At 33.1% G+C, this 288,358-nt stretch overlaps 24 protein-coding genes, 1 long non-coding RNA gene and 1 other non-coding gene across 40 annotated transcripts; 12 read left to right on the top strand and 14 right to left on the bottom strand.

Annotated features, from left to right (window-relative positions):
- Nucleotides 1-4,266: 4,266 nt before the first annotated feature.
- Nucleotides 4,267-6,935, bottom strand: LOC103573485 (segmentation protein Runt). Its single transcript, XM_008552602.1, has 4 exons — nucleotides 6,403-6,935; nucleotides 6,209-6,322; nucleotides 5,340-5,447; nucleotides 4,267-5,112 (listed from the first exon to the last, which is right to left on the bottom strand). The coding sequence occupies exons 1-4, from the start codon at nucleotides 6,722-6,724 to the stop codon at nucleotides 4,610-4,612; spliced, it is 1,047 nt and encodes a 348-aa protein (XP_008550824.1). The 5' UTR covers nucleotides 6,725-6,935; the 3' UTR covers nucleotides 4,267-4,609.
- Nucleotides 6,936-29,157: 22,222 nt separating this feature from the next.
- On the top strand, nucleotides 29,158-38,574 carry LOC103573561 (runt-related transcription factor 1). Its single transcript, XM_014439683.2, has 6 exons — nucleotides 29,158-29,512; nucleotides 29,598-29,828; nucleotides 31,773-31,898; nucleotides 36,039-36,218; nucleotides 37,447-37,722; nucleotides 37,843-38,574. The coding sequence occupies exons 1-6, from the start codon at nucleotides 29,158-29,160 to the stop codon at nucleotides 38,178-38,180; spliced, it is 1,506 nt and encodes a 501-aa protein (XP_014295169.2). The 3' UTR covers nucleotides 38,181-38,574.
- Nucleotides 38,575-72,046: 33,472 nt separating this feature from the next.
- LOC103573484 (uncharacterized) lies at nucleotides 72,047-87,348 on the bottom strand. The gene is made up of 7 exons (XM_008552601.1): nucleotides 87,030-87,348; nucleotides 86,734-86,964; nucleotides 78,596-78,709; nucleotides 78,311-78,397; nucleotides 73,143-73,340; nucleotides 72,891-73,058; nucleotides 72,047-72,822 (listed from the first exon to the last, which is right to left on the bottom strand). Exons 1-7 carry the CDS (start codon nucleotides 87,346-87,348, stop codon nucleotides 72,092-72,094), a joined length of 1,848 nt encoding a protein of 615 aa, XP_008550823.1. The 3' UTR covers nucleotides 72,047-72,091.
- Nucleotides 87,349-106,207: 18,859 nt separating this feature from the next.
- LOC103573483 (MOXD1 homolog 1) lies at nucleotides 106,208-115,943 on the top strand. Its single transcript, XM_008552600.3, has 7 exons — nucleotides 106,208-107,231; nucleotides 113,321-113,473; nucleotides 113,785-114,042; nucleotides 114,119-114,308; nucleotides 114,381-114,646; nucleotides 114,726-115,144; nucleotides 115,227-115,943. Exons 1-7 carry the CDS (start codon nucleotides 106,464-106,466, stop codon nucleotides 115,705-115,707), a joined length of 2,535 nt encoding a protein of 844 aa, XP_008550822.1. The 5' UTR covers nucleotides 106,208-106,463; the 3' UTR covers nucleotides 115,708-115,943.
- A 425-nt stretch (nucleotides 115,944-116,368) lies between these two features.
- LOC103573482 (golgin subfamily A member 6-like protein 25) lies at nucleotides 116,369-118,363 on the top strand. Its single transcript, XM_008552599.1, has 4 exons — nucleotides 116,369-116,435; nucleotides 116,502-116,665; nucleotides 116,737-118,101; nucleotides 118,183-118,363. The coding sequence occupies exons 2-4, from the start codon at nucleotides 116,502-116,504 to the stop codon at nucleotides 118,220-118,222; spliced, it is 1,569 nt and encodes a 522-aa protein (XP_008550821.1). The 5' UTR covers nucleotides 116,369-116,435; the 3' UTR covers nucleotides 118,223-118,363.
- A 1,041-nt stretch (nucleotides 118,364-119,404) lies between these two features.
- On the bottom strand, nucleotides 119,405-126,381 carry LOC103573481 (centrosomal protein of 162 kDa). The gene is made up of 3 exons (XM_008552598.2): nucleotides 126,214-126,381; nucleotides 125,862-126,104; nucleotides 119,405-125,265 (listed from the first exon to the last, which is right to left on the bottom strand). The coding sequence occupies exons 1-3, from the start codon at nucleotides 126,259-126,261 to the stop codon at nucleotides 121,339-121,341; spliced, it is 4,218 nt and encodes a 1,405-aa protein (XP_008550820.1). The 5' UTR covers nucleotides 126,262-126,381; the 3' UTR covers nucleotides 119,405-121,338.
- Nucleotides 126,382-127,212: 831 nt separating this feature from the next.
- Nucleotides 127,213-128,506, top strand: LOC103573480 (uncharacterized). Its single transcript, XR_549165.2, has 4 exons — nucleotides 127,213-127,227; nucleotides 127,482-127,671; nucleotides 127,766-127,873; nucleotides 128,334-128,506. It is a non-coding gene; the product is annotated as an uncharacterized LOC103573480 (long non-coding RNA).
- On the bottom strand, nucleotides 128,481-132,504 carry LOC103573479 (probable ATP-dependent RNA helicase DDX46). Its single transcript, XM_008552595.3, has 3 exons — nucleotides 132,313-132,504; nucleotides 129,128-131,768; nucleotides 128,481-129,051 (listed from the first exon to the last, which is right to left on the bottom strand). Exons 1-3 carry the CDS (start codon nucleotides 132,330-132,332, stop codon nucleotides 128,629-128,631), a joined length of 3,084 nt encoding a protein of 1,027 aa, XP_008550817.1. The 5' UTR covers nucleotides 132,333-132,504; the 3' UTR covers nucleotides 128,481-128,628.
- A 114-nt stretch (nucleotides 132,505-132,618) lies between these two features.
- LOC103573560 (vacuolar protein sorting-associated protein 11 homolog) lies at nucleotides 132,619-136,228 on the top strand. Its single transcript, XM_008552707.2, has 3 exons — nucleotides 132,619-132,754; nucleotides 132,933-133,001; nucleotides 133,072-136,228. Exons 1-3 carry the CDS (start codon nucleotides 132,740-132,742, stop codon nucleotides 136,204-136,206), a joined length of 3,219 nt encoding a protein of 1,072 aa, XP_008550929.1. The 5' UTR covers nucleotides 132,619-132,739; the 3' UTR covers nucleotides 136,207-136,228.
- Nucleotides 136,229-136,735: 507 nt separating this feature from the next.
- On the bottom strand, nucleotides 136,736-138,587 carry LOC103573478 (uncharacterized). The gene is made up of 2 exons (XM_008552594.3): nucleotides 137,095-138,587; nucleotides 136,736-137,027 (listed from the first exon to the last, which is right to left on the bottom strand). The coding sequence occupies exons 1-2, from the start codon at nucleotides 138,223-138,225 to the stop codon at nucleotides 136,740-136,742; spliced, it is 1,419 nt and encodes a 472-aa protein (XP_008550816.1). The 5' UTR covers nucleotides 138,226-138,587; the 3' UTR covers nucleotides 136,736-136,739.
- Nucleotides 138,588-138,881: 294 nt separating this feature from the next.
- On the top strand, nucleotides 138,882-141,350 carry LOC103573476 (tyrosine--tRNA ligase, cytoplasmic). Its single transcript, XM_008552593.2, has 7 exons — nucleotides 138,882-138,992; nucleotides 139,203-139,582; nucleotides 139,661-139,923; nucleotides 140,020-140,235; nucleotides 140,304-140,507; nucleotides 140,676-140,955; nucleotides 141,026-141,350. Exons 1-7 carry the CDS (start codon nucleotides 138,897-138,899, stop codon nucleotides 141,279-141,281), a joined length of 1,695 nt encoding a protein of 564 aa, XP_008550815.1. The 5' UTR covers nucleotides 138,882-138,896; the 3' UTR covers nucleotides 141,282-141,350.
- A 158-nt stretch (nucleotides 141,351-141,508) lies between these two features.
- Nucleotides 141,509-142,713, bottom strand: LOC103573475 (DNA-directed RNA polymerases I, II, and III subunit RPABC2). Its single transcript, XM_008552592.1, has 3 exons — nucleotides 142,515-142,713; nucleotides 142,094-142,246; nucleotides 141,509-141,789 (listed from the first exon to the last, which is right to left on the bottom strand). Exons 1-3 carry the CDS (start codon nucleotides 142,541-142,543, stop codon nucleotides 141,579-141,581), a joined length of 393 nt encoding a protein of 130 aa, XP_008550814.1. The 5' UTR covers nucleotides 142,544-142,713; the 3' UTR covers nucleotides 141,509-141,578.
- Nucleotides 142,714-143,890: 1,177 nt separating this feature from the next.
- Nucleotides 143,891-149,221, bottom strand: LOC103573474 (zinc finger protein 595). 4 transcript variants are annotated; one of them, XM_008552588.2, is made up of 7 exons: nucleotides 148,967-149,221; nucleotides 148,541-148,886; nucleotides 147,371-147,464; nucleotides 146,972-147,309; nucleotides 145,437-146,169; nucleotides 145,019-145,371; nucleotides 143,891-144,552 (listed from the first exon to the last, which is right to left on the bottom strand). In XM_008552588.2, exons 2-7 carry the CDS (start codon nucleotides 148,832-148,834, stop codon nucleotides 144,049-144,051), a joined length of 2,316 nt encoding a protein of 771 aa, XP_008550810.1. In that variant the 5' UTR covers nucleotides 148,835-148,886; nucleotides 148,967-149,221; the 3' UTR covers nucleotides 143,891-144,048. The 4 variants fall into 4 exon arrangements, with proteins under 4 accessions (XP_008550810.1, XP_008550812.1, XP_008550813.1 ...); XM_008552590.2 differs by having other exon boundaries at nucleotides 146,972-147,291; XM_008552591.2 differs by having other exon boundaries at nucleotides 146,972-147,282.
- Nucleotides 149,222-150,214: 993 nt separating this feature from the next.
- Nucleotides 150,215-152,436, bottom strand: LOC103573473 (thioredoxin domain-containing protein 15). The gene is made up of 4 exons (XM_053737122.1): nucleotides 152,188-152,436; nucleotides 151,803-152,116; nucleotides 150,733-150,965; nucleotides 150,215-150,665 (listed from the first exon to the last, which is right to left on the bottom strand). The coding sequence occupies exons 1-4, from the start codon at nucleotides 152,231-152,233 to the stop codon at nucleotides 150,311-150,313; spliced, it is 948 nt and encodes a 315-aa protein (XP_053593097.1). The 5' UTR covers nucleotides 152,234-152,436; the 3' UTR covers nucleotides 150,215-150,310.
- A 250-nt stretch (nucleotides 152,437-152,686) lies between these two features.
- On the bottom strand, nucleotides 152,687-154,768 carry LOC103573471 (glyoxylate reductase/hydroxypyruvate reductase). The gene is made up of 5 exons (XM_008552583.3): nucleotides 154,686-154,768; nucleotides 154,300-154,383; nucleotides 153,696-154,016; nucleotides 153,177-153,634; nucleotides 152,687-153,079 (listed from the first exon to the last, which is right to left on the bottom strand). Exons 2-5 carry the CDS (start codon nucleotides 154,368-154,370, stop codon nucleotides 152,955-152,957), a joined length of 975 nt encoding a protein of 324 aa, XP_008550805.1. The 5' UTR covers nucleotides 154,371-154,383; nucleotides 154,686-154,768; the 3' UTR covers nucleotides 152,687-152,954.
- On the bottom strand, nucleotides 154,731-156,669 carry LOC103573472 (bifunctional methylenetetrahydrofolate dehydrogenase/cyclohydrolase, mitochondrial). Its single transcript, XM_008552585.3, has 3 exons — nucleotides 156,340-156,669; nucleotides 155,672-156,225; nucleotides 154,731-155,153 (listed from the first exon to the last, which is right to left on the bottom strand). Exons 1-3 carry the CDS (start codon nucleotides 156,402-156,404, stop codon nucleotides 154,801-154,803), a joined length of 972 nt encoding a protein of 323 aa, XP_008550807.1. The 5' UTR covers nucleotides 156,405-156,669; the 3' UTR covers nucleotides 154,731-154,800.
- A 209-nt stretch (nucleotides 156,670-156,878) lies between these two features.
- Nucleotides 156,879-160,669, bottom strand: LOC103573559 (cyclin-dependent kinase-like 4). Its single transcript, XM_008552706.1, has 5 exons — nucleotides 160,180-160,669; nucleotides 159,441-159,635; nucleotides 158,978-159,269; nucleotides 158,273-158,636; nucleotides 156,879-157,116 (listed from the first exon to the last, which is right to left on the bottom strand). Exons 1-5 carry the CDS (start codon nucleotides 160,345-160,347, stop codon nucleotides 156,879-156,881), a joined length of 1,257 nt encoding a protein of 418 aa, XP_008550928.1. The 5' UTR covers nucleotides 160,348-160,669.
- A 1,865-nt stretch (nucleotides 160,670-162,534) lies between these two features.
- On the top strand, nucleotides 162,535-167,494 carry LOC103573470 (zinc finger CCHC domain-containing protein 24). 2 transcript variants are annotated; one of them, XM_008552582.3, is made up of 4 exons: nucleotides 162,535-163,108; nucleotides 163,679-163,927; nucleotides 165,178-165,342; nucleotides 165,586-167,494. In XM_008552582.3, the coding sequence occupies exons 1-4, from the start codon at nucleotides 162,911-162,913 to the stop codon at nucleotides 165,697-165,699; spliced, it is 726 nt and encodes a 241-aa protein (XP_008550804.1). In that variant the 5' UTR covers nucleotides 162,535-162,910; the 3' UTR covers nucleotides 165,700-167,494. The 2 variants fall into 2 exon arrangements, with proteins under 2 accessions (XP_008550804.1, XP_008550803.1); XM_008552581.3 differs by having other exon boundaries at nucleotides 165,178-165,417.
- A 22-nt stretch (nucleotides 167,495-167,516) lies between these two features.
- On the bottom strand, nucleotides 167,517-175,543 carry LOC103573468 (Golgi-specific brefeldin A-resistance guanine nucleotide exchange factor 1). Of its 3 annotated transcripts, none has more exons than XM_008552579.3 (5): nucleotides 175,417-175,543; nucleotides 175,166-175,336; nucleotides 173,093-173,312; nucleotides 168,021-173,011; nucleotides 167,517-167,799 (listed from the first exon to the last, which is right to left on the bottom strand). In XM_008552579.3, exons 2-5 carry the CDS (start codon nucleotides 175,274-175,276, stop codon nucleotides 167,695-167,697), a joined length of 5,427 nt encoding a protein of 1,808 aa, XP_008550801.1. In that variant the 5' UTR covers nucleotides 175,277-175,336; nucleotides 175,417-175,543; the 3' UTR covers nucleotides 167,517-167,694. The 3 variants fall into 3 exon arrangements, with proteins under 3 accessions (XP_008550801.1, XP_008550800.1, XP_008550802.1); XM_008552578.3 differs by having other exon boundaries at nucleotides 175,441-175,543; XM_008552580.3 differs by having other exon boundaries at nucleotides 167,519-167,799; nucleotides 173,093-173,291; nucleotides 175,441-175,543.
- A 3,956-nt stretch (nucleotides 175,544-179,499) lies between these two features.
- LOC103573467 (putative uncharacterized protein DDB_G0271982) lies at nucleotides 179,500-213,949 on the top strand. Its single transcript, XM_008552576.2, has 7 exons — nucleotides 179,500-179,730; nucleotides 183,968-184,304; nucleotides 200,899-200,961; nucleotides 207,171-207,238; nucleotides 207,518-207,632; nucleotides 208,395-208,852; nucleotides 209,891-213,949. Exons 2-7 carry the CDS (start codon nucleotides 183,975-183,977, stop codon nucleotides 210,330-210,332), a joined length of 1,476 nt encoding a protein of 491 aa, XP_008550798.1. The 5' UTR covers nucleotides 179,500-179,730; nucleotides 183,968-183,974; the 3' UTR covers nucleotides 210,333-213,949.
- Nucleotides 201,321-203,321, top strand: LOC103573466 (uncharacterized). Its single transcript, XM_008552575.2, has 3 exons — nucleotides 201,321-201,399; nucleotides 202,730-203,003; nucleotides 203,073-203,321. Exons 1-3 carry the CDS (start codon nucleotides 201,349-201,351, stop codon nucleotides 203,150-203,152), a joined length of 405 nt encoding a protein of 134 aa, XP_008550797.1. The 5' UTR covers nucleotides 201,321-201,348; the 3' UTR covers nucleotides 203,153-203,321.
- On the top strand, nucleotides 205,015-206,989 carry LOC106693196 (holotricin-3). The gene is made up of 3 exons (XM_014439706.1): nucleotides 205,015-205,092; nucleotides 205,163-205,469; nucleotides 206,758-206,989. The coding sequence occupies exons 1-3, from the start codon at nucleotides 205,042-205,044 to the stop codon at nucleotides 206,853-206,855; spliced, it is 456 nt and encodes a 151-aa protein (XP_014295192.1). The 5' UTR covers nucleotides 205,015-205,041; the 3' UTR covers nucleotides 206,856-206,989.
- Nucleotides 213,950-222,578: 8,629 nt separating the features above from the next.
- LOC103573465 (uncharacterized) lies at nucleotides 222,579-251,585 on the top strand. Its single transcript, XM_008552574.2, has 3 exons — nucleotides 222,579-223,513; nucleotides 244,615-244,817; nucleotides 248,073-251,585. Exons 1-3 carry the CDS (start codon nucleotides 223,414-223,416, stop codon nucleotides 249,708-249,710), a joined length of 1,941 nt encoding a protein of 646 aa, XP_008550796.1. The 5' UTR covers nucleotides 222,579-223,413; the 3' UTR covers nucleotides 249,711-251,585.
- A 1,010-nt stretch (nucleotides 251,586-252,595) lies between these two features.
- LOC103573463 (NAD kinase) lies at nucleotides 252,596-272,755 on the bottom strand. Of its 7 annotated transcripts, none has more exons than XM_008552564.3 (8): nucleotides 272,126-272,755; nucleotides 271,215-271,253; nucleotides 258,990-259,073; nucleotides 256,324-256,453; nucleotides 255,469-255,766; nucleotides 254,140-254,492; nucleotides 253,984-254,066; nucleotides 252,601-253,173 (listed from the first exon to the last, which is right to left on the bottom strand). In XM_008552564.3, the coding sequence occupies exons 1-8, from the start codon at nucleotides 272,230-272,232 to the stop codon at nucleotides 252,981-252,983; spliced, it is 1,287 nt and encodes a 428-aa protein (XP_008550786.1). In that variant the 5' UTR covers nucleotides 272,233-272,755; the 3' UTR covers nucleotides 252,601-252,980. The 7 variants fall into 7 exon arrangements, with proteins under 7 accessions (XP_008550793.1, XP_008550786.1, XP_053598855.1 ...); XM_053742880.1 differs by lacking the exons at nucleotides 271,215-271,253; nucleotides 272,126-272,755 and adding exons at nucleotides 260,610-260,820; nucleotides 262,215-262,851; XM_008552566.3 differs by lacking the exon at nucleotides 271,215-271,253.
- Nucleotides 269,086-269,156, top strand: Trnag-ccc (transfer RNA glycine (anticodon CCC)). Its single transcript has one exon. It is a non-coding gene; the product is annotated as a tRNA-Gly (tRNA).
- A 1,041-nt stretch (nucleotides 272,756-273,796) lies between the features above and the next one.
- LOC103573462 (uncharacterized) lies at nucleotides 273,797-281,653 on the bottom strand. 3 transcript variants are annotated; one of them, XM_008552561.2, is made up of 6 exons: nucleotides 280,589-281,653; nucleotides 279,723-279,746; nucleotides 277,121-277,242; nucleotides 276,092-276,334; nucleotides 275,785-276,021; nucleotides 273,797-274,125 (listed from the first exon to the last, which is right to left on the bottom strand). In XM_008552561.2, the coding sequence occupies exons 1-6, from the start codon at nucleotides 281,632-281,634 to the stop codon at nucleotides 274,010-274,012; spliced, it is 1,788 nt and encodes a 595-aa protein (XP_008550783.1). In that variant the 5' UTR covers nucleotides 281,635-281,653; the 3' UTR covers nucleotides 273,797-274,009. The 3 variants fall into 3 exon arrangements, with proteins under 3 accessions (XP_008550783.1, XP_008550785.1, XP_008550784.1); XM_008552563.2 differs by having other exon boundaries at nucleotides 275,789-276,021; XM_008552562.2 differs by lacking the exon at nucleotides 279,723-279,746.
- Between the last annotated feature and the right edge of the window lie 6,705 nt (nucleotides 281,654-288,358).

Raw genomic sequence — 288,358 nt, 5'->3', positions numbered from 1 at the left:
TCAATTTTGGTTACAAAAATTTTTTATGTAGAATATTTTGATATTGAAGGAAATTTTTGACTTCGGACTGTGACAGGGACTTTTATTAGATCGTATTTTGTTGAGATTTAAAGGGCAATTAAAATCTGAGAGTTAGTTTATTTGTTATTTCATAAAAAAAAATGAAAATCTGCACCATTTTTGGTAACAAAATTTTTTTTGCAGAATATTTTTAAAATTTACTGAAGTTATTGACTTGTAACAGTGTTAACTCTTTATATTAGATTGTACGTCATACAGAAATATAGAGAAATTAAAATCTAACGACTAATTGTTGGAATACTGAAGAAAAAAGTTGAAAAATTTCATCATTTTTGGATACCAAAATATTTTTGTAAAAAATTTACCGGATTTATGACTTGAGCCCGTGATAAATATTGATAACAACTTAGATTTTACAAAAAAATTCTCCTGAAAGTCCATTGTTCACTTCAAAAACTGAAAAAAATGAAATAAAAATATTGCCAGCCTTAGAAAAAGTGAAACCAAATCGGATAAAACTTAAGCCTTTCGTTAGAAATTCCGTAAATAATTTAAACAATCTCAAAGAAATTTAATATCAACAGGTATCTTAATAACAAATCTAAATGTGCCGACGTGACGAATGCAATAAAATCACCGCAAAGCCGAAGTCCACTATAAGTTAAAAAAAAAAGATTGAAAAGTTTTCTCTAGCGTCGCAATAATAAAACGGTTCGATCGTAAACGGTTACTTTTCCTTTGGCATGCAATGACCACAGCTTTTACCTCAATTCCAGTAGTCCGAAAACCCATAGTCTGCAATCTGCAGTCTACAGAGGAACCATCAGTAAGCAAAGAGAGAGGCTACTATAAATACCCATCCCGCGACCTTTTTCCTCATATAATAAAACTGCTACCTTCATACCTACACCTACAGTAAACCCATAGACTATTACTATGGTCTGTAGGCTATTGCTCTTGCTTTTGCTTTGCTTTGTATTTGCATACTTTCCCAGCACTTAGAAAGTACCTGAATATAACAAAAAACCCTATCGTAAAATCAAGTCTGTAGTCCGTTTACATAAAATTGTCGTCATAAACTAATTCCTCCTTGTTTATTGTCTGTCTCTTCGAATATTCCTTTATCTGACAAACTTCCTTCCATTCATTTACTTCACCAAAAAGGGATTCAGAGTCTAATGCTCTGGGGAAAAATGTCCACATGAATACCATTTGCTAAGATGCTCTTGAATTTCTGTGGTTTATTGCCTCCACTGTTTCCAGTTTGAGTCTGGAATCGGCAGCTGAGGGTTACGGCCCAAATGGACACAGAATTAAACGTTGCAATGAATGAGGCTGATGAACTCTCGACACTTATGTGGACGCATGTGTCACCCGAAATACAGTAGCATGTTCGGGATCCAAGTACGCGTGAAATGTTGCCGCGCGTCAATTAACAGACCACCGGGCAACGGCATTACGCTTTGATAGACTCGAAATCAGGGGTTAAATAGTAATTGGAGAGTTCGCTGTTGGGGAAAAAGTATAAAAAAGTTGAACATGTTTTTTAGCTACCGGGAAAACTCGTTACCGGTTAAAGTGAAAAAGCTCGTCGTGGGCTTGGACGCGTTACAGGATGACGGTGTGCTGTTATTGAAGCAACGAGTAGTGGTGGTATTGGCGGGTTGGTGCCAGTGGTGGACAGGGGAATTATTGGAAAAAAGTAAAATCAGCGGTTTCTACGAAATGACTGGTGCAAACCGCGCCCATGCAGTTCAACATGCATGCTGTCTCTGTTGGTGCCTTATCGACCAGTTTTCCCATTTCCCATCTCTCTTTGTATTTATCAATGTGATGGTGTTTTCAGCTGTGCTATTTTCACCGAACGCATCCACGCACATACACATTTGTTGCTAAATATATGTACAGACATAACGAGCGCGTACTCTAGCTGGTGTACTCTTTAGCGAAGAAGGGGTGAGTTTAAAATAGTGGCCGGATCGATAAGCGATAACGAGGTCGAAGTCGTAGGACTTTGTTCAAATGATGCAAAGCAGCTTGTTAACCGTTTCAGGTCGCGTGCTAGACATCTTTCTTACTTAGCCCGTACCACCTCAGCAGCGGGACAATAAGACCGATCAGAGCAAGACCCGGATCATTATTGCCTTCTAATATGTTAAAACATTTCTTTCAACTGGTTTTCCTTGATCGCAGAAAGACGAAGTTATTTACATCCCGAGTATATATTTAGCTGAGGGGATCCGAGCCCTCTCCGGAAGCGGCTTATTATTACCGAGGTTTCCCTCTGCCTGTGCTCGAGTGGGTGCTTTCTTCCCCATCTAAATCCAGCTTGTTGCCCCATCATCCAAAGTCTCCAGTACTCTTTGACCTTGTTGGTTTTCTTTCCCCGTGTTTTTATGAAAACAAGAGCTTATCGTCAATTGAGTTTGCATAATCAAGACTCTCAGCTACCCTCTGACAACAACAACAACAACTGAAAAAAATGAAACAAAATATACCAGCAACTTTCAAATTTATCCTGCTCCTTTGAAATCGGGGATTCTTTTCACGAGTTTAAGCCTAAAAAACACCGAGTCCCTGCTTTAACGTCAAAAATCCAGATCAAAAAGACTCGTCAATCGGACAGGCTGAATTGGAAATTTCGTACATGCGGAATAAAAAGAAAAAAACCTGAGTTTCAAATAAAAAAGCACCGAAAAAAATTCACTGTTGGGCAACTGCCCAACCGACGGGACAACACGTTGTTCCGGCCTATCGATAGGCTTTCACGCACTCGTAATCCTGGAATACGCAGCGTGCTCTTTCGCATGCGTACGTTTGTGGTTACTGTGTGTGTGTGTGTGTGTTTTACTGTTACTACTGTTACCGTAACTGCTGAGGATACAGAAGAGGTGGATACACTGGGATTGTGGAGCAAACGTGCGAGAGCGAGGATCCAGAGAGGATGGTTACTAATTGTCCGAGCCCTCTACCCAGTGTCGACCACCCCTCATCAACGCTGATTGCCTAACTCTAGAACCCTCAAACTCACAACCAGCGTCCTCACCACTATCATCCTCTCGCTCTTACTCACCCAGGCCACACTTACTCTCTCTCGTTCACATTTGCTCTGATCCCGGGGACAAGAGGATCCAGTTTGTTGGTTCGCCAATACCAATTTGTCAGTTGCGATTGTCTGTACTTGGACTAACTTGACTCTCATTGTCAATTGTCCGAGGACACACACTGCCTGCCTCGATGCAGACCGGCTGTTTTTCGACACCCCGGCATCATCAATCAGCATAAAATCAGCCAATCAACTGAATTATACTCATGTTCGCATTAAACTCATCAAAATCACCATTCAGGATCTTGAACCTGTTTCTTTCTCCACACTCCACTCTGCTCTACCCCATTGTACATTCGCTGCAGAACACCACCAGGCCTCCATCCCAACTTCCAGTTCCAACAATCGCCAGCTTGTCCGGCTAATTTTTATCATGCTCCGCTCGACAAACTTGATTATCCATCACCGATTCTTTGGGCAAACATTAGTTAGCGCCCTGTGACGAGCGTCATCGGTTCTGCATTCGCGACCCCTTCACGGTTCCTTGCTCCCGTTGTCTGCTCGTCAACATTTCAACCCCCGTTATATGGGGTGTCAACCAGGTTCTCATCCACTCCATTGTTCGTTCGTTCGCTCGTACCTGCAATCAGACTGGGCCGAATAAAAAGTAAAGAACGCAACATTCTGCTAATTGCTCATCCAGGATCCCAACCACCATCACAACCATCACTTGAGGAAGTGTTAGAAAATATCGACTTAGAAACGAAATGAGGATCTCTGTACTAATACAGATCTCACGCATTCCCCTTGGTATAAAACCATTCCCTTCACCAATCTCTTGTTTTCCCTTCCTTCTTACACACGGAGTTTGTTGCTTTGAAATGAGACCGTGGCTGCTACCATTCAGATTTAAATCGACCAACAAAAAAATATATCCCAGTGCACACATAGACATATATATATATATATTAATGTAAATGTAAATATATATGAATACGTAAGCACGAAGCGAGAAGACACGAATCCCTTCAACGGCACGAGCTGAAGAACCAGAAAGAGAATCAACGAATGTGACCTGAAATATCTTAATCCTAAATTTAAAATCCTTGTCATGGAAATCACACATCAGTAGCAATAACACAATTATATATATTATTATTATTATTATTGTTATTATGATTTATTATTTATCTCTGATCTATAATAATCTCTTTACAATTAAATCTCTCTTATCATAAATTACATATACATGTTACGATAATAAATATATTTTGATGACACACCTATCATACAGTCTCGTAGCTCTCCCTCATAAAATCATTCGCCGCCATATTTATTGTCCATCTAGATTTATTTTACCCCTTAATATTTACACTATTTACAATAAATACTCATTTTTATATACAGGGACGTTATATACAGATTATATTAGGATCGAATTAAACTTCGAAATATATGTCGTCGACGCTGAGCGTCTTGTTCACTAGCCTTCCAACGGTTCTCGTAACAAAAACCACAATCACAAAGCGATTAAGCCCTATTTCAATAAGGTCTCCATACAGGTTTTGATACTGATGACATCTTGCTCGGCGTAGGACTGCCCTGAGATATCAAAGTCGTTGGCGCTTTAAGTTCGCAGCGGATACCTTCGGTGGCCTTTTTACTGGCAGGCACTGAAGGATTCCCTGGGATTCTACTGACGATTGAAGGAGGCACTGAAGTTCTTATTGGTGATGACGGCGTACTAGGTGTCGTTGTTTTTGAAGCACTGACGTTGACATTCAGGTTTGACAATGGCAACGTGTTGAGACGAATTGGCACAAAGGCACTGCGTACTTCTTCTGCGGCAGATTCACTGCTGCTGTCACTGGGACTCTGCGGTGGACTACGAGATGGACTAGTCGGCAATGCTGGGGTTTTTGTCGTCGGCATTCCTGGATACTCTGTTGGGTACTTGACGTGCTCGTGAAAGGGGTACGTCGATGGCAGCATACTGGGTGCGAATGCCGGTGTAAATAAATCCGCTGGTGGCATGGGCATTGCTCCTGAAAAATAAACCATGGATATTAGAAAAAATATTCAGCAAAGGTTTATTTTTATTTTTATCAATGTAGTAGCGAACAAAGCTGTATTGTGTTATTCTAGGGGAGATTGTGGGAACGCTGCACCCTTCGGTCCAGCATGAATCATCAGCAAATCAATAGCGAATTTCGCTCAGTTGTATACCCGTTTTTAAATTTAGCAAGACAGGGTTCGTCTGGTTGATGCTTACCTTTAATGAGTGCAGGATGATGCAGGTGCCATGCGTGTCCCAGGTAGGCGGCGTCCAGCCAAGGATTCAGCAGCCCAAGTCCAGGGAATCCAGGACCATACTGATAATCTGTAAAAAGAGAGCTCGTTTAGCAATCGGGGTTTGGTATCAAGTCGAATTATAAAGCAGTAAACGGGATTTAACGAGCCCGAGAATAGCTACGATCGTAAATGCGTTTAACGATTAAAAACTCCGGTCTTAAACTGTAATTCTGAGCCGTGTCGTGTGTGATGTGTGTTGTGGCGCACATATGGCTGCTGGCATATGCCAGACTATAAACAAATATATAAAGCGGTGTCTTTGGCTGATGACTACGACATTAATAATGATTATTTTAAAAAGTTATCTCACTTTAATCCGAGTCAGTGGCCCGAGGGCCAATCGGATCGCGGGATTAATTAGTCAAAGAACGCGGCCAGCTTTGAATTAATGCCAACTAAACCGTTTGTCTGTGTATTGAATGTACACTAACGGATTTACACGTGTGTTTTATGTAATGTATATATATGTATGTGTTTATATGTGAGTATGTGGGAGTACGATCCAGTGCAAGAGAATATGTGGCCAAGAGAGACAGAGACGAACACCCCGTGACCACCGCGTCGTGGTTTGAGGTCCGCCAGATATACGCCGGATTATTAAACGCTGCAAGGCCTCTGACACCCGTTTTGCGGATTCTCTGGTTGGACACGCGCTTATGAACACTTCTGACCACTTCCTTCCCAGATTCTACATTCTCCTGTTATCAGTTTGCCATCACCGTTATATTTTCTCATATTATTGTGGGATCGATATGCGGGTCAATTACCGTTGGTCTATCGATTACTTACTTGATTTAGATCTCGGTTCTCGTGGTCCGTCGACGGTGACTTTTATTGCTTTTGAGTAGGTAGCGACTTGTGAAGGAACGCTGCTGATTTGTATCGTCAACGAAAATGACTTTCCTGTAATGATAAAACCAATTACTATCGATTGATCGAGTGATCTAGATAATCTGATTGGAGGTGGATTGAAAAATACAAACCTCGGCCACTGCGACCAACGAATCGTAGATCGTTAAATTTAGCGACCTGGTTTTTCATAACCGCGGTGCAGTTTCTCAGTTCGCCGCAGCAATTTTCGTCATTGCCGGCGCGTATCGTCACCGGCGTGCCATCGCTGACTTCGTCGAGCGCGACGACTTTGAACGCGATCGGTAACGATTTGTTTGATCTCCAATGAGTGGGCAGCGCGGTGCAGAGGATTGCTGGACTTCCGGTTTGGATCAGATCGCCGTGGCATGCACGCAGCGCATCGTGGATCGAGCTGAAGTTATCCATTGCGAGAGGTCCTTCTGGCAGATGCATTTTACATTAATTTGTATTTTTTTTTTTTTTAATTTTCAAAAATAATCCGATAGATCACTTGGCACTGACACTATTTATTATCGATTACAGATCACTGGTCACTCCACTGCACTAAACTGTCGGATAGTTCGCTGGACAGTCGACTATCACTGAGCCGTGTTAGTAAATGGTAAAAAAAAAGGTGTGGGAGTTTAAAACGAGGCGCACTCGATGCTCGTCGAGCGGATTCTAGTTTTTCGCAGACATCTACCACCTATTTAGAGGGGATTTTTATCCCCACCAATTTTTCGTAACGCCCCACCCAGTGGTGGAGCGTCGACCAATGAGGACGGTGGTCGTGTTTGTGGCCTCAGTGGCTCGCCGCCTTCACCCCTAACCAAGCTTAAGGGTTGCTAGAGAACCCGTGGGGATCTTCGTCTGTCGTCTCAGCTACGAGCTCGTGCTTCTGTATTTCGTCGCTCTGCTTCTGCTCTACATACTCGCGCGCTCACTCCCACTCGTGGGCTACTGGTGCTGGCTCTCTCTGGCCCATTGACTGCTTTGCATCTATTGGGTTTATTCTTTATCTTCTATCGCTGCTGTTACGATGCCACGCTTATTCTCATATGCTTCACCTGCTTGTTTCTGTGTTACTATTATATATATATATATATATATATATATATATATATATATATATATATATATATATATATATATATATATATTATGGGAGCGCTGAAAATGATGATTTTTTATATGACATGCATGTTATTTTTTTTTTTTTAATTTCTTAAAAATTTTTTTTGATTTTTTGGAAGTAGAAATTTTCGATAGGGCGGGAAAATTTTTTTTTTGAATTTCTTAAAAATTTTTTTTGATTTTTTGGAAGTGGAAATTTTCAATAGGGCGGGAAAATTTTTTAATTTTGAAAAATTACTAATAATGGATTAAAAATAAATTTTATGTTAATAAAAAAATTTTTTGAAATTTAATATTTTTGGGTAAAATTCAAAATTAGGATTTAAAAATTTTTTTTTTTAAATCATTTTTTCTCACATGAATTTTTTTGTTCTCTTCTAAAATAAATATTTGATTTAAAATATTCAAAATTTCTTTATTATAAAGTAGCTCCAACTTGGCCCATATTAATTTTCTCTCTAAAAAATATTAAATATCAAAATTAAATTTTTTTTTTTTTTTTTTTTTTTACTTGAACTTCTTTATTTTATTCCCTCCCTTTTAACTACTAAAAGGAAATAAAGGCCATTTATAATAATAATTATGGAGTAAAATCAGTTACAAAGGGAAAAGTGGGCAAAATGGACCATCTCAAAAATTTCGTAAAATATATTTTTTTTTTTTCAAAATTATTTCCAATTTTGAACTCAATGAATCTTAAAAAAAAAAAAAGAGTTCTTTACTTTTTTTTTTGGGCCCGTTTTGTCTGGAAAAAAAAAACTTTACAGCAACTGAAAACGTGATCTAGTTCTTAAGATGCAGTAAAAGTAAAATAAGATTCCGTATTTGCTGCACAAAGTTCATAATCTCTAGCGGTCACCTTTGTCCTACGCCCCCAAATTTAAATACCAATCTACAAACTCATAAATATAAGCTACAATATAACTATTCAAACTTACAGGCTTAAAATTTGATGATACTCATTAAACAATAAATATTTTCACCGAACAATGAATTGTCTTATAAAGAGAAAGTGAAATCCAGCAAACAAATCTACATTGTCCGTAAGAAAGGGAAAGACATTGTGTACCCTCTTAGCACTGGGACTTATAATAATAAAACACACACAGTAAATTCTAAGCCTAAAATTGAGCTCGGTTTAGTACCTACTGGCTAATGCACCTCAGGTAATTATAATAAAAGTAAATACATAATTTTCTATGCGTATTTCTGTTTGCTCGAACGGATCTTTCAATGACATCACAGATTTTCTGTGGGTATCAATGAGCCGTTTTAATCCTGTTCAAATATAATATAAAATTTACAAATATTTTGACATTCGTCGGTTAGTTTTGTTTAAAATTTTTAAATATTAGTCTCAGTACTGAGAAATTTAATTTTAAAATTTGAGCTCATATTTGGACAGAATGAGCCGCTTTTTAAAATTCACCAGCATTTTTTTTTTTTTTTTTTTTCGTTTCCCGAATAGTTAAAAAAAAAATTCAAGAAAAACTTCCGGTGGAGAAAATTAAAATTGCGAAAAATTAAAAAATTATTTATAATTTAACCCATAGTTTTTTTAAAGACCACAAAAAAAAAATGAATTTTTTGGCGCGAAAAAAAATTTTGAATTATGAAATAGAAAAAATTTTTTTTTTTTTTGTTTTTAAATATTTTAACGTTTAGTGAAAAAAGTGCCCGTTTTCCCCATTTTTTCTCATAATGACCCGCATTTAAATTTGAATAAAAAATAATTAATTGATCAAAAAAAAAAAAAAAAAAAAAAATTCCCATTGACTTAATAAATTTTGTTCATCGAACTCCGGTTGAAATTTACCCATGAACCAGGCAGTAAGTAAACAAAAAGTTATGTTGACAAGTTAAAAGTGTGACTAACAAGGTGTCGCGTGGCAGAAATATACAACTTTAAAAATAAAACTTTTAAAATCGGGTTAATCTGACAATAATCCCAAAATCCACAGGTTACCGAGTCGTAAACTTGTTTTTCTCAAACAAAAAGAGAAGAAAAATAAGAGATTAATTCAAGGACTCTGTAAACCCGTGAAAATGCTCGTGAAAGCAGAGAAATTTGCTCCGCTAGTATGAGTCCAATCTGTATCTATACAAATTTACACAAGTTAGTTTTCTTTTATGAAATATTTGCTATACCTCACCCTAACTGGTCATCGAAGGTCTTCTTCTACATCAATATACCATACCTACGTACTCTAATACATATTTTTCCGGCTCTAGGTGAAACTGTGTCAATATTTTTCTCCTATTTTTTACACTCTTACAACTATCCCACATTATTATTTTTTTTTCCTTAATTTTAAAGTATATGGGCTAGTAGTGCCAGGGGCAAAATGAATCTCTTAAAAAAAATTTAAAGTGCGTTTTTTTTATAATTTTTTTTTTTTAGTCTCCAAATAAGTATTTGGTGTAAATACGACCCAGGTACAAAAAAAAATTCTGGGATCGAGCAACATGATCCAAAAAAAAGACACTTTTTTTATCTCAATCACAAATTAAAATTCAAATTAAATTATTTGAATATTTTAAATTTCAAATTTCCCGCCAAAAATTTTTTTTTTAAATACTAGAATAAATTTTAATTCTAAGTCATTTTTTGATCAAAATGTCTCACCCCTTGTATTTAAAAAACAAAAAAAAATTTTGAGACTCAATTGATTTTTTTTTTTTTCAAATTTAAAATTTTTTAAAATTTGATGTGGCCAATTTTACATCAGCCTTATTTTTTATATTTTCCTCAAAAAATTTGAAATGTAGTTCCCTATACACACACACACACACATATACATATTTATATATATATATATATATATATATATATATATATATATATATATATTGTTATGTATGAGTAGATTTGAACTAAACGGAAGAGACTACCGGAGACAGTGGGTGGAGTTGTTCACATTAAAAATATATATATACATATCAAGAATGAAAAATCGATTTGAATTGTAAAAAATATTTTTTACAATACATTGTATTATTCTATTAAACTTCCTTTTATATATTCCCACGCTTTGAATCCGATAAATTTAATAGTTATTAAATTTTTATTAGAAAACATTTTGCTCTGACATATATAGCTGCAGTATACATATATATAATGCTTCATCATATATTTTGTGACATGCCATTTTATCAAAAAGGTAATTAACAACCTTTTTGTACAGATAACTTAATTATCTATAAAATTATCATCAGTAATTTCCGGCGATTTCAGGATTTAAATTATTAATCATTTTAAAATTATTATTTTTCATACCTTTGATTTTAAATTTCGTTTTATATATTGAGTTTACCTAATTATTGATAGAAATCTTTTTTCTAGGAAATTTAATTATCTACAAAATGATATTTTGGTATTTTTATCGTATCTTCAGTAGTTTACGCAGAATTTCAAATTCAAAGTTTCGAAAAATTTTTCGGTGCGGATTAAAAATAAAATTTTAACTTTAGTTGCTTCTAACTTCTAAAATACTAAATTTACACGATAATTAAAAGAAACCTTTTTTGTAGGAAATTTAATTTCCTACAAAATTTTATTTCATCATTTTTATCGTAACTTTGATATTTCACTCACAATTTAATTTTTACTTCTGAAAGTCATGAAAAATTTTCAAATTCCGAAAATTTTTAAATTTCCAAAAAAAAAAATCATCATTTTCAAGCTTTCCCGAGTCCGTAGAAAATTCAGTCATCAGAAATACAAAATATGACTCAGAGACAAGTCATCTATTTACCAATATTCAAAATTAGGACCTTGGACAAAATTTCGACTAAAAATAGCCAAAATTTTTCTGAAAGCCATCCAGCAAAAATGAACATAAAAAAATATTTGTCAAGATCCGTAGGAAATAAACAACAAATTTCTCCACCCTAACAACCACCCCAGTATGAATGGCGTAGACAGAAACAAAACAAAGTACCAAAAGGAAGAGGAAGACAAGAGAAAAAAGAGGCGCGAGGGAAAAGGGTGGGGGCATAAATGAATGAGTATGTGAGTGAGGACGAGGCGATGGCAAAGCTTAGAGAAAGTGATCGGGAGCAACGAGTACGTAGCGGAAACAAAAGAGACGTGGGACGATACGCAGTATGGCGTCGCTTCCGGCTCACTCACCGCATACAATGCCGCCCTCTGTGTTAACTCCACTGTCCCTGTTCATCTCACACGCGTTTTTATTCTCTGAGTCTTTATGTTGATCCCCCCCCCCAATCCCCTCACCCCACCCCACCCACCAAAAAACCCGCACCCGTATTTCTTAAACAAATTCATCCCCCCTTGGTCTTGAGGACACGCCGCGTCCTCTGCTCCCGTCACTTAATTCTCGGACCTCAGAGTCTCCATCTTAAAAATTTTCATTCACTTACGGCAATAACATATTATTTATTTATTTTTTTTACCAAAGTGACGTCCACCGAAGCGTGGAGATGCGACGTCGGGTCGCGAGGAGTCCAAACCCGGCTCTTTGTCCAGATTAACTTTTCCCAGCACTACTGGAATATTAAAAAATGTCTCTCGATTCTTTATAATGCCCATTGGTGAGCATCCATGCGTTAATTTTAACTGCAGGGTGCATTTTTTAAAATTAGTACTCACATGTTTTCATATCTTCTTTTTGTATTGTCGGATATCTGGCTGCTTTTACACTTAGCCATTGTCTTTTTCATATTTTTTTCACCTTTTGTAGGATCAGAGAAATTTTTTTTTGGTTTTTGTAGTTTTTAATTTCGAAATTATAGCCGGGAAAATTAAAAGACGAGGTTTTGATGAGACGCGATTCTCTGAATTGCATATATATATTAAATGGTGTTTTAAAAATAAATATTGCCGTGGAGGTTCTCGCAGATCGCGACACCCTCTGCTACCCACTCGAACTATCGGTCTCCTTCTGGCTCTGTTTTAACTTTTTTTTATTATTGCACTAAAATTCCTCTGATCTCTGGTGATCGATAATTTTTACCGTTGATTCAATTTCTTTTTCTGCAACGCTCCGGAAATTTTAAGAGTAAAATTCAATACTTTTTGTTAATCCAATAAATATGACAGTGGAAAGACGACTCATGGGGGACAATGAGACTCTGGAGGCTGTCAATTATTAAATGTTATCTTTAAAGTTAATATTTGTTACTTTGGATTTGCGCGGGAAATAAATAAATCAATGGAAAAATATAAATATTAAATGCCGAAGGTTCATTTTATTTTAACAAATTTATTATTTTATATTTAATGTTTACGTGGGTGATTTTTTAGTTTATTTTAAATATCAGCGTGGGCTTAGTTAATGTTTTAAATAGCCGGTCGATTATAGGGACTGACTGAGCTGTTTAATGTCCCGGTTATTGACAGCTACTAGTGTTATTTCGTAAATAACCGTTGGGTAAATAAAATTTAACAACTTGCTCCTTTTTTAACGACTTTGTCAATCCATATTTACGTGTATTAACACACGACAGATAGTAATTATCTATAAAAAATAAATAATTAAAAATAAAAGAGGTGGATGGATAGTAAACAGTAGGAAAGAAAAAGTTTTAATGTTTTTTATAACGCATCGGTAACTAAAATTAAAAAGGCTGTAACTTTAGTTTAAATCGTCGTATAGAAAAAAATTCATTTTAAAGCTCAAAGTCTCTACTTTAAGAAACTTTTAGTTATTTAAATGTCAAAAATTATCCCGCAAGTTTCAGGTCTGAGCTACTCAAATCTATAAATTTTAAATTTTGTTTTTGAGCTTCGGAAAAAATCAGTCAAATCCAATCGCATTGAGAAGCTCAAAGTTCAAGCTCTAAAACGAGCTTCGAGTTCAATTTTTAGAGTTATATTTTAAGCTTCCACAATAACTAATCTCGATAAATATTTAAAAAATTTCTTAAGTAAAATAAAAAATATAAAATCTCCGCGTAAAATCGTCCAATTAAGATTTGTCACGTATCAGACTTGGAAGGGGAGTTCGGCTCTTAATGCAACACAACTAACAGCACACCATCATCATCTTTGTAGTAAAGGGGGTCCAGATAGTTGTGACAGACTGATGATGGTGACGAAGGGTAGTGTATTGCTAGAGAATACGAGTAGGTGTGATACCGCGCTTAAAGGGGCTATACAAGCTTGCGAGTAATAATCGCCTGCGGCATCGATCATGACACCGAGTGTGCGCCTTTCGTGACTTACTATAACTGTAACTACAACTATAATAATAATAATAGTAGTAGTCACACAGGAATATTACTGTAAAACATGACTAGAGAATATCGCATCGATCCTTACGTCAGCCTTTCCAATAAAGTCTTAACTGCATCGCCTCCATGGAGACCTCGGGGTTCTATTTTCTAGGGCAACTTGGAGAACTTAGGCTCAGAAATCGAAGTCGTCAAGTTATTTTGCAAGGAGCATTGCAGTATTGAGGCAATTTGCCACGAAAAATAATTTTTTCCCTGGTGTGCATTGGGGGTGTGCATCGGGGGTGTGCATTGGGGTGTGCATGAATCGTTTTATTTTATTATTATTTTTTTCTTTTAACAGCCAGTAGGTATATTAGGTATAACATACACCCTCTCTCAAACAACGAGCCATCTATATAGAGGCCGTAGGGGTGCGTCCTGCACACGTGACGCCTGATTCATACACAGACTGTGCTCTGCGAAATCAATTTGTAATCTTGACTCGAATTAAAGATACACCTTACAGTGCTTTCTGATAAACAGTTTATTGGTTATATTTCGAGCCTTTATCACTCTATAAATAATCAGTTTATTAGCCGAAAATAAAGAATTTAATCAATGATATTTTATGTAAAATATTGCGTGTATTTTTTAAAAACAATGGTGTAAGTTCATGTTTTATTGGTGTTAGATTTAACACCTGCAATGGTGTAAAATAATCCCGGTAGAGGTAACAATATTTTTTCTGGTGTTAGAAAAAATTACTCTGTAGAAAAAATGGTGTAAGTCCACGCTATTACGGTGTTAAGGTTGTTTGTGTTGAATTGAACCCCAACGGTGTAAAAATAACACCATCAGTGGTGTTACATTTTACCCGATTTTAAGCAGTGCTAAAAAAATTTTGTTTAAAAAATTACACCGCAAAAACGGTGTAATTTAATGCTTTAGCGGTTGAATTTGACTAAGAAAATGGTGTTAAAATAACACCGGTAGTGGTGTCAATATTTTTTTAATGTTAAAAAAATTACACTGAAGAAAACATGGTGTAAGTTAACACTATTGAGGTGTTAAGGTTGTCTGTGTTAAACTTAACTTCTACAACGGTGTAAAAATAACACCAGCAGTGGTGTTACATTTTACCCGATTTTAAGCAGTGCTAAAAAAATTTTTGTTTAAAAAATTACACCGCAAAAACGGTGTAATTTAATGCTTTAGCGGTTAAATTTGACTAAGAAAATGGTGTTAAAATAACACCAGTAGTGGTGTCAATATTTTTTTAATGTTAAAAAAATTACACTGAAGAAAACATGGTGTAAGTTAACACTATTGAGGTGTTAAGGTTGTCTGTGTTAAACTTAACTTCTACAACGGTGTAAAAATAACACCAGCAGTGGTGTAATATTTTTCCCGATTTCAAGCGGTGTTAAAACAAATTAATTTTTTCAAAAATTCCACTAATTCATGCTATTCTAGTATCAAGGTTTATATAAACAGGTGTTAACATAATTCTATTTTTACACCATTTTTTAACACCATAATTTTTTGCCAAAATGAAAAATTTCCAAAATAATTATTTTTTTGACTGATTCATCGAACTTGAACTTTCTTATATTTTTTTTTAAAAATCTAGAGGTGTATAGATAAGAATAAAAAAAAAAATCTTTAAAAAAGTTTAAAATAATAATTTTTATGCCAAAAAATGATTTAGCCCAGAAGTAATGAAAGAAACATATCTCGATGTTAAAAGGATTTAATTGGTGAAATAAATTGCAATAACATTTGAGTAGCTCGGGTCGAAGTACTTTCGACTCTCAGTCAAATTATTCCCTAAAGCGCGATATTATCCTTACAAATTCACCGTCATGGCTAGGAAATACGTTTAGCCAAGTCAAAATGGCTACCGGAAATTACTGGGTGACCTTACTTAGAATTTGGTGTGTCTGGTGTGTTAGGGCTTACAATTCTGGACGTACGGAGATATAAAATAAAGGATAGCGCCAGCACACACACGCAGTAGTTATATCTGAGCGAAAGGGTCCGAAAATGGCATTAATGAGGCAGTGCCCGGGATTCGACTCTATCCAATTTTGGTTTGATGAGCCATTCACACAGACGGCCTTTGTCTCAGACAATTACAGTCGCCTGAAAAATACCTTCCATCAGTCAAACACTCGCAGAATTATAAGACCGATGAACTTGAGCGCAATCCGATAAATTCACTAGTTAGCATATCTTACACGCCAGTGTTAATTCTATTAAAAATCCGCATCAAGATCGACATCTGAAAGTTCTCGACGTTGAATATTTAATGTCGATTCCGAGCTCCAGACCGAGCAGCAAACTTCCAAGACGTAAATCTATAATTCAGACTCTAAATGTCTTCAAGCTGAGCTGAGGAGGTTATCGATTTAATTCACTGCAAAAAGTTGTCCCTTGGTCACAAATTCGTCTCTTATAAAACTCTTGTTTAGTCTCCATGTTGGAGAGCACGAGATTACCGGCATCATCTACAATCACTAAATCTTCTGAAAGCTATCAAATGTCTCTCCCATCTCTGGTCTCCGGTCTCGTATTATCCGAGTGTTCCCTTGTTCGCGAGCAAGATAATCCGTAAACTGGGGTGAAAATTTACGGGGGTTGGAAAACGTACCCGCGGGTGCCAACCGACGAGTCCAGAGGCTGGGTCTTATATTAAATCCAACTAAGCGGATAATGATGGACTAGAGCAAATATTTCAGATATATATATATATTCTGAGGTATCTATTACTCGTCTCAAATGTATATAAACATCGACAAAAAATAGCTGACAACCCTCGGGATCCTTTTGTCAGCATCCGCGCACTTGGTTCCGAACTGTACCTCGGTTGGTCGCAACCCCGAATCGATTCCCGGATGAAATGATCCAGATGCTTATGAGTCGTATTACGGATCTGGTTTTACAAAATATTTAATAAGAGAGGGGAAGCAGATAAAGAAGGAACACTTGAGATCAGCCGCTCTTCTATAGAGATCATGGTTCTTGACAAACAAACATTCAACCGATATCTTGTTTATGTCTCATCCCTTGTTTCCGTAGGACAAAACTGATAAATCCGATTTACGGTCCTATAGAAACAGTCACCTGAAAGCTAATCCTCATTCCCTCTTCTTTATCCCTTGGACAAACAGTGCACCGAGGTTTGTGGCCCTGGATGTGCTCCAACCTGCGTCGACTTACAAATTTTGATGCTTGATTATACTCAACTTAGCCAGCACCCCAGCAACTGGTTAAACAATATCGAGTATCAAGACTCGGTCGTGCCAGGCACTGGCAAGGACATCTGTTGCAGCCTCGTGGAACTAGATGCCAGGTTCTGTCAAAGGGTTCAAAACGACAATTGGTCATTAAAAGGATGTAGGACAGCAAGATTGGTGATCGAAGAACTGATGGACATCAGCAAGATTCTCCAACGAGCATCAACCTGGATGTTGGTACGCGTTCATTCAATAGACGTAACAGATCTTATGCGGAAACGAATTACATTCAGCGGTCTTTCTTTCCGTTTTTTAAATTTTCTCTGGTTCTCAATGCATAAATAAAAAATGTCGGAGGATAGATATCAACAGACTGAACAAATGAATAGCGCTTTGTAAATTTTGCACACCTGATTTAACGTGGACACTGGCGCGCGCCTTATAAGTTCCCTCTCAATTCATTTCCCTTTCCCAATGGAGAGGGAGTGATACCTGGCAGATGTTTAGAGATTTTAAGGATTTCTGGTTGCAACGCTGGATGTACCCCAACGCACGGCTGGCTTTGAACTTTTTTTCTTCGGCAGAGTCCAGTGGATGCGACCGTTGTCTAATACGCGATGCTTTTTATGTCGATCGCAACGATAAAAAATCTAAACGGATGACGCATCAGCGGATTGTGGATTTGGGGACAGGGATAATTCGATGGCGATAAGGATATTGGATTCAACCTGATTAACGTTGTGTGTGTTATATTTCTGCATCGGCGCGTAAACCGGTAATTCTGCGTATGAATTGCAGCTGAGCTTGATGCAATCCACACTTTCTGTCTCTCTTTCTCGTCACACATCACAAATACGAACATAAACCCGTAGCTCATACAAACTGGGTTTTACTCTCTCGCGCCCACATTTTAGCGGGTTATCGAGTAATCAGCCGCGTATTGTTTTACGACTCGGTGAATCGGAACAGCAATTGGACGGCAATCCTATTCGGCTTTAGAATCTCAGCTTCATCACCATTTTACTTTTTATATTTACCTGTGAATAAATTTCAATTGTGTGTGTTTTTTTTTCATCTCACTTTGTCACGTTGATGTTAATAGGTCATGAGTATGTGGAACAGTTAAAAGCGCCAATTCCAATCCTTTTTGTCCGTCAGAGTCAGATTGAAGTATACCAGACCAGAAAAAAAACGCATTGATAATCCAGGGGAATCAAACGTACCCGAAATTTATTGGGAAAGAAGAGGGGCGGAGATGCAATAGAGTTATTGTATAAAATAAAAATAGTTATTTGACTTGTTAGCAAACAATCAGTCATAATGAGGTGTAACATACGCACAGGCATAAATTAAATGGAATGAGTTAGAGGGTGAGGAGTTTGAGTGGGCAAAAGTCGTTACTAAATGCGGCCGATAAATTGCACGGAACTTAACAGTCCGTAGGCAACAATATACACATACAGAGAGGAAGTGTGTACTAGAGGCTGGGTGATCACGGTGATGAGAGGAGAGTAGAAATGGGCAGCTTGAACTATAGAGCATGCGGCATATAGAAGAGAGGAGACCAGGCGGAAGAGTACAGGGGAAAAAGCAGAAAGGAATGATGGACGGGGTGGGATGCATACACACAAGAGGCTAGTGTATATTGAGGGCTGGTATTGGTTGGACATTCGACTGTGAAGAGAGACAAAGAGGGTTGAAAAGGGCGCACACTGTGGGCACCAGTGTGCAAGCTAGTGCGATGTCGGACTCGGGGTTGGGAAGCAAATGGGGTGAGAGTCGGTGTGCCAGCGGGTGGGGTGGCAAAGCGGACACACATACCTACTCGTGTTAGCAACCCCATTGATCTGGCGGTGGACGCGGCAAAAACGAGCCTCGACCAGAGGGTTGAAAATTTGCGGAGTGCTGAGCCGTCGCTGGATGTGTCTGTACATGTATCGTTGCAGCAGGACTTGTCTGAGTTGGTGTGGGCGCCACACACCCAAAAGCTCTGGGTTCTACATCTGGCAAAGTGGATGGACGGGTGCGGGTGCAAGTGAGAAAGAATTCAACATCATGGACGTGCTTGCGGCGTCCTGTAGCAGGAAAAGAGACAGGAAAATGGTGAATGTTAAAGAGAGATAAAGGGTTGAGTTGGCAACGGTGAAAACGCGGCCTACCCATCCGTCCTGTCGAGATTCGGTCGGTTTGTTGGCCTCACGATCTATGGATGAATTTTCCACCCTTGTTTCCTCTGTTCTATGTACTCAACTCTCAACTAAACTCCGGCTCATGTACACCCTTTTTCGGATGCTAAAGAGCTACTTCAGAGGCTCTGGACATCGTCTATTTTACTGGGTTACCGTCACACAATGCTTTACATTAATCTTGGGCACTTTTTTTTTTTAGCACATCTTGCCAATTAAATTAGTCATCAACAACAGACCGGTTGTTTTCTGAGCCATCATTTTGCTGGCTTAGCGACGATCCCATTGATCCCGATCCGATTATAATTTAATCGAGAGCCCATTTTTGGGTGGCGCCCATTCAGATCGAAAACCTCGGTAATCAACGAACATCAAAGGCACTGGAAATATCCATCACAAATGAGCATAATTGAAACTATCTAATCAAGGTAATTACAATTATACATCTGTTATCATTATCACGATTATCATCCCCACGGCACCGGGGTCATAATCATCATTATCGTTATCAACGCGGCAACGAAAGAGTTTTAAAATTCTAAAAGCAAATGCATGATGGAAAAAAGCTGTATCCAAAAGTACCGAAAAAAGTGATGTGCTTTATAACATAAAAAAAAAATATAAAAAAACAGCACATGTGAAACTCGAGTCAGTGGCTACTCGAACTCATATTATAAAAATCCACAAAATAACCGAGCAGGGCCATTAGCGATGCTCTTTTAACCCTCGGCATTCAGTGTAGCAGCATCACCCCCGTGATGCGTGTAAATTTTCCAGCGGCGGTTGGCTCTCTACTCGTCCGTGTTCCATAACGCGTCCTCTCCTCTGGAGCATCATATGACTCTGCTCCCACCTCACTCGTTCGTTTGTACATCAGCCAAGTACATACATTTTTCGTTGAACGAAACTGTGTTGAGCACACAGCAGTATACGATACCACGGTAAAAAACCCACTGTAGCTGAGTTGTCCCTATATCAAAGTGTATACACAGGCTGGTATGAATGTATGTGTGGGTGTGTGTGCTTGCATTTGGCCCCTGAATATCCAGGACGAGCATCAGCCCTCTGGTCACTCCACCACTCGGTGGTAATCCGACTGGCTAGCCACTCGCGCCAACAAATACCCTCACTGTCGACCAGCAACCCACCCTTCTGTTAACTCACCCTCACTAAAACTCACTCACTTGCTTTATCATTCCTACTCTCTTTCTCTTACTCTCACTCCAGCAGATCGCGTTTTGTTCTCGTATCCGCGGTACATTGGTGAACCATCCCCGACACCCCGAACACCACGAAATGTGCTCCTGGTTTGCTTCTAACCCAGCCCATCTTTACTCCACTCTTTTCCTCCTTAGGGCTGGTATTTGTAACTGCTTCTGATCTAGTGTCAGACTGTCCCGTTACAGATCTCGCCACACTATTCCTGACCCTCCAGCTCTCTCTGGATTCGTTGACACCCGGATCAATTCTGGAAGGGACTGAAAAATGGTCTTATCCCACTGGGCGCCAAATCCATTCGAGGAAACTGTCAAGCGGATTAATCTCCCACCGAATCCACCCCCATTAGCTTGATGATTTTTGTAGTACCGAGGGTGCTGTTTTTTATCGAAGCCGTGCTGCCCAGTTCGACTCGGAGGCAATCATTGGCCTTTGTGTTGGTTCGCGCGATGTTCTACAAGCCTTGTAGCGGTTCATCGAATAGTTGGAGCCGCAGTAGATCCTAATACACACACCTACTCAACCACTCTCTATTCTCTACGTTCTACTCTCTGCTACCTACTCTAGTACCGGTACTACTTCATCCCCTGGACTTGATGCCATGACAAAATGAACCCAGAGCTAGACACTCAGTTACCACGGGCGGCATTTCCACTAGACAAGAGGATGATGGACAGGTTAGTAGGTATATATATTTTACAGCGCACCCACCCTAGGTCCATGTTTGTGTGTGCAACCCCCGAGTACACCAGAGTGTCTCTTTCTCTCGGCGATACTCAACGGCCAAACGAGCTTCTATACAAACCTGTCATGGTTCTCTGTCACCTCTTCCTCTTTGTCACTTTTATTATCTTTCTCACTCAGTTAGCGAGCGATCCTGTCCCACAATACCATACACTTCCATACACACGAGGATCACGCCCGAAATGTCCATGTGTTTGCGTGGATATTGGAGGTCATGTTGGTTTTTCGGTTTTTAGTTAATACCCATCGAGCTGTAGAGGGCATCGGCTGCGTGAGGGTGTTAAAACTATGGTACACCACTTATTCGACCGCACTCTCAACTACTTCCAACTATTTCGTGTATTTATTATTGAAGATTAAATAATACTCCGGTTAATGAGCTCTGCGGTTTTAAATCATCTTACCGTTTTACAGGCTAATTCTATATTATATTCAATATTTGCGGTTGAGCCTGCTGAAAATTTGCTTACTAAATATGTTGTCGAGTTAATTATAAATCATGTTCATCAAAATGATGATAAAATTAAAATTTATTAACTGATAATTTTTTTGTAATTGATTCATGATTTTTATCTGTTCCTCGGATCATATGCGATCAGATACGCTTCACATATGATCATATGTGATCAGATATGCTTCATATATGATCATATATAATCAGATATGCTTTCCATATGAACGTGAGTGGTAATATGTGATCACATATGGTCATATGTAATCAGATATGCTTCACATATGATCATATATAGTCAGATATGTTTTCCATATGAATGTGAGTGGTAATATGTGATCACATATGGTCATATGTAATCAGATATGCTTCACATATGATCATATATAGTCAGATATGCTTTCCATATGAACGTGAGTGGTAATATGTGATCACATATGGTCATATGTAATCAGATATGCTTCACATATGATCATATATAGTCAGATATGTTTTCCATATGAATGTGAGTGGTAATATGTGATCACATATGGTCATATGTAATCAGATATGCTTCACATATGATCATATATAGTCAGATATGTTTTCCCTATGAATATGAGTGGTATTATGTGATCACATATGGTCATATGTAATCAGATATGCTTCCCATATGATCATATACAGTCAGATATATTTTCCATATGAATGTGAGTGGTCATATGTAATCAAATATGCTTCACATATGAACGTGCATGCTCATATATGATCACATATGATCATATATGGTGAACTATGCATCACATATGATCATATGTAATCAGATATTTTACATATGAACGTGGATAGTCATATATGATCACATATAATCATATGTGGTCAATTATGATCATATGTGGTCATATATGCTTCACATATGATTGTATGTGATTAGATAAGAGTTTACATATGAAATTTTCAGTGAAAAACGAAATTTTTTAAAAACTCACAATAATAAGTTAAAAAATTATCTGCAACTACTGGAGCTAAAAATTTCCATTCGTACTTAAAATGTTTTTTGAAACTTGAGCTTTGTAAAAAAGAAGTAATTGAGAGCTGAGAAAAAAAATTTGACAATTAAGTGCCTAAAAAAAAAAAAATTTTAATAGCAGACGGAGGAAAAATAAATTAACAAACAGAAAACAAAGAATAACGTGTACAAGCTAATTGTCTGATCCACTAATAACAGACTGGCGCACCGAAATGACTAGCGCGGTGAGGGCGAAAGGGCGGGGGTGAGTTGCAGAGAATGAGTGTGTGACGTTTGAAAAAGTTTACTTCCTGACCAACCGATGCGGGGGAAAGAAAAGAGAGACAAAACAATGTAAAATAAACGCCTACTCTTAATGATTCCAAGTGCGGCGAACCGGTTAACCGGTCATTAGTCGATCGTGCGCTCCAGCTCCACTCTACAATACTACAGACGGTGGGATGTAAATTAAACCTCCAGGCAATTTCGACGCTTTCTAACTCTACTCATTGGGACATTTGGGTTGCTGCCGCTACTCAGAAATAAACCTGGGGGTTAAATGCATTGTATGTATAGAGCGACGGAGAAAGGAAGAGTGTAAAAGGAAAGAGAGAAATTGAACACCAGGTGAACGGATATCGCGAGTTTTCGGTAAAGTCTAACTTTATCGCGTGGCAACTTTAAAACAGGATCTCGTCATTTATGTTTAATTGCCTATATATTTTACCTGTTTGAGTATCTATCTAACCACATATGCTGTAATTATATTTATAAATACTTTAATTGCTCGAGTGGTGATTATTACGTCAGGTGGTCATTTCATTAAATTTTTCTGCTCTCTTCAATTTTTCTCACAAGTCCGAACGTCAAGATTCAAAAATGATCTTGAAATTAGCATGATACTGAATTTGGCCTATGTCTAATAATTTTTATTTTTTAAAAAACGAAAAATGATAAAAAAAAAATATTTCAAATAATTGCACTTACAGATTTTTTAATTTTCTACATGTGCATTTTTTTAGTTTTTTTTTTTTCTTATAATTAGTCGGTAAAAATAAAATTTGAAAATTATTAATTGTTCACTAACTTCAGGATTATAAATTAAATTTCTGATTTTTTTTTCTACTGACTAATTATAGAAAAAAAAAAAAACTAAAAAAATGCACATGTAGATAATTTAAAAAACTACATGTGCAATTTTTTCAAATATTTTTTTTTTTATAACTTATTGTTTAAAAAAAAGTCCAAAAATTATTGGTCGACTAACTTTAGTATCAAGGTTAAAAAATGATAATAAAATTTTTTTAAAATTTTCATCCCTTAAAATTAATAAAGGCCATTAAAAATTTTCTCCTTCATCAGACTTTTTCCACCCTAAGCTAAAAATAAAACGGAGGATAGTAAAAAAAAGTTTAAATTTTGTGGCCCAAAGCATTAGCTGACAGCACTGATTCCAAGGCGCTGATAGACTTTCGGATTTCCTCTGCTGACCCATCTCACCCTCCATCTCCCGCTGCAGGATCCCTTCTATCTGATAGCAAATGATAAAGTTACTTAAATATCTAGTATCTAAAAGTTCAAGACAAACTTTTAGTCTAGACTTATAAAAAATTTATTTTACAATCTCCATATAAATCGCAACCCACAAAAATTTAAAATTCCCAACCCGAAAAAATATCCAAATAATTAAACATGATAAAAAATTAAAAGGCAAAAGAGCGTTTGTGGTGTAAGTGTACGTGTACTAGTAGCAAAGCTAAAAAATCGGCTGACGTCAAACTGGTAACGGCGCTTTATCGAACTCTCATTACCGCGGGTTCAGTAGTGGCGGTGGCGGCAGTGTCGGTGAATGTGTTTTTCAGGCTCATGTGGTCGGCCACCAGGCTTTAAAATCTTTCTCTCTCGCCCATCAGCTATTCTCTCACTTTTCACCCTCACTGGCTCTCCCACCCCCACTCTATTCCAATACCCCCTCCCCCTCCCCCTACCGAGCGATCGCACCAACTTCTGTCTCTCTCGCGTTTTATCCCGGTCCAACTAACCCTTTCAACCCCCAGCTCTATCCACCGGGTTAAGCTAACTTTCTACCCCCTACTCGCTTCCACCCCCCTTGGCTGGACGCAATAATAAACAACCCCAGGTCGCTATGGCGACGCGTCCATCGCGCGAACAAAACACTCTGTGACGCTACTCGTATCCACTGGCCTCTACTTGTCGCTTTATACATATGTACTCTGTACACACGTACCTATATACATATTATACAACTCAGCCTTTAACCACCCCTAAACGCCGACAAAATACATCCTACAAAATTCACAAATTTTTTACACACTAACTCTACTTTATTCCACTCCAATACATTCAAATCTCATTCACTCCATTTTTTTTTTTTTTTTTTTTGTTTTTTTTTTTTTTTTTTTTTCATAACAACAATAATTTTTTTTTTTTTTTTTTTAAGAAACATTTTTTTTGCAAATATCTAATTTGTTAAACAGCCGACTTCAAGATTTGACTTTTTTCGGGCAGAGAAATGAAACCGGTGTCGCCCTCTCTCAGCGGAACCACCAACAAGATGGCAAGTTTCTTAAGATCAATTAAATTTTCCTTTGAAAAATAGCTTATAATTATTTTTGAAAGCTGATTGAAGGTTTTTAGTAGTTTTTTGACATTTCTCAAAGAGTTATAGAAGAATTTTTGGAAAAAAAATAAAATTAGGGGTAGTTTCTTTGTTTGTCACTAATTTCGATAAGCGCAATTTTGAAATCGATGACAATCTTGTTTGCAGATTGGAAAAATTTTCTGTGGTTGAACTACATGCGAATTTTCGGAGTTTTGTTTTATCGGGTTGTCATGTTCCGCAGATATTTTTAGATTTTCCATGGGGTGGATTTTTTTCAAATTTTTTCTATTAAAGGCAGATCTTAAAAAAATCAAAAATGATAAGAATGAGGATGCGCAAGAAGGCTGTCCTTGTATACAAAAGGCGCCGCCCCTTTTTAAGTTTCACTCTCACCCTCACCCTCACCCTCACCATTCCTCAGTGGCTTCTTAAATTTTTATATATTTTCCGCTTCGCGGTTCCAAGTTTAATTTTTTTTCTCAATACCGACTTGAAAAATAAAAAATCTGTCACCCTTCCACCCCTATTTCAAAATCAATAAAACTACTGATTTGACAAACGTATTAGCAGATTGACATAATTAAATTACGTGAAACTAATCAATGTGAATTTCACGCTTCAAATAATCAATGACAACTTTCGAGTGGCAATTAAATCTAAATCTATTGATTCAATTTAATTTCAATATGATTTTATTTAAAATCCTCTTTGATCCTCGTCCTTTTTTTGAGGGGTGGAAAAAATTCGGCTCTTCAGATAAAAAAAAAAATTTTTATCTTACCGACAGTCGATAGCGAGATAAAAAATTGCAGAAAAAAGGAATTTTATACTGCGTTGTATTTTAGTTTGCGATCTGGACGACAGGGTGCTGGCGTTACTTGACGGTGAGAGAGAATGTTGGGGGATGAAGGGGAAAAGGAGTTGAAAAAAAGGGAAAACCTCGTGGGTAATAATTTTTACAAGCGCGCGTAATCAAGGCTGGATGTTACACATGTTCATGCCCCCACCAGCTTCTCGACCTTGGGAGTGATGGGAGGGGATGGACAGGGCGCGGGGGGAGTAGCGTAGGGCGGGATCGTGGATGGATGGCAGAGGGAAAATGGTGGAGAGGGCACTGAGGCTTGTATGTATATAGATAGATTGTTACTGTGTGCAATGAGGTGACCGCGGGAACGCCGAAAAATGTGAGTATGGATAAAAACTACGCGGATACTTTTACTCTCTTCTATTCGCATTTTAAATGTTTTGGGTTTTTCTTTCGCGGGTTTAATCCACTTGATATTTGACCATTTGTCCGAGGGATTTTGAAAATTTTACACTCACTCCAAGTGTAAGGCCAAGGTAAAGGTATTTTATTTTAATCATGAAAATTTTGACGCGGGTTATTTGAATTAATTTTTCCCGCGCTTTTAAAAATTTGAATTTTTTTTATCTGCGGAGATAAATTTTATAGGAAATTTCTGTTAGTGGTTAAAATTTCCATGGAGTTTCCGAAATAAATTTTTGAAAAGTGTAACTTGTGATCTAGAAGTAAATATTTAAAAATATAAGAATTAGACTTAAATTAGCGATCAAAATTTTTGTCACAGCTTTTTTTTTATAAAAATTTTCAAATTATTTATTTTTTCCCGCTCATTTGAAAATTTTTGAATTTTATTTTTTTTCCCGCTTATTTAAAAAATTTTCAAATTATTCTTATTTATTTTTCCCGCTCATTTGAAAATTTACAAACTTTCCTTGGAAAAAAAAAATTTATCAAAATCCGTTATTATTAAAAAATAAAAATTTTCAAAATTGGTTGCCATTAAGCTCAAAAAATAATTTTCACAAAATGATCACCTATACTAAATTCTAATTATCCAATAAATCGACAGAATACTGCCTGAAAAAAATTTCTCTAGTAAATAAATAATCGACGAATTTATTAATAGGGAAGAATAATTAATGTAAAATGTAGAATTAAAGTAAAATGACGAGTATCCTCGTGGACGTCGTGAGTGTGTTGATCGGTGCGTGACGAGCGGTAATTGAATGTAGGTACGGCATTTGCATTGACAAGCTCGCAACAGAGATAATTCGAATCTCATCGGCGAATACTCGCAGCCGTCCACACGAACGCGTTAGGTCGTTTGTCAATATACGACTACGTTCGCCCGAACTCACTTCTCTCCTCATCTCTTCTCTTCTCTTTACCCTCCACCCCATGAGCACACAAATATATTCTATGCCGATGATCCACACCCTCCAATTCGCCATCCACTTCCCAATGTTTGTCACCCCCCCCCTCCCCACCCCTTTCCGAACACTCATTTCTCACTGTTTACATTCAATAATTTATCTATGATTTAGTTCCTGCACCGAAAAATTTGACATCAGCAGAACCGTTCTCCGAACGTGTTTCCATTATTCAAATTTTGTTGATGAACAAAAAAAAGTATAAATTTATCGGTTGGAACACGATAATAAAATATAAAAACAGGTATAAAGAGTAACAAAAGAAGTGGTTGAGGCTAGAAAACAAGAGGGAAAGGATTGAATAGGAGAGAGCAAGAGAGTAGAATAGAAGAGAGTCGACTCGAGAGCTGGTGGGGGCAGAGTATGCGGTCGTGGAGGGGTGTGGGAGGAGGAGGCTGAGGATGATGATTCTAGAAGGGGATGCTGCGTGTGTTGGCATGGACCAGTGCGTCAACGGCTGTTGCCTCACACGTACCGCCCCGACTATAATTGTTAGTGGCCCTCAAGGCATTCCGCGATACGCTCGCTCTCGGACTATCATCGGATCCTCCAGATCTTTATCGTCTTACAACCGACCCACTGTTTTTATCACTGAACCCATTGTGACTGATATCTAGATTCCATAGTGATCTGTGTTACTGTGATGTGAACTGTTGTTGCTAATTAGTTACCATGGTTTTGGTTTTTTTGAGTGAGTGATTCTTTTCTTCGATCAAGTAAGACCTTTTTTTATTTTTTTTTTTTTTTTTTATCTATTGGGCAAGTGGTTTTTTTGCTGTTGGGTAAATCCCTGATAGGGCAAAAATGAGGGAAATCTTCTAAGAGGGATAGAAAGATTTTTGTAAGACAGAGACTTGAATGCGAAGCAAAGCGAGAGCTTCCGTCGCTCAGTTAAATTTTTTTATCTGATAGCTATTACTGATGTTGATAACAACTCGTAGAGTTAACGTTTTAGGTATCATATGATCAGGTAGAAATGAAAAAATACGTGGACGCACCACGTGCCGTAGTTTGACACGCGGTAATCGTGCGTAGTGGGTACATTCAAAGGGGGATTTGAATCGCCACGTTCTTTTCCCCTGTTTTTTTCATCCCCCACTCTGAAACAGCACGAGCACACGTCGATTCAAGTATCATGAACAGAAACACACACATACTCCTACTCGCAGAGTATTTCATTCTACTGTATTTTATTTCGTTCTCTTTTTTTTTTGTCCACTCTTTCGCTTAACTCACCCTTTAAAATCCTGTCACACACATCGACAGTGTGACGTACGCAAAAATAACTGAATGAACCAGCCGTCACGCGGCCGCCGGAATTAAAAATTGCGCGGGATTTAACTTTGCCGACAGGTTGACAAGTTGCTTTGAATAGAAACTGATCATATTTCGATGCAACATTACTATGAGTCCCTGAAAAAGTCGCGGAAATTCACCAATCGGCTTAACTGGCGCCCAAGTAGTGGCTAATTATCACGGAATACAATAGATATTATTGCAATGATCAATCGCGATTTTAAAGCTAGAGCTTAGCAATAAACTTAGGGCTTATCTTTGGTAATGATCGAAATTATTACAAAGCCGGCTAGTAGGTTCCGAGTAGATTTAGTCCATTAGACTGTAGACCGCACAGAAAAGCAGCTTTCGGTTGTTTCTCAAGGGCAACCATCCATTGTTTCAGATGCAAATGATGTATTTTGAGATAAAGCTAAAAATCCTTGACATTCGTCACAAGATCAAGAACAAACTCCTGCGCTGAATTTCCGAAAGGAAGGATCGAAGTTAGGCTGCTGATAAGCGAAGAGACGCGAGTACTTAAGCCGTCGGGTCTGGTTAAGAAAGATGTCGTGTATTTGGAGAAAGATGCCGCTCTAACCCGATGCCCTGATTGCCTATGGATATATTCGGCCGTTGCAACGGTCCAGGAAGTGGTGGTACCACATTGACTGGAGCTGCTAGTGGAGTTGGAACCTCTATCAGAACTGGGACCGTGGTGCCTGCGATAGCAACAGCGACAGCAACGGTAGCTGATTCAACAGCTAGTGTGAGTGCCAGTGAATCTGCCCTAGGTCCTGGAAGTGCCAACAGGATGCAACTGACCGGAGCATCGGCTCCTGGAACTGCGGCTTCCCCGGAATCCGGGGTATCGCCGCTTGCTGATGCCTACTCCAAAATGACCACTGACATTCTTACTGAGCGCACGTTGGGTGACTTTGTCAGTGAACATCCTGGTGAACTTGTCAAGACAGGTAAGTTTGGTCATTACTGGATCAGATTTTCGTAGCACTGATGGGAACTTTTCTGATCCTGTCGATGTGGAATTTGAATTTCCAGGCTCTCCACATTTAGTTTGCACAGTTCTACCGGCTCATTGGCGTTCCAATAAGACACTTCCGGTGGCATTTAAAGTTGTGGCATTAGGAGAAGTTGGTGATGGCACGCTGGTGACAGTCCGAGCTGGCAACGATGAAAATTGTTGCGCGGAGCTCAGAAATTCAACGGCTCTGATGAAAAACCAAGTGGCCAAGTTCAATGATTTGAGGTTCGTCGGTCGTAGCGGAAGGGGTAAGTCCTCCAATTATTTAACCACTAAATTTATTTTTCCGTCCCAGAATCTGCTTCTCCCAGGCTGGCTTACTCTCCAGAGTTGTAGCCTATAATCGTGAAAACAGTGAATGGCATGATTATAAATTCACTGAAAAGTTGTTAAGTGTGTCGCTAAAATTTCATTCACACAAAAGTTTAAAGTTTTCCGACCCTCAGTTGACAGAGTGTTAGCGTCGGGTAGATGGTAGTCGGGCGACCTCAAGAAAGAGGGAAGAAAACCAAGGGTAAGAAAATGGGGTGTAAGACGTAACGTAAGAATTTCGCGTAACGGTAGGTCATGGATGTCTCAAGCAAAATCCCACCCCGGTTTCTTTTTCCAGCCTCGCCCTTTCCGTTTGGGAGGAGTCCGGAAAGAAAACCCTGATTTCTTGAGGAAGCTTTTGAATTGGCTGCTGTTTTATTCCACAATCCAGAGGGTGGGTAATGGGTTTTATCTGTCTCAACTTGTTGGTTCCTTTCCATCCCTTTTTACTTATCGTCAACTAACTCTCTTACAGTCTACACAGTCTGGCATTACCACTCTTTGCTATTACCCGCTAATACTGGCACAGCGCGTTTATAAAGAAGGGTTACTTGTAAGTATTAAAGAGAGACGAGCCAGCAAGATGAGGGCGATGATATTAATTGAGGTTTTACCAGAGAGTTTCAATTAAGATTATTAGCTCAACTATGCTTTTCAGGTTCGCCAATATTCCCCATCTCCTTTATTATATCCGATGTGCCGGTTCGACGGATACCTTAAATATTTCCCTCAAAACTATTTACCATTATACATATTCAAGTATCCAAAACATCTGCACAAATAAATCGCGACTCGTTCTGAGTGTATAAATAGACAGGAGTTTTGTCAGGGAATTAGAATGATGATGAAAGACACAGTATTAAAGGATCCCAGAGAAATAAGGACGTTGAGAATACTAAGGATCCACGTAGAGTCTTATAAAACAGGCAACATCTTCTCTGCTTACATCCTTCATCCAAGCTTATGTTAATTCCACGTTTGCCAAAAACAATTGAGTCTTAATCCCAGACAAATGACGTTGCTAGAATCTCCCAGGAGTTTATCAACCCGTTCCACTGGATCGGAAATCCCAGATTGTCGATATTTTTCCCTGAATAAACTTAGAAGTCAATTCTCAATGATCGCTGCTGAGGCTGATGAAGAACACAAAGCAAAGGAGTGTCGAGAGTGACCACAGTCTGGTTCGCCACGCGAATTTACCGGCCGTCAACCTGCGAGACAAGTCACGCAACAAGAACCTCTTGTGTAAACTCACCCACCCTTCGGTTACTCTTCGGGTTTGCGTGGCTGTGCCGGGAACTACGCAACAACCCTCGTATCACCCTCGGTGCCAGTCTCCGAAACCATTTAAAAAGTATCTCATTTTATTTCGCTAATGGCCAGACTTTTACACGTTTTTCGAGGCTACCCATTGTAACAGTCACCTACCAAGTGAATTACACCCTTCGTCTTCATTTCCGTTGGAACCTTTTTCCAGGAGTTCCATAAATAAAAGGTATATCATAAAATGATTCATTTCCCGTAACACACCCCCCCACTAAAGAGTGTCATTGCATATTACACTCAACGTATCGTCCTTTCGATACATTACTGCGGCTTAATTTGGTTAGCCTGAGTTCCGGTAGATAACCGGGTTTGCAAACTTTTGGCGACAATGCCTGGCAATGCATATTTACCAGAAAAGCTTAATGGAGAAGAGAAAGCTTCAGTGAATAAACTCCCCGTTCCCGTGTTATCAAACTCTGTAAATATATTCGATATTTTAACAATACCCATGTTCGTACTCCCAACATCACAGTACTTTTACATAATAGTAATTGATGCAATAACAAAACAACTAATTTGATAATATTAACGCATGATCATCAATATGTTAACAGGAAAAAGTTTTACGCTGACGATAACAGTATCGACGTCACCACCCCAGGTTGCGACTTACACCAAAGCAATTAAAGTGACGGTTGATGGTCCACGTGAGCCCAGATCCAAGACCAGTGAGTATCACTGTAAGCATTATTTCATATTTTTAATATATATTATCAATAAGTCTAACTGTGTATATATTTAATTAACGAACTTAATGTACGGTAAGAATTTTTTGCGGTCGGTCTTTGGCTCGGGAGAAACTCATCATCAAAGTTTCTTATTACTTTATTCCCCGTAAGTTTCAAGCTCGCGCTAGATGTTAAGAACACGAGGACTAAAGCGTAATGCTGGTGATGAAGGACTGCGGGTTACACCTAAGATATTGTAGACTGTGTAGCATCTAAAATGTTAAACTACATAACTGAACATGTATAACTATACTGGGGACAACGACAAACTTAGTATAGAGTCCACGCCTACTTCTTGGTACTGTTCCCAGCCGTGGACCCTTTCGGGACATACAATTATCCCATAGAAGTTAGTTATTCACCCCCTTACAGCCTTACCAAAACGTGCTAGTGGGTAGTGGGTGTCGTTTAGTTGCCACTATTGCACACTAAAACCTAGAATGTGTTGTCTAGTTTGTACCTAACTTAGTACACTCGCATTATCCCGTGTGAACTGCTCTGGGTATCAACAGTTGTGAGTTTTGACTCGCCTGTATTCAACCACTTTCTTATTATATTATACTCCATCACTTTCTTGTTTTGAGATGAAGGAGCATTAGACAGGGTTAGATATTTCAGCAGAGTAAAAAACCCCCTGAAATTTAGAGTTCTTAATATCAACTTTCTGATGTCAATTTTTTATTTCCCATTTAAATGATATGAGAAAAATTTATTTAATTATGAAATTTTGTAACTCAATGACTTGAGATATCGATAAGGCCAATGCATTTTTCTGTAGAGAATTGAATGCTCTACAAAAAAGGTCTCTTATAAATTTTTGATAAATTGAATATTTTCAAAGTTATTCGACGTCAAAGTTGTATTTACAAAATTTTTTATTTTTTGACTTTTCTGGTGAAATTATCAGACTTATCACAAAATTTAATAGGACCTTTTTTGTAGAGCGTTTCATTACAAACAAATTATCTTTTACAAATTTTTCAAAATTCCGCAATGGTCTTTAGTTATTCGAACTCAAAATCAATCAGTTCAAAATCGTATTATGGCTAATTTAATTCTAATGCAAATAACTGAAGACCATTCAGGAATTTTAAAAAATTTGTAAGAGATAATTTGTTAGAAATAAAACGCTCTACAAAAAAGGTCCTATTAAATTTTGTGATAAGTCTGATAATTTCACCAGAAAAGTCGAAAAACCAAAAATTTTTTTCATGTTATCTAAATTGGAAATAAAAAATTTCAATCAGAATATAAACTTTCAAGTATTCTTAAAAAATAAAAAATATCCAATTTTTTTTTATTATGTAATTCTAATAAATGGTAATAGATCCTGAAAATGTAAGAAAGTGCTTAGAGCCAAAATTTCAGATTGAATCTCCAAATAAAAGGATTTTTAAGCTAAAACGTCACAAAGACTCTCCTTTCCGCACTTTAGCCGATGCCTATCCCCAATCTGCGCTCGTTATAACTTTAAGGTACTGAAAAAGTTTATCACCATCAGATCGTGCCGCTGAATCCCCAGACGCGGGACCACCCGCGTAATAATAAAACCCGACTGTAAAAACCTTGCCAAAAATAGCTCCTTTGAAGACAAGGAGCTTATGGAAACAAACAGACATGAAAGGGGATTTTGTATTTCATCAGATCATAGCTTAGCCATTTTTTAATAGCCGACTTTCTCAGATGTTTCATTTATCTAGCGAAGGCTATTCCGATCTCTGGGCTCCTCAATACAATCGGTAAGGGAAATCACACAGCAGAAGCCTATACTGTTGCTTGGAAGCAGTTGGGTGGCGCTTACGTGGACGCGGTTTGACACGAGGATAAATGAGCGTCGGCCCGGGCTGCTGGCACGTTTGGTTCCGTCCGTGAGAGGGTTGTAATTAATTAAACAAGCAATTCATTACATATTCAACCCTCCTCGTAGACACCCACGTATACCTTGAGCTCCTTTTTGTCTCTCACCCTCTTGTCCTTATCGTCTTCTCGCTCGGAATCGGGCAAAGCAACCACGTGCATCCAAGGAAATTGATCGAGAAGGGTTTCCCTGTACCTCTGGCTTCTTTGTCTCTAATCTGCTGAATCTGAAGGACTCCCATTGGACGACTACTTCTGTTCGATTGTTTCCAAGTCCAAAATGTTTGACGATGTACAGATGTACAAATGTACCATGTCCTCACTTTTCCCAACAGCAACGTGTATATGAACACTCACATGCACACATCCCCAAGTTTTGGGATGTGCGGGAAGTGGGTGCTAGACTGTGTGTCGCGAAATGAGAAGCTGTCGTTGACAGCTGGGTGATTCTCTTGGCAGCTTGCAAGCTCTCTTAGGACCCGATGAAATCGATAATGAACAGAAAAGTCGTTGGTTAATTTTTTTTACCCCAGCCAACAGAGAGGAATTAAGCGAAAATGAAAACTACTTTGTCAAATTAAATCAGATTGTCCTTTTGATTATTTCCCGTTAGTTTTTTTGCTTGGAAAGTAATTTAAGCTTTGGAGAATGTCATTGACATATTGGGGCAGGATCACGTAAATAAGGAAAGTGCGATGGTCAACGTGCAGTGACTCAATCGCTGATCGTTTAACCGGATCTCGTTAGCTGGCGTCGTGGAAGCCGTCGGTGTTCCGTTTGCTATTGTGTCATCTGGGTAGTACGGTACCTATTCAGCAAACTAGCGGGAATTTCGGGTTGCCGAGTTAGAGAATTAGGGCTTCGATTGGATTATCGAGTGCGCCGGGATCTGGACTCGGGATGTCTCTGTCTAGCTTTTTATCAGAGTATCTGTCTCCATCACAACTCTATATTACGTTGGGCTTGAAATGTTGGTCTCTATGGCCTTCAGCGTTTGCATTAGAGTATACAGAAAGCTGGGGTTCTACTGAAATTTGTTCCATCTCACTCGATTTGAAACCCACCCTTGTCGTTTCTGTCCCCATGCTCTATAACTCTCTCTCTTTGTGCAACCAAGAGAAAGGGATGTATAGCGAGAACTGTACACATGAGAGATACGCTCTTGTTGCCAGCTGGACGCCTGCTGGGACGTCTTTAATTGGGTTCCAACGTCGCCGCCGCCGACGGGAAATAAAATATATCGGCACCTACTACTCTTCGCTGACTACAGAATAACATATAGCAGTCGCGGTGGATTTATCCCAGTCTACAAAGCTCTCCCTTTGGACCCACGTCAATTCCAATTGATTCTAAAGATTTTAACATCAGTGGATAGATTTGGCTTTTAAACTTTTTTACTAGATTTCATAGAAATTTATATTTTACATTGGATCTCATGGAATTTTCAATGAATTTTTATCGAATAGGTTCGAAAAATACCATTGGTTCAAAACTTTATATATTAGGGTGTTTAAAAAAAAAAAACACATTTTTTGTTCGGAAACAGGTTCAAAAGTTTCATTTAGATATAAAAATACGCCTGTGAATATTAGTATTAAGAGCTTCCACATCACATTATTTTATTTTTCATAAAGATAACATGGAACCATGTTTTTTGCATGTTCTGATTTTTATAACTAGTTAACAATGTGTCATAGGAAAAACCTGCAGGCAACTTTTTGCAGAGAATTAAATGATCTACAAAAAAAGTCTCGATAAATCCATTTTTTCAAAAGTTATCGGAGCTCCATGTTAAATTTCAGTAATTTTCGAGATCTTTTCACTTTTCCAGCGAAACTATCAAACTTATCACAAAATGTCATAAGACTTTTTTTGTAGATAATTTTATTCCCTACAAATTAGTTCCTATAATATTTTTTCAAATTTCGCATTGTTTTCTAGTTATTAACATTTTAATGTGAAGCTTTGAAAAAAAAGATGCGTTCAGATAAATTTCAAAAAAAAAAATTAATTTTTCATTCAATTTTATGTTAAAACTTTAAAATAAAGACATAATAAGAGATCTACTTCCATTTCGGATGTCGTCTTTTTTTAAAAATTTTTAACTCCATAATTGGGCGCCAAAAAACTTTTAGACTTTCCTGCTCCGAGCATAAATTTATGTTCAGTAGCAGTTACTACTGTTATTAAATTTATGAACAGGCGCACGATTTATGGTAGTGCTGTCATTTTTAGGGCATCAACAGCAATTTCATGCATTTGCATTTGCATCACAAAGAGGAACGCCATTTTTTGCATCGCCGCTGGTTGATTCACTTCAACCGCTACCGAATCCACTTCAACCACTACCAAATCCACTGCAGCCACGTGATCCACTGTCATCGTTTCGACATGCAATGCCCGGCAATTGTCAAAGTAAGTACTCCATATTTTGTCCAGCACTAATATATATTCCATTACTCGTCCAAAAACAAAAACCACGAAAAAATCTTAATAGCTTTGAAAGTTGATCATTTTTAAGGAAAATCCTTTCCCTAATCTCTATTTACACTAGCTTCCTGTCTCCCTCTATCCCACATGATGGTTCTTGTCCTCTTGCTCGGTTGCCGTAGCTCTCACAGGCTTTTTGCCCAGACAGTAACCGCAAGCCTGTTCAAAGCTAGATTAAATATTATATTAAAGGGCTTGCCAGAAGGCCAGAGGCGGACTGCTACTTCGCTCGTTCTCTCATCGTTTACCTCGTTCCGTCCCTTCATCGTACTACCGAATTCGCACGCGAGTTCCTGCGGGTTCGACTCTCGAAAATATTTAACCCCGACAAAATAAAGACTAAAATACATCTATACTTAAAAAAACAGCCATAAGCATCGCTAAAACAACAAAACAAAAATCGCATATCAAGTAAACATACTGATTCACCCTTTGGTGAATTCCGCGAGAGATGACCTACGAGTAAATTTTCCAATACGTGTATAACATCCACATACTTCACTTATTAATTTTTTTAGCTGTATCGTCAATACCGAAGCATCGCTTGTGGTTTAATAGGTCCGCGCTTGGCTATCAACTCCGATATCCATCCATTTATTTTTTTTTTATTCCGTCCTTTGCTAGCCTGGGCATCCCTCAATATTTCCTTTTTATCTCGGCACCTAGAATTATCCGTAGCCGCATCGAACCCAGCCTCTGCATGAATTTATATTTATATCCGAAAGAAGCAACTTGCCGAACACACGTTGTAGAATTAAAAGTAAACAAAAAAGGAAATTAAAAAGTATCCACCGAAAGTACATCAGTAGCAGCCAGTTACTAGAGTATCCAACAAAACTCCTGGGGGATTGCGAGGAATTTGATAGTCTACGTAGCGCTGGATAGAGCGACTAGGACGGAGAGATAAAGTTAGAATAGGAAAGTGGGATAGCGATACGAGTAATAGCATCACCGGGTTCCGAACCGAGAGTATTTAGGGTTAGTCAGAGCCCAGGATGGACCGTCCAGGCGAACTCGGTTATTTGAGTTGGACGCATCATCGAAATTCAACCCTTTGATCTCCCATCCCCCGAGCAAAGGCTCCCTGTCCTCATATAAAGTCCCTTTTTAAAAAGTAACCATTCAAGCTACGATCAATCCATAAATTCTTTAGACATGTCGCAATTCGGATTGACAACTGGCAACTCATGGGGGTACGGTAGTACCGCTGGTTATGCTGGATACTTACCAGGACCGTTGTCATCTTGTGCTGCCCAAGCACCTTTTCCGCCACCTCCACCACCACCTCCAGCCCCGACCACTGCGCTGACGACATTTTCGGGCGCCAGTATGAGCACTCCGACGGCGCCCGATTCAACCGCTGGGTCTACTGTTGCTACTAATAGCTCACGGACACCTCAACAAGATGCTTTTTCATCTGTTTCATCACGTAAGCTGCCCAATAATTTAATTATTAGATCTATGGCGCCCATTTATTAGGGCTGACTGTCCGTTAATGGAACGGCTGCTTCCAGAGCCCGTAATTGTTTGATCTTCGTTCGGTTTTCAGTTGTTCCAGACACGACGACACCTGGACAAGCAGACCCCCTTGATCCTCTGAGCACTCTGATGTCAGGATCAACCCAACGTTACCAAGACTACGTCTCCCCGCGTTCATTGTCCACGGACTCGAATACTACTGACAGTCCAGTCCACGAAGAAGGCTTTGGACAAAATTACGGCAATTACTTTCCGACCCCAGGCGTTTTGCCAAGCATACTCTACTCACAAATTTATGGTAATCAATTTCAGAATAATGACAATTCTGAACAAACGTCCGTTGCTGAAAGCTGCAATGTTAGGCAAGAAGAGGTCAGGCCTGATAATAATGTATGGAGACCTTATTAACTTAACTTTATTAGTAAAAAAAAAAAAAATATATAAATAATCAATTGTAAGTAACAAGTGATTCTATTGGTTATTGGTGCTTGTGGAATATAAATTTTAGAATTATTTTTTTGTGACTATTGTCCTCTAATTAACTTATTAAGACTATCGGCGATTAAATCTTGGGCATTACCTTTTTATTAATCGATCTAGTAGGCATCAAAAATCACCCACCTAAAAAGGCTTTTTAAATTAAATTATAAATTTTTAAAGTTACCCGGAAAAAAGTCAGATATGATCATTTATAAAAATTAGCCGTATGTGATCATATGTAATTTGATGGAAAAGAAAATATCTACTCCGTATATGTCCATATATGACATATGTGGACATGAATATGTTGCATAGCAGCAGATTTTCGGTCACATTTAATATTATAATATTTGCAAAATCATATGAGTTCAGATATGGTCATATATGATTTATGCATATTCATATACGATCATATATGTGCACATATGATTCACACATGTTCATATGCGATCATATATGATCACATATTGTTCATATACGATCATATATTAATCATGCAGGATCATATATGACCAGATATTATTTATGGGCGTACGTATAAGATCATATAGCTACATATATGATAACATATGATTCATGCACGTTCATATACAATCATATATGATCACATATGATTCATATACGATTACATATGATTCACGCATATTCATATAAGATCACATATGATCATATATGACTATATATGATTATATATGACTATATATGATCATATATGATTTTTTTTTTGGGTATATAGAAAAAATAACAGTTTTTAGTGATTATTTTAATAAATTGATTGTGTTGTACTAAATTATCAACGAATAAATTAGCAAAAAATTTCAAAAATTGTGAATGGATGCTAATGTATAATGTGATTATATATGAGAGAAAAAAATTTAAATCATGAGAGTGAGACTGATGTATTGTAAATAAATTGTACATATAGTAAGTCCTTATTAGTTGAGGATACATTATTTATGTTTCATAGTATATTTTTGTGTTTATTAAATGAAAAATAAAATAATAAAGTGAATTATTTGGGGCATGTGCAATAAACTGTCTTTGAAGAAAAAAACTAAATTAATTTAAAAAATTAACGGCGCTGTTGCATAGCGAATTATTTGTGCAGAACTTTGAATATAACTGATGAAAACTCTCACTCTCAACATAAAAATTTCAAGTAAAAGTATTTAATTACTTTATAAATATATTCGATGATAACCAGCTTCTGAGTCTACCGAAGTGGATATCGCTAAAATTACGTAATTTAAAATTTAAAATTAAACATATTATTAAATCCAGGCAACTTAATACCACTTATTTCCCGTAATACATATCCGAATGTAGTTTTTGACCGAGTCGAATTACAAACAATTGTATTTCAAAAACAAAAAAAAAGTAATAAATGTATATAATAATTGACTTTATTTTTTTCATTAAAAACCTGCCATCTTTCACAACTAACCTAAAAACTAATTTATTTTAATTATCAAACATGACCAACTTTAAATTAAAATTCTAGCGAAACTATTGAACTTACGTCAAATAGTAACATAATCTTCTTTGTAGAAAATTTAATTTCCTACAAAATTTAATGAGTACATTTTTACTGTATTTTCAATAGTTTAGCTGAAATTTGCATTCAAAATTGAATAAAAAATCGAATTTAGTGAAATCGAATTCCCGAAATCAAAATCAAAATTCCAGCGAAAGTATCGAATTTCAGTCAAAATTGATAAGGAACTTTTTTGTAGGAAATTTAATTTCCTATAAGATTGTAAGAAATCATTTTTCCGTATCTTGAATACTTTAGCCGCATTTTTGAGTTTAAACTTAAAAATACAAATTCTGATTCAAAATCCGGAAAACTGAGATGCATTTTTTTTTTTTTTTTTTTTTTTTTTTTTTTTTCAAAAGAATGTGAAAATTCCATGTAAAAAAAAAAATTAAATTTTTATTTCTATGAAGAAACACCTCTACACAAATGATCTGCTGTATTTTTAACTGGTAAGTAAATTTTTATTAAAAGAAAACGAAAAGAGATCTGCAAAATTTGGGTCTCAGATCTAGGCTATATTTTTCTGAGTATGGGGTATAGGTGAACGTGTATTTATCACGAGACACTGCCGTATCCCCATATTTGAATATTTTGCTCATCACCATCGATGGGTTAATTAACAATTTTCACCTGGTGGTTAATGAATTTTTGTGACTTTATAATTTCTTTGTTCCGAAGAATAGAAATCAGTATTATACATGGGTACACGGAAGAATAAGTTTAGTTGTGCTAGGTTTAATTAAATCTTCTGTTGAATTTGCATATACCACTGTTTGAATCATTCCTCTATATATCTATACACACATACATATACATATATATAGGATTTGGTGCTCCCTTGAGTACAGAAATATAGCAGAAGTACTGGAGTATCTACTGTAAAACCCTTTGTCGAGATTCAACATGATGCTTTTGTGTTGTGTTGTGTTTTCTCTGTGTTATTCTAAAGCGTAAAAAGGTTTTCACGGCAATAATATATATGTGTATATATATAGGGATATGTATATTTAGAAACGCAATGCCAATTAAGATCTCAATTACAAAGAAAAATGATAAAAAGGATCCTGTTGTTAAAATGAGTGTAATAAATTGCCAGAAATTATTTTTAATTCATAAACTGAGAAAAAACAATTAAGATCTACGTTGATCTGAAGTATATCTAAAGAGATCTGATTTTTCAAAATACAGATCTCGGTAAATCAAGGAAGATCTCAAGTTGCCAGGAATTTTTTTTCAAGAGATCTATGAAAATTTGTGAGAATTCACAGAAGATCTGGTCAGATCAGTAGAGATCTTTTGAGGTCAATGTAGATCTGAAATCATTGATGGTCTGCTGAAATAACCAGAAATCAGAGATCTATTTTTAATTTGAGATCTATGTAAATTTACGAAGATCTGATTTTTCTAAAAATAAGATCTGTGTTACTTCCAACAGATCTACAAAGATCTGATTTGTCAAAAATTAAAATCAACTTGACTTCCAACAGATCTCTGAAGATCAAGGAAGATCTCAAGTTGCCAGGAATTTTTTTTCAAGAGATCTATGAAAATTTGTGAGAATTCACAGAAGATCTGGTCAGATCAGTAGAGATCTTTTGAGGTCAACGTAGATCTGAAATCATTGATGGTCTGCTGAAATAACCAGAAATCAGAGATCTATTTTTAATTTAAGATCTAGGTCAATTTACCAAGATCTGATTTTTCTAAAAATTAGATCTGTGTTAATTCCAACAGATCTACAAAGATCTGATTTGTCAAAAATTAAAATCAACTTGACTTCCAACAGATCTCTGAAGATCAAGGAAGATCTCATGGTTGCCAGGGATTTTTTTGAGATCTATGAAAATTTGGGAAATTCACAGAAATCAAAGATCGGTGACCTCTGTGGCCCTAATAAAAAAATTCGTTGCTTATAATCTGTCAATCTGCGTAGATCTTCATAAATCTAAATAGATCATTGATATTATTGTTAAATTTTTTAAGATCTGCTAAGATCAACCGAAATCTTTAAAAATCACGTAGATCTGAAATCATTGACGATCTGCGGAAATCATCATCGATCTTCAGATACCTATTCCGAATATCAGATCTACGTAGATCTCTACAGATCTCAATTATTTTTTCCACGTATTCAATTCGAACTTAAATTCCGAACCCTACCGACAAATTTCTAAAATTACAGGCGATCTTAAAAAATTCTGAACCCTACCGACAAATTTCAAAAATTACGAGCGATCTTAAAAAATTCTGAACCCTACCGACAAATTTCAAAAATTATGAGCGATCTTAAAAAATTCAAAGGGTTGTTACAAGAATAATTTGTATAAAAATGACAATTAATTTTTAAAAATGGGCGGGAAAAAAATTTTACTGCACTAAAACAGTCTAAAATATATACAAAAGTATGACGTGTGTGTACAAGTGGTTCCATTGGCACGTGTAGTCAATAGACTCGTGAAAAGAGACATTGGCATTCACATCTGCAATATATACCCCCAATTCGCTTGTTCTCCTGGTATGTAGGGTTCGAGGACATTTTTTCATTTATTTTTCACAACCACCCCACTCGCTCCCTACCTCTCCCGCTCTTTGTGTGCTATCTCTCACATGCGTTATCACTCGTGTTCTACCTCATGTAGGTCAACCTCAACCGCCGACTTTTTTTTATCAACCACCAAAGCCCCATTAATCTCTTTCGATTTCGTTTGCATGTTTTTTTTCCGCGGCCCGGCCTGAAAAAATTTCTGTCACCATTTTGCTACCAATAATGACAATAAGACCAAAGACGCGGGAAATTCTTCAGTTTGAATTTAAAATTTTTTATTTATCGGGGGGTGGGGGGGCGTGATTGAATTAATGGAACAAATTGATTGGATCAAATAGCTATCTCTAGTTTGTGTATATCATTTGACATTCACGTGCTATTCACCATACACTCCATTATCCGTATTCTACATTCACTCTATCGTGTCCACTTTAGTCTATTATACGTGTACCGAGTATCGATGACAAGCTGCCTTGTACCTTGTGCCTGGTTTGCGTTTGACAGCCAACTAACGATTTATATATATACTTTTGAAAATTATTAATTATTAATTATTGATTTTATATTTTTATTTGGAAATTTATTTGAGACATTTCGTTATTCCCGAAGTAGGAAGGGATTGGACAGGATAAGGAAATTTCTCTATGAAACGTTTATAAATAAATTGAGAAAAATATCAAGTCCGGACTGGGAGTCGAACCCAGACCATGTCAATTATGCGCAGAATGATCTTACAGTTCCAATCCTGTGCCCTAATCCGTTCAATTGTAGGAAATTTCTTAATCATAGAAAAATTTGAACGAGAATAGATAAAGTGTTAGAAAAGTGGTGTTAAAATCAACTTACACCGTTATCTAAACGGTGTACATAGGGAGTAAATTAAATCCGAAAACAAGGATTATTTTAACACCATTTCTAGGTTTAAATGTAACACCAATAATCTTAACACCAGATTAGTATAGACTTACACCATTTTCTGTAATATATTCAACTGATAATTAAAAAATAAAACTACTTTTTTTTAACATCACGAAAATTTTTAACACCATTTAGCTTTAAATATAACACCAATAACCTTAACACCGGAATAGTGTATTCTTACACCATTTTTGTCATGCATTTGGATTCTGATAATTAATATATAAAACTACTTTAATTTTAACACCACCACTGGTGTTATTTAAACACCATTCTGGGCTTAAATTTAACACCAGAGTAGTATAATCTTACACCATTTTCTATAATATATTCTACTACTGATAATTTAAAAATAAAACTACAATTTTCTTACACCGTGAAAAAATTTAACACCACTGCTGGTATTATATTAACACCATTCTGTACTTAAATTTAACACCAGAGTAATATGTTATTACACCATTTTTATCATATATTTGACTTCTGATAATTAAAATATTAAACTACTATATTTTTAACACCAAATAAGTATGACCTTACACCATTTTTTTTAATACATTCGATTTCTAATAATTTAAAAATAAAACTTACTATTTTTATCACCACGAAAAATATTAACACCACTGGTTTTTTAATACCTTCTTCATTATCTTACACCATTTTTTACTAACTTTTACATTCCTATATATTTATATCTATCCACACTGATCATTAAACAGTATAGTACATATATGTGTTACCCATACATACAGTAACACCCTTAACCCCCACATTGACCCAGCGAGTAAATAGGTTTATCCATCTACATATATTTATATAAATACATAGATTTGTACATAGGTAGCTATATCTACGTATTAGTGCATTATAGTGGTAAAGAGCGAGTTAGAAATAGTCGTTATACGCACCGGTCACTGCTCTCGCAACTCGACTACCCTCTTTCCGAGCATCGGCGATCACTCCTATACAAAATCACCCTTTGTCCCTGATGCACGATGGGAAATTACTTTTTGCCCTATTCCGATTATAGAGAGACAAATTTTCGTGTATGTGAACCCAATCATTTTCTTCTGCAGAGCCGAATGATTCGAGTCATGGTTTTGTTGCAATGTTCGAATTTCGACAAGGGTTAGAATTTAATTTTTTTTTTTTTCTTATTCTTGTTTTTGCTGGGGTTTATATTTTTTTGTTAATTAATGGAATTAAATAATTTAGGGATGCAAGAAAACGTGCATCCGTGTACTGAATTCACGAATTTAAATAAGTCGAGTTAAACTTGACGAAGTGGGTCCCCAGAGGGTGGCCCGGGTGAAGGCAGCCCTTGATTACCAAGATCTTCATCTACATGCTAAACATCCTTCCTTCGCATCGTCTTGTGAATACACTTGTATATGTATGTATATCACTAGATCTACAAGTTTATATCCTAGTACTCAACAGAGGAATAATTATCATAATTAAAGTGCGTATGTAATTAATTAAATCCCTACTCATTACAATTTTTCTCTCATATCCACACTTTTTCCATCCCTCAGCAGCGCCGCGGAATATTCCCGTACTATCGCGCCTTCTTATTTCTACTTTAACCGCATTTTTAAGACAGCGACAGTGGCGCTTCTTTACTTCTTTAAGATCCTTTCCTTACTTACGTTACTACTTAACTTTCTTTCCCTCTTTTACCGGCTGTCTCTTCGTGTTACCTCAAGGGATGCCGCGTTTCTTACTGTTGAGCTCGCGACCCTAGTTCACGAGTCGTTGCGCAAGAAATTTTACTTTAGGGGATACTTTCTTAAAGCACTTTCTTCAGTTTTTCGTTAGAGGGCGACACTTGTCTCTTTTTTTTTTTTCCACTTTTTTTTTTACGTCTTTTAGAAATTTCTAAAATAATTTTTTTTTTTTTTTTTTTTATACAAAAATGAAAATTAATTTTGAAAAAAAAAAAAAAAAAAAAAAAAAAAAAATTTTTTTTAAATTTCATATGGAAGCTGGAAAAAAATTGATACTTTTTTATTCAGATGACATATATATGTATATTTATGTATAATGCATATATGTATATCTATATATATGTGTATAGTGACCTTATGTGTGATATTAAAGTAAAAAGTGAGAAAGAGAAGAAGATTCAATGGACTAGGTGATAACCCAAGCTTGAGCAAAGAGAAGAGAGAGATCTCGGCAAGTATCTTGGCCGGGTCTCGCCGGTAGCTAGGCAACCCCCACCACTAGTCTAGTGAGTGGTAGTGAGATTGAAAAAGCCTGAGACAGACAGAGACGGAGCAAATGACTGAGAGTATAGAGGGACAGAGAATAGAGGAAACGAGATCAGAGAGAAGTAGAAGGTGAGACTAAGAAGGGAACCCCGTGGTGTATATCTATATCAAGACCCCCGCACCCCAGACCGACGGTCCTCTTTCCAAACCCCTTCCAGCCTCATCGCGGGAGCGCGGGATCCCAGCCGCGCCACAGCGGCCACGCTGGGCCACCTCAGACCCCAATGTTCTCTCTCTATCCTCTCCTTCTTTTCACCTCTCGCCCTTTTCGCTCTTCGCCCTCGATCCTTTTCTTTCACTTACTCGCACACTTCAACGTGACACACTTCTGCCCCTTCACTCTGCCTTCTCCTCACAACAAAGATCACCTGCATCCTCGTAATTTCTTTTCTTTTTTTTTTTTTTTCAAACCTTCGGAATTACGCTAATAGCAATTTTGTCTCTTATTTATTTCTACTAAACAAATTTATTAATTTTTTCAAAAAAATTTACAATTTTCTCTATTAAAATTTTTTTTTTAAAATATTTCTAATCATAAAAAAAAATTTTTTTGGGGTTGGAAAATAAAAAATAAAATTTTGGAATTTTTGATGAATGAAATTTTGAATTTTTTTGAAAATTTAAAAAAATGTAGAGAGAAAGTTGGAAACCAGGTAAAATTGGTCACCATTTTGTTTTGCGGTTGAGGGTGCGTGGTGCGTGATGGGCGAGGCAACGTTCTGCGCATCGTCTTGCGGTTGGTTTGCGGTTAAGGGTGGCTAGGCCCGATCATTGGCCGCGGGGGTATTGAAGGAGGCTTTTGGGCGTGTGGTATCGCACCTTGCGGTTGATTCACCACCGATCTAATGTCTACAAAGGTGACTTGGTAGACGGCCGATGGGCGCCAGATTCAAAAATTCAAATTTAAAAAATCTATAACTCTTTTATGAATTTTCAGACGTTGTAGCATCCCTCGAAGTGTGAGGGCTATAATACAAAACGTAGAAGGACTTTCTGGCGTTTAATTACGTTCTACCCTTGATAGTTAACCCGGGACTGCCAGCGACGGCTCCCTTTCATTAAGGCAATAATTTTAATAATTTTTATCTTTCTGTATAATCTAGCTAATTAAAATTACGCTTTGATCGTGGGGTACCACTTGACTCGCACCCTTCATACCTTGTAAATTTTAATTTCGTTGATTCATGTCTGATTATTATTTTACATTTATACTTAACACTGCGCGATATTCAATTGCGCTTTTAAAATTTTTTTTTCTGATAAAGCAGCCTCTGATTGATGTCAATTTACATCTATATCCTGCCAAACGGGCTTTCAGATAAAAAATTTGGATTTTTTTTTTGTCCGAAAATTTATGTTCCATTTTCCCCCGGGTTTCTGAGTATCGAAAGCAGATGGGTAATGATAGAAAACTTCTTGCAAGACTACTGTGAAAAAAAAAAAAATTCGAGGCTTTTAACCCAAAACTCCTACGCTACGGTCTACTTTGACGCGGATCGTTTTTTTCGGCATCAAAAGGGATGTTCTGGAAATCAAGGGTAAAGGTTAGAATGTATAGCCAGTACATGAAATAGCATATACCGTTTTCGACAAAGCAATGAAAAGTAAATAGGAAAAGTGTGTAAGAAAGACAGAAAATATCTTTGGCGTATTCAAATGCTTGATGAAATTGACCAGACGTTGAACTACTTTGATCTGATGCTGCTGTACCGTTGCTCTTACACTCGGCTCTTTAAATATATTCGCTTGGAAGATTGAAGTGAACGTCTGAGAAGAGAACCGCGTAAATTACTGAGCCTTAATGAAAACTTATTTTGTCTAAGGTCTAGTGTAAAAAATATTTCACTGTAAAAAAAATGGTGTAAGTTCACATAATCCTGGTGTTAAATTTCATGCCGACATAGGTGTTAATACTTTTCTCGGTGTTCAAAAAAATTTTAATATTTCAAAAAATAAACTTTAAAAAATTGGTGTAAGTCCCCTCATTGGTGTTAAATTAACACCAGTAGCAGTGTTAATTTTTTCAGCTATCAAATATGTTTCAAAAATTAAACAGTCCAAAAAATTGGTGTATGCGTACTCAATTCTGGTGTTAAATTTAATTCCGATAACGGTGTAAATATTTTTCCCAGTGTTAAAAAAAGATTTTATTGTTTGAAAAATTAAATTATAATAAATTGGTGTAAGTCCACGCAATCCTGGTGTTAAGTTTACTACCAATAATAGTGTTACATTAACACCACTAGTGGTGTTAATATTTCACCAGGTGTAAAAAATCGGTGTAAGTCCTTGAAATCACGGTGTAACATTAACCCCGATAACGGTGTTAAAATAACACCAGTAGTGGTGTTAAAAGAACACCAGTAGTGGTGTTAATATTTTTCCAAGTGTTAAAAATTGAATTGTTTTAAAAATGAGACGGTAAAAAAATTGGTGTAAGTCCACAGAATTTCGGTGTTAAGTTTAATTCCTATAACGTCGTTAAAACAACACTAATGGTGTTAATATTTTTTTCGGTAATAAAAAAAATTGTAGTTTCAAAAATGATATCATTTTTTTAACACCGCTTAACACCGGAAAAAATATTAACACCACTACTGGTTTTATTTCTACACCATATTAGGGGTTAAATTAAACGTCTTTAACCGTAACACTGGGATAACGTGGCCTTACACCGTTTGTTTTACAGTCAAGTGGGCTATTAATGATAAAAAAAAAATCTATGACTTTGAAACTAAAACTGTTGGCATTTTTATTAGGACGTTTTTATCGGATTGTTGTTGTAACGGCCTTTAAAAAAGATCAGAAAATAAAGAACAGTATTGTGTCGTGTATAGGAATCAGGGTAAAAGTAGGTGTCGTTCGTCGAATCCAATTATCCAAAGCAATACTTTTAAAAGTTGTTTTTTCGCGTCACCAATGTACACTATCACTACCTTCTCTTTTCTACAGGCTTCTACTTTTATTTTATTTTTTTTTTATTTTTTACAGTATATACATATACAAGGGTAGTAAAAAAAAATATATATATAAAACCCAGTAGACTAGCGTACGAATAAATTCGCGGGAATTAAACGAAAGAATGCGGTTTGCGTCGACGTACGACCGGCTGGCTGCCACCCTTAACCCTGGCCAGCTCGTTGGCTCTCCCCCGGCCGTCGAGTTTGCTCGTGAAGAGAATGAACAACCGAGGGAACGAGTGGGTATACTCTCTCTCTAGGTTGCAAGGGGTTTCGCAGAGCAAAGAGGGTAAAACTCGCGCTTTTTTCGTTTCAACGATTCTAGCAGCCAAACTCCGAATACTCTGGGGTAGCCTGCCCAGTTTTAACGGGAGATGACTTTTGGGTTGGGATGCTTGTTGGATTTTTAATTAAGGGCGCAATGACTCCAACCCGAAAAATTCCATGCATATCCTTCTTATTTTATCCTTTTTCATTATACCGTCGCTCCAATTTCTATCAACATGAATGTGGACACGGACACAGACGTCTTTGGATCTTTTAAAGAGGGTTACATTTTGTGTCTGTTATTCTCTCTTTTAGAAATTCGGAAATTCATCAAAATTTAGAGCTGCTTCAAAGACGGTGGCAGAGAAAAAAATTTAAATTTGCCGACGATAAACCATCAGAGGTAAAGTGACAAATAAATCATTAAGTCACTTTGCCGAGTGTCTACAGCTTCCCTTGGGCAACTTGACTCCTGGTGATGCGAGGAAGGTAGAGAGAAATTATATATACAGAAGCTCAGTATTTACGTGCAAGAATCGGCATATTTCAGATTTGCTTTTAAATATTAAACCCCAGGGGTGAACAGAGATACAAAATCTTGCCTTTTTTATTTTTCATCCCCTCGATGGCAACGTCACAAAGTATCTCTCTTAGAAATTGACACCAGTGATTGCTTTAAGTACAAAAAAAAAACTCAACGCAATCAGTGTTTGGAAAACAGAAAAAAAATTTTAAGAACTGATTTTAACGAACAGATTATTGTAATACAAGTCTACGCCAAAAAATCGATGTTAAAATAAACTCACACTAGTGTAGTTGTATTTAGTGGTGTTAGACGAGCGGTGTTAAAACGGTGTACATAAAGAGTAAATTAACTCTGATCAGAATATAAGGATGTGAGAATGAGTATATTAAGATTTACAGAAAAAAATAATTTCGTGGTGTAAGAAATATTTTAACACCGGAAAAATAGTAACACCATTATCGGCATTGAATTAAACACTGAGATAATGTGGACTTACACCGTCTTCTACAGGGTAATTTTTGAAATAATTTTTTAGCACCACAAAAATTATTAACACCATTATCGGTGTTAAATTTAACACTGAGATAATGTGGGTTTACACTGTTCTACAGCGTAATTTTCATAACAAGACAATTTTTTAACACTACGAAAAATATTAACACCACTATCGGTGTTAAATTTAACACCAAGATTATGTGGACTTACACCATTTTTACAGGGTAACTCCCCAAACAATCAATTTTTTAATAATGAGAGAAATATTAATACCACTATTGGTGTTAAATGTAACACCGAGATAGTTATGACTTACACCGTTTTAACAGTGTAATCGTTGAAACAAAAATTTTCTGCAATATTGGGAAAAATAGTAACACCATTATCGGCATTGAATTAAACACTGAGATAATGTGGACTTACACCGTCTTCTACAGGGTAATTTTTGAAATAATTTTTTAGCACCACAAAAATTATTAACACCATTATCGGTGTTAAATTTAACACGGAGATAATGTGGGTTTACACTGTTCTACAGCGTAATTTTCATAACAAGACAATTTTTTAACACTACGAAAAATATTAACACCACTATCGGTGTTAAATTTAACACCAAGATTATGTGGACTTACACCATTTTTACAGGGTAATTCCCCAAACAATCAATTTTTTAATACTGAGAGAAATATTAATACCACTATTGGTGTTAAATGTAACACCGAGATAGTCATGACTTACACCGTTTTAACAGTGTAATCGTTGAAACAACAATTTTTTGCAATATTGGGAAAAATATTAACACCACTATAGGTGTTAAATTTAGTACCAAAATAGTGTTGACTTACACCATTTTTTGCAGTGTAATTTTTGCAACAATTTATTTTTTAACCGCGTGAAAAATATTAACACCATCAGAGTTAAATTTAACACCAGTATTGCGGAACTTACACCATTTTTTACACCACGCTGTACCAGTGCATATATTTTAACACTATTTTTTTGGTGTCCAGTAATTTTCAAGTAAATTTTTCTATTCACCTAAAAAAACAGTATTTGCTGATATTCCCAATAACAAACCCAGTGATGAGCTAAATTGAATCAGTGTAAAAAAAAAAAGGGAATAAAATTTCAAGATTTTGTTGCCAGACTCCAATGAGCGGAGGGTGACGAGTCAAATGAGACGATCCCCAATCCGGTGTAAAAGTGAAAGAGGAGAGTTTAAGAGTCGCGTAAAAAAATGGCATGGTGTTCGTTTTATAAGAGAGTGTAAGTACAAGGAGGAAAGAAAAGACGGCGTTTGAAATAATTAAACCGAGGCAAGTTTTTTTACGACAAGGTGTTCATTACCGTGGGTAATTAAGACGCCCCTTAACTAGACCCGCTAACCACCCCAGAGGGCGGTAAACCAACTTCTCGGTTAGAATACTCAAGGGCGCGCATTCAAGCACGATATTCCTTAGCTCAACTATATATATATTGATATACAAGGGTACCGTTAACTTTTTTTATAAGCTCCTTGTTATCAGTGATTATAGACGTCAAAGTAACTTTCCTTTGTCTATAAAAAATGTCCTTTTTAATTAGTAACCAGCCCAGTTCGCTGTCTTTTGATGCAGAACTTAGTTTTGAGTTTTCCATTACAAAACTTCACTACTAATGAAATGTGCACTCGCATTTCGCTGAATTAACTGGAGACTAACTGCACGTCTAAGTCTAAGGTTTCCATCTTCGGCATTAATTAGCTGTATAATTTAATTGGTGATCAAGGACATCAGCAAGTGGAAACCATGATCAAAAAAGGTCATAAGAGAACCGAGTTCGGCTCCAGAATATTGGAAGGAATGTAAAAAATATCATGAAGAATGGAGATACTCAATCACCCAAAGACACCCAGCGTCCACTGAAAACAATGCGAAACAAACGCCGTCCGGCAAACGGATATTACTTTTTCTCGATTTCTCTAGAAACATTGTGCCGAGTGGTAGCATCACAGAAAAGCTCCTGCAAGCATTTTTCTCAGTCATGCATTTATCACTTTTTTTAAAATAAAATAAAGCAACAGCAGCAATCCAGGGAGCTCTAGCTCGGCTCAACGGCATTTCGCTTGGAGAAAAAGCTCACGGGTTTTGATTCACGAGTAGATGCAAAAAACCGTTTGACCATGAGACAGCCCCAAACCGGATTCTATATAGATTTTCAGTGCGCGGGCTTTTGCCTATTTCCGAGACCGAGGTTCCTCATAATTCAGTGAATGCTGACTTGGACTCACCACGGCAGCCCTTTGCCACCACTAAAAACTCTTTGCACTCGACTCGCGTGCACTTTTGCTTATTAAGCTTTTCCCAGCAGTCCCTCGGGCTGGTACGTTCCCTTCAGTACACGGTTTTCCCACTCGCTTGGGATCTCCGTGTCCCACAACCGCCGTACATCACTTCCAGACAATGACTTATAGACTGGGTTCTCTTGATAAAATCCATACCGAGTTCTATTTTAATCACCGGGTGATGAATCATCAGCAGCTGAATTTACCAGTCTCCTGATATTGGTAGCGATGATGATGATGATGATGATAGACAACAATAAGGGAATGCCATTGATGACGATGATCGGTGGCTCATCAAGGAAACACATGTGGTACGAGTTGGATCAGGGCTTGAGTAATCGCACTTGGGTGTGGGTTGAGTCGGCACTTGGGGGACTTAGGCTTGCGTTGATGGGCGCTTGAGTGTGCGTACGGAATAACCCGGCAAGCCACGATTAGGCGGTGATTATTCGACCGATAGCTCGAGAGATAGCTGCGGATGTTGGGGTCAAGCTTAACTACGTGTTCGCGCATCTAATCTTCCAGGTGATCTGTTGATCAGACCATCGATCAATTGACTGACAAACTCTTGACTAATCTGATCTTGTTTCGTTCTAAGCCTTCTTGGAGCTTAACGTTGTCGTGGTTCACTTTTTCGTCCACGTTTATTGTCACATGCATTCCGAACGCTGGCATCAGCCCTGGATTGAGATGTGGGACTGGGACCATAACGTCCAGTAAATTGATTTCCTTTCAGCGTCCGTCTGGGGTTGATTGGCTGCGACACATAATAACGTATTTGTTTTTAAAAATTTCTGGTTAATTACTTCCCGTTCATAAGCTATCGATTGCCAGTCCGATAATGAACAAGGAAAAAAATATCTGAACTTCGAGAGAATGTGGAAACTGATATTGATGTTCGATCAAGTAACCCTAGGGGATTTAATTAAATACAAGTATCTCAAGCATACTCTTCTCGGGTGCTTTGGCTGAAACAAACTAATATTTTTCCCGCAACCACCATCTCCAATTCTCTTCTCACTCTTTCGCTCCCTCGTTTACTTGGCTCATACTCAAGGCAAGTTATTAAACTCCACAAGATTGAAGACAGTCTATTCGAGGTCGCTCTCCAGCAACGAGAAAGCAATTCGTGACTTTGTGATATGTTTCCGCAAAAAGCACCCGCGGCTGTGTACTCGAGTCTCGTCACTTCCGAGCTCCTAGGTCGTCTGTGACTCAATAAAGCATGAAAAACTATCCATCAATGTGGTAACGTCTCTGTTATTAATTAGCGTAGACCTAAATGATGAAGGTCAAAAATAGTAATTTACCAAGCTTGAATTATCCGAGACAAAGCCGTTGGGGAGCCATGGGATCATAGACAGATATATACGTCGGATGGGACGTTGATGACATTGCTTCTAGTGATATGACAAACGCGCCTGGCACGGGGACGCCGACACCCCCCGCGTCAAGAATTCAAACGGAGGGGATATGATGGTCGACACACCGATATCACGGGTATGAGGATCATAATTAACCGAATACCGATACTCACCCAGGTTATATAGGACTGGCGCCCAACCCCGGTGTGAATATCCTACCGTCCCACTGATATATAACGGCATATGTGTACGCATACGTACGTAATTGTGTGCCCGCTGAAACTCCCGTGAGCCGACCTGTTAAACCAACTGCTATGTATATCGGCATGCCTCCAATCACCATCGAGACATCAGACTGCAAATCATTTAATTGACATTTTATTTTTCAAACAATTTTTTCCCATGGTGTTAAAATCGCATACGTCATTTATGCTCTCAAGAAAAAAGGAGCCTGATCTAGAAGTTCAGAGAGTCTTCGCAACATCTGGTATTCCAATGAAAAAAAAACCCCGAGGCTGAGGGTGTGTGAGGAAAATTCACTGAGTATATATATATATGTATGTATACATTAAAAGCTGTAGGGTTAAGTCAGTGTGAGTGAGACGGGATCCTCAGCAAGCTGTCGCAGCTTCTTGTTCTTCTGGTGTCTTTGTCGGAGGCAGGTTACTGGCTGTAAAGTAAGAGGGAGCTGAAGTGAGGATAAAAGGAGGAGAGAGAAAGGAAGAAGAGAGAGAAGGAAAGGAACCCCAGGCCACCCCTTTACGGGTCTGCCGGCGGTAGCGGCGGTGTCGTATCTTGGCCTCCGCGGCGCGCCGCTCTATCGACGTACAGCCAACTCAACCCTCTTTCTCTTTACTGCTCTCTCTCTCAGCTATGCTTCCTTTAAAGCTCCCAACCCCGAGCCCCAAACCATCATTCCCGTTCCACAGAGTCCTTCTATCCTGCTCGGTGTCTGCTTCCTTGCTTGCTCTTCTATTTCTAGCTCGTTGAAATACTAGTATTAGTAGTTGTTGTAGTAGTAGTTGGCCCACGAGATGTGGCAGCAGCCCACCCCGTAACTCTCGCGATTGCCGAGATAGTAGTATGAGGCAGATATAGTTTCCTATGAAACGCTCGCTTTCCTCCGTCTCCTCTTCCTTCTCCACAGTCTAAGTCTCAGTCTTAGTTTCAGCTCCAGCTTTATCCTCATCCATACACTCAAGCTGCCGTAGAGAGATCTCAAGAACTTGACGTTATTGAGATGTCTGTTCTAGACTAGAATTAGGCTTGGCCTTCATCCGGCACCGGTCTATTGAAAATCCACTCCCAGGAATGCCCAACAGACAACTTGAGAAAATTTACGCGAAATAACTCGATCGGAAATATTTTCCTTTACAAATAGCTGGTGTTTTTTTGGATGTCTTGAGAATTCATGCCTAGGAGGATCTTAAATCAAAGTTTAATATTCTTAGTTTGGATTTTCATGGTGTAAGTAGTAACAGGTCAGAAAATACCGTCAGAGACGTAGCACCAATGTGGGTGTGGATGGTGAGCTAGAGGTTACTGCTTGGAAGAAGATTTAATTAAGCTTGGGCCGATTTATCTCTCTGACAGGTCTCCAACCAGTCTAGGCATCTCCCCTAGCTGTAGCTCTCACTCAGAACCAACATGTTCCTTGTGCTATTCATGAAAGGCCATCCCTTTAGAGTTTTCGGGGACAGTGTCCTATCACTCTGCTTGGGTTCCCGTCGCACGAAAACCCGAAATAGAGAATCCTCTGTTCAATTCGATCGCTAATTTCTATCCGACATTAAAAACACAAAGAGCCGAGAATAAAAAGGACAGGTCGAAAGGAAAAGGAGAAGGGTGAACAGGAGCAAGGTAAATTGATGGTGTGGTAAAGCAAAGGCTGGGACTACTGAGCCAAAGGAGGATGCGAGAAGAGAAAGAGGTCGTGCTAAGTAAGGCGGAGACACGTATGATCTCGTACCTCGGTCTCTCACTTGCTGCTTCCTCTTCAGAACTCGCCTCCGGACCCTCGTGCAATTATTAATTAACGCTCCCCTCTCAAGGCATTAATGCGGCTAAGAGCAGCCCCATCCCAGTGACCCACGACCTTACACCCTCTTACACAGCCCCTTACACCCCGTTAACTTACCCTGGTTTTATAGTCGTATCTGCGCTGAGCCCGAGCTGTTCTCAACCCCTTGGCATCGCTCAAAGCAGACACACACCAAGTAACGATACACCTTTGGCTCGTCGGGGCGTGACAAGCGGTAGAAAACCAGTCGTCCGAGCTTTTACAACCCCGCAGTCTCTTTTATTCTTGTTCCTTTACTTCAACTTTAACATTTTTCCCTCTTACTAGACTCTTCTCCTAAAGGTTCTCTTTTTTGCTTGCCCTCTCACCCGTCCTGGTCTACAATGACAAGGGCATACTTGACTTACAAAGAAAACTGTGTGGCCACTTGCGCGTGAAAATATCAAGCCGAGACGGAAAAGCTAATGATTGCTGAAAATTTTAGAGGCAATGCCTTTTTCAAGATGTCATGTATTTTCATACTGAAGAAGAAGAGAAAGAGTTCCCGCGATAATTGTCCTGACAATTGGACGTCTAGAGAACGGCTGTTATGGCAGAGGGATAAAATCCTGTGTTGCAGACGTAAATGCGAGAAACGTGTGAATGGAAAAGAAGAGGTCGCAAAAGGATCTAGTTTTCCGAGTGTGAAAAGTATGAGTATGAGTATGAGTATGAGGGGAATGAACAGTCGAGCGACCGTGTGTCCGGAGAGAGACAGGATCCTCGCCACGTATGTAGCTCCTGGCGGTCCACGTAGTAGAATAAGGATTTATAGTTTAATATCTCGGCGAAGCGTCATCACATTTTGAAACCCCCAGAGAAACTACGCATTCACTTGCTAGACTATCCAAGCAAACAAGAGCAAGTGAGATGGCATTCCCTAACCAACCAACCAACCGACTACTGTTGCTGGACTACGACTTTCTCACCCTCATACTAGTCCTCGTCCTCACTATCACTATCGCCCTCTATCACTTGTGTCTCTTTTACACTTTTCTGGTCCCCCATCTCCCCTCGGGCTCTTCGGCTCACAACTGCGGATCAACGTGGATCCCAAAGAAGATTTGTTTCGGTTTGATAGGGCCGTTTAAACGTGTAGATCCGCTCGTTAGATTGGATATTTCACCCCCTGCTGTCACCGCCAATTTGTAACAACTCTTTATTGAAAATCACAGCTACGATTCTCAGATAATCGACTTTTTCATGGTGATCATGGAATAATTATTATTTCAGCCACCGTATGTAGAGATGATAAAAATAATAATTTTGTAAATTACAACTCGGAGATGGGTGTAGAATACGTTTTTTACGATGATACCCTTTTATGAAGCACGACCTCATTGGCTAAATCTACCAAGATACACGCACGTTGTTAGGGAGCGGCTATCGACATTCAGCTGGACGCATATGCCAGTAATACACGTTCGTGTTCATCATGTAAAAAGCCAACTTGACTTCTCATTAATCAGAATATCACACAAAATTGATTTTAATAATTTATTTTTTCAAATTTCCCGCCAAAAATCGAAAGTGTCAAAAAACATACGGCCGGATGTCCATAGTCGAAATCTGATGAAAACTCGAATTTTAAAACCAGTAACTTTCCTTTTTTTTTAAATTTAAAAAATGGCGCCCAAATTTTTATTGGCTGATTTTACCCAAGATCTCAACCTTTGCCTTTTTAGAGGCCATAGTGACACTGAATGTTTAATTGAAGTTAAAAAATCCTGGTGAAATTTTTTGCCCGGCCCATTTTGCCCTCTTTTCGTTTTTCCCTATTATAATATTCTCCCACGTGAATTTCATCGACTAAAACATTTAGACAAACGGAAGAGCGCCTCAAACCTTTATAACCTCACCGGATGTCCCTAAGACTCAAGTTGTGGAACACCGAGATATTGGCGGGTGTTCAATACGAGCAAGTGAAATAGCTGCATTAACCCACGGATATTAAAGGAAATGGCGATATGATTAGTCGACTACGTGTTCGGGGTTTAGTTTTAATTCACTTAGTTTCACCCAAGGAAAATTTAAATTTATAATAATTTATTTTACGATATTTAGTCCAACTAATTCAGGTGTTTTACGATATGGGCGCCATAGTCGGCGATGAATCAACAAAATGAAATAAATAATTAATAAGCGGGCGATAATTAATAAAATAAAATTATGAATAACGACGTATTTATGGGCGTTAAGTCTCAGTTGGTCTTATATTATTGATAAGGGTTGTTTCCGCCCTAATATACACAGAAGACAGAATAACGCAGGGTAGAGGTTAACGGTAAAGTAAAGTGTAGTGTGTAGTGTGGAGTAAAAGAGCTGGAATGAGAGGAGTTGGTTGGTTGTGTGTTGAGAAAGAGCGTCGAGGTAGAAAGCAACGAACTAGTAGCTGGGTTTCAGAAGAGCTATGCTTGCAATGTCCGGCAAGGGTGGTATGTTGTACGTGGTGGAAGTAGTGGTGATATGGTGGTAGTAGTAGTGGTCCTAGTATTGTGCCTGAGGGATCAAGTCTGGAGCTTGTTAGAACGAGAATGCTAATTTATTAGGGGCCAGTTGCTCACCAAAGATCTTTTGCTTGATCTGATGGTAAAAAATTCACTCATCTGTAAGAAAAGTTGTAGTGCGATGGTAAATATAGAAAGAAAAGAGCTATGGTCTCACCCGGACTAGAAGGGTAGATTTCTTCTTTAAATACAATAGTGTCATTAGTACTTACTTTAGAGTCTACAAAATGATTTTCAAAAAATTGAGTTACGCCTTCCCAAGTCGTAATCTAAAGCATACTTTGAACCCAAATTATACTTTTTAGGACATTATCATTAAAAAAGCTTCAATTCAACGTACTTAGACTTAAGGAGGCATGAAGTAGCCATAAATCGTAAAACGAACGTATCTAAACTTAAAAGAAGGAAAAACGCATGGAATACTACAAAAAGGCAAAATTATCAAATTCGTGTACTGGTTAATTGAGGCAAGTGATCCAGTCAACTATCCAGTATGACAATGACACCCAAAAGTGAATTGAGTTCGAAAATCAGCCTGGGGTAACATAGGATAATTTAAAAAATTCATTTAATGATATATGTCTTTTTAGGTCTATTTCATATATTTGTGGTATAAGTTGATTTATTTTAATCTTTTACTCTGATCATGTCCTAAAAAGTCTATTGTAGGTTTTCAATGCTCACAAAGGTTCAAAATATGCCTTAGAGTTCAACTCGGGTTATAATTTTAAATATAACTACTTTAGACGTGATAACAGTTTAATCGAAATTAGAAGTACAAGGATGTCAATTGCTGAAAAAACTATCATCGAGAATATACATTGTACAATGATCTGCCTAATATTAGAATGGAAACAAAGTTGACTAATTTCGAACGCTTACTGAAATATTATCCAAAAAATAAAATATTAATTTGATGCGCTTAATATACTTTTAGAACCTAATTCTAGTCATAAGTGCATAAAATAGTAAATTATTCTATTATAATAGTCTTATTTTTATTTTGATGAAATATATATGTATATAAAGTAACCACTATTAAAAAAACACACCTTACATCATTCAGAAATTATTAGAAGACTAAGTCCGATTTTTAAAGAAATGAACCTAAAAAAAAAAATAGTAATAAAAGTAATAATGTCTAGGTGATTATAGATTTTATTAGATGGCGTTAAAAGGCTTTACTTGAGAAAAGCCTGCCGGTTGTGCGATCACAAGTTATACTTTTAATAAAGAGATACCTACGGAAACTATAACCCACACCATCAGCACTACCATCGTCATGATCCGAGGGGCGTTTATGTTAAAGGAGAATGGGGTGCTGGTAGATGGGGAATGAGGTGGCTCTGGTGGGCTGTGGGTGACTAGCAAAGGACGAGAATGAGGATGAGAATGAGAAGGACCCGAAGGAGAAAGGAAGAGAGAGTATAAGGAATAGAAGAGGACGTAGCGGATGCGCGAGCGCCACACGTGTCTTGAGGGTGGTAATTACGCGGCATCTGCAGCCGAGCCCCGTTGCCACCTCACGAGTGCTCTCTACGACTTGCCATCCCGAGACACCCTTGTCCCCGCTGGCAACCTTACTACCGGGAGAAGGGGACAGGAGACGGGTATGCCGTTGTAAGGGGTGTTCTAAGGGGGTGGGTGGCCACAGTATTGATTTTGTCCAAGACAGCCGCCGACGCCAACGCCGCGGCCAACCAGATCCACCTCTAGTGGTACCCACTTGGCTGTATAAAGCTACCGAGAAACGAATGGGGTGGCAACCCCTCATAGTTACACGCTAGGCTTCTGTTTCAATGAGCTCACGAGTATTTAGTTGATAAGAAAGCGTCCCATTACAGGTTTCAGATCACATCAAATGCATTAAATCATATTGGATTTACGGCTCTATGACTGCCACTTGGATTCCCTTTCCCAGGTATAAATTCAAATTTATTTAAAGTTCATCACGAGCTCGGAATTTTACAGCACTTCAGGTCTAATGGACAATCGATCCGGAAATAAATAAAACTGTGTATCGGCTCCCAACTGGGTGTAGCCAAAAGTTTCGTAAGGAAACTGTCGGATCGTTAAAGGTACTTTGGACTTTGGACTTGAATGCAAAGAAGCACAGGATCCATGATGCGGGGCTGATCCCTTTCCTTGTTCACATCGACGTAACTCTAACACAGAAGTAGGTGGTGTATGTCGTAGGTGGGTTGGGATAGTTGAGAAACTTGGCGTCCGACAGCTAGCGTGAGATCCGCGGCATCTGTCCGGTAGTTAAAATGCATGTAGCCGATGAGGGTGAGTGGTGGTATATAGATGGTAAGAGTAAAGGCAAGTAGACGTCCCGTATTCAAATACAGGATCAGTGTTCCTTCAACCTACGGTCCCTGATCCCATTGCGATTCGTGAATCCTCAAATTCACCCTCTACTGGCGACACTACTTACGTTGCTGCTACTACTACAACCCCATCCGGCTTTCTAAGAACTTTTCGTCTTGCCAGAGGAAGGATAAGTGAAAGCAAGAGAGCAAGCTGGACTCCCACTGGATCGTACACCCGCGGTACGGCTCTAACTTTCCCACACACGACGGCATTATACCAGATCTCCATTTCATATGGACTGATACCCCGACACTTATTCCGGAGGCTAGACCAGTGTCCCCAAAGTTCGGAATCGCCAGATGAGATGCGATAGCGTTCCTTTGCATCACAACTAGATTCCAGTTTTGCATATCGCACCATCAGAATGGTCACTCGTATTCCATCTATTGATTCAATCGGGAATTCAAGATGTAAATCACCCTCTGTCTCAACAAATTGCCTTTTATTTTTCAACTGAATCAGTATGATCCTCCTCCATCAGAGCAATGTTTGCTTTTAGATGGATTTACGGTATCTTAATTCAAGTGTTGTGTTTGCCTGATTCTGTTTAACCAATAGTATGGTAAAATACTCTAAAAAGCTCTTGAAAGGTCAGGATGATGAAAACCCTTCACTGGCTATCACGTAAGGAGATATATAGGGTAGGAAACGAGTGTGAGGATGTAGATGATCCAGACAAAAGAGAGGATGCTAACGAAACTGTGGAATGGAATAGCCAGGCATGTATCCAGCTTAGTCAGTACCGCAGTTTAAGAAGCTTTGGTCTCCTTAATCCGTCCAGTGAGTAAAAACGAGACGCTTCTGACAGTAAACTGTCTTTCCTTGGTTCCCGTTCTCTGTCTCTCCCTCGTGTAAAATCCATTCGCTCTGTTTTTAAAGACAAAATTGTCTGGACTAGTGAAAAGGACAACAAGCCGAAGCGAATGGATTTTCTTAATCATTCCAACCGAACTTTTATCCAACTCTGCTCTGTTAGAGAACACGGCACAGCTATGGAGTACCGGGTTTCCTTTCAATCCCAAGTCAATCGATCTTTTGCCCAGCTCCACAACTCTCTACAGAGTTACCAGGAAGATCACTTTATCAAGATGCACCGACTCGCCGTTTCCAAAGGAGATTCCACTATCGGACTATCAATTAGCAGATTTTTAAAACTAATTAAAACCAAGATCCGGCGATTGAGTGGCTTCCGGAAGAGATTTATTGAATATAATCATCCTCCAGATGGATATAACGAGAAACGTTGCATCATGTTTTCTCCTCAATTACGTCAATCCACTCGACACCCCTCTATAACCGAGGGAAACGGGCACTCGAATCTACGCCCTCGGTCCTTAATCGGTCAAGTGATCGTACAGAATCTCCTCTATGAAGCTTAACATGCAATCTCTCTTATTCCATCAGTAACTCACTCGCTCTCGTTGCGTATCTTATATCTCTAGCCCGTCCGTCGGCTCTGGACTAAACTCCTACCCTGCCTCAGCTTCTGTATAAGAAGTCAAGAGAAACGGGGAGTTGGACACCGCATACTGGCAAAGGGAGAAAACACGAGAAATGGCTAATTCCGGATATTTATGTCCAGGGGGTAACTACAAGTGCGCGGGGCTGTTACGGACCCGAGAGATCGTTGGGCTATAACCTCGGTAGAGAGCCAGAAGCGACCAACTGACCAGAAAATTAACCCTCCGATTCGAATGGGAGATCCTCAAACTGCTCTACTATACTCTGCTCTAGATCCATTCCACTTATAGCCAAGCACCTCTTATGCCTCCACTTTCAGCTGTACAATCATTTACCAGGATACGGAAATCTAACGTGTCCTCTTTAAAGTATTGACTGGTTACACAGCACCGATCCTCTTTCTTTATTAATTCAACCCGGGACATCTCATTCCATTATCATTGCCTTTTTATTCCTTTTCGCTTGATACTTATTTTTATTCTACAAGCATTCTGTGTACACCGAGTCCACGATGTGCCAGCAGCAGTAGCAGTAGCAGTCCCCAATAAAAGTCAACAAAAGACTAACGATTCATCCGGCTAATGGAAAAGTCCGAAAAACAGAGGCGCATAACAGCTCGCGATCTCCGTCTACCATTCGTCCAACAGAGCCTCATTCTTTCTCTCACTTTTATACTTTCTATGATTTTTATCTCTTTCCCTCTACTCGTGTCGATGTAACTGGCACTACTGGTCATAATTAAACAGACTTTTAGCTGATTAAATTCCCCGACACCTCTGTTCTTGAAGGAAAAACAAAAAAATTAATATTAACGTTGCATAGTCGAAACCAATTCAATCCTTCATCCAGAACAAGATGGAGATAAAAAACGCTTTAACTTTTTGACAACCGTTGTTTAAAACCTGCTGCGAATAGAACAAAGACAATTGTCGGTGGCAAGGTCCCGAAAAGGGGAGGACTGAAACAAGGACAAAATTCTTTAAGCGTAGCGTTGATGACGGAACCCCCACAAACCGGATGTCGGCGTTCGACTGGGTGGTATTATTCCAAGCCATTTGTCACTCGCTCTAACGCAACCCCTTTGGTATATATTCTTGGCTCCCGTCCCTGTACGAGGAAAGGAGAGACCCGAAGAAAGGCGAACTATTAGGAGGTGAATAGAGAATAAAAAAGGAACAGGGTAAAGGAGTGAGGATTTCTCACCCTTGCATTGAGATAAACTTTTTATAGCCGCGAATCCTCGCAATATGCCGACAAGGGGCTTACATCCCCTCAGTGGGGTGGTTTCCCCGAGAAAAGCACCAGCACGACAGATTAACAGGGTGGCAAGGATTTTAAATTTCTTACTTTTTTTGTTGCCATGTCTTTTAAGTGATAAACGGATTAAGTATCTCTTGAACTGTGAATTTATTTACCTTTTTGCCGAGTCACGTGATAATGATACAGATGCAATCTGATGTCAACTTTCCGCGGACTAGACGGCGATCGGGCAGAAAGGTAACGTTCGAAACCGGTCAAGTCTATAGATCGGATAATCTTGGACGATCTAAAAGAGAAGTTTTTTTTTCTACCCTGAAATTTCCGAGGTAGAGAAAAAAAGACGACACAATGCTATTTTAAATAAAGGAACGCTCCATCCATTGAATCTATTGTTGGTGTCTGACGTTGACTGAACGAATCGGCAAATCGTGAATCCATCATCCGCCATAGAAAAGCTTAATTATTTTCTGATAAAAGACAACCTCTCCGTAAAATCTAACTTTATATATATATATATATATATATAGTTGCTATCAGTTTGACGTAAAATTGCTTTTCTTTCATTCAGTCGCCGCTTCTTAGCCTCATTTCGTCTGCTAAATTCTTCACCAGTTTCATATAAAGTCGGATTGTCTGTCAAAAAAAAAACCCATATAATTTTTCGTTAATTTTTTTCCCGCCAAAATTCAAATATTCGATTTCTTAGTCTTAGAATTGACAGCAATAAATATCATCTGCTAAATAAAGCCCGAGCAAGGGGACTCGAATAAAACAATGGAAAAAAAATCGAGTCATAACCTCGAGACATTAAAGTATCGATAACTAAAACCAAGCAAACTTAGATATTTTTTTTTTTTTTATATGAAAGTTTCTCTCAAGAGCTGGAAATAAAATATGATTTTTTAACCCCGGTATAGACGGAAACAAAAAATAGGGATGTTCTTATTCTCTGGAATAAAAAAAAAGGAGGTTTTGGTGGGTATTCAAATGTGGGCTTTCTAATGTTTTATATCTGAGTATTTCTATTCAGTTCCGTGCATCCCTTTGCTGAAAATCACCCTCGGCAAACAAATGACGCTTGAAACAAACGCAAGACATCGCGTCATTCTCTTTTGAATCTCTAAAAACAAAAAAATAAAATATGGTCTATTGTCTAGAGACTGAAGAACGAATTCAAGATGCGGACGCGGAGGTATTTGGATTTATTTTCTTGAAATATTTCACCCAGATTCTTTTTCTCGGTTAACCGAAGGTTTTCGGGGCTCAATGGAGTGGCTTTAATTTTTTTTTGCATGACATGACTCATGGTCTTGATGTGGTGCCTTTAATCGATTCATCAAAAATACAAGGACATTTTTTAGCAAATGGTCTAGTTGTTAGAGTCCGAGTTCTTAAACCGAGGGCTACTTTAAATTAGATTAGATCCCCGAAGCATCAAGGGGCGAGAAAGGCGACACTTGGTCGGGTCAAAGCAATGACCCCAAGACATTAGACGGACCCTTTTGCAAGGAGTTTAGTTTCTGGCTCGATACCCTTCGCCAGAATCCTTGAATCGCTGGTCGTATAGACCAATGGCTTTGGGGGTGGACAGAAATACAAGTGGCCGATAATGGTGGAAATAATAATAGAAGTAGAAAAATCCGTCATGGATATTTTTGATCGCTAATTTATGTCCGGGTTATTACAAGATCATTAAATGTATGGATGGAGTTAATAATAACAAATGACGGTTCTTGTAAGAGCAGGGCCGACCCTTGGGTTCACTTACACGGGCTTGAAGGTAATTCGTATAAATGATAGCGTGGCCGATCGAATAGTTGTATAGTAGGGTGTTTGTGTTCGTCCATCGAAATGGCTCTGAAATTAGATCCCCTGGTGAACTCAAGGTCGAACAGGGTGTCGGACAAATTCGGTTAGCTGAGGGATTGAAAAATGAATCTCGCTAAACAAATTCTTTGAAAGTGTAGAGAAAAAGATATGGTGAAGTGAAAAATATCTATATGTAATGTAAAAAATTTTTGGTCCAGGTATGGTGTAAATTGGTGTAAAAATTACACCAAATATCGGGTATGTAGATTAATAATTTTTGGACATGGTGTGATGTAAATGACGGTGTAAAAATTACACCAAATATCAGCGGTGTGAATTAATAATTTTAGAAACTTAATGTGGTGTAAATAACTTGGTGTAAAAATTACACCAAATATTGGTGGTGTAGATTAATAATTTTTGGACATGGTGTGGTGTAAATGACGGTGTAAAAATTACACCAAATATCAGCGGTGTGAATTAATAATTTTAGAAACTTATTGTGGTGTAAATAACTTGGTGTAAAAATTACACCAAATATCGGTGGTGTGGGTTAATAATTTTTGAACATGGTGTGGTGTAAATGACTTGATATGATAATTACACCAAATATCAGTGGTGTTAATTGAGAAATTTTACACCGTCAGGCATTTAAAGGTGTAGTTTATGATAATTTGGTGTTAAGAAAAAATGTTCAGGAAATATAATTTGTTGCTCATTAATCAAAATTATAATGAGTATCACGAAATGGTGTAAAAATACTAGATTACACCATTTTTTAATTCTACGGATGAAAAATTTACACCGAGAGAACTTTACACCGTTATTTTACACTACGACTGTCTAAAGTTTTCAAAGGCCATTTTTACACCAAATTTTTCACAGTGTAAATTATAAAAAAGGTGTTAATATGGTGTAAATAAGAAGTAAGTTAGTTCTGATTGAAGTATGAGGGTGTAAGTCCAAGTGTTGTATAGGTGTTAAAATTTTCGGTGTTAAATTTAACACCAAAGCGGTGTTAACATAAGGAAATGGACTTTTTTTACACCAATTTAACACGGGTGTTTTAACACCACCAAATTACACCGTCTACATGTGTTACATATCCGTTTCAAAGCTACTAAATGAAATCGATTTCTTGGAACGAATTAAAATGTAAATGCAAATGTCTAAAGAACTTTCAAAAATTTTGAAAAATTTATAAGAGATAATTCGTAGGAAATAAAATGATCTACAAAAAAGGTCCTGTAACATTTTAACATAAGTTTGATAATTTCGCCGAAAAAGTCAAAAAATACTAAAATTTGCTATGAATGTAATTTTGACCTTGAATAACTTTTGAAAAATTAAATTTATCGAAAAATGATAAGAGACCTTTTTTGTAGAGAATTTAATTTCCTACAAAATCCAACACTAGTCTTTTCGATAAATTGTTCTGCTGATGAGTTATAAAATTTCAAAGTTTAAAAAAAAAATTTTTTATGTTATTTGAATAGAAAATTGAAAATTGCAATGAGGCAGTTATTAATATTAATATTGAGAGCTCAAACTTTGACAGAATTTTTTTTTCGTCATCTTAAACAATATGGTAGATATGATTTTTGAAAAAAAAATAGTCGATTTTTTTGACTCAGTTTAATATATGTATATATATATATAAATAGAGATAGAGATGGGAATGGAGATGAGAATGAGCACAGAGAGCAGAGATGAAGCATGAAGGGTTGAGGGTAAATCTCGTCTAAAGAGCGTACACTCGCATTGCTCCGGGCATCAGTCATATTATGTTTGCTCTTGTTGTTTACAACTGCTACACACTATAGCCATAGAAACCTTATGCTTCATATCTTCTATGCTCAGCATATATCCTAAGACATTGTTATAGTTTTGCTCCATATTAATTGTTATTTGTTTATAACATTGCGGAAGTTAAATCTTCGTTTTGTTAATTTGCATATTCTTACATAGCGGCCTTCAGATTACACTGAAATTTAATTATCGAAATTTTGCATTTTTCGTCCAAGTACGTGAATGCTAGTGATTTATAGAGGTCTAGTGAAAATGATACTGATTATAATAATTTTTTGATTTTTTAAAAGACGTTAAATTATGAAAAAAAAAATATTTGAAAAAATCACACTTATAGTTTTTTTGATTTTCTACATGTGCATTTTTTTAGTTTCTTTTTTTTTCTAAATTTAATAGCTCAAAATAAAATCATCTAGTGAAAACTAAATGATACTGGTTAGCCGACGTCTAATAATTTTTGGATTTTTTAAAAGACGATAAATTATAAAAAAAAAAAATATTTGAAAAAATTACACTTATAGTTTTTTTGATTTTCTACATGTGCATTTTTTTATTTTCTTTTTTTTTCTAAATTTAATAGCTCAAAATAAAATCATCTAGTGAAAACTAAATGATACTGGTTAGCCGACATCTAATAATTTTTGGATTTTTTAAAAGACGACAAATTATAAAAAAAAAAAAAATTTGAAAAAATTACACTTATAGTTTTTTTGATTTTTTACATGTGCATTTTTTCGGTTTTTTTTTTTTGTAAACGATTCGGTGAAAAAAAAGTTTGAAAATTTTCAATTGTCTGTTTTCAGTCATAAAACTAAAATAAAAAAAATATTTTTTTTTTTAACAGTGGCCCATTTTGCCCACCGTGTTGAAGTTTGAGTAAAAGACCACGTTTCAGAGAACTGACTGTAGTTCAAAATTTTTTTTTCTGTGTATTCGATGTCTAAAATTTTCATTTCCGCCCAGGTATTGGACAATAAAAATCGCAAACAGCAGAAAAAGGGAAAGAAGCTAAAGCCAGAGCTGAGCTAAAGAATAAGGACCAGCAGTAAAAGAAGATGAAGGAGAGACTCGATGAGTTACGCAAATGGGAAAAGAGACGCGGCGTTAAAGAAATTAGAGAGATAATTCCTCGGACGAATACCCAATTTACCCTTTCGCAGCGGCACCCTGGCCTTATTATCTAAAGTGCTCGGGCTGGGCTACGGGTCGGAAGGAAAAGAAATAAAAAAATATCCAGCAGAAAGGAACAGGAAGAGGAGCAGCGAATAAGGGAAAGAAAGAGCTTGCAAGAGGTACGTGGACAAAAAAATGAAACAAAGTGGTGAGATATACCCACACCCTTCTCTTATTTCAGTAACAGCTTCGTAGACTACTGCCCGGAACTCTGTTTCAGGATGTCGAGATCCTCGCGAGACTTTTTGCGGAGCTCTATAATTTATTTACGCGCCAGATATTTTTCCCTGCTTCCTTTTCTCTTTCGCAACCCTTTTAGTTTATTTACTTTTTTTTTACCATCACCCAAGACCGGTAATCCGATTAGTCTGATCGTCCTCGGGTCCTTATTTCACCCTGGGCACCAACAGTCTTTTCTTTTATCCTCAGGACACTAAACTTGTTTCCGCTCCTTTCAGTCTATTAATTATTATTTTTTTTACCTCCAAAAAAAATTCATTTAATTTATTTGCTAAAATTCTTGGGTCATATCCTGAATAACCAGCCATTTTTAAAAGTAAATTTAAAAGCCATTTATTTGAATGCCGGTCAAAAAACCTGAGCTGGATAACAATTTCAATAACGACAAATAATTTAAATTACTCTCGACAAAGTCCTTGATAGGAGGAAAGGGATTTTCCGAATCTAATCTGTCAGGATTTAAATCAAAAGAACAGAATCCATCAAATGCTCAAAAGCCATTTCGTCATCCACTTGATCCTGCCACAACAACAACAAGTAATATACAAAATATAATAATAGTCTTACTGAGCGAAACAAAAATAAACAAACAAAAGACACAAAATACAATTAGACAATGGAGCCTTTGTCGGCATATATTTTAATAGATAAACGATCGATGAATCAATCCGTTGCCTGTGACGTTGACGTCGCAAAAGAGGATAGTCGTGTGTCGTCTCGCTATCGGTGTCCTCGTTCCCTTCCCTAGGCAAGGGATCTTCTGTCTCTCCTGTACGCAGGTGAGGGAGTTTCAAAAACGCGGGGTGGTTGTGGTCAGGTACCAATCACCCGGCTCGGATGAATGAGACGAGGAGTGAAGGGATTCTATGCCAAAATACTCTGAGGCCATCAGACCACCACTATTACCCCCCTTCCGCTCCCTTTCTCCCTTCCCGACTCCTAGCTGTCACTATTCTAGCAACAGAATCTTTCTCGCTCTACACTATACACAGTAATGGCTGTATGACAAGCGATATACATGAAATCTATCTCCTGTCCTCATTTATTCCCTCCCTCAGTTTTACGGACAAATGCATGCTCCCATCCCTTTCGCAAGGGAGAGACGGCTATTTTTCTGTCCTCTTGTCCAATACTGTCCTGCCCTCTACTCGTCTCCCTTCCCCTCCATCCTGCTCTGTATCACCTCACACCACCGTGAAATTTTAATCGTGTCGTCATTGGGGTAGTTTGTTGCGATAACCCGACCAGTAGCGTGTATCCGCGGATTTACAAAAAAAAAAAAAAAAAAAGCGATAAAATTGAACGCACGAATTGAGGGAAAAAAGAGGATCGATTTGACGACATAACGTAACAGTTTTTTTTTTTTGTTTTTTGAGGGAAATAAAAACCTCTAACTGACCAACCTGGCGCCCAAACATTTACTCGATTGTTATTATTATTGGATTTGAATTTGAATTTAAATTTAAATTCTTATTTTTTTTTAATTTCTGTAGTAAGGAGAAGCTGGGGGTGCATTAGAAGTTCAAAGATTGGAATTGGGAATTTTTTTTTTTTTTTTTTTAGGAAAAGCATGATTAGTAGACGGGATATATAAAATACGAATTGATATTGGTTTGTTGTTTTAAAATCCGATTGGAAAATAATAATGTATAAAACTGGTTTTTGTGGGCTTTTTATCTCTCGATTTTCCGACGTGCGGCTAGATACGCTTTGTATTTTCCATCAATCACGCCCGTGGCCTTTTCACCGGACAAATGTATTATATAGATGTAGTATATACAAATATACATGTATGTAACGTGTAGGTATGTTTGTACATAAATGTTATATAGTTATTTTATACAGGAGAGTATGAGAATGGCTTTTTGTCACGCGCTATGCACATTCCCGGTCCATGAATCCCTGTTCAATTGCATCAGACAAATTATTGAATCCAAATTGACATTTGTCACTCTTTTGTATTTACAACCATTATTATATTTAAATATAAAATACATGCTTTTTTAATACTTACCTGTCCTCTGCTTTGATGATCGAGTTCTTCTATAAGCAGTTGTAGTGGTTTTTTTTTTTTTTTATTTATTTGCCTTTGAATTTTTTTTTAAATTTGGGCGGGAGAATTTAAAATTTAACAATTTATGAAAATTATTTCGATTAAAAATATTTGTAATTTTACTATCTTAATTTTTGTAGGGAAAAACTAATTAAGATCTATGGAGATCTGATTTTTCAAAATAATAGATCTGCTAGTTGTAGCAGATCTGCAGATCGAGATAGAGCTCGTGGTTGCCAGGGTTTTTTTTTTTTTCAAGAAATTTATGAGAATTCATGGAAGGTCGATTCCACACTTAAGATCTACGTAGATCTGAGAAGATCTGATTTTTATACAAATTAGATCTAAGTTACTTTCAACAGATCTATGGAGATCAATGAGGATCTCAAGTTGCCAGAAATTTTTTGTTCTCGAGATCTTTGAAAATTTGGGAAAATTCACGAGATCTGGTGAGATCAGTAAAGATCTTTTAAGATCTTCACAAATCTGAAATCATTGACGATTTGCTGAAATAATCAGAGATCAGAGATCTATTCCAAATTTAAGATCTACATAAATTTGTCAAGATCTGATTATTCTAAAAATTAGATCTACGTTACTTCTAAAAGATTTCCAGAAATCTGATTTGTCAGAAAATTAAATCTGCGTTACTTCTAACAGATCTAGGAAGATCTCAAGTTGCCAAGAATTTTTTTTCAAGAGATCTATGGAAATTTGATAAATTCACAGAAATCTCCGAAGATCAGCGACTTCTGTAGCCCTAATAAGAAAATTCGGTGTTGATGACTTGTCGATCTGCGTAGATCGTAAATCTAAATCGATCTTTATTGACATTATTGTGAAATTTTTTATGATTTGCTAAGATCAGCCGCAATTTTTAAAGATCACTTAGATCTGAAATCATTGACGGTCTGCCGAAAGTATCAGAGATCTATTCCTAATTTAAGATCTACGTAGATCTACCACGATCTGATTTTCCTGAAAATTAAATCTACGTTACTTCTAAAAGATCCATAGAGATCTGATTCGTCAAAAAATTAAATCTACATTGTTTCTAACAGATCTCCGGAGATCTCCGATGATCTCATAGTTGCCAGAGATTTTTAAGTAACAAAATCAGATCTAATAATAAATTAAAATAAACCTAATGAGGAAAAAAAAAATTATAGTCATTTCTTTAATTTTTTCCGGTATTTCTAAAATTTTTAATTTCACCAAAAAAAATTTTAAGAAATTTTGTGCGTTTTCCAAATTTTAGTAAAAAAAAATACAATGGTCCTGTGCTGCGCATAATTCAAAATATTTCTACAGTTCATTGAAAATTTTCTAAAAACTTTCTTGGTAATTTCCATCTTACAGGAAAAACTTGAAATTTTCTAACCTCACAAAATTCCAAAAAACGCTATATTTTCAAATTTTTATTTGAGATCTCATTTTTCCTTTGAATTAATATTCAAAAATTCAAGACTCGTTATTGTGAAAAAATGTTAATAAATAACAGCATAATTTAACAGTAATAGAAAATAATAGATGATAAATATTTATTCAAATACAAAACAATAAAATTTGAACATAACCTAAACCAATAAACAATAATAAATTAACTATAATAAAAATAATGAATAATTACCGTCTTAAAGTCTAAATTATTTATTTACAATGACGATATTGCACTATATAAACTTGCAATCGATTTAAAACAATTCCCCGACTCTTATACTTAAACAGAGTTATTTTGTATATATATAATATATATAAGGTGATAAGGATTGATTTTTATTTAAAATTATATTTTGTACAGACTAATCGATTACGAGCGTACCCTGGTTAGTCCTTCGAAGTCCTTGAACCTCCAAATAAATTTAAAAAGCGACTGTGACCTTCGCATCAATAAGGTCTCCAAACATGTCTCGGTTTAGGACTCCTGTCTTTGCGCGGCCTAACCGATTCCCTCTCATCAATGTCCTCGTCCTTTTTCCTTGTGGTCAAGTCCTGGCCCATGTTCTCTTTGTCCGAGTTGCGTTTTGTGCTCAGGTCGACGGTGCCCTCCAGCTTTATTTTAACCGTCAAATCGTGCCGGTGTTCTGGATGATCTTCTAGATCCTCATTGAGGTTCTCGACGGTGGGTCTGAGACGTTTTGCTAGAAAGGTCTCGTCGTCCTTGATGCTGTTATCACGGTCGCTGCGATTAGACAGCAACGGAGAATCAGCTTGCAGAGAATCTTCACTCCGGACCTCCTCTACCTTGAGATCCTGGTCATGACGATCATCGACTTCGATGCTGCCATCAGGACTATCGAGGTCCCTGCCAGGGTCAGGATCAGCATCAGCGTCAACATCTTGGTCACCATCTGCGTCAGGTCTCCCGTCTTTGGAAGCGTCGCCATCTGCCTGGGGGCTGTCACTTGAACTTCTCAGCTTCCTTAGATCTTCTAGGCTCGCTTGATCAGGTCTCTGTAATCGCTGCTGGGCCATTCGCAGAGCCAGAGTATGCCAATCAGGATCAAGGATGTACTGCTGCTGATAAGTTGATAGTGGATTGTAGAGCCACGATGATTGGGGTAGAAAGGGCGCAAATATTGAGCCGAATAGTGAATTGGCTCTTAGCAAATGAAGACCTGGTGGTAAAAGTTTGTTTAGTAACTGGACTAACTAGGGTTAAAAGTCCAAGTAAGGTTAAGATTACCTTGAAAGTGGGGGTGGTGTCCAGATGGACTCGGAGTTGCCGGTTCAGCTGGAGGAGTTGGTGAAGTTACGGCTGCTGTGGTCAGTAACCCTGGTCCTGTACTCGGAGACTCTGTTTGCGAGACTTCCCGTACAGATACACTCAGTGGCGCCAATTCATTCCTGGACTCTGATGAAAGGAATAAGGAGTCATAATTTCGGAAGTAATTTTGGTTTTATTGATAAGGAATCATATTTTGATAAGATATTTTACCAGCAGTTGGGCCTGGGAGACGAGATCTTTGCTCAATGGCATGATGGAACGGATTAAAAGCCGACGTGGCGCCCGTCGGTGGATGTGGTGGCTGCGAAAGGTGACCCGGAGGCGGTGGTAAACAGTGAGGAGGCAGCGAACCACGAGGTGGTCCACCCCACTGGCCACCGTTTTGTTCAAGACTCAGATGTTGGAGTCCTGGTTTAAAAAATAGAGACAATAATTACGAATCCATAAAAGCTTTTGGTAATTTGGTGTCTGGTAATTGACAGGAGACAGGATTTTTAGGTTTTATAAAATCATCGAAACTGCAATTACTGGATAATTTGAGAATTAAAGCATTTATAAATGATTGAGAATGCAAAACGTGCGGCAGTGGCGGGATATCACATGAATTTTGTGGCAGAACGACCGGCTACCTGATGATAAAGAGTCTGTATGTAGCACGAGATTGGAAAGACAAAGAGGCTGATAGGAGTGTGTGGTGATGGTGTGGACGAGGGAGAGAGAAGGCTGGTTGATCAATAGCAGATTATATCGTCATCTGTGCGGAACGGTTCAAAAATTCCGTAAAAGCTCCGATGCCAGTACTGTCCGCGAGCGTATAGCAGGGTGACTGTGGGGAGGATGATGGAATGGGATGCAGTCAACCCACTGGGACACTGTAAAACCTGACGGGGTTAAAAGAGAAGGGGTCTGAGGGTCAGAGGGGTTTTAGTGATTGAGGCAACAGCGTAGATTGAGGCAACGGAGGAGAGAATAAAAGCTCGTAATGGTGGGAGACTTTAGTTTGTTGAGATCAAGTAGGGAGTAAAAGGGGAAAAATGTAGGGGAAAGTTTGGATTTAAGTGGGGTAGGAAACCGAGTCACTGGTGCGTGGGCGTACCTCGCGAAGATTGCGGCATGCCGGATTGGCTGCCCGCAAACCCCCGCAACGAGCTTTTCCCGGTTGACGAGGTAGGGTTACGCGGGGGTGAAAAAAAACCACGCGGTAACCTGCTGTAGTGTGGGTGTCTATGTCTACATAGAAACTGAAAAAATGCTCACGCGGGGGCGCAGTTTATTATTTCAACTCTTTGACACTGCGAGGCGCTACCGCCGCGAGTGCACTACTGCTGCAAAAGAAGCTTTTGCTTGTTGTGAAATGTTTCAGAGACAAAGAGGGAAAATTTTTAAGCTCTCGTTAAGCTACACGCAGTGCCAGCTAGAGACCACCACTGTCTCGAATTATACTGCGCGCTTTTTATTATTTTTATGGGAATTCAAGCCAGGGATCGAAGTTCGAAAATAAATGAATTTACTATGGCCAATTTATGGGGGCATTCTTTGGGATTTAATAAATATTTACGAGGGAATAATGACCACAGAGTGTCTTCGGCGGGGGTGAATTTCAGCTAAGAAAGGGATTGAGGGTGATAATTCCGAAAACAAATGAAGACTAATGAGAAGAGGGTCACAGCTACGACGAAGTGAGCTGATGGAATGAGGTCCAACTGAAAGAGGGTTTGCCAAAAGGGTTTCAAGGAGCTACGCTTTAAAGGGTGAGAAATGGTGAGCTTGAATGTTACGGCTTTCCGTCGTGAAAAACCCACGTACTCACGCCACCAGCTCATTTCGAAATTAGGATGATGTATTATTATCTTTAGCGTCTTGAAAATATGCCCTAAAGCGTCTTCACAAAAGAAACTTGATGTTGCATGGTTAATAGTTTGGCTGTCAATTTGTCACCCGAAAATCCTCAGGTTAAAAGAAGGCTGGAAGAAAAAAGCCGTAACTGAGTGAGATGATTTAATCTGGAAAAGGGTGTGGATTATTCGTAAGCTACTGTAGATACATAATAAATTAATTCGCGTATTTTCCTGTCTCTTATCTATTCAAATCTATGCAAAACGGGCCGGTTAAAAGCAGTGGCAACAGCCCTTTCTTATAATGCGTTAACGCTAACCCTTGTCGAAGTTTCTCAACCCTTATCCGCGATTTTCACTTCAACCTCTCTTGTGTTTCTTCAGTGCGTCCTGTTCTACACTTTCTACCTTAAAATCCTGGCGCCCACCCACCCTCATTCTTAACCTCCATCTCTATCTATATATAGTTAGTGAACCCCTTGTGTTAAAACTATCTCGTTCTCTTTTCTCAGCCCTCCTTCCGCCCGTTAGTTGCAGAAGCGGTCGCTCCGGGTGTCTTTGCACACCCACCCTTTACGCCCGTTCTCATTATCGCGTCTCTACCCCTAAAATGCTATTCTGCTAAAGGTCTTCAACACTACACTAATACAACCTACCCAGTAGTGAGTACACATTATACACAAGTGCTGCTAAACAACGAATCGATCATGAAAATTCACGATACACTCGACAAAAGAACTTTCTGTTTTTATTTTAGGATGTCAATTAATAAATAATTTCAGGGAAATAAATCTGAGAGTTTGAATAATGAGAGATTGTTTTTTCTGGGTGAAGATGGAGGATCGAAATTATGGGAATTTACGGCAAAGTGATCGGAAATGAAAAAAATAAGAGGGACTCAATAAAAAAAAGTATAAGAAGTGGGAGGACAGTTTTAAACTGAACGCTCGTAACAATCTCCCCTAAATGAGGTAAAGGCTACCTTATTGAAACAGGGGTTGCGATTTTTCCGGGTCTAACCACCCCACGGAGGCGGTTAATTGACATGAGGAGGGTCTGGTGAGTGAACGCAAAGAGACGCGTTCCCGAAAAGAAAAGACTATGGCTGCTACGAGGGAACTGGAACGAGATGAAAAAAAAGCAAGTGTACGCGTTCTTGTTAACTCGAATCTCAAGCTCGCGATTTTTCATCCCCCTCTGTCCTCTCTGTCACGATTTCTCGGGACAAGGACGGCGTGGTGATGAAAGTGATGGGAGAATAAGAATGTCTTGAATGAGGGTCGCCTGGACAATCTTAAGATCTTAAAGTATTTTATTCCGACGCGTCATGATAATCTCAAGACATTGTTATTAAAGTGAAATTAAAAATTGTCTATATGCTACGGAAAAATTTTCATTAATAGCCTTCCCTACTTTGAGCTATTTCTCATAAAATTTTCGTCATGAAAATAAGAATACTCTTGACGGTGCATCGAAATCAACCGGATCAGAGACAATAAAAATATTCGAGCAGGATCTTGAGAAGTAATTTAATATAAAAAAATGAACATAGGGTCGATGTTTCTCCTTGTAGAATAAAGTGGGGTATTGAAGAACCGTTAAAATGTGCCGGACTTTGAGTAGACGCAGAGCGATAGCAGCAGCACTTGGTCGAGACCCTTGAGGAAACCCCATAAAATACATCCCCAAGCTGCTGAGGTAGGCCAAACGAAATTTAATAACATCACCCTAGTTACACCTCAATGGGCACCTTAACAACCCCGAGGTTCTCCATCCCTTCTTCCTGTCGCACCTCACCCACTCACTCACTTACTTTATAACCTACACACTTGTACCCTCTCACTTCATTGGCGTCGTCGGTCCTTATCAACCCTGGCGCGGATATCTAATAAACCACCCTACCAAAGGCACCCTTCGCGCCAACGATACACCCTCGTCAATTCACGTGTTCCTCCATTTACCGAGGTTCATATATACTACACATGATACACATGGGTCGCTGATTGGGTGGGGGCGAGGTGCGACCGGACCTTGAACTGGACAGTGGCGCGACCTGTGCGCCAGCATGTGAACTCGTTTGCTTAAAGGGTTACGACATGTGGCGCTGAATTTGAATAATAACCAACAGAGCAATTTATCAAACTAATGAAAAAGTTACTTGATTGTTTCGCCCATTAGCCATAAGGAGGCGCCTTTATCACGCGTCAAATAAAGTGTAGAGGGAATGGGGAATATTAAAAATTTAAATCGAACGTTTGAATTTAAATTGAATTTGAATTGATCTAAAATAAACGGGACTATTGTCATCATGCTCTTGGTAGATCTGTCGAGAGTGACGGTATCGCGATGCTAGTGGTAGAATGCCCGGAGGGTTAGAGTTGTATAGAAGAGTCGGCGGGATAGTGATGGGGGTGGAAGCGGGTACGCAGAAGCTCCGTTAAGCCGCTTATCATGCCGAAACAATACACTGTTGGTGCACCAGTATCAGTTACTCTCTGTCCTCAAATCATCCCCGCAGGCCTAGTGGAGCTATAGTCCCATCAAAATTTTCCAGGCTTTAATCGAGTTTGAATTTTCAACGTTTTAACGTTAAAACTTTTGCCTCCTCATCCACAGAGTTTATTTAACTGAAAACTGGAAAATATGGATAACAGAACATTCAGCTGGATAAAGTAAATACGATTTATGATAAATAAACTACTCCGATGAGATTAAAGCTACAATGGATGCTATAGTTTACTGATATCCAATATTTGTTGGGATTTTTCGAAAAATGGCGCCCAACGATTTTCACATTTTCGGTCGTAGGCTTAAACCGAAATTTTGGTTTTACTCGGCGTCTTGGGGACGCAAAGTACTTCAACTTCCGGCCAATTTGCGACCTTAAACGATCGAATCGATCAAGAATTGCTGGAGATACAGCAGCCGGAAAAAAACTTGTTTAAGCTATAGGTCGTGTTTATTTTTATCAGAATTAGTTTCATCAGAAAATAAGGTACCCGTGTATTTAATCAAAGTCTTGGCGTGTTACTATTCGTGAGAAAACTCAATTTTGAGTCCAGAGACGACGGCAACTACGGCAGTTCAATTTTGACACCCTTCGTGTGGCAAGAGCAGAGCGACGGAATCAGCAGGAGCCAGCCACCAAGTCGTGATGAACAAGGATAGGAAATAGAGAAGAAGGAAGCAAGGATCCAAGTCACCCTTCTCATCGTCTACCTGAATCTACTGGCTGGTAGCTCTTACTGAAGGAGCCGAGGGATGGGAGAGGAGTTAGGTTGCAAACTTCGTTACCTATCGACAAGAAGACACGTTGCAAGCTTGGATGGCTCGGCGAGGAGTGAATCAAGCGAGAGGAATGTTAGAGGGTGAAGCCAAAGGATGGGAGACTGAGAGAGAATGATAGAGAGGATACAAGATACATCAATGATAGAGCCAGAGGATATATAGAACACTAGTTTAGTGTACTAGTGGATGTAGAAATTTAAACTGATATAGAGTGTAGTTGCCTGGAGCATCCAGAGCCAACGCCTAAGAACTTACCGGACAGTTTGAATCCCAACGGATCCTGCGGATGTCCGAAGGGAAATGGCCGTGGTCCGAAGTGGTAGGGATGAAAGGCCTGGTGTCCTGGAACGTGAGATACATACTTTAGTTGGCTATACAGATTCAGATATTCCATGTAACCCGGCTCATTTTTAAATTATTCGCTCCGTTTTCCGACATTCTATTGGAACTTTGTTCGCTATTTGTGACAGCGATTTGAACCAACGTCTTACTTTTAGCAAGGACTACTTTTGGATTGAAATTTTTTATAAGACAACTTACTCGTTTTAGATCTTGGCTCTCGTGGTCCATCGACGGTAACTTTAATTGCTTTGGACAATGTTGCCACTTGCGGTGGTGATGTTTGCAGCATTATGGTCAGCGTGAAACTTTTTCCTTGAAAAGAAAAAAAAATCAACTATTTATGGGTTAATTTAAGTTTCATGGTCTCGCTGAAGCGAGAATGGCTTTCAATTCACGTGCATAAAATTGTGATGACGTAAACTGAGTAAAAATATTATAAAGCTGGGTAGCGGAGGCAAGATGGCCCGACGGGACGATAGCTCAACCGCGGGACGAATGAAAAACCATAAAGGTGCGGGCAAGCTTTGGTTACTCGGTTTCCCTGGTTTTATTATTCAAATCCAATTCTGCCACCGCGAGTCGGGAATTATTTTTCTCATTCTACCAACGCACTGCTTTTTTCCAGCCTCGATTCACTTTATTTTTTATTTTTTTACGTTTATTCGTAAATCAAGTCTAATAATTTGGACAAAACGTTAAAAATCGGTTTATTTTAGAAAATGTATTTTAATTTTACACACAAAATTTTGAGTCCGTGGTGTAAATTATTCGGTGTTAAAATTTTAAACACTGCTGGTGTGTAAGTTACACCACGCATGATGTTAAATTTTGGACTGTGAATAAAAACGTTTACACCACCGATGGTGTAAGGGTGTAAGTTCTTTATGAAAAACTCGATTCGATACTTAGTGTTCAATTAAAAAAAATCTACACCAATAATAACACCAAATGGTGTAAAAAATAACAATCATATATTAAAATCACACCAATTGATATTTTACACCAAAAAATTTTCACATCGTCAATTTACATCAAACAGACCGTGTAAAGTCTTCGAGGATTATTTTTACACCAAAATTTTTTTACAGTGTAATAACACCAAATGGTGTGAAAGGTAACACATACACCTTTTTAAAAGTACACCTCGACGATTTACACCGTCAATTCACATCAAAGACACCGTGTAAAGTCCTCGAGGATCCCTTTGACGCCATAAATTTGTTACAGCATAATAACACCAAATGGTGTAAAAAATAACACTCACACCATTTTGAAAATACACCTCTTGATAATTTACACCAAGGACACCGTGTAAAGTTCTCGAGGACCATTTTGACACAAAAAATTTTTTATGGTGTAGAGTATTTGGTGTAGATATTTTTCGATTTAAAAATTGAGATTTTTTTTCGCGCCAAGTCTTTTAGAGGATTTTCGAGGATAAAAAATATAAAGAATAATGATAGGAAAATAACTGACGTCGCGACAAATGGCTTGTACACCTTATAACGAGGCGCCAGGCAGCCAGCATGGGTAAATTGAGAGAAGGCAAACTACAAATTCCACGTGGATAGCTGGATATTTGTATATTGTGGGGGCGTGAGTAGTTTAGTGTACGATGAGAGGGATGTAAAAGTACGTAGTTTTATTTTATTATTGCCGAGCCCGCATATACACAAGAGGGTGACGCTTTGGTTTTTATGGTGAACCACGACATTTAACACGGGCTTTATACTGCTACTCATACCCTTAAACATATACAGAACAGTGAAGCAAAATGAGACACCATTTTTTTTTGTAAATGTTTATTTAGTATTTAGAAAAAATATGGGGTAAGTTGGTCACTCTAAAGAGTACAATTTCGAAATTTTGACAAAAAAAAAAAAATATAAATATAATGTAGCATAAAATTTTACAAAATTTTTTTTTTAATTCTTATCGGGGGCGCCAACGAATAAGTTTTCAAATAACAATAACAGCTCAACAAGCCTCACAGTTTATTGTCTTTTCGTGACGTCACAACAGGATGACGTGAATTGTCGACGTTTAGGCATTTTAGGGGCTGTTTATGAGGCATTATGTGTAACTCGCTGGAAGAATTATCCCCTTGTGTAGTTAGTTTCAGTATAACGTCAACCTCACTTTAAATACGCGTCTAAAAGATAAAATAAAACTCCATTACCGCTCAGAATATTGTTCTTTCGAATCAAAAAGTGAATTTCATATTTTTTTTAAAAGTCATATCTTTGTCGGTTTTCAGGGGCAGTATGGATACACACTAAAGGCGAGCAAAACGGGACATTTTAAATTTTTTTACATTTTGGGCAAAACGGACCACCCAAATAAAGTCAATTCTGTTATTGCAAAAAAAATAACTGAAATAAAATTGTTTATATTTAATGTAAGTAAAAATTCTTATTTTCTGTGTAGCCGATAATACATTGCGCCCATTGAAAAATTCTAAAAAATTTATGACACTCAAAATTGTACAGAAGTGATGATAAAATTTTGTAATGGGGGTTACGAATAATTTGAAAAAAAAAAAAAAAAAAAAAAAAAATTACCAAATTTTAGGGTGGTCTATTTTGCCCACCCTTCTTCTATATATATATAAAAGAATATATTTATATGTGAATGTATGATATGAAAACTCACTCCAGCTCACAGACGGAGTGAGTTTACCCAAGGATCATGCAGCGTTAAAAACTCCCCTGTTTGCTGGCGAAACGAGCCAGCCGTCGGAGGGTGACTTATTCAGGATCGTTATTCCACGAGTGTTTGTAGTGTTTTAAGATTCTGACGTTTTGACTGCCGGAATCATGAGGTATCACATGAGCTGAGCGTACGAGCTACCGAGCGAGACTTAACTGAGACATATATGTTTAGTTGTATAAACTAAATCGCGTGATATTGAAAATATATACAATTTTTTTTTACTTTTGTATAGACACTGCTACGACTTAATCAAACAAACTCACTTCGACCTGATTACACATGTCACATATAAAAAATAAATAAGTAATTGTTCAAACTATTCAGAGACCGGGAGCGAAAGAAAAAGAAATTTTTTTTTTTGGTAAAAAATTTTTGCAAGTTTCTATCAAGAGCGGGGTAAGTTGGGCATATGAGGTAAAATGGTCACCCTCACATTTCAGTAAAAAAAAATTTCTCCATCAAAATTTGAGCAAATTTTTAAGAAATTGACATATTTATATTTTAATGAGGTAAAATGGCCAGTCTGAATTTTTAAAATTTTTTTTTTGGGTTCAGTAAAATTATTTTAGTAAATTAGAATCTGATAGACTATTAAATCTATCTTTTATCGTCTGATTAGAGGGTTACCGAACTTCGCAACAATTTATTCCCGAGTTATCAGCTGTCACTGCAGACGCAGACTTTAATTACTAATTAGTCATGAATTAATTATCATACAAAAATATGACGCACGAATATGTAGCTTCAAAGTCTACCCTATTCTATATATCGATCATAATTACAAACTCCTTAAATTAAAAAAAAAATTTAATTTTTTTGAAGCTCACTTGATAAATTTTTTAAACCAATTAAATTATTGGAAGATATGTAAAAATAATTAAGAGTTGAGACGCATTCGATTTCGTATGAGGTAAAATTTTACATTGACAAATAAACTCTGACATAAGTATATATATGTATGTGTGTGTAAATATATGTATAACGACAGAAAAGTTTTGCGACGGAATATCGTCGTTAAATGGACGAATGAATTTATTGATGATCACGAGAGCAGAAAACTAGATGAGTTCGAATCTCTTCTCCACCGTCAAAGTTTACGTGCAGAAATGAAAATTATCATACGAATAAAAAGTAGAATTGTTAATAATAATAATAAAACAATATATAAAATAAATGAGTAAAAATAATAATGAAACTCATCGATAAATAAGCAAGAAACTGAGGTAAAAAAATTTAAAGCTTAATCGGTAGAAAAACTCCGAGTAATGCAGTCATCCGCAAAAATCCCTTCTCACCCTTAACTTCTGCCCGTAACTTAGGGTAGCTTTTATTTTTAATTTTTAATTGGCAACAAAAATAATATGCACATATATATACACAAATATACGGAGAATATTTTAGTAAGAAACACTAATGCAAATCAATAAATGGATTACTTTTACTATCTATTACTAAATGTAAAGTAAAAATCCCAAGATACTAATTATTAGTGTTTATCTAAAAATTGCTATATTATTACTTTTATTACTAATTCATTCGTATTTTTTATTAATAGAACAGCAATTTGTATAAAGAGTATATTAAATTATTACTAAACGAGTCATACATTTAATTATATGACTAAACGATTTTTTTTTGCGAAAATATAAAAATTAACTAAAAACATGCATCGAATACTCTACAGTATGTAAAAATTACAATCTGTTTAGTAACTTCTGTAAATCAGATTAATAGCGTAGTGTTAAATACTATGCAGCAACTGACAAATTACTAAACGGTTTGTAATTTTTCTAAAGCAGATCGATAAAATCAACAATTGGCAGAGACTGCGTGTACGAATATGCATTACAAGTTCAAATGCCTTCGGTCAAAGGAGACTTCGGACCGGCAGACTGAGGACAGGATTCCCACGCGGGAGATCAGGGTTCGAATCTCGGTCAAGTCCACTGATTTTTAAATATTTAAATTCTCCCGCCACTAATTCACATGCCATAAATAATAACAATTATAATAATAAAAAGTTTAAAAAATAATAAAAATTTAATTTTATTTAATTACATTCTAATATAGTAAAATTTACTAAACGATGGTAAAATTTACTTTATTGGATGGCAAATTTCACTAAACATAGTAAAGTTTACTAATGCAATTTATGTTCATTTCCATACTCAAATAATAAAATCTACTAAATATAAATAAAAATTAAATTCTCAAAATCAGTAAAAATTACACAATTTCAGTTGCGTTTTAAATTTACCCTGTGAATTTAGTAATTTTAACTCACATTTTTCTGTCTACATGAATATGAGATAAAAGTATCTTAATAGTATCCTTTTTTAACAAAACAAAATACTGCAATTTTTTTTAAGGATGTAAAAATAATATTTAAAAAAAAAGTTGAGATAAAGGAAGATCAAGTAGTCATAAGTGTGGGGGTTTTAAAAAAGTTTGTCGTGAAACGGCTTACTTATTAAGTGAATGGTGTTTAGACAAAATAATAAGTAGCATTAAGAGTAAGCGAACAAGTGAGAAGACATGTGAGGGTAAGTAAAGCATGGTATAATATTATCATAGCTGTGCAGGGTGTGTATCATCATCAGTAACCCCTTTTCCATCCTCGTTCTTCCAACCCCTAAAAACTCCTTGTGTTTTTTTTTTTGTTTATATTTTTATTATTTTTCAGCAGACGAGGGATTAACGTCAACCTCGACGATGAGAATCCTCGACCAGTGAAATAGCAACTCGCTGCTACTGCCGCTGCCGGCACTGGGGCAGGGGTGAGTGGCTCACATAACAATTGGGTGGATGTTAAAACGAACAACAGAAACGCATAAATACTGGCGTTACCTGTGTTTTATTGTGAGGATAAAAATAAAAGAAAGTTGAATGCGTTGTAACGTAACTGTTACTACACGGTCTTGTCGTGCTGGCAATTGAGAACGGGGGAGGTAAGCGACGGTAAAAGTTGTCAGCGCGAGGGTGGACGTGAGGATAAGGGATGAAAGGGTTGTATCGACAGGTAGGATCCTGAACTATGGGCTTCTGATCGGATTGAAGAAAGCTTTGGATACTAAAGTACATCGGATTTGAAGACAATCATAAATTTTTTAAATTATTTGTCATATTTTTATGGGTTTTTACGTTATATTTCTTGGTGATTAATATTTTTGTTTAAATTTGTTTGTATTTTCTTATATTTATAGAGGATATTTTTATTCTTTCCTTTTTTTTTCTGATAGAAAATAATTTATATTTTTGCTTTAATAAATATTAAGATTTTTATAATTACAAGTTATAGCAAAAGTTCAGATTTTTTTGTAAGAAAAAAAAATATGGACTCCAACTACCCCATGTTCCGAAAATCAGTTTTTTTATAGAGATTTTTTTTTTTTTTGAAAAAAAAAAAAAACTGTAGAGTGGATTCGAACTTCTGACCTTCGAACTCGGAAAAAATAATTTAAATATACGAAGATTGAAATCTTGCATTTTACAAACTAGATCTAATTTTTTTATTAAATAGATCTAGATTAACGTAAGCTAAAATTATAAAATCAGAAATTTTTATTTTTGATAATTTTTCAAAATTTCTCTAAACTTATGAAAAAAAAATTTTTGATCGAAGATCTGTACAAAAATCAGTAGATTTTTTTATAAATACAGATCAATATAGATCTAAAAATCTAAAGTGATTTATATAGATCTTAATTACTCTTGCAGGCAATCAGTCAATTATAAGGTCAGCGGTTCGAGTCCTGCTTATGGATTTTTTTTTTCTACATCAATACCAATAAATTTATTCAGATCTATTCAGAATCATACAGATCCCAGATCTCAAAATTTTTTGCCATCAAAATTTTAAATTTTCATAATTTAATAATTTTCTTTGTTTTAGTTTTGACCTCAGATCGAAATAATTTAAAAATAAGATCTACGGAGATTAAAATCTCGCATTTTACAAACTAGATCTAATTTTTTTATTAAATAGATCTAGATTAACGTAAGCTAAAATTATAAAATCAGAAATTTTGATCTTGAGAATTTTTCGAAATTTCTCTCAGTTTATGAAAAAAAAATTTCGATCAAAGATCTACACAAAAGTAGATTTTTTTATGAGTACAGATCAATATAGATCTAAAAATCAAAAATAATTTTTTCAGATCTTAATTATTCTCACAGGCAACCAAACTTAACTCTAAAGTCAGGGGTTCGAATCCTGCTTATGGTTTTTTTATTTTTAATGTGATCCCAATTTTTTGAATTCAAAATTTCGAATTTTCTAATTTTCTAATTTGCTTTGATTTAGTTTCGATCATAGATCGAAATAATTAAAAAAGATCGAATTTTTTCCGAACATTGATTCAAAGACATAATTTGAAAAAACATAAATTGTAATATCAATAACCGATTACGATGTTACCAATCAGCATCAACAAAGAGGCCCACGGGTATGAGGATAATCAGAGATGGGGTACGGAGAACAATCTCGAGGCAAACCGTTACCTATACTCGTATAGTTAGGGGCTGCCCGTAATGCAGTAATGAGGGCTTACTGCCATGGAAACCAAAGCCGCTTATAGCCAACCACTCTACCCCCTCACCCCTTCGTACCACCGGAAGCCCAACAATTCGCCAAATGCATACGTATACATACGCGATGTCCTTCTCATCCGCGAATTCACCGTAAAAAAATTTCACCAGATTTTTTTATACTTCCAAAAGCTTCTGTCGAGCTGTACAGTCGAGCTGAACTTTATAAATATTTTTTTTCGCTGACGGAAAAAATAATTTAGAAAATATCTCGAGGTCTGTGTCTACTTTTTTAAAATTTATTGATAAGCGAACGCCTCCTCGTTAAAAATCCACTGAAAGAAACTGTTTAGCAGAGTCAGCCCTAAAAATAATCCCCGCAAACCGTGAAATGACAAGTATATAAGAGACTGGTAAGAGTATGAAATTAAACGAATTAAAGAAGTCGTTAAGAGTGAGCGAAAAACAGAAAACACTTCTAAAGAAATAATAATAATGATAATAAAAAAAAATGTTCAAGACTTTTCCCATCACTCAAGAGTCGCGACTCTTGACTCGATTTCCTCCGACGTCGCTGAGAAAGAGAAAGCAACGAACCGACCGGTAATGGCAGTGATTATTAGGACGCATTATTTAGAAGTCCAGACTCCCTAAATTTTTATTTAAACCCCGAGGTTGCTGGAGAAAAGAACCTCAAGGTTTACTCTCTTCTGCCCTCTTGAGTTCTCCATCCATCTCATCCACAGAACATCAGCACCGGGGTTTAGGTTTTCTCAAGTAGATGACAAGGTGGAGAAGAACCCGAGGTCTGAATAATTTACAACCAACCGGGATGAGAATTAAAAATCTCCATGTCCGCCGACGGTACGACTTTGATGCTATGAAAATACGCTTTTAAATAAATATACTGAAATACACCAACCTAGACGCTTCGATTTACCGTTGCTAAGTATATTTGCCGGCTGAATAAATGATAAGACTTTTAAGCCCGCGCATGTTTGCTATTTTGCGGAATGACTTTTTGATAGGAATCAGAAATTCGAGATTTCGTTTGCCATCTTGCCTCGGTTTGTAAAAAGTAATTAAGTGAAACTCACCTCGACCACTTCGACCGACAAACCTCAGGTCGTTGAACTTGGCCACCTGGTTCTTCATCAACGCCGTTGAGTTCCGAAGTTCCGCACAGCAATTTTCGTCATTACCAGCTCGGATTGTGACGATAGTCCCGTCACCAACTTCGCCAAGTGCGACGACTTTGAACGCCACGGGTAGAGTCTTGTTGGATCTCCAATGATTGGGCAAGACCGTGCAGACCACATGTGGACTACCTGAAATAACAAAAACCTCATCTCGAATCAGTCTCACAAGAGATTCCAAAGATCCCAATAAAAACCTGTTCGGATGAGTTCACCAGGATGCTCGGCCAGGAGCCCGTCGAGGGTTCGTTCGGCGAGGAGATCAGCAGTCAGTGCGTAGTCAGGCACCGGCTGATTGTTGGAAGAGCTCGTGGAGTTTGGATTGTCACCAGCCAAGTGCATTCTTCTGCGCGAGGATGACCCTCTCGTTTTCCTGAGCCTCGAACTTATGGTGCTGGTTATGTGTCCCGAGGGATTGCCGTTCACCTGGTGATGATTCGCCCTGAATCGCGGATCCGAGTACTCTAGACCAAGAGGACGATCCTCCGGGCGAACATCTCTCAGGGGATTCGTCATGAGATCTTGATCATTTACTTCTTATCCAATTAATGAAGCTCAGAGTTCCCTCGCATCTAAAGCATTTTCAGAAACTGATAGAAGGAATCAAATGCCAAATGGTAGTCAAAACTTTACCACAATACAAGAATCGAATCTGTTTTTCCAATCCGTCTGATGCGATTTATTTCTACAGACCCCGGAGCAGGTCTTACAAATAAGCGATCGCTTTGATCCTTATTTCATTATCCCGCGACGGATAAGTTTGAGGCAGAAGTCGTAGTGGTAGTAGGATCCGTTTGCAAATTCTTCTCTTCAATGCCAAGTCGCGGAGAAAATTCGTTTTATTGGAATTGACAGTGGGTTCCTTTTTATTTTACTTTTCCTCCTTATCATTCCCTTCGCCTTTGAGACATTCTCAAACAAGCTCGCCTTTTTACAAGTCCTACGTCTTCCTGTTTACTTATTCACCGATTTCAGTTTATAAGTTTGTTTTCATCACAGGATTCAGCTACTCGATCAATCAAAACTTTCTTGACCGCGGACCATTAGGTCTCTTGACAAACTATTCCACTTTTTCTTCGAGGAAATTAGCATCCGAACTGATTACTAATCGAAAACTATCAGTAATGTCCAAGCGAGCACTAAACAGTTCGAACATTCGGGTATTTAATGGTCACTAATTATCGCAGAACTCGGATGTCAATTGACCACCGCACCATCATATTCTGATAACTGGTGGCACAACACAATCACTGTCCAGGTCTCGGTCGACGATCGCCGAGCAAGGAACCGAAAATAGATGACTTGTTTCCCTTAAACTGACGGAGGTCAAAGTGTCCCGTTGGCCAACAGTCAAGACACTCAAAGTGATCAGTATGTATCCAGGAAATAGTTGGTTAACTGGTTGGTCGGTTAGTTGGTTGGTTGGTCGGTCGGATGCTCGGGTTCCTCTCACTCGTCCTTCTCTCTTGGGGTAGTCAGGGTGTTTAACTCGCGCGGTCTCGTTTTGGGTACCGCGGTGGAAGGCGGTGGCGGCTTCTGCGGTGGAGCCGCGCGGTGTGGTTGCGGTGTATTTTTGAGGCCGCCGCCCCCAGCCCCCAACTAGCAGAGAAACCCCCACGACTCGCCAACAGTTTTCCACAATACGGTGGGGAGTCTTTTTACACAGCAGTGGGGAAAAAGTATCTCTTACTTACACACGCGTGTCCACCCCCACCACCAGATTTTTCACCCTCTCTTTTCACCGTACATCAAAATATACATATATACATACACATATTACATTTTTTTAACAAACAACCCCTTACTGCCACCGATTAACGCTAAATCTTTCCTTGTCTGTCTTCTATAATAATCCCACATCGTCTCTCCTTACTTGTCACCTTCTCCTTTTCCTTTTTCTCTTGGTGTGGATAACGAGCCTCGTTACTTGGATCTTAAAAAAAAAAACATGAAGTTATAAAATGGACAACAAATTTAAGACTTATTTTTACCATTATCACTATTTATTTTTTTATTTTTAGACACTATTGGGATATTTTTTTATTATTTTCGAGAACATCTCGCTAAGAACTATGAAACGACACTGCCAGATGGAATAAGGGAAAACAAAGACGAAAAGACCCCAGTCTTTACGTTACGTTTAGTCTCGTGAAATAGGGGTTGGTTAGAAATGATACGGGGTGATAGGGCTGAATAAAGAAAAAGACAACTATAAGAAGAAGACGGAAAAAAAATTTTGAAAAAGTTTCGTTTTTTTTTTTTTTATGAGAAATGACTCATTCGAATGTCGAAACGATACTATCGATCAGAAAAACGTATCTGTAGAAGCAGAGAGCCGACCCCCAAATGAGCCCCCCGATAATCCTAAGCCCGTATGACCAACAATGCGGGGTCATGAACCCCCTAGCCTCCGAGCACTTTCCTACCCTTTTCCAATTCCCATTCCCTCTCTTTTCAATCAGCACTTCTCTCATTTAATCCATGCGCCGATTGTGTTCACTGTTTTCCAAAACACTTTCATTAAAAAAAACCTAACCCTAATACCCCCTTTATTAGTTTTGTTAAAAAAATACTGGATAATAATGGTACTCAGTAATATTTAAATAGAGTAATGGTAAAAAAAATCTGTATAATGGTTTATAATCGGTTGGGTTGAAAAAAATATTTTCAACGAGATCGTCACGTGAAAATTTTGATACAGAGATAATGAACGAAATGCATTTGCAACGAGAGTGGTGCGATCCGTTCGATTACTTTTAATCCGAAAATAGTGTTTCAAGTGTTGTGCTATTTTCACCACCATTTTATTTATTTTATTTTATTTTTACTTTTTTTTTTTTACTCGTTATTTCATTTATTTATTTTTTTTTTTTTTTAATGTAATGATCACAATGACGAAACAGAGTTTGGGTATTTGTGTCTGAAAAGTGATGAGTGAACACCAACTGATAATAATCGGACTTTTACGTTTCAAATTAATTGGACCAATTATCGAGGCTGGACAATTACCTGGTGGCGTGCCAATTAGATTGCCGGATTGAGAATTTGATGGACGGTTTTGTTGAAACCGGTATAACGTTGTTAAGCACACACACATATATACGCACACTGTCGAGTGGCAAACAATAATTTATTTACAATTTACTGAGGAAAATTTTAGTGTGAATTCCGACACTGCGTTTACGGTTGGCAAAGGGTAAAAAATTTGAACCAAATGATAAAAAGACGAGAGATAGCACACACGGTGGTTGGTAGCACGTTTACCGAGACATCCCTGAAAAAGGTGGCTCGACCCGCGACGTCTTGAGGGGGTCAAGGGGTAGTGTCACCCCCGCGACGGGCCAAAGAATAGGAAGAATATGAAAGGACAAAGAAAGGGACTAGTTTGCTCGGAGAAGACATTGGGGCGAGCGAGATGGAGTTAAGTTTGTATAAAGTGAGAAAGAGATGAGGGTCACCGGGGTTAAAGGGGTGCAAAAGCTGCGACACGGGGCGGCAACTTGGAGGCGGGCAGTTTTTCCGTAATCTGCGCATGCGGATACTTTTATAACCCCACCAAAGTGTGTGTGTGTGTGTGAGTAAGTCTGTAGCTCGGTGTTCTTAAAGGCTTCTTAGGATAAGTTTTGTCCCCGAACGTGTTGACAGGACACCTTTCAAGAAGGGGTTGGCTTGCTTAATGTCGAAAAGCTCGGAGTGAATTTCTCTATACCTGCTTGACATAAACTTTTAAATAAACGCAGACCCAAACCTTTCTGCAATTAGGCGGAAATTTGAACCTTGACCTATTCTTAGAGACGCACCTCATTCCCAAACCGGGGTTAAGCCTTGTCTTGCAATCAACTGAGTCCTGAGTCGAGACGATTTGGTAGATCCGGTTCTTGACCTAAAAAGCAATGGAGCTTTTTGTAATCGAGATCGAAATTAACGAGATTGTTGATGAAGAAACCAAGAAATGACACTAAGTTGGGATTCTGGTTGTAAATCTTGTTAGACTTGACGTCATCGGGGTTTCGTTAGGTGGGATGACAACGTAGAGAAGACCAACAAAAGTCAGATGGACGATCGGGAATTAGGAATGGAAAAGTTTATAAAAAAAGAAATGGGGGTATCTAATAGAGTGCACGACAAGAAGCTACAAGACAGGAATGTTAGATATTTGATGTACGAGGAAGTAAGAAAAAATATAACAAAGATCCGGGGGGTGAGATCTTGTCGTGAAGAATAAAATACGAAAGTAAATTACCTTGAAGGCACCCTCGGAGCTGTGGGTTGAGGGTCCCAGCACACTGAGAGAGAGAGTGAGGTGTCGATATGACATGTAGGGAGTCGTAGCACAACGTCGAGGTAACCCCTGGGGTTTATTACAAGGGTGGAATCAAATACACCGGGTGTCAAAAAATGAAACTCACCCCTGGCATTAAAGAAAAAATAAGACGGCAAGTTTACTGGCGAGGATGATCATAAACTCGATGTTTGTTGCATCTCGCTGTGAAAAGGGAATTGGAAAAAATCTTATCTTAGAAATTATTAGTGACTTTGCAGGCAGAAAATATTCTAATTTCATTACGATCCGGGATTTTGGTCGTAAAAAGTTATTCTGTATCTTCAGTAATAAATGTCAAAGAGCCATTGATAGAAATGAAACTCTTTAGTACATTGAAAAGACTTGGACGTGTAGTTGTAAGCAGCGCGACAACTGGGTGAAATCTTGGTTCTGTTCTTGGGAAACCGGGTGAGACCTTAAAAGGGGTAAGCAGAGTGCCAGCAAAACCCCACGCGCGTTGGCACCCCATTTATCGAGGTGCTTTCCCTTCCCGCGGGCGCTCGTTTGTTGCGTAATCTTTAAGATCGAAAGGGTTGAGCGAAGAGCGTGGGGATTTCACTTTGCTGATTATTTGTTGTCATCCTTGTCTAACTCCGAGGCATCTTTTTACAGGAACGCGTTCTCTTCTGACTTTTTATCTCCAAGACAATCCTCGAAATGCTTTCAAGAATTTTATGCAGCTCGACAGCCGGATACCTTGCGATTTCAGTCATAACTCAGTGAGCTAAGAACAGATACTCTGGACAATAATTCTACCACGTTTTTGCTTCCTGTAACGCGCCTTAGGACGGCTTTTCTAGGGATAAAATAAACGAGTAGTGATTAAATATTATGACCGTTGCACAGCGAAGTATACTCGGGGCAGAGGAAGCTCCTGCTCGCAAAGACGTTACTTAGCATAATTAAAGATTCCCTGGGTGCCGAAAATCCTGTGGGCTGGTGCTCCGGGAATAAGAAGTACACCCGAGAAGAGCCTTGGATTGAATTTCCGTCGAGTATCTGACGTTAAGATTTACTCGGACTTATTGCAGAAATGAACGTAACGAAATTCTCTTTCTTCGTTATTTACGTCGATTGAAACGTAAAAAAGGTCCTTTTTTAGTACATAGATAGATGTATAGACGGACAGGGAGAGCTGAGCTAAGAGATTCCGAGGTCATTTCCATTCGGTCCTCGCAAAGTGGCATCATTTCCCGTGAGACCTAGTAGGCACCAGCTGGCCAATGGCTACATCCTTGACTACTCTGGCTCGGTTACTGATCGAAACTCCCTTAGAACCTAACTGATCATCAATACCCAACTGGGACACATTCTACCAGATATTTACTACTTTGTCCTCATATTGTAAATTACAATTGTTTAAATTATTCGCTTATTTATCATTCATTCTCCAAAAGCATGCCTCGAATTCGGGATTCGGGGTTTCACTTTTTGCCCATAACTCATAAGCAGCTTTTCAGTTTGGATTCAAATTTCTGGGTGATCTTCCACGAGCACCAAAAAAGAAGACCTCATAGTTTTTTTGCGTTAATGTGCACCCTAAGTCTGTTTTCAACGCAGTCGAAAAATGAGTCATTCCGAAATCCTTAATTGGCGGATTTGAAGAGGGATCAAAAATTGATCCCAATTACAGGGAATTTCGTATAAGCATAAAATATAATGTAAGGAAGGATATATTTTAAAGTAGAAGCTACGATTGTGATCCACTTCAAATTATTCCCTTATTTCATTCACTCCTCCGAAAGCATGCCTCGAATTCGGGATTCGGGGTTTCACTTTTTGGCCATAACTCATAAGTAGATTTTCAGTTTGGATTCAAATTTCTGGGTGATCTTCCACGAGCACCAAAAAAGAAGACCTCATAGTTTTTTTCCGTTAATGTGCACCCTAAGCCCGTTTTCAACGGAGTCGAAAAATGAGTCATTCCGAAATCCTTAATTGGCGGGTTTGAAGAGGGATCGAAAATTGATCCCAATTACAGGGAATTTCGTATAAGCATAAAATATAATAGAAGAAAGGATATATTTTAAAGTAGAAGCTACGATTGTGATCCACTTCAAATTATTCCCTTATTTCATTCACTCCTCCGAAAGCATGCCTCGAATTCGGGATTCGGGGTTTCACTTTTTGGCCATAACTCATAAGCAGCTTTTCAGTTTGGATTCAAATTTCTGGGTGATCTTCCACGAGCACCAAAAAAGAAGACCTCATAGTTTTTTTGCATTCATGTGCACCCTAAGCCCGTTTTCAACGCAGTCGAAAAATGAGTCATTCCGAAATCCTTAATTGGCGAGTTTGAAGAGGGATCAAAAATTGATCCCAATTACAGGGAATTTCGTATAAGCATAAAATATAATAGAAGAAAGGATATATTTTAAAGTAGAAGCTACGATTGTGATCCACTTTAAATTCAAGTATCAGCCAACAATTTTGTACGTCCCACAGGACGTGTACTTTCACCACCATCGGGGCAAAGGGTCTGTAGTTTGATTTCGCGTGAGACGTCGCACATTGACACATACACTCACCCTCACTCCCAAGGGGGTAGTTTTAAAATTCAACCCCCATATGAAGACCACTGAGACCAGAGTTACACGCTCGTCATATCAATCTGTGAATCGATTGTAAAATGTTTTGGCAATTGTCGTTCTCACAACGTAATTTCGATCGTCTTACCGACTTTGATGGATCAAAATTTAAATTAAATTTTATCCAGCTTCAAGTCGGCTACCGGGTGAGGGTTTATAGTCAGGTTGTGTTATAAGCTTTCATATTCCATGTAGACGCCGAGGTGTTTTGGGTTCCGCGACCCTTCGCAAAGTCACAAACTAGCAATTTGATAAACCGTCACACGACCTAAACACAAACATCCCTTTAACTACCTCAGGATGTGCCACTGAAGGTTCTTATATATACAAAGAGCAAACATGAGAAGATTTTATCTGCCATTACCATCATTCTAATACTACGACATAATGCCAATGTATTATCCCGGGGTTACATGACCCAGATGAGGTAACGGAGGCTGTAAAATAAAGAATTATAACGACACACTCGTTTACATGCAAATACTGTCGCCATAACTTGCTAATGTAAAATAAAAAAAACTTTTAGGGGATGAAAAAAGTTGTAAAAAAAAAATACGGAGACATCTAGCCATGGCATTTGTAGTTAGTTCCGGGCTAGAGATCAGGGCTGATGAAGCCACTACTGTGAATTACATTAGATATGGAGATGTTGCGATCTCGAGGGTTAGACATAACAAAATTCTGTTCAATGATTTGCTTTTTGTCATGCTTATGACCCAGAGGAGGCTGAATCGACCCCCCGAGGACATAACTCTCACTTTTTTTTTGTTTCCTAGCTCTCGGATGTGTAGAGCATTGAAAATAATTTTTCAAAAGTGTTCTTTTGACTTTAATAATTCCTAGCTCCTAAACTGCTGGGTTCAGATAAAAATATATAAGGACCTTTTTTGTAGATCTTTAAATTTTCTATAAAAGTCATCTTATTGACTTTCGTTCTTAAGCCAATAGTTAATGAGATATTTTAAATAGAAAATTAAAATCACGAAATTAGTGTTTTTTTTTTTAAAGATACAATTCACTTATTTGTTGATTACTCGTGAAATATCAAACTAGGTAAAAATTTACAAGGACCTTTTTTGTAGATCTTTAAATTCTCTACAAAAGTGTTTCTATCAACTTTCGTCCTTAAGCCAACAGTTAAGGAGATATTTAAAATTTAAATTAAAATATCGAAATTTGGGTTTTTTTCTTAAAGATATAATTTATTTTTTTGTTAATTACTCGTTAAATATCAAAGTTAGGTAAAAAATCATAAGGACCTTTTTTATAGGGCTTTAATTTTCCTACAAAAAAGATAGAATAAAATTTCTCCCTAAAATCAACGGATAACGAGAAATTTATGTTGAAAGTTTGTAAAAAGTAAAAAAATGTCAAATGCAGAACGATTTCCCATAAATCCTCAATTAAAACCATAAAAAAAATATTTAAATAAACAAATGATAAAATAAATAGTGTGAGTGAGCTGAATAAACAAAATGTATAAATTTGTTTAGCTGTGTCATGTATACTAAAATAGTGAAAGCAATTCCACGTATCAGAGATACCAGAGGCCTGGTTAATTCGTATTGATCGTAACTCTTAATCCATTAATGAACTCACTCGGCCTTTTATCCTAGTTACGCGGAGCTTTTCACAACCAGACAACATACCCTACTTCCCACATACACCACATAACCATTTATAGTTACTGCAAACTCTGACAATTAACACTAAATCCATTCGAGCCTAATTTGAATTTAAAATAAAATATTTCCCGCCAATAAATAAATAAATTTATAGCCGTCGGTTAAAACAAATCGACTTTCGTCAGCAAACAATTCCGTCGAAGTATGAAATGAAAATATGACAAATATAAAAAACTAAAGTAAGAGAAATAAAATGAGGGATGCAAATTGACTGAAATCCCTTTATCGTTCACCCAAACAAGCGATAGGTCCCTGACGGTGAGGAAGACAACAAGAACCAACGACAACAGCGACGACAAATTCCTCAAATATTTATCTCAACGCGTACTCTATTCGCGACGCCCTATCTCCAACCACCATCATGTCATACCACTTTATCTCTCTCTCTCTCTCTTTCTTTATATTTGTCGACGTCAACTCTTATTCTCAGTTGGCTTTTGTCACCCTGCACATTATACACACGACATAAAAGTGTCGTGACGTCTATCGACGTATGACAAACACACCCACGTCATTTTACTCCGCGACAAAGACGTGACACTAAAGAAAGTCGAGTAGCGGCAATACTCTATAACAAAAAATAAGATCGGAAAGAAGACGTTCAACACACCACTGTCTTGATACTGCAACATGTCCGCAATTTGAAATTTTTTATTAAATTCAAATTTCTTCGCATTTTTATATTTCTCATTTAAATGACATGGAAAAAAATTTAAGTTTGGAATTTCGTAGCTCGGCTATGGCTCGTAAAAAAAAAACTTAGGGTATGATTTTGTAGGGAATTGAACGTTCTACAAAAAAAGTTTCTTATCATTTTTTGATAAATTCATTTGTTCGGGAGTTATTTGAGCTTAAAGTCAAATTTATAGTAAATTTTGAGTTTTTTACACTTTTGCAGTAGAAATATCAGACTTAGCACAAAATATCATATAACTTTTTTGTAGACAATTTTATTCCCTACAAATTATCTCTGATAAAATTTTTCAAAAATTCGCATTGTTTTCTAGATATTTCCATTTTAATACCAAGCTCTTAAAAAAAAGAAGATGAATTCTGATCGATTTCAAGAGTCGGACATTAAAATGAAAATAACTCGAAAAAAATGCGGAATTAGAAAAAAAGTTATTAGAAATAATTTGTAGAGAATAAAATTGTCTACAAAAAAGATTCTGTGACATTTTGTGATAAGTCTGATAGTTTCTCTGAAAAAGTAAAAAAATCTCAAAATTTCCTACAAATTTTACTTTAAGCTCCGATAACTTTTGAAAAAATGGATTTATCAAAAAACGATAAGAAACTTTTTTTGTAGCGCGTTCAATTCCCTACAAAATAATGTCTACAGATTTTTTTTACGACGCATCATTAGCTTGTTATAAAAATCAGACGATTCAAGTTTCCAAATTTTGTGTTAATTTTAAAAAAACACAAAAAATAAAACGAAATAATTTTTTAAAATACAAATCTGCAAAATTAAAAACTGTATTGTCTTATTAAGCCGCTACATCTATAACATTTTATAAAGAGGTATTACTAGAGCGTGATTATCGCAGACGAATGTTGAAGACGTGAGCTGATGGGAAGTGATGAGGCCGTAGTCGTTAGCAATTAATTTATTTTTCCCGCGAAACTCGTAATTGTTAAACTTAGATGGGCGGTCGGAGTCGCGGGAAGTCTTCAGTAAACTAACCCAGACTATACCCGACGAATATTTGCCCATGGTTTTGGCGGGATCAAGACCGAGGGCGAGGAATAGACAAGACGGAAAGAATGTCGGGACAACTGAAGAAGGAATTAAGACAAAGAGGGTAAGTTGGAGAAGCCAACACGTTTATGCATCCCCTTGTCCGGGGATTGGGTTACCAGGATAATTATAATGATGATTAGGCCAGATGACACGGCTCGTTGACCAGAAGGCTCTTTTTCACCCTCGGACATGTTTTTGGGTATTAGCTAATGAAACGACAAAAGTAACGACCGCGACAATCGATGCCTTGTAGAGTCGCGGGTCGAATTTCTTGGTCGGCAATTTGTCACTTGATATTGTCACTTATTCGTTATTGGACGGAGTCGAATCGGGGAAGAGAAATCGTAATAGAAGATGAGGCATTTTTATGGCCGGCCGAAAGAATAACTGACCGGCTGTAAAAATGAATTATGATTGCGGAAGATTGTGTCCGAGGACGAGGCCTTACACGGTACTCATCGCGATCGTAAAAGAACTGGTGGGTCGGGGAATGGCACCGAGGTCTCGAGTCTTGAGAGTTTTAGTGGAAAAAGGAGGATACTTTGTTTGTTTCCTGGATGCTGGATAGGGAGCATGAGTTGGCTAAGAGTAACCCTGCGTCGGGAACATGTTAATATTTGATCGGTCCTTGGGCGTGTGTCGCACACACACGCTCTCGGCGCACCTCGACAACGAGCTGCTACCGCTCCAGATGCGGTGAATTATTTAACGGCCCTCGGGGACACACGCGACTACGTGTAGCTACATGCCAATGCGTTAGCTTCGAGATTTCTCATACTTTTTTTACTATAGTGCACCCCAAACCCCTTGTATATTATGCTTTTCGAATATAACATTCTACTTTACTTTACTCCTAAGAGTTTTCTGCTCTTCAAAGTACGGGGTTAAAAATATTCAAAATTTTTAGTTCTTTTTTAAGTGAACGGAATGTGAACCCTATAATTTTTGCATCGTCAAAAATATTCTAGAAGATCGTAACCCATAAAGTGAAAAAATTTCCATAAAGGAAAATTAAATCTTTAGACTGAAAAATTTTCATCGATTTGTTACAGACATTGATACTATTCATCATTTATAAGATTTACGAACGTAAAGTTATCAAACCTAGCGTAAAAATCGTGAACTACTGAGCTATTAACCCATCGGTAACCTAGATAGCTGCAGTTTCGCAACTGTTACCATAGAAAATAGAGCTAAAACCTGTGCGAATTTAGCGTCTCATCGAAGAAATTGCGAAATCAAAATGACCTGGAATTGATAGGTCGACGTTAGGTCCGTATAGGTCAACCAAAATTATCGTTAGGTCCCCTATAGTTTTTTTATGAATAATTTTTGAAATTTTGCAAAAAAAAAATTTCATTTTAGCACCTCATTCAGAAAGAAACCAATAAATTTGATCATTTTTGCATTCCTTATCATTAGGTCCGTATTGGTCTTTAGTTTTTCATGCTAAAATGAAATATTTGTTTTTGCAAAATTTCAAAAATTATTTATAAAAAAAACTATAGGGGACCTAACGATAATTTTGGTGGACCTATACGGACCTAACGTAGACCTATCAATTCAGGTCATTTTGATTTGGCAATTCCTTCAATGAGACGCTAAATTCGCACAGGTCACGACGCCACTGCAATACGGTGTTTCAGTTTAAACGTAAAAAAACAAAGAAGGACCTGGACCGCTACTACTGAAGTTGTCGATGATACTGACTGCCGCTATCGAACTGTCAGTTGATACTCAGCAATCGACTTTGCGATTCTCTCTGGCCCCCCACTCTAACAAGAATTTCATCGATATTCTTGTTCGATATTCTTATTCTTGTTCTTGTTCGATATTCGATATTAATTTCATCGATATTTCGGACGAATTTTGGATTTTTTAGGTGGTTCAAAGGCAAATCTGCCAAAGATACGTCCCAGCGTATTTCTGGGATGATTTCCTAATAATAAGCACCTCGGAAATTCCAAATTTTATATTCAGCCATGACCTACATTTCGATTGAACCGAAAAACGTCTATTTTTTCGATGTTTCGGACTAATTTTTGATATTTTTGGATGCATTTATTTTCACAAACTGTTAAAATATTATTTTACCACTCGTACTCTATAACTGTCAAATTATTCTTTTCCATTACTCAATTTTTCTAATAATCTATTCAAATAAATAAAAAAACATACATAACCCGCTAAAGTTTTTAGCGAATAAATTTTTCAACTTTTATGTGAAAGTTTGTAATTTTTTTACCAACTTGTCAGCAATTAAAAAACAAAAAATAATTGTAATTTTATTATTTATTTGTAGATAACCCTAGAATTGCGACCAATCACATGTTTAATTATTTGAATTGTTGATACATCGCGGCGAGTATATAACTACTGAGACAAATAAATTTTAATAAAATTATCAAATTTCAATTTTGAAATTTAGCGCTGTTGGCGCCTTTGCGCGTTTCACTATTCATTCTTGTTAGAGTGGGGGGCCAGAGAGAATCGCAAAGTCGATTGCTGAGTATCAACTGACGGTTCGATAGCGGCAGCCAGTATCATCGACAACTTCAGTAGTAGCGGTCCAGGTCCTTCTTTGTTTTTTTACGTTTAAACTGAAACACCGTATTGCAGTGGCGTCGTGACCTGTGCGAATTTAGCGTCTTATTGAAGGAATTGCGAAATCAAAATGACCTGAATTGATAGGTCTACGTTAGGTCCGTATAGGTCCACCAAAATTATCGTTAGGTCCCCTATAGTTTTTTTTAAAAATAATTTTTGAAATTTTGCAAAAACAAATATTTCATTTTAGCATGAAAAACTAAAGACCAATACGGACCTAATGATAAGGAATGCAAAAATGATCAAATTTATTGATTTCGTTCTGAATGATGTGCTAAAATGAAATTTTTTTTTTTTGTAAAATTTCAAAAATTATTTATAAAAAAACTATAGGGGACCTAACGATAATTTTGGTTGACCTATACGGACCTAACGTCGACCTATCAATCCAGGTCATTTTGATTTCGCAATTTCTTCGATGAGACGCTAAATTCGCATAGGTAGAGCTAAATCCCTGATAACCTCCCTAACCATAAGTTAACTACCCTGATAACACGAGTTGATCGTGAAAAAGTTTGTCATTCATTAGTTTCCGACCAATTTGACGACAAATTATCGACAACTTCAGTTTTTGCAACTTTTGGCAACAAGTTACCGTCAACTTTCTCAGAATGTTGGCGCCAGTATGGAGCCGCAACTGGAATGCAAGTTTTTGAGGAAATTGAAAAGAAACTTACCGTCAACTTATGATTGCCAACTTTCGCAAGCAACTTTTGCCACCAACTTTTTCAGAAAATGTCTATCAACTATTGGTGGTCAACTTGGTGTCCAGTTGCGGCTGCAAGTTTCTCGTCAGTTTCCCGCCAACTTGGCTATCAGGGTATGCTACTGCCATATTCTGAAGCCAACTTAAGGGAAAATGTTGTAGAGAAGCAGTTACCTTTAAGTTGACAGTACATTGTCTGTAATTTAAATTCAAATTTTACCACAAGTGTTACTGTCAGACAATGAGGTTAAGTTGATTAAAAGTCTGGCTACCGGGGCTGCTTCAACTTTCTAAGAAAGTCCCTTGATAGCCAAGTTGGCCGCAAAAGTTGGTGTTTCCAAAGTTGATAGACACTTTCTGAGAAAGTTGATGGTCAACCCATAAGTTGACGGAAAGTTGCCTTCAATTTTCTCAGAAAACTGCCTTTAAATTGCGACTTTTCTCAGAAAGTTGGCGATAACCTGTAGCCGAAAGTTACAGAAGCTTGAGTTGTCGACAAGATGGTCGCAAACTAATGAATACCAACTTTTTGACAAGCAACTCGTGCTATCAGGATCATAGACATCCACTCCAATTTGCTACCGTAGCCTCTCGCCAACTTTCTAAGAAAATTGAAGACAACTTTCCACCAACTGATGTAATGCCAACTTCTGTCACCAATTTTTTTCCTGCTTGGCTATCGGTTAAGTTGGTAGGCTTTACCTCTCTTAATGAAACAGCTTTCTTTCTTACCAGCATTAAATAAGCAAATTTCTATCTCACTTTCGCAGACTGATAAAAAATATCCCTTAAATGTGTCAATAAAAATCTCAAACCTTAATATCCATGAATGAAGAAAAAGAAATTGATAAATACATCAGCAGTACCGAAAAAAATTTTTTCAACGACGATGTATTAATACCCGAAGCACGTAGTGTTTTTTTCCCTATACATGAATAAAACATTCGAGTGAATGATCTCGATAGGACAAAGACCCGCAGCCGTGGAGTCGTGAACGGAAACGAGTGGGACCAATTTTAGTCTGACAACGTACTAAATATTCGGGTATTGTTTGCGAATTTGAACTTGACCTTGTGAAAAAAAATTTATAAATTCACACGGCTTGAAACCGGTACTCAGCGCTCATTCCCACTAAACTAGTTAATTTTCAAAAATCGTTTGTCGAGTAAAATATTTTTTTGTCCCTGCTATTGTGAGAAAATTTTTATAAAAAATTAAAATATTTGAAGTAATATAATTTGTATTTTGGAATTAGTTGAATAGGCAGATGTTAATCCAACCGTCGATTGTAATAATGTAGCAGGTGTAAAGCGTTTAAGAAGCAGGTGGATTCGTTATAACTTACAGCTACAGAAATATTTAAAATTCATCTTACTGTTTTCGAAATAATTACTCGGTTTTAAATTTTTAAAATTACACAGTCACGGAAACTAAAGTAAACACGGGGAAGATCTTTTCGAAAATATTTCAATACTTTGGTATGTATTTTAGTAAGAAATATTGATGCAAATCAATAAATGGATTACTTTTACTATCTATTAGTAAATGTAAAGTAAAAATCCCAAGATACTAATTATTAGTGTTTATCTAAAAATTGCTATATTATTACTTTTATTACTAATTCATTCGTATTTTTTATTAATAGAACAGCAATTTGTATAAAGAGTATTTTAAATTATTACTACACGTGTCATACATTTAATTATATGACTAAACGATTTTTATTTTGCGAAAATATAAAAATTAACTAAAAACATGCATCGAATACTCTACAGTATGTAAAAATTATAATCTGTTTAGTAACTTCTGTAAATCAGATTAATAGCGTAGTGTTAAATACTATGCAGCAACTGACAAATTACTAAACGGTTTGTAATTTTTCTAAAGCAGATCGATAAAATTAACAATTGGCAGAGACTGCGTGTACGAATATGCATTACAAGTTCAGATGCCTTCGGTCAAAGGAGACTTCGGACCGGCAGACTGAGGACAGGATTCCCACGCGGGAGATCAGGGTTCGAATCTCGGTCAAGTCCACTGATTTTTAAATATTTAAATTCACCCGCCACTAATTCACATGCCATAAATAATAACAATTATAATAATAAAAAGTTTAAAAAATTAACAAAAATTTAATTTTATTTAATTACATTCTAATATAATAAAATTTACTAAACGATGGTAAAATTTACTTTATTGGATGGCAAATTTCACTAAACATAGTAAAGTTTACTAATGCAATTCATGTTCATTTCCATACTCAAATAATAAAATCTACTAAATATAAATAAAAATTAAATTCTCAAAATCAGTAAAAATTACACAATTTCAATAGCGTTTTAAATTTACCCTGTGAATTTAATAATTTTAACTCATATTTTTAAGTAAAGTCCCCTACACTTTTCTCCATGTACATACTGCATACAAGCGTATGGTAAATTAAAAGTATTTTAAAATTCTCCTCGTGGTCGATGTTTATAAAACATGATCACGATACGAGTTTTAAATTGTACAATAGTACGACGAGTTGGGAACAAAAAAAAATAATTACAAATTTTCTCAAGACCCGCTGGGATTTTCAATTCGATATCGCACTTTGCAGGAGTTGTCAACAACACGGGAGTGACGTCCGAGAATAATTTTGCACGATGAATACAAAATAACTTTTTTATGGATGTTATAACCTTCAATCACAATTGCGCGGAATATTCTATATCGCTGGGAATTTTTTATTATCGATTTTTTTTTTTATTTTTAACATCAAAACCATAGAAATGACTAATTTTTTTTTACACATAAAAAATAACTTATAATATTTTGTTTCAATTATGAACTTTTTTTTTTTTTTAAAATTACAAAATAATCAAATTTTGAAAATAATTTTTAAATTCCATGACTCAACATTAATTTAGAAGGGTGAGGGGCAAAATGGGCCCCTTAAGAAATGAGGACATATGTAATATTAATATCAGCTCATTTTACCCCTAGGGGCCCATTTTGCCCCAGTCTCCCATAACAGAGGAAGGGGGGAAAATGGGCCACTTGAAACTTTGCCTCGAATTATTTTTAGGCGAAATAGGTCTCCAAAATTCAAGGGGTCCATTTTTTCTCCCCTCCCCTATTATATGAATTGAAAAAAATAAAATGAAATAATTTTTATTGTTAAGAAAACTCATGTCTGTAACAGAAGTAGCGAAAACAAAAATTGCAGTAATTAGCAAACAGATGACTAAATAAATAAACAAAAAAAAATCAATGGCTACAATTGTTAAGAAAAATAATTATGCATACAAGATAGAACAAGACAATCCAAAATGTTGTTAAGTTAGACAAAGGAGAGGATGTCAATTGTAACCACCAGCTGGTTGCGTACTTGTTCCTGCCGTAAAAAAGGACTAGACTCAACAAAAAATTCTCTACTCTACAGAATTTAAGACCCAGGAGCAAGACTAGACCTCTTGGCATCGGACAACACACATATATATAAATATATGTAAGCATTACGTGAAAGATTCTTACAAAATATATCCCAAAAGAAAACATTTACCCAAATCTCGCCTTTGATTTTTCCGATCAATTGTCATCGACACGGCTCCGACATTCCTGGGATACCTCAAAAAAATTCGAGCGTAAATTTCCAATATAATGAGAGTTAAAAATTAAAATATTATCAATATGCTTCATATTATCTTTCCGATAATATATAATAAAAGAGTGTTGATATAGATTAATTTAGTGAGGCCTGGGGGCTACGGAAGAGCTGGATAAATTTTTACAACCCAGTATACTACAGCCAGTAGATCCCAAACAGGTTTTCGCAGCCAATTAATTCGATCTTCGAGACACGGTGAAACCCACCGCTTCTCTTAAAATATATATGTATATTTATATATACCCTGGGGCTTATGTACAAAAAGATAATACGCGAGCCCACAAATATATACCCCGGAGAAAGCCATTTGTATTTCATTAACCAGCAATAGCTGCCCTTAATAGCAACCATAAGACCAAAATCTTATTGCGAACTCGGTTCAAAAATTTATTGGTTTTGTTAAGGACATTTTTACTTTTAATTTTTAAAAAACAAAATTTTGGTAAAATAAATTTTTTATCAATTTAAATTTTCAAATTTTCCCGCCAATTTTATAAAAAAACTAAAATATCTCTTCGATAGTCCAGTCGTCAGCAGACTTTCAAATGCAATTGATTAAAAAAAAAAAGGAAGTCTGGACGTGATCGGATCGTAACCCTATCGTAAAAAGTATAGAATTTCCATATCAAGTTTTAAAAATACACATAATGCTGTAATTCGATCCACTTGGCTTCAGCACGTGCGGAAATTACGCCAAGTGTCAAAAGATAAAACCGTCGCAGAGCACCTAGACTTTTTTGACCTAATTTCGACATCCGAGTCCCAGTTTCCGAACCCACTTGCCAGTTTTCAAAATCAAAGTCCATTTTTATGTCGGTTTAGAATCTTAAGACCGTTGCTGTAATTTTGAATGAAAATTCTGGAGACAGGATTCAAATGAGAGTCACTGAGTACAGAAGGGGCGCGTGCCATAAGTTCACATCTGCTGCAGTTGGTTTTACACCCCTCTTCACTTACACTCTCTTCCCTATTTTATATACATATATATGTATATATATATATATATATATATATATATATTAATGTGTGTATGTAATATCCATAATACATTGCCGCTCCAACCACTACGATCCTCTTCATTCTATTCATTTTATTTAAGTTTTGGATCCGATTACAAAAACACTTCCGCAGGAAACTGTCTAGATCTTTCCATCAAATTTTTTTTCTCTTCATATTATACATACGTAAAAAAAAAAAAAAATAACCTGGCTGCTACATTTATAAAATACCGACTTCCTTCAGATCCTCATTATCCTAAGGAAATAAAAATAACTTCCCAGAAACAAATGCGTTAATTATAATTATTGGATTAGCAGGTTCTGAAAAAAAGTAAAAAAATTACTACGAAATTCAAAAGCAGCCATAGAAATATATAAAAAAAATCAATCGACTGAGTAAAATTGAATTCTGAGAAAACGTTGCAATTTCTTTAGGTAGTCCTATTATTTAAGATGAAAAAAGAAATTCCTGGTTGGTACCGTGCTTAGAAAACGCCCGTTTATACCTGGGGTAAAAAGTTTATTTTTAAAAAATATCAAATTTTAGGTCGTATGTAAAATTTTTAAAACCAAAATTTAAATTTAAATGTAATAAATAAATATGTCGTTATATATTGAGACAATTGAGGATTAAAAATAAACGGTAGCTATTCTCAGGAGCGGTTTTTACCCTCGGGGACTACAATAACAAGGGGACGTATTGCACAGCGAATTGGTAGCCGGTAGAGCGAGGGAAAATAATATAAATAAAGAAAAAGAATGAGAAAGTGGAGGGGATGCAGGTCTGGGCCCGAGCGGTTGAGAGTAAGGCCCAACGGCTGACATTATAAGACCCAACGGTGCCCAACGGCTCACGCTGAAGGCCCATCTACTCACCCGAGTCTACCGGTCGGGCCCATCGGCCCGGCAAAAATTTAAGTAGGGAGCAGTAAAGAAGCAGCGAGTAGTAAGGGAAGGGACCGAGCGCACGCCGAGTGTTACCGAACACAACCAACTTGGAACAGGTAAGCAGCTGCGTATATCCTCGGGGTTTAGGTGGAAAGAAAGACCGAATGAAATTATGCTTGTGTGTGTGGTGTTTTATGGTATGGGGGAAAACACACATGCAGGAGTTTAAAAACTCGGAAAGACAGACGCGTGTTTAAATTAGTACCGGCACAACTGTCGTCCGTTAAACATGCCAGTGTTCAAATGATAGTCAGCCTATAAGCGGCTTTATCAAATCGATTTTATTTTTAAGACGCAGAAGAGGTTTTTTGTGTAAAAAGTTTGATAGTTTTGTTTTTTTGTGAAATGTTTTGATTTATTGGTTTTATTTTTAGTGACAATGAAGTTGTGGGTTTTATTAACATTTTTTATGGTGGTCCAGGCAGATCTTCTGGATCTGTATGTCGAGCACATGGACGAAACCATGAGGACAAATTTACACCGTAAAAAGTTACCGAGATTTTTGAATAAAAGGAATAAAAGAAGTCCGAAGGTTTCGTTTAAAATTGGAGACTTTAAAAAACAGCGGCTGGATGTTGATGAGAATTGGTGGATTGGCAAAAGAGTGGAGAAGAAACCGGTAAAGCTTCCGGTGCTGAAGCACGACGACATGGATATTCCGAATTTGAATGAGAGGAATTTGAATCGCGATTTTGAATACGTTAAGAATAACCGGCAGCTTGAGATACTGGAGGGGTTTGGAGTTGGACGAGTGCCAAGACTGTGGGAAACCCAAGTTCTGGATCCAGTGAAAGATGATTCGGAGAAAGAGTTGACGAATGTTAGGAGCAAAGAAGTTTTCCAGCCGACTTTTGTCACCTCGGAGATGAAAAGATCAAAAAAAGTAGAAGCGGTCGTGCAGGAAAAAGAAATTTCCAGGTTTCGGAGGGATGTCAAGGGTGTGAATTTTACCCGGCATGAGTTTCTGGATGACAACGGAGAGGTTCTGCTGGAATGGGACCCCTCGGATGAGGAAATCGTAACTTTCAAAGTGTCCGCCAAAACCAGGGGATACATCGGAATCGGTTTTAATGACAAAGGTCACATGAAAGGAGCAGACATCATTCTGGCATGGGTCGATGATCATTCTGGTGTCGTCAATCTACTGGTAAATATATTGACATCTAAAAGTTACACATTAATTTTAATTCGAAATCGGAGCCTGGTTTTTGATCCAGTGGTTTTGTGGGACAAAATCAATGCTCAGTAATTTAGATTTAGGCTTTTTATCGCTTACATTTCTTCTCTTAAAGCCGTTTTTATTCGATTATTTTTGTTAGCGTGTGTTCTTTTACTTCTGCTTCTTCTTATTCTGCAGCATTTTTTTTTCTTTGTACGACTGAAATTTCTCCGCAGAGATTGTACTCTCTCGGGAGATCTTTGGAACCTGTCGCCGCAAAAAGACGTAAGAGAGTAAAAGAAATACTGGTGGTTATAAGCTTGTAAGAAGAAGCGGGATGAAGAAACGGAGAAAGATAATAGTAAAAAAAGTTAAAAGAAAGGAGGAGCTGGGGGAGGAGAAGGTGAAAATGAATAAAAAAAGAAAGCGACTTGAGGAATTAAAGGAAGATTAAGAAGCCGGCATATGTGTAAAAGAAAGAGCGGGAGATTCTCTTTATGGGGAGACAAAGGGCTTTTTTTAAAAGTATTTTATTATTCTCCACGAAATTGCTGATTTTTTAAACAAAAGACAATGAATTCCGTGATAAATGTTTATAAACTTTCGTTCGAATGCCGGTGGATCGACTGTAGGAGAACCCGGGGCAAAATGAGACACCATTAAAACTAAATTTTTTTTTTTCATTTGAATGCGCAGTTAGTTTTTGAAAAAAATTCAAAAAACAAAATTCACTGGAAATTTTGAATTTTTACGGGTGATCAACTCACCCCGGTCTTTTTTAGTATTTTTGAATAAAAAAAAAATTTTTTTTCCAATCGTGGCTCATTTTACCTCAAAATCAACTTTTTCTGAGTAAAAAAAAAAAAATTCACTGGAAATTTTGAATTTTTACGGGTGATCAACTTACCCCGGTCTTTTTTAGTATTTTTGAATAAAAAAAAAAATTTTTTCCAATCGTGGCTCATTTTACCTGAAAATCAACTTTCTCTGAGTAAAAAAAAAAAATTCACTGGAAATTTTAAATTTTCACGTGTGATCAACTTACCCCGTTCTTTTCCTGTATTTTTGAATAGAAATTTTTTTTTTTCAATCGTGGCTCATTTTCCCCAAAGTCAACTTTTTTGACAAAATTAAAAAAAAATTTACTGGAAATTAAAAATTTTCTCGAGTGACCAACTTACCCCGATACTTTCTAGCATTTTTAAATAGAAAAAATTTGTTTGCTTGTGGTTTATTTTGAGCAGAGCTCTTGGATTTAAAAAAGAAATTAATTATCTCATTATAAAAATATAAAATAAAATAAATTTATTAAATAGCCGAGTGTTATTTCATTGGGAATTAGATAAGATGAAATAAAAATAGTTATTTAAAGGATGAAATAAAGAAATGGGCAAGAAGGTCAAACCGCAAAAGTATAACCTGTATTTTTAAAATTCTTTTAACAGATTCAACATCTACCGAAAGTATTCTCCACCCAAAAAGTTCCGAGAATACCTAATCTTAATTAAATTTATTTCCATCTCGCCAACGACTGTCCATGTAGATCGCGACATATCCAAACGCAAATAAAAAAAAACCGTCAAAACCATAAACGACCAAAAAGATAAAACTTAATAAATAAGAAAATAAGTAAGCAGCAGATGAATAAACCGTAGATTAAGATAAAATAATGGTCCGAGTCTTTAGTCTTTAAAATCTATCCAGAGTTTCTATATACTCGATAATGATCTTTAATGCCAGTCAATTCATTGTTTTAGTTTTTTTTTATATGGATATTCGCATTGAGCCGCAGGTTGATGGATGCCCTGCAGATGGATCTTTCGATTCAAATTCATCGATGTGGAATTTCGGCAGATCAAATCGACGATCTTTCCACGGGGGGTATCGGCCTGTTGGATTGATAGACAGGCCTATGGATTTTGTTTTTTAAATCTTCTTTTTTTTTTTTTTTTTTTTTTTTTTTGAATTAGAATTGAATTGTTTTGAGCAGACATTAAGAGACGATATATTGTGACAAAGTCATTCTGACGTAAATAAGAATTTATTTAATTATTATTTACAAATATATAAGACTTGAAATCTAAATATATATGATTCTTATATGCTCCATATATGACACAAATATGCTCCTTATATGATCCATATGTTGTCTATATACAAATGATATATGTATCATGTATAGTCCATATATACATCATACATGTAGCACATATGGTCAATGCTTATTTATGACTATATATGAATAATAAATGTTCCATATGTGACACATATATGTTTCTCATACGATTCATATATTGTCTATATATGAATGATATATGCATCATTTATATTTTATGTATACATCATATATGCAGCATATATGGCCAATCTTAATACATGGCTATATATGATTCATATAAACTCCATATATGGCACAAACATGCTCTTCATATTATTCACATATGATCCATGTGTGATTTATATACATGCTTCCATAGAAAATACAGACTCAATACAGACTCGATACAGACTCGGTGCTCGATGTTGGAAAAAAAAATTATTTTCTTTCATTTTTATGTCCTAGCGTGATTTTAGAAGCCTTGTCTAAAGTTTCCATAGAAAATACAGACTCAATACAGACTCGATGCTCGATGTTGGAAAAAAAATTATTTTCTTTCATTTTCATGTCCTAGCGTGATTTTAGAAGCCTTGTCTAAAGTTTCCATAGAAAATACAGACTCAATACAGACTCGATACAGACTCGGTGCTCGATGTTGGAAAAAAAAATTATTTTCTTTCATTTTCATGTCCTAGCGTGATTTTAGAAGCCTTGTCTAAAGTTCCCATAAAAAATACAGACTCAATACAGACTCAATACAGACTCGGTGCTCGATGTTGGAAAAAAAAATTATTTTCTTTCATTTTCATGTCCTAGCGTGATTTTAGAAGCCTTGTCTAAAGTTTCCATAGAAAATACAGACTCAATACAGACTCGATACAGACTCGGTGCTTGATGTTGGAAAAAATAATTACAATATGTAGTATATACGGTCGTATATGATTAATTTTCCACGGGGATCTGTATATTTAGATTAAAAAAAAAATCAAATAATTGAAAATTTGGAGTCGAAATAAATTTAAAAATTTTTTATTCTCATTTTTAAAAATTATAACTAAATTTTATTTTCAAAAATTAGTAAGAAAATCTAGACAAAAATAAATTCCTGCATCCAAAAATTCAATTCACCCCCGTTACATTTTTTTCAATTTAATTTTTTTTTTCGATTAAATTTTTTTTTTTTTTTAAGAGTATTTAAAAATTTCAAAACAATTGAAAAAATATATAATAGATAAAAATCTCGATGAGTAAAACAAAATATATTCGAAAGAGTGCAAAATATCTCAACGCCATTTGGCATCACCATGAATCCATTGGGTCCAGTCACGGGCCCAAGGTCCCAGACACGGCCCCCCGTCGAGACCTCTCTACTATTCCCTTTGCCAAAGAAATACTATTATACACAACGATATTTAAAGAGGAAGAGTAAGAAAGGCTCCGGGCAAAATAAAACCAAAAAACCAGCCAATGCCCAAGTTAAGAATTCGCTATCGCAAAAAATCCCAAACGAGTCTTGGTCACTTTGTTGCCATGTTTTTCACACCATGCTTTTTTGTAACACACAATAATTATTATTTTTTGTCATCCTGTCTTTCTCTACCGTTTCCAGCTTCTTCTACAATTTTCTCCGCGCCCATTCTTCCGTTTCCAGTACAAAGGCCCATTTATATTTTTTTACTCCCACTAAAAAAAATTTATCTCATCACGTCATCGAAATTCACATGAAAACTCAGATGTTTACTTTTGGTTTCATCATAGCATAACATCTTTCTACAATTCGTCAGCATTTTCATTGATTCCCTCCACAGATTCAAGTTCACATATGATCTAAACCAGTTTTTATTTCAAGCGAAATCTGAGATCAGAATTTAGAAAAAAAATATTTTTCCGAGGCCTTCTATTTAATTTTTCCCAAATAAATCCACTTGATCTTAAATCTCGAGAGCTATTAAAAAATAACATGCAGTAAAAGTAATTCAAAGAGGGTGTACTCATTAGCATACTCGAATAAGCGACATCCTGACATAATCCAAGGGTATGATTTACGACTTGTGAGCGCAAGCATGTAAACCGGTCGTTTCAATCAAATATAATATGTATACCTTGTACACATACTCTGGCATTTGTCCGCGCATTGCGATCATGTATAAATACAGATGGATGATATCCCGCTATTGCTTTCTTTGTCTTAATCCTTGGAGTTAACGAGCAAAAAACCTTCAGTACAAATTTAAAGACAACGGCCTGTTAAATAGCTTCCATTACCGGACTTACTTACGTTTCAATTTATCTTTAAATTGAGTCAATAACCGGTAAATAGATGAATGAAAAGTGCAAGTCATTGATCGCAGAATTTTTTTTTCTTAATTGTGAGCTTATGTTATTTTTTGCTGACTTTTAAATCCTTGACAGAGGCTTCAATGTGAAAAAAAAAACGGTGTAAGTCCATGATGTACAGGTGTTTGATTTAATCCTGGAGAGGGTGTTAAAATAACACCGAAAGTGGTGTTAATATTTTTCCTGATTTTACAAAAATAATTATCGATTCAAAAATAACACAAAAATGGTGTAAGTGCACACTGTCGCGGTGTTAATATTTTTCTGGTGTTAAAAATGTAATTATTGTTTAAAAATTACACTATTAGAAAATGGTGTAAGTGCACACTGTCGCGGTGTTAATATTTTCCCGGTGTTAAAAATGTAATTATTGTTTAAAAATTACATTATAAAAAATGGTGTAAGTGCACACTGTCGCGTTGTTAAATTTAGCTTCGAGAATGGTGTGGATATTTGTCTCGGTGTTACAAACATTCATTGTTTAAAAAATTACACTGTAAAAATGGTGTAAGTACACGCTATTATGGTGTCAAAATGAGATCAGGAGAGGTGTTAATATTTTTCCAGCTTCAAACAAAATAATTATTGTTTCAAATTTGTATTGTAAAAAATGGTGTAAGTACACCCTATGGTGGTGTTAAATTTAAAGTGAGAATATTGTTAATATTTTTCTTGTTGTTAAGAAACATTGTAAAGTTTCAAAAACTACATTGTAAAAATAGTGTAACTACACGCTATTATGGTGTTAAAATAACACCAGAAGTGGTGTTAATACTTTTTCCATTATAAAAAAAGTAATTATTGTTTCAAAAATTACATTGTAAAAAAATGGTGTAAGTACACCTTATGGCGGTGTTAAATTGAAACCGAGGATAGTGTTAATATTTTTCTTGTTGTTAAGAAACATGTATAGTTTTAAAAACTACATTGTAAAAATGGTGTAAGTAGACGCTATTATGGTGTTAAAATAACACCAGAAGTGGTGTTTAATATTTTTTCCATGGTTAAAAAAAGTAATTATTGTTTCAAAAATTACACTGTAAAAAAATGGTGTAAGTGCACACTATCCAGGTGTTAAATTGAACTCTGAGAACGGTGTTAGAATTTAAAACGGTTATAATAATTATTACAAAGAGGGTGAGGCGAATAATCACAATTAAAATCAATGAGAAGTAGTTAACAACCTCTAGGTAAGGTCTTAGACCTGTAACTGAAAGATTAAAATCCATCTCTTGATCCGTGACGGAGTTACCGCCTAGTGTTTCGTCGAGCATGACGGGAGTTGGCAATTATTCGGATTCATTACTCCCAGGAAAATAACTTCCCTCGTATAAAACTTATTACAACAATCTAACAAGTACCCTACATGCATATATAAAACCTTAAACGAATAATGTTCCTTACATTGCCCTCTTTCGACAGGTAAAGACCCTTTTTTTTTTGTACTGACGGTTACAGACTATTTCCTTTCCGAGGGATTTTCCGTTAACTCTTTGTTTGCACATTGAGTGTATCTAAGCACCCAATCCTCGTGGTATCCCAATAAAATTCCCACGAACTGAATTTTAGTAATTTAAAATTTTATAAAGACCTGCTCAGGTCAACAACCAAAGAAACTATTTTATTTTTCTTTTTTTTATAGGATTCACACGGTGATGAAGAGACTAATGCATCTCCAATCACAGACGTCTCCCAAGATGTTAAGATACTCGAGGGTTTTCAGAATGACACCCACACATCAGTTACGTTCTCACGTAGATGGCAAACATGTGATCCAGAGGATCGTCACTTAACCGTAAGCATCAAAAAGTTCATGTTCCCTAAAAATTCTTACTATTCTTGTAACTAATGGTCGCCCTATAAGAGGACCGTGGAGTTTCTTTGACACAAAACATGCCGACAGATCGCGAGAATTTTAAACTACCGGTTCGTTAAATTCGCAGTAACCAATGACAACAAAGCATTCAAGCCCCAAATCACTTAAATACCCCATTAAAATATTTCAAGTCTTTTTGTGTTGCGTTACGATACCTCGTTATGTTACACTCGCAAAAATAGTCGCTGAGTTGTATAAGAAATATTATTAAGTCTATCAATACCTTGCAGGAAGACAATGTCAGAGTTTTATGGGCAATGCACGAAGCCGATCCAGAACTAAACACCGCAATTTGGCACCGGGAACGATGTGGCTCTCGTCCGTTGAGGATCAGAGCAGCACCAGCCCGGCAACCACCACCGAAATCACCCAACGTCAGACATTGGGACGTTAAGTTGAACCAATTTGCGGTTGACGACAAAGAGAACACCGTTTATTGGTGTAAGATATTTGCTGCGCCATTCAATAAGAAGCATCATATGATTGGGGTATGAATTTATTGATGACAACTTGTCTTACATTTAGTCGTTAACGCATTGATATTAACCAAAGTCTCTGTTTTAGTTCGAACCACTCATCGAAAAAGGCAACGAGGCACTGGTTCATCATATGATTCTGTACGAATGCGCTTCGACGTCTCCGATGTTGAAGCAGCATGCGCGGATTGTTGGGACTGCTTGCTACAGCCCCACTATGCCCAGAGAATGGGACTCTTGCATTCAGCCGATAGTTACTTGGGCCCGTGGAAGCAAAGGTATTGTCTGAGGAATGATGACTGTCAGTGGGTAGGCTCTGGGCTGGAAACTGAACCGTTGATCTTTTGCAGGTGACTGGCTGCCGGAACATGTAGGGATTCCAGTAGCTGAGCACAAAGAGGGGTCTTACTACATGCTGGAGGTCCACTACAACAATCCGGAAATGAGGAAAGCCATTGATAGCAGTGGAATCAGGCTCCATTTGACTCCGGAATTGAGGTCACAGGAAGCCGGGATCTTTGTCACGGGAATGTCTGTTGGACCATTGCATCTGATTCCCCCGAAGCAGAAGGAATATGCGACTGCTGGATACTGTGACACCCATTGTACCGACGCAGTAAGTTTTTGGTCCTCATTTGAACCGATTGTGGGCTTGATGTTCAGATTCAGAGCATTGACATTAAATGTATTTTCAGCTGCTTCCCGAAGACGGAGTCAACGTAGTGTCCGTAGTGCTGCATTCCCATCTGGCAGGAAGACGGATGAGTTTAAAGCACGTCCGTGAGGGCAAGGAACTGCCTCACATCGTCAGGGAAAATCACTTCGATTTCGATTACCAGCAATCGCACAGTTTACAAGAGGAAGTTAAAGTTCTACCGGGTGATGAATTGATTACCGAGTGCGTCTACGGAACTCAAGACCGGACGCGGCCGACATTGGGTGGATATGCTGCTACACAGGAAATGTGTCTGGCTTTTGTGGTTTATTACCCGCGGACGGACTTGGCCGGATGCTACAGTTCGACTCCACCGAAGGATTTCTTCAAAACTCTCGGAGTTTACAATTTCAAAGGGGTTTCGTTGGACAATTTGGAAAAACTCTTTCTGACAACTGGGTAAAGATCTCTCCCATTGCTGATCAATTGATCATCGATCCAAGCAATCGATTACTTAACTAATAGGCCATTTGTTTTTCAGAACCGACGCAGTTACGCTGCCGACGATCGTCCAACAGCAGCTTCCGGTTTATCCAGCAACCAGACCCAGCGAGAATGTCAACGAAGAAATCATCAAGGAAGCCGAGACCGCCTTGAAGGCCATGAAAGAGTACTCGGAAACCGAAAACGACGACAACATTTTCACGAGGCTGGTGATAGAAAAGCCGGAAGAGTTCCGGGGACGGACTTTGGCAGAACATATTCTTGCTCTGCCTTGGACTGAAGAACTCCTTGCCCGGTCGATTGAACGCAGCTTCTACCAGGGCAGGCACATGACGTTCTGTCGTAAGCGCGACGATAATTTGGCGCTGCCTTCAGAAGTAAGACAGTTTCCCAACTTCACGCGAATCGAGGAACCCAGCAGCGCAAATTGTTCGAAAAAAGTCGTCATCTCCGCGGGCATTGTCTCACTTCCAAATATTTTTATAATTTTCGCTGCGCTGTGCATCTTCTTCTGCTGATTGGTCGGAATCAGCGAACAACAAACCTGTATATTTATAAATTAAAAAGTATATATATATATATTAATTATAGTTTTTATTTATTACAGCATTCCGTTCTAAGTATGAATCAATGAAATAAATACTCTATATTCTGTCTTTTTCAACGGAAAAGACTATTGTAAAAAAACCGATGGAAAAAATGATTGTAACTGTACCCTTAAAAAACTGTAAATATATATTTATAAGAAGGATAACTTAAGAGCTTTTTGTATGAAATATTTTTGTATAGATTAAAAAATTTTTTATAAATTTACTGTCGTACGTTTTCATCAGACCTTGACCTATTTAGCGTATCGATAACTGCCAGACGTTATAAATAATTTTATAAAGGGAACTTTAATAGATTTAGTGAATGGAATAAAATAGAACACCCAATTTTCTAGTTGATTGAACGGAGCATCACCACGTGTTAGAGAATGATTACTATGGATTCTTAACCGGTACATTGCGCCCCCGCGCTGATGGTAAATCCCACGGCTCACCAAGCAAAAAGTGGTCCCATGTGGCTGTCGCTGATAACTGCGGATTGAAATTATATTGAATTATAGCGGCCACAGATAGTCGGTGGGTATAAAATGGGCAAGCAAGGGTGCTGGAGCATCAGAAAGTCTACGGACGTTGAAGCTGCAGTATCTAGTCCGTTTCCTTGCAAACAGTCGGCTTCTTTGAACCTCTTATTTAGCAGGGTAAGTAATTAGACGCATTAATAGTTCTTTGATTGGAATTATAATACTTTACTTGGTATTTTTCAGATGAGGCGAACACGTTTCTTAGTGAGACCAGTTCGGTCTTGGCAGTACGTGGGTCTGATGGTTGTGTCGTTAGCCTGCATGACATTGGGCCTGGTTTCGAGGGACCGCGAAGGAAGATCTGGAAGTCTTGTTGGTCCAGAACTGAAGCATTCTGCACCACATAAGTAAGTAGTGATGATAAGGCATTATTTTGTGGTAGGGTGTACTGACAATTTGGTGTTGGTTTGATAACTAGGGTGGACGCTTGCCCAAATGAGCTGGCCATGGTATTCCGACGGCTTGCTGACGACCCGGCTGACAAAGGACAAGATTTCAGTGACAATCGAATTACTACCTATAAGTTTGATCAATCGAGAGCACGGTCTGTGAGATCAAGATCATTGGATCGTGAGAGTGGACGAAATGAACGTCGGTTTTTGGAAAGAAATCGAGAGTCTAGTTTACGAGAATTGGAGAATCGAAGACTGAACAGAAATATCCGAGAAGCAGAGAATCGAAGACTGAATCGAGATGTTCGAGAAATGGAGAATCGAAGACTGAGCGGCAGCAGATTTAGTAGGGATCGGAGCTCTAAGCGCGTTACTGAAGAACGACGATCAGTATCAGAACGACAGATTCGAGAAGCTATGGAACGTCGTGATATGAGGAACGCACGAGTTGAAGCTTCTCGAGTTCGGGAAAGTCGGGATAGACGTCTTGAGGAAAGAGTTAGAGAAATTCGTAACAGGCGTGTTGAGGAAAGTAGAGTTCGGGACATGCGAGAACGACGTGCTATTGATGCCTCACGAGTTCGTGACACGCGAAATGGTCGCACTGTAACATCACGAGCTCAAGAATCTCGAAATGGCCGCCTTGCTTCTAGATTAGTTGACTCACGAGAAGAACGTACTGTTGAAGTTTCGCGAATCCGTGAATTACAAAACGGTCGTCTTGCAGCCTCTAGAGTTCGTGACTCACGAGATCGTCTCTCAGCTTCAAGATTATCAGAAGCCCGTGAAAGACGTTCTATTCCAACAGAACGATCTCGCGAAACCCGAAACGAACGTCTTGTAAGATCTAGACTCTCCGAAATGCGTGACTCGCGTCTTCTAGAAGTTTCCCGGGTACGAGAGACTCGAACTGAACATATTCCAGCTTCGCGAGCTCATGACTCACGAGATCGACGTCTCTCAGCTTCTAGATCATTAGAAACCCGGGAAAAACGTGACGTTGACAAGTCACGAGTCCAAGAAACACGAAACGAACGACTCGCTGCTTCTAGACTTCTCGAGCGCAGGACTCGTGAAGCAAATGCTCAAAATCGCGTTCCATTAACCAGTCGAACTCAAGAACGCAGATCCGCAGAACGTCAGCCGGTCAATCGTCGCATTGACAATGCTCGTGATTCATCAGTAATTTCTCGAGACCGCAAAGCAGACGCGATCCGTGTCGATCGCGTACCAGAACTTGCGGTCCAACTTACGCGACTTAACTACCTCAGTAAATTCCCTGAAATGAAAATGAAGACATCGAATTACGAATTCTTCAAAGAAGCTTTGGTAGCTGGTTTGTGCGCAGTCTACGCCGCGTCTGTTTTCCAAGGCAAGACAAGCTACTTCAGGTAATTATTGATCACTCAAAGATATGATTGATTATAAACGAAATAGAACGCAGACTAAATATTTTTTCCATTTCATTTCAGGAACATCATCCCCCAAACCAACCGCTTCGTTGTCTGGTAAAAAATTAACAAGATTCAAAAATATATTTTCAACAACTGGCAATTCTGGCACTCATATTTATCTATATACATATATATTTATTCTGGCCTTATAAATGTAACCCTAGTTCTTAGACCTTAAATTTTTCCCAAATATATATAACAGCCAAAAAAACTTATAACTCTTGAAAAAAAATATAACTATATATTATATATTTATTGTAGCTCTCTAATGAGAGCATCCTGTTATTAATAAATAAATAAATAAATATTTTTCGTGTCATTAAAAATGTCTACTTATTATAATTGATCATTAAAGAATGAACGGAATTAATAAGCTATGAAAGAAAAAAAATTTGGTAACTTCGAACTGAATTATTCATACTAAGATATTATAAAAGTAAACAAAAAATGAATTTTCAACATATATCTAGATGTCGCTTTAAATGCCTTCTGTTTGCGGTGACTATTTATGGCCTTCCACATAAAAATGTCACTTGGATAAAAAATTTGTAGTAATGACAAAAAATCTGAGTTTTCCATACACTGTGAAAAATTTCCAACAAATTTTACTATGAAACTGATACAAAATTTACAAGTAACCCATAGTAAACGGTATGCGCAGACGACACAATTGGGACCTATGCGCATACGTTTACTATGGGTTACTTGTAAATTTTGTAGCAGTTTTCTTATGGTCCGGGGTTACAATACGTCCATAGTAAAATTTGTTGGAAATTTTTCAGTATAGATTTTTTATATACTGCCTATGTATTTTCTTGGAGAAAACATGTAGAGTCAAATTTTGTGATCAGTATTTTATCAAAAAGATATATGAGAAAAAAATATCAAAAAGACATTCAGAGCAGATAGCCAGACAAAAGCCAGACTCATGCCCATACACATGGGTCTGAGCTGTTCCAGGTCTCTAAGAATTTTTTTTCTTCAGTATTTTCTATTATTTTACATCAAAAGAGCCTCAGATATGATTTTGGATGATAATCAAAAGGAAATATGCCGTAGATATAATGTTATGGCCATTCCACGAGGAACCAGAGTGTACGTGACTTTGAAAATCTAGGACTGAAAAATAAAATATTTGTCAGAATGAAATATTTTTTGAACATATAAAATAAACAACAAAATATTACAGTAATAAACTTTTAAACTTTTATTCCATCAAATTCACATAAAACCATTCAATCAGTAAAATATTCGCAATTAATGGAATCACAAATAAATCTCAAGAAAGACAGAGATAAATTTTTGTACATTATTATTATTATTATTAAAGCTAGTCCATATGTTTAAAAAAAATATCATATTTATGTGCAATACTGATAAATTGAACGGAATATTAACTCCGTTTTTTTTGTGCATACTTTTATAAATTAATTAGTTAAGTCGATAATGTTAAGGAAATAAATATTTTTGAGCGCGAAAATTCGTTGATCGTCTTCTAAAAATACACACGAGTTCAAAATGTTGATAGTTCAAATTTTATTCACTTTTAAGCCTATGATATCCTAGTTTATTTATCATAAATTATAAAATAGTCAAAAATATATAATTTTTAAAAATAAATAAATAAAAATAATTGTTTACTTTTTAAAAATCAGCTTGTAGATTAAGCACTTTGTCTTCTAAATTAATCATTTAAAAATAAAATCACTAATTTAAAAAAAATGAGGAAGTCTTGAGTCGCATTCTATTTTACTGACGTCACAGAATTCCATTCAGTAAATAAATTAATAGCGCGAAAATTCAAAATCGAAAATAAAAAATTTTTTATTTTAAATTTTCGCGCCATTAGTTCAATCACGTTCCGCTTCTACTTCGTCAGTAAGGTTAGTCAGCATTTTTATCTATTTAGGAAGATCTCCAATCGCATAATGTACTTTTCTACCACACCTGCGCAGAAACTTTTAATTTACGCACTGTCTAGCCAGCGAAAAGTTTAAGGCGGATTTCTAATACACACATTCTAATGATACAGTTTATCAACCGTCAGAAAATCTATAGGAAATCTATAGATATATATAGAAAACCAAAACTTGTCATCTTGGAGAATTTATAAAAACTCTTGAATTCTACATTTCTATAGAATGCAGAATTAAACATGTAAATGTTCTCTTTTTGATTCGATTTACGGTCGATAAGTAAGAGATTCCATCTGTGTAATTGATTATGGGCACCATCGAAAATCTGTTTAATCGAAATCTATCCTGATAACCAAGTTGGCGTCAATTTACTGCCGCAACCTGTCATCAAGTTGACTGCAAAAGTTGATGGAATAGTTGCCTTCAATTTTCTCAGAAAATTGTCAGCAGGTTGCAGCAGTAAATTGTCGCCAACTTTTTGGGAAACTTGTCGTCAACAGTTACAAAAGCTAAAAGTTGTCAACAACTTGTTGTCAAGTTGACCGCAAAAGTTAACGGAAAGTTGTCTTCAATTTTCTCAGAAAGTTGTCGGCAGGTTGCAGCAGCAAATCGTCGTCAACTTTCTGGTCAACAGTTACAAAAGCTGAAAGTTGTCAACAACTTGTTGTCAAGTTAGTCGCAACTCACGTACACCATCTTTCTGTTCAGAAACTCTGGCTATCAGAATCTGTGTAATAGACATCCGCTCAAAAGTTCTACTTCTCATAAGAGAAATGCGCGCATGCGCAAACTTGACCAATCGCGTAAATTAGAACTTTTCGTCGCAGATGTGGTTCAGTTCAGACAAACAACTGAACCTGGGTCGGAATGTCTTACTTTCGCCTCTAGGTGCGTAAAATACTTTTTTAAATAAAATGACATGATGGCAAGATCGATTTATTACTAATTATTAAAATAAATGTCAGTTAAAAAAAATAAACAGCATAATCTTTGGCAGTGATTCCAATCGATAAAATCTACCGTAATCTTAATAACAAATCTACATTTAAAATATATTATTTTGATTATTGTTAGTATTATTATTATAGAATAACTTTAAAACAAATTGTTAAGATCGATTGGACATCAGGTATTTTGGCTCGCAATCACTTAAAATTTAAAAATAAATAAAACCGGCAAGATTATCAAAAGTTAATCAGATCTAGACAAACTTCTAGTTATAAATATATAAATAAATAAATCTTATAATCTATAGATATTAAACATTGGCGATTTCTTGTAACATCGCCAAGATATGATCGAGTTCCTGCCTAAAGTAACACAACTGTCTATTTTTACCTTTCTCGCCCCTGCAATCTCTGCACTGAGTTTTACTCCTCAGCAGCTCTCTCACTAAATTCTGCAGCGTCATTTCCCTGCTCTCGTGTCTCTGTTGTAAAATCGTTATCTTCTCCTGCAGCAGCTGCAGCTGCTCAGTACCAGGAGTAGACAAATACTTTACTTTTTCATTTAAAACCTTGACCTTGTTCTCCAGGTGCTCGCGCTCAACCTTGAGTACCAGCACCTGCTCCTTGTAGTCCTTCAGCGACTCGATCTGTTCCTTTAGATGACCAATCACAGCAACCTGGTTGTTTATCTGTCCTTGGAGCTTCACCACCTTCGAGTCACCGAACTTTACACTGTACTCCTTGACAAGTTCCGCTAGCTCTCGCTCGTGTTCCTCTTGCAGCAGGTTCAGGTCGTGCAGCCTCTTGGTCTTCAGTCCCATGAACTCTTTGTTTATTTTGTCCAGTTCTTCCTTCAGGAAATCGTTCTCGTCTCTCAGACGTTTCGCGTCGACGTTATCACCATTTTCAGAATAAACCGAGGGGTCGTAAATCCTAGAAGTCGACCCCGTGAGTTTATTGCCATTGACGTGTCCGTTCTGGTAAACATTTGAGTTGTGATCATTGGCTTCATTTTTGCTGATTCCCATGTTGGAAATCCGCTTATCGTCAGACTTGAAGTTCTTCCTGTCGTTGACGAGCTTCTCACGTTCCTTCTGTAGCTTCCGGTTCTGTTTCTGCAGCTCCGCTAAGTCTCTGGTCAACTTACCCAAGGCTTTGTCTTTGTTACCGAGCTCCATTTTCAGCCCGCGGATTGTCGCGATCAGATGCGCGTCTTCTTTTATATCTTTTACGGTCTTGCAAGTTTTAGAATCCCGTCTTTCGAAGCGTTTGTCGTCAACCGAATCACGACGCGCTTCACATGCCCGACTCTCGACAGATGGCGCCACTTGGACCCACGCGTCACGACGCACTTTTTCGCGCTCTCTGTTAGCGACCTCGCGAAGCTTTTCTTCAAGATCTTTCACTTGGGTTGTATATTTTTCTTTCATTTCCACGAATTTCCTTTGTAACTCAGACAACTTTTCCTGACCGTACTCTTCCTTCGCGCGAATCTCTCCCTCTAGAGACGCAATCCTGTCTTCTAGTAATCGAACCTTTTCGATATTTATCCTCTCGTTGTCAGACTTCGCGGTCAGAATCAGAGCGGAAACGGAGTCTGGGTTCTTGCGCTTCAAAATTCTCTCCATTTCACGGACCTGTCTGTTCAAATCTAGTATTTTTTTGTTGTCCAGAATCACCTGATCCTTTAACTTCTGGGTCAGAACTTTCTCCCGCTCGACATGACTCCTCGATACCTGGAGTTTCTCCAACAGAGTTTCTTCCCGCGTCCTCAGATCCAGGAGTTCCTTCTCCAAAGGACCGATCGCTTCATTGAATCTCTCCAGCTCCTGCTTAGCGATCCTGAGCTTCTCGTTCTTGGAATTCAACTCAACCCGCATTTCTTCCATTCGTCTGCGAGTCTCGGCTTCATCCGTGCTCCAAGCTCTCAACTTATCACCAATAAACTTGTCCTTAGTCTTCAACTGTTCTTTATACATACTCAGCTCTTCGCAGACCAGACTATTCTGCTGCTGGAGGTCGTCATTCTTCATCGCAGCCTCGCTGTTCTTTTGCCTCAGATCAGTAACTTCGAAATTCAGCTTCAGAATTTCTTCCCTCAGATCTTTTATCTCATCATTGAGCTTCTGCTCCTTGGAATCCTCAAGATCCTTCGCTTCCTTCTTGTCCTGTGCCTCCCAGAGACGTTTCTCTTCTTGAAATTTCTTGGCTTCCGCCATCAGTCGCTTATTCTCACTCTCATAAGTCTTCAGAAGGCTCTCCTGCTTCTCCAGTTCCTTTTCCAGCAGCAGAACCCTCGTGTCACTTCTTACAGAAACCGGCTCAGTCTTCTTGTCCTGCCTCAGAGACAACTCATCAATCTGCGCCTTCAAAATGATGTTCCCTTTCTTCACAGCAAACAGTTCTTCCTCAAAAGAAACCCGCATGCTCTCGATCTGCTGCTTGTACTGACGAGCCTCAGCCTCAATCTGATTCTTCAGCAGCAGATTCTTGTGCTTCTCCTCATTAAAGAGAACTTCCCAGTCATCTTTCGATAAATTCCGCTTAGAATCTCCACCCGCCAGCGAGTTTTTCACTATGGACTCAGCGGAATCATTCTTGCGCATCAATGGACGGCTTTTAGTGGCGGGTTTTACTGAAAACTTAACACGCGAGGCTAAAGTTGTGAGGTTCGGCTTTATGTGAACGTTCGTGTTCGCATTCGAATTCAAATTAGAACTGGAGCCTCTGGATTTTGATGCTTTTGGCGGTAATTTTTTGGCGATATCCAGGGAACGGGAGTTCCTGATGTCATCTAGTGAACGGAATGATTTCATTGGTTTTGATAATTGATCACAACTTTTAGATCCTCCTAGACCTTTGCTTCCACTAGTTCCACATACTTCTATAGCTTTAGAATTTTTATTTGTAATTTGATTTGAATTTTTAGTTCCGAAATGTACAGGAGTTATTTGAAGATCAAATTTTTCTGTTGGTACAGAAGATTTTTCTGTTGTTATAGAAGACTTTTCTGTTGGTACAGAAGACTTTTCTGTGGGTAAAGAAGACTTTTCTTCAGGCAAAGCAGACTTTTCAGCAGCCTCATTAGATTTTTCCGCCATTAGTTTAGGAATAGCATCAGCAAATAATTCTAATCTTGGAGTCAATCCAACAGAGTATAATTCATTTTGATTATTGATTACTTTTTTAATATCAATACCACGATCACGACTTGATTTACGTGACAATCTTGAACTATCTGTTGATGACTTACGTCTTTTCTGGCATTCATCTTTGCTATTTGAAGTTTTCTGCTGACTTGACTGCGAGACTTTGGACAGCTCCCGTTCAAGAATTTCGGTTATTTCTTTCTCAGGATACGTCGAATTCTTGGGGTCATTTGGCAGGCATGTGATCAAATCGGAATTAGCAGCAGCCTTGGCGATGTCGTGAGCAGAATCTTGATGCTGAAGAATTTTTAGGAAATGAGAAAAATCTTCTTGACCAAAACTTGAGCTGGATGATATTTTACCCTCGGCTTTGTCTCGCGAACGCCGTAGCAAGTCATCGAAAAAATCTTTGTCGACATCAGTGATTTCCTTCCTTAGATTCTGATCATCCTGAGAAATTTTCTTTTCGTTCTTCAAGTCCTCAGACTTGGAATGACGTTCTATTGGATCGTCGAGGTCTGAAGAACTTGACACCTCGACTTTTTGTTCCTCGAAACGCTGGTGCTGGAGGCCGATACTCTTGGGAGGCTTGAGACTGTTGACATTTTCGTAGACGACCTCGCAGTCGGGACTGGATGACCTTTTGCGTGGACTCCGCGGACTCTTGTGCATTTCCCGGTGGACTTCTTGCTCTATAAGCTGGAAAATGTCATCTTCCATATTTTGCACGCGGTCGAGACCATCTGCAGAGCGAGAGAGCCCTTTTAAGTCTTCCGGGACCAGGGTGTCTGAACGCGAAGCACTTTTGGAGAGTCCGACATTTTCGCGAACGAGTTTCTCAGCTTCTTCCAGTAGTTCTTCAACAGACTTTTCTTCTTCAGTCGTTATTTTGCTCGACTCCGTAGACTTGGTGCGCTCGGGAGCTGAATTGGGACTCAGAGCTCCAGCAATTTTGCTCATCTCTTCAAGAAAACTTCCAATATCATCATCTGTCGCATTTTCAAAGTCAGATGGATACTTATCAAAGGCTGTCGATGCTAATATATCACACAGAGTGTCATCTTTGTCTTTCGTTGCTCCATTTTGGACCTAAAAAAAAATTATAATCATCAACTCGTTCGCGATATTTTAAATTTAACAGCATCAAGATTCATATTTAGAAATCAAATGTCATAAAAGAATGTCGAAATTAAGCTTATGGACAAAATATGTCGATAAGACAATCAGCAAGATAATTAGCAAGACCAAGAGCAAGACAATTGATGATCTTGCTGGTGATCTTGCTAATTGTCTTGCTGATGGTCTTCCTAGTTGTCTTGCTGGTGATCTTGCTAATTGTCTTGCTGGTGATCATACTAATTGTCTTGCTGATGATCTTGCTGATGGTCTTGCTGGTGACCTTGCTAATTATCTTGCTGGTGATGTTGCTAATTGTCGTGCTGATGATTTTGCTAATTGTCTTACTGACAAATTTTTTTCACAACTTCAATTTCGACATTCTTTTATGACATTCGATATTTGAACATATCTTTTAATTTAAATCACGTAAATTTGCTCGTAATCGACATTTTGATATAGAGAAATTTGCGCGAATTCTTTTCTTTCATTCTTATTATCGAGCACAAACTTTTGTACCCTGCTGATGATTCAAATAAAAGTTTTCTATAAATTTATATAATTTTTACCTTGCAAATTTTTTCTTTCTCAAGAAATTCTCTCATGGAAGAATGAGTGACATCTTTGGAAGCCTTGGGCCCACTTTCAGGACGTCCAGGTTTTTTTACCCACCATTTACTGTCATTATTTTGTTTATGATTAATTTGCTCGGTTGATTGTTTAGCTGCTGGTTTCTCTTTCAGACGAACCGAACACTCGCCAATGCTCAGACTTATCGACGAACTCAAACTATTTTCGTCAGTTTTCGATAGCTATCGACAAATAGAAAATTTTTAAATCACTGGGGTAAAATTACTGATAAAATAATTGATTATTTAAATAAAAAATTCATGAGGTTAAAGAAATAAATTATTCACTTACATCCTCAGCAGCTTCATCATTGACAGAGTCTTTAGTTTCACTAGTCATTATTACACTGATTTATATATATATATATATATATATATATATATATAAATATATTTATATATTATTTAAGTATTTTATTAAAATCATTATTTCACTTTGACATTTAATTACTTTGTTAGTTTGTTTATTTTACAGCAGCTCGCTGCTGTAATATTTTTATCGGTGGTTATGTTTTTTTTATATTTAAATTTAGCGCCATCTTGCCGCGGGAAATAAAATTAAAATGGAGGTTTCGAAGAGTTCCATGTTGTCGATAAAAATATAACGAACATCTTCCACTCACACTAGCAAAAATTTGAACGCTTACATTACCGCGCAGTAGCGTAAACTTGGCGCGAAATTTCAAAATTGAAATTAAATAATTAAAACTTATATGCATTAATAATTATATTAATGAGATTACAAAATGTACTCAAAGTTTTTTATCTTCATTAATTTTTCTCATCACTTGCGCGGTAAATTTAAATATTTAAAAAATAAATTATTAGAAACGAGAAAAATTTTAAATTGTGTCAAAATAAAATAGCGGCAGAATATGATAGAAAAATTTTTTAAAAATTAAAAAACAACCAAACCATCGAATAAAAATAATAAAATTTTAAAAATCAAAACATTTTATTTTCTTTTATTACTAAATTCTTATTTGTCAAAATTTTTAACGGCCGTTTTATATTACTGTTCCGTCAAGCTCATCTATAAACTTCCGATCAGTTATCCGGTTCTTCTAAGTTCCACTCCTGCAATGGAATTGATCACCATCATTTAGTTCTACCCAGATATCGAACTTGGTTTCGATTCCTCATAATGAGACAGACAGTGTTATGATAAGCCGCATTTTCTCATCGCTGCCTTTTTCTAAAGTGGACTGATAAGTTCTTTGCAAGAGTGAACTCTTCGGAAAATAATCCGATGCCGGATTTCCTACAGTAAATCCGGTAACGAAATCTTCAAACTTTACGGGATGAAGTATGGCCATTTTTGATTTTTTTTACTTTTTGATGGTCTTAAGATCAGAAAAAATTTATTTCCATAAAATTTGTCATACTTTCCCAATGGATATTTAGCCATTTATCATAATTTACTTCACGTTTTTTCCACACATGAAATTTTAATTACTAAAAAAAAAACCAACGCAAAAAAATATGTTTTTGATTTTATATCAGGTTATACTTATTTATGTTCCTCAAATTCCATTGAAACAATTATCTTGTTTTTTCTAGCAGAAAAATATATATGACGTTGCAAGCCACTATTTTTAATGTTCAAAATAAAAAAATTAGATTGTGTTTTTTGAGTAAATAATAATAATTAATAGCCCGCGGGAATAAATTCCTGGCTTTGTTTTTACGAAATACCAGTATATATATGACGATCCCATTAACTCATCAGCCAGTTGTCATATTAATTGACGTAAGTAACAATCATTCGAATAATTGAGTTTCACTATAAAGTTTTTTAAGTCGCAAATTTATTTAAAAAAAAAAAATTAATTTTTGTTTTTCAGTTTAAATAAATTTAAAAAATGTTCAAAATTACAATTATTTTGGCAATTGTTATAATTGCGATGATAAATATTTTACAAGCTAAATTGTGTAATGAAAAAAATGAAGGAGTATGTATAACTATGTATAAATAAATATATATTTAATTTTTAGTTATATATTCATACATTTAGAAATTTTTATACATTTTCCAAAAAAAATAGATTTAAAAATTTTCAAGCGACTTCTAAAAATTTTGAAATTATTGTAGGCTTTTGAAATTTTTATTTTTGTGCAATAAACGGAGCTCTTAAAAAATTTTTATAAAAATACACCGAAACTAAAAACTTCAAGCTATAAAATGCTTTTTTTTAAATTTCGATACGATTATTTTTCACAAAGTTACAGTCTTCCAAAAATCACTAAAAAATTTATTAAATTTTTCTGTTCCTTTAATTTTTTTTGTCAGTATATATATATATATATATATATATATATATATATATATATATATATATATATATATATATATATATATATATATATATATATTGTATGTAACGTAAAGTAAATAAAAAAAATATTTTTCAGTGTAATGTTACGTATTCAAAGTGCTGTCCTCCATATATATGCGACTTAGACTCTGGACTTTCATTTAAATGTAAATAATTAATTTTATAAATAATAGTAATAATGAAAAATTAAAATAACTAAGCCTGTAAAAAATAAACAATAATAAATGTAAATAAATATTTTATTCAATATTACATTTATTTATTTCCATGTCAGTATCACTAATAAAAATAATAATAAAAAAAATTACAAGAGCAGGTATTGCCGTAAAATGATTCAGGGAATCCCCGAATTAATGAAAAAAAATACTAATTTACAAAACTTTATAACGGCCACGGGACGCAGTGTGAGCGCCCGAAGATTGTAATTTTATCAACTCTTCCTTGATCAACCTGGAGACCTCAGCCTTGGCTTTGCTGACGGCCATCTCGCTGGTCGACTCGATAGCCAAGTAGAGTTTCCGTTCTCCCTCTGGCGGACTCTTACCTGGCACAATGTAAGTACCTCTGACAGTGAGTCCAGCTTCCGAGTACTCGGATATCTGAGCAAGAGCTTCCTTGCTCGTGACCCGCCAACGCGCTTGCTGAGGGAAGTCATTTATCTCCAACTCTTCCTCGTATTTCTTGAAAGTCTGCTCTCCGATCTCACCCTCGCCTTCCAGGAGATCTTCCTCACGTGGCTGGTAGTTCAATTTGGTGTTGAGCTTGGCCGCTAATTGTTCCGCGACAGTTTTCGCCTGCAACAAAAAATATTTGAGACAAAATTCCAATAAATATTTTTTAAATAACAACTAAAAAAATAAAAATACGTACAGTGATAAGATTTGTCGGACCAGCGCCTTTGAGAATCGCTTCCGCAGCCTGCTGAGTTGCTCCTTTGGCTTCAGCGCCCAAGTTCTTGGCGATGTTGATCTTGGAGGCCAACTTCCTGGCGAGTTCCAACTTGTCCGTAGTACTGGGCACCGGTTGTCCAGTGAGACCAAGACTAGCAGCAGCAGGACGCGTTATCTCTTTAATACTTCTCTTGGGTGCGAGCATGATCTCAATCTGCTGGTCGATGTCATTCTCAATGTCCTCGTCATCGGAGTCCTGCAGACCCAGAGCAGCTTTCTGGAACTTTTTCTTCTCGTTAGCCAACGCGGCTTCAGACTCGTCGAATTTGAAACCTTTGCCGCTGAACCCACCACCAGTGTGGACTTTCTTACCGTCAGCAGCCAACCTTGCGCGATACCGATCCCACAAAATTTTAAGTTTATCAGGAACTGGAACCCCAGCCAACTCATGCGCGCGCGAAATATCACCAGCATATTTTTCCTGCTCTGGAGTGATGAAAGTGTACGCGTACCCTTTGTTGCCAGCACGTCCGGTTCGCCCGCAGCGATGCACGTAATCCTCGTAGTGGTTGGGACAATCGTAGTTAATGACCAGGACCAGTTGCTTGACATCAAGACCCCGTGCGGCGACGGAAGTCGCGATCAGCAGCTTCGTGCGCCCAGCCTTGAAGTCCAGGATCGTCGAGTCACGATCGCACTGATCGATCCCTCCGTGCAAGGACATACAGGAGTACGAAGCCTTCATCAAATCCTTCAGCAGAGTATCAGCGTTCTCTTGCTTGTCTACGAAGACAATGATCGAGCCCTTGTCCTGGTAGTGGCCCAGTATCTCCAGGAGTTTGTAGAACTTTTGGTCTTCTTCCAGAACGACCACATGCTGCTCCACGTCCTTGCAGACTACAGACCGACCTCCGACCTGGACCTCGACCGGCCGCGTGAGGATCCTCCGGGCCAGCGCTTCCATTTGTCTTGGAAACGTCGCACTGAAGAGTACCGTCTGACGATCGGGACGAACGTTCTCCATGATGCGCATCACCTGGGGCTCGAACCCCATGTCGAACATCCGGTCCGCTTCGTCCAAGACCACGTAAGTTACCCTGCGTAAATTAGTGACTCTCCCGCTGTTGGCCGCAAGCATGTCGATCATACGACCTGGGGTACAAACGATTATTTCCGCCCCGCGTTTCAGCTCCGCTATTTGCTCGGAAATTCCCGTGCCTCCGTACACGCAGACGTGACTCAGACCCAGAGACTTTGCAAACTTCTTCGAGTCTCGGCCAATCTGCATACAGAGCTCCCGAGTCGGGGTCATTATCAAGGCGATGGGTCCGTCGCCGTCTTGCAGCGGAGGCTGGTCGAGTATATGCCGGAACATCGGCAGCAAAAACGCCAGAGTTTTTCCACTTCCTGTTTTCGCGATTCCTATCAAGTCACGACCGGACATTATCGTAGGAATCGCCTGGCACTGAATAGGAGTCGGCTTTTCGTACCCGAGTTTCTTCAGTACCTCGAGCTCTTTCTTCGTGACTCCGCACTGGGCCCAGGATTTTATTGGCTTAGGACAGCCCTTGCCTTTGACGCGAATTCCCTCCAGCTCTTCTTTGTATAACTCCACCTCTTCGTTGGTCATCCTCGCGATCTCCGGTACTTCAACGTAAAAAGATTTACGGAAGGGCAAGTAGTCGGTGATCGCATGGTCGACTTTTGCGAGCTCGCGCTTCTGTTTGTTGGCGATACCGGCTGCGGTCTCGTGGAGGTTCTCGCTCTCTTCTTCACTGGAATACTCGAGGCCGTCCTGGTTCTGCTCGATCAACTCGCCCTTTTGCTTCTGCACCTTCTTCTTGGCCACCCCGGTCACGATCACGACTCCGCTCTGATTCGAGGTCGTTGAGTTTCCATTGGTAGCAGACTTTGCTTTGGGATCAACTTTGTTTACTTTACGAACTTCTTCTTGGACTTCGGCCATGAATGCGTCCAGCGGATCAATTTCTTCTTCTGCTGGAGCTTCTGGTTTGGGCTCGGCGACTTCTTCTTTGACTTCGCCTTCCTCGCCCTCCTTGACCCCCGTCGCAGGTACGACAGGAGTTTCCTCGTCGCTGTCGTCTTCCAGCGACCACTTCTTCATCGGCAGTTGGAGATTTGCGAGTATCGGCTTCCCGTCTTTCTTGGTCGCCTCTAATTCATTTTTCTTGCGCTCGGCCCGCCAGCGCTCGATGCGCTCACGGCGTTTCTGCATCTCCAGCTCCAGACGCTTCTGTTCCTCCTCTTTGTCCAATTTCGTGTGATCAAATGGTAGATCCTCGTCATTCTTGTCTTTGTCTTTCTTTTCTTTCGACCGCGAACGCTTACGGTCTTTCGTTGACCGCGACTTTGAAGAGTCGGAACGTTTTTCTTTGCTATCACCGCGTTTTCGATCACGGTCACCCCGGTCGCGACGGTCACGATCGCGATCTCGTGAACGACTCCGTCTGTCGCGGTACCGCGATGACTTTTCCTTGTCGCGGTCGCGATCCCGGTCACGGTCACGTTCTCTGCTACGGGAACGACGTCGCTTTTTTTCTGGTGTCACTGATGAACGTGATCGGGAACGAGATCTTGATCGTCTTCTATGATGACGATCTCTGCAAAAAATAAAGAAAAATTATAGTAATCATTCATTGATTTTTTTATCGAAATATTTTTAAAAATTATCTTTTAGTTAACAGGCAATTAGAAATTTTATTTTTTTTTTAGGTCATTAGAAAAAAAAAAAAAAAAAAAATGCACGTGTAGGAAATTTAAAAAACTACAAGTGCAATTTTTTCAAATATTTTTTTTTTTTATGATTTGTCGATTTTAAATAAAACTAAAAATTATCAGACGTCCGCTAACTTCCATATCATAAGAAAAATGATAAAATTTTAAATGTAAATTATTTAAATTAGTAATTAGCAAGTTAATAATAATAATAATATTTAAAATATGTCCGTGTTTGTTTATTTAAATCCAGAATTGAAAACTAGTAAATATTCTAATTTAAATTTTCAAAATTTGTAATTTTCTCGTCGAATAAATAAATAAACCAATTAATTTAAAATAATTAATAAAAAGTAATTAATTATTTAATTAAACGTGCATATGTTTACTGTAAATATAAACTTAACCTCTAAAATAAAAAGTACTTACTTATCATTACTGCGCCCCATATTTCGACAATAAATACTTTCTTTATATTTATTTACAATTTAAATATCTATCAATATATTTATCACTAATATTTTATTGATCACTTACTAATTATTTATTTAAAAACTAATTAATAGTTTACAGCTGAACATCACGACGATTTATGTTCGTTTACTTTGCGAGTAATTTTTAATTCTCCTCTCGAATAACTTTCAAATTCAACCTCCAGGTGGCGGCAAATTCAAATTCCGCGTTATCGAAATGTTTCTTGCGCACGCGCATTTAAATAATCTGTCATCTGTCAAATGTCAAAAAATTTTATTTGTCATATATTTTGTATATAAATAATTATTATAAAATATAAGTAATTAGATAATTAATTTTATTAATTGTTTAGACGTAATGCCAATTAGTAATTAATTAAATTATGGCATTTCTCGAGGTAATTAATAAATAATCCATTAAGTTTTCCATCTGACATTTAATTTTTTAACCTTAATTTTAAATTACAAAATTTTAATTATTTACCACAAAAATTAATTAATTATTTTTTAAATTGTAATTAAAATTAATTATTAATTTTGACAGCTGTCATTTAAAATTTTAATTTCAAATTTCAGTGGCGCCGATTCAATTTTTTTGATTTAAAAAAAGAAGTCGATAATGGAAAAATATTTGAAGTACTTGGGGTAAAAACAAAATTAATAAATAAATAAATTAATTATTTATTTATTTATTTAATAATTAATTTTTTGACAGGACTCCCAAGTGACGTCAGCGACAAGCGGCAATGGGAGTTTGATATTTTCCGACAGCCTCGGGAACATCCACGTGGTGAAACGAACATATCAAGTCTCGAGTTTCAAAGCCTATGAAATGTCATGCACGCTGATGCACCAGGTGCCTCATACCTCGTACCTCTTCACCATCGGCGAAGACGACCCCGGCTGCAACCCGACAATCAAAGTCTGGAACTTTTCTAAGCTCGACAAACAGGAAAACCCCACGTGCATCCGCATCAGCCGCGCGACCCCCAGCTTCCGAGCGGTGCCAGCGACTGCGCTGTGCATTCACCCGAGTCTCACTTTAATGGCAGTGGGATTCTCCGATGGCTCGGTGATGCTCTACCGCGGGGACGTCACCCGCGACCGCAAGAATAAAATAAAAGTTATCAAAGACTCCAACACTGCGGTGACTGGTCTAGCAATCCGGTCCCCAGGTAAGCAGAACTACTTGTTCGTCGCGACGACCTTGAACGTCTACCTCTACAACATCACCGTCAAAGACAAAGAAGTCAAGACCGTCCTGGACAACATGGGCTGCGCTCCAGGATGCAGTGTCCTGGCGGAGACCAGTCAGGACAGTCATTTTATGATCGCGCGCAATGACGCAGTCTACTGCTACACCCTGGACGGCCGCGGGCCCTGTTACGCCATCGAGGGTCAGAAGGTCATGCTCGACTGGTTCCGCGGGTACTTAGTAATCGTGGCCAAGGAATCCGCGAGCACTCCCTCAGGAGCTGGAGCTTCCAGAAGTACCACGATCTCCGCGAAGCCCAGTACCATAGAGCCGATTCCCCCAGGAGTTGACAAGCACCTGATCACCGTCCTGGACATTCAGAACAAGTTCATCGTTTTCTCCGCCTCGATGATCTCCATTTCCGCCATCGTCTCCGAGTGGGGCGGGTTCTTTATTTTGAGCGGCGACAATAAACTCTATCACCTAGACGAAAAGGATCTGCAGCTAAAACTCGCTCTGCTGTTTAAAAAAAATTTGTATGACGTCGCGATACGGATCGCCAAGAGCCAGCAGTATGACAGCGAAGGCCTCGTCGACATTTTCCGTCAGTACGGCGACCATTTATACTCCAAGGGTGACCACAATGCCGCGATAGAGCAGTACATCCGCACCATCGGTAAACTGGAACCTTCTTACGTGATCCGGAAGTTCCTGGACTCCCAGCATATTGACAACTTGACGACTTACTTGCAAGCGCTGCACAAACAAGGGAAAGCTACCGAGGACCACACGACTCTGCTGCTCAACTGCTACACAAAGCTCAACCAGACTGACAAACTGAAGCAGTTCATCATGACCAAAGACCGGGAAGTTGACTTCGACGTCGAAATCGCTATTAAAGTCTGCCGGTCGGCCTCTCCGGAAGACGCTCTGCTGCTCGCTCGCAAGCACAAAAAGCACGAGTGGTTCCTGAGGATCCAGATAGAGGACAAGCAGGAGTACAAGAGCGCGTTGGAGTACATGGGGACTCTGGAGTTCGAGGAAGCCGAGATGATGATGAAGAAATACGGGAAAGTCTTGATCGAGAATGTCCCCGCCCTGGCGACCGAGTTTTTGAAAAAATTGTGCACCAATTATCGACCAGTTACCGTCGATCGTCCTCTGATTGACCAGAATGTCGACCTGGATGAGCAGACCGACCGCGCGAACCCCGAAGACTTCATTCATTTGTTCCTGAACAATTCCGAGAGGTTGGTCGAGTTCCTCGAGTATTTGGTGAAGTGTGACACGAAATGGAGCACTTTAGTTTACAATACTCTCGTGGAACACTACCTCCACGTGTGGGAAGCCCAGGAAGCCGACGTTACTAAACTGCAGTATGAGCAGAAGGTAATTCGCCTGCTGCAGAACTCGGAGGCCTGTTACGACAAAGATCAGATCCTGATTCTCTGCCACCAGCATAACTTCCGTCGGGGTCTGCTCTACTTGTACGAGGAGCGGAAGCTGTACCAGGAAATTCTGCAATACCATCTGCGGGAAGCGGACGACGAGTCTGTTTTATCGACATGCCGCAGATTCGGGCACCAGGACCCGAACCTCTGGGTCCAGGCCCTCTGGAGCGTCGCTCGTAATCGTAAGGCTTCGCCGAAACTGTTGGCGGACATTTTGGCTTTCATCGCTGCTGAAAAACTGCTTCCGCCGCTGATGGTAATCGACGCACTGTCCACTTCATTGAACTGCACTCTGGGTGATGTCAGGAGCTACTTGACCAGTGTACTGAAGACTGAATACGAGCAGACGGTGGCTGATCATGAACTGGTTGAAAAGTACCGCAAGGACACCATCAAACTCCGCGAGCAAATTGACGTCATCAAGAGCAGCACCATAATTTTTCAAGGGTCCAGGTGCAGTGCCTGCCATCACCAGCTGGAATTACCTTCTGTCCACTTCATGTGCACGCATTCTTATCACCAGCACTGCTTCCAAAGCTTCTCGGAGAACGAAAACGAGTGCCCGGCTTGCTTGCCTAATAATAAGAAGCTGCTGGACATCATCAGGGCGCAAGAAGCCTCCAGGGATTTGCACGAAACCTTCCATAGTCTGCTGGACCGAGCCGAGGATCCATTTTCGCTGGTTGCTGACTACTTTGGCCGCGGGGTTTTCAAGAAGCTCATGGTGATCACCGACACTGATGCCGAGAAGCCGCTGCTGGCTGGAATCACCAACACTGCGGCGCTTAATCCTATCGTGAGGAACAGCGAGGACCAGGAGGTCAAGGAACGGGCATTCGGGACTTCAGAGGCCAGGATCAGGTTGACTGAAGGCAAATCTAAGGACCTGGATGAACGGGGCAGGTACGCGATGACTTTGGAGGCAAACATCAGTCCCAGGAGTGACCGCGAAAGAAAATCTTCACCTGTCAGGATTCGCGAGGCTCTGATTGTCAACAGCAGCCCGAGGAACTCCCCGGGGAAGGGATTCGTTGTTCCCAAGACTCCCATTGTTCCGGTTAATGCTGTCGCGGTTGACTATGATGAGAAAAATAATCCGTTCGCTGAAGAAGCTACGGAGGAAAAATGTATTAACCCTTTTGATGAAGACGACGACAAGGATGACGATGATTACAATAAAAATTTGAATCCTTTCAGTAAATAGATTTTTTAAAACTGACTTTTGTAATTTTTATTTAGATTTTTTTGTAATTAAGTGTAAATACTGCCTTCGTATATATAAAAATATAATTGTACAGTTTAATTATTTACAATATCTATGTAATTAAAAATAAAGTATCCTTAATATTTAAATATTTTTTAGTCATTCAAAGCGTATTTTTGTAAGTATTTAGATCATTTTTTTGTGAATACTGAATTGTTTTTTGAGATAACAAAATGGCGGGTGATTTTTAAAATGGCGGAATTGATTGAGGAGCTAGTGAGATTTTTTGTAGAAATATAATTCTAGTGCTTTAATTATTAGATTTACGTAAAAAGTGATAGAGACCTTTTTTGTAGAAAATTCAATCCTCTATAAATATGTACTCATATATTTTTACCGTATCTTTGATAGTTTTACCAAAATCAAGAGTTTTCTCTGCAGTCTCTTAACTCTACATGTTAACTGCTCAAGAATCCGATTCCCTTTCAATGAACGCCAGTCATTTTCTAAAAATCACCAACAAAACCAACTCCTTAATCATCTAGAGAAGACTTCCACTCGAAAATACGGTCGCTAATTTTAAATGCCGACCAATTGTCATCAAATTCCGGAGTCCTCGGTCGTATTTTAACAGAAGCGCAGTACTCATCATTATACTCCGGCTTGAAAAAGTCTTCCAGCTTGGGCTCCAGGTCTCTCAGCCTCGGCTGCGGGTCTCTGGTCCGCGTGATGGGTCCCGGAAGATGAGATTCATCAACACTCAAGTCAATCAGGTCCCTAAAAATCGGCTTGTCTACCGGGAAGTCCAATGCGCTCGACATCTAGAAGTTGAAAACCAAAAATCATCAGTAAAAAATTTAATTACCAATCGATCAACCAATCAATTACCTTACGAGCAACCAAGTCCTTGTACGAAGCTGGCAGATGATCAAAATCACTGACAATCTTTTCTTTTTTCAATTTATCTAGTTTTTTAATTGTGTTTATGACAGAATTGTACTCAGGCCTGCGTAATTTATCACTTGCAGGATAATTTGTCAGTCTGCTAGTTGGTTTAGGATCAGAAACTGATGGCAGGCTTCGCGCTTTCAGTATTCCTGGTCCTACATAAACATTTGGACGTGAAACTGATTTATTTCTGGCCGTTGTTACTTTTATTTGGGTTTTTTTAACTGGATCTGGTGGTTTTTTAAATGGACCTGGTGATTTTGATGGTAATTTTTGTGCTACTGATGCTTTTGCTTGAATTCCTGATGATTTTGATTGAATTCCTGGTGATTTTGATTGAATTCCTGGTGATTTTGATTGAATTCCTGATGATTTTGATTGAATTCCTGGTGATTTTGATTTAATTCCTAGTGATTTTGTTTGAATTCCTGGTGATTTTGATGAAGCACCTGCAGATTTATGAGGTTCAGGTGCTTTTGATTGATTTCCTGATGACTTTAATTGATTTCCTGATGATTTTAATTGATGACTTGATAATTTTGACAGATTACCTCCAACTTTTGAATGAAAACTTTTAAAATCATTATTTTTTCCCGGTTTTTTATTTAAATCCTCATTTATTTTTTTTGTTTTTAATTGTCCAGGTGTTTTTATAGAAACAGAATCCAATATTTTAGTTATTTTATCCATTTCAACTTTACAATCTTTGCTTTTACCAGCTGTCAAATTGGACTTTTTAGTCAGGCAATTTTCCCTGTCATTTTTTATATTCTCTTTATTCGATTCTACTTTACCAGAATTATCAGCATCAGTTATAATTTTACCAGCTTCTGTGTCCGTGGATTTGGGTCCAACTTGACAGGTTGACATCTGAACACTTTTGTCAGCGCGTTTGAGGTTAAGACTGTCGCGCACTTCACGCACTAACTTGAACGGTTTTTTGACATTTTCGATGCTTTTTATTCGCACTCGTGATGACCCTGGTCTTGAGGATGATGTCGAGTCGTCAGCAGACTCTGACGTTTCGCTGAAACGAACTTTTGGACGCACGATATATTTAAGTTCAGACATCGATTTTTTTTTGTCACAAACAACTATTTAAAATATTTACGAAATTTAATTACTTTTAATTATTCTCATTAATAATTAATTAACTAATTAAATTTTAACGATAGTTAATTCACAGGTGATATTTAATTACGTTACCAGTTTGTTTTTTTCAAGCGCAATTTTAGTAAACAACAAAATGGCGGGTAAAATTTGAAAATTTGTTTTCGTGGAAATTAAATTTAGTCCGAGTTTGAGTAGATCGACTTTTTTAATGGACAGCAGTATCGAGGTAAAGTAATCGATTATTTATTTAGTTATGAGTTTGAAAAGTTTATCAAGGATTTTGTTAATTATTTATTTTTATTGGGAAAGTTTTCATTCCATCGGAACGCGCGGCAGGTATACGACTGACATGACAAAAAACACAAAAAGAAAGAATTTTTTGGCGCGAAAATATTTTACTTAGCGTTAGAAACTTTTATTTTTCCAAATAAATTTTTCGCACTAAGAATTTAAATAAAAAATTTTCACGGAACGAGGAAAAATTCTCTTAGATCAAAAATTTTCACTTGTCCAAAAAATTATTCAAAACATATATTTATTTTTTATTAATGAACATGTGAATTTAATTTAAACATTTTGCAATTTGAATTTTAGAGCCTGATATCCGCTAGTGCTGTCATCTCCTCGCCATGCGCTATGCGCATGATCACGATATATCGGACAACTGTCGCTACTGCGAGGATCATAAACCGGACCCATTTCCACCACCAGCTGTTTTGACACTCGTAAGTATATTTTTTGAATTAAACTGTCTTTTAATCATCCAAAATAATAACAGCAAAAATAATTGTAATAAAAAAATATTTGAAATTTATTTTATTTTTAAAAATAATTTTAAGTGTATATTTAACCTAAAGTATTTGAGCCTGAGTGCACGTGGTTTATTATGTCTCTATATACAATCTATAATCTATAAATAAATTTTAAATCATCAGATAATGACTCAGTTAACGGCGGAAGAGAAGTTCCAATTGATAACCCGAAATCTCGCAGAGTGGCTGGGTGAGGATAAACTCAAGAGCATCCTCAAGGAGAGAGACTTGAAGGTATACTGGGGCACAGCGACCACAGGGAAACCTCATATTGGATACTTTACTCCCCTGTCTAAAGTTGCCGACTTCCTTAAAGCCGGTGTCGAAGTCACGATCTTGTTTGCGGATCTTCACGCGTATTTAGACAACATGAAGGCTCCGTGGGATCAACTCGCTCTGAGGGTTCAATACTACGAGGCAGTGATCAAAGCGACACTCAGATCCATCGGAGTTCCATTGGATAAACTTAAGTTTGTCAAAGGAACGGACTATCAACTGTCCAAGTAAGTATTTTAAGTCATCCATGCATTTAATTAGACGAATATCAAATTATGAGCTAATGGATTTTTGATGATTTTCAGGGAGTACACTTTAGATGTTTATAAATTGACAGCATCAGTAACAGAGCACGATGCCAAGAAAGCTGGTGCTGAAGTAGTGAAGCAGTCAGCAGATCCTTTGCTGTCAGGGCTCCTTTACCCCGGGCTACAAGCTCTAGATGAACAGTATCTGGGAGTTGATGCTCAGTTCGGTGGCGTTGATCAGCGAAAGATATTCACATTCGCTGAAAAATATCTACCTAAACTTGGGTATGACAAACGGATCCATTTGATGAACCCTATGAGTACGTATTGCGTCTGTTACTTTTTCTTTAAATAAATCTAGTGTCTATTGGAGTCATAATAAAAAAAGTCCATTTGAATTTTAAATTTCGTGTTAGTTCCTGGACTTGCTGGCTCTAAAATGTCATCATCAGAAGAAGATTCAAAAATCGACTTGCTCGACAACGCAGCTGCAGTAAAGAGAAAACTAAAAAAAGCTTTTTGCGAGCCTGGAAATATCATCGACAATGGAATCCTCGCATTTTCTAAACACGTAATATTTCCAATGATGAAACCCGGGGAGAAATTCCTCGTTCCAAGAGCTAAAGACTTCGGTAAATACTTATTCTTAATTATTAGTCTGAGAATTTAATCACAAATTAATTAAATAATTTTTTTTCAGGCGGTGACATAGAATTTGATAAATACGAAGACCTGGAAGCAGCGTTCGCTAAAGAGATAATTCATCCTGGTGATTTGAAAGCTGCTGCCGAAGTTCTTATCAACAAATTACTGGATCCTATTCGTAAAGAATTTGAATCAGATCCAAATTTAAAGACTTTGTGTAACAAAGCGTATCCGCCACCTGGCAAAGAAAAGAAACAAGGTTTGTTTTTATTTAAAATCTACCTCGTCAGGTTTTTAATTGGAGCTCAGTCAATATTTGCTACTGATCCTACATAATCCTACATTTAAAAATTTATGAGAGTCGAACAGTGACATCACTATGTACCAATAAGTAAATTGTTTGATATAAATGATAATTTAATTTCAGATAAAAAAAATCCACCAGCAAATACTGAAGTTGAGCCATCGCGACTTGACATCCGTGTGGGAAAAATCGTCCAGGTCTCAAAACACCCGGACGCAGACTCACTGTACGTTGAAAAAATAGATCTAGGTGAAGATTCTGGTCCCAGAACAATCGTCAGTGGCCTGGTTAATTTTATTCCTATTGAAGAAATGCAAGACCGCATGGTAGTAGTCCTCGCAAACTTGAAACCGGCAAATTTACGTGGTGTCGCTTCACATGGAATGGTCTTGTGCGCTTCTGTGTAAGTGTTGGTTGTTTAAAATAAATAATTGCGTGATGATTTAATGACTAATTTTTTATGTGGAATTTAGAGACGGGGAAGAGAGAAAAGTTGAGCCGCTGAGACCACCAGCAGACGCAGTGCCCGGTGACAGGGTAATTGTTGATGGGTATGAGACTGGCGCGCCCGATGATGTTTTGAATCCCAAGAAAAAAGTATGGGAAAAACTAGCCGTTGACTTGGTGGTTAATGCCGACGGTGAAGCTTCTTGGAGCGGCAAATTGCTGCTGACATCAACCAAAGGAAAACTCACTGCCGATACTCTTAAAAATGTTCCAATTAAATAGAAAAATCAAATAATGAACTTTTACTAATTTAAATTTAAATAAACATTTTTTTTTAAATAAGTCACATAACACGCAATAAAAATTCTCTTTTTGCATTTTCTCTCTTACATTTAAATTTTTTATATTTATCATTTAATTGAATAAATTAGTAATAAATTTTAGCTGAAAAATTCGATGATTAAATAATTTTTAATTTTTTACTCCAAAATAAAAGAGTTAAAGAAAAATAAAAATTTAAATGAAGTTTTATTAAATTATATACATGAAAAAGTTTTTTTTTAATTATTTAAATGGAAATTAGTGATCAATGATGATTAATTCATCAATGCCCCAGTCTTCGTAGCTGTTGTCAGGCAGATATCTTCTGATGACTATTGGAATTTTTCTCTGCTTTAATTCCTTCATGGCGATTTGCAAGGGATCAGTTTCTCCTTCCAGCTCCACCATAACCGGAGCGCACATCGCAATTTGCAAAGCTCTTGTACCCAATACTCGCGCTCTTTCATATCTTAAAAATTTTAAATATAAAAGAATATATAATGGTGATATTAAAAGTATCAGACATTCGAACTGTTTTATAAAAAAAGTCACTTGCTTTAAAATTTTAAATATATGATTTTGAGTTAGAAAAAAATAAACAATTTTTGGATTTTTTTTTCAACGAATTGCAAAAAAAAATGCACATGTAATAAATTATAAAAGCCATAAGTGCATTTTTTAAAAATATTATTTTTAAAATTATTTACCCTATTTATTAATAATTTAAAATTTTTCGTGTGATAAATAATTAATAATTAATTTAAATAAATTACTTGGTCATATAACGAGTGGTAATACGTTTCGACTTCTGTACACTTCCAGAAGCTTCTCCAGAAGGTAAAACTTCAAAATTTTCATTCTCTTCTTCTGGAGCTTCGAGATCTAAGTGATCATCCTCTTCTGCTTCTTCAAAGTCATCTGCATTGCTGTTTTAATTCAAAATTAAGATTTTAATTTATTTAAAATGCAAATAATTTAAATATTTAAACTACCAGACATCAGACAATTTAAATTTTTGCAGACAAATGAAATTCCAGTAGAATTAAAATGAAAAAATACGTAATTAGATAATTTAAAAATAAGCGCGCATTTTTTTAAATTTCATTATTTTAATTGATCAATTTTATCATTAAAAATTTTAATATAAATTCTCTGATACCTGCTGTATTCATACTTATTTTAAGGTTAACTTACTCATCTCCATCAAATTCATCGTCAGCCATTTTAATTATTTATTTAAATTCAAATAATTCTAAAAAGAAGTCACAGAGTAAACTTAAAATATTTAAATCAATTTAATTTCTTTTTAATTAATTAATTAATAATTATTATTAAAATTTATTACTGTAGAATATAGTACTGCGTGTTGTGTACTTGTGTACTGCAGTTACTGACACAGCAGTGTCTCTACTGTCGTGAAATCGAAAATATTCATCAGGTTTTGCCGCCATTTTATTTTGAATTACGATTTTTAATTTTTCTCGTTTTTAATAATTTATTTTTCAAATATTTAAATTTACCGCGCAAGTAATAAGAATAATTAATAAATTATAGATAAAAAATGAAAAATTTCGAATGTATCTCTAGTCTAATTAATATAAATGACATAAATAAATTTGAATAAAAGTATAAAATTTCAATTTTTAAATTCCGCGCCAAGTTCGCGATTCGTCGTTCAAATTTTGCTAAAGTTGGGGCGTCGAGGTCGAACGAATCGCAAATCGATTGGTTTGTATCAGCTGGCGGTCCAATAGCAGCAGTCAGTATCATCGAAATGGCAGCAGTAGTCCAGATCTTTCTTTACGTTTGAATTGAGAGACAGTACCGTAGTTACGTCGTGTAATTATCCATTAAATTTGTTGCTCATTATTGTTTAATTAAAATGTGCAGTGTTTGTAAAATTTAAATAGTGCAAAGTGTCTATGATTAAATGTTGAGTGTTCAGTGCCAGTGTCGTGTTGCTGATGGCTGATGACTTCCTAGTTCCTGAGCAAAATCATCTGGCGTCTGGTGGGAAATAGCAGTTAAGTGACGTTTTTTTAGCTGCAGCACTTGGAGCAATTTAAATTAAATCTCCAAGTGTATTAGGACACCCTTCTGCATATTATTTCCCCGCCAAGGTTTGTTCAAACACTCAAGTGTTTTTTTTTTAAATTTTTTAAATATTCTATCATATTCCGCCATTTTATTTTGACACGATTTTTAATTTTTATTCAGTTTCTCATAATTTATTTTTCAAATATTTAAATTTACCGCGCAAGTAATAAGAATAATTAATAAGGATGCATTTCGAAATGCGCTATGAAGTAAAATTTAAAAAATAAAACTCATAATTAAAAAAAAAAAATTCTTTGGTAATTTGTTTTTATTTTAACAAAAATAAAGTATTTTAAAAAAGTTTATTTAAATTCAAAAATTTAAATTGCCAATAAACTTTTACATTTTGTTTTTTTTTTTATAAAAATTTAATTTATTTAACTATTAATTTATCTATCATTTAATTAATAATTAATCATAAATATTTCAATTAAAATTAATAATCAACGAAATTAATTTATTTAAAAATAATATAAGGAAACATGAATTAGTTTTTTTTTAATTAATAAATATTAAGTATCACAATAAACTTAATAATTATTTAAAGTAATAATCGAACCCAACGTAACTGATTAAATAAAAAAAAAAACAAAAATTTTAATTATTATTGATATTTATAATAATTAATTAATTAAGTATCTAACATTTCTTCGAGCATTTCTTCTTCGTTGAGAAGAAAATCTTCTTGGATTTCTTCCTCGCGAGCTGGTTCCGGTGGCAGGATCGGGTCTGCCTCAGATGAGTGAATTTTCAGGTGATCTTTCAATGCAAAGGCACGTCCGTAAGAAGCTCCGCAGATGTGGCAGGTGAATTTCAAATTATTGTCCTTCTTATGAGTTTGAATGTGGGCGCGGGCCGCGTAGAGAGACGCAAATGGTCGGGAGCATTCGGTGCAGCGGAAGGGTTTTGTGTGGCTGTTTTTGTGCCCGGCAAGTTGGACCCGGGTTTTAAATGTCTTTGGACAGTAGGGACACGTGTACGCGCGCTCTTCGCCGTGGGTCAGCAAGTGATGATTGTAGACCGATGATGCCTTAAATCTTTTGTTGCAGTGCTGGCAATGATAAGGACGAACTCCTGTGTGTGTCCGCATGTGCAGAGTTAGACAGTACGACACGCGAAACTTTTTCCCGCAAACCTGAAAAATTTAGGATTCATTAAAATAGTAAATGTTATTTTAATCAGACACTAATTGATGTCACTAAATTATAAATATCTCGTTATCTATTGAGTTTATGGAAAAATTGGAAGAGACCTTTTTTGTAAGAAATTTAAAGGGCTACAAAACAAGTTCTTATAAATTTTTACGTAAACTCAATAATTAAAGAGTTATTGATAAATTAATAAATCATTAATATGAGTAGGGTTAAGAATCGCGAATCTTTTTTTTTTTAATCAAAAATATCTTGATCTAAGGACAAAAGTCTAAAGGACTTTTTTGTAGGAAATTTAATGAGCTACAAAAAAAGTCCTTATAAATTTTTACCTAAACCCAATAATTACCGAGTAATTAATAGTATTAGTAATTTTAAAAAAATACTCCGTTATGAAATACCAAAAAAACTAATTTTCGAAATATATTTGAATAATAAATTGCTACGTACTTCACAAACATGTGGTTTTTCTCCAGTATGTATTCGCTCGTGCTTAACTTTTTCATGAGGACGCGTGAATCTCCTACCGCAATGTTGACACTGGTACGGTTTAGTCAGATCGAGGTCATTATCAACCCCAGCTGTTGCTGTCGTCGACGCTGACGTGTTCGAAGTCGGCGACGATGGCTCAGTTACTTGCTGGCCACTAGACACCTGGACGACACCCAGTTCCGGGTGTACGGCAGCATGCATCGCTAAGCTTTCCGCGGAGTCGAATTTACGATTGCAGATACCGCAAGTCGCCGTGTCCCCAGCATGAAGCGACATGTGAGCCTCGCGATACGAAACTGAAAGTGTTTTACCTGAAAATTTATACAATCAGTTATTTGATTTTTTGACAACTCGTTAATTAAATAATAAAAATTACCGCATTCGAGGCAGGTAAAGCTGGCAGTAGGTTTACCCTCCGGAGCATCGACATGTCTCGCTCTGACGGGGGCGTGCATCCGTGAGTGCAACCTCAGACTCTTGTGCGAGGCGAACTGTGTCCCGCAAATCCTGCACACGAAACTCTTCTTCGTCGGCGAGGCATCAGGCCCGTGAACTTTCATATGAAGTTGCAAGGCTTTGACTGTCGCGAAAGCCTGGTCGCAGTTGTCGCACTGATTCGAGCCATTGCAGCATGCGTGGTTACGAAACTCCCCTAGCTTCGAAAACTGTTCGAGGCATTGATTGCACCGGTACATTCTCTGGGGCATCTCGTTCTTCCTGGTCTTGGTGCTGGACAGCGAGAGAGGTTTCGGTTCATTTTCAGGGTTGGCGAAAAATTTCTCAATCATCTTTGCAGAATTAATTGACTTGTCTTTCTTGTCCCAGAATCTTTCGATCTGCACGACTTTTCTTGTGTACCTGCGGCCTTCGCTGTCTACACACTCTTCAGTTCTGAGGGTGTTCATTTTCTGACGCTGGTGACTGCGAGTACCTAGACCCTGTTTTGTGTTCTCGATCGTTTCTTCTGCTGGAAGATCTTCTGTCTGAGTCATGTCTCCGTTTACTTCGACTATGACATCCTGACCCTCGTGGTACTCTTTTATGTGATCTATCACAGAGTTAAAACTCACGCCACAGCTGCTGCAATTGTAGACAGTCGTCGAGTCGATCTAAAATTATTTACAAAATAATTAGAATTTTTTTTAAATGTGGGTTTTTTAAGGGTCACTCTAGAGCGTTTCAAAAACGACGGTGTTATATAGTTAAAAAAAAAAATGGCTATTTTTATCCGTACCCATAGATAATCAATTATTTTATTTAATTACTCGTTAATTATTAAGTTTACGTAAAAATTTATAGAAACCTTTTTTGTAGCCCGTTAAATAACCTGTAAAAAACATCTCTTTGACTTTTGTCCTTGGACGCATAGTTGACGAGATATTGTAATTTAAAAAAAAATAATAATTTTTAATTTTAATTATGATAAAAATTTTAGTTTTTTTTTTTTTTGGATGCAAGTAAAAAAAAAATTATCATTACAGTTGAATTTGTGATGGGATTTACTCTTCTTTGAGCACCCACATCGATATATTTGAGTAAAATTTTTTTTACTCGCGGATGATTCGCGGGTGAGTAACAAATTAAAGTCGGAATTCAAATATATGGTTGTTGGTATTCATTTTATCCGTAATTTTGTGCTCTTTACGAAAATACAATTTTTTATATACATTTCATATATATATGAATATATGAATATATATAAAGAAACAAAAAATTTTATTTCTCGGCCACTTCGTAGGCTTTTGTTTTTATTAAAAAAGAAAAGTCTTTTTAATTTTTCAAAAATATATAAATATATATGACTCGTTTTCGAAGCGCATATTAGAGTGACCCTTTAAGCAGAAAGTGGATCAAGGAATTAGAGGACGGGATAGGAGTAAATAAATAATTTAAATCTTATTCCCCGTTTACCTCTTCTTCTTCTTTTACCTCGCAGATCTCTTGTTTAACTTTCATCAACTCTTCCTCATTTAATTCACCTTCTTGGTGCTGGATCTCCATCAAATTCTGATCAGTGTCCAAAAACTCTGCTGAGTCTTCTGGTAAAATTGCGAGAACATTGTCTTCGTTCTCATTATCATTTTGATTGAGTCTTTCAGGGATTCGAATTACTGGTGAGTCTTTTGACTCCGCTGGATCTTTATCCGGATCATCGCGTTCTATATCTACGTCTGATGTACTTATGGTCTTTGGAGAGTCGATGTCACCTTTCAGTGGCTTGTCTAGGGACTCTATTACTTTAATATCACCTTCAATTATTTATTTTATTTTAAATTTTGTTTTAATTTAGAAAATTTATTTTATTTTTACCGTTTTCCTCGACTTTCAAAGTTCGGGCGTCGCTTATTATCATCTCTTGATTGTTAACTGGGTTTAAAAAAGTTATTTCTTCAACAATTGTCTCCTGTAAATTTAAAAAATTTTTATATTATCATTTTTTTCCAAACTTTTTATTTTTCTAATTTAAAATTCAAAATTACGGGTAAACTGTTATAGTAACGATGAAAATTATGAGGACCAATTTTGTAGAGAATTAAATTTCCTACAAAAAAGCTCCTTATCAACAAGTACTTAAATCCAGTAGTTTAAAAGTTAAAAATGATCAAAGTCAATATTTAAATTTCGCTCTATAAGAATTCAATCAAAAAATTTGTTTTCAAACTTGGAATTCAAATTCCCGCCAAAATAATAAAAATCCAGAAAAAATACCTCAATACTTTTTGATAGATAATTAAATTCTCTAAAAAAAAGGTCCTTACAAACTTTTACATAAATTGGATTCTTTACACGTAATTAAAAAATTTAAGCAATTGATCAAATAAAAATTTTATAAAATTAAAAATTTTCTGATTTAAAATTCAAAATTGCGAGTGAACTATTACAGTTATGATAAAAAGTATAAGGACCTTTTTTGTAGGAAATTAAATTTCCTATAAAAAAGATCCTTATCATCAATCACTTGAATCCATTACTTTAAGAGCTAAGAATTTTTAAAGTTAAGATTTAAATTTCGCTCCATAAAAATTAACATTCAAAAATTTATTTTTCAAACTTTGAATCAAAATTCCCGCCAATATAATAAAAATACATTAATAATACCCTAATACTTTTCGATAAATAATTAAATTCTCTAAAGAAAAGGTCCTCACAAATATTTACATAAATTAAATATTTAACACATAATTAAATATTGCCATTAAAATTTAATGAGTACATAGCAGACTTACAAATTTTGAATTATAAATAAACAGAGTAAATAATTAAAAAAATAAAATTTTAAAAAATGCACTTATGAATTTTAAAATTTTTTAAATGCCCATTTTTTTTAAATTTTATTTTTCTAATTATTTACTCCATTTATTTGAAATTTAAAATTTATCTGACGTCTGCTACATTCTCACTTATTAAAATATGACAAAATTCAAAAATAATTTTTTTAAAAATAAAATTAAAATTTAAATATAAATAAAAAATAATTACCATCAACATTTCAGTATCTTTATAATTATTAGACTCCGTTGGAGTTTCATCATCGTCATTATTATTATTATTACTTTGTCTATTGCCATGATCATGATCATCATCATCACCATCATCATCATCGTTACCACATTTATCTAAATGTCTGATAAGATCATCAACAGAATCCGACCTCAAAGAACATCCGGGACAGTACAAATTATCAGTCATGCTCAACAAATGATATTTCAATGACCGCAAATTACTGAAACTCTCATTGCAGCACATCGGACACATGATAACTGATGATCCCATTATTAAAATATATAAATATGTATTTTTTTATTTTTTTTTTTTTTTCACTAATCTAAAAAAACAAAAAAAAAACTAAAATTAAAAAAACAAAAATTAAATTAAAAGTAAAAAGAAAATATGAGTAAAATAAACCTGGATAGATAAATATATGAAAAATAATATATTTAATTAATAAGTATATATTTGTGATGATCACATCTTGTCTTGTAGGATTTTTGACAGCGAATATTTTAGTGAATAAAAATGAGGAAATTAAAAATTTAAAATTAACGACCAAAGACGAACTTCAGTTCAAACAAATGCTAGACACAACAATCATGAAGTTAGGGAGAAATAATAAGTGAAAGACGAATACTTGAAGTCGGCCATTACTTCTCACACGACAACCTTCAGTTATTTCAACCGGAAATTACGTCATTTGTTTTTTTTGTCAGTCAAACTCATGATTATTTGAATTTTATTTTGTTGCTGAGTTGACTTGAGTTCCGTTTATTTTTTTTTATTCAAAATTACAGACTTTATTTATTTATTTATTTTTAGATTTTGTTTTAGTACAAGATTTATGACACTGAAATCAGGTGACGTTTAATAATTTTTGGATTTATTTAAAAATGATAAATTATAAAAAAAAATATTTTAAAAAATTGCGCCTATAGATTTTTAAATTTTCCACATGTGCATATTTTTCGTTTTTTTTTTCTTCAAATTTAAATGTTAAAAAAAAAATCCAAAAATGAAAATTTTTTTCCAACAAAAATAAATAATTAACAAATCCTTGATAAATTCTTCCAACTTATGACTAAATAAACAATCGATTACCTCGATACTGCTGTCCATTAAAAAACTAGATCTACTCAAACTGGGACTAAATTTAATTTCCACGAAAACAAATTTTCAAATTTTACCCGCCATTTTGTTGTTTACACATCAGACAATTTATAAACTTCAGCGGCTTTAAAATTTTTATTAGTCAGTTTGAAATTATACGCGATGGCGGTTGAAGTTAGCTATAGGTTTGAAAACTTTGTCGGAATGTTTTCCAAAGTAAACGAACTCGTTACGTGGGATCTACCAGCAAAAAACGGTCCGTTGCTTGAACATTCTAAAATCATCTTCCAATCTTTCGAGGATGGTTTTACGCACAAGGATGCGACAGTAAAAAAAATTAATAAAAAAAAAATTCAGTGGAAACACATACCGCTGAACGTTACGTCAAGGCTAATTAAACTATAAATTCCTAAAAAATACTCTTAATGTCTTAATTAATAAGCGATCTCAAAAATTAAATATTTAAACTACTGGGTTTAGGTAATTATTGGTAAGGAACTTTCTTATCTGAAATTTAACTTCCTAGATGTAGATCTGGATCAAGATGTCAAGTATAAAAACTAATTTAAAATTATTTAATTTTATCAACAAATTTTACACTTAATCGTTAATTATTTAATTTACAGACAATAAAATAAAATATCACAATTAGTCAGTATGCTCATGCTGAGCGTTACTTTCCCGCCATGTGTTTTGAACCAGCTCGACAAATTGCTTCCACCAGCGAGACTGAAGTGTGAAGTAAATTCCACACATGGCAATAAAAACCCATGATAGCACTAGACAATAGTCCGTTTCGTTAGACGGCGTGCTCGGTATCGGTCCTCCAAAGTCCGCGGACGTCACGTAAAGCGACCCGTTGGGTTTAAGTCCCGTGTACTCGGTTACAAATCGCGCGAATGACTCCAAAGTGTAAGATGTCTCGTTGAATTTAACCAGTGGCTTCCCATTGTAGACAAACATCAGTGTCGGTACTCCGACGATTCCGAATTGCATGTTGAAGCTGCAATAATTAATTCGATTAATTTATCAATTCAATATTGATTAATTAATTAATTAATGAAATTTACTTCTGGTATTTTGATGCGTCGATAGCAACAGCTTTAATATGAGGATAAAATCTTGGCAGTGCATTGAAATGTGGAGCTGCTTGACTACTAAATACACACCAGCGCGAATAAAAAAGTACGAGCAAACATGTCCGTGGATTTGATTTGTCTTTTTTGGCTGTTGAGTTGTCGGTGCGATTTAGTGGCGACGGATCGATTATTAATAATTCCATTAATCGGGTCGCATTGACAATCTGTAATTATATTTTTAATTACTAACTGGAATCTTTAATTATTCGATGTATTTAGTGATCACTAGATTGGAATTAATTAATTTGTGTTACTAATGGCGGGAATTTAAATAAATTAAGTCTGCTTCTATTTTTGAATTTTTTTAAAAATTAATTTTGAACTTTGAAGTTTTTGTTCAAAGTAAAAATATAGGAGTGGGGCAAAATGACCCACCATTTGTAAAAAATTTTTTTGTAGATTCTTATCTGTAGCCTCTATAAAAAGGGGGTAAGTTGGTCATTTCAAATAATGCGATTTTGAATTTCGACCAAAAACTTAGGGTGACCAATTTACCCCATAATTTTTTTAAACTGCAAATAGACGTTTACAAATAAATTTTTTTTTTTAAAGAATGGTATGAGTGTGAATGTAGCAAATGCTACTGGTTAGCCGACTTCTTGTAATTTTTTTTAAACAATAAATTATAAAAAAAAAATATTTGAAAAAATTGCACCTGTAGTTTTTTAAATTTTCTACATGTGCATATTTTTAGTTTTTTTTTTTTTTTTGTAAGTGATTTATTGAAAAAGAAATCCAAAAATTATTAGTTGCCTGCAAACCAGGAACACATGTAGCAGACAGATAAATTTAAAATTATAAATAAATAGAGAAAATAATTGGAAAAAAAAATTTTTTAAAAATGGGCATTTAAAAAATTGAAAAATTAATAAGTGCATTTTTTATAAATATTTTTTTTTTATTATTTACTCTATTTATTTATAATTTAAAATTTGTCTGTCTGCTACATTTAAACTCATCTCATTTTTCCTATCCTTTTATATATATAAATATATATTTACCTCAACGGTTCCATATATTTTATCAGTAATACAATTATTGTAATTTTTATAAACTGGATCAGATCGATTTGGTTCGATAATTGTCGCATTACTTATTTTCGTTTCATTTTCACTCTCTTCCTTAATTAATTCACCATAGACGGTTCCATTAATGTCATCTATTATTTCTGATGACTCATTGATATTTATCAATAAATTATTATCAACAGCAACATCAGATTCATTGTAATTAGAAACTAATTCTGATTCTGTTTTATTTGAATCTCCAGTACTTGGGTCGGATACTTCTAGTTCTCCGGGTACTGGTGAAATTACTAAAAAAAAATAATTTAATTATTAAATTATTCTAATTATATATTTTTTTTAAATTAATATATAAATTTACCTGCACATATAATAAATATATAAATAAGTGACTGTAAACACATCATTGTAACCTCAAAACTTAAATTTTACCAAAAATAGTTATAACATAAATTTTACTGCTGATAATTATAAACTTTATATTTATTATATTAATTATATCTTATTGATACTAATTACACTTTAATTAATATTAATTAAACTTTTATTTACTTATATTACTATTTTTTTTAAAGATTTTTCACTCATCCTTTATTTTTTTTTTGAACAAGTGGCGCCAATGTCATTATTCAAATTGGCGGGAATTTTAAAATTAAACTTGGAATAATATTGAAATTAGCCAATAACTTTTGGATTTGTTTTTCAAAACGATAATATATAAAAAAAAAATATTTTGAAAAATTGCACTCATAGATTTTTTAATTTTCTACATGTGCATATTTTTAGTTTTTTTTTTTCTTCAAATTTAATTGTTAAAAAAAAAAGTCAAAAAAATTTTAGATGTCTGCTAACCAAGATCATAACTTAAACGTAATTAGACACTTGTTTGTATATTTATATATTAATTAATTGCAATATAAATTAAATAAATTACAGTCCCAGGTACCCGCATGGTTAAGCCGGGTTAAATGGACAGTCTTAAAATAAATTTATATAATACTATTATATATAATAAAATTCCAAAACTTTTTTTTCAAAACTCAAAACTGAAAAAAGTAATATATCAATATTTATATAATTGACAAATTAAATATAAAAAAAAATATAATTTTATTTTTATTTAAAATTTCAATTTAACGGAGACGGCATTAATTCAGGATTTCCTTTTAAAACAGCCAGTATATTATTGGCTGTTATTATTGACATTTTTTCACGCACTTCTGTTGATGCGCTTCCAATATGTGGCAGTAGAACTAAAAAAAAAAAAATTAATAAAAGACACCTCTGACTATCAGAAAACTTTAGTCGCAGGCGCCAAATTCAAATAATAAATTTTAAAAAATAATTTACCACAATTGTCAAGTTTCAAAAGCTCATGGTCCAATGGAATGGGTTCCGGAGTCATGACATCTAGACCAGCGGCCCTGATCCCCTTATTTTTTAACACGCGAACCAAAGCGTCTTGATCGACGATCTCTCCCCTGCTGACGTTTATAAAAATACTCGATTTTTTCATTTTGCTGAAGGCTTCAGCATTGAAGAGCCCTCGGGTTTCAGGAGTTTGGGCGATCGTGACAATAACGAAGTCACTTTCCCTGAGCAATTCGTCAAACGGAACTCGCTGGCCATTGAACGCCTCCGCTGATTTTTTTTCACTTCTACTGGAGTATAAAATCCGCGAAACGCGGAATGGGTGAAGGTACTCAGCAACTCGGGCACCAATGCGACCAAGACCGACGATTCCGACCGTCGAACCTGCGAGCCCTGGTCCGCACATCCACGTCGGTGACCACGAGGTCCATTCTCCCCTAAAAATTCAAATTTATTGCCAATAAATAAATTTATTTATCAAATGATTGGTTCGGTTACCTTCGGAGTGCGCGCTCGGCTTCGATTATTCTTCTAGAAGTCGCCAGCAACAGGGCGACAGTCAGCTCCGAGGTCGCGTCTGTCAAAACATCTGGAGTGTAACCGACTTTGATGTTTCTTTCTTTTAAAATTTTTAAGTCCAAGTGATCCAGTCCTACGGACATCGTCGCGACTACTTTCAGTTGTGGACCTGCTGATTCTATTATTTCTTTGTCTATTTTATCTGTCAGCAAACAAAATACCCCGTCGACTCCTGCTATCATTGATTGCAAATCCCCACGTGGTATTGGTGTGGTTTTTTTCCATTCTACCAAATCGCAGCTGAAATTATTAAAATTTTAATTTTATTGTTTTTTTTTTTTTTTTTTTTTGATAGAAAAATTTTATTTGAATTTATTGTGGCCCATTTTACCCCAACAATTCTAATTAATTATTAAAATTAATTAATTATTGATAAATTTAATAATTAATTTGAATTATTGGGGAAAAATGGGCCCGAGTAAATTTGAAAAATTTGAATTTTTTAAATTTATTTTTTTTCGCGGGCTAAATTTAAACTATTTAAAAATTAATATTTTTAATATAAGAAATAAATAAATATTACTTTTGTTGCAATAAATTGTAACCGGAAGCTGGAATATCTCCACGAGTTATCAACACTTTTGGCCGTGACATTCTTGAATTATTTCTAAAATTTAAAAACAGATGATTAGTTTTTTTTATCACTAAATTCAAATTTTTTATTGACCCGCTTAAATTTTTAAAAATCATTTTTTATATTTTTATATATATTTTGATATATATATATATGTTGTATACATATATATTTATAACCTCTTATCTACAAACTAAACATATGTTAGTTTTTTTTATTTAAAAAAATAAAAATAAAATAAAAAATCAATTCTTTGATAAAAAAAAAAAATTAATTTTACAAAAAATTAATTTTTATTTTTTTATTAAATATAAGTATGTTATATATTTATTTACTCCAGTACGTAGACCACGTGTCTGATGTCTGATAAATATAAGTCCACTTATAAGATAAAAGAAAAAAAAATTTTAATTTTATAAGATTTTTATTACGAAATTTTTAATACAAAAATTATTTATTAGCGAGAAAATTTTTCTCAGCTGCCCAGAAAGTATTTTTCATGAGCATGGCGACAGTCATGGGGCCAACGCCTCCAGGAACGGGAGTGATGAACCCAGCTATTTTTTTAACTTCTTCGTAATCGACGTCTCCGACGATTTTGGTCTTTCCGTCAGGAGTGTCGACGCGGGTTATTCCGACGTCGATTACACACGCGCCGGGTTTTATCATCTCTTTAGTAACCAACCCGGGGACTCCAGTTGCTGACACCAAGACGTCGGCGAGTTTTGATAATTTTATCAATTCTTCTCTCGGTGTGTGGATGTGACAGATTGTGGTTGTCATGTCTAATGCTCTGGTATCACCTGCCCAATAAATCGTCAATTTTTTAATTAACATCAGTTTTTTTGACAGCTTCGAATTCAAATTTTGGCTCAACTATCCAATTTAAATGTTAAGTTACTCCATTTTTTTTTTTGGAGACAATTTAAACCTGAACTACTGGGTTTAGAAAAATATTGATAAGGACCTTTTTTGTAGAAAATTTAATTTCCTACAAAATTGTATTAATGTGTTTTTATCGTATCTTTGATAGTTAAGCCAAAAATTTGGTTCAAAGTTTAAAAAAAAAATTTTGATAATTGTTTAGACTCTAAAATTCAATTATTAATTTGAATAAGTTATAGCTCATAAACTATTGAGTTTAGATGATTATTGATAAGGACCTTTTTTGTAGAAAATTAAATTTCCTACAAAATTGTACTGATGTATTTTTGTCGTATCTTTGATATTTGACCCAGAAATTTGATTCAAAACTCCAACTTATTGAAAACGTTTAAATAGATTAATTAAAGTGACTCCATAAATTAATTAATTAAATCACCTTTGCCATTAGCGTGTAACAACAAAGCCGTTGGCAAACCAACATGCTTGGACCTCCCAATGACCACCGCATTCTTCCCAATGGTTTTGATCCCCGACCTGAGGATCAGTTCCCTCACAGCCAAAGCAGTCGCCGGAACGAAACCCTCGCTATCAGTACTGAGTTTTCCCAAATTTTCCGAGTGGAAACCGTCAACATCTTTGTTGGGCAGAACCGTATGACATGCCTCCTTTTCATCAAACCCTCCAGGCAACGGCAGCTGTACCAACACACCATCGACCCTCGGATCAGCATTCAAGTCCCTTATCTTCCTTATCAAATTCCCCTGGCCGACATCTCCCTTCATTCTGATAGTTTCTGCGTCAATTCCAACCGAGCTCGCAGCCTTGACCTTCCGGTTGACATAAACTTCACTCGCCGGGTCACTGCCCACAAGAATAGCCACCAATCTCGGTCTTCTTTTCCCACTCGACACCCAACTGTCAACAGATTTCTTCAATTCGTCTTTTATCTCCTTAGCTATCGCCTTCCCGCTGATCACAGCCGCGTCCCGCCTGCAAAAAAATCAAATTTCAAAATTTCAAACTCCTACAAAATTCCCGCCCTTTTAGTGCGCATGCGCATTGCAGTTTTTTGTAAATAAAAAAATTTTTTTGTTTAATTCTCACCAGCTGGTTGTCGAGTGAAACTCCCGGTTGCAATTTACGCGATTTATTAATTTTAATACTCTCATTATTAATTAATTAATTAATTAATACTTTAATTAATCAACTGATGACTTATATTATGTTTCTTTTAGGTTATTGATTTTTTTAAAATTTAAAATATATGAAAATTCGGTTCCATATGCGAAAAATGTCCGCTTATGGGATCAGGTTCGAAGAACGACTAAACTTTCTAGTTTTAATAAATTATATATTTATATATATATCTTGTTGATATATTATCACTTAACTGCTTCTGCATAATATGAGCGCATTGCCACACTTGTGTTTGCTTTTTTTTTTTTTATCGACTATTTCTTAATAATTTTATTGAGAAAAACAACAATAAATATTTTTTCATATTTGTTATTTATCTTTATTATTTAAATTTTATCAACAATAACATTAACAAATAAATAATTAAATATATAGTTAAATAAATAATGATATTTATTGATAATGAAGATATTTATGGTATCTACAATTAATAAAAAAAATTTTATTTACTGAGTTCTTTGTTCTTTATCTCGCTTGTGGTTCTTCGGCTGCAAATACGGCAGCGCAGGTAGCGAGAAATTTTTTTTCGGTTTGTCGAATTTATTTAGGTAGGAATTTGTAAAGGAAATAGAACTGGTGTATAGAGACTGGGGCTGAGATTTAGGTTTTTGTTTGCGTGATTCTTTATTTAGGGGGTCGGTGTTTTCGAGACAGCCCATTTCTTTGATCAAATGCATTTGCCACCTGAAAAATTATTTATTGTTTTATTAATTTGAATTATTGAAATTGAAGCTCGCATTGATTGAGATAAGGCGGGAAAAAATATTTTTTAGATTTGATAAACCTGAGAATTTATGATGATATGTTGGCTTAATATGAAAATTATTAAGAGAAGAGTGGGGGTAAATATTTATAAATAGTTTTTTGACGCATATGTGGTTGTTATATGGATATATGATCCATATATTCCTATATATGATCCATATGTGGGAATATGTGATCCAAATATACGAAAATATGACGTATATATGGAGCATATACGTCATATATTCCTATATATGGAATTATATGGCATGTGGAGCATATATGTATCGTATATTTCCATATATGGGAATATATGATCTACATATAGAGATATGATATATATATGAAACATATATGCGTCATATGACATATGGAGCATATATGTATTGTATATTTCCATATATGGAAATATATGATCTACATATAGTGATATGATATATATATGGAGCATATATGCGTCATATATGACATATGGAGCATATATGTATCGTATATTTCCATATATGGAAATATATGATCTACATATAGTGATATGATATATATATGGAGCATATATGCGTCATATATGACATATGGAGCATATATGTATTGTATATTTCCATATATGGAAATATATGATCTACATATAGTGATATGATATATGAATATATGAAGCATATATGCGTCATATATGACATATGGAGCATATATGTATCGTATATTTCCATATATAGGAATATATGATCTTCATATCGCAAGATATGACATATATATGCGTCATATATGGGAATGTGTGACATATGGAGCATATATGTATCATATATTTCCATATATAGGAATATATGATTTACATATTCCCATATATGACATATATATGCGTCATATATGGGAATATGTGACATACGGAGCATATATGTATCATATCTCTCCATATAAAGGAATATATGATCTACATATCGCAAGATATGACATATATATGCGTCATATATGGGAATATGTGACATATGGATCATATATGTATCATATATTTCCATCTATGGGAATATATGATCTACATATAGTGATATGACATATATGTACAACATATATGTGTCATATATAAAAAAAATAAACAAACCTTCCAGCACTTTCGTAAGAACGTGGAGTCTCCTCATTATTAGTAAACCTGCGTTCAAATCTTTTGTGCAGTAAATTTTTAGAATTTTCTCGTGCGATATTTATTTGCAGCTCCATTAAAAATTTTTCTGTAAAATTATCCTGGGTGAAAAGCGTGTGTTGCAGTAATTGCGCACAACTTGGCCTTATTTCGGGGTCCATTCTCAAGGATTGAGATAAAAAATCTATGGAAACTGAACTCCATGTCGGAAAAATATTTTTCAGGGATCTTGTGTCGGATTCCTCCGACAAATTTATTTTACGGTACGGCTTTGGCGGTGCACCATTTTTATTCAGTATTAATTGATGCTTACTACATAATCCACCTATAAATATATAAATATATACAATTACTTCCTAAAATACCTCTTAATTCAAAATTTCAATAAAAGTTTTTTTCAGTCCATTAATTTTTTTTTTTTATCAGAATTTAACAAAAAAACCCATATTCTTTTCAATTATATTTAACTGGGGCAAAATGAGCCACCATAAAAATAAATTTGAATTTTCATATTTAAAAAAAAAAAATTAGTGTCAGTTTTTTTTTCAGCAAAATTTCCCCATTGAAAAATTTTTTTAAAAAATTAAAAAAAAAATTCTAAGCGGTCCATTTTACCCCACCCCCACAATTTTGATAGTGGAAAAAAAATTTTTAAAAAAAACATACCAAGTACTTTAGTAATTCGGTAAAGCTGATCGACGTCACTGTTCCCTGGAAAAAGTGGATCTCCCGTGACCATTTCAGCATAAAGACACCCGACAGCCCAAACATCAACAGCTTTTCCGTATTTTAAATCCCCAATTAATAATTCCGGTGCCCGGTACCATCTTGTCGCGACATAATCAGTGCAAGTTTCATTTGGCGCGGATATAATTCTCGCGAAACCAAAATCACATAATTTAATAACGCCATTTGGTGAAACCAAAACATTTTCAGGTTTAACATCTCGATGCATTATCTGCAATAAATAAAATATTTTTAAAAAATACATATGGACACATAAATTGAGATGTTCTCGAGTTACTAATTGCCAAGATGTCTTTTATCAGAACTCAGCACACTCGAGCAGCCTTTAACAAACGGTGTATTCATAAAATAACTCAATAAGAAGAGGGTAAAAAACACTGACGTGATTTCCGTGGCAAAAATTCAATCCACGGAGTACTTGGAATATGTAACGTTTTGATACTTGTGGACCTAATCCATTTGTTGATGCCTCTAGTTCATCCAAGACAGTGTGATCCAAATATTCAAATACTAGATAAAACCTTTTTCGGCGACGAAATACTTCAATCATATTTACCAAGTTGTCATGCCGCAATTTCTGAAATTTAAATCACCAACTTTACCAACCTGACTTTCAAACCTCATTTGCGCCTAAATTATTGACTTTACAGAAAAACTCAAAGATACCTTTTTTATAAAAAATTAAATTTCCTTCAAAATTATTCCTATACATTTTTATCATATTTTTAATATTTTAGCCACAATTTTAATTTAAACGATAAATGTTCCGTAGGCGGTTTTTCAAATTTTCAAACCCAAATTTTTTGATTTGAAATTCTGGCTAAACTATCGAAGATATGAAAAAAATATATCAGACAATATTTGTAGGAAATTAAATTTCCTATAAAAAAGGTCCTTATCACTATGAGCATAAACTCAATATTTTAATAAGAAAAATGATTTAGTTTCCGTAGACGGTTTTTCTAATTTTCAAACCCAAGTTTTTTTATTTGAAATTCTGGCTAAATTATCAAAGATATGAAAAAAATATATCAGACAACATTTGTAGGAAATTTAATGCTCTACAAAAAAGTTCCTTATCACTTTGAGCATAAAGTCAATATTTTAATAAGAAAACTTACTTTAAGCATCCTTATTTCACGAAAGGCCATTTTTCTAACATGAATATCCTCTTCTGTTTCAAGAAATTTTTTAATAGCGACTATTTGTCCTGTTTCACGATGACGACACTTGATAACAATCCCATAACTGCCTTCACCTACCACTTCAATGTTTTCATATTTGTCCATTATTTTCAATTAATCAAAATAACAAAAAATAATTTTATCATTTTTTTTGTTTTTCTAAATCGCCGACAAAATTAAATCACGTGAAGTTCGTCTTTAAGTAAACAATAAATAAAATTTTTCACAAGCCCAAGATCGTCGCGATGGCTTCGGAAGCTTAAAATAAACTGAATGGGACAAACGAGTAAGAAAATCGATAAAAATCGATCCGAGAATAAGGATAAAGATAATTATTGTTTTCCTTTTTGTTAAATATTTATTTTAATATTAAGTGGGCGTGTTGACTGGGATACGAATTAATGTTGGCTTGGTAACTTGTATTGCTTGGATTACCGATCCTGATACTGATAGTCACGGACTTAAACTTTAAAGCCCTAAATATAAAATACTTTTAGACAAGAACTCAAAACTTAACTTTTTCTGGGTCTAAATTTATATTTAATTATGAGACTTTTTTTTAAAGCTGAGTAATTAATGGCGAATTGTTTAAATGAAGGACAGGCGGGTTTTCAAGTTCATCTTGTACTTGACCTTAGATATTTATTTTTACTTGAACACGCGAATGCTAAATATCACTAAGTTATTAACTAGTTAGAGCAGTAATTGTTATTATTGATGGGCAAAATGGATACTTTTGTCTTTGATTTTAGAAGGTTTGTTCGTGTGCAAGCTTTAGTTCGGGTAACCCTTGGAGGGTTTGACTTTCGCGAATCTAATTTATTTTTGGTAGTTTAGTTACCCCAGTTAATCAATATCCTTCGATCGAGTTATTTATAGGTTGAGGTCGTTGGCTTTTATTTGTGTATTTTAAGTTGATTATTTTTTTACGTTCTATTTTGTATTCGGTATGGAAATTTTTGATCATTATACAAATTTATATACTTTTTGTTTGTGTTCAAATGGGTGTAACTTTTAAAATATTGGGTTTAGGCAAATTTATTAAGAGACCAAAATTGTAGAGCGTTAAATTTCCTGTAAGAATCGCTCTTTGTAGTTTTTATGTAAGTATGATAGTTTTGGAGATATTTAAAGTATGGTATTCATATAATTTTTGGTAAATTCAAATTTTGTTTAATTTGACATTTGAATTTATGCCTGTAACTTTTAAAGTATTGAGTTTAGGCAAATTTATTAAGAAACCACAATTGTAGAGCGTTAAATTTCCTGTAAGAATGGCTCTTTGTAGTTTTTATGTAAGTATAATAGTTTTGGAGATATTTAAAGTATGGTATTCATATAATTTTTGGTAAATTCAAATTTTGTTTAATTTGACATTTGAATTTATGCCTATAACTTTTAAAGTATTGAGTTTAGGCAAATTTATTAAGAAACCACAATTGTAGAGCGTTAAATTTCCTGTAAGAATGGCTCTTTGTAGTTTTTATGTAAGTATGATAGTTTTGGAGATATTTAAAGTATGGTATTCATATAATTTTTGGTAAATTCAAATTTTGTTTAATTTGACATTTGAATTTATGCCTATAACTTTTAAAGTATTGAGTTTAGGCAAATTTATTAAGAAACCAAAATTGTAGAGCGTTAAATTTCCTGTAAGAATGGCTCTTTGTAGTTTTTATGTAAGTATGATAGTTTTGGAAATATTCAAAATACGGTATTCATATAATTTTTGGTAAATTCAAATTTTGTTTAATTTGACATTTGAATTTATGCCTGTAACTTTTAAAGTATTGAGTTTAGATAAATTTATCAAGAGATCAAAATTGTAGAGCATTAAATTCTCTATACAAATGATTCTGTATAATTTTTATGTAAGTTTGATAGTTTCGGAGATAATCAGTACAAAACATTCATATAAGTTTTTCCAAATTTTTAGTTTTCATTAACTTCTCAAAAAAAATTATATCGTTCTTTTACAAATAACATACCTGAATTCGCGACCACCGAAATTAAACTGAATTAGATAAAATAATTCCAATATAACTATTATTCGTATACATCAAATTGATGAATAAATAAACAAATAAATATAAACTGATCGAAATGATAAAATAAAAATTTCAAAATTAAAAATTTATTTTTCATGTTTAAAAAATTTATATTAATAACTTTAGTTGGGCTTAAAAATATATGTATTTATAATTCTCTTTTTCTCTTGACTTCATCACACTATAATACGTAAGTATACATCCGAGAATACACACAGTGCTTACATTAGGCCATCAGTGGAGGGCAGAATCGGATGTGATGGCAGTAACACCAGCACGTGTGTACCAGAGACTGTTCTTACTTTAAATTAGTTTAACTCTAAAAGTATATTCATTGAATTAAATCACTTTTTTACAAAATTAATTATTGTTATTTTTATCATTCACCCAAAAATATCAAATTTTTAAGAAACCGGACAGAAATTTTAAACCGACCGAAAATTTGAACCGAATCCGCCATTTCGGATCCGATAACAAAAATATAAATAAATAAATATATTTAACTTATACTAAGAAATGTATGTAACATATATTTTTGTAAATAAGTAATTTGTGTGTTAGTGCAATAATTAATTGAGTAATAAGTGTGTGAATGTGTGTGTCTGTTTTAAATTGATGTAATGGCAGCCTGTCATCCGCGTCCACTTCAACATCTTCAAATACACGACGGAACTATTAGTAATGTCCAAACAGTTGGAAATATCAGTCATCATCAAACCCATAATCAAAATCATCAAAATATACCGGCACATTATTCTCCACATCTTTTAAATTGGGTTTATCTTGCTATCGCCGATCAAAATCATCATTCTGATCAGGTACCGGCTATACTTCAAATATCTCAGAAACTATTAATTTTTGAGTAAATTTTATTCTTACCTTTTTTGTTGGGAATTTTATTCCCTACAATTTTGATTCCTTAGTAAATTTACCTAAAGTCAATAATTAAGGAGTTACAGTCTTTTTAAGAAAAACAAATAGTATAATTTTTGATTTTTCAAAAATTCTATGGAATATATTTATATTATATTGTTATAATCGAAGTATCTATTAGATTTATGTTAAAGTCATAAAGCTACCTTTGAAGGAAATTTAACGCTCTACAATTTTGGTCTCTTTAAAAATTTACGTAAAGTCATTATTTTAGGAATTACAGCCATTTTGAAATAAATAAAAAGTATATAAGCTTGTATAATGATCAAAATTATATGAAACTCAAAACGGCTGTAACTTCTAAACTACTGGGGCTACAAAAATTTTCATAGATACCTTTTTTACAGGGAATTAAATTTACTTCAAGATGACATGGGTCGTTTTAAGATTTTATTGATAGTTTTAAGTATAACTACCGTTTAAAATAAATAAAAATTTTACAACCCGATTTTTAGAGCAAAATACTGCCTACGATATGGGGAAATTTTCCGACAGCATCTCAGCATCACAGTTACATGCAAAAAAGTTCATTAAGCCCCGGATCAATTCCTCTTGGAAGCAGCATAGTCGACAGTATCGGAGATCTCGCTGAACATTTTAACGAATTAGGATTACTAGATAAAAAACCAACAAAAAGGCCTCCCTCGACTTATTTATGTCACTTGTGCTTCAGAAAAGGGCATTACATCAAAGATTGTCCTCAAGTACGTCTACTAGCTTATATAATTTATAATTAAAAAACATTTTTTGTGCAACTAAGCCTCTGAAAAATTGACTTCCCCTTCCCGGCCAGAAAGTAAATTTTTTATTAATAAAATCCCTGAGTATGCCCGTGAATATCGTTATTTTCAGAGTCGTCTAGGTACTTTAAATAGTTTTGGTAGACGATGAACAAGATTTTCTTCATTTCCGCCAATTTATATATTTAGTTATTTTACATTAACACTAAATTCATAAAATTATTTTCAAACGAATTACAATTATTTATTTTTTTTCTTAGCATTATTTATAGTTAACAAATTTTGAACACTTGAAATAATTTTAAAAAAATAAATTTCGCGGTATTTTATATTTTTTATAAAAAAATATAAATTACAAAAATAATTTATTTATTTTAAATATTTAACAAGAGAAAAAATTACTGTACGAATGACGTAGACTCATAAAAACCTATATATATATTTATGTATGCATACATATATAGTGGTATATATACATATATACCAGTAGAAGCATGTGTTAAATTTAAAGAGGAATAAGAGCGTGAGGAGGTGAAGTGGGAGGTAAAAAATATATGAGATGTACACTTGAGTTTTAGTCTTTCATATATAAGTATATGTGTACATATATATACTTACTATTATGATGGTTAAGAAAAAAAAATAAATGAAATGCGTTAAATTGGAATGTAAACGTTCATCTAATTGTCATCAACATAAATTGTCAACCCGCAGCTCAATTGAACCTTTTAATTAATTCAACCAAACTATTTATATTCATAAATAACATTTTTTATTATTATCATTTGGAGATTTTATTAAATATATAAAATGACTTTCAATAAAAAAAAGGCTAAGTAAGTGATAGCAGAGGTATTTTTTTTATACATATTATATATATAAACAAATATTCATTGGGTTTTTTCAAAATTTAAATTTGTAATTTCTTATCTCAAATTTTTTTACGAAAAGATTTTTTGGCATAAGAAAAATTTACATTTTGAAATGAAAACAAAAATTTTCTCTGGACTAAAAAAATTTCTCGCCTCAAGATAATATTTTTTCGCGTCTAAAGAAAATTTCCGTTTTCAATTTATAATTCAAAATTTTTCGCGCCATTATTTTTTTGTAGTCATAAAAAAATTTTTGCTTTAATTTCATGATAAAAAATTTATCTTGAGTTTAGAAATTTTGTTTTTAAGTGTAAATATTTCTAAAAAATAATAAATTTATAGGCAAGACCAAAAGGTGAAGGGCTAACGCCATATCAAGGAAAGAAACGTTGCTTCGGTGAATACAAATGTTCAAAATGTAAACGTAAATGGATGTCGGGGAATAGTTGGGCTAACATGGGCCAAGAGTGTATCAAGTGTCACATTAACGTCTACCCCCATAAGCAGGTGAGTCTGGGGTCAACATCGATGTTGTTATCGACTACATCCCCGTCTCACGCGTTCAACTCCTTACTTCGTTACGTAAGTCACCATTTCAGCCGCTTTTTTTTATTTTTTTTTTTTTATTTTATACTCATCTCATTCATTACGTGCATGCATCTCTAGTTAATTAATTTAATAATATCATTATTATCTGCTATTCGTAGCCTACTAGAAAAAAAAAAAATTGAAATTGTACTTTGATTCTAGAGACCTTTGGAAAAACCCGATGGTTTGGATGTCTCTGACCAATCGAAGGTTCACCCGCAACATCTCTGTGAGAAGTGTAAGACTCTCGGCTATTACTGCCGACGAGATCAATAATAAAGTTTAAAAACTACTTTACCCTCACCTTTTTTTACTCACTTTAAATTTATTATTACAGTAATTATATACGAGTATATATTCTCCGATTCCTTATAGTTTTGTTCCGATTACTATTTAAAGCTCCCGCAGTTTTTCCTTCGAACCAACAGCTCCCAGTTTCTTACACAAAAAAAAATTTATATAAACATCCACTGAATATATATACAAGGAAAGTAAGGTTCCATGTGAGCCTATGATTCCTCTTGATGTTAAATTAAAAATTTCCTATACACTATTGATTTAAGTAGGAAGAGCAATAATCTAATTTAGACTGAAAGCGAAAAAAATTTTTTAATAAAACAATCACGGGTTTGTTATTAATATGTATAAACTTTGGTCACCCGTTGATTTATGTATAAATTTCGCTGAAGATATTTCATTGATTATTATAATCGTTAATTATTGATCGCTGATTGTCGATTATTAATAATTAAGAGTACACGAAAAAAATAATCATATAGATATAATTATTTATACATTTGGATATGGTTAAACAATATATGTATATCTGATACCATCTATGATTATATCTGATACGATGTATGACTATATCTGATATCATGCCTGATCATATATGATACCATGATTGTTCATATCTGATATCATGCATGATAATATCTGATACCATGTTTTATAATATCTGATATTATGTCTGATCGCATATAATACCATGATTGTTCATATTTGATATTATGCATGACTATATCTGATATCATGCCTGATCATAGATGATATCATATCCGATCATATATGATACCATGTTTGTTCATCCCTGTTACCATAAACAATAATATCTGATATCATGCCTGATCATATATATTACCATGATCGTTCATATCTGATATCATGCATGATAATTTCTGATATCATATCTGATCATATATGATACCATAATTTTTCATATCTGGTATCATGCATGATAATATCTGATATCATGCCTGATCATATATATTACCATGATCGTTCATATCTGATATCATGCATAATAATTTCTGATATCATATCTGATCATATATGATACCATGATTTTTCATATCTGGTATCATGCATGATAATTTCTGATATCATGCCTGATCATATATATTACCATGATCGTTCATATCTGATATCATGCATGATAATTTCTGATATCATATCTGATCATATATGATACCATAATTTTCCATATCTGGTATCATGCATGATAATATCTGATATCATGCCTGATCATATATATTACCATGATCGTTCATATCTGATATCATGCATGATAATACCTGATACTATGTATTATAATTTCTGATATTATGTCCGATCACATATAATACCATGATTGTTCATATCCTGACATCATGCATGACTGTATCTGATATCGTGCATGATAATTTCTGATATCATATCTGATCATATATGATATCATGATTGTTCATCTCTGTTACCATAAACAATCATATCTGATATCATGCATGATCATATCTGATACCATGTCTGGTCGTTGATGATACTATAATTGTTCATGTATAATACCACGCACGATCATATATGGTACTATGATTGATCATATCTGATATCATGCATGATACCATGCTTGATCATGCATGGTAATATTTAAGATTTTTTTTCTGGATGCATAAAATGAAAAAAAAACAAGGTTGGTTAAGGATAAAACTAATAATTTATAACAATTATTGTAATATTTATAATATAATAATAATAACATATATTTATGTATACGCTGAATATACAAGCCAAAAAATTGATAATTCTAATTTAATTATTTATTACAATTTTTTTAAAAACACACCTTTGATTTATTTATAAGTTATAAGAATTTAATATGAAGGTAACGGGCGTGTAGGAAATATTCAATAATAATAAATAGTAATAATAAAAACAACGATAATAAAACAATTTAATATAATACAATATTATTACTATCATTATCTTAATATAAATATGGGAAATGTACAGTCGTCAAGGATTGGTGACGACAAACAATCGATCTGCGGCAGGATCTTCACTGAAGTATGCTGCGGAGTTGAACATCGTTGTTGTTACCAATGGTGACGATTTGTGGGCCTGAGATAAATATTAAGTTAAAATTAGTATAAATTCATCAATTACTCGTTAATTATTGAGTTTACGTAAAAATTTATAAGGACTATTTTTATAGCCCTTTAAATTTCCTACAAAAAAGGTCTGATTGAATTTTTCCCTAAAACCAATATATAATGATATATTTATAAAAATAATCACGATGTACTGGAATAATAATGAACTAAGCAATGAAGGGAACTTACCGTAAGTTGATGTGTTGGACTAAAAGAACCTTCAAGACCCGCCACATCCTGCTGTTCGACCCTCCCTTCTTCTGCTTGTTCTTCCAACCCCTTTGTCTCTGCTTTATCGTCAATTACCCTCGGCTGGTAAAAGTCGAAGGACTGGGACGTAGGCTGGATCGCGACTGGACTCGCGACACTCGGCGGAGGTTGGTTCAGCAAATTGATAACCTGCTGCTGTTCCTTAGCTTCTACTCCCAGAGTTGGAAGGCCGAAATCTTGGCCAGCGACTCGATAGTAATCGGTTGCCAACAAAACAGAGGTTCTGTTCGGAGACTGGCATGCATTGTCTGCTTCTGCTAGTGGGGGTACCACCAAAGGTATTCCTACAGGAATGTTATTGGCCGGTTGGGAAAGACTATCCGGTTGATTGTCTGGTTGCACAGCAATTGAGCCCTCAATTGGAAAACTTGGTTGCTCTTGTTCTACGAGACTAATAACCTCCGTGTTGGATATTTCTTCTGCGGGAGCAGGAATTGGAGGGTCTGGGAACAATTCGCTCTTCAAATTAGGCAGAAATCCATTTATGGTTCTCCAAGTAGGCTCCCAGAGGTTAGAAGTTGGTGTCAAAACTCCCGTTGATGACATAACTAGTAGCATATTCTTTAAAGACTCTGGAATAGCTTCGAAAAGTAGCTCGCTGTGATCAACGTGCATGTAGGATCTAAGCAGATCCAGGACCGTCAACCAGAGCGGTAAGAACCCAGGTAGAGTCAACAAAGGCGTTAAATGATGTAGGAAGACTTTAGACAGTAACATAGCAGCTCTAACCCGTGTCTCTTCAATCCCGGATGGGTCGTGAGCAGCAATCGGGTTCAAAAGTTGCGCCAACAGCGGGAACAGGACTTGTTCCAAGCACTGGGACCATTCGACGGCTGTTAATTGGTTCAAATCCGCTGCCAACAGCGTACTTTGCAGATAAGTGATTGCTGCAGCACGAACTCCTCTTCGAGAGTCGCAGCAAAGTCGTGCGATTCCTTGCAGTAATGGGCGCCATGCTGCTGGCCACAAACTGACTGCTTCAGTGGTTCCACTTTCTTCTGCCCACCATCGGAATACTTGGGCAGTTCGCGCATGCAAGGTGTGCATCAATTCTAGCAGTTGAATTGGCGTAGCATGATACGCTTCATTCTCGAAAGCTGCTGGGTTCAGTTTAACGCGTTTTGTTGGAATCTGCAAAACGGCCTCCACAAAAGTCCGGATGCACTGGATGCAAAGTTCGAAGTTGAAGGGAGTAACATGAGCGACGTCACGAACTAAGAACGTCAAGCTCTCGCAACATTTTATCAGAGCCACTGGATCATGCGGCAAGAAATCGCGATCAAGAACTATTGAGTCTGCAGCAACGGGTAGCGGAGCTTCTGTACCAGTTGGTGATACCAGTACCCATTCAGGGACAGGGCTGACTGGTCGCTGATCCAAAACAGAACGTTGCAGTAGAGATTCTTCATTCGTTGTAGGCTTTGGCGACAGAGCACCAGCACCAGAGCACTCTAGCAAACTAAATACAACTTTCCAATCTTCACTGGTGTGAATATTCGCTGCACCGGTTTTGAGCAATTCGAAGAGCCCGTAGGCTATTTGTCGGGCGAGAGGAGCTGTTGTGGCTGATGCCAAGTGAGTCAATGGCATCAGAGGAGGTAAGACCGTATACGCGAATTCTTCACCACGCAAAAGACGTATTGCCAAGCGAAGCATCCCTACTGCAACTCGTTCTAAAAGATACGGATGGTTTTCACGAGCTGCCGTAGTCAGAAGACCGTCCATGTGTGCCAAGACAATCGGCCAAATACACATCACCCTATCACGATTCTGTATCGTTACTTCCAGTAGTAGTTCTAACAAAAACACGGCAATGTCTTCGTCATGGGAATTTACTGAAACTAGAGCTCCTACTAGAGGTCTAAGAGAACTTTCCTGCAAGAACTTGGACTCTTCAAGTATTTGTTTGAGGTAGCAGTTGGCAATACAATCCGATGCTCGTTTTTTAGCGGTCGCTTCAGCTGGATGAGGTACCCGAGTATCTAGCGCAATATAAGAGTACAAGCTGGACAAAATTCCTTGGCCAGCTGGCTGTGGTTTCGGGGTGGCAGGTTCTCGAAGCAAAGAAACTTTGCCCGTGGGATCTAAGAAGTCTTCTCCGTCTGTCATGCTCTTTGGCAACAGCCTCGCCTTGTACAAAGTCTGCATACAATCAATTATATTCTTCCACGAAGCGCGGAGACCATCGCCATGTAGATGGGTTATTTTGAACAGAGTTCTAGCGGCTAGTTGACATCTTCCACTGCCACCAAAGTGCAGAATGACTTGTTCAGGCTCACCACCTGTTGCTAAGCCAGTGAACTTACACAAAGAAACAATCAACGTATCCAAATCACTGGTCATACTATAGTGCGCACTGATTGCTGCGCACCACAAAAATGTCTGCGCGACTCGGCGCTGTAACGCCCGATCCGGTGCTTTATCATATGCACGACAGAGCGCGCTGATTATTGGCGCCCACGCTCTCTCAGCCAGTTCTTTGTCAATAAATGCTCCTCCATTCCCTACTTTCATATAGAAGCTTTCAGGACTCTCGCCTCTTCTTAGCAACACTTTCCACAGATAGTTTTCCTTAACCAATCCCGTTTGCTCCGCTGGCATAACAATCTCCTGACTCTTTATCGAATTATATATCTCATCTAGCATATCCTGATCAAAGTCCGCGCCACCATTGCAGTTTTTGACATTTTTCTTGAATTGCTCAGCAGTCATTGGATTATTTTGACGCGTCGCTACGCGATTGTGCTGATCGACATTCAACATAATCACCGCGTAAGCCAACGTGAATGCAGCGTCAGCTGATGCAAATGGCCGACCATTGCTGTCATGCCAGTGTTCCGCAAATTTCTCCAACAAATGGCTAATTAGTGGCGCCTCTCCTGGTAATCTGAATGACTCCAAGTAAAATCTTAGCGCCTGATCAACTCGCATGTTGCCCAAATCTAAGCTCTTGACAAATGCATTAAGAATATTTGTATTCTCTTTACGACTTATGTATTCAGCAATTGCTAGTTTGTCCAGCATAGGATTCTCGCGCAGCAACTTGGCAATCCGTTCGGGATCTGGGTCACCGGGTCCCAGAAGACCATGTTCCGCAAGTTTAGCGATTCCCGTTCGTGGATGTTCGTTAAACTTCTCTGTGCCATGTGCTAGCCAGCGCTTGTTTGTCTTGGCCACTTTCAGATCATCGATTGTCGGTAAAGAAGGGGAAGGATCGTGTCTTGCAGGCTTATAAAGATCTTTGTAACCTTTGCAACGAGCTTCAATACCAGCCACTAACATTATTATGGCATCTAGCGCAACAAACTGGATACTGTGCATGCTACCCATCAACGCGGACGCGTTTTTAGACAAAAGTTTCATCAACTCTTCATACAAATTTGACGAATAAAGACCACAGTCGTAATTAATGTACATTTCAGCAGGTAAACCGGGAATTCTCCACAATCTTGTGATGGCTTCCAAAGCCAACTCTCGCTGCTCGTAAGTAATCCTATTAGATTCCGAATCGATTATCTCCATGAGCTTCAGCAAATAATGTTCTAACTGAAACTTCAAATGCTCTCTCTGTGATTCGAAGAGCAGAAAAGCGACCTGGAGATCAGCCGCCAGTATTGACAAGCGTTCAGTGCTCAGCAGAACAATCAAATTACGAGACAACTCGTCTTTCACTACCGCCAACAGCGAGGGAAAATTAGCCAACGCGTCTGCCGATATTTCTAACGCGACTTGCAGAAGACTTAGACCCACGTGGGTCATCATCTCGGTGTTCTGTTTGTCCGAGGGATTGCACAGTGTTACGAGAAAACGGAATAGCTCGCGAATGCATAGGGCACCATAGGGCGTCAACTGTTGCAGTGGGGTGAAACGAACTCCCTGTTGGTTAACGTACTCCTGCATATTATCATCGATTACTATTTTAGGCAACTTTTCATCAACTGACAGGTCTTCGACGCTACCCAGTGGTGACTGGATAAAGTCTGGGCTTTCTGCAATCGTGTCTTTTGATAACGAAACACTAATTTTATCATCAGCTGACTCTTTATCTTTAACAGTTTCTTTCTCAGAACTTTCTTTAAGATTATCTTCATTTATTTCGACATTTTCTTTGTCCTTCTTAACACTTTCATCACTTTTATCAACTTCCCCATCAGTTTTAGCAGTTTCCCCATCAGTTTTAGCTGCTTCCCCATCAGGGCTACCAATTTCCTCATCAGATTTATTAATTTCTCCATCAGTTTTAACATTTTCTTCAACTTTATCACCATTTTCCTCACCATTCTTAACATCTGAATTCTTTTCAACCGTTTTGTTATCAGAATTAGTTTCTTTAGCTTTGTCATCATCAATTTTATCAGGAGTTCCATGATCAAGAGAGCCCTGCATATCAACAATATTACCCGCGGGAGTGATTGGAGTCGTTGCTAAATGATTCCCACGTACCCGCTCAACCGGACTCAGCAAATCCTTGGCATCATCTTCCAAATCATCATTAGCAGGCTTAACTTTCTGCTTAAGATTCTTACTGACTTTCCGTTTGGGTCGCGTGTTCTCGATACCGTTTGCGCGCATTTTTTTCATATTAGGCAAGACCCGAGTGTCGTCCGCGAACTGGGGCAAGCGAACGAAAAGATGGTGGACCATGTCACGTAAACAGTGTTCTGCTGTACGACGCAACAGTTCACTGAGCCGGGTTTCGAAGCAAATACGGAAACAGCTCAGCATTATTTCGCAAATACTCTCGTCAGAGAGATGGTCGCCGATTGGGGAGAGCACTAAAGCGCGGAGGACTTGGAGGATTCGCATCAAAACGACGCCATCTCCAGAAGCATCGGTACCTACAAATCGCGCGTGAGTTACTGCGTCAGATACTGCTTCGACACATGAACTTATTGCTGGATGTTCATGATCTATAAACAAAATACAGTTATTGAGTTGATAGTCAACTTATGATCAAGGGCTTGGAGTTTAGGTTTCAGGAGGGTAATTACCTATCAATCCGTAGGAAATCATTTTATTGATGGCAGCTAATGCTAGACTAGTTACTGGACCAGTAGTTTCCTCGGAACGTATTATTTCGAGGAACGGAGTTAGAAACACTCCGGGTTCTAGTTGGGAAAGATTTTTTGAGTCGCTTAATGCTTCTTTCAAGGTTGATAGTCCTTTCATCAGGATATCTTGGTCTTCATCCTGGAAAATTATGTCCCATAGCTACTTTAATTATTGTACTGTATCATTGTTACTGTACGATTAAAATAAAAATTTCTGTCACGCTAGTACACGGAAAAAATCATAGTGGAAAAATTACTGTTTCAAATATCAAAATCCCTCTACTTTGAAACTGTGAAAATTATATTATTTCTGAGTCGTAGCAATTATTACAGTTTCATATAGACTTTTTTCAGTCCTCAGCAGCATTTTATTCATAATAAGGTTCAATTCGACAAAATACATTAGAAACTGTTAAATTTGGTATCTATAACTGTAACTTTTTTATTACAAGAAGTAGTCTCGATTATTACAGTGCAAACTATGATATTCCTATGAAAAAAATGCATATGGGAATCCAGCCGAGATTTCACATGGCGTTTTCGGATGAATTTTCATATGGTTTTTTATGGGAATATTAATGTTCCTTTATTCATATGCGCGTACATGGAAAAAAATGATGCTCAAAATTTTAATAGTTTGTAGTTTATTTTCGACTTAAAATTAGTATATTCGATACTAATATCAAACCAGGATTATTATAGAAATTAAAAAATGGCTATTATTTATATTAAAATTTGATACATATAGAAGAGCAAAATTTGTAATTTCATATATTAAAATTAACATGAAAAAGAATCGATAAATTGGTATTCAGTTATTACTATTCAAATAAACAGAAAAATTTTAAAAATGAGGAACCGAAAAATTAGTAAACGTACATATTAATATATAAAGATCTAGTATACTAATTTTTCATTTTATTATTTACCACTTATTTGATTTATGTATACTGTAAATTAATTTATAATGATGAATAAATGATATTTTAAGCTAATAATTGATCAGTGATATCGAATTTATAAAATAAAAGTTTGTAACTTTTGGAATTTCCGGCCGGAAAAATAAGTATCTAAGATAGCAATTTTTAATTTGACCAATCATTACTTTTCAATAGATTATGCCATAAATAAATTAACTTTTACTAATAAGTCACGAATTATACCTAAAAGTAATAATATTTAGTTACTTTTTGAAATAATTGATAGTAGTTTTTAGGAATCTGAAAAAATTAGTAAACTACTTTGCATTATGCACATAATAGTACTAATTATTGATAACAGATTCTACTTTTTACTATTATTTATTAATTTTTAATATTCTGTGTTTTCCGTGTATCTATTTCTATATAGTAGTAAAATTGAATCGTTTTGAATCGCTTCTAATCATTTTGAATCGTTTCTTTTAATCAGAGAAGTATTTCCCATATAGGGACCCAGATACTGATAGTTTCCTACATGGATTCTTATATAAATCCATTCATTCCTATATTAATTCCTATGGATTCTTACAAAAATTCATACTTTTCTATATCAATTCCTATGGGTTCCCATGCAATTTCGCATACATTTTTTTTTATAGGGACTTGTAGCTTTTTATACGAAGACCCTGTTTTTGTACTAAAAACTGTAATTTTTCCGCTGTTCTTTTTTCCTTATACTTTATAGTATTTTTAGGGAGGTCTCAATAATAGAAAAATTTGAATTTCTGAGGTAATCATCAAATCGAGTTACCAAAAAATCAATCAACATTTTAATTTATAATTAACAATAAAAAAATAAATATTCACGTTTGACTTAAAAAAAAAATCTTATATTTTACCAATAATAAAAAAAAAATTTTTTTATCAGTAAAATAAAAATTCTCAATAACTAAAAACAATGAATTAAAATAAAAAAATTTCAAAATATTGACAATCTGCTGATGGGACTGGGAACCTAACCTACGATATTATGAATCGATAAGGGCTGTAATGAAATAAATAAATATGAGAAATATGTAAATAATGAATAAACCTGATGAGAATGGGATGACCATCTGACACCACGTCGCATCGCGGTCATCAGGAGAGAGACCTCGCCCTCGACCACGTAGAGGCCACCTCCTGGACAACTCGACTTGGACATGTTGATGTTGTTCTCTCTAATGTCTGGATCCAACCCAACCACACACTAGTTATCTATTACCTAAACACAAATAATAGAAATAAATTAATTTGATTATTTACCCAGCAATTATTTGACACATGACCAACTTAATTAGATACTTGAGCTGATAAATTGATAAATACCCATTCAACTGATACATTTATCACTGTATATTAAAAGGTAAACGTGTTAAGTAGTACAAAATAATGAATTAAAAAAATGTTCAACGTCAAATGTCAGACACGTCTTTCCAACCTAACATATATATATATATATATATATATTTATATATATTAAGAACACATACACATAGTTGACGGTATCTATGAATGGTAAAGTGTAAATATATAGGAACTTTCTTACCGACTCACGGCTATTTGAATTTTCCAAGACATTCTCAGAGTTCCCGCCACTTTTTTAAAATATGCACCCTGATAATACGAGTTGATCGTGAAAAAGTTGGTCATTCATTAGTTTCAACGGCCCAAGATTACTCAAAATTACAGAGTAATTTTTATAAAAAAAATTATTTCCGTGTACGAAATTATAGCAGGCGGAATTTAAAAAAAAAATTTTTCATAGTTTTACTAACGAAAAACTAAAATGAAAAATTTTCGCGTGTATTTCAAATGGGAAAGGGGACCCTCATTTATGCTAGCTCAATTTTAAAGATATCTGGCTGAAATTTGGTGAAGATTTTTTTTATAATATAAAGTAACTTTTGGACCCATAAGAGGTTAAAAAAAAAAAATTTGAATTTTTTGAAACACCCTAATACACATGTATGTAGGAGGGGGAAGTCATCGCTGCTATAAGCAGCAGTGGAAGTAGTTCGGTGCTCGCCACGAGATCGCGCCTACCATTTGTAGTGTGTCCCTGGTGAGACACTTATATCAGAAGTGTTATATTCCATTCATTTCGTGAGCATTAGTATTTTTTATCATTGTTTCTATAAATAATTTTATTAGAAATTAAACTTGGACACCGATGTCGACGATTATTTGTTCCCACTGAAAAGCAGAAAATTCGACCTTATTGAAGACTTGATAGTATTTGTTTTTGATCTGAAAAGCGAGTACCAATAAGCCTCGAAAACCTATTACGGTTTTTTTTGGATTCGAATATTCTGCCTTCCAATCGTGGTTCTTCAGATAATCTTCGACACCGGCAGCATCGCCACCATCGTTACCATTACCTTCGTCAGACCTATAGTAGCACTACTATCATCGTTTCCGGCGTCGAAAACATTACTCACTTTCAGTAAAAATTTGCAGCCGCAGTACTACCATGACTAGCCCTGTCGTGGTCAGTGTCAATGTGGTCATCAGCGTCAGTTTGCTCATATAAGTTTCTTGTTTAATTCTTTGTTCATCTTCGCTAGCCCTTTCACTGCGGTCTGGTACGTCACTGTTACGTTCGTGACTGTCTCGGTGACTATGATTACTACCAGAACTTACAGTACTTGCAATACAATTATTCAAGATTCACAAATAATTATAGTTCTCTAAATTTTTCTCTTCATGTGCCTAATAAATTTATAAACTTTTAGCCCTCGCCTTATCCTTCCAACCCCTAGATCCCCGTCCGAAAATCCTTTTTGTCGGTCATCAACTCACCTTTATATTCCACTTAATTTTATCAAATTCCTCTTCACTATTGAAACCCAGTAGTCCAGAGTCATCTCATCAATCTCTGGCTGAGTACTACACCCGACACTCGACATACATTTAGGCTTTTTGCCCGAACAGAAGCCCATATCATCAGAAAAACCTTTCATCGTCATAATCATAAGCTCGGAATACCCCGATGACCTTTTCTTGTTCCTTTGCCGCTTTGCAATCTCCATTCTCTATCCTAAAAAGTCTTTTAACTTGTATGACAAAAGTTAACATTTCACCCTGTCTTTACAGCCCATGTACCCTTAATATCAACCCACGTGACATTCAATGAACCGTAATAAAGTTTCTCTAGTAACTGCTTATATATATATATATATATATATTACCCGGATTTTCCCTTGGCCCTGGATGTAAAAATGACGTAAAGTTAAAAATAGTTGACGGCTTTCAATCAGCATTGCTTTCATCACCAAGTATATTTTATTATTCCGTTATATATATATATATATATATATATATATATATATATATATATATATATATATATATATATATATATATATATATATATATATATATATATATATGAGTAATAAAAATAAAATATAATAACAATAATTAAAATTTTTATTACTCAATACAACGAACTGTGCACTCTCTTAACCCGACCCGTTGTATCGAACGGATGACGTCACGGGAATGTGACGTCATCACGACGGTGCTCATTCACCGCTTAAATCTTTGACATATTTTTTAAACTCTAGTCTTGTTTTGTTAGTTCGTATCTATGACATTTTTTTCCTTCTGGTAGATAATGGACGTATTCTTTTAGTTTTTTTTGTTTATGGTTAAATTACGGCAAAACTATGGGGTTTAAGGAAAAATTTATAGAGTACTTTTTTGTTTAAAATTTAATTTGCTACAAAATTTATTCGGGGTATTTTGGGCGTATCTGTGATAGTTTTGGAGAAATTTTAATTTTAAAAATTGAAAATATTTTTTGATTCGAGAAATCAGTTTTGGAGATTTTTGAGATTATATATTTTTGACTCGAAAATTTTATATGCAATTTAGAAAATTAATTTTTCTAGACGAGGGTAATGATTTTGGAGCCGTGAATTTTATTTTTTTGAATAAATTTTTCTTGGATCAATTAAAAAATTCTTTAAAAAAATTATTGAGTACAGAAATTTTTTTGGGCGGGAATTTTTTTTTTAATTTTAAATTGAAAATTTGACGATTTGTCAATGGAAAAAAATTAAAAAATAGAGTATTGATTCAAAAAATTTACGATTATAATTTTTTTGATTTATTAATAAAAAAATTTATTGACAACCTGCGAGCATTTAAATTCACAAAATTATGAACTTAACTTTTGAATTATTTCGACAGTTTTAGAATAAGGTCATCTGTTTTCAATGTTGATAACCACGTCTCTCATAAATTAGATAACTCAATAATTAATAAATTTTCTCAAATAATAATAAAAATTTTTCAAAATATTTTATGAGCCCATAAAAAAACAGTAAAATAATTTTTATTGAAAAACTGAGTAATTTTTTCTTGCAGAATTTAATGTCCTATAAAAGTGTACCCGAGCCTTCTTGCCATTAAAAATTTAAGTTAATCATTTATTCAACCAAAAATTTTCCGTAGCCCAAATTGCCCCCCAGTGTCCATTTTCCCTTCTTTCAGTATAAAAAAAAGTTGGCTGCCCATTTTGCCCTCTGAAATTTTGGGTCAATATTGACTGAGCCTAGGGCCAAAAAATTTTCCAAAATCAGTTTTTGCAAAAACATGTAACTCCAAATAAAATGACAATATTCTACTGAATTCCAATATATATTACTATAGTTATAGACGACAGTAAAACCTGGATCTGGATATTGTCAATTTGAACTTGAGACAGTTGATACAAGCCGTCTTTTAAAAGTTGTACCATCTGGTTATTGAATTTCATTTTCTCAGCGTAATATGTTTTCTCATATATTGACATCCATATCATAAACATATATATATATCCATAAATATGACATCAAACACCCACCCACAGACTGTCACACGCAAACCTATAGCAGAGTCCCGTGAGGTTTTGAATGTAGCTAAACAAACTTGTCGATTTAATAGATCCATAAATCAACTGTCGATATTATGAATTAATTGGCCGGAATGGATTCCACGTGCTGCGGTAGAAACCCGGTGTATAGATGCACACAATACAGCCCTTAAGTTTGAGAACAGAGCATATGTAGGGAGTTTAATAAACCCAAAGGGATTGAATGAGCCTCAGTAGGGTTGTCGTAAGGGAATAGAAATGGCTAAGGGCACGGATTCCAGTGGGCACTTGTGTACCTTTAAAGGTCTTTGAGTTACTCTCGGTTGGAGTTCCCATTGGTTGTCTCTTTGCCAAATCCGCTGGTTATATTCTACCCCTGACTACTGGGGGGAGGAGGGTTACAGTATCTCGGTCTTGCTTATAACTATCATCAGGGTAGCTTTGTCCTTGTTCTATCGATTTTCCACCACCGACGGTAGATTGCAGCCTAGAGTACGGCGCCTGGTAGATTCAGTGGCTGCCCGGCCACCACGCCGGCACAACTACTTTTATTGCTGCCATATTTATAGCGACAAACGCACATATCTTTTATTATTTAACATTTAATGTGGACGGCAAATCATGTGTTAGATCAATCAACTTGTTCAAGCGAAGTGTTATCAAAGAAATTTTTTAACGTTTTAAAGTGATTTTACTGTTCATGTGATTAATTGTGCTTTTCTCATGGCCAGATTCATTGAAAGCGATTTTAAATACTGGTGAGTATCGTCATTTTTATTAAATTTTACTAAACGCTTTGTAGTTTCTGTCATTATTTGATTATACTCATTTTGCTTGAATTCGCTGTTATCGAAATTATGACTAAATTCCATATATGAAGTGATCCAAGTCTCAGATTGCTTTCAAATCCTCAAAGTAACTTGAAAGTATTGACAATTTAATGGAGAAAGAAGAAGATTCTTTGGTTTCTTTCATCAATTCATTCTATACCAATTTCCGCAAAAGCAGCTTTTAGCGGAATTTTGACTAATGTTCATATTCGGGGGATCTACGGCTCAGATTGGTTTGAAACGCTCCAAATAACTTGAACACAATGAAAACTAAACGTTGACGACAAAAAACTACTTGGTTTCTTTCATAAATTTGTTCTGCATCGTTTTTGTTGAAGAGGCTATTATGGAAATTTTGGAGGTTTTTCATATTCTGGCAAATCCAAAACTCAGAATGGCTTCAAACGCTTAAAATAACTTGAAAGCTATACAAATTGAATGTAAATCGAAGAATATTGTTTGGTTTCTTTGATCAATTCGTTCTACGGCAACTTCTGCAAAGCGGCTTTTACCGGAATTTTGATTAATGTTCACATTCGGGGGGATCTGCAGCTCAGACCGGTTTCAAATGCTTCAATTTACTTGGGAACAATACTAATTTGATGTAGATAAAATTACATTATTTGGTTTCGTTGATAAATTCATTCTAGATCATTTTTTATAAAGCTGTACATGTCAGTATTTTAACTAATTTCCATATTTAGGGGGATCTGAGTCTCAGATTGGTTCCAACCGCGTTCGACTACTTGAGCACAATGTAAATTCAATAAAAATATAAAAAAACGAGCAATTTCGTTGATGACTTCATCAAATTTCATTAGTTTAGAAACGGCTAATTTCAGGATTAGCACTAATTTACATGTTTGGTTGAATCTCGTACTCAGATGTGCTTTAAATGCTTCTGGTTATTAGAGCATAACACGCATTCCATGTAAATAAGAAGTCAATTGCATATATATTATAATAACTTGGTTATCAATTCCTTTTCTGAAAACGTTAATTTTGATATTTGTGCGAATTTCAAAAATTCTAGGACTCAGTTTAGGCTTCAAAGCTTCCAATCACCTCAACATAACACTGATTTGGTATGAATATGAACAAAACCCTATAAATTTAATAATAACACGAATTTCGACCATTGCCCGAAATAAGCCTCATTTCGTAATTTTCGGTAATTAACATATTTCGACGAATCCAAAGTTCGCATTGGGCCCAAATGCTTCCAACCGTCGTGGCCTAGCATATATTGAACATAAATGCACAAAAATTTAGCCAGAATCTCTAAAAAGTGAATTTTTGGTGACATTCCCAAAACAGCCTCATTCGAAATTTTTCAAATTTTTCAATTTGATCGCGGATTTGCCTTCGAATATTAGATATTATAACTCAGGGGCACAATTGGATTAAAAATAGCCGAGAATTATGATAAATTCATTGATAAGTTAGTTTTTAAATCACCTTGTCCTTAACGGGTTATTGAAAAAAAAAAAAAAAAACTAGACATTGCCAACGCGATGTCAAGGCTCTGGGGTTTTTTTTTTTTATCGTGCCAGGGAACTTGAACGATAACAATCCATCGTAACTCTATGAATAATAACTCACAATATATATAAATATATATTTATATACGAAAGATCCCAGCAGCACTTTTCGAATTATGATTTCCTGTCGCTTTGAAATGGAATAGTTTAAAAATGTGATTAATTCCTCTCAATTTAAGATATTTTACATTTAACAATTCGGCTCTTGAAAAATTCACGTCGTTGGACCAACGACCTAGATTTATAGCCAATTTAAAGATTTTATCGTAACGTTACCGATTCAAATTTAAAATGTAAATCACAGAGAGCAAAATGGATGATAGTAATTCCTATCGATACAGAATTCCCGGGTTTATGAAAAACGTTATATTTTTTGAATTGAGTAAGCCCTGGGTTATTGGACTTATGGTTATATATTTTATATGCATATGGATGTGTATGTATATTAGATATTGCTAAATGCCACGCGCTAAACCGGAAGACAAGAGATTGCATGGTACAATGAACATTTACTGAGTGCCACAACTACCATCAGCTGCACCAGCACAAATATATACAACCTGGTATATATTTCTAGAGCAGCCGGGCTAAAAATAGATTACTAAGTCGAAGCTCGAATTAAATATAGCCGGTTAACGAACCTGTCTGAAGTATTAACTCATTTTTTTAGTCTAACATTTATCTTATAATCAATATTCGTTAATAACCAATCGAGACCCGTCGGAAAAATTGACCGATTTTCAGAATTCACGAGTGGCTAAAATTCAATCTGCTGTAATTTGCCATAGAAGTATCAAATTGTTATAAAAAAACTTTTGTTTGAAAGCTTGAAACCTCTACTTTAAGGTGATTTTGGTCGTTTTTAAAAATGAAATTTTTTTAATCGTTTTCGGGGCAAAAAAGAACTTTCGGCTGAAAACCCGAAATTTTGGTTTCAGAGTCTGCATTTCTGGGGAAAGTTTTTTTCGCGAAATTTGGTGGTTGTGTTTGTAAGCTCGTAATTTTAAATTGAGAAATAATTTTTTAAGGTCGAAATAAGGTTTTTCGGGCGTGATGATGTTGCGCGGGAAAAAATGATTTATTGTTAAACAGGAAAATTTTTTTAAATGGAAAAATTTTTTTAAACCCGAGGGCTTTCAATGAGGATTCAATTGAAGAGAATGAGAATTCAATAACCAATTTATAGATATTGACTATTAAAAACTCATCAATAAGGTATACATTTATTTTTCTGATTTCTGTTTATTTTTTATTGAGTAGGTTAATTTGTTTCAAGTTCTTTTTCCAGTTTGAATGCAGTTTAATTTAGTTTGAGGTGTATTGTTCGATTGGAAATAAATAGAGAAGGAAAACCTGACGTATTACAGTGAGGGATTTATTGAATGAAGTTAAATGAAGTTTTCTGTAGGACGGGTATTAAATTTGTCTTTTTTTATTTCAAAGGCCGTGTTTTAATGAGCTTCACTTCATTATATAATTACATTAATTATCTCATTACGTAACCAAATCAACAAAAGTCATTAAAGCTGCGATTTTTACCCCAATAACCATTGAAAATTTGATTATTTATCAATTACTCCTTAACTATGAGACTTACGTAAAAATACAAGGAAACCTTTTTTGTAGCCCTTTAAATTTTCTACAAAAAAGGTTTTAACAATATTTATCCTCAGACTTATAGTTAATGAGATATCGCTAATTAAAAATAAAATTTATTAGAAAATGAAAAATCAAGGAATTTGGTTTTTGTTCATTCATTAATTACTCATTAAATATTGGGTTTATGTGAAAATGCATAAGAATCTTTTTTATAGCCCTTCAAATTTCCTACAATAAAAGTTCTAACAATATTTATCCTCAGACTTATAGTTAATGAGATATCGCTAATTAAAAATAAAATTTATTAGAAAATGAAAAATCAAGGAATTTGGTTTTTGTTCATTCATTAATTACTCATTAAATATTGGGTATATGTGAAAATGCATAAGAATCTTTTTTATAGCCCTTCAAATTTCCTACAATAAAAGTTCTAACAATATTTATCCTCAGACTTATAGTTAATGAGATATCGCTAATTAAAAATAAAATTTATTAAAAAATGAGAAATCAAGAAATTTGGTTTTTATTAATTCATTAATTACTCATTAATTATTGGGTTTATGTGAAAATGCATGAAAATCTTTTTTATAGACCATTAAATTTCCTACAAAAAAGGTCCTTAGGATTTTCGTGATTGGACTCATAGTTAATGAGTTATTGCTAATTAAAAATAAAATACAAAGTTCAGGTAAAACTATATTTAATAAAAAAAAAATAGTAATTATTAACGTGCTGTTTGACTTTGATAACTCGAGTATCTTTAATTAAATGAGTAATTGCCATCAGCCTACACACTGTTAAACAAAGAAAATGACAGCACTTGACAACTTTACTCTGATAATTGACGTGTTTCGTTCAATGCCATTTAATTGTTTTAAATACGTACTCTCGAGCTTATTGTGCCTCGATATTTTTTTATTTATAAAGCTTTTGATTCCCGAGTTCTTTTTTTTCATTTAAAAAAAAATATCGATAGTAAATAATAATAGGCATTGTGATGAAAATATTTTTTTGAAATTTTTCAGAAGAAAAATGCCAACGGCGGACGCAGAGCCAGCTCTGGTAGAAGACATCGGTCAATTAGAAGACTTGGATGAACCCCCTGCTGGCCGAGGCGGGAGGGGAACGGGTGGAGGTGCCAGAGAAAACGGGAACAGAGGGTCTCGTGATGTCGGTAGAGATGGACGAGATGCTCGTGACAATGGACAGGGTGGTAGAGCCGGATTAATGAAACCCCTCGTAGTTCTAGCACTTCCGGGGATGTATCTTTTTTATAAGTATAGTCAGTATCGGCGTGAACAGCGTGAATTGTCAAGGAGAAGAATAACTGAACGTGAATTGCAGCATTTACATCATAAAATTGTGAGTAAATACTTTATTTAATTATATACACCCCATTGTCAAATAAATTGACATTAACAATTTTATTTTATTTGTTTACGACCGTATAACAATCTTTTTCAATTTTTGAGCGTCGCTCTCAAGATCGATGGCGCTAGTGTCTGTTTATAAGTATTTCAAGAAAAAAAAATCGAGTAATTATTTTTATTATTATTTTGAATAGCTGAAGAGTGTACTAATACTATTAAGATAACATCAATAAGGATAAATTTCAATAAATGACCAGTGAGTCTTGTTCTGGTCATTGAGCATTAAGTTTTCACTGTGTCACTTTTTATCATTGTTTCGAGTTTTCTCTAGGATTTGTCTAGGATTTTCAAAGAAATAAATTTTTCTAAGTTTTCTCTAGGATTTGTCCAGGATTTGTCTAGGATATCTCTAGGATTTCCAGAGTAATAAATTTGTCTAAGTTTTCTCTAGGATTTGTCTAGGATATCTCTAGGATTTTTAAAGAAATAAATTTTTCTAAGTTTTGTCTAGGATTTGTCTAGGATTTGTCTAGGATTTGTCTAGGATTTGTCTAGGATATCTCTAGGATTTTTAAAGAAATAAATTTTTCTAAGTTTTGTCTAGGATTTGTCTAGGATTTGTCTAGGATTTTCAGAGAAATAAATTTTTCTAAGTTTTCTCTAGGATTTGTCTAGGATTTGTCTAGGATATCTCTAGGATTTTTAAAGAAATAAATTTTTCTAAGTTTTGTCTAGGATTTGTCTAGGATTTGTCTAGGATTTTCAGAGAAATAAATTTTTCTAAGTTTTGTCTAGGATTTGTCTAGGATTTGTCTAAGATATCTCTAGGATTTTTAAAGAAATAAATTTTTCTAAGTTTTGTCTAGGATTTGTCTAGGATTTGTCTAGGATTTGTCTAGGATTTGTCTAGGATTTGTCTAGGATTTTCGAAGAAATAAATTTTTCTAAGTTTTCTCTAGGATTTGTCTAGGATTTGTCTAGGATTTTCGAAGAAATAAATTTTTCTAAGTTTTCTCTAGGATTCGTCTAGGATTTGTCTAAGATTGGTCTTGGATTCGTCCAGGATTCAGCGAAGTCTTTGAAAATAACACTAGTTCGGAAAAGTGAAGAAAGAAAATTTTTATATACTTTGAATCATAAAATTTTTAAAAAAATCCTATGACATCCTACATATTTTTTTTTTTTCGAAATTCAATCATCGTTTTGACATTTAGTTATCATACGCCCTATTCTTCCCATTTATTTTCCTCTACAGGGATTGTCCTATTATCAATCCTCAATTTTTACCCACACTCGCATTTAATGTCACTCCAGACTACCAGCAGTAATCGGCCCAGCACTACCGTGCACCTGTTATCTCATCCTGGCCTGAAATATCAATGAACTAAAACCTACTCTACTCAGCGAGTTAACTCAATCGTAAACTTTATTCTGCAAACTAAACAACAATCTCAACTAATTTTATTTTTTGATATATTTTTTTTTGTTCTTGTTTCTCAACTACACCGACGTCGCTGTTATCACAATCAGACTCTGGTGGAAAAACTTTAACATGTTTTTTACATGCACACTCCATTGACTCCTCCTCTTTTCTCTTGGGTATTTTACTATTATTATTATTACTTTTTTCATAATATCGTGGGGTCATCGTCCAGACTTTTCATTCTTTCATGCTGATCGTGATAACGTGCAACTTTATTATCTTACATAAACTTTATTGAAATAATTATTTTTAAAATTAAATTTTACTTAAACTTCAACTCAAAATAACTACCAAGTTATCAAATATACAAAAATATTCACAGAATACTTTTTTGTCATAAATTTAATTCTCTACAAATTCATTTCAGTACATTGTTTTCATATTTTTCATATTTAACTCACAATTTCGATTCAAACTCAGCTCCAATAAAAATTAAAAATTCTCTATCTTCGTTAATATTTTCTGATCTTTAAATTAAAATTCTGGCTTAAATTTTAAAAATATGACAAATATACCTCAATACATTTTTATAGGAAATTTAATTCTCTACAAATTTACTGTAGTACATTGTTCTCATATCTTTCATATTTAACTCACAATTTCGATTCAAAGTCAGCTCCAATAAAAATTAAAAATTCTCTATCGTTAATATTTTCTGATCTTTAAATTAAAATTCTGGCTTAAATATTAAAAATATGACAAATATACTTTAATACATTTTTATAGGAAATTAAATTCTGTACAAAAAAGTATTCCTTAATTTTTTGCAGAAAGTCGATAGTTTAGCCGCAATTTAATTTCAAAGCTCAGTCTAAAAAAAATTCGCATTTTTTTATCTTTTTTTCCAGTAAAAAAATATATGTAAAGTCTTATATACATATATAGTTGATATATATATATATATAAAAAAAAACTTGTAAAGCATGTCAACAGCCAGACAAGTAAAAAAAGTTTTGGTTGTGTAGGCGTTAATAAATGTCTAGCGAAGCTTTTCTTGTGAACCTCAGGGTAGTGATGATCGTGTTACCTTACAGGTAATTGAACTTATATATCTTTCCTCTGTTCTCATTTTCATACCCTCCCTCTACTCCGGTCGTTCCTTGTCTCATGAACGCCGCCCTCAAGACAATTTTCACCCTTTCCTCTCTTTAATTTTCTCACTCTATCTCTGTCCCTCGTATTTTCTCCCTCTTTCTTAAGTACTTACTCACTTTTAGCCAGTCACGGCAACCTAGTACCTCGACAATTCGATAAACCGCGTCTTTCGGTTATAAACTACCTCTTAGAATCACTACAAAAGCTATCCAATTAATACCAACAAGTTTCAAACCGTAATTATTCATTAAATATTCCATTTAATCCATTGTCTTTTATTTTAATTATTTTTTATTTAATAAACAAACAGAGAAAAAATAAACTGGGTAAAATGAGTTACTACTCAGAAAAAAAAAAGGATTTCAAGATGCCAAAAATTTTTTTTTTCCTCAAAAAAATTTTTGTTTTCAATTTTCAGCGCAAAAATTTTCTGGAGACGGGTGAAATTTTTTGTGCCAGAAAATCCTTTTTTTTGGTTAATTTTTTTTTTTCCGGGAAAAATGGGTCACTAAATATTTTGTTCGTCTTCGATAAAAATTAAGAAAGTTTTTTTGTCGATATTTAGTTTTTAAAAAGAAAGGGTTAAGTTGGTCAACTTAGACGCCATCCATCTTCTATATGATGTAAAACTTTTTTTTTATATTGATCTCAATTTTTATATTGAAACCTAAAAAACTCTGTTTGATAAGATGGTCACTACATTAAAAAAAAATTGATTGAAATTTTAGTGCTTGATATATGTGACAATGAAAGCTCACTTTGAAAATTAAATTAATTAATTATGAAATTTTACAGTGGCCCATTTTACCCCAAAGTAAATTTTTTAAAGTTTTTTCTAAAATAATTCTAATAACAAAAACAAAATTTTATTTTTTACTAAAAATTTGAAATTTTCTGACCTGACCACCTTGCCCCGGTACACTATATATTTATATAAATATATAAAATGAGAATTACTTGATTTCATAAGTTAAGAATTTCTAAAAAGTCATTCATAAATTTTTTATTTTATGGGGTAAGTTGGTCATCTAATAAAAAAAAAAACAAAAAATTTAATTCATCATAAAAATTAGCGGGAATATTTAAAATTTAAAAATAAACAAAAAATTCCGTTTCTTTAATTGTAAATAATTTTTAATTAAATAACAGAATTTGTTTGATCAGAGTGGAGATAAAATAATTATCAATTATAGGAGGGAAAAAAATGTAATTATCTTGAAACAAAATGACAAAATAAAATTTCCGTGTACGCGTCAGTCAATAGATCGGATCTTAACGTGAGACTAGCGTGAGTTGAGTCTTATCACATGTCGTCTATTGCACACTCATACCTATACTAATATTTACTTAAATTTACTCGGTGTATATATGATATATATATATTTGCAAGTAGATATTTTTAAAAAATAATAATACGGAGCCTCACACTTGCAGTTTAATGCGGGTTAAAATAATAAGTGGGAGTAGCCGTCAAGGTTGAGGTCTCATGATTCACAAGGTCCTCATTTTTTTATACATATTTTTTTTTTTATTCCAACTTCCTTTACTGCTCTCCTCTTCTCGAAACCTCTTTCGTAAACAATCGCACGCTATTTTAAACTCTGAAATAACAGATGTCTGATAATAGAAATGATAACATCAATAATAACGATTTAATCGTGAAAATTGTTTACGTGAAATTTTTTTTTTCGAGGTTTTAATAATAGACAATTTTATTTTTTGTTTTCATTCGGTCGCTAGACAAAATATCATCGGAATGCTGAGTTACTTTAAGAAATGTTTATTTGTTTCGACAAGTTGTTGAGTTGACGACAAAAAGAAATTTGTGAGTCAAAAATAAAATGGAAAAATATTCCGCAGAATGTTGATGCCATGACCATAATAAGTACTCTCACTAAAGGAAACTGTCTATTCGAGTCTTTTTCTTATTTCTCATAAGTGGAGATAGACAATACATTATCTAAAATTTCCAATACGGTGTTTCTTGATCACATACTTGCTCAAAAGAGTAAAATAATGATAGAATAGTCCATTAGGGTAAAAATGACGAACCATAAAGGAGAAACCATAAAAGATGACAATAATGAACAATCATTCAAACAATTTGGAGAAGTTCATCAAACTCGATAATCCCGTCCATAATTCATGAATGGACGACTAGAAAAAATAAAGACTACGTCGGGAAAGACGAATTTGCTGATTAAAGTCACTGAAATTGTTAAACCTGTCAAAGATCTTAATACAGTTGTCAAATAACGATGAGGATAAACCTTCGAAATTTTTCAGTACCTGAAAAGTGAATTACACTCAGACATATATTTTATTCATCAAAACTTAAAGATTATTATTTTTATAGTATCTGAAGGTAGTGAAAGAAATAATTTAATATTATCGTGTAATTTTATTTTTGTTACTTCCAATTAAACATCATTTTAAAAGGTATGTCATTAACATATGGCAAAAATTCCGAAAAATGTTGACCGTTAATAGAGGTACTTGTCACACTGCCGTGTAATGGGATTATTGGTCCCAGAACTGCTGTCAAGTTTAGAATATAAAACTTCTGGAGTTTATTTCTAACCACGGACGATGCAAGTGGCAGGGCGACATCTAGTGGAGAGCACTGAACTACTCAGGTTGCTGCTGTCTGGTACCGGCGACTTCCCTTAGCACCGATGGATTATATATGGAGCATATGTGATTCATATATTAATTTAAAATTTAGTAAACATGAAAAAATTTATGTTGGTCGAAATTTTACTTTTTAGCTGCATTTTAAAGGTTTTAACTGCAAGTAAAATCAGTGAATTTGTCAACAATAAGATACAAAATGAAAATTTTAAAATAATACTAGTAATATATATTTGTATCATTTGAATTTATAAAAAGTCAACGGTAACTTTGATTGACTAAAGTCGCCTATTGATAAGAAAATATAAAAAAAAAAAAAAATAATACCCTCGTTTTGAATCTATATCACTAAATGTGAATCTATAGATTTACCTATACAATTTATAAAGTATATATTTTTATAGTGTAATATATTTTCCACAAAAGCTGTGACTATGGTTCAATAACCCGGTGAGGTCTCTTCATCGTTTAAAATATTCAGGTGGACACGTCGATAACAATTGTCGGTCTATAGACTCAGGAAAGCACGTACTACTTATATCCGAATTCACTACTTCTCTTTTTCTCTTCATATATATGTACATATGTTTGTATATGTATAAACTACTACTACTATCAGGAATTATCAAGTATTTTTATTTTAAATTCAAGTAAACTATGATGACCGAAAAAAAATATTTGTTTATTTTTAAGACCCAAATTTGCCATATGACCTCCGAACTTCAGTTATAACTTTTGCTAGAAAGTTATATATAGTTCTGTAGATTACAAGTAATAATTAATCTTTGAATAATAGAATTTTATGAATGAAACTCGATTTTATGATTAAATTATTTTTAATTAGTAATTAGACACAATTATTTGATAATAAACTTTTATAAACTTTGAAAGATAATTGCGGCTGAAGTATTGAATTTATGAAAAATATTAAAGAGAGCATTTTTGTAGAGAATTTAATTTTATATAAAAATGTATTTCAAAGTTTTTGTCGTATCTTCAATAGTTTTGTCAGAATTTTAAATTAAAGGTGGCGTAATATATATAGCAGAACTTTAACAGTAATTGGGATTCACTGGGTACTTTAAATTGAATTTGTGAGATAACTAAGAAAAATATGATGAAAATGTATGAAAACAAATTTGTAGAGAATTAAATTTTAAGTAAAAAAGTGCTGGGTAATTTTTTTTTAGTGTTTGTTATTAAGTATATAAATTAGCATTTAAAAAATAATATTAGCAAAGTTGGTTAATGGGAATGCGGTCGGGGCTGAGAAATGAGTGAGTTTATTAATATACCGCAAACTAACTACTGTTTGAGTTACATAATAAGGGAGGGAGATACGGAAAAAATATATTAATTGTCAGTGTGTCTTTCACCTTCTAATTATCGATCAGTTAGTCACGGGCATATTTATCAATAGCGATGATGTTTTATGTTTGCTACAAGTGTTAATTGAAACAAAACATCGGTTATTTTTTTGTTGCGTCGGAAAAACTACGCTTTACTTAACAATCGTTTGTTTTTTTCTTTCTACAAGTTTTTCAAATTTTGAGCCCGAGATCGAGTCAAAAATAACTTTTATATGGAATCATATATGATCAGGTATGATCATATATATGATATGATCAAAATATAATTTATCTGATCACAAGTGACATTGTAGGTAATCATACTTGATCATATATGATTATCTGATCATTTATGATAACAGATGACATATATGATCACATATATGATATAATATATATTATCATATGTGTTGTCATATATATGATAACATACGTTGTCATGTATATGATCACAGATGACATATGATGTCATATATATGATCATATGATATCATATATATGATCATACGTGTTGTCATATATATGATCACATACGTTGTTATGTATATGATCACATACTTCGTAATGTATATGATCATTTATGTTCTCATATATATGATCATATGTGTTGTCATATATATGATTACATGTGTTGTCATATATATGATCATATGTGTTGTCATATATATGATCACATATGTTGTCATATATATGATCATATGTGTTGTCATATATATGATCATATACGTTGTCATGTATATGATCACATACTTTGTAATGTATATGATCATTTATATTCTCATATATGTCATGTATATGATCATATGTGATGTCATATATATGACCATATGTGTTGTCATATATGATATAATATATATGTTCATATAAATTGTCATATGTATGACCGTACATATGATCGTATAAAATGTCATATAGATGACCATTTATGTTGTCATATATATGATTATATGTATTGTCAAATATATGCTCATATCTGATTCATCTTCTCAAAAAATCTAATGTATACTCTGTAATTTTAGGAAAAATGAAAGTTTTCGTTAGTTTCAAGAAGTCAAATTAATTTTTATATTTTGTAAAAAGTAAATTAATATAAAATTGCATACTAAATAACGGAAAAAGATATGAAAAAAAATTAACGTAAAAAATATATAGGGGATTATCAAAAAGTTAAAAAAAAAAAAAATTTTAATAATAAACACTTAGTTTGTAAGGCGCAAGAAGGATGTCGTGACATTTTCAGTGCGTGTCAGAGGTTTATATCAAAAGAGGAATTAATTAAGGCAGCTTATAATTTTTAAAAAATATAAAATATATTTAAATTATTCATGAATAAAATGCAAGTTGAAAAGGTGAATTAAAATTATAGCAATTTTATTTATAAAATACATGTATATAGTGATGTCAGTCTTTTAATTTAATGCTAACAAGATAATGAGTTGGGGAGTAATCACTCTGATTTTTCGCAAAAGGTGTCCTCGAATTCGTTCGCAAGTAGAAAATTCCACGCGTCCTTGGATCTGTTGCAAATCCCATGAATGCGTCGTTCTTCCAAGTACAACTACGCAAATTAGGCCGCCATCTTTGGCAACGAGTCGACGGAAATCCCCTCGGATTGTTTATCGACTCGACGTAATAACGCCAAGCGCGGTTGTGACTGCACACGACTGATTTCAATGGAATTTTATTCATTTGTCTTTATACTTATACTCAGTTTTGCTTATTAATTATCGCTTGATTAATTACTTACTTTCCAGTCGTAAAATCACGTAATTTATTAAATTAATTACGCGAATTTTTTTCTTTTTTACGCAATTTTACTATTTTCGGAATTGCGGCTGCCATTTTGCTCACTTCGAATTTTCAATTACTTCTTATTTGAAAAATATTAAACGGACTTTATTTTTGAAAATTGTATCGCGTTGAAAAAAAGTGAATCTAGAAAAATTTTCCATAATTATATTTAATTTTATTTTTTATAAATAATTAAAATTGATTTATATTTTTTTAACCGAGCCGCCATTTTGGTGACATGGAATTTTTGAATGCTTCTTATAAAAAACAGTATTTGAAAAAATTCTCGGTTTGAAAAAAATGGACACCGGTCATTAATAAGCAAAACTCAGTTCGAATGAAATTAAATTAAGAAAAAAAAAATAAATACTGACGGTAATGTCTGAAAATTCGGTACATTCCCATGGCAATGAAGTTTGCCGCAGTGCACCCTGGTTGCAGAGGTCGTCCGCCATTGGGATAGAAGTCGGCATGACCAAGAGGGGAAGGGAACCCGAAGATCCCTCCGTCGGTATGAATGACGTCAACAAAAGTGGCATCAGATGGCGCCAGATGTCCCTCAGCCCCCTTGTCCATGTAAAGAGGATACGCTGCATCGAGTCCCGTTATCCTGCCGACCTACTTCGTGAATTAATAAAACTGTTATCTTATGACGAACATCAGCAACAATAGCACCTAAAAAAAGTCCTACAGAACATCACAACCTTTCACCTTTCGAGGTCCTAAGGACTTGCCCATGAAACCAGCAACCTCTGCGCCCAAACTAAATCCGATGACGTGGAGTTTTGGCAACATTATTGCATTGTTTAGTTCCAACCATTTAACCATTTGTGCCACATGCCAACCAACTCGACGGGTATTTTTTACGGCTGTCGCGTACCAGGGCATCGCTGATAGTCTTCCCCATTCTACTAAGATGACGTTGTACTTTCCACGCTTTAAATATGCTAGAAAATATTTTTTTTGTTTTTATTACACTTCCATTTGCATAAATTAATTATAAGGCGCCAAGAAAATTCCCCGTATGAAAATAATATATATGGTCAAAATATATGTAGCGAATTTAACTATATTTTCTGATATATTTTTTTTTTATATCAAAATAAACAAAAGTGAAATCGGGAATCTTTTATAAATATATATATATATATATATAAATATATATATATATATATATATATATATACTGTGAAAAATTCCAATTAAATTTTACCATGGGTGCATTGTAACCCTGAACCATAAGAAAACTGGTACAAAATTTACAAGTGTCCCATAGTAAACGTATGCGCATAGGTCCTAATTGTGTCGTCTGCGCATACTGTTTACTATGGGTTACTTGTAAATTTTGTATCAGTTTTCTTATGGTCCGGGGTTACAATACGCCCATAGTAAAATTTGTTGGAAATTTTTCACAGTATATATATATATATATATATGTAAGAAATTATTTTATTGTATAGTCAGGTAGTGGTACATTAACCTTATTGTTGTTAAAATGAACTATATAATTCAATGTAATATAAAAGTACAACAGATAAAATATAAAAATATCCTGTGAGATATAAAAAAAGTGACATTAACTTCTTTAAAGAGTTTTATAAATTCACAAGGAGAATCAGAGTGTGAGAAATAGTTCGCTCTAAATTTAAAAACGAAGTCTTGTAAAAAAGAAGAAAAAGAAAGAGTATGAAAATTAATATAAAAAGGGAAGGAAAAGGAACGCAATTTACATATTTAACGCAAAAACGTACAAAAGTAAAAAAGTAATGTAGATTTACTAACCGTTGAGAATAGCTCTGGCACTGTCTCCAGTAGCTTGCTCAGAGTATCCGTGAATGTAAAAAACAGTTGGATTTACTGGGTCAAAATTACTTCTTTCGAGACTTGACCTTATAAATGTTAAAATTTGTGGCCGTGTTGGATTTTTCCTTAAAAAAAGTCATTTTTTTATAACTACACAGCAAAATTAATTTTTTTAAATTTTTTAAGAAATATTTTGCATTATGAAATGAAAAAAAAAAAATTTCTTATTATTCTTCAATTAATTTTTTAATTAAAAAGTAAACTCGATTTTAATTGCATTGTAATTATTTGTATATATTTTAGTGTATATTTAAATATACGATTTACTGAGTTTAAGAAAGAGAGATTATAATCTAGAGTGGGATTAATTTTTATAGATTCGCAAGGTAAATATGCAGAGTAATTTATTTAAATCCGACAATAATTTTAATTATTACAATAATTAACAACTGGAACTTTATTAATTTGTCATTAAATGTTAAAATTCAAATAAATGAATAGGCAAAAAGTACTTAAATACACCTTACTCGATAATTCATCTCTAGTTAAACGAGACTACGGAGCGTTGGCCTGAGGGTAGAACTCACGCGCGACGGATCAGGGTTCGAATCCCGGTCAGGGCAACAAATAAAAAAAATAAATAATTCTTATAAATGAATGTTTTCATGGACTTTTAGAAGTTCGTATCGTAGTAAAATTTCATAAATAATTATAATAATAATTTTCAATACATTATAAAAATTTTATTTTACATAGATATTAATTTTTTAAATAATTAAAAAATTCCCGCGTAATTTTTAAAAAAATATAATGTGTATTAAACGATTCATGTTTTATAAGAGTAAGAAGTCAAGAGATTTTTTTTTCTGTGTATCGAGTAAATTTTTTATATTTTAATCAGCTTAATTTATAAAATGCAATTTTGCTAATGGAATACCTCGTATAAAGATGATACTGAATATCACGATTTAAATCCATTGAGCAACAAAATGCGCACGTACCAGTCGGTAATGGTGATATATAAATATTAGACTCAGCAACTGTAATCAAATTTTTAAATCAGGTCATTTAGTTCACGTTCGATAAATTCAACATTTTAATAATATATGATAATCATCAGCTTTATATTTTCATAATTTTTATTTAATAAAAATTTCATAAATTCTAATTTCGAATAATTCAAAAATTTCATGTAAATTTTTTTAACGAAAGGAAAATAATTTTTTGGTGAACGAAAAAAAATTAATTAAGTAATATTGATATAATTTTTTAAATGATAAAAAAAATTAATTGGATCGTTTACTCTTGAAGGCAGGTCGGAAATAATAGAGTGAATGGAAACGTAAATAAATAAGAGAAAAAGAGGCAGTAAATTGGCCGTTTCTTAAGAAAACGGGTCTAATTTACGATTCTTTAAGGTCAAGCTTAACTGCCATTTTATTTTTATGTTATAACTCCTTATATATTTAGATAAAAATATATATAAATGTAAAAATAGTTTTTAAATATTTATCAAAAGGCTAATTCTGAATTCCTACTTTGACTTACGATATTTTTTTAAATATTGAATTTCCGGACAAACTCAATAAATACTTTTTTGTAGAAAATTTAATTTCCTACAAAAAAGTATTCATATGTTTTTGTCAGATTTTCGATAGTTTTGTCATAAATTGAATTTTAAAAAAAAATTTTCTAAGGGATTTTAATTTTTATCATAATTGAAAACTTTATACTTTAAAATTAAAATAACTAGTTATTTATCAGAGATACAATAAAAATATATGAAATCATTTTTATAGAAAATTTAATTTCCTACAAAAAAGTATTCTTTCAATTTTTTTGTAAACTCAATAATTACCAAGTTATTTTGAATTCAAACAGTAGTTAGATTTTATTCAAAAAATTTATGTAAAAAAAAAAAATAATAAAATTAAATGGCTTCTGGTTTGTTGAACGACATAAATCATTAGATTCTTTTGTGGTTCGTGAAACAACTTTCATTTCAGTAAATTTTCATCAGCTTCACAGTCAGTTGCACTTTAAAACATCAGAAAATTAAAAGTTTCAATGGATAATTATTTTATCAAACAAAATTACCTCTCGGTATTACAATCAAGCGGCAAAACATTGACGCCACTAATGAAGATATCATTTTTTATATATATGTAGTTAACACAATAAACATAAAATGGATTACAAATTTTAGCACTGTTTTTCACAAAATTTTAAAAAACGAAGATTTAAGATGAGTTTCAGAATAAAGAGAAATAAGTTAACTGATCGATGTTTCACGGTAAACTGAATGCAATCGATTGTTCTCGCTAGACTTATGTTTACTGATCTCTTTAAAAGATCCGCTGCTATTTTTTGTTTGTAACTTTTTCTATTTTTTATAAATATATATAGTTTACATCTTTCAACATGCTGTGTTTATTAGAGTTTAAATATTTTTACACTCGGGTACTTTCGACTAAGACATTTTACTTTTATTATATTAATAGTGAGCGCAACGAAAGAGATCCTGAATAATATATATTTATATGTAAGAAAACGAAGCAAAATAAGAGAGCAAAATGAGGCATAGTTCACACAACTTTTTGTATTATGTGAAAATATTTAATTACTAGTAGTAGAAAAATGGGGTAAGTTAGTCCAGTAGAGAAAATAACTAAGAATAGGTTGTAAAAAAATTTTTTTTTTATTTTTCGATGTTTGATAAAATATTACGATAATTTTTAAAAATAGACAAATCTAGCTCATTCTAATAAATATATATCAAAACCTAATGATTATTGATTTATGATGTTATGGTGCTAGGCAGCAGTAGCGGGAGTAGTTCAGTGCTCGCCACTAGATCGCGCCCACCAGTTCTAGTGTGTCCCTAGTAAGACACTTATATATGAGTTATTATATTCAAAACTTGAAGCATTTATAAGACGGGTTCTCCGGTATTATTATGCATACTTGATAAACTTTACATGCAATAAATTTGATTCTATGCTTGCTACTTAACGCGTAGTTGTCTTCACTAAATATTTTATTGTTTCTAATAATTTTTTTTAATGATGGGTTATAAAATATTTATTTAAAACAACCAAATATATGATTGGCAATGGGAAATCAAATTATTTTGTTGTAATAACTGAAATTTATTTGTCAGAAGAAAATTTTTTTCTCAGTGTTATTTATTTTCATTCATTATTTTCCAAATTTTCTTTGATCAGCCATTTTGTTCTATTCTCTCATTTATTATTCTTTGCAGCTTCAGCTGACCGTTTGGAAAGTACTGCCTATGATTCTGATCAGTCAGCGCAGAAAATTATGAAAATTTATGTTATTTTATTTAAATGTACGACTTTTGAATTTCCAATAGTCACCGTTGGTTTTTTGGACTTTAATTTCATAATAAATTTCTATCACGATACTTACTTGTTGGATCGACATGTTGGCTCAAATTTGAAAATTCATTCAAAAAGTTTGGCATAGTTCTGTCGAATGTTTTTGCCATTTTTTTTTATTTTAAGAACGATATATTTATTTTTTAAAAAAGAATAATAATTTTAATAATTTCAAGAATAATAATTTTTTCTTTCGAGTAATTTGTCAATAAATATAAATTTTTCAATAAAACGTTAATTCGTTAAAAAATTTAAGTGAAGAGAATTGCTGTCAGAATTATTTTAAAAATTTGAACACAATACCTCTGAAATAAGTTTCTTACCAGGGACATTACAAATGGTAAGCGCTATCTATATCTTGTATATATTTTCATATCTTTAATATTGCCCACAATTTAAGTCCAAAAAGTAACGAGTGTCAAAAATAATTTATTCAATATATTTTTTACATCTTAAAATTAAAATATCTACTGAAGTATTGACTTTATAAAAAAAAACATTTCAATAAAATTTTGTAGGAAATTAAATTTTCCACAGAAATCTATTCAATATATTTTTTCATAAACTTAGTAGTTCATTCACAATTTTAATTCTAAGCACAGAATTTAAATTTCCTCCCATTATTAATAAAAAGCGCGGCAAAAAATTTTTAATTTTATTTTAGAAAATGTAAATTAAGAAAACTAATTTTTTTCATGAAAATAAAATAAAATGCTACTGAGGGAATTGTTATTTGAAGATATTATATATCAAATATATATGAATATATTTGTAGATGATATAAGTCTCATATGACACATGTTATGACACAATGACACGTAGCATGGGATGTGTGGGTTCAGTATGGACTCAGATACAGTAACAGCGTAAATGTATACGTTTAGTCCACGGAGTGGGGGGAAATATAGAAGGGGTGGGGGTTTGAAAGAGGAAAGATGATAAGAGCGAAGGGGATAAGAGTAAGCGTAGGAGTGGGGGTAGGAAATAGAAACATAGAGATAGTGGAGATGGGAGATGGGAGATGGGGTACTGATGCTGGAAACTAGAGAGTATCTGGGTCAGAGGTAGTTGGAGTACCTGGGGTGGTTTTGTCAGATATTAGGTGGATGATGCGCAAAATATCCCCACCATTCACACTCGCCGGATCTGTCCCCGACACAGATAAATTTAAACTTTTTTTTTGTCTCATTTCTCAGACAGATTTTTTTTTCATTCCCTGTCCCGGCAGATCTCAATTTTTAAATTCGACCGTCATGTAGAAATATTAGATTTTTTTTTTTTTATGCACACCGAGATTTTAATCAACGGAGCTTCGTTTGTTCTTTAGTTTGTCGTCTAAAAAATTATTTATTTATATTTTTAGTTTTTAAATTTGCCAACAGAGCCCGCGGGGTAAAGGTTTGATTCTGGAACTGGTAACGGGAGATCGTAGGTTCGATCCCAGCTCTCGGATTTTTGAATTTTTTTTCGAACATCAATTAGATCGCAATTGTAATTAATTGACGCTTTAAATCTGAGGTTAAAAATAGATTTAAAAAATTGAACAGAACTCTATTTTAAAAAATGTTAAAAAAAGAGTTGAAAAGAGAAAACAATCGTTGAGTTAGCTGGGGACAAAAGACTTGGCTTATGTGTAGAGTACCGTTGGCATGGACAGAGAGGGTAGTTTTCAATATCGAGGTCAGTTTGACTGTACAGAGCTGAGTAGAGTGGAAAGTGCACTGGAACGTAATATACACGTCGAGCTAAGCCAGAAACTGGCTCATGCTCTGGAAGTTTTAGCGCAAATGCACCAGAGATTCATCACTGCTGTGTACCGCATTACAGTTCGCAATACTACCTCTGAAACAAATAATGCTGCTAATCTCTACTAAGCTCTGATCCTTTGTTGACAAATATCAAATATTTAATTATGATTCTGGTTTTGGAATTATTGATATGGAAGTTCATTGTTTTTAGTTTTGAATTTAAATTATGACCAAAGTATTGGAGATACGAAAAAAATGGTCGAATATGATTTTGTAGGAAATTTAATTTCCTACAAAAAAGGTATCAATGAAAAATTACGTAAACTCAATATTTTAGGCGGTAGATAATTTTTGAGTAAATATGGAATTTTGGTTAAAAAAAAAAATTTGTTAATTTTTGGAAAAAATTAAAATGAAAATTCTGACTAAAGTATTAGAGATACGAAAAAAATGAAAGAGTACAAAATTGTAGGCAATTAAATTCTCTATAAAAAATGTTTAGATCATAAATTTTATAAATCGAAAGGTTAGAAGCTAGAAGGTTTTGAATCGATGGGTTAAATTAATAATGAAAACTCAAAAGTTGAGCCGAGTTGTGAGTATTGGGAATACATAATTGAAGTGGGATTAAAAGTTAAAAAGCTTTTTAGTTGTTAAAATAACCGCTTACTCATTAATGTTATTTTTAGCCACAAATTATAAAATTAGAACTCAAGTGTGTTAATTTCATTGACGTTAAGTGAAAGAGACTTTATCAACTGCGAGTATCGATTACTTGTTGCAAACTTTCTGGAAACGATATTTCTATTTATACCGCAATTATACCAGTAATTAAATACTCAATAGGAATCTGGGGCAATACGGGACACAAGTATTACGACCTAAAATCATTTTTTTTATTCATAAATTTATAATGACTCAGAAAAAAAGAGTTTCTAATAAAACTTTTGTTTTTATTTCATACAAAATTTTTTTCGCACCAAAAAAATTATTTTTTTCTACGCCGAAAATTTGAACCCGATTTCAAATTGAAAATAAAAAAAAATTTTTTTCGTATTCGGTATTTGAATTGTTTATTGAAAATTAGAAAAAAACTAACTTGGGGGTAAAATGGGTCATGATTATAAAAATAATTTTTTTGAAAATTAAAATTAACTTGACTGCCTAGACTAACCAACTTACCTCATTGTTTTCGACAAATTTAAACTAACCTTCATATATATATACATAGATATATATTATTGATTTATAAGTTTTCTAAATATTAAATTAATGACTTTTGTTTCAGGATAAACTACTCACCAAGTTAGAAGAAAATGAACCCGAGCTGGCTTCCTCACAAGAAGACGAAGTGAGTTTTGAATTATTAAATACATTTTAATTATATACTTATTACATAAAACAAATTGCCCATAAATAATAATATTCGCGTTGTTTTATTTTTTTTTAAAACAAATAATTGTTTAAGTTTCTCGAGAATTAACTCATAAATTATTAAACTCAATGGCGAAAAATAAAATTTAATTACATTTCCTGTTATTTTTTTTTTTTTTTTTTTAACGAATATATATGTCTATATATATATAAAGCGAAATAATTATGAATATAAAAAAAACTGTTACATGAAATGAATTATTTAGTCATCATAATTTAAATATATGTGGATATATATTTAAGTATATGAAAATCATTGTATATATAAGACAGAATAATTGTGAAAAATATCAGTTTTTTGAAAATGAACGGATTGATGATTACATTCATTGTTAGCTGTACAATTGCTCTAGCGGTAAGTATTTTATATAGTTTTATATTTATTAATTTATTTAATGTGTGAAAAATACTCGAATTTTGATAAAGAGAAGAGTAAGGGGGTAACATGGCCCTATGGTCACTCGGTCTAAAATCGTTAACCGAAATTATGTAAAAAATACTAAATTTGGCCGAAATTACGCCTAACTGAGAATTTTAATTAAAGAGACCGAAGTTTGGTCGAAATTACGTCAAACTATAGAATTTTAGTCAAAAAGTTCGAAATTACGTCGAACCATAGAATTTTTTGTAGAAAAGGTCGAAATTTGTTCGAAATTACGCCTAACTTAAAATTTTAGTTAAAGAGACCGAAATTTGGTCGAAATTACGTCAAACTATAGAATTTTAGTGAAAAAGTTCGAAATTACGTCGAACCATAAAATTTTTTGTAGAAAAGGTCGAAATTTGTTCGAAATTACGCCTAACTTAGAATTTTATTTAAAGAGACCGAAATTTGGTCGAAATTACGCCAAACTATAGAATTTTAGTGAAAAAGTTCGAAATTACGTCGAACCATAGAATTTTTTGTAGAAAAGGTCGAAATTTGTTAGAAATTACGCCTAACTTAGAATTTTAGTTAAAGAGACCGAAATTTGGTCGAAATTACGTCGAACCATAGAATTTTTTTGTAGAGAAGGTCGAAATTTGTTCGAAATTACGCCTAACTTAGAATTTTAGTTAAAGAGACCGAAATTTGGTCGAAATTACGTCAAGCTATAGAATTTTAGTCAAAAGTTCGAAATTACGTCGAACCATAGAATTTTTTGTAGAAAAGGTCGAAATTTGTTCGAAATTACGCCTAACTTAGAATTTTAGTTAAAGAGACCAAAATTTGGTCGAAATTACGCCATACTATAGAATTTTAGTGAAAAAGTTAGAAATTAGGTTGAAATTACGCCAAATTATAGAACTTTAGTCAAAAAGCTCGAAATTACGTCGAACCATAGAATTTTTTTAGAAAAGGTCGAAAACGCACCGAAATTTTATCATTCTGATAAATAGACCGAAAATTAACCGATAACTTGAGTCAGCCTATTTTTGTTTTTTTTTTAGGCCTAATTTCGGTCATTTTTCGGCAGAACTAATTTTCAGTCTTCCGTTCACTACCTTAGCATTTTGTCTTCGAGAAAAAATTTTATTATTATTTTGGTTTGAAATTTATTTACCCGGGCACTTTTATTATGATGCCTGTTACCCCCGACACACTTGACCTTTTTTATGAATATTTTATAAAAAGATTTACTATTTCACCACTCGGTCATCAGTACGGAGAGCTTCTATATTTAAGAATTGATAATTTTATAAAGATTGCACAAGGACCTGGTGGTATGAGGGGTCCACCTCACCCACCTCATGGTATGATGGGAGGTCCACCACCTCCTCCTTGTGGGATGGGAGGTCCAGAAGGTGGTCAAGGGGGAATGGGTGGTCAAGCTGATGGACAAGTGAGTGGTGGATTTGGTGGTCAAGGTGGAGGAGAATCTGATATGAATGAGGGGTCAAGACAAAGGAGAAGTTTAGAAGATGAACTTCAAACTTTTTTTATCGAATTTGCGGAAAAAATTCATAACGATATGCAAGGTCGATATTATAAGAAGTATATTTTTTGAGAAAGTCGATAATGATTAATATTGTCATATATTTTTTTAGGTCTTGCTGGAGGCGCTAGAGGACGACGTTCACCTCAGAGACGACCTAAAGGACCAGAAGATATGGGGAGGAAATTTTGATTTATTAAATATGGAGAAATTGAAAAGTTCGTTATGACTTTCGCTGATATATTTGATATATGATGTATGATGTATTTTTATATAAAGATTTATTATCACTAAATCGAGTCATTGAGTTATATATTTAAGTTTGATAAATTCTGTACATGGCAATAAAAATAATTGCATTTTGAAAAATGCCTTGTTTTAATTTTTTTTTATTTAACAAAAAAATTTATATTTATTATATCTGATATTTAAATAAATTATATATTAAAACTTTGTACTCTCAAAGTGATCTGGAGATTTTTTTACGGATAACTGATTTCAATAATTGTATGACCATTTTACCTCACCCATATTTGCATGAAATATTTGCAAAAATATCTCAAATTAAAGTAAAGTTTATTTTTAAATCATTACATAAAAAATGAATCACAAACTTCGCACTCAATCCGCATTGACTCCACCCGAGTCTTTCTGAAATCCGTATTGACTCATCATTCACTCAAAATTCAATTTACGATGACTCCGCACGAAATCTAGACTGCCTATGAATTAACTTTGTACGGAATCCAGGCTGAATCTATATTGACTCAATAGCGACTCAAAGCTTGATCTGCACTGACTCAACAGTGACTCAAAGCTCAATCCGCACTGACTCCGCACAGAATCTAGACTGCGTACGAATTTAAGTTCTACTGAATCCGGACTGAGTAAGTATTGACTCAACAGTGACTCGAAGTTCAATCCGCAATGACTCAAGAGTGACTCAATGCTCGATCCGCACCGACTCCGCACAAAATATAGATTGTGAACGAATTAACTTTGTACTGAATGCGGACTGAGTAGACATTGACTCAAGAGTGACTCAATTCTTGATCCGCACTGACTCAAGAGTGACTCAAAGCTCGATCCACACTGACTCCGCACAGAATCTAGATTGTGAACGAATTAACTTTGTACTGAAGCCGGGCTGAGTAGACAATGACTCAAGAGTGACTCAAAGCTTGATCTGCACTGACTCAAGAGTGACTCAAAGCTTGATCTGCACTGACTCAAGAGTGACTCAAAGCTCGATCCTCACCGACTCCGCACTAAATCTAGATTGTGAACGAATTAACTTTGTACTGAATGCGGACTGAGTAGACATTGACTCAAGAGTGACTCAATTCTTGATCCGCACTGACTCAAGAGTGACTCAAAGCTCGATCCACACTGACTCCGCACAGAATCTAGATTGTGAACGAATTAACTTTGTACTGAAGCCGGGCTAAGTAGACAATGACTCAAGAGTGACTCAATGCTTGATCCGCACTGACTCAAGAGTGACTCAAAGCTCAATCCGCACTGACTCTGCACAGAATCCTCAAATTTTGAGCATTTTTTCTATTTTATAAATTTCCAATGATTAAATAACTTATTTTTACAACATTATTCAAATAATTAAATTATTTGTCCCCGGTAAAAAATAATTAAATTAAAAATCATTGGCTTAATAATTAATAATATTGTTACATAAATAAATAATCAAATTTGAAAAAACATGAGACACTAATTTAGTAACAAAAAACAAACAAAAAGTATCTTTGTATTTATTTACACAAACGTAATGCGATATTGAAAATAATCATTCGAGTGTCGGTCACTCGCTAATTAATTATAATTGACACGAAATAATTTAATCGTCAAAAGTGAATTTCCTGTCAGTAGCCAGGATATTAAATTATAATACTCAAGGTCCTGTAAATAATTAGAAAAAAAATAATAGTAATACGGGGAATAATAACAAAGATATCAATCTTATACAATGACTGCGTATTTTATAAAAAAATATATCGCAAATAATAAAAATTTTTGTGTATATAAGACACGACAATTGTCAACGAATCATCACAAGTAATTTGATCATGAACGGATTGACAATTGCATTTGTTGTTGCCTGTGCAGTTGCTTTGGCAGTAAGTAGTTTTTTCCTTAATTATTTAGATTGAGATTTTTATTTTTTAAATTTGAATTATATTTTTTTAGGCTGCACAAATGCCTGGAATGCCAGGAATTCCTGGAATGCCAGGTGGAGGTGGTGGTGCTGGCGCTGGATTCGGTGGTGGATTTGGAATGGGTGGAGAAATCGGAGGTGGTGCTGGTGGTGGTTCTGGGGGTGCTGGTGCTGGTATGGGAGCGAAAGCTGGATTTGGTTTTGGAGCGCAAGCTGGTGCTGGAATGAGTGGTGGAGCAGGAGGTGGTCAGAAAAAGAGGAGCGTTGACCAATTGCTCGCTGCTGAACCTCAGGTTTATTATGCTGGAGGTTTCAGTGGACAATACGACAGTACTCAAGGTAAATTATTTTATTAGATTTTCGATAAAATTGCCGTAAGATGGAAGGCGAATAGGGAACTTTCGAGAGACTAGCCTTTTTTTTAATTCAATAACATTTTCAAAAATATCCTAATAATTTTTTAATTTTGGATTTATTTAAAAAAAAAATTATTGCCGTAAGATGGAAGGCGAATAGGGAACTTTCGAGAGACTAGCCTTTTTTTAATTCAATAACATTTTCAAAAATATCCTAATAATTTTTGAATTTCAAATTTATTTAAAAAAAAAATTATTGCCGTAAGATGGAAGGCGAATAGAAAACTTTCAAAAGACTAGTCTTTTTTTAATTCAATAACATTTTCAAAAATATCCTAATAATTTTTGAATTTCAAATTTATTTAAAAAAAAATTATTGCCGTAAGATGGAAGGCGAATAGAAAACTTTCAAAAGACTAGCCTTTTTTTAATTCAATAGCATCTTCAAAAATATCCTAATACATTTTTTGAATTTCAAATTTATTAAAAAAAAAAATTATTGCCGTAAGATGGAAGACGAAGAGAGACCTCTCGGAAGACTATTTCTATTTTTTTTAATCCAATAGCATTTTGAGAATATTCCAATAATTTTCGAATTTCGGAAGTATTAAAAATAATTGATGCCGTAAGATGGACGGTAGAGATTAAATGTCTTAAAATTCGCAGTTCACTATTGTTGTGGAAAGAAGAATATAATTTTTCAGCAATATCAATAGTTGCCACATTTAAAAATTATTTTAACCAAAAAAAATTATTCATTGCCGTAAGATGGAAGGAAGTGAAAAGCCTTTTATTTTCGTTGATCATTAATTGTCATTTTTTAAAAATACTAGACATTGGTTACTTTCAAAATTGTGCTTTTAATAAATCATTTTTTGCCGTGAGATGGATGGTTACAAGGATAGTTTTAAAAAATTACTATTTTTTATGAATAACTGTAATTCGAGAAAAAATCCATAAATTGTAAATTTCAAAAAAAATTTGAAAAAAAAACTGCCGTAAGATGGAGGGTGAAATCGAATTATCAAATATTCGACAAGAAAAAATTAATTCTTACAATAAGTAACCTCTAAAATTTTCTAAAAAAAAAAATATTATTTATGACATATTATTAATTAAAATTTTAGGGACTCAGGTATCAGGCCAATGGACTAAAAAAGTCAATGATTGCGTATCTCAATGTAGTGTTAAATGTGATCCCAAGAATTGGTAATTTTGAGTAATTGCTTTTTTTAAAATTTCTAATTTTTATTTTTATTCCATTTTTTCAGAAATGAACAAGGGTAGAAGAATGGGTCGTTCACCGCAAGCGCCACCACAAGGCCCACCGTCAGGCCCACCATCAGGTCCGCCATCGGGTCCAAAATAATACTAAAATCCACTAATTTTTCAACAAAGAGAACATCTTCCCACTGAATATGATCACGATTGCACTCTACACAATACTATAAATAATAAATAACACTTTGTACATTAAAAATGTAGTGGCAATAAAAATAAATGCAAATTAACAAATGGCTCTTAAATTATTTCAAATGTTATCCTTCTCAAAAAAAAAAAAAATTTGAGTAACACGAGTATTTTTTTGGGCAGTAAAAATAAATGAATCGTTAACAATTAGCTGTTAATTATATATAAATATAAGAATAATAGTATAATAAAAAAAATTATCATTTTTTTGTAGTGTGTCATCTGCGTAAACGCAAGAGCGACCATGCAAACAGCGCCATGTGGTCATCGTGTGGTTTGCAGGTAACAAAATAGTTTAAAAAGTTGCTAATTATTATAATTATTCCTACATTGTAACAAATAACATCAATATTTTTACCCATTTTTTATACAAATATATATGTATATATATATATATATATATATATATATATATATATTTATGCATATACATATGCATTTATAAATTAACCTCCAAATTGCAAACCATTAAAAAATTTTCTTGAGGTTCAAGAAAAAGTTTTGTTATATTTTAATACTTTATATATTTATGTATATTAAAACATGTAATTTTTTATGCAGACGATGCTTTGTTAAAACAATACAGATGGCCGTTTCTCAAAGACTGTTACCCCTAAGATGCGTCATCTGTCGAGCTAAAATTTTACGATTAAAACAAACGCTTATTCCTCGTGATGTAAGTCAATATTTTATTAAATATCTCAATATAACTCTGAAACTATTAAGTTTATGCAAAAATATTAAGAGACCTTTTTTGTAGCCCTTTAAATTTGTTACAAATAAAGTCTAATAAAATTTTTTCCTAAAATCAATAGATACTGAATTATTATCAATTAAAAATTAAAAGCTATGTTTTGTTATTTTAGGACAAATATTTTTAATTAGTAAATTTATTAATTACTCATTAAATATTAAGTTTATGCAAAAATGTATAGAGATCTTTTTTGTAGGGAATTTAAAGAGCTACAAAAAAGTCTAATAAAATTTTTTCCTAAAATCAATAGATACTGAATTATTATCAATTAAAAATTAAAAGCTATGTTTTGTTATTTTAGGACAAATATTTTTAATTATTAAATTTATTAATTACTCATTAAGTATTAAGTTTATGCAAAAATGTATAGAGATTTTTTTTGTAGGAAATTTAAAGAGCTACAAAAAAGTCTAATAAAATTTTTTCCTAAAATCAATAGATACTGAATTATTATCAATTAAAAATTAAAAGCTATGTTTTGTTATTTTAGGACAAATATTTTTAATTATTAAATTTATTAATTACTCATTAAGTATTAAGTTTATGCAAAAATGTATAGAGACCTTTTTTGTAGGAAATTTAAAGAGCTACAAAAAAGTATCATAAAATTTTTCGATAAAATTAATAGGTAATGAGATATTTAAAGTTGAGCGATGAGTTGATGAATAATGAATTTTTGTTTAGTATTCGATGTCGGGAAAATCGTGGGTACTGCCTCAGAGTGCATCAGAGTACAGTATGGGCGCAGGTGTCGGAACGAGCGGGAGTGTCAGTGGTAATAGATGGTCTAGTGGTAATGTACCAGCATCAGCTTCACTCTATTCAATGGCCAGTGGATCATCCTCAATATCTGGCGTGTCTTCCGTATCGTCAGCAACCTCGACGTCCTCATCTTCAGCAGGAAGTACCGCTAGTGCTCCTGTTAAACTTTCCCGACACTTGAGACAGCCATCAGGTGTTACCTTCAGACGAACACAAACTCAGTCCATGAAAATGAGGATACACGAGTACCAGGATCCCAGCCCACAGATTAACGATAATGATGAAAACCGTGATAATAATAATAAAAATGACCGTCGACTGCCACCGATCAAAGAGTTCCAGCGAGATTATCGAGCTGGAAAAGCTTCCACAAGGCTTAGGTATATTATCCCATTTTTCCGGTTCATTTTAACTCCTCTATTGTTGAGATTTTAATAAAACCATCAAACTTTGATAGAAGGTGGAAGACATTTTTAATGTATAGAGAATTATTTTCGAAAGTTTTTTAATAAGAGAAAATTTATAGAAAAATGATAAAATTTTATCGGAAATTTATGAAATCACTGAGAAATTTAATGAAAAATAATGAAAATCGGCCTGAAATATGAAATTTATGAAATTAGATAAATAATTTATGAAATTTTGTTAAAAAATAATGAAAATTGACCCGAAATTATGAAATTATCGAAATTTTCGAAAAAATTTAAAGCCACGAAAATTTCATGAAACGCGATGAAAAATTATGTAATTTTATCGGAAATTTATGAAATTAGATAAAAATTTATGAAATTTTATTGAAAAATGATGAAAATTGACCCGAAACTATGAAATTATCGAAATTTTCAAAAAAATTTGAAGTCATGAAAATTTCATGAAATTCAATGACAAACTATGAAATTTTGTAAATTTTTATGCAATCACATTATTTTTCTTCGAATTTCATGAAATTTTCATGGTTTCATATTTTTTCGGAAATTTCCAAAAATTTAATAATTTCAGGTAGATTTTCATTAGTTTTCAATAAAATTTCATACTTTTCTCTGCATTTTCATAATTTTTTATGAAATTTCCTAAATTTTTATACAATTTCATAAAATTTCCGATCAAACTTCATAATTTTACTGCATTTTCATAAATTCGTATAAAGTTTTCTCATTTTTATGCAATTTCATAAATTTCCGACCGAATTTCATCATTTTTCCGACAATTTTCTATTATAAAAAACTTTAAATTGCAATTACTGCTAAACTATTGCACTTATGTGAAAATTGATAAAGAACTTTCTTATAGGAAATTAAATTTCCTATAAAAAAGTATTCATTCATTTTTGCTGTATCTCCAATAGTTTAGTCCAAATTGAAGTAACTCATTACTGATGTAACCAAAAAATAAAAAATTGACTATTTAATGATTTTCAGATGCGCACAGAAAATCGTAACTCAATTGGAAATATCACCAAGCTATAGAGTGTCACTTTGTAGCCCTGCGACGACATCAAATGCGGAAGCATCAACGCCATCAAGACCAACATCATCATCATCAACGTCATCCTCCGTATCCGCGACAGCTTCAGTATCAACAAAAACAGTAACTCCAGTGTCATCAACAAAAAGACCGAGTAGTGTCTCGAGAAAGCCTTTGACGGCAGTTCAAGAGGTCCAGAATTCTAAAAAAGAAAAGGAGAAAGAAAAAGAACGTGAGAAAGCGGAAAAAGCGCGAATTAAAGAAGAAGAGAAAGCGGAAAAGGCCAGACAAAAGGAGGCGAAAAAATTGGCTAAAGAAGAAAAGAAGAGAGCGAAAAAAGAAGCCAAGGCAAGACGAAAGGAAGCCGAGGAGGCTCTTCTACGAGACGATAAATAAAATTTTTTTTATTATTTTGTTTTGATTTTATTTTTCCTGCCAATCCTAGAAGATCAATTGCCGAACAATAATGTTTTTTATGTTATTTATTATCAATACTATTCTTACGATTTTAAATGAATCCTAATTAACAAGCGGCTTAAAATCATAAACAAAATAATTTTAAAAAATAGGCGATAAAAAAAACGTTAAGTCTAGTGGCCAAAAAATATTTATTAACTGTAATTGTAACTTTATTATTATATACATTTAATCCTATAGGGATTTTTTTGCATTTATCAATAGCCATGTGCTAAAAAATATCAGGTTAATTTTAGACTAATGCAATTAGTTCGGCTAGGATTTAAATTTAATGCCTCACTTATCATTTTTATTGACTTCTCATTACTTCTATAGTGTTTTTTTGCTTAGAGCTAAACATTTAGTTTTTATTACTGAGTAATTAGTTAAGAGTGATTTTATGTGATAATAGAAATTTGAGATCACAAAATGGCGGACATAAACTAGACCCGCTTGAAAGTTTTAAAAGTGTATAAAAATTAAAATTTATAATTTAGGAGGTTCAGATAAGTTTTTTTTGGTTAATCAGAAGTGAACTTCATCGAAAAGTCTTTTGAAGAATTTTAATTAAAATTTTTTTCTGATCATTAAACCTTAACGTTGAACCTGCTCCAAAATGGCGGATTGTAACATTCACTTAAAATTTTCAAGAACATCTAATAACTATAATTTTGGATTTATTAGTCTAAAGTAATTCTTACTAGTTAATTAAAAAGTGAATTTAGCTAAAAAAAACTGATTTTATTATAATTAGTTAGCATATAAAATTTAAAAATGTGATAAAAAATTTTTTATTAATTGTTAGGTTAGAAAATTTTGTTCTCTCTCTAGCGGATCTAAGTTACGGTAAATTATGCTGCTAAACACTGTGACCCTATGGCAGACGACGTATTTTACGGTAGTTTATGGACAAATCCCGGGAATTTGTTATAAATTCCCGAAATATGTGAAAATTTCGGGAATATCGATAAATTTCCGGAGCGCGCGGAAACTTACGACAAATTACGGAAATTTTATATCAATTATTGTGACGTACTGTAATTTACGACAAATTACGAAAATGTACTATAAAGTATCGTAACACGGTAATTTACGGTAAATTTCGGGAATTTCGATAAATTGCCAGAGCGCGCGGAAACATACGACAAATTACGGAAATTTCATATCAATTATCGTGACGTGCTGTAATTTACGATAAATTACAAAAATTTACTATAAAGTACCGTAACACATGGTAATTTACGGTAAATTTCACTAATTTTTCCGTCGTAATGGTACAATGCTTCACTTTACAGTAAATTATTGTAATCTTACAGTAAATCTGTTCGTTTAAGATGACATACCACGATTTTATGTTAAACTACCGACTGTTACTGTAACATATCGCAGAATTGTCTTAAACTTACGGTAAATCTCCGTAACTATACTTAAAATTACCGCAATTTTTCCGAATACCGTAAATTAGATAATTACCATAATTTAGACCCACTAAGGCTTGTTAATACGTTAATTGGCCGTATGTTAGTTTATTAATTACTTTATAAGTTAATGATCAATGAGAAGTCAATAATTATTTGAAAAAGTGGCGCCAATCTTTGAAGATCTAAAATAATTAATGTTTAAGGAGCATGGACGTGTTTAAGTCAATACTGTCAGATTATTTGTTAGCCTAAAGTAAATAAATAATTAAATTAAGTTTATAATTTTAAAACTACAGAGCCAGAGAGTAAAATCAAAATAATGGTTTTTTACTAGTATATTTAAAAAATATCAAAATTACAGATTAACGGTATTCGGTACACGTAATATTTATTGTTAATAGTAGAATAAGTCGCTGAGATTAATAATAGGCGAAAGTGGGGCAAAATGAGAAACTACTTTTTAACAAAAAAAAAAAATTTTTTTTGTGAATTTTGAACTAAAGTCTCTTGAAAAGATATGGGGTAAGATGGACAGCCCAACGTACGAAATTTAAAAAAAAAAAAATTTTTTTGCTGAATAAGGTTAAAGGCCTTCTTATTTTGCCCGAAACTTCCCTTAATATTAAAAAAAAAAAAACGTGATGAGATTGTTAATTATAAAATGTAAATTTTATAAAAAATAATAACTTTAAATGCACATATCAAAAATCACTAAAAATGTGTATTTGGCTTTTTAGTGAATCGGCTAGAACCCTAGTAAGTCAATTACCATTGTTGAACATTTATCATCAATTGTTAATTAATAGTATATTTATTTAATTAATAAATATTTCAGTCTGAGTAGTTGATCATTATATTGTATGCATAGTATATATTGAATAGTATGCTTTTGAATCATGAAAATGTAACTATAAAAATTAGATAATTAATCAATCAATTAATTAAATAAAAAAATGGGTTGTGAGATTACGGTATGGAGGAGCTTAAATGCTTACTCAGCTGCGTTGTAAGATAACCTTTAAATTTATTTAGAAATATATACATATATATGTATTAGGATGGCAATATTTTTTTGATTTTTTTCGTGTTTGAAACTGATTTGAAAAATTTTAGATTGGAATTTAAAAACTTTCATGTGAGTTCTAAATAAAAAAAAAAACGAAAATATATTGCTACCCTACTGTATATACATATAATCTATATATATGGTACATTACTATTATTAATCTCAGTGGAGTAACTGATAAACTGGATTGTAAATCAAAAAATTAAAGTAGGATTGGCGACATTGCGATTTCTTTAGTAACGATTTTATAAAAATAACACAAATTCTGGTCTCTGAATAGAACAATTTGGTCATTAGTCAAAACCCTGTTTAAAAAAAAAATTTATCAAATTTACGTGTATCGAATAGACCGATAATGATTTTAAGTTAATTGAACAAAAAATAATACTAAGAATGATCAAGTGGAATTATAATTTGAATTAGGACACTAATGAAAATGATAATATATGAAAACAAAATATATATACAAATATACATAGATTACTCCATATACATGCAAAACTAATTGTGTAAACAAACAAATTGTTGGCAATAATTGTTTAATTAAAATATTCAAAAAAAAAATTTATTGAAATGACATTATACATAAAGAGTCACGGATTCAATAAGAAAGATATGAATATTCAAATTTTTTTATTTTCAATTTTTTTTTTTATGTACAATAAAGAAAATTCATATCTTTTTTGATAAAGTAATTAAGAAAGGAGCCGAAAAGGGGGCGGGGGATAGGAAACCCCAAAATTTTAAAAAAGGCTTATTTTGAATTTTGTTGTTTAATTTTTCCAAAAATCAAAAATGTCAGCCCAAAAATATTGATAACTTTTTTTTGTGATAAATGCTACTAAAAAATTTTTTAAGTCATTTTTTTCACACGTTTATTTAATTTCCAAAATTACCTTTTTTACCTTTTTTAGAGGTACCATTTTGCTCGCAAAAAATATAACTTTTTTTTTTTAATTACAGTTGATTGGTTCTGTTCACTTTGAATATCAGAAAAATAAGGATTAAACGTGTTTCAGTCTCCGGAATTTTATTTCCTCAAATACTTCGTTTTGCCCCCCTCCCCCTTTCACTCCTGTTCCGTTATATGTATGACTTTTTGAAAAAAAAAAAAAAAAAAAAAAAAAAATACATTGCGTTTAATAAGTTTTTGCATCACGGTATGTGATAAATTTTATAGATAAAAGTATATAAATATATGAATATGTAGCTTTTTTTATTTTATATGCGCGCTTAATTAGAGGGACTTTTGAAGACTAAAGTGCAAAATATTATTAATATATTTATAATAAAGACAAATGTAATCAATAGATTTATGAGCGTTTAATAAAATAAAATTACTACTAATAATAATATTAATATATTAATCGTTATAATATATAAAATAAAGTTGATGAGTAAAGAGATCTTCGAATAGTTAGAAAAAAAAATAATAAAATATGTAACGTCCCGCAATTTGTAATCGCTTTAAAAATAGACGAGTCTATTTTTAGTAGTTTTATTTATCGACTGTAAAAGAAAAATAAAGATAAAACCAAAAAATTTGTATAATATGTAATACGTACCAACATGTATTATATATGTAATTGCGATTTTTAATCGGCGGTTAATTTCAGTGGATATAAAACAAAAATCAAATAAATTATATTAATTAATTAAGTTACTTGCTGTGGTAATTTTATGAAAATCAATGCAACCCTATTAGTAGATTTTAGAAAAATTTCGATTTCAATCCAACTATCGATCTGAAACTACAGTTAAAACATATGGAATCTAAAAACTGTCAGATCACAATAAGAAAAACCGAAAGAAAATCACAAGAATAAAAGTTCAGGACATAATTTTTCAAAGTTCTTGACGTCACTTGTTTGTAATACTGACTAATTCTTATATATGATGTTTTCGCATTTCAGGTCAAAACAAAAACTTAATTTTGACATTTTTGACTTAAATTTCTAAGTTAAAAATTTCATATTTAAGTCAGAACAATACTTCAACGATACTAGTGAAGTTATTTTTTCGACCCTGCACAAGTACGAGCGAATATTATTAAACCGAAACTTGCATGAAGATTAAGATTGATCATAGAGTCAATGGTCAACCATTGTGGACAAATATTTAATTTCATAAAAAAGAGAAATGAATACATTTACTGAAAACTCTTCAGAGTTAATTTCGTATTTAAAAATTTTAAATAAACAAGCGAATAGAAGAACTATGAAAGAACACATTCAAGTTACTCACTATCATTCATATTACGTTTGTATCATTCATATTTTATTTGTATGAAAAAATACCGGAACTCGGCGAATATTGCACTACAGAAGCATATAAACATCTGCATACAATGGGTAACGCAGCTAATTGAAGAAAAGAAATGGATGTCTCACAAATACCAAAGGTTCAAAGTTCAGATATATATACGGCTTTTAAATTTTAACTTTATAGATTATTCCTGATCCTAAGGGATTCCAACGATAACTTTGTATTCATTTAAGTTTAGATTTTCATAGATATTTTAAATATGTAGTAGATACGTGACAAAACGGGTTCCACATAATCGGTGGTTAAAAACTCTGAGATACCACTCTGTAGACGGAAATGTTTTCTAGGCCCAGTCCCTCTAGTGGCGGAACTAGTATACCTAGTCACAAATTTACGACAGTAGTACGCTGGTTTCGCCACTAGAGGGACCGCGCCAAGAAAACATTTTTATATACAGAGTGGTATCTCAGAGTTTTTAACCACCGATCATGTGGAGATTTCGTTTTGATACATAACTACTACATATTTAAAATAACTAGAAATCTGAAGTCTTAAGTAAATACAAAGTAATTGTTGGAGTTTCTTAAGAACAGTGTACTTATAAAAGTTACTAATTAAGAAGTATATTTAAACAATTCGTAATTATAAATAATTATCAATAAGGATACTTTTCGAAACTAAACTGGATTCCGTTGAGTTTTTTTTTTAGGTTATTATTCTTTTATACGCAGATCAAATTAATTTGTGTTTGGTGTATATTTTTTAGGCGCAGTCCCTCTAGTGGCGGAACTAGTATACCTAGTCACAAATTTACGACAGTAGTACGCTGGTTTCGCCACTAGAGGGACCGCGCCAAGAAAACATTTTTATATACAGAGTGGTATCTCAGAGTTTTTAACCACCGATCATGTGGAGATTTCGTTTTGATACATAACTACTACATATTTAAAATAACTAGAAATCTGAAGTCTTAAGTAAATACAAAGTAATTGTTGGAGTTTCTTAAGAACAGTGTACTTATAAAAGTTACTAATTAAGAAGTATATTTAAACAATTCGTAATTATAAATAATTATCAATAAGGATACTTTTCGAAACTAAACTGGATTCCGTTGAGTTTTTTTTTTAGGTTATTATTCTTTTATACGCAGATCAAATTAATTTGTGTTTGGTGTATATTTTTCTGTATGTGTGTTAATTCTATCCACTAAATCGTATCCAAAAGTCTATTTGTTTGTAACTTTAGTAAGATGGAAGTTCACTTTTGGGATGCATTGGTTTGGATCTGGAAATAATACAAGGAAAATTAATTATTATTATGCATTCTGTTAAAGGCCTGTCCACAGCTAGGACTATTTGAATTTTGTATGCCATTTTATCTTTTGTAATTGAAATTTCTTCAGTTGCAACCGATATATGGTATCACTTGCTCCATTCATTATTACACTGAGATTAAATTATGAGTATCATCATCAGCAGCAGAAAACAATTCATTACTTTCTGTTAGAATGCAATGATACCTCGTTGCCGGGAATCAGTGCTGCCAGAACGTGCGATATTTTTACCCCCTCTTGAGGTGAAATAGCATTGACTTTTTATTTTCGATGGTAATTAAATCAAAATTACAATAATTTTTTGTCAACGAGGCTCGTAATCTTATTCCTCAACTTCTCGCTGATTGGAAAATGGTTAGGTTTTCATTATATATCGAAAAATATAAAAAACGATAGAACAATGTTATTCCTCCGTAACTTAGAATTAAGGTTGCAAAAATATATCACTTCTTTCCAGACCGTGGCGCATTCTTGTAGCTGCTTTACAAAGCTACGCTCATAATGAAAAGATTTTTTATCGGCTGTAGTTAAATTCAACATCTTTATTTTCTTATGCCAAATTAATTTCAAAAATACTCTTATCCACAAATTAGCAATTTCAAAAATTCATAAAATTTTCGACAAAACTGAAATTCGTTCGTTAAATCGAAATTAAAATTACGTCTTAAGTATGCAACTTAAGTAAATTTTGATAAACATTTTCTTGCAGGAAATTTAATTTCCAATAACTATTGTCTCATACAATCTTTTCCGTGTCTTTGATAGTTTGTCAATAATTTGGATTTCAAAATGAAAATTCTCAAAGAAACGACTTTACTATTTCCTTATATTTCGCGAGTTCTTTAAATTAAGATTCTGGCTAAACTATCAAAAATATGATAAAAATATATCAATACAATTTTGTAGAGCATTAAATTTCCTACAAATATGAACTCATTAAGTTTTTCTGTTTCTTTAATAGTTTCCAAGTTATTTAAATTATAAAGTCAGCGAACGTTAAATCTCTCAAAATATTAAAATTATTAAATTTAATTATGAATTTAATTAATTAGCGTACGCTAATTAATGCAGGTATGAGTCACTGATTTGTGTAGGTAATGAGTAAACATATGCGTCAGTAAATAAAATATATTCTATTAGATATAAAGTGATTTTTTTAAAATTCCCGGCGACTTGGCGCCAAACGCGACATTATAATCCGGCTTATAAACGAGTAGTGACCGGGTTCATTATCCTCTTTAACGTTTTTTAAATTCTCCAATGTCTAAATAATTAACTTAAATGAGTTTAAAAAATTTAGCATTCAAATTAGTCTGAAAAAAAAAATTATTTCTTCGATTTAAATTCCAACCAAAAGTTTATTCCTAACTTTGATTATATTTTTTGTTTTTCCAAAAAATAATCATCTTGTGATTCATAATTGAATTTGTCATATTTTCGAACCATAGATAGGGAAGTAAAAAGACAAAAAATAATTTATTTTTATCAGTGAGTCATTTTCTTGGGTTAAAATTTAAGAAAAATTGACATTTAAGCAGAAATTATAAGTTTTAGTGAAAGTTTCGTCAATCCGTCAAACGTCAAAGTTATGTCTGACTTATAGATAACGATAAAATTTTTTTCAAGGGCACTTATCCTTAATCACACGTCAACACAAGTATTAATGATAGTATATCTATTTTTGCTTTAGAAAAAAATTTTTTTTATCAAAAAGTGATGATAAATTTTTACAATCTTTAAAATTGAAATATCATGTAAGCAATTGAGTTTATGAAAAAAATGAATCAGTTAATTTTTGTAGGAAATTTAATTTACTACAAAACTTATTCAGTCAATATTTGTCCTATCTTTCATAGTTTAGTCATAATTTTGAGTTAAAGGCGAAAAAGATAAAAAATTTAAAATATCTAATTTCCAATTTTTTGGCAGGCACAAAAAATTTAAATATCTCGTAAATTATTGAGTTTAGAGAAAAAAGTGTCTGATTATGTTTTGTAGAGAATTAAATTTTACAAAAAAAAGGTCTCTATGACTTTTTTTCTAAACCCATGCATTGAGCTACAAATGGAGTTTGAAGTTGGAATTTAATAAATTTGGAGAATTAAGGAAAAAAAAAAATATATATATATATATATATATATATAAGAAAAAATGTATATATATGTATATATAGTTGGTAGTGGATTATTGTTGTTATAATGGAAGCGTAATTCTTTTGATAGTGAAAGTAAAAGTCCACTTGTCTGCAAGTTATTTTCTTATGTACATTCAACTTCCAACTATAAGATAATATATAAAATTAAAGTATATATATGTGCTTATAAATTACATTAGAAATGTATCTTGAATTAGATATTTGCCATTTATTAGCTTGCACTTTAAACGTTTATTGATAATAATCTAATATACGTTTATTTAATGCATTGTATATATATATATATATTTAAATTTTAAATTATAATTTAATGTTTCGCATTTTTTTATTAAATTTTATCCGTAATAATTTATATGACAAAAGTTAGTATATGTTCAGAAAAAAATTCAGATCTAATGAATTTTTTCGAAAATCAAAATTTGAATTTTTCAGCTTAATAATTTCGAATTTTTGTTGTATAGATCTAATTAATGAAAAAAAACTAGATCAATAGAGATATAATTTTTTTTTTCAGGTGCGATCATTTCTAAAATTTAAAACTAAAATTTAAAAATTTTAAAATAAAAAGGGATTTATTACCAAAAAAAAAATTCATATATGATGTGTATATATGTATATATACATGTGTAATTAATTTATGAGGTCATTATTCTAAAAAATAATTAATTTAAATATAAATTATTAATTACAACCATTACCAATTAAATATCACATATTTATGATACTTAAATATTTTTCATTAAATAAAAGAATAAAAAATATTGATTTGTTATCATTATCTGCAAATATGTCAAGATAAGAATGATTAACTCGCAAGCTTGTTTTTAATTTAATTATTTATTTATACTTTTTTTCAGCCTCTTAAAAATGGAGTAATTTTTCAAACCCAATAACCAACGCGATTTCAAAAAATTCAAAAAAAATATCTATAGTTTTTTTTAAAATTGCCGCCAAAAGTTTAAAATTTGAAACCGCCTCAGAATTGAAAATAATTTTTTTCAATATTTAAAAAAAATGTTTTTTTTTTTTTTTTTTATTTTTTAAATGAGTAAATAAAAAATATGTATATTTTATTATTACAGTAATATATGAAACGAAAAGTGTTAAGTTAAAAGCCTGGTAAATTGCATCGCTGACTGAGACCGATGACTCAAACATATTCCCAGAGTTTTTAAATAAAACCTTCACTCTAATATGATTAAATACGTAAAGATGCGCACAAGATCTGCACACTGAATAAAACATGCATTAACTAAAATTATTTTTTTGATTTTTAAACTCAGCTTAAATTCCCGCGATAAAAAAAATTTACCAAACCCGCCTGACACTTTTTTTTATTTTTTTATTTAAAAGTACAATTATTGTTAAATAATAAATTAACTTAATCATGAATTCTGTGGTTTTTGTCAAGTATTTAAATTAAAAAGTTAAATAATAAATAAATAAAAGATGAGAATTTTTTTTTTTTGTTTTCTTATGTTTTGTAAATTCAAAACCGTCTTGGGCTATTTTAAAATTTCTCCTCCAGACACCCTTATATTTTTTTTTAACTGCAACTCCTTCATCACCATCAATCTTTCTACATATTTCAGAAAAAAAAAAAAAAAAAAAAAATAGTAATTTTTTTTTTTTATATTTTTTAAAATTTAAACAAAGACCGAAAATTCATTTTTTTTAAGGTCCTAATTTCGAATTTTTAACTTTTAAAATTTATATACTCTAATTTATGATATTTAAGAACTCGAAATTATCATCAAATTTTTTTTCAGACTTCGGGGTACAAATTCAAAAAAAAAATTTATTCTAATTTCTTTCATAGTTTTTGTAAAATTTGATTCTGAAGTTTAAAAACAAAATGAATTTTTTTTTTTGGGGAAATTTTGAATTTTCAATCGATAAATATATTTTGAAACTTTAATTTTTGTAAAATCATAAATTTTGGGTTTTAGAAAAAATTGACATAATTTCAAAATTTGAGTCGTTTAATCAGTGACCTGAGGCAACAATAGAAAAAAAATAAAATTCTAAGAAAAAAAAACAATATAAGAAGTGATGAGTTATTAAAAATTCAGTTGCTGTTACCGGTCTTTGACTCTCGCTGAGCACGCGTTTAAATGTGAGATCGACGTAACGTTTCAACTAACCTCTTAATTCTTTCTTCTACAAGGATTATAAGTTATACTACAGAGTGAAAAATAAAATATAATTTTTTTCAACTATTGACTCATTGAGACTGAGGAAAATTCTAAAAATCTCAAAAAATAAATTTATAAATTTAAATATATATATGTTTATCAGAAAACAAGAGATCAAATTTACCAAAGATTTAAATTTCAACCAGGAAAAAGTTGGCATCGTAGTTTTTTATTTTATAGTTTTACTCAGACCCTTTTCCATCGATGAACGAAATTTGGTAGAAGTTTTAAATAGAAACTCAAAATTTAATTGGTAATACCAATCTACAATATCCGATTACTTCATTAAATAAGACAATTAACGAAAAAAATATAAAAAAATATATGAATGTATGGAAAAATCAGGAAAATATGTTGACTTAAAATATATGTACTCATATATGCAGGAATAGAACGCCGAATTTCAATTTTTGATAACACGATCTAAAAGAAATATAAAGAATAGTATCAAAAAAAAATATTCATTAAAGCATTGATATTTAATATTAATTGCTATGATATCAAAAGAATTTATCATACTCCCATCAAAATAGATACTGTCTATCTGCCGAATAGTGACTGAGTAACGCGGTTGAGAATTTCTTCTATTTTTACTGATAACACTTCTGAAATATGTTTCTCACTAGAGCCACCATTAACGACCGGGCGCGATCTTGCGGCAACCACTGAACTACTCTCGTTACTGCTGCTTAGCTCTAGTGACTCCCCCTACTCTATATATTTTTCCTTTCTAGTTTTCACTTGGTTTAAGCAACTTTTTTTTTGGTTCATATAAAAATCTTTGTCGTTAAATATTCGTACTTATTTTGAGAAATATGACTTTTTTTAAAAAAATATGCAATATTGCTGGAAAAAGATGCTAACACATCTTATCCAAAAAAAGTGTCTTTTATATAAAGAAATAAATATTCAAAAAAAGTTAATGTTTTTTTATTGGAAACAAAAATTTAAAGATAGTTATTTATTTAGAGAAAAAAATTTTGAAAAAATATATAAATAAAAATTAAAAAATTAATTTAATATAAAATGATATTTTATAAAAATATAATATATATATATATATATATGAGGAAAAATATGTATGAGATATCTGAGGTAATTAATTATGTAATTAATATTTTTATCAAAATTTTGAAAAAATATATGAATCGAAATTTTAAAAATTAATTTATAATAAAATGATATTTTGTAAAAATATTATATATATATGAGGAAAAATATATATGAGTTATCTGAAAGTAATTAATTATGTAATTAATATTTTTATCGAAATTTTGAAAAAATATATGAATCAAAATTTTAAAAATTAATTTATCATAAAATGATATTTTGTAAAAATATTATATATATATGAGGAAAAATATATATGAGTTATCTGAAAGTAATTAATTATGTAATTAATATTTTTATCGAAATTTTGAAAAAATATATGAATCAAAATTTAAAAAATTAATTTATTATAAAATGATATTTAAAAAAAATATAATATATATGAGGAAAAATATATATGAGATATCTGAAAGTAATTAATTATGTAATTAATATTTTTATCGAAATTTTGAAAAAATATATGAATCAAAATTATAAAATAATATTTATTAAATAATAAATCCACATACATATATGTATATATATTCTCATGAATAAGCGAAAATAGAATGAGAGAAATAATAATAAGCGTTCGTAGAGGGGAGAGTAGAAACGACAGCCGACACTCTTCCGCTTGTCGGTCAGTCGTACGCCGGCTGTGCGTCCTGCACAATCTCTGTGTCGTAATTCAAATTAAAAATCAAACATATTTACTAAAAAAATCACTGAGTGCTTCACCCCCAGCCCCCACTTTCTCAAAAAATCCACCCCCGCCCCCAAAAAACGCTTAAAATTTCCCACATCTGGATTTACGTGATTTCTTCCCCAGTGATATTTTAAAATCAAGTGTCCAAATTATCCATTTATACATATATATATCCAAACAAATATGAAAATATATGACAGCATAAATTGTTTTTTTAATTAAAATAACAGTCATGAATTAAATAATAAATAACATAAATAGTATATCTACATCTATTTATATAAGTGGAAAATATATGAGATAACATATATATAAATATATATATATATACATATATAATATATAAGACTAAATGAAGAGAATGAAGATGAATTTTAAAAAATGAGGAGATAAATACTCAAGATTTTCATTTAAAAATATATATATATATATATATATATGTAAATATATAAATAATATTGTGAGTTGAGAGTTAATATGTCGTGTTATATGTTCGATGAAGCGTGCAGGTTGTTTAAAATGCAATTGCAGTTATATTAAAACGGATCCGAGGTCATATGGAGTAAAAGTGTTTTGCCGCGAGCGATACAGATTCAATTATTTATCGTTTATCCTAACGAGTTTTAATTAATCATGTCTTAACTTAATTAACCAGTGGTTTGTTAATATTTTTTCTAAATAATTAATATATATATATATATATTATTATTGTTGTTATGGTAAATTAACGTGGATAGTTAAAATGTAATTGGAGTGATTTTTCTCGAAAAGACGAGACGGGATTTGAATAAATGATGATGGCACCTAAAGTTGTTGGTGTTTTGCTGAAAAAACCTGGTCAGCAAAATCATTGTGTTGCTTCTTTTGATCCACAGGATACTAAAATTCGAGGTAAGAAACAAAATTAGTTATTTTTTTTTTTTGGCGCGAAAATTTGAAATTTGAAATTTAGTTTGAGAGTTTTGGAGGTTTTTTTTAAATTGCGGGTTAAGGAGAGGAGTTATGATAAAAATGGTAATAAATGATTTTGTAGGAAATTTAATTTTCTTCAAAAAAGGTCTGATTACATTTTTTTGAAAATTGAGTTGTTAAGGAGCTAGGAATTTTTAAAGGATATTTAATTTTGAATTTTTTAATAAGAATTATTTTAAGAAAGTTTTGATTGATATTGCGGCTAAAATATCAGCGATATGAAAAAAATGTATAGGAACATTTTTGTAGGAAATTTAATTTTCTATAAAAAAGGTCCTTATCAATAATGCGATAAATTCGATATTTTGGCAGGAAAATTTAAAAATAGAAGCAAGAGTCTAAGTGGAAAAATCATTAATGATTTTAAAAATAATTTTTATAGATTTTGAATATTTTTATTATTATTATGGCTTTAATTGTTGTGTGAATAAAATTAAAAACCTTAATATAATTTTATTAGTTGACCTAAAAAGTATATTACTATTACAAAGATTTCTAAGAACATTAAATTTATCAATTTCTCTTTAATGTGAAATTAATTTTATGTCATTAGAAAATATTTCATTTTAAAATAGACAATTTAAATAACTGTCATTACGGAAAACAATTTATACTTTAATGTTTTAAATCAACACACATTTCTTTAGCACTTTACATTTTTTATCTCTACAATCTGAGAATTATTTGTATCAATTCGAATCTAAATCTCCCTTGAACTAGAACTTGAAATAATTTTATTTTACGCGAGCCCTAGATTAAGATTTTTTCAAACGTTTTAATTATCGTTTTATTTAAATAATTAATTATTTATTCGATATGAGTTTAATTTTTCTAGACGGTGAATTTTTTATTTGCTCACTTTTAGAGAAAGTAAGGCTACTTTGTCATGGCTGTAAAAAGTTTTTTTTTCTCATTTTTTATAAAAATTCATTGAGGTCAGTTTATTTCTGGAATCGAAAAAATTTCTTGATTCTAGTAAAAAAAATCGATCTGTCGGTTGACCCTGTGGACCAGCCCCAAAACTTCCCGCATATTTCAAGCTCCTTGAGCTCAAAAATACTTTTGTATCTTTTTGTTTTTGAGAAAAAATCGTTTTTTACGATTTTTCTCAAATGATATCTCCCGAACAAATAAACCGATCAAGACAGTGAAGGTGGCAATCGACGCGTTTTATTGAGTTCTACAATTGACCGAAATTTGAAAATGATTTATTGAGTCGTTTTTTAAAAATTTCGAGAATACTAAAAAAAATTTTTTTTTTTAATTCTTCCGACAACGATTTCTCTTGAACGAATTGACCGATTTTGATGTTTGAGGTGACAATCGACGCGGCTTATGAATCTTCAGAGCCCAATTAAATTTGGAATCAATTCATCGAGAACATAAAAAGTTATCCAAAAAAAACATTTTTGAAAAAAGTTTATTTTTGGAATATCTCTGAACGAGCCCTGCCGATCAAACTCAATTTTTATCAGCTCTTAGATATTGACAAGCTGCGTCGAATGACACCTTGAAATTAAAAATCGGTTCATCCGTTCAAAAGTTACAGTTCGGACTGAAACCAATAACTTCCTGAATTTTTGAAAATTTTCAATTTTCTTGGCGGGAAGTTTAAAATTTTTCTACACCCATTGAAAATACAACCCTTCTATTTCTATATAACGAAACGCGACATCAATAATTTTTTTTTATCAATAACTAAAAGTCACAATAACGAAAAATAAGTGAATAAATATTTAAATTACTTGTCTGCGTGAAAATAAAAAAGTAGGAACTAAAACTACAAATAGTAAACTTAAAACAAAAAATATTTATTTATTTACTTAATACTTTCCCTTGACTTTTAGCAATAAACACAAGCAAGGATGATACTAAATAAAAGTACAGAGAGCGGATTAATAGAATATATAGACACAACGGAGAACAAATAAACCAGCAAGTGAACTATAAAACGTTAGAGGTTAACAAACAAGGGCTTGCCAGACATTTTTATCATTTTTTCATCTACTTTTTATTATTTACTTAGTCTTTTATTTACCATTAATTAAATATAAAAATATTGTCGGTAAATTTAATCATGACCTTTAGCAAAAAGTTATATATGGGTCAAGTGCTAAAGACTCAATGCGCGACACTAAATATTTAGATGAACGTGAGGTGTTTTACTAACTTTTAATCACAATTTAACTGGACTCATTTCATTTTATATATACATATACATATATAAGTAGGCATTAATGTATGTAGATGTAATTCTATTACTTTTTACTCTTATGGAATAAATAGCATAGTAAAAGCACATATATATACTCAAACTATCCCGTTACTGCGGTAGCCCAGATACCAACATTACGAGCGTTAATTTTTTAAATATTTTATATACTTGTTTTTTTAGGATTTTAATCTTAGAGTCGGTTATTGATCAGCTGTTGGTTTATAAATTAAATATACAATGTTGTTTTAATTCGAAGATAAATTGAAAAATTAATAGACATTATATTTTTCAACGTTAAGGTGTACTTCATATATTTTATTCAATCGGTTAATTTTTGTCAGACTTTGTTTTAATAATTTTTGGTAACATTTGCGAAGGCACCAAACAATTGAATTTTTTAAATTTTCCCGGGTAAAAAAATAAATTCGGATTTAAGTCAGTTCTCAATGAGATTTTTTAAGATCAATTTAGAATTGAAGATTGATCAGTATAGAAATAAGTTATCCGTTTAGTGCTAAAAATAGAAGTTACGACCAATTTTCCACTTTTAGGACTAAACGAATAACATAATCTGGATTAGCGCCTCAAAATACTCAAAACATACAGAAATTATTTTATCTAGATTAACCTCAAAAGTATCATTCAACGTATTTTCTTCCTTCTCTTTTCCTCCCTGCTGGAAATTTTTCGGACCTCTGTCTGAAAAAGTCTTAAGAACTGAGTTTTTCAAAGAAAATTTCGAAAAATTTCCACCAGAATTAGGTTAATATCATGTATTTGTTCAATTTTCGAATTATAGGATATTATATATTATCCCTATAAAGTCTTAATATATAATATCCGAAATATTTTCAAAGTCAGAAATAATTTTCATTTGTTAAGGATTTTGAAATCTTAGTTATAATCTACAATCGCAAAATTATTCACATTTAGACCTCATAGTTGTCTTTAAGGATTTTGAGTACTAAAGTAGGGTTATTTTTTGGGCGGGAAATAAAACATCAAAAGAATCAAGGCTTTTGACAAAACTAAAATTTATTTTTTTACTTGGGTTATCTTTCAGCTAATTTCAGAGTTTTTCGATATGAATTCACGTGTTTTTGCTGCCAAACTTATTCTTGTTTTGACATTTAATTCAGAGGTTATGGCATTCATGCACGTGAATTTGCTCACTGTCGTCTTATTACTAAAGTATTGTGTGAATTTCGCTCTTTTTTTATTTTTTATCATTTTGCCCCACTTTCAAGGCCCTGGTTATGGGTTATACTTCTATGGGTGATATTTGGATCCTATAATTAGAAAAATTGGCAATTTGATCAACTTAGACAATGCGGTCACTTGAAATTTTTTTTTTCAAATTTTTGTTATCTGCATTATTGTTCTGAGGTAAAATGGGTCACTATTGAAAAAAGAACTTATTTAAAGTGCCCCAATTCCCCCCCAGATCAACTTCTATGACATTAAGATAATTTTATGAAAAAAGCTATGATCGCACTATAAAAGTATAATTGCATCGGAAATAAGGAGTTTAAATCTTAAAATAAATTTCTCTAGACAAAAATTCGTTACAGAGGATTAAACATAAAAAAAAATAACCTACTGCGCATTCATTCAAAATTCATCTCGTAAATTTTTTAATGTATGATATGAACATTAAAAAAAGATGTGTTTCACTTAACTTTAAATTGGCCATTATTTAGCTAACCAACTTGCCCCACCCTTTTTATGAACTAGAAGGTTTTGAAATTTGAACAAATTTTTTTATTTTTACATCTGATGCCTTCCAAAAATATATAGTCATTTTGAGCCATATATATATATATATATATATATATATATATATATATATATATATATATTTTTTTTTTTTTTTTTTTTTTTTTAATTAATAAGGATTTCTTATTCTCTATGAGCTCATTTAAAAAAATTTTTTGTAAATTAACAGTCAGTAGGCGAAGTAGACAATGGAATTTTGAATATTTCATATTTGGATTGTTAACTAGTGATAAAAATTATTAATCAATGTTCTACAATGTTAATGGCCGTTATAACTGTGCGTTGAATCATTAAACGTGAATGAATGATTGAGATGAGTTATGGTCAATTTTAACTTGCAACATAACTCTTCTCTACATGACCACGACGCTCCGCGCGCTGAATCCTACAAATTAGGAGCGACTGTATTCATTATTGCGTCAATAGTTTATTTAATGACCTCGCGCTTTTTTAAATCGTTATTATTATTGTTTTCAGACTGTCAATGACATTGTCTAACTTACTATTCATTTAAATTAATAATAATAACCGTAAAAAAAATTAATTCTTCACTTAAAAGCCGACGCTTCGGGAAAACGTTCAGAAATTATAATACTTGGCTTTGAATTCAAATTACAGGCTAATTATCATAGATATGATAAAAATGGAAAGGAACAAATTTATAGAGAATTTAATTTACTGCAAAAAAGTATTCTTTAAGTTTTTTTATAAAGTCACTAGATTTTGAATTATTTTGAATTTTAGTGACGAAAGTTTTGTGGGAAAAATTTTTTACTAAAAAAAAATTGGAAAATAATAATAATTGTTATTATATTACTTTGAATTGAGTTTTTTGTAGAAGAGATTTCCTCTAAAAATCTTATAGAAATCTCACGTACTCTTTTGAATTTTCGAGTGCGGAGGTACTCAACATCCGCTTCTCATTCTTTTTTATTTAATTTTTTTTTGTTCCCACTGAGTATGAGGCAAAAGATAAAAGAAAAAATATGCTGGTCGCCCTAGTAGCTCTTAATATCAGACTGTGTTACTCAGACCACAAGTAGCGCTTTTATGGGGTGTGACTCGGTTTCATTTTAGTCCACAAAAAGATTAAATAAAAAAAAAACTGAGTTCTGAGCACACTACTCAACATATTTTGCAATTCAGTGGATTGGGATAAAGAAAGTGCTGCTATTGGCTTAAGAGGTGGAATCGAGTGTCGCAGTTAATTCTAAGAAGGAAGAAGTCAGAAATTTTTATTTAAGGGATGATTTTTAAAACCGTTGATGAGAACAGAAATTTTTTTAAGATGGTTTAGAAAATTTTAGAGGCTGTAAAAAAAAATTTTTAGGTTTACTATGAGTGAAAATTTTCAAAATTTTTGGAAGTTATCGGTTTCAGTCCGATTTCCAAAAACCAAATTTCGATCAGATCTTGACGTTTTGAGGTTCTATGGATTGTTTATGTGCACCGAGCCCCGAATGTGGATTGTATATTAACCCCCTCCCCTACTCTTCTTTTCCAGACCCCACCCGCCAAATTTTCACCAAAACAAAAAAAATTCATCTTGCCCCAATTGACAAAAGATTTCCAACCGCCAAAAGCTCAACCCCAAGATCATGTCTCCGGGCCCTCATTAGTATCATTTTCGACCCCTAATCTCATAATTCCTTCTTTTATCACCTCGACACTTAAACGCGCGCACGCGAATTTCTGCTGCCATGTGATACTCAAAAAAAAATCATACACATTTTTATATCACATACACACATATCTTTAAAAACGATGGGTGCAGACCCAAAAATTTTTCGACCCCTTAAGTCGGATCTATAGAGTCTAAGCTTCTTTTCTACCTCAATCTGCTGCATCTCAACACTATTCTCGCATATTAGTCCATGTAACACATAATAGCTTATATAGTCATTCCTACATATATATATATATATATGTAAGTCTGTATTGAAGTGAAACCCCAAGTCCAATATATATATTCTGGTTATTCCAGTATACTAGTTTCTAAGGGAAAAGCGGTTGTGAAAATTATTTTAACATCTTTCAGTTAAAAACTCGTCTTAAGAAGTTGTCCCTATTGCTCTCACTACTTAAACTTGTGTTCACCATTACTTTGACTGTCGTCTGATGTCTAAGTAAGTTAACTATTTTTTTTTTTTTTTTTTAAATCTAAGAGAAATCACTTGTCTGGAAACTCGTTTAATTTTCTTTTATGGAAAAAAAAAAATTAATTTGCGGTATTTTTGTTTTTATGACGGAAATTATATTTATGGAGTTTGCGGGTAAATATGAGGGGAATAAGGGTCGGGGGGGGGGATCTATTCATTGAAATTCGGTATCAGGCGCTACCGGTTTCGCGGTCAGAAATTACGAATCGAATTAAGCGTGAAGAGATGTCTAAATATTTTTATTACTTTTGTGTGGAGGAATATAATAAATATATGCTATATTTTCTTATATATATATTTTTTTTTTTGAAAATTTTTGGAGTCAGTTCTGCTTCCTTGATGTTTTCTCAGTAACTATGGGATTTGGGTGAAAAGTCATAAGGACTTTTTTTTAGGAAATTTAATTCTCTACAAAAATATCTCTGTTCATTTTTGTCGTATCTTCAATAATTGGCTCGCAATTTTAATTCAAAGGTCAAAATCACAATAAAAATTTTTTAGTAAATTACTAAATTATTGGAGTTTGCTTTAAAATGAAATTTCGTCCGAAATATTGAATTTACATAAAAATTGATAAATACTTTTTTGTAGGAAATTAAATTCCCTACAAATTTGGTCTCTTATATTTCTTTTGTATCTTTGATAATTGAGCCGGAATTTTGATTCAAAAATCGAAGTAAGAAAAAAAATTATTTAGGGAAAATCTAAAGCATTAGAGTTTGCTTTGAATGAAAATTCTGATTGACCTAGTGAATTTACAAGAAAATTTATAAGGACCTTTTTTATAGAAAATTAAATTTCCTACAAGATTAGTCCCAGGCACTTTTGCCATATCTGCAATATTTTGGCCACAATATGAATTATAAAGCGAAATTTATAAATAAAGCCAACTATAAGTTGAATGTTGGTTTTAAAATATTTTTTATCGAATTTAGACTGAGGGGAAGCCTATAATAATATATAACATACATATACACATGTATATGTCGAAGGGAATAGAGAGCGAAAGAGAAAGAGTAGTAACAAGTAAAGATAAAAAGAGATAGAGGTCAGGGCGTTGCACCTTATGGCTGACCCAGTACTATTCAGTTTCCAACAGCCGTCTGTTTATTTTCCGTCTCTATTTCCAGCCATCTTCTTAAACATTTCATTTTTTATTCCATTACTTGTGTTTAAAACCAATAAACATAGCGCAGACCGGGGCACAATGGATTCTGTTCAAAATTTGACAGAAAATAAAATAAATCCTTTTTCAAAAAAAATTGTAATGAATTTGATCGAGATCAATGTATAAATATATATATATATATATATATATATATATATATATATATATATATATATGATTTTCTCAATATTTAATGTAGGTAATATATATTATTATTTCTTACTTTACTTGTATCCTTCATCTTGGTCTTGGTCTTGGTCTCGGACTTATGTTTATATTTCTTCTTCCTCTTCTTCTTATTCTTATTCTTTTAGTGTTTTTTTCCTCGATCTGGGTTAACCAGACGCATTCCGCTATTCGTTCTGAGATAAGTAGAACGTCACGGATGTGTGAGTTGTACTGTTACGTGTGTCAATGACATATAATAGCTTTCGGACATTTTAATTCAGTACGCAATTCAAAAATTTTTTTTTTAAGTATGTCATATATATGTAAGACAGAATAATTATATTATTTACTGACAATTTGCTTTGTCTTAGCCGACAATTCATATTTTTTTGACAATCTATTGTATTTTTATATATTGTCATAAGTATTTTTAGGATAGAGCGTAATAGTTTACGCGCGAGCCTTAGGCGAGTGCTGCCAACGCACTAGACTGTACGCAATTGAAGGAACTGTAGCGCCAAAAAAAATCTAAAGTCATTTTTTAAAAATTTATTTTTTATTTCGAAAGTTGGGTAGAGACTTTTTTGGTAAAATTTATTATATGACAAGAACAATTTATTCAAATTATTTTTATATGGAGGATTAAAAAATAGAGAATCAGTTTATTAATTTGGCTGAGGATAATTAAAATGAGCGGCGTGAATATTAAGTAAACTGCGAGCTTAGCTGGCGATTAAAGTTGTTAAATAATTTTTTATTATGAGTAATTAATAATTTTTATTTAAAATAAATCGGGTCGATTGATGCAACTGGTTGGAATTAATTAAATAAATATTAAGTGTAAATATTAATATATAAAATAATATTTAATTGCCGATTAACTCTAAATAACTTTTTTATTACTGCGGCTATTAATTTTAAATATTTATAATTAATTAGTACTTTAGGTCGAGGGTGAAAAAAATATTTATTATTATTTTATTTAATTGCGATAAAATCTTAACAACAAATAAATTATTCAAAGTTTTATTTTACAAATAAAATTAAACGATCCGATGTAAAACATATTTTGCTGTTATTTTTATTTTATTAAATTATTTTTAATAATTTATTTAATATTTAAATATTTGGGTTAATCAAAATTATTTAGTAAAATGGCTTTAATGAGTATTAACCAAAAATTATAACGAAGCCCATTAAAAATAATATATACTCTCAAAAATAAGTCAAACATTCTTATATTTTATCACAATTACATAAAATATATATCAAATTTTCTACAGCATGCGAGAAGGCCAATCCCCGGCGCCATCTACTGGTCCCTTTGGTACTAATTTTCTATTTCCTCAAAAAACCAGCGAAATTTTCACTCGCGCAGGTTTTAGATAATATTATTTACTCTTTTTTACAAAAACGTCGAACAAAACCCTACTAAAAAATTTCCTAAAAGACATTTATTTTTATCTCATTAATTCAAATAAATCCATCCCATAAAAAATCGTAAATAAAAAGTATAAAAGCGGAGTCGAGTATAAATCCCTCCCATTTTGGCGATAGTCGTTAGATATCCCGAGTTGAAGTGAAAGCTTGTCGTCCATTTGTATCCGCGTAATTTAAAAAAATATCCTTCTAAAGTGGACATAAAAAAGTAACAACATTAGCATCGAGTCCATCGGTCCCAATACATAAACACTCGGCACACAACATGCACACAAATGTAACCGTAGTTATATTAGTAGTCACAATTACCATCGGCATTACTTATGGGACGACCGATGGTTTTCTACTTCCAGCTCCCACCTCCACCTCTACCTTCTCATTCCACTAAAACTTAAACAGCCACTCGTATGAATACTAACACACTAAATAAATATAGACGTGCATGGATTGCCTGGACTGGACATTAAAAGTGTTGAGCTGAGTTATAGATGCCAAGGAAGGCCTTAACCGACGATTATTACCAGCTACCGGTCTCGGTTCGTTTAACAAGAGTTGCAGTTTTAGTTTTATTCACTCGGAGAACTAAACCTACTGTCCCTCAGAGCGTGTCCAGCCCAACGGCCACTCTAATAATAACGATAATTATATATATATAATAATGTGGTTGGTAACTGGTGTAAGCAGTACCTCTATTCGGTCGATTGACAACCGACAAATCCATACACTTATGCTCATGTTAATGAGTCTTATTACTTCGGCCTATTTTATGCTCCCGATATTACTGAGAATCTAGGCCAATTACCTATTACCTATTACCTATTAGCTTACATTTTATATTTATGACTGGGTAATTATCTAAGGAGACCCAACAACCCTTAGGGTTCATAAGGTATTTATTTTTTTTCGATATCTATAGGGGAGACGGGAAGAACAAATGCCTTTGAAAATTTGTGGGTCAATTGATTTTTGACAATGCATGGAACATTGCGGTATAAGCTGCGGATTTCTAAATTTTTGTGGTCAAAACAATATTTTTATTGTTTACAGTAATTTTTCATTTTTTTTTATATGGGTATTTTGCGAAACACTATTTTTTACCATTGCGACCCATTTTACCTCCAAGTAAAATTTTTACAACTGTTGATAAAAAAATATATGTTTTACTAGAAATCCCAAATTGTATAGAGTGACCATCTTGCCCCTTCTTTTCTACCGGTAATTAAGAATTTTGAAGCAAATAACATTTTTTTGCAGAATAGTGTCTTATTTTGCTCACCTAACTCTAATTTTACAAAAGTTTCATTAATTATATGAAAGCATTGTTTTTTCTAAAAAGCTATGTTTATATAATTTTCTGTAAAATTTTTTTTTATGGCCCAAAATTTTGTAAAAATTTCATTAATGATATGAAAGCATTGTTTTTGCTAAAAAAAACTATATTTATATAATTTCCTGAAAAATTTCTTTTTATAGCCCGAAATTCCTAAAAATTTCATCTATGATGTGAAAGCATTGTTTTTTCAAAAAAGCTATATCTATATAATAATCTAAAATATTTTTTTTTTCCCGGTCCAAAATTTTCGAAAAATTCCCTTTATAATGTGAAAGCATTGTTTTTTTCAAAAAAGCTATATCTATATAATTTTCTAAAATGTTTTTTTTCCCGGTCCAGAATTTCCTAAAAAATTCTTTTTATGGCCCAAAATTCCTAAAAATTTCATTTATGATGTGAAAGCAATGTTTTTTCAAAAAAGCTATATCTATATAATTATCTAAAATTTTTTTTTCCTGGTCCAAAATTTCCTAAAAATTTCATTTATAATGTGAAAGCATTGTTTTTTCAGAAAAGCTATATCTATATAATTTTCTAAAATATTTTTTTTTTCCGGTCCAAAATTTCCTAAAAATTTCTTTTTATGGCCCAAAATTCCTAAAAATTTCATTTATGATGTGAAAGCATTGTTTTTTCAAAAAAACTATATCTATATAATTATCTAAAATATTTTTTTTTCCCGGTCCAAAATTTCCTAAAAATTTCTTTTTATGGCCCAAAATTCCTAAAAATTTCATTTATGATGTGAAAGCATTGTTTTTTCAAAAAAACTATATCTATATAATTTTCTAAAATGTTTTTTTTCCCGGTCCAGAATTTCCTAAAAATTTCTTTTTATGGCCCAAAATTCCTAAAAATTTCATTTATAATGTGAAAGTATTGTTTTTTTCAAAAAAGCTATATCTATATAATTTTCTAAAGTATTTTTTTTTTCCGGTCCAAAATTTCCTAAAAATTTCTTTTTATGGCCCAAAATTCCTAAAAATTTCATTTATGATGTGAAAGCATTGTTTTTTCAAAAAAACTATATCTATATAATTTTCTAAAATATTTTTTTTCCCGGTCCAAAATTTCCTAAAAATTACTTTATTTTCTGAAAATTACTAAAAAAGAAAATAAAATAGCATTCCAATGTAAAAAACAAAAACTCTTAACCGACGCCACTACAGAGGGAGCGTTGATCACTTCAATGGCGGAGTTCTTCCGAACAGCTGTTGTATAATAATTGTTGGTCGTTACTCGTTACATAGTAGCTAGCAACTAGTAGTAGTAGATCTAACGATATTATCATTGCATTTAAGTAATATAAGCTGAAGAATGAAAAGTCGTGCGAGAATGTAAAGTTTTTATCGGTGATCTGTAAGCTCAACAAACTCAAACTCCTGGCATGGGCTGTGTATGCCTTGCATGCTCTATGTACCCAAGTACTAACGTATTGTAAGTTTAATAAAACGCATTGTACATACACAGAACACGACTAACGATCGGGAGATTGAGACGTCTGAAGAATAATATGTCCAGGACCGTTGGAAATTATAAAAGACCCTTCACCCTAATAAATTAAATACTAAAAATACCGGGAAAAAATATGAAAATTTTTTTAATGTTTTCCCTTTACCTTCGCCTTTATCTGCATTCTTATTATTTTATATTGTAGAGCATAGGGAATAGGGTATAGGAAAAAAAAGAAAACCGGTCCATGGTCCTGTTTACTTTTTTTTCCTGGTTATGGTGGAAGTAGAGGAGCCAATGAGACGAATATATATATATATATATATATATATATGAAGACGCTTTTCAAGACCGGGCAATTTTATTTCCATTAACCCACGGTGTGTTTATTTAGCCAGTGGCTGCTTACCTCCGGTTTGCGGCTACTTGGGGCGGACTTTTGTTGTTAAAGAAATAGTTGTTATTATTATGGTGGAATGGGGGGGGGGGGGGGTAAAGGAGGAAAGGACACAGGTGAGAAAAGAGGGGGAGATGAGAACAGATTATTAAAATATGTGGGATTATAAGCTGGTTTTTAAAACTGGAAATCTAATTTTAGATTATAGATTTTTATAAAATTGTTTTAGGCAACTTAAAGGTGCTTTCGTCGTTTTACGGGAGAGTTAATTTATTTTAGAGAGAATTTTTATTGGGGTGATTGGTTTATTATTTTAAGATCTTCGATACTTTGGTTGTAATTTTGAATTTTTTAAATGAACGAAAAGCAAATATTGCGATGGAATTTTTATGAAGCACTTTCAATTCGAATTATTTCATGAACTATTGGACTTAGGTGAAAAACTATAAGAACCTAATTTGTAGAAAATTTAATTTGCTACAAAAATGTTTCTATACATTTTTGTCGTATCTATGATAGTTTAGCCAGAATTCGAATTTTAAAAATTTGGAAAAAGTAATTTTGATAAAATACGAATTTTTAGCGCGTGACTTTAAATTCGAATTACCGCGGGAAATTTTGAACTTGGGCAATAGTTGATAAGGACCTTTTTTGTACAAAATTAAATTTGCTACAAATTTGTTTCTATAAATTTTTTTTGTATCTGTGATACTTTCGCTGAAATTTAAATTTCAAGATGAAAACTGATATTTTTCCCATCGTACGGCTACAAAAAAAATTTTAAAATTAAAAAATCTAGTTTTGGCCAACAGGTTTTCGTAAAAGTAAAGAAAAAATAGATTTGTTTGGTCAAAATTTGTTTATATATTTTTAAAAATTCTTTATTATATATATATATACATATATATAAACATACATTTATATATTTCGTGTGAATAGAATCGTTGGCTACTTGGTTAGTTGGCTTTGTGTCGAGGTGTCCAAGCACAACAAGAGCCTTGTGTGTAACAAGTAGTCGAGTTGTTATGCGGTTGGAACAAAGAATATTTAAATATGTGTAAGCTAAGCTAAAGGCGGGAGATGTGTAAGGGCGAGGAGTGCTAGAATTTTTATTTTTTTAAGATGACACAAGACACAATTACAAGTGAGAGATTCTATAACCTCTGCCATATATTTATGCATACTCATCTTTAAATTTTTTCACTCACGCACTCACCCTTTATGCTCTATAATACTCGTCTAATGATATGTACATCAGAGTTGTACTTACTCGTATATATTCTAGCTGAGACGAGTCCACTAGTACTTAAATTTATGGTTCCAGTATTTTTACTTTTTTTTCTTCAAATTATTTTACCTGACAATTTATTCACTTCAACACTTACAATAATAGTAATATATAATATTATTACTATTATTATTATTTGAAGTTTGGTAAAAAAATATGTGAAATACCACAAAAACAGGTTTAATCTGAAAATAAATATTCTGTCAAGTATAAGTTTTTTTATTGAGTGTAATTTAGATTTTATTGTAAAAAAAAAAAATCTAATTTCATAAGTTTCATATTAATTATATATATATATATATATATATATATATATATATATATAATTTAAAAATGGCGGAAATTATAATTAGAGGAAAGTGGGGTAAAATGGGATACTAAAAAAAAAAAACGGGGTGAAAATGACTTCTTCAATTTTTGAAAATTTGAAATTTTGGCGGGAAGTTAAAATTTTTTTTTTTGGTCAAAATTTCGAAATGGTCGCAAAATTTGGAAACTGACCCCCATATTTTTACTAGACCAGATAAAAATTGACAATGTCGTCTCATTTTCCCCCACTTTTTCCTCTATTATCTAAATAACTAAATTTTGTTTTTTTGGCGGGAATATTTTTAAATTTGAATTTTTTTTTTTTTCGAATTTTCGTGAAATTTAAATCTACCCCATAAATTTTATGGTAAATTTAAATTATACTGAAAATTTGATTACAAAAATTAACTGAAAATAAAAATAAATATTAAATTTATATTTAAAAAATAACAATAAAAAAAATGTTTTATTTTCTATTAAATTTATTATTATTTTTTTTTCAACATATTTCGAGTTTATCGTTATTAAAATTCCACGTTGCGGTTTCACTTTCACCTATAAACCCATCGATTCCTTTATTACATATAATATACCGCAGTATCAAGTTAAAACCTCTACTATATGTTGTAGCGTACAAACTATTATATATATGTATAATAATACCTTCGTCATCGGTATTTGAATTATATTAAAATTAAATTTCTCTCATTTAAATCGAGCATCGAAGCCTAACTACACGCCAAGTAAATATATTTTTCACTTGAATAATTATTATCAATAACCAGAAAATAAAACAATCAATTGGTATCTTTAAAATTGATATTACTCATAAAGTTTACACTTTACGGTAAAAATTACTCATACCTTTCTTGAAGGAAATTGAATTTTCTACAAAAAAGGTCTCTTTGACTTTCCTGTACGCCGAATAATTACTGAGTTATTTTAATTACAAACTCAAAGTAATTTTGAAATTTTTAAAAAACCGCCAATTCATTTTCAAATCTATACAAGTATTTTTAATTATTCTGTCTAAACTATCAAAGATACAAAAAAAGTATAAGAAACCTTTTTTGTAGGAAATTAAATTTCCTACAAAAAAGGTTTCCTATAAATTTTACGTAAACCCAGTAGTTACCGAGTTATTTAAATAACAAATTCAAAGTAATTTTGAAATTTTAAAAAAACCCGCCAATTCATTTTCAAATCTATACAAGTATTTTTAATTATTCTGTCTAAACTATCAAAGATACAAAAAAAGTATAAGAAACTTTTTTTGTAGGAAATTAAATTTTCTACAAAAAAGGTCTCTTATAAATTTTACGTAAACCCAGTAGTTACCGAGTTATTTAAATAACAAATTCAAAGTAATTTTGAAATTTAAAAAAAACCCGCCAATTCATTTTCAAATCTATACAAGTATTTTTAATTATTCTGTCTAAACTATAAAAGATACAAAAAAAGTATAAGAGACCTTTTTTGTAGGAAATTAAATTTCCTACAAAAAAGGTCTCATATAAATTTTACGTAAACCCAGTAGTTGCCGAGTTATTTGAATTATAAGTAGAGCCTAATTAGTAGCGAAATATTAAAAAAATAAAATAAATTAGTATAATTTAAAATAATTATCATCAAAGTGAGTGCATCAGAGCAAGTAGTTAAATAACAACGAAAAAAAGGTATTGCACTAGTTTATACAATGTGCAGTAGTTATAACTAAACACAGAGTACATTCGGTACCGAGTAACGGTTCCCGATGTACAATTACTGCATAAAGAAAACGGTTTCGTCTCTTGGACTTTTTTTTCCGTATTACATACACGTGATACACTTGCGTATAAACATATTGGTAACCACTATGATGTATGATGTACGATGTGGGATCCAACTACTCTACGATTTACGTAAAAATAATAAATATATAAAAAATTTAACCGAGAAAATTTTTAACGCAGCGTGAACTCATAACCGACATTACGCTGTTGTAAATAAAATAATTTAAAAAAAGGACTATAAGGAAAATATTTATGCATATGTGTGTGTATGTAAAAGTGCTCTTGTTAGTTTTAATGCAAATTAAATTGTAGTGTTCTTATAAGGAAGTACTAAAGTGTCGATTCTATTCGCTGACCGTTAGTGCGTCTTCCTGTTGGACTGACCGATTTAGATTTTTTTGCAAAAATTAAATGAAAATGGAAAATTGAGCGGGAATTTAAAAAAAAATTTTGAGTCCAAATTTAAAGACTTTGAAAGGAAAATTTTTTATTTTTAGATTGTAGTCAAAAGTCTGAAAAAATTTTTTAAAAATTTTTTAGCTGATATTTTTGAAAAATTACAAAAAAAAAAAAAAAAGTTATGAATTTGGAACTTTTCGCGGGCAATTTAAAATGAATGAAAAAAAAAATTAAATGAGAAATTTTAATATGAACAAAATGAAAGAATATAATTTCTGTTAATTTTAAAAATAACTCTCGCTTTTACAATATCTTATTTCCGGTTTCGTGACAATATAACCACTGGTCCATGCCAGATATTATTATGCTCACTTATATATTATTGTCATTATATTGTATTATTTCGTCTCGCCACAATCTATGTCATTCTTTTAACAACGCACACATACATGCGCACACATGAACACAAGTAAATAAAACATAACTCCACACTTAGTGCATTTGTACATTTCTGTCACTTTCACGTTACTTCGTCTATTGCATTTCACTTCTACCACTACCATTACCATTTCCTTCCTGTTTTAGATATCAGCTCTCTAAAAAAAAATATGTTTTATAAATTATCGACAATATTCCAAATGCGGGAACAAATTTTCCTCAGCCTAGAAAAGAAAAAAAAAATTGTAAAATTATCATTTTTATCTTAAAATTGGTATTATGCAGTAATTATTGACTTTACAAGAAAATTATATCAGTACTTTTTTGTAGGAAATTTAATTTGCTACAAATATGGTTTCTTATATTTTTATTGTATCTTTGATAGTTTAGTCAAAATAATAATAAAATAAAAATAAATATTATTTTTTAAATATTTTCGGGATAAAATATTTATATTTGATCATATATGATCAGATATATGATCATCTGATCATATATGGTCAGATATATAATCATCTGATCATATATGTTCAGATATGTATCTATATATGATAATATATGTGTTCTCCTGATCAGATATGCTCAGATATATGATCATATATGTTCAAATATGTGATTATCTGATCATATATGTTCAGATATGTATCTATATATGATAATATATGTGTTCTCCTGATCAGATATGCTCAGATATATGATCATATATGTTCAAATATGTGATTATCTGATCATATATGTTCAGGTATGTAACCATCATATGACACCTGATCACATATTTTCAGATATATATCTATATATGATCATATATGTGTTCCCCTGATTATATATGTTCATATATGTGTTCTCCTGATTATATATGTTCAGATATGTGACTATCTGATCATATATTTTCAGGTATATGATCACTTGGCCGTATATGTTAAGATATTTAACCATATATGATCACATATGTATTCACCTGATCATATATGATCTGATATGCATTTAACCCTGACCAGATATGATCACATAATCATATGTGATCATGGATCATAGAGAGTTTCACATATGGCCATATATAATCAGATATGCATTCATATAAGTCAAATATGAATTCGAACCTTATTAAATATGAACATGATCACATATATGATCATAAAGCCATAGTAACATTTAAAATTTTATATATGATCATGAATGATCACATATGACCTGCATGGTCACATCTGACTATATATGATCATTTTACTTTATAATTATACAAATAATAACATTTATCTTCTAATTAAATTAACTCATTAATTACTGGATTTACATGAAAATTCATAAGGACATTTTTTGTAGGAAATTTAAAAAGCTACAAAAAAGGTCTGATTAAATTTTTACATAAAATTAATAGGAAACGAGATATTATAATAAATTGGGCAACGTGAAAATAATTATGTAAAGTTATGAATTCTCCGAGGCATAAAATGTTTAAAATTATTGCATAAGTAATAATGATAATAATATACATAAAACATTATGGAACTGGTCCTTGACATGCTTCGATACGCAGTTGACACCCATGGATCGCAACTATTGCCCGCGTAACCATAAAAAGTAACCTTTTAAATAATATAATAAAGGAAATAAATATATTTAAAGAAAATAAATATTTTAAAAATTGCAACAATGAGCATGAAAAATTGATATTAATTTGCAAGCTCGGTTAGGGTAAGTCGGCTATGTGTGAATAAATGAATAATTCATGTCGTAGGTATCTCTGTGTATGACACAGTATTGTAATGTATGTAATGAAGATAGCAGATAAAAATGAGCTGTACTGGGGGACAAAATTTGATATAAGGCCTCATGGTTGAGTGAAAGGGGTTTATTATAACGTTTTAAAATGATGGATCAAGATGTGACAGAATTTAAAAGACCGTAATGGATATAATGCTTTTTATAAGCGACTCTGACTGGATCACTCGGTTTTTTTTTCCTTCGAATTTTTACCTTCTCGCCATTGTTGTTTTTAAAATAAATATTTTATGTCGATTATTTACCTTCCGGCTTTTAAGTAAGACCGTTATTTTTTTTTTTATTTTCTATGTGAAATTTTTTAAAAATTATTTTATTATCAATTTTCATTTTAAAAAAAAAAATTTCAGTGATCGAGATTCGAACCGTCGACTTTTAAGTTAACGATTAATTTTTTTTTTTATTTTCTATGTGAAATTTTTTTAAAATTATTTTATTATCAATTTTCATTTAAAAAAAAAAAAATTGCAGTGATTGGGATTCGAAGCCTCGACTTTTAAGTTAACGATTAATTTTTTTTTATTTTCTATGTAAAATTTTTAAAAAATTATTTTATTATCAATTTTCATTTAAAAAAAAAAATTGCAGTGATTGGGATTCGAACCGTCGACTTTTAAGTTAACGATTAATTTTTTTTTTATTTTCTATGTGAAATTTTTTAAAAATTATTTTATTATCAATTTTCATTAAAAAAAAAAAAATTCCAGTGATCGGGATTCGAACCGTCGACTTTTAAGTTAACGATTAATTTTTTTTTATTTTCTATGTAAAATTTTTAAAAAATTATTTTATTATCAATTTTCATTAAAAAAAAAAATTGCAGTGATCGGGATTCGAACCCTCGACTTTTAAGTTAACGATTAATTTTTTTTTATTGTAGGCAGATAAAAAAAAAATTTTTTAATTAGCACTGACCGATTTATTGCGCAAAAAAAAAAATCTGAACCGAGACTCGAACCCGCGACTTTCTCTCAATGAAAAAAATTTTCAGCAAAAAAAAATTTAATTTATTATTGAAATTTATTGAAATTCTTGAGGTTTTTTTGGAAAATAAATTAAATTACTTCCGTTTAATAAAAAAAAAAAAAATTACCTTGACCGCGAGCGTGACTCGAACCCACGGCCGCGATTTGAACCCGCGATTTCTCGTGTTTTTGTGTTAAAAATGTATGAAAAATAATATGAATGAAATTTAAAAATAAATAAATAATGAGATTGTCAATAACAAAAAAATGAAACGTCCCAAGGAAGTTGATAATTTAATAAAAATGATTAATCATAAAATGATTGTCATTTCCTCTGTTATTTTATTTGATAATGATATTTAATTCTAGACCTTGTAATCAAAATCCAATGTTACATTAAACGAAATAAAAGTATCCTACGACAAAAAACAAAAACGATAAGTTTCGAAACATGACTAATTTGAATAAAATAAAAAAAGTCAATTTATCATTTCAGTGATAGAGTCTAATAAAAAAAAGTTATTGCGAAGTAACAAAAGTTTGATGTTCGTATTTAAAATTTAACTAGTGAGAAAAATAAAATGTATATATATTCTCAATGTCTTACAAAATGCTTGAGATTATATTATTATACATTATATTACACATAGCCAAGGTTTCTCATAAATTTACATGGGAGAAAAAAAATGTAAAATTAAAAACAATTGGAAACGGGACATTCAATTTAATATTTAAACTCCCACACTACTCATTTCGCTGGTATATATTTATATTTATATCAATATACAAACTGTCATATTATCATATTCGCACGTTAATATTCAAATCCGTTAATTAAAAATATTAATCAAGGTAATTATTTATTATTCGCGTGTGTTTCATTTAAAAATGGATTTAAATTTTTATTAGTAATCTGATATCTAAATAATGTGATAATTATAAAGGTGAAAGATAAAAAAAATCATGAGTTTTTACTGCTGTGATGGTTAGATCTAATTTTCAGTTAGATCTGATTGTATAATTGGATCTGAACTTTAATTAGACAAAAATTTACTCTGGGTTTAAAGAAGTCCCGGAAATTTGAAAAAGTTATATCTAATTTTTTAATTGGATCTAGATTTTTAATTAGATCTGATTCATTAGAACTAATTAAATTTTATTTCAAAACAATTAGAAATTGTATTAATTCTGAACTTTAAGAATTAATCTAATGAAATTTTGATAATTGGATCTTACTCTAATTAGATCTAATTATACAATTGGATCTGAACTTTGATTAAACGAAAACTTGATTTAGATCAAGAGAGCTACTGATAATTTAAAAAAATTAGATCTAATATTTTAATTGGATCTAGAATTTTTAATTAGATCTGATTCATCAGAATTAAATTTTTTATTTAAAACAAATAGAAATTTTGGGGAATTCTGAACTTTTAGAATTGATCTAATGAAATTTTGATAATTGGATCTTACTCTAATTAGATCTAATTATACAATTGGATCTGAACTTTGATTAAACGAATACTTGATTTAGATCAAGAGAGCTACTGATAATTTAAAAAAGTTACATCTAATATTTTAATTTGATCTAAAATTTTTAATTAGATCTGATTCATCAGAATTAAATTTTTTATTTAAAACAAATAGAAATTTTGGGGAATTCTGAACTTTTAGAATTGATCTAATGAGATTTTGATAATTAGATCTTACTCTAATTAGATCTAATTCTATAATTAGATCTAAACTACTTGAATTTATGTACAAGAAAAAAGTCATTCACTTTTTGTCCTCTATTGTTATAATACATTATGAATTACATTAATATATCTGTACAATTATGATAACTATAATTATTGTTATTATTATTATTATTATTGTTATTATTATTATTATTGTTATTGTTATTATTATTATTTTAATAATATGGTTAAAGTATAAAATAATAATTTATTGTTACAGGCGAGCTGTATGTCGAGGACTTAGGTGAAAGGCGAATGGTATCGATTAGGATGGGCTGGCTATGGGTAGAAGGAACACCGATGAGACTTGCACTGAGGGCACTGAACCTTCGTCAAGCATCGCCTGGAATATGTCAACCACATGCACTCGCACTTGGGTTTACATTGAGTAATTCCAAAGGCGACCATCTAGCTACTTTTTGGGTTAGTATTTTCACTCCAATAATTCAGCTCACAATACTCAAATCTAATAATACATTTCCATTCAAAGATTCTCTATACATAATTAAATCGGGATATTGGAATGACCTAATTTCGAAAACAAGGATTCCCTGAATATTTTATGACTCTTGAATACTAAAAGTATCTTTAAATATTATAAATTGGGTCGAATTTCAAATTTTCTTACATTAATTTTTACTGAACTTAGAAATTTTCAAAACATATTTAATTTTTAAATCAGATCTGATATTTGTTCAGTTCTAATTTTTTATCGGATCTGATATTTAATTAGATCTATATTTTTGTTACAAAAATTTCCTACAATAATGCAGCAAAATTATTTTTTTCTTCAAATAATCTCTAATTTTTTAATTAGATCTAAATATTAGATAATTTTTTAATTGGATCTAAACATTAGATCCAGTTACCCGAAAAAAATGTCAAACTCCAGTCTTTAAATTTCTATTTAAATCTAATTAATTAGATCCAATATATAACTAGATCCAATATTTTATTAGATCTAATTTAAAAAAAAATATCATTTTCCTAAATCCTTAATTTAAAAAACTACTCCATCTGATTTCCAATAATAATTGGATCCAAATATTTCATCAGATCTAATTTCTAAAAAAAAATATAATTTTCCTTAATCCTTAATTTTAAAAACTAATCCATCTGATTTCCAATAATAATTGGATCCAAATATTTTATCAGATCTAATTTCTAAAAAAAACATATAATTTTCCTTAATCCTTAATTTTAAAAACTAATCCATCTGAATTCCAATAATAATTGGATCCAAATATTTTATCAGATCTTAACTATCAATTTTCTCAGATTTAAAAAATTAAATTTCTCCGTCAATTTAATACTCTAGCCATTAATTCAAGCTTAATAATTTTATATACATCTAAATTAACATCTGTATTAAGTCAAGGAAGTCTTCACAATATCCCCTCAGCCTCAATATCAACATCATTATTATTATCACCGTATGATATTAAAGAGCTAATGAATCTGATTAATGATTAAATGATCAAATCTGATAACCTTTGATATTAAAAGCCTGAGAGTCTATTTAACCAACCAATACTTTTTATTATATATATATATATATACATATATTTCTATATATGTAAGTGTATATGTTAGTCGGACATTTTTTTTTTTTTGTGTGGATGATTGACCATGACTGATTTCGCTAGTTACTTTGGAAAGTTGTGTGCAAACCAAGCGAAAATAATTTACTCGTTAGCTGACAAATTATCATTACTATTTTTATTATTCATATATACATATACTTTTTTTTTTTTTTTTTTTTTTTTTTTTTTAAACGGAAGTGAAACGTCAGTTCTCAAGTGACAATTACATTACTATTTGCTTTGTCATTAACAACCTTCAAGATTAATATATATTACAATTAATAAAAAAAAATGAAAATTCTTCGATACAAAAAATTATGTCATTTTAGACATTTGCAGAAAAGATTTTTTTTTTTTTTTTTTTTAATGACAATGTAGAGGAAAGGTGAAAATTTTTACCGTGAAAATTATGAATATGGAGAAAATTAGAATTAAATTTTAAATAAAAATAATTATCTAATTGAAGGGAAACTTATGAAGTATAAATTAAAATTCGAAGACGAAATGATTTATTTATCAGTAAAATAGTAATGATTATAAGTATATTTAATAATAGCAAGAGCATAATTATTATAATAATATAAGTAAATAAAAAATGAAAGATTAAATGGGAAACCTCGGCCCACATTAATCACATTCGTGGAAGGTATTGTATAAGAGTTAGAAATCGAACGACCAATGAAATGAACGGAAGGTTTAATTAAGACCGTATTGCTTGTAAGTTACATTACATTACTCTTTAAATATATTTATAAATATATATCTGCGGGTATGTATGCGTGTGTGTGCACATATATGGATGCACATAAAAATAAACGTAAGTAATTTTATACAGAGTGGTATAAAACTCAACATGGAGAGACTGATCGCGAGAAAGTGTTTACGGCTAGGAAAACGGATCGTGATGAAGATAAAACCCATTTACATGTAATTACGTTGATAGTTGCGTGGTGCTAAATTATCTTCATATACTTCAACAATTTCCCCTTTTTGTATATTATCATATATATATGTTTTTAAAAAATATTTTTATGAATGTATGTGTATGCATATAAGTTTCTGATTACACTGTTCTCACTTTCAATGACCAAGATCAGGGCAGATCCTCATTACAATTACTCATTATACTGCATATCATGTGTAAATCTTGGTATTGTCTATAGAAATTTTTGTTATATATTTTTTTTAAATAATGATTGTATTTTAGATAAATAATAACTTAATTACCGTTAGAAACTGGAAAAAATAAAAACAAAGTAATTTTTTAAATTAATTAGATCTGAAATTCAGATCTAATTAATTAAATTTCGATAAAATTGTCATTTTATATGTTCATAAATTTTTTTAGACGAAATAATTTTAGGTAATTGGATCTGACTTAAATTGGATCCAATTAATTAGATATGAACTTGGGCTTAATTAGATGGATTTTAGTACCTCCAATTATTGTAAAATAAATTTCCAATAGTTTTGTTTTTTCAAGTGTTAGATCTAATAGATTAGATCTAATTTATTAGATCTGATTCAAAAATTGGAATACTATAATTGGGCCTAGGGCACACATTTATATACTTATAAATGTTTTAGACGGAAAAATTAGAAGTAATTGGATCTGAACTCAGGTCTAATTAGATAGATTGAAGTGCTTTCAATTACTGTAAAAGAAATAATGTAACAGTTAAAATTTTTCGAAGTATTAGATCTGATAAATTAGATCTAATTTATCAGATCTAATACGAAAATTGGAATACTATTATTGGGTCTAGTATGCGGGCATTATATTATTTGTGTAATTCCAATAATGAGTCATCTAATGGTTTAGATCTAACTAATTGGATCTGAATAAAAAAATTTTGAATATCCAGCATATTTAGTAATGAAGCATGATTTTTTAAGCTTCAATACCAAATTGGATCTAATTAATCTATTTAAATAATTAGATCTAACCCTTGATTTTAATACCGAATCTTCCTAATGAAGTCAGGAATACTTTTACCAATTTTTAATTCAATTTGAGAACTCCATCGATTCTAATTGTGCCAAAATAACTGATTAGATCCAACCAATAATTCAAAAAATCTATTTTTATTTGCAGGCTGATACAGAGCCAGCCTACTGGTCATGGGTACGTGCCATAGCGTCCGAACTAGTCCGACAGACGCCATTTCGTGCCCAGCGGTGTCTAAACTTCCTTGAGATTTTGATGATTTGCCCACGAGGTCCAATTCCATTGCCTGAGAGTCCACCCGAGTCGAGACGTCGCTCGCGAAGTGAACTTCGCTGCTGGATCAGCAACACCGACTCTCCTTTGGACAAGGACCTACGCTCATCCAACATTCTCATCGAAGACACACGACGTCGTGCGCGTAGTGAATTGCGCTGCTGGTCCAGTAGCAATTCCAGCGACGAAGACGCCATTATAATAAACGAGTATCGTCCGTCGCCGACGATATCGATCCTACCGAAAATCACCCCCACCCGTGCCTGGGGATGTAGCGAAAGCAGCGAAGGCAGTGACGATAGTTTGCCCTGGGCCATTACCCCTTCTCCAAATTTGACGTCAACCCCCACCACTTCGTTACTTTCGTCACCAATTCCCCTTCCCGAGGCACCGACCCGAGAGCAGAGGATTCAACGGTACAAAGAAGCACGTCGACGTGAAAATGAAGCACGCAGTCGTCGTGTCCTTGAAGAAGACGCTCGTCGACGTCGCGCACGCGCAGAAGAAAATAATAATAACAATGAATTAACAAAATATTCGCTAATTAAATTCCGACGATCACCAAAATCATCAATTTCCAATTTATCCAATTCCAATGACGTAAATGATGATTATCCAATTAAATTGTCTCCAATAAAATCAATCGATGTAGTAGATTCTATTAGTTCCATTAATTCTATTAATTCTATTAATTCTATTAAATCTAATAATTCCATTAATTTAAGACTGCCACCAATAAAACCTGATATTAGATCAGAACAAAAATTAATGGAAGACACCCGTAATAATAACAAAAAAAATAATGACGACAGAGGAATTAAATTGGATCTAAATGAGCGACGTAGTCGTGCTCGGGAACGTCGGACATTTCGGACTGATTCTAATAGTAAGTTAATAGACAGTAAGGAACGTTGTGGAATAATTGGATCGCGTATTCCAATTTCGCGGCACGTTACAATGTCATTGGATAGTAAAACTATTGGATCTGGACTGAGCTTAGAGAGGCCAAGGAATCCAATAGTCAAAAGTGAGGTTAAGATTCTGAGCCCGGTTTCTAATATTAGTCCAATTAACTCCATTACTTCCATTAGTTCTAATAATTCTATTAACTTGACGCTGGAAAGTTCCAGTTCTAATACTGCTGAAATATCGGAAAGTCCGAGGACTCCTTGTCAAGAGGACGTTGCTAAATTGTTAAAGAGGTGCCAGAGGGTCGACCATTACGTGCCGGTAAGGGAGAAACTGACGTTATTCGAGTCGCTGTCGAGAATGGGGGGAAGACTGGCGAGAAGTACCGAGGATTTGGGACGGACTTCGGCCCAGCCTAGTCCCAAAGGTAAACAGAGGGCCCGATCGCTTCATGATTTAAATCGGGGAGTGAAAACTGTTCCCGTGAGGGAAATGTGCCGATTGTTTGAGGGAGAGAAAGAGGTTACGTTGAAAAATAAGGAACTGAGGCATGACGCGCCCTGTGTAAGAGCCAGCACAAGAAAAAAACATTATGGAAAATGACCAAAGAATGCGGATTAATTAGATCTAAATATTTGGGCTTGGGATTAATTTTTAGAGTATTTTTATTATTGGATCTGGTCCCTGAATGTTTGGTGATGCTTAATATTAAATTTCATGCAAAACTAAAATTAATTGGAGTCAGAATCACATTTTTTTAGTCATCGGATCTGAACTGTGCAAAACAAAAATTTAATTCATCAATTGGATGACGTAATAAAAATTAATTGCTATCTAATCCATTTATTACGTAACCATACAAAGCCAAATACACTAATGGATAATTAGATCTAGTTATTAATTAGATCGAATTATTAATTAGATCTGAATTTTAAAAAATACCTGGAATTAAATTTAATAAATGTTGTATCACCTGTGAAATTTCATTGATAATTGGAGTCAACTATCAGATCTAGCTAATTAAATCTAACAATCAGATCCAATTAATAAATAATGTAAAATCTTAAAACATCTAATTATGCTAAATCAATCATAACTAGTTTGCATAATTAGAACTAGTAGTTAGATCTAATTAATTAGATCTAACTAATTAGATCTAAAATTCAAATTTCAAGTAAAATGGAAATGTGATTGATTTGTGGAAGTTTGATGAAAAAATTCAATTGGACTTAAATTAATTGGATCGTATTAGATCCAATTATGATTAAAATTGTAAATATTGTTAACCATCGGTATTTTTATCTAAAAAAATGGAAATAACTACACGAGACTCAATCGAGAGACTAAAGAAGTTACTGGAACGAATAATTTCGTAACGCCCGAGTGAAATGGAGAGAGAAGGGGATTATGATAGAGAAACCAGTAATTTACATTAAACGTTACACTCTCAGAGATGTTGAACACCTGTAGATTATGTACTCTTATAAACCGTATGTTCACTTCACTTGATTCATTTTATTCAATAAGTATTAATATTTATTTAAAATTTATATATATTTTTTTCCCTTCTTTCTATACAATAAAATTATTTTTCGTTTACTCAATAATTATAATAGGTGCTACCAATGCTGCCATAAAAAATTATTTATTAGACTTAACTAAATACTCACACATTTACACAACCCGACATTCGAAATTACGAAACGTATATATTGTCATATATTTTTTTTTAGTCTTGCAAAATTTATTTTTTTAAAATTTCTCATCTGTCAGAAAATTTTTTCCTGAAAATCTGACCCATTAAAAAAAATTCCTTAGATCAATTAATAATGGGCAAGTTGGCCATCTGGGGTAAAATGGCCAGTTATAAAAAAAGAGCCATTTTATTTCAGCTGTCAAAAAATTACATTTTGAAAAAAAAAAGAAAAATAAATTTTTCAATTTTTTTTTTAAATTCCAAAAAAAATTTTGAAAAATTTTAATCTTTGCATCTAAAAATATCCAGATAAAATACCGTTATGACCCGGGTTAAAAACAAGTTTTGGATTTAATTAAAAAAAAAAATTAATGACATAAAAAAAATTTTCGTCTCTCGATTGCCATAAATATTTTTTTTTGTTAATAATTTAAAAGTGTACATAAAAAAAAAAATTAATAAATGTTGGTTATAAAAATATTTAACTAAAAATAAATACCTAGTATTTAATTACCATCAATAATTAATTAATAAATAATATTAATTATCATTATTATTAAAATTTGGTCCCTCGCCAAAGAGGTCCTCTAGTCCTTATATTAAGTCATTGTTATGTTTATTATTAATTATCATATAATAATAATTTTAAAAAAATTGAAAACAATAATAATAATAATAATAATAATAATAATAATAATAATTACTGTTATTATTACTATTATAATTACAATTGTAATTGTAGAAGTTGGTATATATTGTATGTTTATAACCTTGATGTATGGTTAATATATATAGACAATTGTGTATATTGTTTTCTATTGTATGTGTAAACAATTTTTGTATTGATATTTATAAATAATGAGTATAATAATTTAATAAATAATTGTACTGTGTATTACATGGTTTATATTTTGTTAAAAATATATATTTTTTTTAATGTTTTTTTGTTATTTATTTTTATAACCCTATTGTTTATTTTCGTTTTTAGTTTTTATTTTATACTTAAATATATCATATATAATACATATATTACGGGTGTGCGTATCATGTTCAATTCAAAATTCAATTCAAAAGAGTCAATTAGTTCAAAAATTTCAAATTTATCCATAACCTCCCTAGCAGGTCCGAATTTCTGGTAAGTTACTGTATTTTACCGCAAAACGCCGCATTTTACTGCGATTACCGCATTCTTCGGTAATTTACGGCAAACTACGGTATTTTACGGTGAAAAACTGTATTCTTCGGTAATTTACGGCAAACTACGGTATTTTACGGTGAAATACTGCATTCTTCGGTAATTTACGGCAAAGTACGGTATTTTACGGCGAAATACTGCATTCTTCGGTAATTTACGGCAAACTACGGTATTTTACGGTGAAATACTGCATTCTTCGGTTATTTACGGCCAACTACGGCATTTTACGGTGAAATACTGCATTCTTCGGTAATTTACGGCAAACTAAGGCATTTTACGTTGAAATACTGCATTCTTCGGTAATTTACGGCAAACTACGGTATTTTACGGTAAAATACTGCATTGTTAAATAAATTTATACTCAATTTTAAAAATGCTCTTATATTTATTTATTTTTTTTTTTATTACAAAATTTTGAAAATTTAATAAATCATTTTTTTTTACACTACAACAATAATAAAAGAATAATAATAATAATAATAATAATAATAATAATAATAATAATAATAATAATAATAATAATAATAATAATAATAATAAATAAATATTAAGTAAAAATACAAGTACAAAGACATTTAAAATAAAACATTCACCCATGAAAAAAAAAAAATAATCGAATTTTTTACATTAAAAAAATTTAAAAAAAATATTACACTTTAGCGTTCGCTAATTAATTAGTTACAGTATAATTTAGAATTAATTAATTATTTAAAATAAAAAACCGAATTTTTTTTTTCAAATGATTGTCAATTAAAAATAATAAAAGAATTTTAATTAATTGGTCGGTTTTTTGATCCGATAATCTTTTTGTTCTTGAGAATGTTGATAACTTGATTTTTTAAAAATAAAATGAAATGAAAGTGTGAATAACATGATTAATAATTTTGATGATCTACTGGTTCTATTTATTGATTAATTAAATAGTAAATGAATTAATGAACTGATTAATTAATTAATTGAATAAACTTAGGGTTTTTTTTTTTCAACTATCACGGTCGAGAGAATCTAGCGTGTCGTTACTAGACGAGTGAGTCAAATCACTTAATTCGTCTAGATGTTTTTGGCGCTTTCTTACGTTCCAGTGTAAACATTCTGCTAGTGAGTCGAACCAATCGGTTATTTGATCCGATGCACAGATACTTGGTACAGGATATATTGATGTCGTTACTCTTAAACTGTAACAAATATATTTATAAGTATTTCCCTATATATATTTATTATTAATTTATAAGAAATGGAATTACTGGTAAGTAATTCTATTACTGGGGATTAAAATGCATTTATCTAAAAAACGAGTGATTTTAGACGAAAATTTAATCAGACATTTTTTGTAGAAAATTTAACAAGCTATAAAAAAGATCCATATACATTTTTACGTAAACTTGATAATTAATGAGTAATTGATAAATTAATTCAGGTGGTATAAATAAGGAAAATTTTGAACAATGGGAGTTTTTATCTTTAATTTGAAATTTTAAATAAACTATTACAGATACGATAAAAATGATAAGAAATAAATTTGTAGGAAATTTAATTTTCTACAAAAAAGGTCCTTATCCGCGAATTGATAACTCTAATAGTTTAGGAGTTAGAGCTAATAGTTGATAGTTAATTTTTTTTAACCCATTAAAAATTGTTATTTAAATCTAAATTTTATTTTAGAGGCTTTTGATTTAAATTCTGACTAAACTATCAAAGATATGACAAAAACATATCAATACTTTTTTGTAGATCATTAAATTCTGTACAAAAAAGGTCCTTATCCGCGAATTGATAACTCCAGTAGTTTCGGAGCTATGAATTATTAAAGATAATTTGAAATTTTAATCAACTACTTTTATATAAATTCACTAATTCAAAAAACAATTTCGACTTTAGATATCTCATTAAATAAATATATGAATATATATATATATAAATATATATATATATATATATATATATATATATATATATATATATATATATATATATATATTAATTACCTATCACCGTGGAAAAGTTCTTGGCGATTTCTTCCATCAAATGAAACCCATGAGGTATTTCTACTGTCAGGTGACACCGAAATCTATAAATTAGATAAATAAAAATTAAAAATATATATGAATATATGTATATATATATATAAAAATTGAACTTACTTTAAGCTCAACACCAGCGGGCACGACAATGGGTCGGAATGACAACGAATGAGGACAAATCGGCGTTATCATAATGGCAGGTACTGAGGGATGGATCATGCTCGCGCCCGCGGCTACTGCGTAAGCTGTGGAACCTGTGGGTGTGCTGACTATTAAGCCGTCACCCTGGACATTGGTCACATGCTTGCCGTCGATGAATAGATCGATGTTTGACAAATAAGGCGATGGTCCGCGGTCTATCACGACCTCGTTGAGGACCAACAAGTTCGTAGGCGGCTTTGATGGCTGTCCATCTTCCCCCTTACGCATTATTATACATCGCAGACGGCTTCTCAGTGTCAGGGCAGCGTGACCTAGGCACAAAATTATATTAATTTTTTATTTTTCTGGGCTATTAAAAATTATCAGTTTATTTAAAAAATGTTCTCGTAGCTTCTAATTCAAATTATGGCTAAACTATCAAAGATACGCGAAAAATGTCCTTATACATTTTGATAGATAATTGAATTCTCTACAAAAAAGGTCCTTACCCGCGTATTGATAAACCCAGTATTTTAAAAGTTATCAACTACTAAAGTCTATATTTATATTTTCCTCTTTCAAAAATTACTAATAAAAAATCTGATTTGAAAGCTTCTAATTCAAATTATGGCTAAACTATCAAAGATACGTGAAAAATGTCCTCATACATTTTGGTAGATAATTAAATTCTCTACAAAAAAGGTCCTTACCCGCGTATTGATAAACCCAGTATTTTAAAAGTTATCAACTACTAAAGTCTATATTTATATTTTCCTCTTTTAAAAATTACTAATAAAAAATCTGATTTGAAAGCTTCTAATTCAAATTATGGCTAAACTATCAAAGATACGCGAAAAATGTCCTCATACATTTTGGTAGATAATTAAATTCTCTACAAAAAAGGTCCTTATCCGCGAATTGATAACTCGCATAGTTCAAAAGATAGAGATGATAAAAGTTTAAAAATAGTGTAAACTATGACCGTAATTAAAAATAAATAACAGAGTAAAGTAATTTCCCATGTTGCATAATGACAGCGATTATCTCACAGCACCTAATTGAGTAGGTATTATATTATCAAGGATGACACCTATTAGCCGCTTAATTCGAAGGACAGTAATCATTCAGCTCATAAACTTAAGGCAAGACAAAAGACAGAGTTAAGTCCGATCTTGAAGGTCCCGGGTAATTTGTTAAATTATCTGTTTAGATATATAAAATAAGTATTCCTTTATATTTTAAAATTATTTAATATAATATAAATAATTAAATTAATATTTATGAATAATATAATATAACATAAATTACCTTCAAGTACGTTCGTGACCTGTTCTTGGAAGTTGTCAAACTCAAACGGCGTGAGGAAACCCAGTGATCCAAGGTGAAAAGCCATTACTGGTGGGACTGACTGTTGGAACAATAAACTAGCATACAAAAGTGTACCGTCACCGCCAAGACAAACTATAAAATCAATTCGATCTTGTAAATCATCAGTGCCGTCACGAAATGTTTGTAATCGATCACGTACGCCCTGAAATCGTGGGTCACGTGTTAGGGCTAGGTCTTCCAGCACTGAAGCTTCTACAAATACTACCATGCGTTTTTCCTGTAAATTTTTTTAATAAAATCAATTAAAAATTTTTTTAATTACACTTTGAAGAAAAATTGATAGCATACTCGTAAAGTCAGTGCAATTGCGCATCGATTGAGTACCCACATCGATATATTATGACGAGTTAATATTTTCATTAATTAATTGTCATTAAAATAATTAATTATGATTTTCTGTTAATGATAATGTTTTTGGAAAGCAATGACTTGGATATTTGGACAGGCGATAAAATTCTGCGTGAAATGAGTACTCAAAAGAGTATATTATAAATAATTAACAATTAATCATTTAATTAATTAATTAATTGTTTATAATAATTAGTATTTAAGATTAACTCAAATTTTTTATAGAATAGGGGTGTGGGTACTCATTTTAATCGTAATCACATGGACATTAACAAAAAATTAAAATTTTCAATTTTCAAAAAATTTCAAAAATCAATTTTTTTTTTGAAAAATTTTTTTTTAGAAATATATCGATGTGGGTATTTAAACTTCATAAAATTTGATGACAAATATCAGTGTATAGATTAAAAATTTTTTATTAATCACCTCAATTAACCACGTGACCAATTGGACAAATGGTGGGAGTACCGATGAATCTCGGACTTTTTTAATCACCAAAACAGTCAGTGGTGGTTTGTACCAGGTCAATCTTTGTGATGCTGGGTCTTGTATTGTCCTAAAAAAAATAATAAAATAAATATTTCTATAAAAAAAAAAAAAAAAAAAAAATATTCGAAATATTTAAATCAGTGAATTACATGTAATTAAATATAGAAATGACACAATGACTTGATTTGAATCTACGATCGATTATTGGGTCAGATAGGTTATACAATTAATACGTCATAAAAAAAAAAGAAACCAGCGTGCGTATGAAAATTTTTAACAAAATTAAAGAACGATTGCGGTAATTTCGAACGATCGATTAGTAAATAATAAAATGAATAATAATTTTTAAATTTCTGTGATAACTATTGAGAAATATAGATGAATGATTGATTTGAGTTCTTTGGCTCTGATGAAATTATAGTGATAATTAAATTTAAAATGTGATAATATTGTTGCTGTTTGTAATTATTATTAGCGTAGTTGTTATTGTTATTATTATTGTAATTGTTATTGTTATTATTATTGTAATTGTTATTGTTATTATCATTGGAGGCCCTGGGGGGTCGTTCTACTTGGGAATCGCTTATAAGAAGCCAAAGTCCAGTGACCGACGTTGTAAGTCTGCGTAATATATTAATACAGAATTTTTTATTTATAATTGGAAATATTATTATTATTACAATCAATAATAATAGTTTCTTTTATTAATTACTTTTTACTGGATAAAATAATGAGAACCGAAAACATTAAATAAACAATTAAACATATTTTTAATAGCGTATTTATATATTTTACGTATTAATCATATTGTTTTTTCTATGAAAATTAGATTAATGAGTTGTAGATTCTAAACTAAGGGATTTGAGTGATTGGTGATAAGGACCTTTTTTGTAGAGAATTTAATTTGCTACAAGATTGGTAATGACTATTTTTGATGTATCTGTGATAGGAGAGACGGAAATTTGATTTTAAAAAAGAAGAAATGATGGGAGGATATTTTCTAGGAAAGATGACACAGATTTTTCTTCAATTTCTCACTTGCGACTGGGTTTACGTAATTGGTGATAGGGACCTTTTTTGTAGAGAATTTAATTTGCTATAAAATTGTTAAGATACATTTTTGTCGTATCTATGATAGTTTAGTTTAAATTTTAATTTAAAGATAAATAATGACTTAGTTTTTGACAGTTTAGTATTTTTTTAATTGTTTATTTAAATTATTTGGAGTTTTTATTTGTTAAGGTGATTGATTGTTAATAATCATTGTGGTTTGGTGGTAAATGATTTTATTGATGATAGAAACGGGGTCAATCGGGCATTCGATGTAGGATAGTTACATGAAATCAATAAAAACAATTGGGGATGAAAAAAATTATTAAAGTCCAGCAAATAAATTTTTTGAGTTTTCTGTTGGAGTGTCCGGTTAAAAACCCTTTCGAAACGCGTGTTAGGTTTGCAAAATATAAATAATTAAACTGTAAAAAATGGTGTCGAAAATTAGTCAACAATTGGCGGGTCAGCGTAAGAATTTTGTGATTAAAATTTTTTGAACTTGAAAATATTTCGCTGCTTCAAGACTTGAATTCAAATGAAAAAATTTGTATCCTAAAGTCCAGTGTTCAAAGTAACAAATTTAGAAATTATTATACTTTTCTTCACTCAATTCGGCAGCATTGTAAAACCAGTAAATTAAAGATCAATTTAACCCAAAATAATTAATTAAAAATTAATCAACATCCATCATCTTGCAAATTTAATTCCCTCACCCCTACTTTAATTTTAAAAAATTCTAGAATTTTTTAAAAACTCAAACCTTAACAATAATTTTTCCTTCTCATCCCCAAAAACCTCACAAAAAATATCAAAATAAAGTACAATAATAAATTAATTAAAAATTTCTCACCTAATAAATCCAACCATGGTCAACAATTATTTTTATTATGAAACAGTAAAAAATTCGTATAAAAAACTTTGAAAGAAACTTAACAGCGGTTACATAAAAAAAAAAAAAAAAAGAAAAACAACAACTAAATAACCAGTCTAGTAATTAAATAATAAATAATAAAAAATTGATAACAAAGAGCATGTCGCGATACCGCGGTAATGATCCTAGGTCGAGGGTCGCGCGCATACTGCCACTTAAATCCACCGTAACTGTTTTATATATTCATTCCTTGCTGCTTAGCTTCTTCAATACAACTATTCAAATCTATATGTCTATATACATTCATCACACATATATATATATAGTATTTTATCCATATACATGTTTTGAACTATACACGAGACAATATCAAGATTCGCGCATGCGTAATTTTTCCATCCATTCCCGCCGCGAATTTAATTAACTAACATTCTAATTGCCATATTATCATACAAGTAATTCACCATACAATCATTAAATGCGTGTATGTTATGTCAATTTTTTTTTTTTCCTATTTTATTCCGCTCTCGTTTTTTTTTACTTGACCCCTTTTCCGGTATTTTCTCTACTAAGAAATATTTAAACAAGTGGATTGCGCAAGTTCGTTGACATGTTGGTTGTTGTTACTATTATTATTATTAGTGTTATTATTTGAATGTATTATTTGTTAATTACTCACATGACCATTGCGGAGTTCTTCATTATGCGACCACATGGCCCAAATTGTTGAATTGGACTCGGCGCGTTAAGACTTCTTGTTCTCCTGAAATAAAGGATGACTTTGTATTTTTGGAGATTGAATTTTTGTAGTGCTGATGCTTTTGAGTTAGAATTTTTGAGATTTATGGATAACGGATGTTGTATTATTGATGTTTAGTAGACTTGCGGCGGTGAAAATTGATCATTATGAATGTATATTCTCAGATATCTCGGTAATTATTGCAGATAATGGAAAAATAAATTAGACCAATTTTGTGAGTTATGAAATTTTGAACAAAAATGAACTTGGAGGATATAGCTCTACGGATGATAGTTTCCGAGTTATTGATGTTTGAATGTTAATATATAAATTTGGTATTGATGAAGTTTTTGGTTCACAAAATATATGAGCTGTGATATCTTTGTTGTGGTTATGGGGATCGGAAAAATTATGATCGATATTGTAGCTTGAGAACTTGGGAAGAAAATTTGCTAAGTGATTATTTTGTTCGATCGTTTTAAATTATTAATTTTTGAATACTGATATATAACTTGGCTGAGTGATAAAAATTTTGGACTTTCAAAAATAAAATCTTAAATATCTCTGTAACCGTTGCGGATATCACAAAAATCAAAGAGACCAATTTTGTAGCTCGTGAAATTTTGAAAAAAATAAGTCCAGAGCTGTTACTCTGCAACTAATAGTTTTTAAGTTATAAATATTTAAATATCAATATATACAAAGTCATTATTAATAAAATTTGATCATTATGAATCTAAATACCCAAATATCTCCGTAACCGTTACAGATATCAAAAAATTCACAGATACCATTTTTGTAGCTTACAAAATTCTAAACAAAAAGAAAAAAAAACCGTCACTCTACGACTGATAGTTCCCAAGTTATTGAAGTTTGAATATTAATATATAGCTTTCCTGAGTATTAAAAATTTGAAATTTTCCAAAAATATCAAGTCCCAATATCTTCGTAACCGTTGCAGATATCAAAAAAATCAAAGAGACCATTTCGATAGCTTACAAAATTCTGAAGAAAAAAAACCTCAACCCACTAGTCTATGACTAGTAGTTTCCAAGTTATAAATGTTTGAACATAACTATAGAAACTTTTTTACAAAATAAAAAGAAAGGTCAAATTTTTTTAGTGTAATTAAAAAATGTTAAAAATATATGATGTTGTAGTCAATGAATCATCGAAAAGATAAATGTTAATCTATGCCTATACATAGATATATGTATGTATGATGAAAAATATAAATTGATAATGATAAAGATTCTGACCCTTGCAACGTGTTTCAATTATAATCAACCGTTAAAACACGAGATTCGATACATTCGATACACGTGCTTGCATGACACGTAAGAAACTCATGTGCACTCATTTTAAATTCCATATTCATTGGCTTAATTATTTATACGATCTTAAAACAGAAAAAAATTAATCATGACTTAGAAAATAAACGGTTCGACCTTGAATTTATTTTTCACGTTTCAGTGATAAATTAAAAAGAGTATAAATATTTATATAAAAATATGTAACTAGTTATTGCTATTATTAAGTAATTTAATCAATTAGTTGTACCTTAATACACGATTTTTGTGGCCATTTTCCATTTTGTCATTTTCAAATTCAAATTCTAAATTACCATCAATGTAACCATTTGGGTCTCGTAATGGTGACACTTGATCCATTATTTACTTTTTTTATTATTTATTATTTTTATTTTATTGGCGATTGATTGGAAAAAAAAATCATTGTGATATAGTGAAAAAATTTCGGTGATTGATGACAGCTAGAATGATAAGTGGAAAATATTATTATTTAATGGAATTATTATTTCATAGCTAATGAAAATACTTTTGGTAGAAAAATTCAATTTGAATAGTCAATAGAATCGATTTTCATAGAGAAATTAAATTTTATGGATAATGGAATTATTTTTCATTTTATAGGGAAAATTAATGGTCAATGGAATAATTTTCCACGTCATATGGAAACTTAATGGGTAATGGAACAATTTTCCACTTAATATGGAAAATTAACGGATAATAGAATTATTTTTCACGTCATATGGAAAACTAATGGATAATGAAATTAACTTCCACTTCAAATGGAAAACTACTGGATAATGGAATTAACTTCCACTTTAAATGGAAAATTAATGGATAATGGAATTAACTTCCACTTCAAATGGAAAATTAATGTATAATGGAATTATTTTCCACTGCATATGGAAAACTACTGGATAATGGAATTAACTTCCACTTTAAATGGAAAATTAATGGATAATGAAATTAACTTCCACTTCAAATGGAAAATTAATGGATAATGGAATTAACTTCCACTTCAAATGGAAAATTAATGTATAATGGAATTATTTTCCACTGCATATGGAAAACTACTGGATAATGGAATTAACTTCCACTTTAAATGGAAAATTAATGGATAATGAAATTAACTTCCACTTCAAATGGAAAATTAATGTATAATGGAATTATTTTCCACTGCATATGGAAAACTACTGGATAATGGAATTAACTTCCACTTCAAATGGAAAATTAATGCATAATGAAATTATTCTTCACTTTAAATGGAAAATTAATGGATAATGGAATTAACTTCCACTTCAAATGGAAAATTAATGTATAATGGAATTATTTTCCACTGCATATGGAAAACTACTGGATAATGGAATTAACTTCCACTTTAAATGGAAAATTAATGGATAATGAAATTAACTTCCACTTCAAATGGAAAATTAATGTATAATGGAATTATTTTCCACTGCATATGGAAAACTACTGGATAATGGAATTAACTTCCACTTCAAATGGAAAATTAATGCATAATGAAATTATTCTTCACTTTAAATGGAAAATTAATGGATAATGGAATTAACTTTCACTTCAAATGTAAAATTAATGGATAATGGAATTATTTTCTACTTCATAGGGAAAATTAATGGATAATGGAATTAACCTTCACTTCAAATGTAAAATTAATGGATAATGGAATTATTTTCTACTTCATAGGGAAAATTAATGGATAATGGAATTATTTTCCACGTCATATGGAAACTTAATGGGTAATGGAACAATTTTCTACTTAACATGGAAAATTAATGGATAATGGAATTATTTTTCATTAAAAATTGCCAATTAATTACACTAATAAATTTTCACGTACTTTAAGTTCTAACTTTCCTGCTACCCCACAAAATTATTTTTTCCTTAAAAAAAAAAATCCAAATTTTGCTCAATAAAATTCACTAAAATTTTGTTGTTCCGAAAAAGTTGTTTTCCACTTTATGTCTAGACAATTAAATATACAAAGCACTGATTAACATTTAAACCAAAGTTCGTTTCACCTCAGCCTAATGTAATTAACAAAATAATAATAATTTCCTCTTAAATAATTAATCAACAATGAAACTTATTTACTTAACAAATAAATTATAAATAAGTCCGTCCTAGTATTTAGAATGAAAATAATCTAGCATAAGAATGCATGGCACGTGACGTTGCAAATTCCTCGAGTGAGTCAGCTCGACTTAAGTACAAATACAAGTACAACTACATCTAGAAACCTACTGATTATCCACAAGCTGCTTTTAATTACTAGACATCAGACAAACTCGGTCAGTTTAAAATTTAAAAAAAAGATTCAAATTTTCGCGCGTTAATTTGAAATTTTTAATTTTCCGCCATTTAAAATCCGGTTTTTTTTTATTAATTTCAGACTTGAATGAGGAAATAAAAGTGAAAGGGACGCTATTGAAATACTTTCGATACTCGCTGACGTCAAGACAATTTTTTTTTTTTTTTTATTTCAATTTTTTGCTCTAAATAAAAATTTTAAAAAATTCACATTCTCAGGAATTAGATTACTTATGAAAACTTTCTATTGATTACATGATCTCTTAACTGAAACTTTAGAAGTGTGATATAATATTCTAAAAAAAGTGGAAAATTTTGAATATAAAACACATATATGTATATATTAAATTTAATAGACACGATATTAATTTTTGAGTTTGGAGTCTAGAGTCTAGACTAAAGTCTTTTAAATGTCTAGACACAAAAAAATTAATCACTTGATATTTACACGTCACTTCACTTTGTGCAAATTAATTTTAAGCAATAAAATTTTTTTATTAATTAATAAATGAATTATTTATAAAATAATTTTTTTTTGAGGTTACAAGATCGTGTTACAAACGGTATGAAGATTTATATTCTGTGGAGAGATCGAAACGAACGGAGGCAAAGTCTTACGTTGAATGACGAGACGACACGACCTGAGTATAAGAAGTGGTGGAAATTTCTCTCTTGTATCTCTTTTGATACTACCTGATTCTGATGTGATCTCAAAACGGACAAATAGTTGGGAGGTGGACGGTTAGATACTAGTGGGATTCAAAACTGATGAAAAAAAAAATCAAAATTAGAATTTTTTGATCTATGTGAAAAACTATCGATTGTGGGTAAATGACTTAAGGCTTGTATTCTTCAGAATTTTATAAGCTATCGAAATGGTATATTTGATTTTTTTGATATCTGCAACGGTTACGAAGATATTGGGACTTGATATTTTTGGAAAATTTCAAATTTTTAATACTCAGGAAGGCTATATATTAATATTCAAGCTTCAATAACTCGGAAACTATCAGTCGTAGAGTGACGGCTTTTTTTTCTTTTTGTTCAGAATTTTGTAAGCTACAAAAATGGTATCTGTGAATTTCTTGATATCTGTAACGGTTACGGAGATATTTGGGTATATAGATTCATAATGATCAAATTTTATTAATAATGACTTTGTATATATTAATATTTAAATATTTATAACTAAAAAACTATTAGTCGCAGAGTAACAGCTCTGGACTTATTTTTTTCAAAATTTCACGAGCTACAAAATTGGTCTCTTTGATTTTTTTGATATCCGCAACGGTTACAGAGATATTTAAGATTTTATTTTTGAAAGTCCAAAATTTTTAACACTCAGCCAAGTTATGTATCAGTATTCAAAAATTAATAATTGAAAACGATCGAACAAAATAATCACTTAGCAAATTTTCTTCCCAAGTTCTCAAGCTACAAGATCGATCATAATTTTTCCGATCCCCATAACTACAACAAAGATATCACAGCTCATATATTTTGTGAACCAAAAACTTCATCAATACCAAATTTATATATTAACATTCAAACATCAATAACTCGGAAACTATCATCCGTAGAGCTATATCCTCCAAGTTCATTTTTGTTCAAAATTTCATAACTCACAAAATTGGTCTCTTATATTTTTTCGATATTTCCAGTCAGTATCGAACTATGATAAGTTTAATTTGTCCAAAATCTTTCATAAAAGATTCAAAAAAAAATATCAATCAATTTTTTCATATTTTAAATATAAAAATTCTCTCTTTATTGTAGATAAAATGTATAAGTAAATAATAAAAAAATTTATCAGCAAAAAATCGTTAGAGACGTAGATAAAAATCCGCGATAATTCAAAAATCTCAGCTCGTGTTGGCACTAGACACGAGTTCTATAAATTAAAAATAATTACATAATATCAATTACGCATTAAAATATTTGTTAAATTATCAGGAATTAATTAGATGTTAAGTCGATTGATTAAATAATCAATCACTGTCACAGCCAGTTTTTTTTTTTTTGCGAATTCTTTTAAATATTTTAAATAAATAAATTACTCAATAAATTAAATATTCTAACTCAAGACTGCATATTGATAAATAATAATCGCGACGATAAATTATATTAATAAATTACCTCAAGTGTAAATCTTCATCGTCCTCAGATATATTATTTCTAGTTTTGATGTCTAGTAACTCCATTTTTATATTTTTTTTTATCCATTTGTATTTTTTCTAGCGTATAAAAAAAAAATTAATTGTAGTGAGATAATAGATTACAGTACCATAACCACTGATGTTAAATATATGACGATGTATTGTTTTTATAAACGTGTTTACTACGCGGATGCTACAATGGCTGTCGCGTCTTGAATCGCGAGCTAATTATTATTATATTTAGTGCGCAGAATCCACTTTTGGTAGATATAATCGTTATATTTAAAATTAAATATATGAGGCATGAAATAGAAGAAAAGTATAGAAATTTATTTAGTAGAAGAAATTTTTATTTTTATTTATTTTTTTTTTAAGCAATTTTTGGATTTTTTTCGGGTTTCGGTGCAATAATTGGAAATATCGAGGTATTGACTGGAAATATGGAATAAATGTAAGAGAGAGATTTTGTAGCTTGTGAAATTCTGAAAAAGACAAACCGGAAGTTATTACTGAATAATAGGTAGTTATGGAGTTATTGAATTAGGAATTGTAGCATAAAATTGGTATTGATGAAATTTTTGGTTCCCAAAATATATGAGCTGTGATATCTTTGTTGTGGTTATGGGGATCGGAAAAATTATGATCGATTTTGTAGCTTGAGAACTTGGGAAGAAAATCTGCTAAGTGATTATTTTGTTCGATCGTTTTAAATTATTAATTTTTGAATACTGATATATAACTTGGCTGAGTGATAAAAATTTTGGACTTTCAAAAATAAAATCTTAAATATCTCTGTAACCGTTGCGGATATCAAAAAAATCAAAGAGACCAATTTTGTAGCTCGTGAAATTTTGAAAAAAATAAGTCCAGAGCTGTTACTCTGCAACTAATAGTTTTTAAGTTATAAATATTTAAATATTAATATATACAAAGTCATTATTAATAAAATTTGATCATTATGAATCTAAATACCCAAATATCTCCGTAACCGTTACAGATATCAAAAAATTCACAGATACCATTTTTGTAGCTTACAAAATTCTAAACAAAAAGAAAAAAAACCGTCACTCTACGACTGATAGTTCCCAAGTTATTGGAGTTTGAATATTAATATATAGCTTTCCTGAGTATTAAAAATTTGAAATTTTCCAAAAATATCAAGCCCCAATATCTTCGTAACCGTTGCAGATATCAAAAAAATCAAAGATACCATTTCGATAGCTTACAAAATTCTGAAGAAGATACACCTCACGTCATTTACCCTTGATCGATTGTTAAGGTAAATTTATAAATATTTTATAGTCTTCTACATTCTCATACCTACTCTATAATTTTACTTGAGTGCAAGTGTTATTTCAACTATACCTACACTCATATATATCATATCCGTATACACAGATTTGTTTTTACTTACTATTATCTTAATGTCATGTTACCAATTAATGTGCAAGGCTTTAGGATATTAAAATACGTAAAAGTTATATATAGTCGATACTGTCCAGTAAATAATATACTACCGCCTATATCTAAGTAGGTCACATTATTAAATTTAATTTTTTTTCCTCTTTACCTATATATGAATCATCAAAAATAAAAAATTAACAATTTTCCTTATAAATAAAAAAAACTAATTTACATTTATTTAAAAAAAAAAATAAATAAATAATATCGTTATCGAATGAATAAAAATTACCATTGACTTTTACTTTGTACTGTGTGCGTATTGATCAGTTTATTCACACCTCTGACGCATGTTGAAAAGAACAACAATAATAATAAATAAATCAATTCAAATGAAACAAAAAGTCATGTTTTATTGTTATTCGTACTTTTTAAAAATTACTCACATTAAATTTATTTAAGCGAATTAATAAATAATTTAGGTCATTAATAATTTTTTTTTATTTTGTTATTATAAAATTAATATTTTCATTCAGGTCAAGGTTTTTTTTTTTATTTATGTCGAAAATACGTGATTAATGGCAATGTCCTAACCTCTGATATTGTTGTAATTAATTACAATGCCTTAATTACTGACAATGACCTAATTTATGACGTCCTAATTCCTTAATATTTCGTAATTATAACAATATCTTAATTAGTGACATTCTGAACAATAGCAATGTCTTAATCATTGACAACATCCTTATTGATGACAGTGATTAAAATAACACCAGTGTTTTAAATATTGGCAATGACCTTTTTGATGACAATTTCCTAATTTTTTATAATGACCTTATTGATGACACTCATTTTTAATAATTTACTGATTCCTTATAATTTTTCGACTCATAAGATATGAAAATGTCATAAATAAGGCGAAGTATCGATTACCGAATGTCCTTGTTGATGACAACCCTAATTTATGACCATGACCCAATTTGTGACCATCATCAAATTTTTGACCCTTATCTAATTTCTGAATAATTTACATTTCCTAGTTTCGCACTGTGACCTTATTGATGCATATTTCCTAATTTTTTCTAATGACCTTATTGATGAGGTTCTTTTTAATCTTAATAATCTATTGATTCTTCATCATGATCTAATAAATAATATCCTAAATAACTTTAGTGTCTTGGTTACTAAATGACTTAATTTATGACCATGCCCTAATTTAAGAAGATTTCCTGTTTTAAAGTCATGACCTAATTTACGATTTTTGTCCCTTATTTAGCCCTATATTTTCTAAACCCAAAACAATACCTAATATATGACAGACCCTATTAAAGGACCTGTCCTAATTTATGACCATGTCCTAATTTAAGAAGATTTCCTGTTTTAAGGTCATGACCTAATTTACGATTTTTGTCCATTATTTGACTCTATTTTTTCTAAACCCAAAAAAATACCTAATATATGACAGACCCTATTAAAGGTCCTGTCCTAATTTATGACCATGTCCTAATTTAAGACAATTTCCGATTTTAAGGTCATGACCTAATTTAAAATTTTTGTCCCTTATTTAGTCCTATTTTTTTAAAACCCCCAGAAATTCCTAATATATGGCAGGTCCTATTCAAGGTCATGTCCTAATTTTCGACTATGACCTATTTTAAGGTCATGACCTGATTTTCGATTTTCGCCTTTTTTTTAGTCCTATATTCTCTAAGCCGGAAAAATGTCCTAATATATGACAGGTCCTATTTAAGGTCATGTCCTAATTTACGACTTTTTTTCTAGTTTGTGTCCCTCGTCTAATTCCTGGCTATTTTTTAAATACTAAAAATGTCCTAATTAATGACCATGTCCTAATTTATGACAAGTAATTTAATTTATTGTGAATTTTTGCTACAACACGAATGAATGAATTTAAAAAAACCTATTGTTTAAAATTTGGATCAATAACAATGTATTCAATTTAAATAATTCGACTGACGTAAGTTACTGGCCTTAGCAATGCAATTATTAAAAAAATTATCATAATTTTTCAATCTCGATAAGCAAAAATTAAAATAAGTAAATTATCATTATCAGCCAAAGCAAAAAAACAACACGAAAATTAATCACTAAAATTTTTATTTATTTCCCAAATAAATAAATCGTTATGTAAAGAACTGGCACAGTAATGCAACATAACATGCGTAAGAGTATCTATACATGATATATTGAATAAAAGTTGGACAGCCACCAGTTGCTCGTAATGTGATTGCAGTATCGTATTAAAATCGATCAGGACAAGTTCTAATGTTCGTAAATTATTTAATGAAAATTTTTTTAAAATAAATTTCTATAAAAAATTACAAACATGTTTTTTTTACAAGAAAAAAAAAAAATAAAAGTGTTATAAAAAAAGAAGGGATAAATTCCAATGGTGTAATAAAATTTCTTAACACTGATTACTTTTTAACACAATTTTAAAAACAGTAAAACAGGAATTATCAAACGTTAACGCGCTTTCTACACATTTTAAGAAAGGAAATTCTTTTAGTGGTTTACAAAAAAAAAAAAAAAAAAAAAAAAAAAAAAAAAAAATTAGTTAAATACTTTCATATTTTTGTATAAAATTCAAATAAATTTTTCTAGTCTAAAATTACACATCAATTTTTTTTACCCTCAATTTAAATTTTTGATGTCAATTTTTGATGTCAATTTTTTTTTTTTTTTTTAAAGACAGACTATTTAATTTTTTTTTTAAATAGACTTAATTATAATTTTTAAAAATAAAAAAAAATGTTTTCATGTCATAGGAGAGAAAAAAAACGACGTACTAAAGACGACAAGACAACAGGCGTAGAATAACGTGCACTGCTGGTGTAGTGGTATCATGCAAGATTCCCATTCTTGCGACTCGGGTTCGATTCCCGGGCAGTGCATAAATTTTTTACCAATAAATCAATTAAAAAAAATACATCCTACAGTACTTGACACTCAACCCTATCTATTGATCCTTCTAGAACTAGTTTAGCATATCTCACTAATTTCTGTATGATCGACTAAAATATCGATAAGAACGAGGTCTCATTAAAAAAAAATAATGACGTAGAATTAAGATAAAAAAATATATGACAATACCTGATATTAATATATATATATAAAGAATTATGGACAATATGGTTAGTGAGTCTTCTCATGCAATACATTGTACTGAGGATTTATATTGTTTTTTACATTTTTGATAATTAAAAAAAAATATTATTTTTTTTTTACTCGAGATAACGACAATCTGTTGATAAATTTTGACAAAAAAATAATATTTGCTGTTATTTGTTTTTTGGTTCAATGAGAAAAAAAAATACAGACAATGTGAATTATTAATAATTACCATGTGGATAAATCTTCCATGGAATGGAACCCACTGCTACCAGATGGCGATAACGACATTGTTTACAAGTATCAACTTTGTAGTATAATTAAATTCACGTATTGGAGTATGATTTAAAAGGCAACTTTTAGGAACTTTTTGGGATATTTCTATTTCGTTGTAGGAAATACTGGGATGTGAAAAAAATATACAGAGATAAGATAATTGAGATGAGTGTTGACGGGTGTGAGGATGTCGGATGGATGAAAGTCGGTTGGATGTGATGATAATAATGTGGGTGTGGGTGTGGGCGCTGTGTGTGTGTGGAAATTTCTCTGATGTATTACGACAAAGACCAAAGACCGGAGGAGCGACGTAAGAGTTTGATCACCAGCGCCCACTTTCGAGTACGCTACAGTTGGATGAAAAACTAGTTATCGTGTGGCAGCTTGTTGGAAGTGTCGGTAGGGTAGAGAGTGAGATGTGGCGCGGGAACTGGAAGTATTTTATAGGAGAATGAATAGGGTTTCTTAAAATGGAATGATGGTAAATTTGAATGAGGGGATGCTTTAATGAGCTGTAGCTCCTGAACTAGGGATTTGAGTAAATGGTGATGAGGACCTTTTTTGTAGATAATTTAATTTGCTACAAGATTGGTAATAACTATTTTTGATGTATCTGTGATAGGAGAGACGGAAATTTGATTTTAAAATAGAAGAAATGATGGGAGGATATTTTCTAGGAAAGATGATACAGATTTTTCTTCAATTTCTCACTTGCGACTGGGTTTACGTAATTGGTGATAAGGACCTTTTTTGTAGAGAATTTAATTTGCTATAAAATTGTTGAGATACATTTTTGTCGTATCTATGATAGTTTAGTTTAAATTTTAATTTAAAGATAAATAATGACTTAGTTTTTGACAGTTTAGTATTTTTTTAATTGTTTATTTAAATTATTTGGATTTTTTATTTGTTAAGGTGATTGATTGTTAATAATCATTGTGGTTTGGTGGTAAATGATTTTATTGATGAGAGAAACGGGGTCAATCGGGCATTCGATGTAGGATAGTTACATGAAATCAATAAAAACAATTGGGGATGAAAAAAATTATTAAAGTCCAGCAAATAAATTTTTTGAGTTTTCTGTTGGAGTGTCCGGTTAAAAACCCTTTCGAAACGCGTGTTAGGTTTGCAAAATATAAATAATTAAACTGTAAAAAATGGTGTCGAAAATTAGTCACCAATTGGCGGGTCAGCGTAAGAATTTTGTGATTAAAATTTTTTGAACTTGAAAATATTTCGCTGCTTCAAGACTTGAATTCAAATGAAAAAATTTGTATCCTAAAGTCCAGTGTTCAAAGTAACAAATTTAAAAATTGTTATACTTTTCTTCGACCAAATATAAAAACCAAATTCTACACCCAAACTAAAATAAAAGTGCAACATACAACTGCTAATTAGCACTCACACAACCAATTTTCCATGCATGCTAAATATCACAGCATTAATCACAATTAAAAATTAATTATCAATTTAAGAATACAAATTACACACATTTGCAATCTGACCAAATTTCATGCCAAGTGCGACATCTATGATGCAACAATAATAATATTTAACTCCTTTACCTTCGAGGTTCTGCGTACTCAACTGTTAACTCCAATTCGCTTTAAGAAACAGAACAAAACTGTTAATTATTTTCGTTTTGTCAATTTCCTTTTCATTTTCATTTTTTTTTCCTCATTTTCCGACCTCAAAAAAAATTTCCAGTTTATCCCATTTTTTTTTTTTTTTTTTAATAGTAACATTATAATACTCTATTTTTTACACTATCGACTCTACTATATTTCTATTAACATAGATTATATAAAAAAAAATATACATATATATAAATTCATTTTTCATATTTATTATTATTAAGATAACGTCATACCTAAAAAAAATTTTTCCTTCAATTTGATTGATTGACAAAAAAAATTTACCGCGTGATACATGACCAGCAAAATTTATAAAGGAGGAATATAAAAAACAAATTATTTTTTCAATAACAGCCTTGACATAAAAAAATAACAAATATGAAATAAACACTATCTTCTTAAAAAACCAGTTACAATTATTTTTACTAATAAATAAAATTAATTTTTTAAATTTCCAATGCGAAAATGCAGACCGGGATTCGAACCCAGTCCGCACATTTTAAGGCAGCATTCCAGAAATTTACTCTTCTTAGTGATAAAAAATTATTTTATATCTTTCTTAGACAAATTTTCCCTTCCATTAATTTTCTCTTAGACAAATTTTCCCTTTCATTAATTTTCAAATAATTTTCCCGCTCAAAAAATCTACCCCTTTATTCATGTATGAATATTACGAGTAAAAAACAGTGACCCAAAATATGATAAAAAAGTAAAAAAAAAAATTTTTATATTTAAAAAAATTAAAATCCGTGGCCGGGATTCGAACCGCGGACCTCTGGCGCGCAAGAGCTAATTTGCCGATATCTCAATAATTAACAGTAATAAAATAAAAAAAAACAAACCTGAATAATTGTTGTTTGTCCTGCATCTTACTGACGACCGATTTAGGCTTGTCATTAATTTCCAGGCCCACTAATGCCTGTGCCAGTTGCAGATCTTTTTCATCCATTTCAGTTATAAATAACAATTTAAAATTTTTGACAAAAAAAAAGAAAAAAACTACACTACCGAAAATGAAATATTCAAAAAAAATATTATTTCGACATAAATATAGACGCACCTTTGCCTCTTAAGCCGGTTAAATTTATATTAACGTACAATACATCCGAGCGAATATTGTCATAGGTGAATTTATAATGAGCATGCATGTAAATATGAATTAGGACAATCTACAACGCAGTTTAAGTTGCCACGATAAAATAAAACTGACTCAGTCGTATTATTAAATATAAATTTTGAATTTTTAAATAAAAAAATAAATTTAGTAAATATGCTTTTTTTTTAAATTCAATTATTTTTTCGCGGGTTATTTTACTGATTGAATATATCGATATCGAGGTTATAACAAAATAAAATGGAGACAAAAAAAAATTACGTTACACTGTTGTTATTATTATTTATGATTGTATAATTGTTAAATCACTTGAATATATTAAACGAGTGATGGTTATGTGTTGTTACTATATACATTTTACTGGGGTATATATGTATATATACATACAAACATACATATGAATAGATATTGAGTATCGAAAAGTGAGTGGGTAAGAATCAGCTGATTGGATAAACTTCAATGGTCGAGATGACTTCTGCGCATGCGCGGGCTTTGAATAAAGAGGGGGTGAAGTTGGTAATTTATCCTGTGAGTTCGGTGTTTTAATTGGCTACTAGAACCAGAGGTGTCATGGCGGATGCCATTTGATCTTTATACTGAAGTTAGCAGAGGTCTAATAAGTTTAGAATTTTTTTTAGATAAGACGATAAAAAAAAAATATTTGGAAAAAATGCACATGTAGATTTTTTAATTTGCTACATGTGCATTTTTTTAGATTTTTTATTTTTGCCATAGATTTGTTGGAAATATAAAATTTCGAAATTTTTTTACCATGTTAATTATGGTACTGAAGTTAGCAGAGGTCTAATAAGTTTGGGATTTCTTTTCTAGATAAAACGATAAAAAAAAAAATATTTGAAAAAAATGCACGTGTAGATTTTTGAATTTGCTACATGTGCATTTTTTTAGATTTTTTATTTTTGCCATAGATTTGTTGGAAAAATAAAATTTCGAAATTTTTTTACCGCGTTAGTTACGGTACTGAAGTAAGCAGAGGTCTAATAAGTTTGGGATTTCTTTTCTAGATAAAACGATAAAAAAAAAAATATTTGAAAAAAATGCACATGTAGATTTTTGAATTTTCTACATGTGCAATTTTTTTTTTTTTTTTTTTTCGGCACTGATTTGGTGAAAAAGAAATCTGAAAATTACTTATTGAATGCAAGCCAGAATCTCGCGTTAACCATGATCGCATCTATTATTGAAAATTTTGAAAGATCGAATAGTGTTAAATTTTCCTTTTTGGAAGTATTCATACATTTATTTTCTCACATAAAATTAATATACAGTATTTACAATTATTTTAAACAATAGTCTTACACTAAAATATAATAGTCAATTATAGTAATTAATTGTGAAATTAATATTAATAACAATAATTATCTTCAGTCGTCGATAATGAAAAAACAATTGGAATATAATTAACTGTAGAATAATTTTATCTATTTACAATTAATAATTAATAAATAATTATAAATTTTTCACTTATTTACTGATAAATAAAAATAATAATATAAAAATTGACAGTCTGTGAAAATTAAGCGAATTCTTTTTTTTTATATGAAAAATTAAAATTATGTTTATTGTAATTATTATTATATATTAATTAATTCTACGATCGATGCCTTGACGATTTATGTTTGCAGTTTATGTAAGTCACTGCTTCTCCATTTACGACGCGAACGTAACGAGAACAGGCTCTAAAGAAGAGTGCAGGGACGCGTTGGTCTGTAAAAGAAATTATTATATTTTACAATGTTTACATAAATTTAAAAATTTAAAAAAACTCATGCGAGGTCAAAAAAACAATTTGAAAACAAAGTCCACATTCAAACGCTCGTGTTATAATTAAGGTTGTGAATTAAGACCGTGAGAAATTTGATGACATTTTGATCTTGACCGAGTGAGAATGGTTAACGATTTAAGTGTTCTATAAAATTTGACATAAAGGAAATTTCACAAAGGAAATTTCATGATGGAAATTCCACAACGGAAATTTTATATTGGAACTTTCAGTAAGGAAATTTCATATTGGAACGTTCAGTAAGAAAATTTCATAATAGACGTCCACAAAAAAATTTCATAATAGAAATTCTTCACAGGGAATTTCGTAGTGGAAATTTTCAAAAAAAATTTCATACTACTAATTTCAATAAAGAAATTCCATATTAGAAATTTCAGAATGGAAATTCCACAATGGAAATTCTTCACAGGGAATTTCGTAATGGAAATTTTCAAAAGAAATTTCATACTACTAATTTTAATAAGGAAATTCCATATTGGAAATTTTAGAATGGAAATTCCACAATAGAAATTTCATCATGGAAATTCTTCACAAGGAATTTTATAATGGAAATTCTTCAAAAGAAATTTCATTTTACTAATTTCAATAAGGAAATTCCATATTAGAAATTTCAGAATGGAAATTCCACAATGGAAATTCTTCACAGGGAATTTCATAATGGAAATTCCACAACGGAAATTTCATATTGGAACTTTTAGTAAGGAAATTTCATATTGGAACGTTCAGTGAGGAAATTTCACAATAGAAGTCCACAAAAAATTTCATAATGGAAATTCTTCACAGGGAATTTCGTAATGGAAATTCTTCAAAAGAAATTTCATGTTACTAATTTCAATAAGGAAATTCCATATTGGAAATTTTAGAATGGAAATTCCACAATGGAAATTTCATCATGAAAATCCTCCACAGGAAATTTCACAATGGAAATTTTTCAAAAGAAATTCCATATTAATAATTTCAATAAGGAAATTCCATATTGGCAATTTCAGAATGGAAATTCCACAATAGAAATTTCATAATGGAAATTCTTCACAGGGAATTTCATAATGGAAATTTCACGAAGAAAATTTCATATTAGAAATTTTAGTAAGGGAATTTCGTTGTGAGAATTTCACAATGGAAATTTTTCAAAAGAAATTTCATATTACTAATTTCAATAAGGAAATGTCACAAACGAAATTTCATATTGAGAATTTCACAATGGAAATTTCATCATAAAAATTCCACTTAGAAAATTTCACAGTGGAAATTTTAATTTTATAATGGAAGTCAACAAAAGAAATTTCATTATGGAAATTTCACAAAGGAAATTAAACTATATGAAAATTTCATTAGTGAAAGTTCAAAATGGAAATGTCATAGTGAAAAATTTTTAACTTTCGTCACGGAAATTCCATTATGGGAATTTTATTGTAAAATTTAATTAAGGGAGTTCCATAAAATTTTATGACATTTGAAAAAAGTATGAAAAAATTTTTCACGTGCAAGCAAAATATAATTCACGTGCACTGTTAAAATAATTATTGCAAAAACTGAAAAGAAATCAAAAAGCGACAGTTAGTGATGTTAGCGCACACACTCACATGCCTTGTTATCTGTGTTATCATCCGCGTGACAGCTATCCTGGACATAGAGAGCTGGTTTGAGAGGCCTTCCCTCCTGGTCCTCGACTTGGACCACCAGTCCATGATTATTGGTCCCACTGGCGTGAATTCTCGGAACCTGGCGCCAATATCTCAGCGCTTGTCGGACATCCAAAGCCAAATGGCTGCCCTCAGATGTCAATGGAGTCACCACACTGTCCATTAGTTTTTTCTTCGCTGCATTAATTAAAGAATTTTATTTTAACTCATTAACTAATCAATTAATTAATTAATCTAGACGACTTACATCGATGTTTCTTTAGCGATCGCATGTAAAAGTAAATTGATATCCTTATTTTTTTATCTTCTTCGTCTTCTTCTTCTGACGGACTGTTGGTGCTCGATAACAAGCTCATGTTCTGAGGAAGTTTATACAGACGCAATTTCGCGGCGACCACATGGTCGTTGGACGTCAGATTTATTTGAAAGTACATGTTCATTGAAAAAGGGTCTGCCCAAATTTCAGCGTCGGTATTTTTGGGAACCTCACCTTAAATTTAAAAAAGAATAACTTTAGAAAATCCATAAATCGTTTATAAAAATGCCGATATCTCGACAACTGTTCGAGATATCGAAAAAATGAAAGACACCAAATTTGTAGCTTATAAAATATCCTATAAAATGACTCAGGTCTCATATTTTTATTTTAAATACTTTTCATGCTACAAATTTTCAAAGTTTAATTTTTAAAAACTCGAAATTTTGAGGTAATGATAAAAAGTATCGATATCTCGAAAACGGTTCGAGATATCGAAAAAGTCAATCAGACTAAAATTGTAGCTTATGAAATTTCTATTAAAATGACTAAGGTCTCATATTTTTATTTTTAATACTTTTCATGCTACAAATTTTCAAAGTTTAATTTTTAAAAACTCGAAATTTTGAGGTAATGATAAAAAGTACCGATATCTTGAAAACGGTTTGAGATATCGAAAAAGTCAATCAGTCTAAAATTGTAGCTTATGAAATTTATATTAAAATGACTAAGGTCTCATATTTTTATTTTTAATACTTTTCATGCTACAAATTTTCAAAATTGAATTTTTAAAAAATCGAAATTTTGAGGTTGTGGTAAAAAGTTCCGATATCTCGAAAACGGTTCGAGATATCGAAAAAATCAATCATACCAAAATTGTAGAGCACAAAATTTTGAATTAATAAGTGCAGACCAATTATTTTTATTGTAGTTATTATCGGAGCTGTGAATTTTTTTTATTAAAAAACCCTAAGCGGGATTCGAACTCGCGACTTCAAATTCAAATTCAAAAAAACTTACAACTGGGTGTGAACATCGTAAGTCTTTCTCGTTGGACTTGGTTATCAGTTGACGTAAGATTGAACCGTCCTGTCATTGCCAGAACCCTCAGCTTGATATCCTCAATAGCTTTTTGCCCTTGACTGTTAAAAAAAAATCGGCAATTACTAAAAATAATTTAATTTATCTTGATAAAATAAAATTTCAAACCCTATACATGCAGTATAATTTTTTTTATCTATCTAAAGATCAGTAGAGCTCATAACTCATGGCTGTGAGTCGAGTTAAATTTAAAAATCGGTAAACTAGTTAATGTAAGTTAGGACGACGCTGGAAGTGTTAAAAAGCAAAGCAAGAGTGGAATCGCGAGTTAAGTGTTAATATATATGTATATATATGTGTGAATGGTATGTATGGTCAGTGACCCAGACAGGCCGCGTGGCCAGAGGCGCTACTCGTTATTATTGCGATCTAGACACTGGCTAGACAGGGAGAAACGTCAGCAGCACCCGATTCCCTTGACTGTCTGTCTGTTTCTCTGATGTCCATCGGACTCTGTCTCTGTTTGCTCTCACTTCCTTTCTCCTTTCATCTCTCGAGGCCTCAAACTCCTCTTTTTATATCCTTTCTCAAGCTCCTTCACTGCTAATTTGCAAGGTAATTTACTCTTATCCTTATTTCAATACCACGTTTTATTATTTTATTGTTAACGATTTTTATCACTCGGACTTTGAGTGCCGATATCTCGACAACGGTTCGAGATATCGAAAAAATATAAGAGACCGAAATTGTAGAGCGTAAAATTTTGAACAAAATTTGTTTAAAAAAATTTTTTATATTCTTATTAGGCTTCGAGTTATAAATTTTGAAAGTTTATTTTTTAAAATTTCCGAAATTTTTCGGGTTAAAGTATAAAAGTACCGATAACTCGAAAACGATGCGAGATATCGAAAAAATGTAAGAGAGCGAAATTGTAGAGCGTGAAATTTTGAATAAAAATGGTATAAGAAAAAATTTTTTATTTTAATTAGGCTTCGAGTTATGAGTTTTGAAAGTTTGGTTCAAAAAACTGAATCTATAAATAAAAGATTTATTTGTTTATTAATTATAAAAATGTCGACATAACACTTGATTCAATGCACGCGCGTGTCAATCGCGTCGCGCCAGGCATTCTACAACATTGCGTCGCGTACGTGACCCGTCTGGTACCTGTCTGGGTATGAAAACGTGTGTACACATCTGTATACTCCACGCTGAGATTTCAAATGAGACTCATATTAATAAGTAAGCCATTAAAAAAAAAAAAAAATTATATTTTATATTAGACCCGAAGAGGAAGTGACCCACATTCTCAAATGCTTAGATTGGACGTTGTCATAAAAAATATCATTTTTCAAATAACTTCTAAAAATTTTTTTTTTAATCTGCTGTTACCAATGCCGCAAAATTTGTAAAAAAATTCACTAAAAATTACAGATTAATTCGTGGCACAAAATAAAAGAAAAAATGCCTCAGAATTTTTTTTTATTTAAATAATTTTTCGAGTTACAAAATTTTTAATTTTCAAAAAAAAATTATTTACTCATGAATTGTCAGTTAAAACTGCCGATATCTCGAAAACGCTTCGAGATATCGAAAAAGTCAAAGACATAAAATTTGTAGCGCGTAAAATTTTAAATAAAATGGCTTAGGTTTCATTTCTTAATTTCAATAACTTGTTGAGTAATCAATTTTCAAAATAAAATTTTTGCAATTTTTACGATTTTTGAGCGCTGGTATTAAAATACCGATATCTCGAAAACGGTTCGAGATATCGAAAAAATGAAAGAGGCAAAATTTGTAGCGCGTAAAATTTTAAGTAAAATGGCACAAGACTCATATTTTTATTTCAATTAGTTTCAGAGTTATGAATAATATAAAATGAAAACTAGCGAAAATTAAAGAATCCAGTTAAAAAATCATGAATGGAAAAATAAATAATTAGTTGCAGCGAAGCAATTAGAGAAATGTGACCACAACAAAAAAATTTAAAGAAAGGTGGAGAGAAGAGTGGGAAGATAACTACGCCAATGTCGGACACGAATGCATTTTCGCGTCTAGACTTAATAAAATAAAAGAAATGCCAACGAGCATGTACGTCGCGAAGGGGCAACAAGCTGTGGCCAAGGTGGGGACTACAGTTACGTTATTATATTTTAAGGAAAGGGCACCGGGGGCGTGAATTTAAAATTTTTTTTTTTGACAAATTTTTGTAAATAAATTTAACGAGAAAAATTTAAAAATTTCTCTTGTATGAGTTCAGAGTCCGGAGTCCGGAGTGCGGACGTAAATATTTTCGTTGCTGCAAGGGCGCGAGATATTTTTACGGTTCAGGTTCAATGAATTTACAGGAACGCGTTTTTTTTCTGCAGAAAGATTCAAAATTCTTATTTTTTTATGCCAATTTTTACTTATGAATTTTTTTATTTTTTTTGCCAAAAATATATTTCGCAAGATGCCGGATCCTGGCTTTGGTTCAAAATTTATAAATATCTGGCATTGAGTTTGAATAAAAAATGAGTTAGAATAAAACAAGCTAAAGCTATTGGTTAAATTAAAAGCAATTCCAGAGCTTCAAGCTTACCTATCAAAGCTCGATTGATTCCCACTAGAAATTATATAAATTTAATTAACAAGCAGTTTTATTTATAATCTAAAAAAGAAAATTTAAATATCACTTATTCTAAATCTACAATAAACTTTTTTACTTTTATCATAGTGTCCAAATTATCCACTTTACCACCAAAGTCATTGTATACTTTTTTGTAGAAAATTTAATTTTGTACAAAAAAGTATTCTTATATATTTGTCATATTTTCAATATTTCGGTCACAATTTGAATTTAAAGTCAAAAAACTACTGAGAGATTCAAAAGACTACAATTTTCACAAACCAAGTTCTTAAAAATGAAATTTATATGCCATGTATCAAAAATATGACAAAAACATAAGAGATCAAATTTATAGGAAATTTAATTTCCTACAAAAAAGTATTCTTATACATTTGTCATATTTTTAGTAGTTTAGTCAAAATTTTGATTTAAAGCCAAAAAACTACTGAGAGATTCAAAAGACTACGATTTTTAAAAACCGGGTTCTTAAAAACAAATTTATATGTCATATAATAAAAATATGACAAAAACATAAGAGATCAAATTTATAGGAAATTAAATTTCCTACAAAAAAGTATTCTTATATATTTGTCATATTTTCAATAGTTCAGTCACAATTTGAATTTAAAGTAAAAAAACTACTGAGAGATTCAAAAGACTATGATTTTTAAAAACCAAGTTCTTAAAAATGAAATTTATATGCCATATACCAAAAATATGATAAAAATATAAGAAATCAAATTTATAGAAAATTAAATTTCCTACAAAAAAGTATTGACAAATTTTTTTCCTAAACCCAATACTTTCCAAGTTACATTAATTTCAAATAAAAAACTTACTCTCGTCGATGCGCTAACGCCAATTGCTGATAAGCCGACAAATTTCCATTATCGTAATTCCAAGAGTCATTAGCCCCCTTTACCTCTTGATCCCTCACATCAAAGCCCTCAAACCCAAATTCGTCATCAGATGCATCGTCCCCCCTCTCTTCCTCACTCTCATCAACTTGTTCATTCAGCGCCTCAGGTATCACGCGATAAACATCATCTTCAACCCACTCCAGTCCCTCATACTCCGACACCTTCTTACCCGGCTTTTCTTCCCTCCCCCTTTGACCCTCCACCGACTCATTTTCCTCTAATTTACCATCAGGTTTCGCTGTCCCAGGCAAAACAGTAGACAAGTCATGAAATAAATTATTTACACTCGTGCTCATTTCCAATTTTTCACTGCCATTATTTTCATTTCCGGTTTCATTATAACCGATTTTGAAAACGACATGCGGTTCCATTGCTCGAGCGAATGCCAAGTGATCATCATTATCATCCGTTTTATTTTCTCCCACATTTTTTTCAATATCACCCCCACCCCCATCTTCATTTCCCCTTTCAAATTCCTCCATCTTATTCGCCAAATTTTCGTAATCCAAAACCGCTTGTCTATTGTAAGCGTCAATGTCAATACTGTCATCATCTCCATCATCATTTTTTTTAAAAAAATTATTATACTTTTCCGTGGGCTCTAAATTTTCATCAAAAACTTCCCTAAAGTTATTTCTGCCCCCCAAATAATTGTCGTCATTTTTTTTAAACTCCCGGTCTCTTATCGCCAATATTTCCTCTAAGCTATAATTCAAACTTCTCAATAATAATAAATCCCCATTACTCAAGTCTCCAGTTATTATTTTTAATATCGCTTTCTCCAACATCGTCTCCAATGTTTTTGGACTGAATGGAAAATTTTTTTCAGATCCATCCAAACTCCGGCTCACTCGTTTCAATAAATAATTATCATTTTTATTATTCTGCAGATTTAAATTCAAATTTGATGGACGTGTCCATACGCACGTGGCGATGTTTAAAAAAATAATCACTCTCAAATTCATTTTTTTTTTTTTAACACTTTTTTTTTTAGTCACTCATCGTCACTTGAAATTTGAATTTTTTGAAAAAAAAAAAAAAAAAAAAAAAAAATGAAATAAATATGAAAATTAAAAAAAATTTTTAACAGACGGTAATGTTGACGGTACGAGATGTAAGACTCAACTGAGGTGACCGGTGTCGGTATGAAAGCATAAGTACGCGGTAATAGTCAGCCGCGTAGTAAATTTATGAGTATTTATATTTTTTATATATATGAATATATATGTATATGTATGTATATGAGTGTATGGATGGATGTGAGTATGAGGATTAAAAAAAATTAAATAATAAATTTTTTTTTTGTATTTTAATTTTTTTTTGAGTTTGAGGATTTAAAGTGGGTAAGATGAGAGAGAGTGTGATTTGTTTAGCTGATGATGAGGACTTTTATAGAGAGGGTCTCCCTACCAAGTGGAGTATAGTCTAGACGAATTTTAAGATATGATCTTTGAATTATAATGTATCATTTCAATAAGAAGTCTTTGGATCGCGATATGTGAGGGAGTTTTTGATTAAATATATGAATTTTTATGAGAAAAGAGAAGGGAAAAATTTGGGGAATTGTTTGGGGGGCTTTTTTGAGCTGTAGAATGCATGGGGAGCAATTTTAATTTTGGCGGGAAATTTGAATTTTTGAAAATTTTAAATTTATGGAGTTTGGATTCAAATTGTGGGTTGTCTATGGGAGATATGATAAAAATGTATAGAAATAAAATTGTAGGGAATTTAATTTGGGAATGAAAAGGTGGGATACGTTTTTGAGGTATTTTTGAAATTTAGGCGGGAAATGGGGAAAATAAATGTGAGCTTAAATTGGAGGGAAAATTAAAAAAAAAAAAAATTGAGAGTGAATGACGAAATAAAATTTAGTAGACAAAATAATGGCGGATATTTTGTAAGCTGAATTGTTTTTTCATTTTGTTTTTTTTTTTGGCTATTTTGGCGAGATATATTTATAGAATGTCTATTCAGTACTAAAGAATCTAGAACATAACACACATACATATGAATTTAGTTTACTTAGTTCACTAGGGATTGTAAGAATGACTAAGAAAGAGAGAGTATTACGCATTTACTTGGTTAGCATATTTATAATTGATTATTATTATAAATTACATTTTTTGGTAAAAATTTGTTAGATTAAATTTCCTGTTAAAAATTGATTTATTTTTGAAAATATCAAGTTTATGAAAAAATTTATAGAGTACTTTTTTGTAGGAAATTTAATTTTCTATAAATTATTATCAGGCAAAATTTTCGAAATTTTGATAAGATTACTCGTAATTTTGATTTAAAGTAACTGGCTCCAAAATATGGTTGAAAATCTTGGTATTGTAATATTGTTCGATGTTAAAATTAAAATTATGGCTAAAATATTGAAAATATGACAATTATGAATATATACAAATTTATGAAAAATTTAATTTTGAACAAAAAAGTATTCTATAGATTTTTTCATATATTTAGTAGTTTAGACACAAAGTTAATTTAAAGTCGACTATTATCATAATAATAATAATAATAATAATAATAATAATAATAATAATAATAATAATAATAATAATAATAATAATAATAATAATAATAATAATAATAATAATAATAATAATAATAATAATAATAATAATAATAATAATAATAATAATAATGATAATAATAATAATAATAATAATAATGTTAATAATAATAATAATAATAATAATAATGATAATAATAATAATAATAATAATGTTAATAATATTAATAATAATAATAATAATAATAATAATAATAATAATAATAATAATAATAATAATAATAATAATAATAATAATGATAATAATAATAATAATAATAATGTTAATAATAATAATAATAATAATAATAATAATAATAATAATGCTAATGATAATAATAATAATAATAATAATAATAATAATAATAATAATAACAACAACAACAACAACAACAACAACAATAATAATAATAATAATAATAATAATAATAATAATAATAATAATAATAATAAAAATAACAATAATAATAACAATAATAATAATAATAATAATAATAATAATAATAATAATAATAATAATAATAAATTATTATTATTATTATTATTGTGGATTTTCTTTTAGAATTTACTTGGCAATAGTTTAAATAATAAGAAGTTGATTTGCAGACGATTTTCATATATCAGGTATATATATATATATATATATATATATATATATATATATATATGTAGGAGTATAGTTTTGCCAATAAAGCAAATTCCATTGTAGATATATCTCTTTTTAATAAAACAATAAAAAATATTATATTATAATTAATACTATTTTTTTTTTATTAATTTATATAAACAAATATTTACAATCTCAATTATTTAATAACATTATTGAATGGTATGTTATGAGTAATAATCAGTAGCTAATGCGCTTTATACTTTAATCAACTCAATTTTATTATTACATTCCTGAATTTCAAAACATAATGAAGTGTCAAATTTTCATTAATCTTCCAAATGTATTTAATTAAAAATATCTCATTTCCTATTAATCTAAGGGCTTCAACCCTCAGGACCTTTTTTGTAGCAAATGTTGTTGGCTACAAAAAAGTCCTTATCAAAAATTACTTTAATCCACAAGTTTGGGATCTAGACACCAGTAAACTAAATTTTGAATATTTCCAAAAATACCCAATTTACTTTTTCCACTTTCAAATTCAAAATCCGGCTGAACTATTGAAGTTACAGCAAAAATGATCATAAACAATTTTATACAGAATTAAATTCTCTATAATAATGATTTCTTTTAATTTTTCCATAAATTCAATAGTAAGGTCAGAATTTAGATAAACAATTGAAAACTCAAAAAATTTTAATTGAAATAAAATTTTTTTTTAATTTTATAAATTTATATTTTTTATATTTATAGTATAATAATATAGGTCTCGGTATCAAGAATGGTAATGAGGTAAAGTAATACTTAATATGAATAAGTACAGGGTAATATACGTCATACAGACTCCCGGACGGACAGACGGACAGACAATCTGGCGTCTAGACGTACCAAAATAATGACGAGGCAATGCGTGTTTAACTTTCACTGCTTATATATATATATATATATATATATATATATATATATATATATATATATGTGCTAAACGTACCACGCAAATTTATTTTCAAAATTAATTTTGATTCTAAGAATTAAATTCGTAATTAAATAAATGAAGTAACCAAAACAAAAAAATTGATATATAAATTACTGTAATTAAATATTTTGGGTTACAATTGGCTTTAACTGAATTTTCATTAATTAAAACTTCTAATTTATTTTAATTTAACAATACATTGTTTTCTTTTTATTTACTTAAGCTTATTTTTCAATTAATTCGAAAACTATCGTAGATATGAAAAAAATGCACTGATACATTTTTTTAGCAAATTTGATTTCCTACAAAAAAGGTATCATTAATTTTTTTCATAAAGCCAATGGTTAAGACAGAATTTTGAATTTAAAGAAAATGAAAAATTTTTAATTAATTGCCTACAGTAGTTTTTGGGCTTTGATTCAAAATTTCGGCTCAAATATTCGTGATATGAAAAAAATGTATGAGTGGGAATTTGTAGATTATTTTATTTTCTATAAAAAAGATATTTATGATTTTTTACGTAGATCGAATAGTTAATGAGTAATTTTGATTTTTGTAATAAAATTTTTTTCCCGCCAAAAAAAAACTATTTTTAAAAATTTTTTTTTTATCTGCGATTTTGAAATTAGAGGTCGTTTTATTAAATGAATTCATGGCACGACATAAATTTCTAGACTAAAAAATATTTTATTCAATGGTTCTGGTAAAAATACTGACGTCTGTGACAATTACGCAGAAAATAAAAATTTTTTTTTTTTTTGTTTTTTTCTATTTCATTACAAATCAGTTGACAAAAACTTCAGGGTTACGATACAATAACATTCAGATTAGCTAGAACGTGCCACCTACATAGAGAGTGACATGTTTTTTATCAAAAATAGTGTCCAAATAATTTTAATAATTACATGGTAATTTAATCTAAGCCAGGGTACGGCCAAATAAATATCAAGATCTCGGGTCGAAATGTAAACTGTCAATTTTTAGTCTGATAAATTGACAAAAAAAATATATATTGATTTTTTTTTTTTTACTATATTTTTAAAATTTCGAGTCGCTTGTCAATGGAAATTTGAATTTCGTATTTATTTAATGCGCAAACAGCCAAATAAATCTCCCACGCGTGATGTCGTCTAGAGATTAGAGGTTTTTTTTTCGACAGACGTCTATTTAGAAGTATAATTTTTGTCTATACATTTAATAGAAAAAATATAAATAGATTTGTAGTATTATATTAAATAAATATAAAACAGATAAATGTACCAATGAAAGGCGCCAAAAATAGTCTATTTATAGACAAAGGGCGGGAAAAATGGGACCACTAAGAAAATAATATATTTTTGTCCAGGAATACGGTCACTGATTTTTTTTAACCATATTTCGAGTCATAGAAAAACATTTTTCTAGTGGGCAAAACTTTAGCCCCTCCCCTCAAATTATTGAAGACAATTCTTATAAAATTTTAATACAGCGAAAACACCGAATTTATTTTTTGACGCTACAATAGCGATTCCATTGAAAAATTCATGAAAACTGGAAAAAAAACCATTTGTTTAAGAAAAAATTTTGAAAAACACTTTTTGGACTCAAAATTGTACAAAAATGATGATAAGAGTCGTAAATTACGATAAAAAAAAATTTTGGGTTAAAAAAAATTTTTTAGTAATTTTTTAGGTGGCCCATTTTGCCCACCCGGGCTTGTTTTGGTCACCGCAGTGGATATACAGAGAGAAAGAAGCTAAATAACATCTTATTTTGTGGAAATTGCATAAAACATGTTTCCAATGCTGTACAACTTGCGAGAAGAACTAACCCTAGCGCCATCTACCGGAGCACGCCGTACTAACTTTGATGGTTTTGTTGAAAAATACTACAGGAAACGAAAAAAAACATTGCAGATGGAAAAGTGGGGCAAAATGAGACACTATTTTGTAAGAAAAGAAGTTTATATTTTTGTCCAAGTTGATCTGAAGGCTCTAGAAGTGTATGGGGTAAGTTGGTCATGGGTAGTCGAGCATTTTAGAATTTCGACCAAAAAAAAAATTCTTTTTGCTGTTACTAAAATTTAAAAAAGTACAAGGCTAACCCGCATATGAAAAATAGAAAAAAATTCTACATTTTTTTGGAAAATTACTAAAATAGGTATGGGGTAAGTTGGTCACGGGTAGTCGACCCTTTTATAATTTCGCCCAAAAAAAATACTTTTTGACGTCACCATATTTAAAAAAAAACTAGTAGCGCGTATGAAAAATAGAAAAAAATTCTACATTTTTTTGCAAAATGAAAAAAATCATGGAACATAAATTGAAATTTTTTTTTGTCCAAATTTCGAAATCGACGTAATCAGTTGACCAACTAACGTATATTTCTAGACGATTAAAAAATTTTTTTTGTTAAATTCTTTATTCCCCCATTCTCATATGTATGTATAGACATATGATCATCAATCAAATTTTTATTGCCTCAAAATTGTCCCATGCATTTCCAAAGATATTTTACTAAATTAAATAAACATTAATAAAATATAAAATAATTTAAATCTTCAAATGTCCCCTCAAGAAAAAAATCTTCCTCAATAAATTTTCTACGTTTTAAATTAAGTGTAGTTTTTTTTTAAGTGACTAATGTCAAAGAATTCATGGTTTAGTCACGTACTAAAAATTGTTGTACTAGGCCCGAGACATTCTTATTACATATAAGTAAAACGTAATATAAGATAAATGCTGATATATATTAAAACTGCTGTGCAAGACCAAACGCTTATGAAATGTGATAAATGTAGTATACTAAATTTCACTGCATTAATAAATTATTTCCTTCAAATCTCAACCTGTTCCTCTACCCGTCAATTTTTCCATTCTTTTTATTTATACTTCTTATTCTTTTTTTTTTTTCTTAATTTGCAAGTGACAGGAAACGAGACAATAAAAAACATCAAACACGCGATACTGATCCACACCGGAAATGCATCGGGTTTTGTCTGCTTCAAACTAGTCTCTATTCCTAATCTCAATTATCATTTGCTGATTTTCAAATTTATTTTTAATTACAAAATTTTATTTTTAATCTTGATCTCCAAATTTCGGTTTTTCAAATCGTTGATTTGGCCGTTGAGTTTGTAATCAAAATTGCGGCTAAAATATCAAAGATACAGAAAAAATTAATAGAATTTATTTTGTAGGAAATTTAATTTCCTACAAAAATGGTCCTTATAAATTTTCACCTAGATCCATTAGTTTAGAAGTTATTCCAATTCAAAGTAATAAATCCGAAATATTTTTCTCAATTTCCCGCGAACTTTTTTTTAAACCTAAATTTAAAATTTCCGCCAAACTATTGAAAATATGACAAAATTGTATAATACCATTTTTAAAGCTCATTAAATTCTCTACAAAAAAGGTCTCAATGACTTCTTACATAAACTCACTAGTTTTGACGCAATTCAATTCTGAAACTTTAATCCCTTCAATAAAATTTATCTCACATTTTCTTATCTCCATGGTCTCAAATAAAACTAATTACCCATGGTTTAATTAAATAAAATACCTAATT

The sequence above is a fragment of the Microplitis demolitor genome, chromosome 2, assembly GCF_026212275.2.
Source record: "Microplitis demolitor isolate Queensland-Clemson2020A chromosome 2, iyMicDemo2.1a, whole genome shotgun sequence".
Classification (NCBI taxonomy): domain Eukaryota; kingdom Metazoa; phylum Arthropoda; class Insecta; order Hymenoptera; family Braconidae; genus Microplitis; species Microplitis demolitor.
Note: the sequence above shows the minus strand (reverse complement) of the source record. Positions and strands in the feature narration are given on the sequence as shown.

Excerpts from the sequence above, each read along its gene's own strand:
- LOC103573560 (XM_008552707.2), top strand. Across the intron at positions 133,002-133,071 it reads AAATATTTGAAGTACTTGGG|GACTCCCAAGTGACGTCAGC; the intron begins GTAAAAACAAAA and ends ATTTTTTGACAG.
- LOC103573484 (XM_008552601.1), bottom strand. The coding sequence starts at position 87,348 with ATGACGAATCCCCTGAGAGATGTTCGCCCGGAGGATCGTCCTCTTGGT. Across the intron at positions 86,965-87,029 it reads TGGTGAACTCATCCGAACAG|GTAGTCCACATGTGGTCTGC; the intron begins GTTTTTATTGGG and ends TTGTTATTTCAG. Across the intron at positions 78,710-86,733 it reads TGTCGGTCGAAGTGGTCGAG|GAAAAAGTTTCACGCTGACC; the intron begins GTGAGTTTCACT and ends TTTCTTTTCAAG.
- LOC103573485 (XM_008552602.1), bottom strand. The coding sequence starts at position 6,724 with ATGCATCTGCCAGAAGGACCTCTCGCAATGGATAACTTCAGCTCGATC. Across the intron at positions 5,448-6,208 it reads AGAACCGAGATCTAAATCAA|ATTATCAGTATGGTCCTGGA; the intron begins GTAAGTAATCGA and ends CTCTTTTTACAG. Across the intron at positions 5,113-5,339 it reads TCATCCTGCACTCATTAAAG|GAGCAATGCCCATGCCACCA; the intron begins GTAAGCATCAAC and ends TTTATTTTTCAG.
- LOC103573466 (XM_008552575.2), top strand. The coding sequence starts at position 201,349 with ATGAACGGATTGATGATTACATTCATTGTTAGCTGTACAATTGCTCTA. Across the intron at positions 201,400-202,729 it reads GCTGTACAATTGCTCTAGCG|ATTGCACAAGGACCTGGTGG; the intron begins GTAAGTATTTTA and ends AATTTTATAAAG. Across the intron at positions 203,004-203,072 it reads AATTCATAACGATATGCAAG|GTCTTGCTGGAGGCGCTAGA; the intron begins GTCGATATTATA and ends ATATTTTTTTAG.
- LOC103573470 (XM_008552581.3), top strand. The coding sequence starts at position 162,911 with ATGGCAGCCTGTCATCCGCGTCCACTTCAACATCTTCAAATACACGAC. Across the intron at positions 163,109-163,678 it reads AAAATCATCATTCTGATCAG|AGCAAAATACTGCCTACGAT; the intron begins GTACCGGCTATA and ends CCCGATTTTTAG. Across the intron at positions 165,418-165,585 it reads TCAACTCCTTACTTCGTTAC|AGACCTTTGGAAAAACCCGA; the intron begins GTAAGTCACCAT and ends CTTTGATTCTAG.
- LOC103573467 (XM_008552576.2), top strand. The coding sequence starts at position 183,975 with ATGCCAACGGCGGACGCAGAGCCAGCTCTGGTAGAAGACATCGGTCAA. Across the intron at positions 207,239-207,517 it reads GGTCATCGTGTGGTTTGCAG|ACGATGCTTTGTTAAAACAA; the intron begins GTAACAAAATAG and ends TTTTTTATGCAG. Across the intron at positions 207,633-208,394 it reads AAACGCTTATTCCTCGTGAT|TATTCGATGTCGGGAAAATC; the intron begins GTAAGTCAATAT and ends ATTTTTGTTTAG.
- LOC103573478 (XM_008552594.3), bottom strand. The coding sequence starts at position 138,225 with ATGTCTGAACTTAAATATATCGTGCGTCCAAAAGTTCGTTTCAGCGAA. Across the intron at positions 137,028-137,094 it reads AGGACTTGGTTGCTCGTAAG|ATGTCGAGCGCATTGGACTT; the intron begins GTAATTGATTGG and ends TTCAACTTCTAG.
- LOC106693196 (XM_014439706.1), top strand. The coding sequence starts at position 205,042 with ATGAACGGATTGACAATTGCATTTGTTGTTGCCTGTGCAGTTGCTTTG. Across the intron at positions 205,093-205,162 it reads CCTGTGCAGTTGCTTTGGCA|GCTGCACAAATGCCTGGAAT; the intron begins GTAAGTAGTTTT and ends ATATTTTTTTAG. Across the intron at positions 205,470-206,757 it reads ACAATACGACAGTACTCAAG|AAATGAACAAGGGTAGAAGA; the intron begins GTAAATTATTTT and ends CCATTTTTTCAG.
- LOC103573479 (XM_008552595.3), bottom strand. The coding sequence starts at position 132,332 with ATGGGGCGCAGTAATGATAA. Across the intron at positions 131,769-132,312 it reads ATGGGGCGCAGTAATGATAA|AGATCGTCATCATAGAAGAC; the intron begins GTAAGTACTTTT and ends TATTTTTTGCAG. Across the intron at positions 129,052-129,127 it reads GTCCGACAAATCTTATCACT|GCGAAAACTGTCGCGGAACA; the intron begins GTACGTATTTTT and ends TTTTTGTTGCAG.
- LOC103573472 (XM_008552585.3), bottom strand. The coding sequence starts at position 156,404 with ATGAGAGTATTAAAATTAATAAATCGCGTAAATTGCAACCGGGAGTTT. Across the intron at positions 156,226-156,339 it reads TTTCACTCGACAACCAGCTG|GCGGGACGCGGCTGTGATCA; the intron begins GTGAGAATTAAA and ends ATTTTTTTGCAG. Across the intron at positions 155,154-155,671 it reads GTTACACGCTAATGGCAAAG|GTGATACCAGAGCATTAGAC; the intron begins GTGATTTAATTA and ends TTTATTGGGCAG.
- LOC103573474 (XM_008552588.2), bottom strand. The coding sequence starts at position 148,834 with ATGGGATCATCAGTTATCATGTGTCCGATGTGCTGCAATGAGAGTTTC. Across the intron at positions 147,465-148,540 it reads AAGATACTGAAATGTTGATG|GAGACAATTGTTGAAGAAAT; the intron begins GTAATTATTTTT and ends TTAAATTTACAG. Across the intron at positions 147,310-147,370 it reads TTTGAAAGTCGAGGAAAACG|GTGATATTAAAGTAATAGAG; the intron begins GTAAAAATAAAA and ends AAATAATTGAAG.
- LOC103573471 (XM_008552583.3), bottom strand. The coding sequence starts at position 154,370 with ATGTCACGGCCAAAAGTGTTGATAACTCGTGGAGATATTCCAGCTTCC. Across the intron at positions 154,017-154,299 it reads TACAATTTATTGCAACAAAA|CTGCGATTTGGTAGAATGGA; the intron begins GTAATATTTATT and ends TAATAATTTCAG. Across the intron at positions 153,080-153,176 it reads TTTGAAACTTGACAATTGTG|TTCTACTGCCACATATTGGA; the intron begins GTAAATTATTTT and ends TTTTTTTTTTAG.
- LOC103573483 (XM_008552600.3), top strand. The coding sequence starts at position 106,464 with ATGAAGTTGTGGGTTTTATTAACATTTTTTATGGTGGTCCAGGCAGAT. Across the intron at positions 107,232-113,320 it reads CTGGTGTCGTCAATCTACTG|GATTCACACGGTGATGAAGA; the intron begins GTAAATATATTG and ends TTTTTTTTATAG. Across the intron at positions 114,043-114,118 it reads AGAAGCATCATATGATTGGG|TTCGAACCACTCATCGAAAA; the intron begins GTATGAATTTAT and ends TCTCTGTTTTAG.
- LOC103573481 (XM_008552598.2), bottom strand. The coding sequence starts at position 126,261 with ATGACTAGTGAAACTAAAGACTCTGTCAATGATGAAGCTGCTGAGGAT. Across the intron at positions 126,105-126,213 it reads ATGATGAAGCTGCTGAGGAT|CTATCGAAAACTGACGAAAA; the intron begins GTAAGTGAATAA and ends ATTTGTCGATAG. Across the intron at positions 125,266-125,861 it reads AGAAAGAAAAAATTTGCAAG|GTCCAAAATGGAGCAACGAA; the intron begins GTAAAAATTATA and ends ATTTTTTTTTAG.
- LOC103573463 (XM_008552564.3), bottom strand. The coding sequence starts at position 272,232 with ATGGATGAAAAAGATCTGCAACTGGCACAGGCATTAGTGGGCCTGGAA. Across the intron at positions 254,067-254,139 it reads CCGCTGGTGTTGAGCTTAAA|ATTTCGGTGTCACCTGACAG; the intron begins GTAAGTTCAATT and ends TCTAATTTATAG. Across the intron at positions 253,174-253,983 it reads GAACTTTTCCACGGTGATAG|TTTAAGAGTAACGACATCAA; the intron begins GTAATTAATATA and ends TATTTGTTACAG.
- LOC103573473 (XM_053737122.1), bottom strand. The coding sequence starts at position 152,233 with ATGATGTGTTTACAGTCACTTATTTATATATTTATTATATGTGCAG. Across the intron at positions 150,966-151,802 it reads AAATATATGGAACCGTTGAG|ATTGTCAATGCGACCCGATT; the intron begins GTAAATATATAT and ends ATATAATTACAG. Across the intron at positions 150,666-150,732 it reads GACGCATCAAAATACCAGAA|CTTCAACATGCAATTCGGAA; the intron begins GTAAATTTCATT and ends TAATTATTGCAG.
- LOC103573561 (XM_014439683.2), top strand. The coding sequence starts at position 29,158 with ATGGATATATTCGGCCGTTGCAACGGTCCAGGAAGTGGTGGTACCACA. Across the intron at positions 36,219-37,446 it reads AATGCCCGGCAATTGTCAAA|ACATGTCGCAATTCGGATTG; the intron begins GTAAGTACTCCA and ends TAAATTCTTTAG. Across the intron at positions 37,723-37,842 it reads TTTTTCATCTGTTTCATCAC|TTGTTCCAGACACGACGACA; the intron begins GTAAGCTGCCCA and ends TTCGGTTTTCAG.
- LOC103573559 (XM_008552706.1), bottom strand. The coding sequence starts at position 160,347 with ATGGACAAATATGAAAACATTGAAGTGGTAGGTGAAGGCAGTTATGGG. Across the intron at positions 159,636-160,179 it reads GTGAAATAAGGATGCTTAAA|AAATTGCGGCATGACAACTT; the intron begins GTAAGTTTTCTT and ends TTTAAATTTCAG. Across the intron at positions 157,117-158,272 it reads TCTTACGAAAGTGCTGGAAG|GTGGCAAATGCATTTGATCA; the intron begins GTTTGTTTATTT and ends ATAATTTTTCAG.
- LOC103573462 (XM_008552561.2), bottom strand. The coding sequence starts at position 281,634 with ATGAATTTGAGAGTGATTATTTTTTTAAACATCGCCACGTGCGTATGG. Across the intron at positions 277,243-279,722 it reads AATCAATCGAGCTTTGATAG|TCAAGGGCAAAAAGCTATTG; the intron begins GTAAGCTTGAAG and ends TTTTTTTAACAG. Across the intron at positions 276,022-276,091 it reads ATCGCTAAAGAAACATCGAT|CGAAGAAAAAACTAATGGAC; the intron begins GTAAGTCGTCTA and ends TAATTAATGCAG.
- LOC103573468 (XM_008552579.3), bottom strand. The coding sequence starts at position 175,276 with ATGTCCAAGTCGAGTTGTCCAGGAGGTGGCCTCTACGTGGTCGAGGGC. Across the intron at positions 173,313-175,165 it reads GGTCATCCCATTCTCATCAG|CTATGGGACATAATTTTCCA; the intron begins GTTTATTCATTA and ends TAATTAAAGTAG. Across the intron at positions 173,012-173,092 it reads GATTTCCTACGGATTGATAG|ATCATGAACATCCAGCAATA; the intron begins GTAATTACCCTC and ends TTTTGTTTATAG.
- LOC103573465 (XM_008552574.2), top strand. The coding sequence starts at position 223,414 with ATGATGATGGCACCTAAAGTTGTTGGTGTTTTGCTGAAAAAACCTGGT. Across the intron at positions 223,514-244,614 it reads ACAGGATACTAAAATTCGAG|GCGAGCTGTATGTCGAGGAC; the intron begins GTAAGAAACAAA and ends TTATTGTTACAG. Across the intron at positions 244,818-248,072 it reads ACCATCTAGCTACTTTTTGG|GCTGATACAGAGCCAGCCTA; the intron begins GTTAGTATTTTC and ends TTTTATTTGCAG.
- LOC103573476 (XM_008552593.2), top strand. The coding sequence starts at position 138,897 with ATGCGCTATGCGCATGATCACGATATATCGGACAACTGTCGCTACTGC. Across the intron at positions 140,236-140,303 it reads TCCAAGAGCTAAAGACTTCG|GCGGTGACATAGAATTTGAT; the intron begins GTAAATACTTAT and ends ATTTTTTTTCAG. Across the intron at positions 140,956-141,025 it reads ATGGTCTTGTGCGCTTCTGT|AGACGGGGAAGAGAGAAAAG; the intron begins GTAAGTGTTGGT and ends TGTGGAATTTAG.
- LOC103573482 (XM_008552599.1), top strand. The coding sequence starts at position 116,502 with ATGAGGCGAACACGTTTCTTAGTGAGACCAGTTCGGTCTTGGCAGTAC. Across the intron at positions 116,666-116,736 it reads AAGCATTCTGCACCACATAA|GGTGGACGCTTGCCCAAATG; the intron begins GTAAGTAGTGAT and ends TTTGATAACTAG. Across the intron at positions 118,102-118,182 it reads GGCAAGACAAGCTACTTCAG|GAACATCATCCCCCAAACCA; the intron begins GTAATTATTGAT and ends ATTTCATTTCAG.
- LOC103573475 (XM_008552592.1), bottom strand. The coding sequence starts at position 142,543 with ATGGCTGACGATGAATTTGATGGAGATGA. Across the intron at positions 142,247-142,514 it reads GATGAATTTGATGGAGATGA|CAATGCAGATGACTTTGAAG; the intron begins GTAAGTTAACCT and ends GAATTAAAACAG. Across the intron at positions 141,790-142,093 it reads ACCACTCGTTATATGACCAA|ATATGAAAGAGCGCGAGTAT; the intron begins GTAATTTATTTA and ends AAAATTTTTAAG.